Source organism: Temnothorax nylanderi, unplaced genomic scaffold, assembly GCF_030848795.1.
Source record: "Temnothorax nylanderi isolate EJ_2023f unplaced genomic scaffold, tnyl_v1.0 TNYL_tig0112_pilon, whole genome shotgun sequence".
Taxonomy (NCBI): domain Eukaryota; kingdom Metazoa; phylum Arthropoda; class Insecta; order Hymenoptera; family Formicidae; genus Temnothorax; species Temnothorax nylanderi.
In genome coordinates, this window is record NW_027249174.1 from 7,793 (window position 1) to 232,085 (window position 224,293).

General features: G+C 38.0%; 17 protein-coding genes and 2 long non-coding RNA genes across 55 annotated transcripts; 9 read left to right on the plus strand and 10 right to left on the minus strand.

Moving 5' to 3' along the window:
- Positions 1-9,806: 9,806 nt before the first annotated feature.
- LOC139776136 (lipase 3-like) lies at positions 9,807-16,676 on the plus strand. Of its 4 annotated transcripts, none has more exons than XM_071712627.1 (10): positions 9,807-9,921; positions 11,026-11,165; positions 11,353-11,661; positions 11,911-12,109; positions 13,634-13,748; positions 14,194-14,437; positions 14,576-14,734; positions 14,939-15,023; positions 15,247-15,389; positions 15,660-16,676. In XM_071712627.1, the coding sequence occupies exons 3-10, from the start codon at positions 11,452-11,454 to the stop codon at positions 15,834-15,836; spliced, it is 1,332 nt and encodes a 443-aa protein (XP_071568728.1). In that variant the 5' UTR covers positions 9,807-9,921; positions 11,026-11,165; positions 11,353-11,451; the 3' UTR covers positions 15,837-16,676. The 4 variants fall into 4 exon arrangements, with proteins under 4 accessions (XP_071568728.1, XP_071568730.1, XP_071568729.1 ...); XM_071712628.1 differs by lacking the exon at positions 9,807-9,921 and adding an exon at positions 10,493-10,511; XM_071712630.1 differs by lacking the exon at positions 9,807-9,921 and having other exon boundaries at positions 10,936-11,165; positions 11,353-11,453; positions 11,539-11,661.
- Positions 14,671-22,100, minus strand: LOC139776138 (deubiquitinase DESI2). Of its 10 annotated transcripts, none has more exons than XM_071712639.1 (7): positions 21,957-22,100; positions 21,476-21,729; positions 19,291-19,469; positions 19,018-19,090; positions 18,854-18,947; positions 18,618-18,759; positions 14,671-18,538 (listed from the first exon to the last, which is right to left on the minus strand). In XM_071712639.1, exons 3-7 carry the CDS (start codon positions 19,411-19,413, stop codon positions 18,362-18,364), a joined length of 609 nt encoding a protein of 202 aa, XP_071568740.1. In that variant the 5' UTR covers positions 19,414-19,469; positions 21,476-21,729; positions 21,957-22,100; the 3' UTR covers positions 14,671-18,361. The 10 variants fall into 10 exon arrangements, with proteins under 10 accessions (XP_071568740.1, XP_071568735.1, XP_071568739.1 ...); XM_071712634.1 differs by adding an exon at positions 20,954-21,062 and having other exon boundaries at positions 21,476-22,087; XM_071712638.1 differs by having other exon boundaries at positions 21,889-22,086.
- An 11,384-nt stretch (positions 22,101-33,484) lies between these two features.
- Positions 33,485-35,209, plus strand: Nd-23 (NADH dehydrogenase (ubiquinone) 23 kDa subunit). The gene is made up of 4 exons (XM_071712626.1): positions 33,485-33,705; positions 34,085-34,343; positions 34,649-34,841; positions 34,939-35,209. Exons 1-4 carry the CDS (start codon positions 33,663-33,665, stop codon positions 35,068-35,070), a joined length of 627 nt encoding a protein of 208 aa, XP_071568727.1. The 5' UTR covers positions 33,485-33,662; the 3' UTR covers positions 35,071-35,209.
- LOC139776135 (uncharacterized) lies at positions 35,205-36,959 on the minus strand. Its single transcript, XR_011719015.1, has 2 exons — positions 35,749-36,959; positions 35,205-35,639 (listed from the first exon to the last, which is right to left on the minus strand). It is a non-coding gene; the product is annotated as an uncharacterized lncRNA (long non-coding RNA).
- A 161-nt stretch (positions 36,960-37,120) lies between these two features.
- Hob (bridge-like lipid transfer protein family member hobbit) lies at positions 37,121-51,079 on the plus strand. Of its 5 annotated transcripts, XM_071712620.1 has the most exons (16): positions 42,392-42,407; positions 42,608-42,889; positions 42,961-43,087; positions 43,156-43,347; positions 43,456-43,707; positions 43,905-44,069; positions 44,156-44,368; positions 44,446-44,713; positions 44,786-45,008; positions 45,097-45,215; positions 45,280-45,600; positions 45,707-48,253; positions 48,384-48,628; positions 48,704-49,760; positions 49,847-50,064; positions 50,160-51,079. In XM_071712620.1, the coding sequence occupies exons 2-16, from the start codon at positions 42,831-42,833 to the stop codon at positions 50,442-50,444; spliced, it is 6,291 nt and encodes a 2,096-aa protein (XP_071568721.1). In that variant the 5' UTR covers positions 42,392-42,407; positions 42,608-42,830; the 3' UTR covers positions 50,445-51,079. The 5 variants fall into 5 exon arrangements, with proteins under 5 accessions (XP_071568724.1, XP_071568723.1, XP_071568721.1 ...); XM_071712623.1 differs by lacking the exons at positions 42,392-42,407; positions 42,608-42,889 and adding an exon at positions 37,121-37,139 and having other exon boundaries at positions 43,156-43,270; XM_071712622.1 differs by lacking the exons at positions 42,392-42,407; positions 42,608-42,889 and adding an exon at positions 37,122-37,139.
- Positions 50,909-52,633, minus strand: LOC139776133 (sesquipedalian-1). 2 transcript variants are annotated; one of them, XM_071712625.1, is made up of 3 exons: positions 52,380-52,633; positions 51,822-52,285; positions 50,909-51,650 (listed from the first exon to the last, which is right to left on the minus strand). In XM_071712625.1, the coding sequence occupies exons 2-3, from the start codon at positions 52,113-52,115 to the stop codon at positions 51,297-51,299; spliced, it is 648 nt and encodes a 215-aa protein (XP_071568726.1). In that variant the 5' UTR covers positions 52,116-52,285; positions 52,380-52,633; the 3' UTR covers positions 50,909-51,296. The 2 variants fall into 2 exon arrangements, with proteins under 2 accessions (XP_071568726.1, XP_071568725.1); XM_071712624.1 differs by having other exon boundaries at positions 51,822-52,633.
- A 2,346-nt stretch (positions 52,634-54,979) lies between these two features.
- LOC139776121 (corepressor interacting with RBPJ 1) lies at positions 54,980-57,821 on the plus strand. Of its 2 annotated transcripts, none has more exons than XM_071712609.1 (6): positions 54,980-55,193; positions 55,307-55,401; positions 55,464-55,714; positions 55,796-55,925; positions 57,091-57,222; positions 57,337-57,821. In XM_071712609.1, the coding sequence occupies exons 1-6, from the start codon at positions 55,122-55,124 to the stop codon at positions 57,737-57,739; spliced, it is 1,083 nt and encodes a 360-aa protein (XP_071568710.1). In that variant the 5' UTR covers positions 54,980-55,121; the 3' UTR covers positions 57,740-57,821. The 2 variants fall into 2 exon arrangements, with proteins under 2 accessions (XP_071568710.1, XP_071568711.1); XM_071712610.1 differs by having other exon boundaries at positions 54,991-55,189.
- A 114-nt stretch (positions 57,822-57,935) lies between these two features.
- Positions 57,936-63,997, minus strand: LOC139776118 (ribosomal protein S6 kinase beta-1). The gene is made up of 4 exons (XM_071712603.1): positions 62,750-63,997; positions 62,478-62,649; positions 62,358-62,398; positions 57,936-62,267 (listed from the first exon to the last, which is right to left on the minus strand). The coding sequence occupies exons 2-4, from the start codon at positions 62,562-62,564 to the stop codon at positions 60,962-60,964; spliced, it is 1,434 nt and encodes a 477-aa protein (XP_071568704.1). The 5' UTR covers positions 62,565-62,649; positions 62,750-63,997; the 3' UTR covers positions 57,936-60,961.
- A 287-nt stretch (positions 63,998-64,284) lies between these two features.
- Positions 64,285-70,487, plus strand: Dus1 (Dihydrouridine synthase 1). The gene is made up of 10 exons (XM_071712589.1): positions 64,285-67,310; positions 67,354-67,379; positions 68,042-68,346; positions 68,683-68,842; positions 68,923-69,118; positions 69,253-69,501; positions 69,592-69,737; positions 69,813-69,892; positions 69,987-70,145; positions 70,279-70,487. The coding sequence occupies exons 1-10, from the start codon at positions 65,383-65,385 to the stop codon at positions 70,435-70,437; spliced, it is 3,408 nt and encodes a 1,135-aa protein (XP_071568690.1). The 5' UTR covers positions 64,285-65,382; the 3' UTR covers positions 70,438-70,487.
- Positions 70,488-70,527: 40 nt separating this feature from the next.
- Positions 70,528-73,378, minus strand: Cox10 (Cytochrome c oxidase assembly factor 10). 5 transcript variants are annotated; one of them, XM_071712606.1, is made up of 8 exons: positions 73,233-73,378; positions 72,977-73,101; positions 72,664-72,904; positions 72,284-72,479; positions 72,019-72,194; positions 71,332-71,649; positions 70,723-70,957; positions 70,528-70,659 (listed from the first exon to the last, which is right to left on the minus strand). In XM_071712606.1, exons 2-7 carry the CDS (start codon positions 73,052-73,054, stop codon positions 70,725-70,727), a joined length of 1,242 nt encoding a protein of 413 aa, XP_071568707.1. In that variant the 5' UTR covers positions 73,055-73,101; positions 73,233-73,378; the 3' UTR covers positions 70,528-70,659; positions 70,723-70,724. The 5 variants fall into 5 exon arrangements, with proteins under 5 accessions (XP_071568707.1, XP_071568705.1, XP_071568708.1 ...); XM_071712604.1 differs by having other exon boundaries at positions 70,528-70,957; XM_071712607.1 differs by having other exon boundaries at positions 70,528-70,957; positions 72,977-73,089; positions 73,233-73,362.
- A 2,188-nt stretch (positions 73,379-75,566) lies between these two features.
- LOC139776091 (probable ATP-dependent RNA helicase DHX37) lies at positions 75,567-77,377 on the plus strand. Of its 3 annotated transcripts, none has more exons than XM_071712566.1 (5): positions 75,567-75,849; positions 75,926-76,127; positions 76,191-76,402; positions 76,482-76,579; positions 77,225-77,377. In XM_071712566.1, exons 3-5 carry the CDS (start codon positions 76,200-76,202, stop codon positions 77,302-77,304), a joined length of 381 nt encoding a protein of 126 aa, XP_071568667.1. In that variant the 5' UTR covers positions 75,567-75,849; positions 75,926-76,127; positions 76,191-76,199; the 3' UTR covers positions 77,305-77,377. The 3 variants fall into 3 exon arrangements, 2 of the variants coding, with proteins under 2 accessions (XP_071568667.1, XP_071568668.1); XM_071712567.1 differs by lacking the exon at positions 77,225-77,377 and adding an exon at positions 76,641-76,962 and having other exon boundaries at positions 75,570-75,849; XR_011719009.1 differs by lacking the exon at positions 76,482-76,579 and having other exon boundaries at positions 75,592-75,849.
- LOC139776092 (uncharacterized) lies at positions 76,586-77,359 on the minus strand. The gene is made up of 2 exons (XR_011719010.1): positions 77,245-77,359; positions 76,586-77,078 (listed from the first exon to the last, which is right to left on the minus strand). It is a non-coding gene; the product is annotated as an uncharacterized lncRNA (long non-coding RNA).
- A 2,143-nt stretch (positions 77,378-79,520) lies between the features above and the next one.
- Positions 79,521-91,366, minus strand: LOC139776089 (G-protein coupled receptor Mth2-like). 8 transcript variants are annotated; one of them, XM_071712559.1, is made up of 7 exons: positions 89,811-91,365; positions 89,656-89,708; positions 88,380-89,567; positions 87,617-87,695; positions 86,544-86,725; positions 86,225-86,390; positions 79,521-81,591 (listed from the first exon to the last, which is right to left on the minus strand). In XM_071712559.1, exons 3-7 carry the CDS (start codon positions 89,449-89,451, stop codon positions 81,273-81,275), a joined length of 1,818 nt encoding a protein of 605 aa, XP_071568660.1. In that variant the 5' UTR covers positions 89,452-89,567; positions 89,656-89,708; positions 89,811-91,365; the 3' UTR covers positions 79,521-81,272. The 8 variants fall into 8 exon arrangements, with proteins under 8 accessions (XP_071568660.1, XP_071568661.1, XP_071568664.1 ...); XM_071712560.1 differs by having other exon boundaries at positions 91,272-91,339; XM_071712563.1 differs by lacking the exon at positions 89,656-89,708 and having other exon boundaries at positions 88,380-89,492; positions 91,272-91,366.
- A 3,584-nt stretch (positions 91,367-94,950) lies between these two features.
- Positions 94,951-97,780, plus strand: LOC139776145 (pyrimidodiazepine synthase). Of its 2 annotated transcripts, none has more exons than XM_071712653.1 (6): positions 94,951-95,126; positions 95,305-95,462; positions 95,763-95,927; positions 96,001-96,133; positions 96,247-96,362; positions 96,822-97,780. In XM_071712653.1, exons 1-6 carry the CDS (start codon positions 95,102-95,104, stop codon positions 96,942-96,944), a joined length of 720 nt encoding a protein of 239 aa, XP_071568754.1. In that variant the 5' UTR covers positions 94,951-95,101; the 3' UTR covers positions 96,945-97,780. The 2 variants fall into 2 exon arrangements, with proteins under 2 accessions (XP_071568754.1, XP_071568755.1); XM_071712654.1 differs by lacking the exon at positions 94,951-95,126 and adding an exon at positions 95,144-95,228.
- A 4,408-nt stretch (positions 97,781-102,188) lies between these two features.
- LOC139776144 (neprilysin-1) lies at positions 102,189-115,060 on the minus strand. The gene is made up of 15 exons (XM_071712652.1): positions 114,707-115,060; positions 112,266-112,485; positions 108,571-108,678; positions 107,881-108,095; positions 107,577-107,708; positions 107,405-107,503; positions 106,829-107,025; positions 105,904-106,090; positions 105,223-105,399; positions 104,916-105,019; positions 104,306-104,361; positions 103,940-104,226; positions 103,679-103,837; positions 102,673-102,749; positions 102,189-102,572 (listed from the first exon to the last, which is right to left on the minus strand). Exons 1-15 carry the CDS (start codon positions 114,908-114,910, stop codon positions 102,473-102,475), a joined length of 2,322 nt encoding a protein of 773 aa, XP_071568753.1. The 5' UTR covers positions 114,911-115,060; the 3' UTR covers positions 102,189-102,472.
- Positions 115,061-116,931: 1,871 nt separating this feature from the next.
- Positions 116,932-136,731, minus strand: Amon (prohormone processing protease amontillado). 2 transcript variants are annotated; one of them, XM_071712594.1, is made up of 13 exons: positions 136,135-136,731; positions 135,905-135,952; positions 129,854-129,958; positions 127,859-128,126; positions 127,302-127,339; positions 124,660-124,736; positions 124,097-124,361; positions 122,744-122,956; positions 122,398-122,498; positions 121,860-122,093; positions 121,086-121,250; positions 120,169-120,286; positions 116,932-119,397 (listed from the first exon to the last, which is right to left on the minus strand). In XM_071712594.1, exons 1-13 carry the CDS (start codon positions 136,288-136,290, stop codon positions 119,233-119,235), a joined length of 1,953 nt encoding a protein of 650 aa, XP_071568695.1. In that variant the 5' UTR covers positions 136,291-136,731; the 3' UTR covers positions 116,932-119,232. The 2 variants fall into 2 exon arrangements, with proteins under 2 accessions (XP_071568695.1, XP_071568696.1); XM_071712595.1 differs by lacking the exon at positions 135,905-135,952 and having other exon boundaries at positions 136,135-136,730.
- Positions 136,732-140,229: 3,498 nt separating this feature from the next.
- LOC139776115 (uncharacterized) lies at positions 140,230-142,681 on the minus strand. The gene is made up of 2 exons (XM_071712596.1): positions 142,242-142,681; positions 140,230-142,159 (listed from the first exon to the last, which is right to left on the minus strand). Exons 1-2 carry the CDS (start codon positions 142,297-142,299, stop codon positions 140,412-140,414), a joined length of 1,806 nt encoding a protein of 601 aa, XP_071568697.1. The 5' UTR covers positions 142,300-142,681; the 3' UTR covers positions 140,230-140,411.
- A 278-nt stretch (positions 142,682-142,959) lies between these two features.
- On the plus strand, positions 142,960-150,351 carry LOC139776116 (poly(A)-specific ribonuclease PARN). 2 transcript variants are annotated; one of them, XM_071712597.1, is made up of 12 exons: positions 142,960-143,259; positions 143,493-143,706; positions 143,798-144,076; positions 144,210-144,492; positions 144,723-144,844; positions 145,831-146,057; positions 146,317-146,386; positions 146,517-146,572; positions 146,803-146,889; positions 147,027-147,219; positions 149,883-149,968; positions 150,037-150,351. In XM_071712597.1, exons 1-12 carry the CDS (start codon positions 143,241-143,243, stop codon positions 150,120-150,122), a joined length of 1,722 nt encoding a protein of 573 aa, XP_071568698.1. In that variant the 5' UTR covers positions 142,960-143,240; the 3' UTR covers positions 150,123-150,351. The 2 variants fall into 2 exon arrangements, with proteins under 2 accessions (XP_071568698.1, XP_071568699.1); XM_071712598.1 differs by having other exon boundaries at positions 143,501-143,706.
- Positions 150,352-150,438: 87 nt separating this feature from the next.
- On the plus strand, positions 150,439-202,081 carry LOC139776117 (protein cortex). Of its 3 annotated transcripts, none has more exons than XM_071712602.1 (11): positions 150,439-150,847; positions 151,395-151,533; positions 188,801-189,064; positions 189,139-189,211; positions 189,719-189,889; positions 189,968-190,132; positions 190,879-191,062; positions 192,074-192,281; positions 192,940-193,255; positions 195,570-197,704; positions 198,108-202,081. In XM_071712602.1, exons 2-10 carry the CDS (start codon positions 151,402-151,404, stop codon positions 195,689-195,691), a joined length of 1,635 nt encoding a protein of 544 aa, XP_071568703.1. In that variant the 5' UTR covers positions 150,439-150,847; positions 151,395-151,401; the 3' UTR covers positions 195,692-197,704; positions 198,108-202,081. The 3 variants fall into 3 exon arrangements, with proteins under 3 accessions (XP_071568703.1, XP_071568702.1, XP_071568701.1); XM_071712601.1 differs by lacking the exon at positions 150,439-150,847 and having other exon boundaries at positions 150,879-151,533; positions 198,108-200,891; positions 200,982-202,081; XM_071712600.1 differs by lacking the exon at positions 150,439-150,847 and having other exon boundaries at positions 150,879-151,533.
- Positions 202,082-224,293: the final 22,212 nt, after the last annotated feature.

Sequence of the window (224,293 nt, forward strand, 5' to 3'; positions counted from 1 at the left end):
AAAGGATCTTTCTGCCTTAATTATTTCTTTACTTTATATTGATTCACAGCTCGTATTAATGTTCAACATTCGTTAAATAACAGACTATTTGAAATTGTAAGATTACTATATGTGGTGAACTTAGATCGAATACACAATCTCACCTACAGTCCATTAATTTAGTTTGTTTAAAAGCTTCCTCATCAAATCAAAAGACCTGGCTTCTGCGCGAGCTAGTGCACTTTAAACACACACGCACACGCATACGCAATCGCACATACATACGCATACGCACATACATATATTATTTTTATTATTGTTTCTGTGGGCCCCAGGCCCCGTCCACGATGACGATATCACGGACATGGGACGTCTCCAGGATCATGCTCCGATTACTTTGTACTAACAATAAGAATAATTCTGCATAAATTTTTCTTTTGTGCCTTTATATCATATGTATTTTTCAAGCAAAGTGCATTTGCAGAATTTATCCGATGGAAGATGTATACACACACACACACACACACACACACACACACACACACACACACACACACACACACACACACATGTGTTTATATATGTATACATATATCTTCCATCGCGTAAATTCTGCAAATGAACTTTGCTTGAAAAATACATATGATATAAAGGCACAAAAGAAATTTATGCAGAATTATTCTTAGTACAAAGTAATCGGAGCACGATTCTGGAGACGTCCCGTGTCCGCGATATTGTCATCGTGGACGAGGCTCCGGGCCCAGAGAAAAAATAATCGTACTAACGATAGACCCCCGATATTGTCGTACAAAATGTATATATGTCTACCTATCCCACTATCCCTAGCTTCTTCTCCTCTGTATATTATAATGAAAAAAACGTATCCAACTGAAAAAGGCCCGTTTAGCGAGATAGGAAGCCGATGCCAGTCTCACGCGAAAAGCGAACGTCGAATTTATAACATAATGGCTGCGTTCGGGAAGTGCGCTATTAGCGCTATTGCATCATTCTATCTTTATCGTTCATCAGGTGTAAAACAAGGATAAAATAAGCAAATAGCACTAATAGTGTCTTCCCGAACGCACCCAATAAATTAGTATTTAGCATCTCGAATTTCTATCAAGAAACGAGACAGGTCATTTTTTTGTTTTCTAACCGAATTTCACTAATATCTAAACGTCAGAAACGCACGTGGTCCGAGTTAGCACAGTCCGACAGATTTCTTCCTATAGACGGCATAGTTGCCAAAATATATTTCATGCGTGAAAAGAAAATTAATCTGCAAAAATCAAATAATATTATAAGCGCGAAAAAATATACACGAAGAATTTATTTTGAGAGTCAGAAAGATTAAAAAAACGCGACAAAGTTTTTTCCCTCCAGATAAAATTCCAACGTGCGCTTCTAAGGTCAACGCGCATCCTTTGCTAAACGAATGAATTCATACACATTTTGCTGCCAGATTTTTATTGATGTGATGCAGACGGGTGTACAGACGGCGTCATTAATGCCTTCCACCTGAAGGCATAGTACATGTAACGTGCACTATAGAAATCCTCAGAACACAGCTAGGAAGGCATTAATGACGCCGTCTGTACATCTGAGCCTCAATAAAACACGAGTAATCGTAAATCAATTATGCGAAAGATATTAGATCTTATATTCGTCAATAAAGTTATAAAATCCGCAAACAATGCGAAAATTTGCGCATAGTCCCTCGTGATCAAATATAAATGCATCGCGTCGCTTCGCTAATGATCGGATAAACACTTTCTCGAAAACGCAACAAAATATTTGCTCCACGAAATAAGCTCGCACAAATCGCATCTGACAAAACTGAAATTTAACAATCTATATATATAAAGGAAGATGTCCTGACTGACTCACTGACTCATTAACGCCCAGCCTAAACCCCTGAACCGAATTTTTACCAAAATTATATGAAATAGGGGTAGAATTTTCCGGGGAGTGCCACTATGTGTATAGTTTTTTGTTACCGATTTCCTGGAAACCGGTTTTTTTAATTTTCCTAATTTTTCGAGAAATAATTGGCCGAATCTCAAACCCCTTTACCGAATTTTTACCAAAAGTATATGAAATAGGGGTAGAATTTTCCGGGAAGTGCCACTATGTGTATAGTTTTTTGTTACCGATTTTCTGGAAACCGGTTTTTCTAATTTTTCGGGAAATAATTGACCGAATCTCAAAGAATTATAGATCAAACAGGGGTAGAATTTTCCGGGGAGTGCTATAAAGTGTATAATTTTTCGTTACCGATCTTTTTGGAAGTCGGTACCGAAATTTTTTCAATTTTTCGGGAATTAATTGACCGAATCTTAAAAAATTGTATATGAAGTAGGGATAGAATTTTACGGGGAGGGAGAGAGGGAGAGAGGGAGGGAGGGAGAGAGAGAGACAGAGAGAGGGAAAGGGAGAGAGGGGGGGAGAGAGAGAGAGAGAGAGAGAGAGAGAGAGAGGGAGAGAGAGAGATTATTTGTGTGTCTTATTACATATGTCCTCCGGGGCGAAGCCCTTATTACATATGTTCTCCGGGGCACAGCCCGGGTAACCAGCTAGTTATATATAAAATCAAAAGCTATAAATTAGTTTTTTTTTTAACAAGAGAAGTTGAGACACGTAGCGATAAAATTAAATGAATTCTCAACACGATAAAAATAAGTTTAATAATTTTCTTCTACGGTTTTCGTTTCCTTTTTAAGAAATAAAGATGTTAAAAAAAATCAATATAAAGTAATATGTTACAAAAGTTTCTCTTGTAAAAATAACAAAAGTTTCGCTCGACAAGCAATAGCTAAATAATATCAAACGGCCAATTTCGAGCTAATACCAGATGTTAGAAAAAAATATTTAATACATTCAATAATCGTATACAGACTTGTTTACGTTTCGTGCCTTACTTGGCCTTCTTCAGAACAATAAAAAAATATTTTTAAAAACGCATTACAATATATCGCATTATTCTACGAACAAAACGAATCAATTCGATCCAACGCCACAATTCACATTAATCCGGTCTCACCCAAGTAATTGGACAATTAGTCATATTGAAGTCAGAAGTATGTTGTCAATTAATCGTCAATCTACACACGCAGAATCGGTCGTTTCCTTCGCTGCATGACACCTATGCATCCATGAATTCTCTTGTAAATTTTCAAAAGGAGGAAAGCAAATTTGAAAGAATAATATGATAAATCAACATTCTCTGAATACATATTAGAAACCATTTTTTTATATACAATTTCTTTTATATTATCTGGTACATCTTTTTTTCTAATTAGACTGATTGCTAATATATCTTTTAATATGCATAAAAATATATATTTAAATTCTTAGTGCTTCTGCATGATACCCATAGAGCACAAAATGTTTTTAAAATATTTTTTAAATATTTTTTAGGAAGATTAAAATAATTCACAAAAATATTTTTTGAATGTTTCTATGTCCGCCAGATCATGTCAGAAAAATATTTTCAAAAATATTTTTATAAGATTGCAAATAAATATATTTAATAATATTTGTAAAATTTTTTAGAAATATTACTTCAAAAAATAAAATATGTTTAACCCAATAAGTAATAATTGTGTTTCATGTTTGAAAGATTTTTTTAATATCTGTAAAGTATAGGTACATCTTTTTTTTTTATATATTTGAAAAATATACATATCTATCTTGTGAATGTCATGATTTTGCTTCGCCAGAGACCTGCTTATATTAGCCCTTAACTGAAATTTACTTACGAGTTAGTCTTACCATTATGCGCCGCCTAGCAGCGTCGTTCCAAACTAGCATGGAAAGATGCGCTATCATGCATCTTTTAATTAAGAATATTTCATAATATTTCAAAAATATTTGAAAAAAGATTTTAGAACCAATAATAGATTTAAAATATTTTTAAATATTTTGGAACAAGATTATAAAACAATAAATATGTTGATTTAAATTAATATTTCAAAAATATATTTCAAATATTTAAGAAAATATTTCCTGGGTGATAAAGAAGAACATTTTTATAAATATTTTTAAAAGATTCTCAAAATATTCTTAAAAATGTTATCACAAAAGGTTTTTTAACTTTTTTAAAATATTTCTAAAACCATTTTAAAATATTTCTTGCAATATTTTTATAGAAATATTCAAAAATATTTTTTGAAAACATTTTGTGCTGTATGGGTAGTGCAATAATTTCAGATTTTTTGCCATCACCTATTACTTCAGACTATCAATCTTACTGAAAAGGAAGCTGCGTAGATTTAAACAAATAATGGAGAATTATGAATAATATGAGGTTTCCAACGCTGAGCTTTTTATGTAAACTCTTTTAAAGGATCTATCCATTCTTGATGGGGTAAAATAATAACTTCTATAACAAATGCAATAAATATTAAATTTATAGTATTGATTTATATAATTAATTTTATTCTGTCTTTATATAGAAAAATATACACTCATTCTTAGCATCAGAGTAGAGGGTAACGCAGCTGACGAACAGTATAGATAATAACAAACTGAATAAAAATCTTAATTATTAATATCATTATGTTATAATAATTAAGATTTTTATTCAGTTTGTTATCTATACTGTTCATCAGCTGCGTTACCCTCTACTCTGATGCTAAGACTGAGTGTATATTTTTCTATATAAAGATAGAATAAAATTAGTTATATAAATCAATACTATAAATTTAATATTTATTGCATTTGTTATAGAAGTTATTATTCTACCCCATCAAGAATGGATAGATCCTTCGAAAGAGTTTTACATCATTCATTTACATTACAAGAAAAAAATTATTAGAGGTGCAAGAGATGCAGTAAATTGCCAAGTCTAATAAGTACCCGCGTCAATACATACTATGTATACTAATTCACATTCTCAATTATGCTACTGTTATTATTTGTCATCAGACAATTATAAACATACACATAATAATTAGATACATATTATATATATATATATATATATATATATATATATATATATATATACGCACATGTGTGCATAAGAATATATGTAATTTATAAAAAGCGGGTGCTTACCCACACAGCACAGGTAGATCCTGAGAATGTTCTCAGTATATCACAAACGTAGATTGTGTATATCCTGTTGATATTCGAAATACGTCTATGATATTTTGAAAACGTACTGAGGATGTTCTAATGTCTGCCCTAAAAGCTTACTCAGTATATACTGAGAATATTTCTTGGTATATTGTGAGTTTATTAAAAAAATATTTTGATCACATTACCAGTATCTACTAGAAAATATTTTTCTTGTTAACAAACCAAACAAATAATTTTGTTGCGTTAATCCAAACAAATTTTTGAATTTTGCTCTCTGTCGACTCTTACCGAAGAAAGTTTAATGCCCTGCAAAGCAGGTATAGGCGAGCGGTTTACCCCCGAAAAGTCGCTTAGAACTCGAAGTAACCGACTAAACGCAGTACTAGTGGCTGAAAATGGTTGCATTCGATTTGTAATATTATTCTGAGTAAAAACATATATGTACACTTTTTTGTTTTGAGTGGGCCGTCAATTGTTATAAACATTTTTTTAAATAAAAAATTGAATTTCGCACCGAAAAATCGGAAAAAATTCTACAAGCTTAATTGAATAAAAACAAACATTTTTTGTTCTATAAACTTTTTTTGTAAAATCAATAGTTTACGAGATAAATGACGATAAAAGTTGAAAAATGCCTATATTCGTGAATTTTTTTCTCAGAAACTATTCATCGGAATCGGGTAAATCAAAAACGAAAATTTTCATACAACCTTCATCTGCAATGAGCTATTTTTTAAATTTGGGTGAGTATTGTAAAAGTCAGTGAAATCGCCATTTTATCGGCGCCCTCCCGACCCGTACGTGGCGCGCTCCCGTACATGGCGCGCAGTACGGCATCGCGGAGAATTCGGAGACAGTGAACGGCATTTTCAGCCCTAGAAAAGTTGCAGGACGAAGAACTTGACAAAGTTGCTAATTTCAATCATTTATCTATTGAAGAATCTATTTGTGTTGCTAGTACCTTATTTGCTGCAATGTATGACCCAAAAAATAAAACAGCAGCTGTACGTAATTGTATAAATTCGTTAAGATTTCATTTATCCGTGAAAAAAAATTATTCAGTTGATAAATTACCGCCATCGAAATCGGCTTTCTTGCAACATATCCTTAGAGCCAAATGGCAAATTAATGAATGGACACAAGCGTCTGTTGCACAAATCAAGTCTTTCAAACCTACTGAATACGGATGGTTAGAAGAAAATGATATTTTATATCCAAATTATTTTGATGGCGACTCAGCGATGGAACTGTTACAGAAATATATTTGTTCTTGTGGTGGAAAATCTCCTTGTACAGGTTCCACGTGTTCATGTTTAATGTTAAATTTAAGATGTTGTTTCCTTTGCAAGTGTTGCAATGAATGTGTAAATAAAGATGAAAAAGGATGTATCGAAGAAGATGAATAAAAATGAATATTTGTCTTTAAAAAAATAATAATATTAATAATTTCATAATACGTAGTATATACATATATTATATGTATTAACCTCTCTATTATATGTTTTTCTTACAATAATATGACATTAGGTATGATTAATTCTAATCACTAAATAGTAAAATGTTCAAACGTTTATTGCAGTTTCTAATTAAAAGATCGGGCGAATACCGTTCAGTATCCCCAATGCAATACTATGCGCCATGTATGGCAGCCCCCAAGCACGGGAACGCGCTACGTACGGGAGCGCGCCGGCAAAACGGCGATTTCACTGATTTGTACAATACTCACCCAAATTTAAAAAATAACTCATTGCAGATAAAGGTTGTATGAAAATTTTCGTTTTTGATTTACCCGATTCCGATGAATAGTTTCTGAGAAAAAAATTCACGAATATAGGCATTTTTCAACTTTTATCGTCATTTATCTCGTAAACTATTGATTTTACAAAAAAAGTTTATAGAACAAAAAATGTTTGTTTTTATTCAATTAAGCTTGTAGAATTTTTTCAGATTTTTTGGTGCGAATTTCAATTTTTTATTTAAAAAAATGTTTATAACAATTGACGGCCCACTCAAAACAAAAAAGTGTACATATATGTTTTTACTCAGAATAATATTACAAATCGAATGCAACCATTTCCAGCCACTAGTACTGCGTTTAGTCGGTTAGTGACACAATTTCGGGGGTAAACCGCTCGCCTAGTATAAACGAAGGCCCCGGATGAGGAGCACACTTCGTAAACAAAAAGGGTTATGTCAGAGGCCCTGCTGGTGAGCACGTCCTGACTGGCGAACTTGAGAACGCTGGAGAAACCCTGCCGAGCTGCCCTAGATATAGGAGTCGATGTTGAATCTTAATTACGCGAAAGAATACTGGCGATGCGCCGCGTAGCGGGCGCGAGCCGAACTCTCCTGCCGCGCGAGCTCGCGCTGCCGCCCGCGTGATAAATTTCGAATATTGTTAAAATATTAGTAAAATAATATACTATTCTGATAAATTTAGCATATCCTAAAAATATTCGATAAATAGACCGAATATTACTGATAAATTTCGAATATTCTTAAAATATCAGTAAAATAATATACTGCAAAATAAATTATAGAGATATTATCAGTATATCTTGTACATCTATAGTATATTGAGTATTAATTCAGTATATACGAATGATATCATGTGCTGTGTGGGTATTAGCCTTGATACGTTACTGCCTTCTGCTACGGACGGCCAGAAAGCATTTTCAGGTTCAGGCCGTATTGCTAAAGAATCCATAGACGCGGCAACGCCGCGCGGCGTTGCCGCGTCTATAGCATATGCCTCTCTACCACCGTGCGTCCGTGTGAGCAATTCAGTGGTGTGTGTACGTGTACGGAGTTTCGCGTTGTCACCACCAGTGGCACCACCTTACGTGGTGGCGTTTGCTTTAGTCTACATTACCGACGTCGAGGAAGTTCGGCCGTCGCTATAGGATCCCCTTAAGGGGATCCTGCAGTGACAGGCGAACTTCCTCGATGTCGATAATGTCAACCTTTCTAATTTTGTTTTCCCTATATTTGTCTTTGTCTAACGAAATGACATCTGTCCTTGTTTGATTGCTCGCCATCTCTCGCAAGATTCGGCAACTACTGTTGCTGCTCTTCTTGTCATTCTGAATCCGTATTTGCATTACTAAAATAATTTTTCGATGGATCTTTTTTTGTACGCATTGAATCTTACTTCTACTTGCACGATATTATTCCTACATGTTTTCCCAAGGGCAGATGATAAACATTATGTATGTATAAACTGCAGAATTTTTGTTTTAAGCAAATATTGTCGTCAGGTGACAGCTGTATGTGCCCAAATAAGTAATATTTTTAATTTTTTGGTGTTTTTGATATAAAATCGCGTTTGTTACCCTAGATTTTTGTGCAGACTTTAATTCTGTAAAAGATTTTTGCAATTCTATAAAGCCAATTAAAAGATCCATCGAAAAACGATAATGTCGGTAAATCATACGGCTGCAGGATCCCCTTAAGGGGATCCTAAAGCCGTCTGTAATACCGACAATCGTACTTTTCGCTTAATTTTTTATTGGCTTTATGGATTTGAAAAAATCTTGCACAGAATTAAAGTATGTGCTCTACTCTGTGGACGACCACCGATTTTGTAACAAAATAAGTAAATAAAATAATAAAAAAAAATCCACTTTAACAATCCGTACGTACGGTTATTACGGATTCGTAATAACAAGATTTTAGCCAAAATATCGAATGAATCTTATTCAATTTAGGATATTCTTAATCAGTACCCATACAGCACAAAATGTTTTCAAAAAATATTTTTGAATATTTCTATAAAAATATTGCAAGAAATATTTTAAAATGGTTTTAGGAATATTTTAAAAAGGTTAAAAAACCTTTTGTGATAACATTTTTAAGAATATTTTGAGAATCTTTTAAAAATATTTATAAAAATGTTCTTCTTTATCACCCAGGAAATATTTTCTTAAATATTTGAAATATATTTTTAAAATATTAATTTAAATCAACATATTTATTGTTTTATAATCTTGTTCCAAAATATTTAAAAATATTTTAAATCTATTATTGGTTCTAAAATCTTTTTTCAAATATTTTTGAAATATTATGAAATATTCTTAATTAAAAGATGCATGATAGCACATCTTTCCGTGCTAGTTTGGAACGACGCTGCTAGGCAGCGCATAATGGTAAGACTAACTCGTAAGTAAATTTCAGTTAAGGGCTAATATAAGCAGGTCTCTGGCGAAGCAAAATCATGACATTCACAAGATAGATATGTATATTTTTCAAATATATAAAAAAAAAGATGTACCTATACTTTACAGATATTAAAAAAATCTTTCAAACATGAAACACAATTATTACTTATTGGGTTAAACATATTTTATTTTTTGAAGTAATATTTCTAAAAGATTTTACAAATATTATTAAATATATTTATTTGCAATCTTATAAAAATATTTTTGAAAATATTTTTCTGACATGATCTGGCGGACATAGAAACATTCAAAAAATATTTTTGTGAATTATTTTAATCTTCCTAAAAAATATTTAAAAAATATTTTAAAAACATTTTGTGCTCTATGGGTAAGCTCATCTGTAGTACGCTAAAGAGCCCGATTTTGCATTTTTGCTCTTAAAAATTTATAATAAATAAAATACGGAGTTAAAGTGCAGTTTAACGTGCACTTAGTGCATAAAGTGCACCTGAGTGCACCTGAGTTTGCCTGGGTCTCCTGCGGACCCTTAAATACGAATGAGCGACACGCCAACCATGGTGGACAACGTACGAAAGTTTTATACTTGGAATATTGTGACAACATCGGTAGAGAGTAGAGGGAACTACAATTTGATCTCGAGGAAGAGGCGCTTCATACAATTATGATAGAACTTCACTTACAGGTAAGTTCGTTTAATCATTCAATTATTTCTTATATTCGTCATGAAACAATGAATATGAAATTAAATACGAAAAATAAAATTTGTGAAATTTTCAAAAAATTTGATTTCTTTAATGGAATGTAACACAAAATCTACTATAAACTATTTTAAGACTAACTTATTAATTAGTTTTAAATTTTGTATTTCTTTGGATGCTCACGCATATACCATTTCAAACATATCGGTCAGTTCATTCTGTACACATATAGTCTATCATAACAAAATAATTAATTATTCTCAGTCAAACAATAATGAGTTCAAGTTCTACAATTGTTATATAAGCTTAGTTGCGTCGCTATTATTATTCTAGATGTTGATTATTCTACCGCGGAAGTATATCCTCTTCAGAGGACAAAAGTCAATGATCACATTATAGAACTTATTGACAACTGCAAGGTCATTATATGGTTTCATAATTGTTAACCGGTTCACTGGTAACGCGAAATCAACGTTTTGTGCCAAAACTGGTAAGACCTGTTTTCAGCGACCCAAAAAGCATGGGTGTACCAAGTTATATTCAAATCCGTTAAACATTGGAAGAAATATTCATGGTGAGCATATATGCGTCTAGCGTCATTACCAGTAGTGGCACTTTTTTTTCCGCGCATATATGCGTCATTACCAGTGAACCGGTTAATTAATACAGTAACGGAGCTAGAAATTACAGTACTTAATATATTCAAAGAATATAAACTTGTGAGCAGAACAAGAAATTTGTATACAAATTTTTTATTTAAAAAAAATCTAATTTTGCAACACGTAATATTTTTTTTATTGTCTTTATTATTTTATTAAAAAGTTTTGGCAACCTTAAATGTTTGTTCAATTCTATTAAGAAAATAAGGAATAGAGAAGGGCTTTTAAAAAGTTTTCAAAATTTACGTGAATGCATGTATGTATGACTTAATTTTACTATTTGAAATAGTGGAAAGACTAAAAGAAATTTATATGGAAGGGTAAAAATCTCAAGTTTCGTCACTGAACACGTTACTGATGAGTATATATATTTCAAGGAACGCATTGCAACTAGTGATTCTTAGTTTTATATTATCTCGTATACTATAGGCATATACTAGCAGTGCATCTTCGTGGAATATATCGTGGGCTGCAATAAGCATGTACATCGCTGTTGTAATATTTAAGGATTTTTTGCCATACACGCGACTAAAGATATTTCCTTCAATCTTCTTCAATTTACTTAACAAGTATGTGATGTATATTTTGATAAGAGTATTACACATAGAAAGAATATTTTGATATTAACTTTAAATTTGTAAACAGCGAATATATAGACCTTTATCATTTCTACGATAAAAAATGGAAACCTGAGAAAATATAACGTCTTTAAATTATTGTCGACTCAGCACTCATGGTGTTTGCTTCTCATTGCAGACCGCATTGCAGGGAACAAGTTGCCTCACGAAAGTATTTTCACGAAAAGTATTTTAAGTGACATTGTGCCGACAGTTAAGAGTTTTTCTACAATTTACTATGCAAGTTGATATGACTGCATCAGATATGAAATCCATGTTGCTTGCATTTTTAATTATTATGACGTTCTCAAAAGGACAATTGCAGGGCATATCGTCCTTTCTTCAAGACGAATTCCTAAATTTTCTCTTCCCTAAGGACCCTGGTTTAGAGAGAGTAAGAAGAATGGATCGAGCCGAAGAAATAAACAGTGGAAAAATATTGGACTTCGTGAGTAAAAATTGTTTTCAATTTAAGTCCTGAATTTACATGTATTTTGTAATAAATTCAATTTATCTTTGTAGCTCTATGATAAATATAATAGATTAAATTATACAATTTTATCGTCTTAAATTGTTAAGCCAAAAGTCTCTGAATATTGTATAAATATTTTTTTAGATTTAGAGCAAATTGAAATCGAAATAGAGATGAAACGATAATATTCGATGTTTATACATATTATGCTATTCTTTTACATAGATTGGCCTGATAGAACGATATAATTATCCCGCTGAGGAGCATAACGTGACAACGGAGGATGGTTACAATTTGAAAGTACACAGGATACCTGGAAGTCCATTGTTGGATGGCAAGAAAAAAAAGGAAATTGTATTCATGCAACACGCTCTTTTGGCTTCATCTGATAGCTGGGTATTGCGCGGTCCTGGTAAAGACCTTGGTACGTATTTGCTGATAACATGTGGTTGTTAATGTAACGTACGAATTAATTTAAAGCATCGTGTAAAATTTCACCATATAGCGTTTTTGTGGAAAAAATTTTACCTTCAAATCTTATAACTTGAGAATTACTAATGCTTTGACGTTTTTGTAAATATGTCCTTTTTTAAATAATTTATTCGAATATTTTTTTATATAAGAAAATGTCGAGACAGTAATATTTAATATTATTTTAACCCTGTAACGCCTGCATTTTGATTTCGTTGTCATAAAATTCTGAAACTCATATATTTGGCTTATTTTATTATTTGAAGGTTAAAAAACTGGCAGAAAAAGAGCCCAAAGGGTGAAAATTATGGTATGTTACAGGCTACGGTCAACGTGACGCTACAAATGCTTTGGAGCGTTCTTCTTCTCCTTCTTTCTTCATTGAAAGAAAAGAGAAGAGGAATGCTTCGAAGCATTTGTAGCGTCACGTTGACCGTAGCCACAGTAGTGCAACATTGACCCTGCCATTCTACAGCCAAAGGTGAAAATAACTCCCGCAATTTTTCATATTCATTTACTCTCTATCTAAAGGGATCAACACGTATTTACGAAAAAAAATAATTCTAATTTTGTTTTTCGAGCACGTTCTTCGGACGATTTTCGGCCTCGTGGTCATAGATCCTAAGTCGGAGACGCAATATTGTTTTCGGAAGAAAAACGCTTCGTTATAATACTTGGCCTAGAACGGTGGGATCTACTTTACTACGAGAGTAGTAAAAGTATAGAACTAACGATCCTTACCAGTAAAAGATCCTCAGTTGTCGACAGAACAATTTGGTGCGCCCATAAAGTAATGTTGCACTAGTGCAACTATGGGCGCTAGAGGGTTAATATAAACTTTCAAGTTACTGAAAATAAAGAGATTTTTTTCATGAGTTAAGATGCCTTTTCACGTTGACGCTCGATCGGCTCGACGTTCATTTTTAGTGAGCAAAAATCTTCAGAAATAATTTGTTTTATTTATATACATATATATTCGTAAAATATTACTACTTGAAGGTATTACTTGAAAATAATTAATATTTTACGTATTTCGAAGTCTATTTTTGATTGTACTGGGACAATCAACGACGATTCAGCGTCAACGCTGGATGTTGAATAAATTCAGCTTTATTTCTTAGCGTCAAGCGAAACCACACGTGACCCTAGAAATAATATTTTTTATTTATTTATATTATATAAATAAATTTATATAGGTACCTATATACAAATAAAATACATTTTTTTAAAGATTTTTGCTTGCTGAAAATGAGCGTCGAGCGTCGACGTGAAATGGCACCTTTAGATTTCAAAGAAGATTACAAAGAAATAATAAAACATTAATCAAATATTAAAGTTTTAAAAGTTGAAATATAATAATGTTTTTGAAAAAATAATTTTAAATTTTAGAAAAAAATAACGATATACATTTCTTTGAATCTGGTATATACATCCTACATATAGTGCACTAGCACTAATATTATCTTTTATATCGCAGCATTTTTACTGGCAGATCAAGGATATGATGTATGGATTGGAAATGTGAGAGGAAATAGTTACTGCAGATCACATGTGAATATGACGATAAACGATCCCAAATTCTGGCAGCATAGGTAAAACATTAGCGTTAAAAATTATTTTAAGGAAACATCAGATCACAAGTTTATAAATCGATTTTAAACCGAAAGTATAATATGTTCTGCCTAAAAACGAGATATTTTTGAAGCAAAATGATAATAAATGTAATCAAATCGTTACTTGTACTGAATAGAGTATACTTACCAAGTGATATGAATATAAAGTTAAACATTTCTAAAAGATTATGCAATGAAGACATATATATGAATAAAGCATATATATGAAAATGAGGAAAGAAGGATATATACTTATAACACGTTTTGTAAACATTAAAATTTGCATCGTATTCTCTTCATTAGCCAGATTGTAAGTCTTTCATTTTTTAAATCTTTTTCTCACTGTAAATTGATTGCGTGCATTTGTCAAACAGAGGGGAGAGCGAGAAAATATATGGTTTGTATCATAATTCTTATTTTTCAGCTTTCACGAGATTGGAATAAAAGATTTGCCGGCCATGTTCGATTACATTCTCAATTACACAAAGCGAAAAGATTTATATTATATCGGTCATTCAATGGGAGGTACTACGCTACTCACTCTTCTGTCATCAAAACCAGAGTACAATACGAAAATAAAAATGGCTATTGGTCTGGCTCCAGCTTCTTTTTGGATAAAAGTAACACCTATAACTAACGAAATTGTTAACACTTTTCCAACATTGAAGGTAACTGCCAAAATCTGTGACTTCTTATTGCAAGCAATAGTGTTTAAAATACAAGAATCATAATTTTTATTATTTAATGTGCTAAAAATATTAGCTATTATGAGGTAATACTTGAATTGTTTGTTTTACACGTTCCAGGAAGTTCTACGAAAGCGTGGAATATATGATTTTCTTCCACAATCTTTAGCGACTGTTACGGTAGGAAAAATATTATGTAAAGAAAATACGATGACTCAAATTATTTGCGTCACTATATTATTCTTAGTCGCCGGTCCTGATCCAGCACAACTTAACACTGTGAGTTTTAACATACATAACATACAAAACACAAACGTAATACAATGTTTATAATGTGCGTAAATATTTTTTATTATATTATATGATTTTTCTAATTTTTTATAATTATATAAATTTTCTGTGACAGCTCTAACCACTGCCTACCCTCCTCTACTAATTAGTCGCTTTATATAACGTCATCTATATAAATTATTTCTGTTATAGACAACCCTGCCAGATATATTCTCCTATCTTCCAGCCGGTACTTCTGTACAAACATTAGAGCATTTTTACCAAAATATACGTATGAGTGAGTATTCTCCTTTTATAAAACAATATTCCGGTTGATGTAATGTTACAATAAAACATTTTCTTGTCGTTTAAGATAAGATATAATTGAAAGATCTAAATTAATTTATAATATTCTACAGATTAATTTATAACTGTATACACATGTAATTATTTTTTTCCAAATATACTTTTAAGTTTTGGACACGTATTTATAGATATACGATTAATATCGATTGTTGCAGAGGACTTTCGAAACTATGATTATGGAATAGCTGAAAACTATAAGCGATACAAACAAAAAACAGCCCCAAGTTATGATCTGAAAAAGATTACTGCTCCAATAATTTTATTTTACTCAGCAAATGATATGATTGTTACAAAAGAGGTAACAGTTCTCCGTTAAGTTTTTCACTGTCTAACTTTTATTCACTTTTATATCACAAATAAAAACAAAAGAAATATATACACAAACATAATGAAATGGTGATTATGTAATATGTTAACAATATGAAAGAATCTGTTTGAATGTAATGCAAAGTGTAATGCAAAAGGAAAAACAGTTGATTTATATCAATCGGATCTATTTTCTACTCTTTATACATTTAAATCATCTCGTTATTAATGACGTTCTTTTTATTATGTTTTTGATTTTCAGAATGTGTTGGAACTTGGCAAACGCTTACCAAATGTTCTTTTAACTGAGGAAGTCCCATACAAACTTTTCAATCACTTAGATTTCACGTGGGCAATCAACGCGAAAACTCTTTTATACGATCGTGTGTTAGAACTAATACAAAAGTTTGATGCTGACCAAAATAAGCCTATAAAATAAATTTAATCGATGAATGTAAATTAAATGGAGAGAAACCCTAATCTCTCTATATAACTTGAAATGTTAGTAAAAGTAGAATTGCTAAACAATCAGCAATTAAATTATATGCATGCGTGCGTGTGTGTGTATTTCTTTAAATTCACATAAAATTTGTCAATATAAAATTATCAATTATTATATGTTAGGCTATGTTGTGATAAGATTAAAATGGAAACACTATGAGACATACTCAATATTGAGTTACTATTAATCGTAAATGATTAAACGATATATAGATTGTACATATTAAAGGTGTATACCTTGCGTACCCCATTTTTTAATCAGAATATATCTAACCTAATCTTGTATGAAATCACAAATCAGTGCTACTTTTGACATTATTAAATTCGACTTCAATAATAATGTAAAATGGAAGATCTCAAACGTTTTGAGATTATTCAAAGCAGTAAAGAAAACATTCATGCAAATAATGGATCGGTGTAGTTCCGATTTGATTCCGACAGCTTTATATATATTAAATGCATTATTACAAATACTTATTTTTACTTAGTTGTTACAAATATACGTTTACATTAGACAATGGATACTATAAACCGCAAGAAAAAAAAAAGAAAAGTTCTTCTTTTTTACTGTAGCAATCATAATTAATCTTGTGAATGTGTGCGTGTGTGTCGTGTGTGTCTGCGCGCGCATGTGTGATTAAATTACAAACGAAATATAGAAGTAGGTACTTTTGTAAAGAGAAGGTATATTTTTATTACACAAGACAAGATATCTGAAAGGTTACTCGTATCAGCATTGCAAAATTGTTTATTTCAATAAATGCAAAATATTATTGAAGCTTCTTCATCCCTTGTAATCACTGCTGTAAGGACTAAATTGAATTATAAACGGAGGTTTAATTGTAATTAAACGTGTAATGCAAGAAAAAAGTTTACACAATTTCTCACTCTAAATGCCAGAATGTTTAACAGAATTATACCAGAAATCTTAAACTTATCAAAATTATACGTCAGATCATTGATACTTAGGTGACCCATGTAGATGCCTTGTCTTTTAGAAAATTTAGAATGAGTCAAATTTTTGTGACATCTAGATCAAATTTTGTTGAAAAAAATTCGAATAGCCATTTTTTAAATATATACGGAGGGTACATATACAATCCATCATACTTTTACAATCAATATATATGTCTGTTAATTGAACCTCAAATTAAAAACCTTTTAAAACAGAATCAACTTGTAATTAAATGAAAAGAGTACAGTTTTATTATCTATTTGATCCTTCGAAACTTAAGTTTAATAATTCAAAAACTATCAGTATTTTAAAGTCAATCACAAATTGATCGAAGAAATCTTTCCTTTTTTTCTCATTACGTTGTCATTATTTAACTCGTTTATTTCAACATACTTTGTATAAATTAGGAATTTCGCTTATTTGGCAAAAAATATACATTCATTGCTTTAAGTTTCATTAACCCTTTAGGGGCCTGTGTACATAATTATGTACATTTAAAAAAAACTAAAAAAACTAAAAAACTTTTATCAGGGACGTCTTTTAAGACTATCTTATAAATTATAACATTTTACTCCAACGGGATCGATGTGTGGCCCCTAAAGGGTTAAAGATATTTGTTCATAAGTTAACTATATTTAAGCTTCTATATTCTTAACCTATCAAAAAAGAGCAGTACCTCGATTTTTAACTTACTCCCCTCAATCTTTACTCGTATTTTAATGGTTTGATTTATATATGTAGAATAGAAATATCACGCGTGTATAATCGATCTAGAGTAATGAACCAAGTGATAATAAGACGGCGTAAGAGCTCAAATTTGTACGGAGTTTCAGCTATTAAAAATAACATATAGTATTAAGAATACGGAAGCTTGTTTTACCTTTTTATCTGTGTAAGTACGGGTGTGTGCGTGTATGTGTTTGTCATATTAATTACGGAAAGCAATTAGATCATTAAATGTTTAAACCATTTTGCATTCAATATGCCTTACATACAACATATATTTATTTCTTTGATGTGCATGCATTAACTTTAAAACATATTGCTTTATAGTTTTACAAGCATAAGAAATAAGAATCTTTACGAACAATTTAAGAATTTTAATGTACGTCTTTCTAATGTAACAAGTTTCTTTCTTTTTTCTTGGCAAATGAGTTTTCTGCTCGTTACGGTTTAAATTTATACGTAATTATCTATTCATTATGTAACTATCATATCTCGACTGTATTATTCAACAAAGAACACATGCGATCTTGTGGATCGCCGTCTTAGGAAACAACGTGTTGCAGCAAAGGCAATTTCTTTTCGGTACTAATTGTCAGCAGTCGCATTCAAGTGTACAATATCAAATTTGTACCTTGTCTTGACGGTTTAGTTTCTCAGGTTGTTTCAAATCTTGGCAATATAGTCAGTCCTAATTAACATTTCTTCTCACAATGTTTAATTATCTAAAATGTATAACTTCTACGGTATTTTAGACCGTGCATTTCAACAGTGTTAGCCAAATGTTACAACGAAGTGTCCGATGGTGGTGTACTTTCGTGATGACTAATTTGACTTAGAGAGTGTTGTAAAGCGTCAGGCGTTAGCCATTCCTTTGGCAAGCAACGTTGGAGAAACGGTACGCACGAACTGAAATACGCCAGACGATTTACCCAACCAGGTATTTCCTGTCCACATAGAATCTGAAATACATTGTATCATGATTCTCATTATATCTTTCATGTAATTTGCTTATCGATATCGTTGCAGAAAGCAACGCACCAACGTGAACTGACTGCTGAAGTGATTGCAATTTTTATTCATCAAATGATAACGATCTCCTCTAAAATCTTTGCCTAATTCCGCAATAATTCTTGAAACATCTTCTTCCGTGAAATCTGTATATCCAATATGAACGGATTGTCTGTAAAACAAGAGGATCGGTGTGATTTTTATGGTCTTCGAGAAAATGTACGTTTTACATTTACAAAAAAAAAAAACAAATAGTTAAATTTTACCTATATCTAAACTGCTCGCCTAATTCTTCAGCCACTCTCGGGGTGATTTCAAAAATGCCGCTTTTTGGTTGAGCATGACCACCGTACGCATATTCTATAGCAGAAATGTATTTCTGTTAAATTCTTGTTTCTTCGTACTTTTATTTTTTTTATATAATACCTACCTGTCCCATATATTTCCACTCCAGAATGAAATACTCCGAGACCAATAGGCGTGGTATATTCATTTATCCAATACTACAACATAACATTTGACATAAATTACATCAACTAGAAGATGGTCATCTTACAATTGTCTATTTTCTATGAATAATGTTTGACTTTTGATGAAAGACTAGTTAATTGCAACTGAATTTATAAAAGTTATTGATCGACAGTGATAAGCGATTCATAATAACGCACATTTTATTTGTGATACATTGGAAATAGCGACTTACCATATCATAAACATTAAGAATTATTGGTTCACGCGCCATTTTTGGGATTAATTCCTCGCTATCTTGCGGATAACCCAAACAGCTGGGGAAAGAGAGATTGCAGTTAAGGCCTGACGAAAACATTATTGGAAACTTTGTAATCCGCAGAGCTAAAGTTGGCTATTTATGTCCTAATGCACCTAATAAACAAATATGATCTTATTACTATACAATCTCCTTATATAATGAAGAATCATAAACTTAATTACAACTAAATTACAGCAAAAAACTATACTAATTTTATTTTTTATATATTGATTGGTTTAAGGATTGAGATAAATAAATATTAATTGGAAGTTGTGGAAAAAAATTGATTTTAGGCTCTCTAGTTGTGTCTTGAAAATAATGTAGGTATACACATAATATTTTCATAAGTATTAAAAATGTATATAAAGATAATACATGCGCACATACATATATACACATGCATACATAGACTACGTTTACACAGCAGCTTATAATAGAGTTCTATAACTACTGTATATTATCTATTCAAAATTTTTCTTCTTTTTATCAATGATCACCTAAATATGAACCTAAATATAAATGTTATACTTTAAACATTTGAATCAAACTCTTTTAATATTATATCTGTACCTTAGAAGTAAAGAATCGTATGTCCATTTTTTAACATTTTGAGAAAATAAGGTTTAAAGTTTTAAATAAGAAAATAATATAATATATATATTTTTTTAGATATAAAATAAAAGTAGCAACTTGATTTATTAAGTTTTTAATAAAGTAATTTAACTGACATGTTTAATAGTGCAACTCCCAATAACACGCTGTACTTGGTTTAAAAATTAGGCACTATAAACATTTTTAATACGACTTTTTCTAAACATTGTATCTCAGGAACTAGTAATAATAGACATAAGACACTTTACTATTATATAATTTAACTCCTGTTATATTGAAAACTGTATTAACTCCATTTTGCCAAAAACTGGAGATATGATCCTTTATCTGTAAAGTACAGATAATACAGGGTGATTCAAAAGGTTACTACCAGACTTAAGGAGCTTATAGAGGGGTCAAAATAGAACAACTTTTAATCACGAATCCATGTTCTTCGAAGTAACCCTGAGTCAGTACAGGCCTTTGAATATTTAAAACTAGGACAATATACCAATGAAATAATCGTAATTTACTACTTTTCTGCTAGCTTTATTTTGTTTCTATTAAGGTTTTGTTAAAGATTACGTGATATACCTGGGATATTTGAGAGTGCGCCAGAGTTCTGTTCGACGATGCAATGCATGCATTGAATGTGGAGATCGCAAATTCAAACACTTTTTGTGAATTCAGTTTGCGCTAGTGTAATCCTTAACAAAACCTTAATAAAAACAAAATAAAGCTAGTGGAAGAGTACCAAATTACGATTATTTCATACGGTATATTATCCGAGTTTCATACATTCAAAAGCCTGTATTGACTCAGGATTACTTCAGAGAACATATGTTCCTGATCAAAAGTTGTGAATTAATATTTTGACCCTTCCGTATGCTCCTTAAGTTTGGCAGTTTTTGAATCACCCTGTATATACAAGATGTCCCATTTTAATCTTTCCATGCAATTATCTCCCAAATTATTTGTTTGAAAAAATATTTCAAATAGAACTTACTCTGTTTCGAGGGAAACATCTTATTATGGACATAAGCCTTGGTCTCTAAGTGGAGATAGATCCAAGATTTCAAGGTAACTTTTGTTTTTTTAAATTGGACCCCCCAAGGCTAGAAATTGTAGTTTAAGTATCAAAAGCTCCTATTTAAGTTGCTTTGATCAAAAGAAGAAAAATTATAGATCGGATAACATACAATTTAACTCTAGCTCGCCACACTCCGGTCCAGTAAATCACCAAACGTTTTCCGGTTTTCACATTTCCTTATAATAAGTTCAGTTTAAACTTAAATTATTTTCTTGATATTATCATAAACATCTTATTCAGATTCTGCATTTCCAATTCCTATATTAAAAGCTTAAAAATATTAATTAGAATAAAAATGACAATGCAACAAAGTCAAGCAATCTCACGGACCGGAGTGTGGCAAATTAAGGACTCGAAAATAAGTGTGGCTAGTTAAGGTTAATATTTCATTAACAATGATAAGCACATACAGATAAATATTAAGCGAAAGAACAATACCTTTGTGGCGATATAATACAGGTTTGACACAAGCATATGTAATGCTTTGCATTTAGTTGCTGGATACGTACACCTCTTAAGATTACGTTTACTCGTGCGTTTTGATGTTCTTCTCCTATCTTGATTTCTTAATGTCGAACCAATTGGTTTTACGTTGACTGATTAAATATCGCACCATGCAGCATGACATTCCCATACAATTGTCTGTAATAACTGGAAGGGTTGGTTCATCTTACGTTTACGGAAATCCCTCTCTGAATTACAAAGAACCACCTTTTAAAAATTATTAGATATCAAGCGTTTGTAGCAACCGTCTCTACTTTAACGTGTTTTTTAATACAAATCGCACATAAATAAGAAATACAATGTTATTCGCGAAGTGACATCCCGTTAAATTCCTCAAAGTAACGCACAGCACTTCTCAGGTTTGGGAGGCTTGCTACACAAGTAAATAATTTGTCTCTTGGTATGGGATTAATACCAGGCAGAGGCTGCTGGTTAAAAATTTGGCAAACTGTTCTCCAGCGATTATTCCCCTCCGAAATAGATAAGTGTCACTTCTCATTTGTAGTGCTTGTGGTCTTTCTCATTTGAGATACGATGAGAATGTGTTCATCAATGCGCGCCATCTATCGACGCGCTTATAAAGGCCTAGTTTATACCACAGAGCCAATTTCACCAACCATGAACCACGGTTAGATTAAAGCCTTGTGTACACGATACTAGAAATTGGTCCGAGTTTCGGTTTAAGCCAATGAAACTGTTGCTTTTCTATAAGGCTGGGGTCTCATGGAGCGGATTACGCGGAAGCGGAACGAGCGTATCACCAATCACGGCATCATTCTGATAGAACCCTTTCAAAGATTCCGTCGAAACGGTCCCGTGATTGGTGATACGCTCGTTCCGCTTCCGCGTAATCCGCTCCATGGGACCCCAGCCTAAGAGCTGCAAGTTGATTGGCTTAAACCGAAACTCGGACCGATTTCTAGTATCGTGTACACAAGGCTTAAGGCCGGTATTCATAATCAGATCTTATTTCAAGACCGTCTTAAGTAATATCTTAAGATGCTAATACGGCTCTGTGATTGGTTAATGACATCTTAAGATTGTACTTAAGATGGTCTTAAATATAAGAACCGACTATTGGCGTTTTCGATTGGCTCGGGTTAGCTCATGGACATAGAACACATATACATATTATGTATGTATTCTATGGCCGGTATTCATAGTCGGTTCTTATTTTAAGATTGTCTTAAGTAATGTCTTAAGATGCTAATACGGCTCTGTGATTGGTTAATGACATCTTAAGATTGTACTTAAGACGGTCTTAAATATAAGAACCGACTATAAATACCGGCCTATGTCTATGAACTAACCCGAGCCAGGTTCGTCACAAATCGAAAACGCCATATGAATACCAGCCTAAAGGTGCGATTTCACGATGACGCTCGACGCTGAATTCGAGCGTCAAAAAGCTAAACTGTGTTTAGCTTTGACACTCGACGCTCATTTCAGCCAATCCAGTGGTTAGGTTATATTTTGCGTCCCTCTGAATCTATCACGTGACCAGATTTGACGCTCGAATCCAGCGTCGAGCGTCATCGTGAAATCACACCTTAAGGCTGAGTTTCCACTAAGGCTGAGTTTCCACTGAGCGCGTCACGCGTCGCGTCATTCGTCGCAACCAATCAATACATCTTATTTTATTACATTATTTGTGACGGGATGTTTAGATTGGTTAACGACAGACGACGCCGCGTCATGAGTTATCCAATCGAAACGTTTCATTTTATGACGTCATTTCCGACGCGAAATCTTGCCATAAAATGAAACGTTTTGATTGGACAACTCATGACGCGGCGTCGTGACGCGACGCGCGACGCGTATAGGCTGCGTTTCTGTATTCACTGTAAGGGTGAAATCACACGATACGGGAATCAGCATGCAGGACAGAGGATGCGTATTCGAACAGCCAATCAGCGCTCTTCCGCATTTTCTATAGAGCGCTGATTGGCTGTTCGAATCACGCATCCTCTGTCCCGCATGCTGATTCCCGTATCGTGTGATTTCACCCTAAGGCTGAAATCCCATGGTGCGGAATGGAAGTGCGGAATAGAGAATGCGTCATAGACTCCGTTTACACGGCACCGTTAATCGGGTTTTATAACATCGGTAGTTGTCAGGAAGACCAATCGTAATCATTCTTCAGAAGAATGGAATAGCTGTGATTGACCGGCCTAAGAACTACCGATGTTATAAAACCCGATTAACGGTGCCGTGTAAACGGAGTCATAGACACAGCCAATCAGAACTATGCCGCAGTGTTTACGATTTTTCCTGCATGCGTTCGTGGCGCAGTTGCGTTAAAGATTTGCGTCATAGAGCCATAACCTTATACCTTCCATGTATACTCTCATTAAAACTTTAATAGACTCTTCAACCATCATTATTTTGGTTTCCATATTCACACAAAACAGTTTTAGCAAAAAACGTCAACAATACTGTATGGCGTGTATGATCGAGACCAACAGTACTGTGCCGAGGCTGCATCACGCATTCCGCATTCCGCAAGTCTTTGATCGGGCTGTTCACATGGTGCAGAAAAATGACCAAAAATGCGTCAAAGCAGTTCAAAAATTTAAAAATATTATTTTCAACTTTTTCATATTCAATATAAACTTTTATTTAATGTTATATTAATAATTATTATTGCTATTACAAAGATTATTTTTTATAAAAACGTTTGAATTATTTTAATAAAATTCTTATTATATCAATTATTTTCATTCCGGATGCGTCATTGCTCGTCTATGACGCACCATGTGCACAGCGTGGGAGACATTTGCAGAATGCGTTGATGCGGCATAGCTCTGATTGGCTGTGTCTATGACGCATTCTCTATTCCGCACTTCCATTCCGCACCATGGGATTTCAGCCTAAGTACTGACGATGTGACGTCATTGAGCACAGCTGCAAGATCGTTCCGTAATTACTTCTGTTGCTTTTACCGCATATAACGCTGCAATAACGGAACGATATCCGCAGTACTGCGACTGTTGTTATGTATAAGAAAGAAATATAACCTATCTTAGACACGATGTAACACGACGATGGGAGCATCTATTCTAAATATACAAAAAAGAATCAGTTTTCAGATTTATGAAAATATCGAAATTATTTATTATTATATTAATTATATTAATTTAGTAACCTTTTCGGGCTTTTTCCGCATCTTCGTGACCAGTGATCGGCAAAAAAAAATTTTTATTATTTATTTTTTAAATGTCAAAGCAATCATTAATAAGCCAAAATACAATATATTAAGTGCCAAAAAAATAAAAATTTTTTTAACTTATTTTTATTTACCTAACAATTTGTAAATAATTTCAAAAAAAGATTATTTCTACAAAAATTATTAATGTTTAACATTATTTTTTAATTCTTAGAAAATTTAATAATAAATCGAGAATTATAACTAATTTTTCAAAAATAAATAATTGAATAAAAATAATTTCTAATTTTCTAAAAAATAATAATAAAAAACAAATATTTTTTAATTTTCCAAAAAATTAGTAATTAAAAAAAAATATTTTTTAATTTTTCAGAAAATTAACAATTAAATAAAAATAATTTTTTATCCTTGACTCTGAAACAAGTTGTCTTGGCAAAAACAAGTATGAACATGAGGTAACTGACAATATTACAATCAGAGATACTGGGCAAGACGAAGGGGACGGATATACGCGATTGGTCAAAACCTGTTAACGTGTTAACGTTTTATGAAAAGTGTGTGTGGCTAGTATTAGAGCCATTGCACACGAAATGCATAGCTTAGCATAAGCGTATTACTAGCGCTACTTGTACTTCCCAGTCATCTCGGTGGATTCAATTTTTTTTTTTTAAATCCAATTAATGTGATCCCCCGATTCAAAAGTACTTTATTATCAATATTTTTTTAGACCTTTTTGTATATATGTGGTATTGTTGGTGTAGATTTTGCATATTGTAACAAATTTTAAAAATTCCAAAAAATAAATCCAATATGGCGGACTCAAATATTTGCGAATTTTTAAAACTTTATATTTTAACCTTTTTTGTACATATAAGGTTTTTAAAAGAAGCAATAAAAAACAGAAAAAACATTCAAAGAAAGTCGATAATAAACAATTAAACTTTATTTATATTAAAAAATATAATTTTGTGAAAAAAACAATAATTCTCAAACTTAAATGTTTGATAAAGTTGGTGTGATTGAAGAAAAGATGTGTTTAATCAACGAAAATTATATATGTTGCTTTATCTAGAGTGAGATCATTTGATTCAGTTATTAAGTTTTTCTAGGTAACCAACGTCAAGTTAGAAACGTTAAAAATTATTTATATCAAGAAATATCTGAATAAATAAGAAAAATACGTATATGAACACATAAAATTAACAATTATTTGTTTATAATTATTATTATAATTAAATTATAATTGTTATATTGGGGGGAAGGGGTTGAGGGGGGGGGGAGCGTGCAAAGCACATTTATAGTTTATCTAGCAATTGCAAATTTTCCCAAAAAACACGAATTTTCAGTATGAAAAAATTATTTAGTATAGTTAACGTCATCGTTTCTTTTCGACTGCAACTAATATACTCCTAAAAACTTGCAGCTCTTACAGAAAAGCAGCAGTTTCATTGGCTTAAACCGAAACTCGGACCGATTTCTAGTATCGTGTACACAAGGCTTAATGAAAGTAGGAAATGACGACAAAATCTATGACGTCACATGAACACGAAAACGCTTTGACAGCTTACTGCCGCGTATATTGGAACGGATTTACAGTGCTGCCAGTACTGCGAGTGAATAGCGAAACGCAGCCATAGTGGGAACGCAGCATAAGCGCGTCACGCGTCGCGTCATCCATCGCAACCAATCAAAACATCTTATTTTATTACATTATTTGTGGAATGTTTAGATTGGTTAACAACAGACAACGCGACGCGTGACGCGCTCAGTGGAAACTCATGCTGCGTTCCCACTATACGCGTCGTGCGTCGCGTCGTCTGTCGTTAACCAATCAAAACATCTTATTTTATTACATTATTTGTGACGGAATGTTTAGATTGGTTAACGACAGACGACGCGACGCGCGACGCGTATAGTGGGAACGCAGCCTTAAGGTGCGATTTCACGATGACGCTCGACGCTGGATTCGAGCGTCAAAAAGCTAAACTGTGTTTAGCTTTGACACTCGACGCTCATTTCAGCCCAAGGTCGGTAAATGGCGCGCGCTACATAAGGTCTTCCGCTGCACTTCGAGCTATTTGGATCCAAAATGGCGACCATAACGCTCAGCGTACACCATCAGCGCGAATGGCGAACTACGCACACAGTAACAACTATTGTACGACGTGCACTAATACACAGTCACTGGATCCAAAATGGCGGCCGTCGGAAGACCTTATGTAGCGTCGCTACCGACGCGCCATTTACCGACCTTGATTTCAGCCAATCCAGTGGTTAGGTTATATTTTGCGTCTCTCTGAATCTATCACGTGACCAAATTTGACGCTCGAATCCAGCGTCGAGCGTCATCGTGAAATCGCACCTTTATGGCTTCTGCCCACAGGACGCGGAAAATTCGTATGTATTTGACCGGAAATGAATGTCCGGTAAAAGAATCTACATATGAAATCGTTTGTATTTCGTATGAAGACTTTTGAAGTGCAATTGAAAAGGTTTGTAAGTCATTCAGTTAATTGTAATTAATTAATCATTTTTTCACCATGCACTTAGCCGGAATAGATAAATTAAACAAAGTTTTTATATCGAATCGTTTGTATTTCGTATGAAGAGTTATGAAGTGTGATTAAAAAGGTTTGTGAGTCATCCAGATAATTGTAATTAATTATTTATAAACCATGTACGGTACATGGTTTATTACAATTATCTGGATTAGCTGGCCTTAGGACAGAAGCCATAAGGCTGAGTTTCCACTGAGCGCGTCACGCGTCGCGTCGTCTGTCGTTAACCAATCTAAACATCCCGTCACAAGTAATGTAATAAAATGGGATGTTTTGATTGGTTAACTTGTGATAACGCGACGCAGGACGCGCTCAGTGGAAACTCAGCCTAACCGACGGTTAAAGTTAGCCAGGTGGATTCATTTCTATTGGTCAATTCTGCTAACTTTAACCGTCGGTTAAGCTAACCGTGGTTGGTAAAATTGTTAAAGGCATGTCCACGATGCTAGAACTTGGTCCAAGTTCTCGGACCCAAGGTCGGCAAATGGCGCGTCGCTACCGACGCGCCATTTACCGACCTTGAGTAAAATAAGGGCCTGAGCAGAATAGCTGACTTATAATTTTAAGACAGTGTTTTATGCTTTAAATCTTTGTTTTTAGCAACGCACAATACTGTCTTGTTACTACGTTTACGCGAGCGTTACTTCTGTAGTAACTTACGATAATGCTGGGTCTACAATGCGAGTCGCAAAGTCGTGAGTCGCAAGAATTGAAAAATTACAGTCGATTATTTGCCTCAAATTCGACTGTGATTGGTCAATTCTTGCGACTCACGACTTTGCGACTCGCATTGTAGACCCAGCATAAATCACTCGTTTACGCGAAGTAAATTATCGTAAGTTACTACAAAATCCCGTTTACGCGAAGAAAAATCCTGTTTACGCGAAGAAATTATCGTAAGTTACTACAGAAGTAAAGCTCGCGTAAACGTAGTATGTGTCTCAAGTCTTATGCTGGGTCTACAATGCGAGTCGCAAAGTCGTGAGTCGCAAGAATTGACCAATTACAGTCGAATTTGAAGAGAATAATCGACTGTGATTGGTCAATTCTTGCGACTCACGACTTTGCGACTCGCATTGTAGACCCAGCATTACAATGTTGACACTTTGTACACTCGTTTAAGACTTGAGACACAAGACAGTATTGTGCGTTGCTAAAAACAAAGATTTAAAGCATAAAACACTGTCTTGAAATTATAAGTCAGCTACTCTGCTCAGACACTAAGGCCGGTATTCATAATCAGATCTTATTTCAAGACCGTCTTAACTAATATCTTAAGATGCTAATACGGCTCTGTGATTGGTTAATGACATCTTAAGATTGTACTTATGCTGGTTCTACAATGGGAGTCGCAAAGTCGTGAGTCGCAAGAATTGACCAATCACAGTCGATTATTCTCCTCAAATTCGATTGTAATTGGTCAATTCTTGTGACTCACGACTTTGCGACTCGCATTGTAGACCTAGCATTAGGATGGTCTTAAATATAAAGCCTTGTGTACACGATACTAGAAATCGGTCCGAGTTTCGGTTTAAGCCAATGAAACTGCTGCTTTTTTGTAAGAGCTGCAAGTTGATTGGCTTAAACCGAAACTCGGACCGATTTCTAGTATCGTGTACACAAGGCTTAAGAACCGACTATGAATACCGGCCTAGGGCCAATTTCACCAACCACGATTAGCTTAACCGACGGTTAAAGTTAGCAGGATTGACCAATAGAAAACAGGGTGGATTCATTTCTATTGGTCAATCCTGCTAACTTTAACCGTCGGTTAAGCTAAGGGCCTAAGCAGAATGGCTGTCTTATAACCTTAAGGCAGTGTTTTATGCCTTAAGGGGATCCTAAAGCCGTCTGTAATACCTACACTCGTACTTTAACAATATTTGCTTCGTATAAAAATTCTACAACTTGATGTTACAAAATGAGGGTGCAGGTCCATTCAGTAGACATCAAAGAATATCATACCGTTTGTAGAATTAGGCTGAGACTCCAAACAAAAAAGTTAAACGAAAAGTACGATTACATGAACGTAAAGGTCTTTCTAAATCGTACTTTTCATTTAACTTTTTTGTTTGGAGTCTCAGCCTAATTCTACAAACGGTATGATATTCCTTGATGTCTACTGAATGGACCTGCACCCTCATTTTGTAACATCAAGTTGTAGAATTTTTATACGAAGCAAATATTGTTAAAGTACGAGTGTGGGTATTACAGACGGCTTTAGGATCCCCTTAAGTCTTTGTCTTATGTAACGCACAATACTGTGTTAAGGCATAAAACACTGCCTTAAGGTTATAAGACAGCCATTCTGCTTAGGCCCTAACCGTGGTTGGTGAAATTGCCCCTAAGCTTCTAGACCGGAAATTAGTTGGCGCTGTAAGTTCATATTTTTTAATAAACTATAGCTCAAATGATTGCTCCCTAATTGCTCCCTCAGAATCAACAATTGCTCCCCTTTTAAAATTATTATTTTTTAAGATATTTGAAAAAAACATAAAATTTATAATTTTTACTCAAAAACATATTTCTAATAACCCTATGCAACTGAATCCGGCATAGAACGATTGCTCCTTAATTGCTCCTTATTGCTCCATCATAATTTTAATGATTTATTGCATTTTTATTGAAAAATTAACAAATTAATCATTTCACTAGTGACGCCGCCGCCACGTATCGGCCGCCTATTGTAACTATGGCTCGGCAGCCATATTGGCGGAAATATTCAAACGTAATATAATAGCTCTATTGTTCATAACTATATCTGAAAGAGTTTAGTCAACATTTCCTATTGATTTTCGGTAGAATAACTATTTCTCGCTTTGCTCTATTGGGATTTTCAATCGCTCCATTCGTATAATTAATTTTATATGACATTTTAGCAAAGAACTGTTCATTTTCTTGGAAAAATACATTTCTCACAGTCTTCTGCAAGTATATCTAACATAAAACGATTGCTCCTTAATTGCTACGCGTTGCTCCATCATTACCTTAATGATTTATTGCATTTTTATTAAAAAATTAACAAATTGATCATTTCACAAGTGACGACGCCGCTACCTGTCAGCATTGTGCATGAGCCCTTATTGACGTTAGGCTGAGTTTCCACTGTGCGCGTCACGCGTCGCGTCATCTGTCGTTAACCAATCTAAACATCCCATCTCAAATAATGTAATAAAATACGATGCTTTGATTGGTCGCGGCGGATAACGCGATGCGTGACGCGCTCAGTGGAAACTCAGCCTAAAGCCTTGTGTACACGATATTAAAAATCGGTCCGAGTTTCGGTTTAAGCCAATAAAACTGCTGCTTTTCTGTAAGAGCTGCAAGTTGATTGGCTTAAACTGAAACTCGAACCGATTTCTAGTATCGTGTACACAAGGCTTTAGTGCCCATCTACAATATGTGTTTTAAGCCCTAAAGGTCGGTTTTCATGGGCAGTGTATTGCTGCAGCAGCGAGCAGCAGTTTAGTAATTTCTTAGAAAATTCCTAGGAAATTACTAAACTTTCTTAGAAATTATTAAACTTTTTTTAGAAATTACTTAGTAATTTCTAAGAAATTACTAAACTGCTGCTCGCTGCTGCAGCATTTCACTGCCCATGAAAACCCACCTTAAGCCTTAAGAATTTGTTTAATCACAATTGAATTTGAGGAGAATGAATTGACTGTGATTGGTCAATTTCTTAGGGCTTAGGGATTAAAACACTTATTGTAGATGGGCACTTAAGAACGTTGCGGACGTTAAGTGAAACGCATTCATAAAAAATTTTGATTGGTTGATACCGTTTAGGGATTGGGCGTAAACATAATACAAAACACAAGGCAATAAATTTTCAACCTCGGAAGCCGTGTATCAATGCATTCTGTTTCTATTCCCTATTTCTATTGCCTGTACCTTTGTATTATGTTGCGCCCCTAACAGTTCAATATTATTAATATATAAAATTTATTAACATATGTAATTTATTAACACAGAATAGACGAACAGAAGAATAGCGCTAAGGAACAGTGATGAAATTTCATTTCATATTCTGTACATATGTTAATATTAAATTGTTCCCTGTCCCCTATTTTTTTCATTGTGCGCAGCCCTTTTTACGCGTTGTTGTTCGTTGCCGTCCTTGAACAGGACCAGACATGTTTCAACACGTTACGCGCGTGTCCTTTGTCCGGATCATATTTTGGAGTTTCTATTTTTCCTTAGAGAGACTGCTGCACACACTAACAATCTCATTCTCTAAACAAAAAAGAAAATCTAGCAGGATGGACTAAAATTAAGGCTTTCACACATAAAATTCCTTAAGGACGTAAAGCATACACTTAAGATAATTCATTAAAATCAATCGAGTTTGTAATCTACGGATGACACACAATACTCGATTGGAATTAGGCTGGGTCTACAATGGGTGCGTTCCACTTATCGCTCGCAACGCTCGTGGAATCATTTCATCCTTGTTGTTTGTTAAATGTTAAACAAGGACGAAATGATGATCGCGCGTTGTGAGCGATAAGTGGAACGCAGCCAATGGGAATCGCAAAGTCGTGAGTCGCAAGAATTGACCAATCACAGTCGATTATTCTCCTCAAATTCTATTGTGATTGGTCAATTCTTGCGACTCACGACTTTGCGACTCGCATTGTAGATCCAGCATTAGGGGATACGCAACACAATACAAAGGTATAGGCAATAGAAATAGGGAATAGAAACAGAATGCATTGATACACAGCTTCCGAGGTTGAAAATTTATTGCCTTGTGTTTTGTATTATGTTTACGCCCAATCCCTGAACGGTATCAACCAATCAAAATTTTTTATGAATGCGTTTCACTTAACGTCCGCAACGTTCTTAAGTGCCCATCTACAATAAGTGTTTTAACCCCTAAGCCCTAAGAAATTGACCAATCACAGTCAATTCATTCTCCTCAAATTCAATTGTAATTAAACAAATTCTTAAGGTTTAAGGTGGGTTTTCATGGGCAATAAAATGCTGCAGCAGCGAGCAGCAGTTTAGTAATTTCTAAAAAAAGTTTAATAATTTCTAAGAAAGTTTAGTAATTTCCTAGGAATTTTCTAAGAAATTACTAAACTGCTGCTCGCTGCTGCAGCATTACACTGCCCATGAAAACCGACCTTTAGGGCTTAAAACACATATTGTAGATGGGCACTAAAGCCTTGTGTACACGATACTAGAAATCGGTTCGAGTTTCAGTTTAAGCCAATCAACTTGCAGCTCTTACAGAAAAGCAGCAGTTTCATTGGTTTAAACCAAAACTCGGACCGATTTTTAATATCGTGTACACAAGGCTTTAGGCTGAGTTTCCACTGAGCGCGTCACGCATCGCGTTATCCGCCGCGACCAATCAAAGCATCGTATTTTATTACATTATTTGAGATGGGATGTTTAGATTGGTTAACGACAAATGACGCGACGCGTGACGCGCACAGTGGAAACTCAGCCTAACGTCAATAAGGGCTCATGCACAATGCTGACAGGTAGCGGCGTCGTCACTTGTGAAATGATCAATTTGTTAATTTTTTAATAAAAATGCAATAAATCATTAAGGTAATGATGGAGCAACGCGTAGCAATTAAGGAGCAATCGTTTTATGTTAGATATACTTGCAGAAGACTGTGAGAAATGTATTTTTCCAAGAAAATAAACAGTTTTTTGCTAAAATGTCATATAAAATTAATTATACGAATGGAGCGATTGAAAATCCCAATAGAGCAAAGCGAGAAATAGTTATTCTACCGAAAATCAATAGGAAATGTTGACTAAACTCTTTCAGATATAGTTATGAACAATAGAGCTATTATATTACGTTTGAATATTTCCGCCAATATGGCTGCCGAGCCATAGTTACAATAGGCGGCCGATACGTGGCGGCGGCGTCACTAGTGAAATGATTAATTTGTTAATTTTTCAATAAAAATGCAATAAATCATTAAAATTATGATGGAGCAATAAGGAGCAATTAAGGAGCAATCGTTCTATGCCGGATTCAGTTGCATAGGGTTATTAGAAATATGTTTTTGAATAAAAATTATAAATTTTACGTTTTTTTCAAATATCTTAAAAAATAATAATTTTAAAAGGGGAGCAATTGTTGATTCTGAGGGAGCAATCATTTGAGCTATAGTTTATTAAAAAATATGAACTTACAGCGCCAACTATTTTCCGGTAGCTTCTAGCCGTGCATCGTGAACAAACACGCGACATCTGGCGACATCTGTAGCGTTACATCATGGGCATGCGATGGTATGGTTCCGCGCTAGCGTGCGCAGTTTATTAGTTGATTTTGTTAATATTCGCTAACAGGTATCCTCAAAGAGAACATATTGACGAGCTAGTGTGAATGGTCAAGCTTGTCGACTTTTAAAAAAATTGGAGGGTGATAATGATGGGCCCCTTACAGATATTTGTGCGAACCGGGAAATTCGGTAAGATATCCATATGATTTCTGTAACAAAACCTGATCTTGATGGTTCTTCTCCTTCCGTTCCCTCTTTTTTTCCTCTTGTCTGTATTAGGATGCAGTGCTACACTTTTATTTTAACTGTTGTATTAGCTGATTTTCGTACACAAAGGACATTCTTTGATATTATTTATTAAATTTAAAGATTGCTTGTTATGCACCAATATATGATTAAAATTTACGTACAACTCTTCCTTACCTACTATTTTTATTACCTTATTTTTTCCTTTAACATATATAATTATACTACTGATTCATAAAATTGCTCGATTAGTAACAAAAAGAACTTCCTTGATGTCCTCTAGTGAATTGTAATAATAATTTTGATATTATAAATGTTTCAGCTCCAAGATTTCTTAAGGTTGTTCCAAAGGGAGTAAGCACATACTTAAGTCGAAGCAAATATTACTATGTAAATGAGGAAAAAGATGAAAACTGGACAAATATTATGGACGCTGCAAGTACGCATATGTTTTTCCTTGAAATTTTTCGAGGCTTTGGAGTTATTTTGTCTCAGGTGTTTAGAGAGCCAGCGACGATAAATTATCCTTTTGAAAAGGGGCCTCTGAGTCCAAGGTTTAGGGGAGAGCATGCACTAAGAAGGTATGTGTGTGTGTATATATATGTAAGCCAAAACTGTAAGTAATTTTGTATATGATATTTTATATATCATTATTTTATATATATTATATTATATATGATACATATATTTTGATATTAATTTGATAAATTGATATTTTAATATTAATATCTTAATATATATTTTTTCATAATAATTAATAAGATGTTATATAATTTATTATAGCTTATATTTCAAAATTTTTAAGACATTTTGATACAAGCGTTAACGTTACAACATGAAGAAAAGAAAGAAATATAATAAATTATATTTTTGGGGGATCTTTCAGGTATCCTTCTGGAGAAGAGAGATGTATCGCTTGTAAATTATGTGAGGCGATATGTCCTGCGCAAGCTATTACAATCGAGGCGGAGGAAAGGGCAGATGGATCTCGACGGACTACAAGATATGACATTGATATGTCTAAATGTATTTATTGCGGTTTTTGCCAAGAGGCTTGTCCGGTAGATGCTATTGTTGAGGTATTATCCTATTGTTAGCAAAGAGTTAAAATGATAGAAGAGTGATACAAGAAGGGAATTTTATAAAATTAATAAATGAATTGTTTTACACGCGCAGGGTCCCAACTTTGAATTTTCAACTGAAACTCACGAGGAGATGCTGTACAACAAGGAAAAGCTTTTAAATAATGGAGATAAATGGGAATCTGAAATTGCTAGTAATATCCATGCTGATCATTTGTATCGTTAAGCATTGTGTGTGTAATGTAGTCGCAATTAATGATCAAGTAAAAAGGTATGAGGAATTGAATATTAAAGAAGATTCCTACCGCTACATATGTAATATATGAAATATTTAAATAGATTAAATAAAAGGATGTATAGTTAAATGTGGATACTTTTTTAATATTATATAATTATTTTTAACATTAATAGTAATATTTATTTTATAATAAAGTACTTAATTAAGATAATAGAGTATTCAAAGGATGAATGAAACTGAACCTCCCTAACGTCAATCTAGATCTGGAAGATTTATTATGAGTCTCTCCACTGGTTTTGGAAGTTAAAATCCTGTGTATATATATATATATAACAGAGCACATATTAGGAATAAGATTAAATATTAGAATATATAAATATAGGAATATTCCTGTTATATAAATATTGACTCTATACACAGTCTTATTTTATCTACGTATTATACACTGTGCGGTCTCGGAGACCCCATCCACATTTGTTATCGTAACTTCAGTAAAAATGGATATATTTTAGTTTATTTTTTTTTTCAATCGATCGAGAATTGATCAAGGAACAGGCCTATAATGTAAGATAAAAAGATAAATACGTTTATTGACTTCCCTCAGGGTTGCAAGGCGTTTTGTAGGGACGTTCCCAACCCTTTCTTCAATTCTCATCCAATACTAACCTTTTCCTCTCACTTAACCCTCACTTAACCTTTGGACCAACGGGTTAACGTCTCTTTCCGAAAGACGGAGCCCAGTTTGCTCCGCACAAGAGCCTATCTTGCACGGAGGGCGCAGCTTTCGGAAAAAACATTCCATGTTTACATGGCTCTAGTGGACTCGAGAACCTGTTTCTTCAGATTACGAGTCTGGCGCTCTACCACTAGACCACACTGCCGCCTGCCTATAATGTATAAAAGTCGATAGAATTAAAGAGCTCCGAGATATACGGGTAAAAAGTGCGGTCTACAAACAGAAACGCGGAAAAAGAAAATTGGTCTGGGGTCTCGGAGACCCCACTGTGTATACCTAGGGTTAAATATTAGAATATGTAAATATAGGATTATTCCTATATTTATATCTTATATTTTATTCGTTTCCATTGTGTGTTACGTTTAATTATTATTTCTAATTTTGATTTGTAATTAATATTTATTTAATATTTATTCTTATTCCTATGTAATATGCTCTATGGGGACGGCGCGTGCCACTCTTAGCCGCTAGGGGCGCTAGCAAAATTGAAGACACACCGAACTGTCACCGAGTACCGAGCATATCGTTAACGAGAAAATCTGTGTACATAAACGTGAATATTTCGGAATTTTTTAACATGCCGGGAATGTGTGTGGCATATGGATGTAAAAATAAGGGAGGGCATCGGTTCCCGAGGGACAAGAATGACAAGATGATGAAAAATAAACGGTGGACGTCAGTGGATCATCACTGCTATAAAACGCGAGGATTTATGTCCGAATACAAATTTGCGACTAAACATATGTTTCATTATATGTCTATTAATTTTATTGTAAACTCACTACTTTCAAAGCCGGTGGTAATATAATCCTCAGGTCTAAGTGGTTTGTGCACAGCGAATTTGTATTCGGACATAAATCGCGTTTTATAGCAGTGATCCACCGTTTTTTCATCATCTTGTCCCTCGGGAACCGATGCCCTCCCTTATTTTTACATCCATATGGGCCGATATCACAGTCTCCGATTAACGTGATTCTCTGATTAAACTCACTCTCCATCTCTTTCTAACTGTCCCCCTAGAAAGAGACGAAAAGACAGTTAGAAAGAGATGCAGAGTGAGTTTAATCGGAGGATCACGTTAATCGGAGACTGTGATATCGGCCCTATGCCACACACATTTCCCCGGCATGTTAAAAAATTCTCCAAACCTCTCTACTCATTAAACGTAAACATTATGACAAGTCTCCATTTTTGGTGCTGCCCTCTGCGCTGAGCTTGTCATGTCGCCGTCCCCATTGTGCGCAGGACCTAAAACAGGACCAAGAGTTACCGACATCACAATATATGACGTTGACAGAAGACAGAATTTAAAGTTGCTATAGTATGTATGTATGTACAGTGAGGAGCATAAATGAGTTCCGTTACCCGGTGAGCTACGGTGCAGAGCGGTGCAGATGAGCGCGCTACCTCTAGGTCGGTTACCGTCCTACTTACAGCCACGGTCGATAAAAGGTTCAAATACAGAACCGCGAACGCGTAAAAATAGTCAGTCACGCTGTATTGCACGCGCGTGCATTTGATTAAAAAAACATGTTTAATACAATTTGATACACACAATTAATATTTATTACATACAGTATAACAATCATAGGTGATTATGTAGGTAATTATAATTGTATTATGCATCTGCAACTATTATTCCACCGACTAAGTATGTGTTTACTGGAATAATATAATTACAGATAATATGATAATTATAATTACAACATAATTACTTATAATTATTCTATTGTATATGAAAAATTGTTTCGCGATATTTTATAATTTTTACGATGTCGTATTATTTTCAGTAGGGGAGACCGGGGCTAAGCCGACAACGGGGCAAACTTGACACTAGGCTTTTTGCCAATTTAAATCTATCGTAGAAACTTGCCTTTCCTACTGTAAATGCGTCTTTATGTGCCAGTATTATCAACGGAATTTGGTAACATTCTGAGTTATAGTGTAATTTTTAACGCGACATAAGCGTTTTTGATAGTGAAAAGTAATTTTTCTGATCTCTCGAAAATGTCTACTCTTTCATCGAACTTTACTCTTGCGAATCTACCGGTAAGTGATTTTGATGGGAAATTTGATGCTCTATATGAATCCGATAATCGTTTTTGCATATTTTCAAAATTTTCATGTTTTTGAAGTGACAAAAGTGAAAAACGACGTCCGGGGCAAAGTCAACACCACGCCGTTTCGTCGGCTCCCAGTAACAAACGATGCTTGTCATGCAGCCGTATGGCTCATGACAAATGTATGCGCACGTCCGATCGCGAGTTTACCTGCATTAATTGTTTTTCAGACATGAGTTTAGATGAAGATAATTGAAAATTCAACAATTTTTGTTCTCATTATTTTAAATGATTGTTCTAGCTACTTTATTCCGAATTTTTGTACTTTTTAAATACACAATAAACAATGTATTTTCATTTTCAGACAGTAAAAAATAAGTTCCAGATCAAATTGTGTCGATCAGACAAAGTGTTGAGTTTGCCCCGGCGGGGTGTCGAGTTTGCCCCGGCATTTTTTAATTCGAAAATTTGTCTTCGCGTCACTTTTCCTTTTCTGGCGGCAAAACAAAGCGACGTACAGCAAAATTTCCTGAATCAATTTTGTACCTGAAGAAACACTCTTTAAATATGTACCATTGAATTTGCCTAAAAATTTTAATTAAATATTAAAAATTGCCTTTGAAAAAATAGTGTCGGCTTAGCCCCGGTCTCCCCTATCTTATTTATAAGTAAATAAAATATTAAAATTAAAAGCTAAGTAATGTTACGGCCGATATTCCGAGCAATATTAGGGTATTAATAAAAAGCTATATATACATGTTGAATTATAATTATCGAGTCAACGTTTCGACCTACTTGGTCTTTCTCAGGGCATTACATTCAAACTTACAAGTAATATAAATAAAAATAATTATAACTGTTAGAGTTCACATTATCAACACTGAAAATTATAGTCATCGCCGATGGAACGATTACGACACGCAAAAGAAATAAAGTCAAAGCCAACTTCGAATTAAACGCCGTCACAGGCCACATAATTACAATAATTGTTACCGATTACAATAAGTAATGCAGTCCTCTGTATGATCCTGGTATCAGCCATGCTCAACGTCGGAAATTGCCATGTCCAATATTAAATGAATTAAAGTAGAGATCGGTTTTGCGTCAAGAACCTTTTAAAATATACAGAAAATGCACGAAATTAGCATCTCCGTCAACTGCAACTCAGATCAGGATTTATTGCAATAGGTAACAATTATTGTAATTATGTGGCCTGTGACGGCGTTTAATTCGAAGTTGGCTTTGACCTTATTTCTTTTGCGTGTCGTAATCGTTCATCGGCGATGACTATAATTTTCAGTGTTGATAATGTGAACTCTAACAGTTATTATTATTTTTATTTATATTACTTGTAAGTTTGAGTGTAATGCCCTGAGGAAGACCAAGTAGGTCGAAACGTTGGCTCGATAATTACAATTCAAAATGTATATATAGCTTTTTATTAATACCCTAATTAATTAATATTGCTCGGAATATCGGCCGTAACATTACTTAGCTTTTGCTTTCGACGAGCGATAACACGTCCTATTTTTTTATATTAAAATTAAAGTAGGTAAATTAAGGATTAATCGGATACGAAATCTATTTTGTAATATTTTATGAATTCCTAGATTCTTCTAATTTGAACATTAAGTTTATAATGCGATTTTTATCCATTTTTGCTTTTTACAAAATGTCTTTCCTAACATTGAAATATCTTCTTATATAAGAAGAAAATATTTTTATATGTAAGTGATGGTATCTCGTGTTTATGGTAATTGGAATTATTTTCTGCGAAAGAGAAGCCATTTTTTATGTGCTATAAATTGTGAAGAAGTATATAAAGTCTGCGATATTATCACGTAGCTGTTAACCATTATTTTCACAAATATTATATTATTTTTATTATCTTTTTTATACAAATAATTAAGGATTAAACGGATAGAAAGATATTCGTAACATGATATATGTTGTCGAGATGTTTCGAGTTTCGAGATGTTCCTTGTCTTAATATTTGGTGGTTCTGAAAAGAACCGATTGTTTTGATTGGCCCTGGAGCGAATTTTAATAATCCGTCTTCATTATCATTTCTCCGATCTTTTAATCTGACCCGAGTCGGGTCGAGTCAACAAATCGAAAATCGAAAACGCTATATGTTAGTGCACGATATATCATATTATCGAAAGAAATGATTACTGGACGGATTATTAAAATTCGCTCCAGGGCCAAGCAAAACAATCGGTTCTTTTCAAAACCACCAAATATTAAGACAAGGAACATCTCGAAACTCGAAACATCTCGACAACATATATCATGTTACGAATATCTTTCTATCCGTTTAATCCTTAATTATTTGTATAAAAAAGATAATAAAAATAATATAATATTTGTGAAAATAATGGTTAACAGCTACGTGATAATATCGCAGACTTTATATACTTCTTCACAATTTATAGCACATAAAAAATGGCTTCTCTTTCGCAGAAAATAATTCCAATTACCATAAACACGAGATACCATCACTTACATATAAAAATATTTTCTTCTTATATAAGAAGATATTTCAATGTTAGGAAAGACATTTTGTAAAAAGCAAAAATGGATAAAAATCGCATTATAAACTTAATGTTCAAATTAGAAGAATCTAGGAATTCATAAAATATTACAAAATAGATTTCGTATCCGATTAATCCTTAATTTACCTACTTTAATTTTAATATAAAAAAATAGGACGTGTTATCGCTCGTCGAAAGCAAAAGCTAAGTAATGTTACGGCCGATATTCCGAGCAATATTAATTAATTAGGGTATTAATAAAAAGCTATATATACATTTTGAATTGTAATTATCGAGCCAACGTTTCGACCTACTTGGTCTTCCTCAGGGCATTACACTCAAACTTACAAGTAATATAAATAAAAATAATAATAACTGTTAGAGTTCACATTATCAACACTGAAAATTATAGTCATCGCCGATGAACGATTACGACACGCAAAAGAAATAAGGTCAAAGCCAACTTCGAATTAAACGCCGTCACAGGCCACATAATTACAATAATTGTTACCTATTGCAATAAATCCTGATCTGAGTTGCAGTTGACGGAGATGCTAATTTCGTGCATTTTCTGTATATTTTAAAAGGTTCTTGACGCAAAACCGATCTCTACTTTAATTCATTTAATATTGGACATGGCAATTTCAGACGTTGAGCATGGCTGATACCAGGATCATACAGAGGACTGCATTACTTATTGTAATCGGTAACAATTATTGTAATTATGTGGCCTGTGACGGCGTTTAATTCGAAGTTGGCTTTGACTTTATTTCTTTTGCGTGTCGTAATCGTTCCATCGGCGATGACTATAATTTTCAGTGTTGATAATGTGAACTCTAACAGTTATAATTATTTTTATTTATATTACTTGTAAGTTTGAATGTAATGCCCTGAGAAAGACCAAGTAGGTCGAAACGTTGACTCGATAATTATAATTCAACATGTATATATAGCTTTTTATTAATACCCTAATATTGCTCGGAATATCGGCCGTAACATTACTTAGCTTTTAATTTTAATATTTTATTTACTTATAAATAAGATACTGAAAATAATACGACATCGTAAAAATTATAAAATATCGCGAAACAATTTTTCATATACAATAGAATAATTATAAGTAATTATGTTGTAATTATAATTATCATATTATCTGTAATTATATTATTCCAGTAAACACATACTTAGTCGGTGGAATAATAGTTGCAGATGCATAATACAATTATAATTACCTACATAATCACCTATGATTGTTATACTGTATGTAATAAATATTAATTGTGTGTATCAAATTGTATTAAACATGTTTTTTTAATCAAATGCACGCGCGTGCAATACAGCGTGACTGACTATTTTTACGCGTTCGCGGTTCTGTATTTGAACCTTTTATCGACCGTGGCTGTAAGTAGGACGGTAACCGACCTAGAGGTAGCGCGCTCATCTGCACCGCTCTGCACCGTAGCTCACCGGGTAACGGAACTCATTTATGCTCCTCACTGTACATACCTACTACCGATAGAGTTCATTACATATACTACGTTTACGCGAGCGTTACTTCTGTAGTAATTTATGATAATTCACCCGTTTACGCGGAGTAAATTATCGTAAGTTACTACAAAATCCCGTTTACGCGCAGGAAAATCCCGTTTACGCGAAGGAATTATCGTAAGTTACTACAGAAGTAACGCTCGCGTAATGCCCGTATCACACTAGCGATTGGCGATTGTGTTTACGTTTGCGTCTACGTCTTTTAACCAATCAGAACGGAAATTGCGAATCGCAATCTCCAGCAGCTACTTTCTGATTGGTCAAGAGACGTAAACGCAAACGTAGACGCAATCGCCAATCGCTAGTGTGATACGGGCATAAACGTAGTAATAGTTTGTAAAGTGCGCCACCAAACGCTGTGGTGCGCAAATGCTTGTCACTCAAAAAGGGTCTGTTTTTTTTTAGTTGCACTGGCTGAACTGGGCTGAACTGGTGCAATAAGTTAGAGTGAGACAAGTATATTATGGCTGCGGTCCACTTGACGCTACAAATGCTTCGAAGCATTCCTTTTCTCCTTTCTTACAATGAAGAAAGAAGGAGAAGAAGAACGCTTTCGAAGCATTTGTAGCGTCAAATGGACCGCAGCCTATCAGCCAGTTCAGCTGTAGAGAACAGACCATATGTCTCACTCTAACTTATTGCACCAGTTCAGCACAGTTCAGCCGGTGCAGCTAAAAGAAACAGACCCTTTGAAAACTGTTGAAAGCTCTCTTGTCTGATGCTTTTTAGTTATAAACAGTTATAAATACTGTGAAAATATATAGTGTGCAAGCGCGAAATATCGACTACACCTGCAGTAATATTACTTAGGAAGTTGAATATATTTTTAGTTAGGAAACAATTTGTTTTTAATTATATATATCAATAAGCATGACTGGGTTACTTGCATTCTGCATAGTCTTTTTAATCCTTTACTGCTTCTTTACTCGGTAAGCGTTGAAATTTAAATGAAAATAATATTATCTTAGAATAAAATACGTCACAATCGTCTATTCAACAGAGTGGTACCGAGGCTGTTAGCATGGATAGTGAAACGTCGTTATAAAATTCACTTGAGAGTGGGCCATATATCTGTACCTTATTTTATCTTCCGTGATGTCAATGTAACTAAAAATGGCTTTACATTGGTGAGTTTTTCAAGACAGTGTACAATTATATGTAATGCGATACAATAAAAAGGGATATCTAATTTCAGCAAATCGAAGAGATAAGCATACGTAGCAGTTTACTTAGTAGCGATGTAGCAAAACTGTTAGCTGTTGTTATGAGGGACGTCAGAATAAATAAGGATGTCCCAGTCGGTCCGACGTGTAAGCTAAAGCAATCCAATGAACTATTAGATTTTAGAAACAAGAAAATACCACCAATTATCATAAAATGTGTCCAGGTACATGCACAGAGCTAAGGTTTCAAGTTGTCACATTTTTCTATGTGTTATAAAACTTGTTAGACAGACTATATGTTTATTGATGACTCTATTAATGATTTATTTCAGTTTACGGCTGTACATGTAGAGAACATAAGTGTACTGGCTCTTGGCAATGGCTGGTTGGCGAATGGGAATGCAGAAAGCCTAAGCTTGGACGGCAGTATTGTACATGGTGCACGCACACTGTTAGCATCGGCCTCTATTGTCGGCGGAACTATGAAATTACTACGACACGCTTCCGACGCGTGTCTCTCTCAAGTAACATTCGCTGGAACAGTAGAAGCTACGTTTAAAGCTCAGGGAGAACTTTCAGTCGAGGTACAACATCGAAAGTTTCTCGCGTTGATACTTAAAAATCGATGAAGGAAAATTATATAATGTGTTTTGACAATTGATACCTAAAATTATAAATAAACTCTGCGTTATGGTAGCCTTATGGTAATAAATAGATTTTTAATAAGTAAATCTGATTATCGACCGTTTTCAAAAGGAATCAAGTGGGATCTGATTTATAGACATTATGTATTGGAGTGACGCAAACTGAAGGTTCTGGTGGTGCAGGTCTCATTCAGTTCCTGAGAGATAGAAGTTCACTAAGTACTACAGCTTGTACATGCAGCAATGTACATAGTAATTCCTCTAATAACTTAATGGCTAGAATAGCTCCTATTTTGCCAAAAGTAAGTCTCCTGATTGTAGATAAACAATAATAACAGGTATTGCTGTAATTACTTGTACTACTTTCGTTATTCTGTTACACTTATAGGATTTTACATTGAAAGTCGGTAATTCGTTGATAATAGCTGGTAGAGAGGATAGTAGTATGATGGGTTTGGAGGGCACCTTAAAAAGTCTTCAGGTTCATGCAAAGTTTGAAGCTAATAGGACTCGATTGAATTTTACTGTAGGTCTAGACAGTCTGTGCGTCCGTGGAAAGCTTCCTATTTTAACTCTACACTCGTTGTCGATCGATACAAAGGTAAGAGTTAAGAATACATTAGCGAATTTAAACGATAAGAATGGATAATTTTTTATGACTTGCTTTATTTTGTACAGATAGAGGAGAATGTTTTGTGCGTTGACGTACAACTGAATAATCTTTTGATGATGTATGATCACAAGGACTGGGAATTGTTGCTATATAATAATGAAAATGACATTTCAAAACCTGTTAGCAGCATATCGTTGAAAGATAGATTACCAAACTTTGAGTTAACATTAAATGCCGAGCTGTATGATTCTTCGTTGAATATAAAATTACCAGATGTACAGGAGGCGTCTTGTGGTGTCGCACATATGAAATTCGCCTTGAATTCGTTTACAGGTGGGCTATACTTTTTTTTTCTTTTGCCTCAATTATGAATCGTTAATTTCTATGATACGTTTTCTGTGATAGACAAAGCCAAAAATCTAAATACAGAATTGGTCATCGAATCGTTATATTGTGCATTAAATGGCGCCAATAGCAACCTCTCCGAAACTTCTCATCAATGGGGCAGCCCACTTTCCATTGGAGTATTGTTAGCAACAACTCGTAGCAACGCCATAGGAGTCGCAGTCGATGCTCTCGTAACGGAATGGAGTTTAGAGCTCGCGAAATTTCTCGAGCAAGCTTATAAGTAATAATAAAATCATTTATGCGATATATTAATACTATAGAACGGAAAATGTAACGTAAATGAGATAATCGCAAAAAAATTATTGTAGGTGCTACAAAAAGTGTCGGCAACCAATGGTGAAAAAGAAGGATACGAAATTACGTAATTCTATTCAATTGAATCTTAAAGTGACAAACTGTAATCTATTCTTTATCGCGGAAAATGAGCGTAAGTATCTAATATCGTCACGCTACCGAAAAAATTTTTTTCACATTACGCGCATCTGTTTTAGTGTCTATAATGATGCGTTTGGACATAGCGACTGTGGAACAAAACGCAAAGCGATTCGTAGGCGTAGCGGAAGGTATGAGCGCGATAACTCTCAACAAGAACGAGCCGATTATGTGTCAACACGCGCAAGCCTTGACGCATCCGTTTTTGGCAATACGAAAGTGCAAAGCTGCGATTAGTTCTGACGCCGTGAACATTAGTCTCGACGGTACTAATCTAGCATGGAGTCCTAATTTACATCTTCGCCTATTGCAATTTTGGGTGGAGTCTGAAGACTTTAGATCTATTGTCAAAAAAGAAATGAGCGCGACTCGTATCGAAGGTAATAAAGCCATATCGTTGAATTAGCTAATTATGAATTAATTTGCGGTCAATATTTTAATATAATGACTCTTAACGTGGAATAATCACATTTGTTCTATTTCCAGAAGTGCAAAAAAAGAAACGCGTTTTGGACTTGCTAGCCACAGGTGGAATCACCGTCTCTATAGATATTTCTACTAAACATTTCCTGATACTGACGTCCGATCAGCTGCGTTGGTCGCAGGGCGAATGGAGACTCACCTATGTTCGAGTTACTCTAGATATGGCTGATGTAATTATGATTGAGGGTTTCGAATTGATTAGAATAGCCGATAACGCGGAAGTGCGGGCGGAGAGGCAAAGCAACGAGGGTTTCGTATTGGATTGGAACGAGTGTTGGTCGCTGAACATCGATTCCATCAAAATTTGTTTTCCATATGAGCATCAATTTACAAATGCGATACAAAATGAATTGCTTAGCATCAGAAAGTGGTTGAAGGAGATCCATTTCTCAAGCATATCTAAACGAGAGTCCCTGCCCTGCGATTTGATCATCAAGATTAAGGAGTGGACGTTCGAACTGAGCGATGATCCGTTCGAGGTACGTTTGCGGGACAATTACGAACTGCTCGAGGACGAATATAAGGAGAGCTTAAAACGACAGGCGATGTTGGATGCTAAAGTACAGGAGCTTTGCCGTGCGCACTTACTGCTACCGCAAGGAAAGGTCGAGGAATTATATGCCAGCTTAAATAAGAAAAACGCGGAGATCTATGTGCAGAGATGGAAGCAGATGCAACGGGCGGGCCCTGCGAGGACTCGTTTGTTCGCGTGGACCATGTTGGACCTGGAGATATTAGCCCTGGCCGATCCGTCCATAAATGGTACGGATAAAGCGGTGAGAGCACTTCGAGAGATGGACTCGGAAACACCGTGGCCCGAGGACGGTCTGGAATTCAACACCGTGTGGGTCCGCGGGGTCAGTCTGAAATGCGCCGAGTGGAAGCTCCAACTTCGCGATTTCCCACAGCCGCTGCTCCTGGTGGAGAATCTGAACGTATGGGGCAGATTAGCTGGAGCGGAAGCTCTGGCACCACCGAGAGCGAAGAGGACCGTAAGAATTGAAATCGGCGCCCCATGGGACGATATAGTGGTTGAAAGAGGAATGACATCTCTCAAGTATTATCACGATCTCAATTGGGATATCGACAAATTCAGATACGCGTTCGGTCCATGCTGGGAACCGGTGATAGCGCAATGTAATCTCAGTTTCGAGAAGATCCTCCATCCATCGAGGGATCCAAGCCCGCCGTTGCCGTTTTGGGACAAGATGCGACTGGCTCTTCACGGCAGACTGACGCTCTGCGTAAAACAGCTGACGGTACTGTTGCACGGCTCTCTGGATCCGTATAACACCACGGAAGAGATGGAACTCACGTGGACCGGACTGGAGCTCGACTGGACGCAAGGAAAGATCATTATTAAGGGCGATCTCGACGTATACGTACGTACAGCTAGTAAATACGACGATTGCCGGTTACTACATTTGCCCAACGTCAGATTGAGCGTTAAACTAGCGTGGGTATGCCTGGGCGATCCGCGTGATCATCATGCCGCTATACCCTGCGCCCCGGACCGGTTGCCCGAGTATTCTAGCAATCAGGAGCACGACTCGTTCAGGGCGTTTCGCTCTCAGAACCTGAACGTTAGCCTGTCGTTGGAGACCAAACCGACTGGCTCGCCTACATTGACCAGTGCGCCAACGGCGCTGCTCTATGGCAGCACATTGAGATGGTTCGAGAATCTTAAATTAATTTTGTCAGGCGCGACGAGACCCACGAGGAAAGGCCCATTGTTTAAAAACATTCGGCCTAGGAAGAAACAGCTCAGCAGACACTACAGGAAAGTCCGGCTGACCCTGGCCTTCCATCGCTTCCACGTTAACTACTGGATGTCGTTCGCCATGCAGCGAGGCTTCGAGGTGACTGGCGGCCGAGTCGCCTGCAGCTCGGAGCACAATCTCGCGTTACATCCGATTGACGACGGGCTGATTCATCGACCGCGGGCAGAATGGTCCATCGTGTATATGAACTGCGAGCTAAGCGATGCCGAAATTTGGTTGAAGAGCGCTCTGCAGGAAGACGAAATGGAGAGCGCGTCGCTACGTCAGCCAGTCGAGAAGTGTTACTGCTTGAGCGTGGCGCGTGTCAGCTACGGCAGGGAGGCGATGGTCGCCGGGGTGAGCGGAGACACGCCAATTCATCGATTGGTCGTGCACGATCTGCGCGGCGCCTGGACGAAGACCAATCGTGACGTTGCTTTCGCTCTCTTTGACTCCTTCATCAAGACTCAGCAACTGAAAAAGAATCTGTCGACCGCGGCGCTCAAGGGTTTCCACAGGGACAACAGCTCGACGCTCAATCCGCACAAGAACCGTGCTACCAGACCGACCGTAGTCGATCAACAAGGCACCTCCACGCAGGTCGTAACGGCGTCGTCCTCCGTGAAGCCGCAACAAGGCGAGGCGGCGGAGATGTTGCAGCAACTGATAGCAGAGGCCGCGAACAAACCTGTGGCCTTCAGCGACGATCTGTCGGTGCAGACTAGAGGACAACAACTGCGCGGGCTAGCGGCATGTCACCAGGACGACGTCTTGCATAAGAACTGGTTAAGTACGTAACGTTTTTCATAAAAATTCTCTTCGTAGACATCAGTAAATGATAATTTGCGCGAAGCGAAGAATCATATACTTCGCGTTTGACAAGAACGAGCAAAAGTTTAATAAATTTATATTTTTTTCAGTTGCTTTGGTAAACAGCCAAGTGCTGTTGAAGGGCATCGAAACCCGCGGCTATGTGATTCTCTCGGCGGCTAAAGCGGAAATACTACAGAGAGTCCATCATCCGGTTTGGAAGGAGCGATCTCTCGTTTCGAAAACGACTTGGGTCGGCTCATTAGAATGCATGCAGTACTACGCTACTGTAAGCGCAAACATCGACGACAATATCGATGACAATATCATGTGGCTGACGTTGGATAACATACAAGTACGTTTGTCAGAATGTGAATGTGGTATGTAAATTTGCGAAGCAAGCTGTATGTTACGGTGTGTTACATTTTAGGAGAAAGATTCTACCATCATAGCCGGTCTGCCGGACGTCCCGGCTCTGGTGGGATCTGGTCAGAGCGTCGGCGGTGTGGTCAGTCAGACGGTGGGAGGCGGCGGCGGCTCTCAGCATCAATTGCAACGTATAGTGTCTCGTTGTAAGTGCGAATTCTTCTACGTCGGTTACGGTCAGACCTTGGATGTGGGCTCTGTGGATCAAGTGCCGACTCCGCCCGGAGAAGAGGTCAGCCCATGGGAGAGGAAGGATCTAACCGCGGCCGACGCGTTTACCTTGATGCATCATGATCTGGATGTCTGCACCAATTCATTGCAATACGCGATGATCTTGGACATAGTTAATAATTTGCTGCTATATGTGGAACCGAGACGGAAGGAGGCTTCAGAGAGATTGCAAAGGATGAGATTCCAATTGCAGCTGCATTCTGTTGAGGATCAAAAGAGACCGATACAGCAATTACAAAATACGGTGCGCGGCTTGGTGGCGAAATTGAGACGGTTGGAACGCGAGACGTACTTGGTACAGAAAGCGCTGGCCGACGAGTCTAGTCCGGAATTACTGACTGAGATGGAACGTTTGGAAACGAGCGTATTCGAGTGCAAGGAACAACTTAGCGACAAGGCGGAAGAATTGGACGTTATGTTGAGTTGTTACAAGGAAACCACCGCTCCAGCGGCCGCGTCGACTACGCTCAAGGACAAGCCGGCCGCAGTGGCCAGGGTAGCTGAGATTTGCTTTAAACACGCACAGTGGAGACTGACGGATGCGGACGGTCAGTTGGGTATCGCCGATCTTATTCTAACTAATTTTCTTTATACGAAAACTAGCAAGACCGATGACTCGGTGGAGCATCTGCTAGAGCTGGGATATGTGCGGATGACGAATTTATTGCCGAATCAGATTTACACGGAGGTGCTTGTACCCACAGAGTTACAGAGCAACATGCCTGTAGACCGGCAAAGAGCTCTTCGGGTCTTCTGCAGGGAAAAGGCGCCGGTAGCAGGGATTTCCGTGAAGGAACACTTTGAGATCAATGTAGTACCTCTTACGATAGGTGAGTAAATATATAACTTGTGTTGAATATACTGTGGAGCCTTGCTATGTGTCACATTGTACATGGATCGTTTCACTTTTCTTCAGGTTTGACGAAGAAGTTTTTCAATACTATGCTTAAGTTTTGTTTTCCTGAGAGGGATCCGGAAGGCATAGAGGAAGCACCGGCGCCACAACGTGAATCGTCCTTTTACGTACCCATCGAGAGAAGAGACGACGTGGAGAAAATGAAGGAAAGAGCGGACAAAAACAAATTGTTCATATACATTAAGATACCGGAAGTACCTGTTCGCGTATCGTACAAGGTAATACTTTACGAATCGAAAAAATAAAAATTAAATATCCTATCCGTTACTTTTATTCGCGAGTTATTCTTTAAGATTTAACACTATTTTTACAGGGAAACAAGGAAAAAAACCTTGAAGATGTACGTGATTTTGCACTGGTCATACCAACTTTGGAATACCATAACGTGACATGGACGTGGCTCGATCTGCTTCTAGCCATGAAGAGCGATTCTAGGCGTGTAATATTGAGTCAAGCGATTAAACAAAAATTGCAAATAAAACCGAGGGGGCCACCCGAAGAATCTGCGCCGCAGGAAGAAGACAAGGCTCGCCTTTTGTTAGGTACCAGACATCTTCCTGGGGACGCGAGAAAAAAGAGCGTATTTAAATTTAAATAATTTGTACATCTGATGACTTATGTAATCATAGTAATTTATTTATTGTGGTGTTGATAAACGTTACGCGCGTTGTAAATTCATGTTTTTGTCGTCTAAATTAAATTGTACAAATAACTTATGATGTAAAATTTGTAACATATATATATATATATATATATTTGTAAATATGTATAGATATATATATATATATATGTATATATATGTATATATATATATAAATATTGAAACATCTGCATTTTCATCTTTTCCGTACAGCGTTTATGATGGCAAAAAGATGTAATATCGCGATAATTTCTAAAGCCTTGTGTACACGATACTAGAAATCGGTCCAAGTTTTGGTTTAAGCCAATCAACTTGCAGCTCTTACAGAAAAGCAGCAGTTTCATTGGCTTAAACCGAAACTCGGACCGATTTCTAGTATCGTGTACACAAGGCTTAAAAAAAATGTACAAGAAATCTGCAAATAATCTTTTTATCACTTTATTTGTGGCTATTTTTTCTATTATCTCGCAAATATCTCATATCTATCATAATAATCTCAGCGTAGATATTACCAAGAATTAAAAATTGTTCGGGAAAATTGTCTACAAAATATTACAAGCGAAGAGAGAATTACATTTTACGAAAAAAATCTATTTTTATCTAAATAAATTAATTTTACATTTGTACACGACCGACATACATACATGCATACACACACACACACACACACACACTCAATATAACATAAATTACTTCCTATCGATTCTGTCTGTTAACATATAGCTGACTCCTTGAGCCAGTAATTCTCATGGATTGTATACAATGTTCAAGCGTACTTTGTTCAATGTTATTTACACAAAATATGTGCAGTTATAGAGTTATTAAAGGTGCTTCTGCACTTTTCCTTGCGTGTCTCCACGCATTTAGATCCGCCAAGATTCGCCTACCATATGCTGTATGGAGCTCACGAAATGTTATTCTAGTCCGAGGTACGTTTTCCGTCCTACCAGGCGCCGACCTGACGCTCTGAGAACGATGATGGGAGTCTGGCTTATTGAAGGGATTATGCCGCTGTCTCGGCGGAGCCTTAGGAGATTGTTGAATTGGCGTGGATGCTGTTTCCTCTTCCACAGCATCCAATTGACGTTGCAGTTCTGTTACCATAAGTTTCATATAATCGTAACTGGCACACGCCAATGCCTTCATCCATTGTTCCATAGATTCCTAGATACCATTGTTCTTCGTTAACCGTGTTTACTAAGGCTGCGTTTTGATATTCACTTTCAGTACTGAAAATCTATAGTATATGTGACCTATAAATTTACTGGTAGTGAATATCGAAACGCAGCCTAAACACAAGAGCAAGTACAGTAGGCATTATAAACGTCTATTTACCTGAGACTCTGCCGCTAAAACATAACTTCTGTTGTTCGGCCCATGAAAAACTATCTTGAAGCCAAACTGCTCCTCATCCTCCGCCAGTTCGATCGTACAGCCCTCAAGCACGATCATGCCCACCGGCTCTTTATCACCGCGACGATCGAAATAGAATAATATATTTCCTTTGAGTACGAACCATCGCCTCTGATATCCGCGATTGATCTCTCCGCGTTTATTCAACCAACCTTCACGGTCTACCGGCGTCGCGGAGGTCGCGAACGCAACCATATTTTTCTCATTGATTTTCATGGTTTTTAGCAACGTATTCTTGTACTCCCGATCTACGATTTTCTCGTAACTGGCGATGAAGTCTGTCAAATTGCGTTGTAGAACCTACTGTGGCACGAGAGGTTATGTGGGTTCACGTAGGCGCACCACGTCTTCTGCTTCTCCTTTATTAAAAGAATCTAATATCGCAGCTATGTAAGATGCATAGAAAATGTCGGGTATAAGTTTTGACATATCATTGATAAGGATAAACATTGTATCAGGTTATCAGGTTATATTACGTACTATCATTTCTTCATTTCGAGAAGAAATTCGACAAGGATATTACGAGATACCTCACCATCGTAGGTGCACGTATGTATGTACATACATACGTATTACGCGTTTATACATCGCGCAAATACCGCGTCACGAAAATTATTTTAGAAAAGAATCACAATCCTGTAGTACACTCAAGAATAGCCTGTTTATATTCTTCTTCTTTTTCAAAATTTGACACTCAAGCTTGTTTACGCTTCTTCTTCTTAAGCCCGGTGTCCACGATGCTAGAACTGTGTCCGAGTTTCGGTTTAACCCAATGAAACTGCTACTTTTCTATAAGAGCTGCATGTTGATTGGCTTAAACCAAAACTCGGACGCAGTTCTAGCATCGTGGACACAAGGCTTAACCCAATCAACTTGCAGCTCTTACAGAAAAGCAGCAGTTTCATTGGCTTGTGTACACGATACTAGAAATCGGTCCGAGTTTCGGTTTAAACCAATGAAACTGCTGCTTTTCTGTAAGAGCTGCAAGTTGATTGGCTTAAACCGAAACTCGGACCGTTTTCTAGTATCGTGTACACAAGGCTTTAAGGGGATTCTATAGCGGCAGTGCACGTAATTAAATTACGAATTATAAGTATTTAGCCAAAATATCGAATGAATCTTATTCCATTTAGGATATTTTTAATCAGTAAGCTCATATGTAGTTCCCGAAACAGCCCGATTTTGCATTTTTGCTCTTAAACATTTATAATAAATAAAATACGAGTTAAAGTGTGCACTTAGTGCATAAAGTGCACTGCCGCTATAGGATCCCCTTAAAGCCTTGTGTACATGATACTAGAAATCGGTCCGAGTTTCGGTTTAAAGCCTTGTGTACACGATACTAGAAATCGGTCCGAGTTTTGGTTTAAGCCAATGAAACTGCTACTTTTCTGTAAGAGCTGCAAGTTGATTGGCTTAAACCGAAACTTGGACACAGTTCTTGCATCGTGGACACCGGGCTTAAGGTAGTCGACTCGCTACGTGCTAGTCATGTGACTGTTTGTAGGTTTTCACGTTCAGAAATATATTTCAGGCAATTTTTGCTAAGGGAAAAATAATTTTATGAATTATGGTGTAAAATTTCATACATGACAAAGTATGTTACTTTTTCCAAATTCTGTGATTTTTCTCATTTGACTCCGTTTTGATCAGCTGATCATGCGAGTCGTCGAGAAAGGTTACAAGTGAGAAAAATACTTGGCAACGTCGCATTTTACGTCAATTACTGAGAAAGGGTTTCAAAACGTATGACAGGGGTGTCAATCACTATCCAATTCGGCTAAAGCCCGGTGTCCACGATGCAAGAACTGTGTCCAAGTTTCGATTTAAGCCAATCAACTTGCAGCTCTTACAGAAAAGTAGCAGTTTCATTGGCTTAAACCGAAACTTGGACACAGTTCTTGCATCGTGGACACCGGGCTTAAGAAAGACGAGCCCCATAACCTGCAACTACAGTGATTAGCCAGCGGCGTTGCCAAGTCTTCCCAACCTAACCTCGACCAAAAAATGTCTGCTCGATTACCGCATTTTCACTAAAATAAACTAAAAAATTAGCAGCGAAATCTCCGGTAAACTATATATTTTATGGTTGCATCGGATTCTTCGAAATCTAATGTACAAAAAGCAATGTTTTTTCTCACTTCATCTAATCGAAAAATGCGAAAATATGTGATTGAAACCGTGATAGAGCCTTCTTTTTCTGGCCGTCTGGTATGAAGTAATGCAAAATTTGTGATTTTCGAGATCGATTTTCTAGAGTAAATAGTCGGTAAGGAGCCACAGAAAAAATCGACTGCAAAGCTGATCATATAATTTGATATAAAATCCAAAATCGAAAACTTTATCTAATACATGCCCTGACGAGGCGACTACCTTAAAGCCTTGTGTACACGATACTAGAAATCGGTTCGAGTTTCGGTTTAAGCCAATGAAACTGCTGCTTTTCTGTAAGAGCTGCAAGTTGATTGGCTTAAACCGAAACTCGGACCGATTTCTAGTATCGTGTACACAAGGCTTAAGCCAATCAACTTGCAGCTCTTACAGAAAAGCAGCAGTTTCATTGGCTTAAACCGAAACTTGGACCGATTTCTAGTATCGTGTACACAAGGCTTTAAGGTGCCATTTCACGTTGACGCTCGACGCTCATTTTCAGCGAGCAAAAATCTTCAAATATAATATATTTTATTTATATATATATATAAATTTACTTATATAATATAAATAAGTAAAAAATATTATTTCTAGGGTCACGTGGTTTCGCTTTGACGCTAGCGTCAAGAAATAAAGCTGAATTTATTCAACATCCAGCGTTGACGCTGAATCGTCGTTGATCGTCTCAGTACAATCAAAAATAGGCTTCGAAATACGTAAAATATTAATTATTTTCAAGTAATATCTTCAAGTAATAATATTTTACGAATATATATATAAATAAAAAATATTATTTCTGAAGATTTTTGCTCACTGAAGATGAGCGTCGAGCCGATCGAGCGTCAACGTGAAAAGGCACCTTTAGAGTTACCCAAGTTGAATTTCTGAACGCAGCGTAGAGTTACCCAGGTTGAATTTCTGAACGCAGCCCTACGCTCGCGAGAAAAAAATCCGTATTATCCGTAATAGCCGATAATTACTGACCAACGTACATACATACAATCCTATATCTCGTACTGTGATTATTTTTGTAAAATTGCTGTTTGAAATTGCAAGGACGAATTTGTTGAGATGGGAAAGGGATTTAACAATTACATGTGCAAAAAGTTCTTCCATCCGGCGTCGCGAGACAATTTGAAGCGAGTACGAATGTGTGGCCTAACCTCTCTTTACGATAACAGAATAATTTTATATTCTCTTGTCGTAATTTTAAAGAAAAGTCATATTTTTACGTTAAATGCATGTTACTGTATCAGGTATGGATGGCGGAACAGCAAGCAGAGGCTTACAAGAAAAAGCAAGAGGAGTTGCGAGTACAATACGAGAAGGAACAAGATCTTCATAATAATAAGTAGGTAACTTTAAAATGTCGTGTAACGAGCACTTTCGTTCCTAATGTAATGTTTCTTTCAGGGCGCTGCTCAGCAAAGAGAGTAAGGATAAACTTAGTGTCAATTTTATGTATGAGCCACCTCCCGGAGCAAAGAAAGAACGGGAGAAGGAAGACAATGAGCCTGAATACAAGTTTGAGTGGCAGCGGAAGTACAATGCTCCAAGAGAAAGCTACTGCAAGGGAGATAGCGAAATTCGAGATCAACCCTTTGGTATACAAGTAAGGAATGTACGATGTATCAAATGCCATAAATGGGGACACATAAATACAGGTATCCTAAAGATTTATCTAGTGTGTGTGATGGTATCAAATGCATAGTGAAAAACAAATGTTGATAATCGAATATTTTTAGATAAGGAATGCCCCTTGTACAGTCAAGCGATGAGCGTTGTAATGGCAAATAATAATTCGCAAACACCATCTGCCCCAGATACTATGACGCTCGTGCAACAGATGCGAGAAGATGGTCTAGCTCTGAAAAAGTAAGTTTTAAAAATCTTGTTTTTTCATATGTATGTATATGTGTGTTACATGTATACATACGTTTTATACAGATAAGTTTAAGTAGGTTTTGTTAAATAAATAATATAAACTAAAAAATAAATTAATCCATATATGTAAAGGAAGATGTCCTGACTGACTCACTGACTCACTCACTCACTCATCAACGCCCAGCCCAAACCCCTGAATCGAATTTTCACCAAAAGTATATGAAATAGGAGTAGAATTTTCCGGGGAGTGCCACTATGTGTATAGTTTTTTGTTACCGATTTTCTGGAAACCGGTTTTTTTAATTTCTCTAATTTTTCGAGAAATAATTGACCGAATCTCAAACCCCTAAACCGAATTTTTACCAAAAGTATATGAAATAGGGGTAGAATTTTCCGGGGAGTGCCACTATGTGTATAGTTTTTTGTTATCGATTTTCTGGAAACCGGTTTTTCTAATTCTTCGGGAAATAATTGACCGAATCTCAAAGAATTATAGATTAAACAGGGGTAGAATTTTCCGGGGAGTGCTATAAAGTGTATAATTTTTCGTTACCGATCTTTTTGGAAGCCGGTACCGAAATTTTTTCAATTTTTCGGGAATTAATTGACCGAATCTTAAAGAATTGTATATGAAGTAGGGGTAGAATTTTCCGGGGAGCGCCATGATGTGTATAGTTTTTGTTACTGATCTTTTTGGAAACCGGTTTTTATAATTTTTCCAATTTTTTGGGAAATAATTGATTGAATTTCAAAGAATTATACATGAAGTAGGGGTAGAGGGAGAGAGAGAGAGAGAGGGAGAGAGAGAGAGGGAGATAGAGAGAGGGAGAGAGAGAGAGAGGGGGGAGGGAGGGAGGGAGGGAGGGAGGGAGGGGGGGAGGGAGGGAGGGAGGGAGGGAGGGAGGGAGGGAGGGAGGGAGAGAGAGAGAGAGAGAGAGAGAGAGAGAGAGAGAGAGAGAGAGAGAGAGAGAGAGAGAGAGAGAGAGAGAGAGAGAGAGAGAGAGAGAGAGAGAGAGAGAGAGAGAGAGAGAGAGAGAGAGAGAGAGAGAGAGACTATTTGCGTGTCTTATTACATTTGTCCTCCGGGGCGAAGCCCGGGTAACCAGCTAGTATTAGTATAAATAAACTTTAGCCTATTGTCTTTTTTATATTATAGATCTGCATTAGATGCGCAACAACATTTACGAGTTCCAGACCATGAACATCTTATTGTCTCGGAAGACGAGGAGCAGTCTGAACTGTCATTTCTAAAATCTTTGTCAAAGAAGGAAAAGAAGAGATTATTATTGTAAGTTAATTTAACTATATAATATTGTGATGTAATCTCTTACTATTGATGAAGGATATTTGAGAATTGAGAATTAATTGTAAGTAAGAAAATTGTTTACTCCTATAATTACAGGAAATTAAAGCTGCTAGAGAGGAAAAATCGTAAAAAAGAAAAAAGAAAAGTGAAAAAGAAGAGCAGTAATAAAAAATCTAGCGATACCAGCAGTAATACTAGTAGCAGTAGTAGTAGTGATAGTGATAGTAGCAGCAGCAGCAGCAGCAGCATTGACTCGGAAGATTTCCATTCCAAGAAGAACAGGAAGAAAAGGAAAAAAGCTGATTCTAAAGAGAAACATATTTACAAGGCTTACAAACATAAAAGAAAACAGAATTATGACAAACACACTTATAAGGAGGTGAACTGCGATGCTAAATATGGTAAAGATAAGGATCGTTATAATAGAAAAAGAAAAGTTAAAGACGAAGATAAGGATAGAAACAATTCAAGACACAGTAAAATACAGAAACACTATTAATAATCACTTTAACAATACCTGTAAAATATGGATGTATCACTTATAAAATTAATAATAATAAAAAGAAACGCTTATTGCTTAAGACTGCATTTTGCAATCTTATTTTGTACCTTCTCATGACGCAAAGTTGTCACGGATAAATATGCACATAGGTCAATAATTTGTATCAACAATATGTGCGTACTAATAGAATAACTAGAGTCAATTACAGTAATTTATTCAATGACGATGACATTTCTAATAACAATTTAAGGAGGGTGGTTAGTAAAATCAATTTGATAAGAATTAGTTCAAATTTACGGAGAATATTCGTCTATGGGAATCTGTCGTCCATGCCAAAGTTGAAGACAATCATCTGCATGGTTGTCGAGTAATTAATTATTGAAGTTATACTCTTGTCTCTCTCTTATACACGGGCGACACAGCAGAAATGTTACGTAACCTGTAATGTAACTCTCGAAAGCATATTAAAAATGATAAGAATTTAGTGAAAATAGGTACAAATAACTCTTTACATATTTAGGAAGAACTTTCTCGAAGACTGAAATGATTCGTCTTTATAGTTATCAAGAAATTGTAAAAATAAAACAGGACCTCATTTATTATTTCCACATTTCAATGTGGATAATAACGTATTTGGGTTTCAATTGTACAAACAACTCTTTTTAAACCTTAAGAAACAGCAATTAAATGCATTCCACATATTTATTTGCTAAAATTCGTTTATTTCACGCGACGAAAATCTAACCTATATGCTTTTCCCCTGCCGCGCGCCCCTTCCCCGCACAGAGAACGAACCAACCTCCTTAATACAAACATTAATTTGCCGTATATAAGTTTTATTATAATAGCATGCACTTTATTACAAATCAATGAAGTGCGTTAATATTATTGGTATTCTTATAGTCGTGTATGTGTGTGTGTGTGTGTGCGTGTGTATGTGCGTGCGCGCGCTCGCACATGTGTACTTATGTACATACATACACACGACTATACATATATATAATGCAATGTATGTATCTTTCGCAAAGATGATACATGGGATCATTGGCAATGTACGTGTATATATGTATATTACAAATATTAGCAATTTTTTCTTATTTTTTTTGTACGGCACGCATTATTTAAATAAGTCACAATTAGGATAAGTTCTCTCACTCTATTTCATTTCTAACACGGCTAGTAACAATCCGTTCTTGCATATACATTTTTTATATATAATGTACGAATGTATATTGTATACGTAATATTAACCACGTTAGATGGCTTTGAACACTTGGGCACTTTGAAATCTGCGTGATTATTCCTCTTGCAAATAAATTACACTTTCAATGTGATATAACACTATAATTTTGGGAAGTAATCGGATTGGCAGCTATATGTACAATTATTTGATTATATTTAGCAACAAGACTCGAGTCTTATACAGGGTGTTTTTTAAATTGAGACACCTAAATATTTCGAAAACACATTAAAAAAAAAATTGTAATTAAAAGTTATTTGAATTTGGGGGGAAACATAACAGCATTATTTCTTATTTGGTGGACGTTTTCAGAATTATTTCAAGGTCAACTTAATTTTTTTTAAATAGAAACCTATATATTTTTTAACGGCATCTGATTTTATGCAACAAACAAAGAAACAAACAATTTTTGTTTGAAACATTTTTTTATCCAGCCTCTACTTTCTACGATATTTAATAACATTATTATCAAGACAATATTTTGTTAAATATCAAAAAATTGAAGCCGGATAAAAAAATGTTTTAGATAGAAGTTAGTCTTGAGGAGGGAATAATTTGATGTTTTTCAAAAATGCGTTGATTTCGAGATATTTAAGTGTCTCAATTTAAAAAACTCATCTGTATATATACGTTATGTATGTACTACATGTACATGTGTACATAAATATACACATACATACATACATATACTGTATAGTTAAAAAGAAAATACATTTATCATACGATTGAAATATTTCACTTTTTTTTATACTAAATAGCAATCGTAATTAATTCTATCAGAGAAATGCCATTCCTTAAAATGGCAACGTACTGTTGCGCTAAATAGAATCGTTAGGACTAACTTTATTCTTATGTATATGGTATAATGGAGAATTTTCGTTTTCCTTTCCGATTCTATCGGGACAGACTTTTTTTACATATAAATATAGTTAATAAACTATATATTTAATAGAATCAATTACGTTTAATACTAATGACAGAACGTGGACCGTGGACAGACGATCGTGGACCTACTCGGTACTCATTTTTACTTGCATTTAATTTCTGATGTTCCATCTCATACAATATTGCGAATCCAAAATACCGGAATGTAGAATTGTTTTTATGAGAATCGAGAATTAGAGATAGAGCGCGTTTCTTACGTACGTATGTACTTCGATATCTATTTCATGAAAAACGAAAAAAAAGAAATCTCCCTTTCCTCAAGAGTTTAACAAATTATTCTAATCCGTACGTATTCACCCGAAATGATGTGTGTATATATATATATATATATATTCACAGTGTTTTACTTGAAATAAACCAGTCGCAATCTTCAAAGCACTAGAAACGAAAAACTATTACAGTAAAGTATTTTCTGATCATTGCTATGATCTAAAAACCTTCGTACGATTCTGAAACGAGAAAAAAGAAAAAAAAATTTTTTGTAGCATTCTCTCTCGACTCTAATGTCTCCCTAAAGCATTCATCACTTTGTATGAATCAATGTGTACTGTTAGAAACAATCTAATGCTCGTCAACTACGTTACAATCAGCGATATGATTGTGATATCTGTATTATTATTGCGATATAATCTTTAGATTTGAACTGCATTCTGCTCGTAAATGTTTTGTTAAGAATGTACTTGCTTTCAATTATCCGCACGTATTTACACTATGCGAAAAGACATATATTATTCGCTCCCTCGCATTGCAAACGAACGCTTGGCCGTCTTGAGATCGCTAGTTCTAAAAAAAAAAAAAAAAATGCGTACAGGTGCAGGTAATACCGCGATGTCAAAGAGGCTGACCAAACTCACTGTGCTTACTTTTTGCATAATATTATACATAATATTAAATTTGCTAAATATATCTGTTCATCATCGCACACGAATGTAAAGAAACGATTCGGCGAACAAACAGATTTATTGGGCTATGTTCCTTTCGTTCCCTAGTTTGCATAAAAAAAGCTAGTAGTTTGCGCGCAATAGGTCGCAGCACTATAAACGGTTTGGTAGCTGGTCAAGATCGACCATTTCGGTGTCCTCTATGCTGTTGGGTCCCATCATATGTTGCCTGTGCTGTTGTTGTTGGAGGTCTAATGATGGGCGCAAATGAACATCCATTGTTCTGGGCGAAGAGAAGCCATGTAGACTTGCCGCTGCGCCAAAACCCGTGTTGCTCAACAATCCCCTACGTGGACTTCTAGCGTTCACGACTCTTGGCTGTGCGTACATCTCCTCCAGAACGCTCGGCGCCACATACGTGAAACCCTGAAATATCATGTTCGCAGATTCACTGAGAGTACTCTCAACCGGTGAATCAACCGGCACGGTTGCCGTGAATTGTTCGTCGAATTGTGATGTATCGTCGGCGCTCTTCAGAGATGGCTTAAACGGCGGATCCAACTTCCGGGCAATTACGTCCTGCCAATTAATGTGTTTGAAGAAATTGTGATTCTTAATTTGCTCGGCGTCCTCCGGACCGGAGCCCAATCTCTGAACGACATGCCTCTTCAAGAGTTTTCGAATGAGATCCCGGGCGTCCGGCGTCAGATATTGTGGAAGACTCAGCTTTCCCCGCAAGATCTTTTCGATAGTTTTCCTTCTGTCGTCACCGGTAAATGGCGGCATCCCTGTAAGCATATCAAACATCAAAGCGCCTAAACTCCACCAATCCACAGCTTTACCGTGTCCGCTCCTAGTTAGAATCTCTGGAGCCATGTATTCTATCGTTCCACAGAACGTATGCGTCACTGTGCCCTCTTGTATATGTTCTTTGCAAAGACCGAAATCCGTTAACTTGACGTGACCCTCAGCATCCAACAAGATATTCTCTGGCTTCAAGTCTCTATATATAATTCCTTGATTGTGAAGATGTTGCAGCGCCAGTATAATTTCTGATAGATAAAAGCAAGCAGTGTCCTCTAGGAAGATACCTTCTCGATCGAGGTATGTGAAAAGCTCTCCACCGCACAGATACTCCAAGATCAGATACAATTTGCCACCAGTTTGGAACGCATACATGAGGTTTACGATAAATGGATGTTTTACAGCCTCCAGGATATTCCTCTCTGCCTTGGTATGAGCGGTATCTTTTTGATTTCGTATAATGGACGCTTTGCGCAGTACTTTCATAGCAAAGATGCTGCCTTTATCCTTCCCTGTGACCTTTCTGACTTGGAAGACCTTTCCATAACCACCCTCTCCTAAAATCTTGCACAACTCGAAGTCTTGTGGACCAGCCTTCTCTTGACCCGGATTCACATTTTGCTCGGACAACTGAACCCTCTCCAAGTTCTCCGATCTAAAAAGTAATCCGATATTTCTATTCTTTAACAATTGACGAGCAAAATGGGGGAATTATTCTGAAATCAAGGGCAACCAAAATGCTTACTCTAGTATAGCGCTTACAGTTGCGGCATGATTATATTCCTCCTAAGAACGAATACGAGATTTAGTTAAAATCTTGCTGTTACAAGTGTAACTCACATCACATTAGGCGAATACACTCTACCTCTCTGTTCTCGATCACGTCGTCGTCTGACTCGTCCTGATTCGCGGCATCTCCGTCATGCAGTTCAATGTCGAATACCCCAGCCATTCTAGGTAGATCAAATTCACATCGGATGCCTCTAAGCGAGTTAAGGACGTTAAATCTGTCGAGGTGCCTCAATCCGTGGGCGAAGCTGTACGAGAATTCAAATGACATAAGCTCCGTGGAGTCCGTGGGCACGCAGAGCAGACGTGCGCCGAGAATCGCGAGGCGCGTGTTTCGAGAGGACTTACCTCGCACCTGGAGATATGTCGTACGATAATTCCCTCGTGTTTGCTTAACTTTTTTTTTTTTTTTTTTTTACAAAACGCGCAAAGCAGTTAAAGGCTCGCCGCCAGATTTTACCACGAGTCTACATATGTAATCGCAAATACACGCACGAACCACGGAGTGAATGGAGTGATTCGTGTACGAGGTTGATATCTCATTCTCGAGTCCGGCTCGAGGATTCGAGGCGTTCGAGGCCATGATTCGAGGGACGTCCCACGACGTCCCATGTTCGCGAGATTTGGCTCGCGCTCGCAACGATGCGATTCCCTAACCTAAAGTCACTAGATTAATAAAGGACTAGAGGGAGAGACTGGATAGGGAGCTTAGGGCTAGAGGAATAAGAGAAGAAATAGATGTGACAAGAAAACTTAGAAGAAAAGAATGGATAACTATTAGAAGCATATACAACTTTATTAAAAGAATAGGAAGAATAATCTAAGGGACAAGAGATATAAATACTCAGGACAAGTACCGATGTGCTATATAACTCCAGGGAGGAGCTGAAGGCACCTATTATCCCTCATCCGAGGGGAACCTCCAGAAAAAAAAAAAAAAAAAAAAAGTTTAATAAAGGGAGCTTTCCAGCAAGCGACACAAGTCGACACAAATGTTATTCTATCTTTTTTGGCAACTGTTGTGCTTGCTTTCCGTTCCGCTTTTTTCTCTACGTGGGACTGCACCCTGAAACAGAAGGTTTGTTCGCGTCGCATGCCCCACCATGCTCCTAATCACTCCAACGCACTCCAAAAACTCATCTGCTCCAATCGCCACCTTTCTATCCGTGATCCAAGTGCTCTTGGTGTTTATTGGAGTATGCGACGCGAACAATCCTAGAAAGGCTGTGTTCGGATTCCCCACCCGTGTGCTAAAAATCCTATAGCATATGTTACGTGTACTATAGATTTTCAGCATTTGGGTGAGGAATCTGAACTCTGAACGTACCCCCAGATCGGAGCAATGACTATTTTCAGATGTCTGTCTGTCTCTACTTTCGTTGACGTTTAGTATTTTTATGATAAATCAAATGCATGATCGAAATATAGGAAAAAAATTACGAATGACGTGTAATACAATGTCAACTTGAAAGCGATCGATTTCAAGTTCGAGAGATGGTGGTGGATCCACGTGGGTGCGTTCTATCGGCCGCTTGAAAACATCGAATTACACAAAGTGAGGTTAGTATTTCGTTTCTATTCGCATGTGCGCGCGTTACATTTGGTTTACGTTTAATCGCGTAGCCAAGATTACAAGCGTTTTACTATAATTTCGCGTAAAACAGTTGCGGCCGTTTCTGACAATTGTATTTGACGCAGTAATCACGGCAATCTCCATGACAATCCCCCATGACCGTAGCTCCGTCAATCGACTTATCGTTCGAAGAATCGCGTCTAAATCAGTCTAAATGAGCGCGGCATAAGGTCCCGTGTCGTACTAAAAAATAATGCTCCAAAATTGGCGAATGTGTCGCATTCGGCGAACAAATCGCCGATTTTCGCTCCTTATCTCTCGCGCGATCGCGATTCGCGATGAGGTTATGCGCGTGCCCGTGTGTCGTTTCGTCGCATGCGTGCGCGAGTCCTCCCTCGCGAAGAGCAAGTCCGCGAGGCCTGGACCGGTCTCCGCGGCAACCGCGAATTATCGATTTGCCTAGGCGTCGCCGGCTGGCCAGTTTGCACCTTGCGGCCGCCAGTTACGGCCAGTTACGGCAGTTGTACCGAGTCGTGGGGGTTGGACAGCGGGAGATCCCTCGGTTCGCGAGGAGCGATCCGTTCGAGATCGTTCCCGCGAGCGGGTTGCGTGATGGAACGCGAGAAGAGGAAAGACCTCGATGGGATCGCGCCGTTAATCCAAAGGAGAACGTTTTGTTGCGCGGTAGTCTAATGGCAACCATTCGCGGTGATTTCCTGAAGCGGAAAGGACTTGGAAACTTTACACGGTCATCTATATGCGAGTTAGAGACGCTTGAGGATTATTGACGTTTGTCGAGGAGCGAACGTGGGTGTGAAAGAATAAACTGGAAATTTGTACGAGATAAGGGAGAGGGGAAGGCTGAATTGAAATGCCTTTTCAGAAAGAATCCGGCAATGATAAGAGGCCCATCATGTTTTTAAGATGATCGCGAAGTAAAAAAAAATGAAACAACAAAGGGGAAAAAAGGAAAAAAACTGAACTCAATTTGAAGTCATGTTCAAGTTTACCGTTAATAACGAAGGAACGCAAAAGTGGGTAGAATTTTTGAAGAACATGATTATCTTTTTATACTATAATACATAAAGAATTTTGGCATATTAATCTCTATCTTAAATATAGCATAAGCGAGTTTTGATTGAAACCGCAAACCTTCTTCAATTATATTCGCCGTTAATTAAATAATATTTAATAGGAAAAATTATACGTTGAGTAATGGATATTGAAGAAACATAACACAGCGATAACAAGATATGGGAAAAAGAGAACACACATCGTGAAGAGACATAGAATAAAAACGAGGGCGAGAGGACGATAGCTATGTGACGTTAAACGATCGATCGATATCAAGAGCGCGCTAGAAACATGTATCCGAAATAAAAACCGCTAAGGAAGAGCGAGACCGGGAATGCTAAACGAGAGCTGTGCGAAGCGTGCGATTGTCCGGTGTTGTTCCTCGCGGGACGCGCAGCACGTGCCACCGGAGCACCGAAGATTTCGACGCGTTCACGGCCTGCAGCTGCCGCTGCATCCGCAGCAGATCGTCGGCTGGGCGCTGCTGATCGTCGTCTTCGTCGGCACGTTCACCGTGCTGCTGACGACGCCGCCGCTACTGCCCGATCTGCGCTTCGTCCTCTCCCTGCTGTTCGCCACGTTGTTCCTGCTGCACGTGCTGACCCACTTGACGGTGCTGCTGCTGGACCCAGCTGATCCGGAGGTACGCGCCCGGCCGGCACGCGCGGTCGTGCCGGAGTTCGACCGAGCGAAGCATCGGCACGTCATCGAGAACGGCCGATGCCATCTCTGCAACATAACGACGCGTGGTCGGCGCACCAAGCACTGCTCCATCTGCAACAAGTGCGTGCCGCGCTTCGACCACCACTGCAAGTGGCTGAACAATTGCATCGGCGGCCGTAACTATCCGGCATTCCTGGTGTGCCTGGTGTCGACGCTCGTCGTCGCGCTCGCGGTCACCGCGCTCGCCCTGGGCGAGCTGGTGCTCGTTAACGCACACCTGCTCGTCTACGACGGACCGTGGGACAGCAGCGGTGACAACGGCAACGAGACGAGTATGAACAACGCTACAGCGACGCCGCCGTTGTTGCCGGTACCCGGCACCAGCTCGCTCGTCCTCGTCACCGTCATTGGCGTTCTCTCGGCGATCGCAGCGGTCCTGCTCATTCACCTCTGCTTCTTTCACGGCTACATCGCCTGCCTCGGCCTCACCACGTACGAGTACGTGCGCGGTAAGCGGGAGCGAGGCGTCGCCGGCGCCGCTGCCAACTCTAGAGCTACGTCCACCGCTGGTCTATGTGGCATGCCTTATTGCACCGATGGAGAGGATGTCAACCGGATGGCACCTGGCGCGCGAGGCCTCTATTCGCGCTTCTGCGAGAACAAGGGTCCTCTGCTCAAAAGTGGTACGAGCACGAGAATGACGATGGCGACGACGGACGTGTACGTTTGCTCGACGCACAGCGGTGATGCAACGGCGAACGGCAAAGATGCCGCCTCGAAGACGTTACCCTCGATGAAAGGTAGCCGGAATTTTCGTCTTTGTTTCTCGTACGATTCGCGCACCACCGAGACCTCCATCGAGGTCTCCTCCTCGCAGACGACGGACGCGGTGGAGTTGAGAAACCACGGAGAATCGCCGGATGCAAAGTCGTCCTCCACGCCCTCGCCGGTATCTTGTTGCTTCTCTATCATGAACCATCCCGATGGCAGCAGGCGCGACGGAAGCGGGCGAAAGCGTCGCACCGGTGAACATCGTGCTGAGCCCACGAAACGCTCCTGCGGAACGATGAGGAGGATACAGACTTTTCTGCAGGCTCGCCTGAGGAAAGGTTCGAGACAGCGGTTAACGACCTCGTCGTCGACGATCGCTCGTCATTGCGGCAACAAGATAATTCCGCAGACGGGCAGCCCTCCGGACGTCGTACCTGCCTTGGCCGAGGATCAGAATCGGGCTATCGAGGCGATGGCGGCGGAACTGACAACGCCACCGAATTACCCGCGTCCACCGTCGAGGCTACCCGCTCTAGATCTCTCGCGCACCGCTCGCAAAATTAGAAAAGTATCCTCGAGTACCGCTGACATTTCCGTCCTAGGACAGATGCCGTCCCCCACGATACCTAAACGAAACCAAGTCCACCTCCGCACGCGACGAAGCGCGGCGAGCTTCTCGAAGAAGAGACCGCGCTTCAAGGTCGGCTCGCATGTCGTCACGCAAACCGCTCAACTGTCTCCCATACCGGAGTCGGAGTTTTCGAAACCGGCTACGCCGAGATCGCCGTCGCGATCGGGCTCTATCTTCTCCTTCCCACCATTACACGAGTAACGTTATCAGCACCGCATGAGATGCTGTTTTTTTTTTTAGGAATATAAAGCCCAAAATCGAATTGGGTAGAATTCTCTCATGTCGGATGCACTCGATATATGAGTCTGCTTAAAAAAAAAAATTAATTTTACTGATAAAACTTGTAATAAATATGTAAAAGTAAATGTTTTTAATTTGAATGCAACACAATGTGCTTGAAATAAAAGATTTCTTCTTGTGGACTGACTCATATATACGATGTCATCACTTAAAAATTTAAATAAAGCTTTTTTAAATAGAGCAAATGATTAAATTTTCGTTGAATATCGTTGAACATCGATCCAAAATTTGTCTAAAATTTTTATAATTTTACATAATGAAAACATCTCAGAACGTCCTATAATTGGCAATATGTATCAATTATAAATGCTTTATCTAGCGAACGAGAAAGAAACGGATTATTTGTAAAAAATGTCAACTACGTTTAACGTAAAGACAAAAGTTCGGCTTTATGAAAATTGGTCACTTTAACGATCGGCCAATCCTGGTACCGAGTTGCGCGTGCGACGCCAGTTTATCGATATGGCGCAATTGGTGTCACTTTACTGGATTCGTAATGTTTACTGAAGTGACATTATTGCATCGTGGCATGCGAAAAGTTTCCTCGCAGATTTCTTTACACACTCTGGGAAAAGAGCTAAATGAATAACTTAGCTTGCGAGCGCATAAGACCTTGCATAATCGCAAGTGAATAGCATCACACTCATGCGACCTTCATGCGCACAGATAATGTCCGAGACTACGGAGTCACCTGACAAGGAGGATGCTGCATCGAAGAGGAGGACTAACGTTTGGGAAGATCTGGGTTCACCGCGCTACATAGTCGCGCCGATGGTGGACGCGAGCGAATTGGCATGGAGACTGCTCAGCAGGCGACATGGCGCACAGCTCTGTTACACGCCCATGCTGCACTCCTCCGTGTTCTGTCGGGATCCCAAGTACAGGCGAGAGGCTCTCGCTAGTACCAGCGAGGATCGTCCACTGATTGTACAGGTCTGCTTGCTACAATCATCGGACTGTAATTTTGTAGACTGTTAGATTAGTTCTCAACTAGGCATATATGGAGTTTCCCGGGACTACAAAGGAAACATTTAACAAAAGAACAAAATTTAAAAGTGTAAAGGACGTACTTAGAGTTCCTCAAAACTTCAAGTATACGACCGAGCAACCGTGTGATTGAAATAACGTGCTCAATTGAAGATTTAATAGATATTTTAAATAATCTTTCACGAACTGTTTCTTACAAGTAAATATTTTAAATGTGGAACAGAACAAAGAGAAGAACGTTTAACATGTTTAACTTTTGTGCAATAGTAATTCGTTTTCCAGTTTTGTGGCAATGATCCGGATATATTATTAGAAGCTGCACGCTTGGCTGAACCGTACTGCGATGCAATCGACATCAATATCGGTTGTCCTCAGGCAATTGCAAAGCGCGGACATTACGGAGCTTTCTTGCAGGATGACTGGAATTTGTTAAAGAAAATCGGTACGCATGCATTTTACTTATACGTCAAAAGCTTTAGACTGTGATAACAATATGCTGTAATAAATCTCGTATATGTGCAGTGTCGACTTTAAAGAATGGATTACACATACCTGTCACTTGTAAACTACGGGTGTTCCCAGAAATCAGTCGTACTGTAGAATATGCTTGTATGCTAGAGAACGCAGGTGCTAACTTACTCACTGTCCATGGACGTACGAGAGAGCAAAAAGGTCCATTGACTGGATTAGCGTCTTGGAAGCACATTAAAGCCGTAAGGTGACTATTCGTACCTATTTTTCATTTTACTCGAAACGTTCATTGTATAATCATGAGAGGAGATTACAGATTAAATCTTTATATTTTGTACCTCTTATTCTTAGTAATTGATACATTATTTTATGTTTAATCAGGGATGCCGTGAAAATTCCTGTGATCGCCAATGGCAACATACAATGTATGCAAGACTTACAGCGGTGCATTGAGGAGATCCAAGTGCAAGGTGTGATGTCGGCGGAAGGGAATCTTTACAATCCATACATATTCGAGTCTCGTTATCCCGCCTGTTGGGAGCCTGCTCTGGAATACCTGGAACTTGTAGAGCAATATCCAGTACCAGCTTCGTACATCCGCGGTCACTTGTTTAAACTCTTTCATCACGTGTATGTATTGATCTTTTGATCATATCGAGTTACAAATAGCAAAGCGTAATTCCCAAATGTGCATACAGCATGCTTTTAACTAGAGAGTAGACTTTGTTTAGCAGAAAATCAAGAAGAAAGGGAAAGTCTGGCCACCAACTCCACTATGGAAGCCTTTAAAGGTGTCACGTATGCTTTGAAGGATCGTTATCTACCGTATCATGAAGGACATTTAATATGGCAAACGGGGAGAACAGGTAATAATTTGATGAGAATACAGAATATTATTCACATTTGTTACGCCCACATTAAATATCTTTTGATATTTTTAGATTATAATTTGGAGTTACCACCGTGGTTGTGTCAACCTTACGTACGAGAGCCACCACAAGAATATACACAAAAATTACAGGTAAACGAGTCAAACATGATTAATTACGTATACTGTTTTCTTTCTGTTACATTATGACTGAGGAAATTTCTCTGAAAATAATGATAATTTTCAGGAAGGTGCACCTCAGAAACGTGAATACAGAGATGAGGAAGGAAACGAAATATCGCGAAAACGTTCGAAAAAGCTTAAGCGGATAGCGCGTAGACCGAATAGAGCAACTTCGATTCCTAAAAGAAGTTCAGATCGATGTCATGCCTGTCCGAATCCTCTGGTTAGTTGAAATACTTCCGAAATATAAATTTTTCTTATTGTCTTGCTCTTTAAAAAATATTTCCAAAAATGACCAGTTTAAGATAACGAAACACTTGAAAGAGAAGGTTCTAATGCGTTATTTTAAATTGTAGGGTTTTAAATGTGAATATAAATTATGTCGACAATGCTGTAGGAACAAGTGTTATATAGAAAATTTAGACTGTGCTGGTCACAGAAATCTAACCAAAACTAGAAGACTGATGGCGAAAGAATTCGAGGCAAAGCGTAAGGAAGTTAAAAATATGACATGACGCTATGTATTAAAATATTTTAAATAAAACTAGATGTATATAAATATGTATATTTTACTTTTTGTTTCTGGTTTGAATTTTTCTTGAGAGTCCTGATGTCACTTTCGTTTATTGATTAAATTAATACCAGACAACAAGTCCAGTATTGATTATATCTACAGTCTATTTTACAATATCGTATTTTGAAAAGCTAATGAGGTAATGTAAAAATCTCACTAAGACCTGAAATTTACAACGATATTGAATTTGTACTATCACTGACATGCTCAACGGAATAAAAACTACCTCTACACAGAGGAAGCTGCTGTAGCGATAGGTGTTGCAGTGAAAATGGTCAGTAAATCATTCTTCTTTGCTGATTCGCTGTGAGGAGATTCGATTTTATCTCCTTGTTTTTCCGTGCTGGCCCAGTACTTTTTACTTGAGAATATCAGCATCATCAACAGAGGTAGATGAAGTAACGAAAATCGAAATAATCTCCTAGAATTAGCACTATCCGAGTGCTTACTAAATTTCCAAGCTAAAATTGGAAATGTATATTTAATACAGAAAAAAATCTCGAGCGTAAACATATATGCGAGATATTCAAATAGATTCAGGTCAAATTTATACAGCATGTTAAATTGTGTAACCAAGTCGTGTTTCAAGCAGTAATTCATCCAAGGAGTTATAAAAGCAATAATGATGGTTTTGATTAATCGTTAATTTCTTTTACGACTTTAAAAAAACATTTCTGAACACAATTAACTAGATAAATTATCTTTAACTTTTAGATGGTAGATAAATTATCTTTAACGCACTGTAAAAATTTGGTTCTAACTTTTAAATATACTATGTACGTAAAATACACAGAAATTTTATATAATTTTTTCAATATATGCATGCATATTTTACCTAGATACAGGAAAGACGCATTGATTGGCGTCGAAGCCAGTGCAAACCACCAATGGGTTACATCCAATACAGGAGCTAAGTAACACAGAGTCATTAGAACCGCTGTGTATCTCATAGTCGTTCTACGACATAAATCTGGATTTGTAACAGCCATCATTCGATAGCCGGCACGTGAATAATCCGGTCTTAGGTTCCACGAAAGAGCATTAAAGTGTGGAAATTGCCATGCATATAAAATACCAGGCAAGATCCAAGCACCTAGTGTCAATATGCTACCTGTGCAACCTGCCCAACCCATTAGGGGGGGGATAGCTCCTACTGTAAAGGAAATAACAGGTTATAATCACAGGTTATCATGATACACATGAAAATAGTTGCTTTCCATTTACACTCAAGTGATCTGAGTCACTCAGTTATGTGAGTATTTTATACTCAGGTAAGATATATCATTTTGTATTTACCTGCTTATTTTGGTGACAAAGCTATCGCATAATAATACAGATTCATAGCCTCACTTTTAATGTGAGTCTATTAGATTCATTAAAGCACATGGTCTCGATTGTGGATAAAAACTCAGTTGAATCTCACTTGCCAGCATGCAAAAAGTGCATTCAACTGAGTTATGACGTCACAAGTGAGAATTATCTGAGTTTTGATGTAAATGGAAAGCAACTAATATATACTTACCAACAGAGCCAATCCATGTGTTGACAATACTGATGCGTTTCATGGGAGTATATATGAGCGTATATAAAACAAGATTGGTAGCACCTAGCGCTGCCGTGATACCATTTACTTCATGATAGAGTATGGATAATCCAATAATGCCAGTTACTGCCGCAAAAGTTACTGCATGAATAGGCCTGATAATACATATGTATATTCAATTGTTATTAATATTAAGTTACATAAATCTGATTATATCGAAATAAAGAGATTTAAAAGAACTCACGTCAAATGACCACGTACCAATACCCGATTTTTTGTCCGCGACATTTGCGCATCAAAAGGGACTTCAAAAAATTGATTAATTGTATTTGCAGTGGCAGAAACTAAGCCTGTGCCTAAGGAACACATTACAAATGTGTGAAAGTCAAACGGTGCGGGAGCTAATGCATATCCAGCCATAGTTGTTACTACAACTAGAGCTGCAATAAGAAAATAATTACAATCTGGTTAATAAATTAAATATTCAAGTATTTATGGATCAGTTTGTAAAGTATCAAATATTCTGATCAAGCATTTTAATTAAGAAATCTATTTTTTAAAATTATAATCAACTATATTTTAAATTGATGCAAATCCAACTTATACAATTGATATAATACATACATGTCAATTTAATCTTTGACAATTTGAGATAGTGCTTGTGAAGCTTGGAATAATCAACTATTATAGGTGCCCATTCTGACTTTTCTATTTTATGTGGATCTTTCTCAATTTTACATGCAACATTTTTCTTGGCAAAAGGAACTGTTGTTGCCCCAACTTGGTTATGACCGTCTTTGAAGGTTTGTGTCGGTTTTTCTATGCACCCAGTCTTTGTTGACTTTTGCCTTGAGAAGCCAGAACACTGGAATTACAGTTTTTTTTTCCTTAGGAAATTACAGAATAATAATTAGCAAATTTTCTGGATGCTACGAACCATGAGGACAGAAAATTTCGGCACAAAACTGCATGACATATGCCGACAGCTTCTTAATGGATGAATAATAAATAACATGATTAAGTTTAATCTTAATATTTACTTCCATCGACCTAAAAATCGACCTAAATATAAAATAAAGTATATATATATATGCGGAAAATATCCTAACCTAGTCATGACTAGTTATAACCTACAAATGAGCTAGAAAACATCATCTTCCCACATTTTCAGCTAACAGCAATTTTATACTTACATTTTCATGCATCAACATGATTCCTATTATTAGTACATGTTTGTCATTACGTAATTGCAATGATAATCGAGAGTATTTAAAATTACTAAAAAAATACTCAGTGCATTTAGTATTACCATAGATATAGGAAATATCATGATATAAACACAGTACATCTCTGTCGGCACCTTTGATCTGGTTTCCGATGTTCCGCCATGTTTTTGGTGGACCATCGACGTATCAACGGTTAAAGGGCCCCGGGTTGTATACCTACAAGTAACATTTTGTATAACATTTTTTCTGTAAAACAATATTTTGAAAGTGCTCATTGAAAATCGCTAGAAATATTAACTGTCATTCTATTGAGAGTTGTTCTACTTGGCAAATGAAATATCGATGACAAAGACCTGTACGCTCTTGGCCTTTTAAAATACAAATTTATGCACAATCGTTTAAATTGTAGGGAATACCTCCGACCTCGGGCTTGTTTCTTGTCAGATAATACTTGTTAAATTAGCTCTTACGAACATTGCTATTTGCGGTGGCAGAAATTTTTCACAGTCCTCCAAAAATTGATCTTTAGTTACATATGTGCCATTTTTTTATTATTTCATGCAAAGCGGCATTCTCTTTTGTTATTATTCTAATTTCTTTTTTTAGCATTCTAATTTCTGCTTGTGCCTTTAATTTTCTCGGAGTATGAGCAGACAAATCGTTCGTGGTTTGAGTAACTTTATGAATACTTTGATTCAATAGCGGTTGAACTCCTTTGTGGTTTCTAACACCACTGGGCCCTGCGGTGACTGCAATGTTAGGATCTGCCATACTGCTGTTTGCTGAAAGAACGATGATATAAGGCTGAAGAGAATTGGCGGTGATGTTAATTGGTTTCAAGTCGACATTGTATTCCGCTTAATATTGTACATCATGCTCTCCAGAAAGAAGAGAATTGGCAGTGATGTTAACTGGTTCCAAGTCGACATTGTATTCCGCTTGTACATCATCATGCTCTGCAGAAAGCTGCAACCTTTCTTCCTCTTCCACCGAATGAGTGGTTTGTCGAATGCCAGATAAAGTGTTACTTTTTACATTTGCACAATTCTGAAATCAGATTTCATAAAGATCACGACTATCAGGATCAAACCGCTGTTTACATGCAGAATTGTTACAAAGACAATGGCAGTGACAGCCTTCAAACTAAAAATAAATGATAAATTTAATTCATTTTTCTTTCCATTATCTGACAAACACCATTCATGGTCAACTCCAGAGCGGAAGAAAAATGAATTAACTTCATCAGCTGCAGCATATATTATTAACTCGATTTTTTTTTACTTATTCTTTAATTGACTATTTCTTTACTTACCACATTATTCCGATCATTTTCTAAGTTTTCACCCAAATTGAAAGTTGGTTTAGCCGAAGGAAGTAAACGGTTTTTCAAATCATTTGAATACATTCGGTTCTCGAAGTGATCGTTGCAAACTCTATAGGTGGAATATAGGGGAGATCGGGGCTAAACCGTCTGTTTTTTTTCGGTGCCGATTTTTAACAACAAAATAAATAATTGTAGTTAAATGTGGTATACCACTGTAAAGAGTGAACCTTCCCTGCTAAAAATGACCGATTGAATCCGATTAAAAATTTTGAATCCGCATGAATCTGGATTCTTCATCCGGAAATCACGGATTTATAACGATTACACCGACTGAAAACGATTGAAACGGATTGGTATTCAACGATGTAATTTCAATCGGTTCCTATCGGTTTGAATCGTTATGATTTCGTAACGATTACACCGATCGAAACCGATTGAAACGGATTCGTAGTCAATTAACGATGTAATTTTAATCGGTTCCTATCGGTTTGAATCGTTATGATTTCATAACGATTATACCGATTGGAAACGATTGAAACGGATTCGTACTCAAAAATGTAATTTCACTCGTTTTCTATCGGTTTGAATCGGTCTTTAGTCAATCGTTTAAATCGTTATGATTTCGTGAACCCCAAAATCACGAAATTATAATGATTTAAACGGATTAACTGACCGATTCAAACTGATAAAATCCGTGAATTCCGGATATATAAACAGGATTATTTACTACTTTATTTTATAACTCCATTCTTTGTACTACAAATTTATTACAATGTGCAGTATTTATTTAAATAAAATCATTTTACAGTTTTGCAAATATAGAACTCATGACTTTACCAAAAGGAAATCCTGTAGTAAGAACTCTACCCTAAGAGCACAGTTGACGGAAAGTCGACGGCAAGTCGACTTTTATAAGTCGACTTCTAGTCGACTTCTAAAAATGGCGGAAAGTCGACTTCTAAAAATGGCGGAAAGTCGACTAAAAGTCGACTTCTAAATAGTCGACTTATAAAAAGACGGAAAACAGTCAAGCGGCGCGTCATGCATCATCAATATGGCGGCGAATCTCGAGGAGGCTGGAGGACCAGATGAGTGGACCAGAGTTTACGCGAGTGCGAGAAATACGTGCCGCGAGACAGGACACGATAAGACGCCAGATAGTTCTTGCAGGTATGGCGGATCAAGTCGCGAGAAAGGTTTTGCCCGACGAGGTAAAAGAGGATCAGGATAAGGCCAAGTGGAAACATGCTTACAGGTTAGGTATGGTGTGTTATTAATTATCATCGATAATTAAGACCTATTGAATGCGACCTCTCCATTCTGTATCATCTTTCAGAACACCAGAAATGAAGGAACCTGTGTTCATGCATTCTTCGTGCGTTCTACGGAAAATCAGTCCGGAATAGGTGGTTTATAAAGAGGTGTACGAAACGAATAAGATGTACATGCGAGGTGTCACGGTGATAGAACCCGAATGATTGCCGAAATTCGCCCATGCTATGCCATCTTAGTGAACCATTGGTTGATCCACCGCCAAGGTATTTTTATCACAATTGTTGCTTTATAATGTTTTTCCTACTTATTTATAAAGATATTTATAGATATAATCAATGAACCGGGAAGATAATTTGCCGCGTGTCTGGTACATTCGGAAAGGCCGAATGGGCACTACCATCGATGGATATAGAGCATCCGTGGACGGTGTCAAGTGGTTAGCGTATTTCTTCTTGGAGGGTCAAGTGTGCCCTAAGCTGAAACGATTTGTCCCGTCGCTGCTGACGACACCTGGGAGCATCACCAAGTCATGGGCCAGGTAAATCGTTATTCTATCTCCTTTCGATTTCACGTTGATTCATCGAATAGATTACATCAATTCAATACGATTTTTTCAGGTTGATACCACGCACTCAAGCAATAGTACAAACGCTGCAGTCGCAGGGAGTCGTGTCCAAACACAAACTGCTAGAAATCTGGGGTTCGGATAAAAAATGTGAGATTTTAATTTATAAAATAATATTTAGATATTATCATAGACTTCTATACAATACTAGACCGCTGACAGACATCTCGGCCGTGATGCTTGCCGCCATGTTGATTTTAGTCAAGATATGCTATACTACTATTCTATACAAGTGGTTTTATACAAGATTTCTATACAATAGTCTGGCATATACAGAATGTCCAAAAGAAAGGGTTTAATACTACAGGAGTAGTGGTTCGATTTCGGCATCCAAGTACGCTACACGTCGAAGGCATGACTTACAAACTTATTGATAACATGTACCAATATTTAACACAAAAACATTCGCCTGCTTCGTTATGTACTGTAATAACGAATGCAGATAAACGCACATCATGAGCAACTGAACACCCGATAGTGACTTATTGTTAATTCAATATGGCCGCACCCTTCACTAACACTTGCACCTTGCACTCGCATCAGCTTTTCGGCAGTGCGTCCATAGATGTTAGTGGTCTAGTATAAAAGTCTGTGGATATTATATATTTATAATAATATATATATATATATAATATTATTATATATTTACAACATTATGATAATAATATGATATATATTTATATAGCTAATTTTGCATATTGTTTCGCGATTAACGCTGGAATGTTTTAATTTTAGTTCTGTTATTGTCAGCTTACCAGAAGTGGCTGCCGGAATCCGCGCACGCAGAAGTGGCACAGATATGGCCGCCTTTGTAATTAAGAATAAAACATTAGGATTGTAATTATACAGTTTTTTAGATAATTAAATTATTTTATATATGAAAAAAAATCGAAATGCATCAGTTTTAGCCCTCCAGCAAGGGGTCGATTGTGTATCTTGAAATAATGAGGTAAAAATTACAAAAGTGAGAAAATTCATTAGCGTATCTACGATTTTATTTATCAAAATCTAATAAAATCTGTTAACTTTTGTTATTTTTACCTCGTTTCAAGATACACAATCGATCTCCAGACGTACGCGGCGGTTTATTTTATCGACTTTAAAAGTTGGCGGGAAGTCGACTTTTCGTCATGACGGGAAGTCGACTTTTCATCATGACGGGAAGTCGACTTTAAGTCGGTGGTTTTTGCGACATTCGCCGACTTCAAGTCGACTTCAAGTCGACTTTCGTCCTTAAAAATGTCGACTTCTCTGCCAAGTCAGTTTCGGTAGAAGTCGACTTCAAGTCGACTTAAAGTCGACTTTTTGCTCTTAGGGTATTACGTAAAAATTATGTGATACAATTTTAATGATTAAAGCGGATTTAATCCGATTCACATAGCTACTTTAATTACCCGATTTAAATGGATTAAGCGCAGATACGATTGAAACCGATTCAGTCGGATTCAGATGAATCCGGAAATATCGCATTAAATCCGATTCCGGTGTTGTATTAAAATTTTACGATTGATGCGGATTCAATACGATTCATGTGGTCACTTTATTCACCCGATTAAAATGGATTGGCATTAATACGATTGAAACCGATAACGGCGGATTCAGATCAATCCGGAAATGCCGAATTAAAAACGATTTCGATTGATTTGTTATTAGAACCGATTCACTTCCAATCGGGCATCCGATTAACCGGATTGAAAACGCATTCATTCCGATTCAATTTCACCAAATTTAATACGAAACCAATCGGATTTAATCGGTCATTTTCAGCAGGGTAGTGGAGTGCAGAAGACCCGAGTACCTGGAAAGAAAAGGAAAAGAAAAATCTATGACAAGGATAGCCAGATTTAGATTGGGTAGCGAGATGCGAAACGGGAGATACTGGGAGCCGGAGGAAAAAAGAAGATGCAGAGCATGGTGTTAGAAGACAGGTGTAACATTGCGCATAATGGCGGCCGGAGAATACGACAGCCAATCAAATGTTTATCCAAAATGTGGCGCCACATTTAAATGCAGCATTAGTCACAGTTTGTGACAAAAATGCAAACAAAAATAAAAAATTTGTAAATATAATACGAAACCTCACAAATTAATTAAAAAAATATAATACATAATATACTAATAATAAAAAAACAATTTCTACATTAATAAGTAAATAAAGAATAAATATTGCAAATAAGGAATTAGAAAACGTTATTAATAAGGAAGTATACAGAAATGATTACTCGTATTGCAAACTGTAAGAACAATATTCCTGACACAATGTTATATTTAAAATCGTCTTAAGTTTATTATAAAATGCTATAATAAAATAGCCTTTGCAGCATCTTAAGATAAGCTTTTCTGTAATCTGAAATCTAAGATTAAACTATGAGCACCGTTCTAAGTTGTAGAGACATGTAATTGATTGTAATATAAAAGAAAGTGTAGGAGTGATATTATATTAAAACAATTATAAATAAAGGAATGCAATTTTTCCAGAACATGTTTTTATTTTACATTTTGTACATTTTAGGTAAAATAAACCGCCGCGTACGTCTGGAGGTCGGTTATGTATCGAAACGAAGTGAAAATTACAAAAGTCAACGGGAAGACAATGATGACGAGGACTGTGAATGACGACGACAGCACGTTGGCATAGCTTCTCCGCAAAAATAGAATATCTAATATCTAAACACAATATATATATAACCTTTAATTATAATATACTTTACAATAATATTGAAGGAGCCATATTGCTTTTGGCATCTTGGATAAAGTTCTGATTGGTCAAAGAAAATGACGACTGCGCATCCTCGAAATTGTTACACCTGTCTTCTAACACCATGATGCAGAGTGTGTAAGGCGGAGGAAGAAACCTGGGAGAGCACGTGATAGAAAGGTGTGCAAGGGGGGATGGAAATAACGTAGCCGAGGGGATCGGAGAAAAGGTGAAGAGAATACTGAATGGCAGAGGGGAAGGAGAGAAGTGGATGATAGAATTAGTGGGAAGAAGAGTAAAAGAAGCCGCGTAATGACAGAGAATAATTAGAAGTAAAGGCGAATTTATATGTATTATGTACGAATGTAACTCTTTTTAAGCTGAAGGACAATAACATAAAGTATCTATCTAATTATTTCAAACAAAGAAACTATCGCCCGATAAAAGTCAAATTATGAAAAACAAAAGAAAGATAAAACTGTTCGAAAATAACAAATTTATAAATACTAGCACCACAGACGCGCGCTTCGCGCGCGCTATTTAGCTTTAACATTATGCTATTACTATTACACTATTAATTTCTTGATACACACAACTGTCAAAATATACGATGACAGCTGCAAATGAAGTAAGCGCAGCGAGAAAACCAATCAGCATCGCGGAAAAGCGGCAACAATAAATTCGACTATCGACTTAACATGCCTTTTTTTATATAGGAAATATGAATATTTCGTTTTTTTTATAAGAAGATATGCACTTCTTTTACTACCTAATTTACCAGATAATTTTTACAAAGTGAATTTGTAAGTATAAAAATATAAAAACGTAAAAAGTAAACATAAGTAAAAAGTAAATTGAGGTATCCTAAAATAGTAAACAAAAACAATTCAAATTATCAGTGTTTGTCGTATGTATAGACGGACACATGCGGATATTTTTCCTTCCATTGATTAACCAATTGATCGCTTATATTACAAAATATGAGATAAAAGTTTTGCAGTTTAGGATATTGTTCGAAAATAACGGAATATTTATCAGGTAAATCAAGTTTCACTTCATCAAGATATAACGTTTCCAAGTTTTTGCACTGCGCTAGTAATTCCAACCGCGGTGATCAGTGAGGACAGTATATAGGACAAATAAATTTCTTGCAAGTTTTGATAAGAAGAAAGTAATCTAAATAAGCTATTATCAGTAACTGAATATTTGAATCTGTAACAAAAATCATATAATTAGTACAGTACTTTAATTGCAAAGAGAAAATTCATGTAATTTTATCAAGATGCTCGCAAGAGAAGCAAACAAATTTCAATAATATGTATTTAAAAATAAATGTAGCATACATACTTACAGAAAAGTAAGGTCCACTTTTTGTAAATTCTTACAGTTAGTGAGGACACTAATAACCTGAAATGTAAGTTCATGTGCGTGCAGTGAATTTATTACTTCCAAAAGTCACGACACAAATTGCCCAAAAGACACCTTGCGAAATTTCGAAACCTCATCGTTAAAACTATGAACTGCCATATGCTACTTTTTTATATCACAGTTCTGACTGAAATAAAACAAATGATCGTCCAAAGCAGCGTTGTTCAACAACTTCCACTGCTCACTGACAGATGCAACATGTATAACAGTCTCGATCAATATCTCGATCAATAGGGTGCGGAATTAGGAACAAAGGCGATATTAGGCACAGTTCCCCTATTATGCAAATTTGATAATTCTAGCTAGTATAAAAGACGTCTAAGACTTTTTTATATTATCACTATATGTACAATCAATAGCGATTTATATGTATATTTATCTATAATATAATATAACAATTCATAATAATTTATACGTATAAATTTCATACTTTAAAAAATGTTTTATTAAAATATATCATCATTGTTTTCAGAGAAAGCAATATAATATATATAATATAAGAATTACAATATAATATAAGAACAATCTTCGATTGGAGAATTAAATTATGGCGCTGAGATTAACTATACTAATTAACTCATCCGTAATATTATAAAATTTTTCCTTTATATCGCAGCGTTATGAATAGAATTAATTGGAAATGATTTATAATAGCTACTAATTAGAGGAACTGATCTCTCGCATGGGATGCGTTCCTGATCCCGATGTGGAAACGGTATTCATCGTACTATCGCTGCTCATTGGAATCTTACAAAACGGGCCGCAATTCCGTCCACCGAATCGTTTCAGTAGCAGCTGCTTGACTTTCTTTCTAAACACGAATATGATGAAAATAATGACACCTTGCAAGCCATTTATTATGCTGATAGGGAACCAGACGATCGCAGGCACAAAATCGACATTGATCGACCACCCTATTAACTCCATAACCCAGGTTATTCCCATCACTATAAATAGTTTCAGATACATATTAAACCTGTGAACAAAACATATTTTTATATTAGCTGTAATTACGATAGTTACTATAGTTACGATAGTTATTATATATGTATAGATAGGATATATATGCATGTATAGGATGTCTTCTAACAATAAAAATATTAAAAGACACATGAAAACAGATATTTTTGAGATTGTCGATTTTTACATAATCTTAAGGGGTAACACCACTCTAGAATTTTGAAAAAATCGATTTTTTTTTTCTTAAACAACACTTTAGGGTCATAAAAACAATATGTAGTTGGCCAAATGTATGGTGCAGGCATCGCAGATTAGAGGTAAACAAAAAATTCAAGGATTTAAAAGCTCGTAAAACTTTAAACGCGTTTTTCTCGAAACCACTTTTTTCAAACTGGGCGGACACATTATTTGAACACCACTGCATGGATCAACTTAAAATTTATACAGTAGCTTCACAACTACATTCTCTATGGCACTACGTAGCCGTTTTTTGATTGAATAAAAACTTTTTTTTTTATAAACAATTTACTGCTTATTTTTTTGCTAGAAAATCGATGTTTTTCTTCAAAAGTGTGCCATTTCTACAAAATTTGATTTTAAAAAAATCCCCTACGTGGTGCCAAAGCCAATAGGATATAGATTATAAATTTTGTTTGTTTTTTGTTTCAGGTCTTATAGTTTTCGATAAATCTTTCCGCCCGTTTAGGCGTTTAAAAAAAAAACGATTTTGAAGATGGGCTCTGTCGCCGCCATTTTGAATGAAAATGATAATAAAAAAATGTTTTTTCGTACTTCAATATGTGTTAAATAAACCCTCTGAAAAGAAATCATATCCCTTTTTTCATACTCCTTAAATAAATTGTCAAAGTTAGGCCTTTTTTTCTGCTTCTAGAGTGGTGTTACCCCTTAATAATGTCGCGTACAGATAAAATTTAAGTTTAAACTCTATAATTATAAAGTTTTTCAAATAATAAGTTTAATTAAAAGAATGCAGTTATCAATAGAACTGTATCGATTAATTATTTATCCGATTTCTGTTGGTACCAGACGATTATTGTTGCCAAGGCGCGAGTCGGACGAGCTTATTTATATATGTAGGATATGGTGGGGCAGGTTGAGACATCTATCGATATCTCGAAAAGGGTGATCGCCAGCGGATCGACACCAGCACCGATAGACAAGGTCGGTAAATGGCGCGTCGGTAGCGTCGCTACCGACGCGCCATTTACCGACCTTGCCGATAGATAGGGGCTATTGTCCGCAAAATTTTTCATACCCACACTGACTTTTGTGGCCGGGTATGGCGACGCGAAAAATCTTTCAATTTTGAGAACCATCAAAAGATAAGTAAAATTCATGTTTTACATGTCACGCCTTCTTTAATATTGGTACTAATTCTTATCATTTCGGTGAAAACTTAAATTTTATTCGAAAGGCAGGACATTTCTGCAAATTTTAGGCCTTGGAGATCCGCACTTAAGGTGGTTCTTGCATTTAGGTCAAATGTAGATAGCCCGGAAAATATGATATTAAATGAAAGGTTAACGTTCCTAGAGTGTGTCTGAAAAATTTTGAATTTTTTTACCGCTTGGTTCCGGAGATATATGTCCGTAAACTTTGCCAATTTTACATGGTGATAATAGGGAAAGGAGGGTCAGATCGCACATTTATGGAATACGTTCATACTTCTCGAGTAGATGAACGAATAAAAAACTGTTTAATCGATGCAATAAACATTTCTAAAGATACTGACGCGACACCAAACTGATTGACCGTACCGTATATAAATAAAGCGGAACTTTCGACAAACTTTCGGCAACTTTCGACGTTTCGACACGACACGAGAGTCATGGCGGCCGTCTTGAGTGGCTGCTTGGCAACGTCGCACGCGTCAGCTGACGCCACAAGACGCGTGTCCTACCATTCTCCCACCGTTGAATGGAGGTTATAAGGATAACATATCTTTTTCGGCAGTTGTATGAATATATTCACTATCGCGGAATTGTAGAAATTGTGACGTATATTTTTTCTATTTTAGTATATTTTATTCTTTACCGGCGTGATCATATTTATGGTTATATCACCAACTCTAGTCAAATTTGTGACTTTGCTCTGATATTTTCAGTTTATAGCAACGGTTAAATGAGAAAAAACCTTAAGGAATAATTAATTTTAATGTATGCTGATTTTTACATACTAAATCATTCATATTTGTCACTAGTAACAATAGTTGTTTTTGTAACTTCAAATTACTGCAAGAACCACCTTAAGTGACAGGTTACAGCGGTATTGAATAATTTTATAAATCTTTGTATAGTGGGGTCGGTTAAGACGAATTTTCGTGGGGCAGGTTGAGACACCGTAATTTTTTTCCTGTCATATATTAAGTAATTTAACACTGTTTTTTAATAGAAATTTAAGGTTATTAATGTAATTGTTACATCCTTTTACAGGATGTAAAATTGTCATGCCATCAGCCTTACTGTTTGCTAGTCAGTGTCAAAAAAAGTCAAGGAAACATAACTTAACAAGAAAACCCACGGAAGTGTCCCCCTCCGATTTTGATGAGCTTTTAATATGTTGTTCTCTAGATGAAAATAAGGAACACGTATTCTTTTATACGTGCCTATACGCGTGTTTAGGGGGTGAAACACCCCTTTGAAAAAATCGGCTTTTCTCTTTCAGGCCGAATATTTCCGAAATTATAAAAGATGGAAAAAAATTTTTAAACAAAAGTTGAATGATTTAAAGAGTACTTTAAAACAATGACTTTAAAAATTTTTTTTAATGTAGGAGATTTAGGGCCGTAGGGCCGGTATTGATGGGAGATCGGAGACATTAACGTAGTAGTGGAGCAGTCGTGGAGTAGCAGCCTAAGTGCTAGGCGTGTGAACGAAGGATCCCGAGTTTGAGTCCCGGTCGGCTCCGTTAATTTTTCCCGTCGCTTATAGTTCAGAAGTGGGATTGTGCTCGCGTTACCTCGTTAGAGAGGGACTTGCCCGATACACCGGATACCTGTGGGTGGTGTGATTGGGAAGTTGTGGAGTATAGCTCCAGGTTATTCTTGCAGGCTTCAGCAGTCGGAGGGCATGGCACATTCGGGGCTAATGTGATGTCAGGGCTGGCCGAGCTGTAGGAGATTTAGGGCCGTAGGGTCGGTATTGATGGGAGATCGGAGAAATTAGCGTAGTAGTGAAGCAGTCGTGGGGTAGCAGCCTAAGTACTAGGCGTGTGAACGAAGGATCCCGAGTTCGAGTCCCGGTCGGGTCCGTTAATTTTTCCCGTCGCTTACATTAATTTTTATTTTTTAATAAAAATAAAAGAAATTAAAAATAAAAAAATTTATTTTGTCATTATTTTAAAGTGTTCTTTAAACCATTTAATTTTTGTTTAAAAAATTTTTTTCTATCTTTTATAGTTTCGGAGGTATTCGGCCCGAAAGAGAAAAACCGATTTTCTTCAAAGGAATGTTTCATCCCCTAAACACGCATATGAGCACGTATAAAAAAATACGTGTCTCTTATTTTCATCTAGAGAATAACATACTAGAAACTTATCAAAATCAGGAGGGACACTTCCGTGAGTTTCCTTGTTAGCACATTATAAGTAAGTCATTGTCTCGTAAACGTGTCAAATAACTATTACATCACTACCTAGTTTAGGTACATATTAATAGTTTAGGTACATATTAATGCATAAAGTTATGGCTGTGCTATAAAATAACAGAAGTAAAAAAATATTTTTTTTATAATACTTTATTTAATTTTTTTATGAATATTTATGTTGGCTCCTTTGTGTAAATTTTTTTTGTTCTGAATAAAGACAGTTATATGTTAAAAAAATGGTGTTTGAATCATTATTATAGGTTGTCTCAATGTGCCCCACCCCCTGTCTCAATGTGCCTCATGAGTGGGGCACATTGAGACAAAGGCAGGAGTTTGGAAGATATAATTAATCACACTCGAATGGTTTAACATATTAAAAATTAAAAATTACTTTCATGCACACAAAGGGTCCCTCTATCTATAGATACCCCGATCTTTAATTTACCTCTTTTAGTTCAGGAAATATGAGCCCAAACAAAAAATTCGTCTCAACCTGCCCCACCATACCCTATATAAAAACAAATGTCCTGACTGACTGACTGACTGACTTATCAACGACATCAACGCCCAACCCAAACCCCTAAACCTAATAGAAATATAAAATTCAGGGAGTATATTCCTTCCATGATATATAACACCTACTAAAAAGATTTTTACAAATTCGACTTCTAAGGAGGTGAAAAGGGGTAAAATCTGTGTTACCGTAGCGAAGCACGGGTCTTCATCAAGCTAGTCTTCTATAAGAATACATACGAAGTGGTGAGAAGCTTGAGCGAGGGGGGGCGACTATTGGTACAAATTAGCGTAAAGAAAACCGTAGAATCTTCAATATCAATATCATGTGCCTAATAGCACATGATATTATTATAATGATACTGCAAGAATGTCATGTATGATGCTTACACACGATCTTGATAATAATATGTATGAAATAATAACTTTATCTTTTGCTTAAGGATGGGAAGTATCAGTGAATTGCGTATTGTGCTGTTTTTTTTTTGTAAATGCGAATGCATTTGACTGACATTAATTCTATCAACGAACCTTTGCTTATTTTCGTTGTGACGTCTGCTTTCCGAGTCTCTCAGTTGATGGGCTGTACGTATATTCTGGTACAGAATCGTTATCGTTGTTGCAATAAAGAAACAAATGTTACTGATGATAGTAGCACCCATGGGTATGTAAAAATATAACGTTTTTGCATCTTTATCTGAAACGAATTCTTTACATTACACGCTAGTATGTACATGTAGACATATGTTCTATTATTTTCATTGAAAGTTGTTAAATTCAAAGCTTCAGTTAAATGTTCCACTAGCATTAATAAGGATGCCACTTATATTGGATTGCTGATGTCACTTACCACCGAACCAAAAATTTATCTTGCACATTTCCGGTCGGATATAGCTTTTTGGTATTCCGGGAGCATAATCCATGATGGCACATATAACGTTGAGGATAAAGGTGATTCCCCACGCGTAGAGCGAATACATCACGAACCTCTTTTTGTCTTGCTTCATGTTAGTTTGATGCGAACGGAGTCCTCTGTGAAATGCGATTTATATTTAGCCAATAACAAATTATTTTCCAACATATGTGTTTGAAAACACACAAAAATACCTTATTATATAACCGTAAATAACCATATAATAATCGTAAAAATATAAATGTATATGAGATATGTATCAATGATTGTATATGAGATATATTAATATTTATAATATGGATATTTATAATGGTTGGCTGGTTTGTACATAAGTGATCAAATTATCCTATTTTAAAACGGAGAATGTGTTTCTTTTCACAAAGTTTTCGATTTGACCAATTTAATTATTTGAATATTTTTTGTTTCAAGTCATTTAAGAAATCCGGAAGTCATTAAAATCATCTTTTGCTCTTCAGTAAAACTGAATATTGTGATATACTTGCATACTAATATAATTGCATACTAAATTGAATAAAATATTAGTATAAAATTGATAAGAATAATTTGAGAAAAAAACAAAAATCTTAATGATTGTAATTAAACTTCTCCAACACGTCACATATCGTGGTTGTAAAATATACCAAAATACAGTAAAATAGCCCATTTCTGCAATTTTAACTGTAAATTTCTCAAAATTGTGACGTGCTCGCTAGCAATTTAGCAAACGGGATCTGTTCAAAAAACTACCGGATGCCACAAGTTTCGTTCTTGTGCTTTTTTTTGTTAAACGGTATAATTATATATATTTAACATCAATTAAATCATTAAGATCTTTGTTTTTCTTCAAAGTATTCTTATAAAATAACGGTACTAAAATAAAATTTTATAACATTTATGTATGGTTTCTTCATTAAAATATAACGACTTCCCTTTCCATAATAGCCATGCAATATTTTTTACCGGTGTACTTGCACACTATATAGTATAATAAAACTCGAATTATTCTTTACCTGAATGTCCACCAAATATCGAAGCACGTTACGTTTAACCAAAAGAAGGTCGACAAAAACGAGAAATTGAAAATATAGGCTGGAATAATTAAGTAGATAATGTGTTAATCGTCAAGCACGTATATATTAGAATGTCGATCAGGTTTATATAAAAATATGATGTCTGTCTGTGAGATTTTCTTAATCTTCCTGCATTGCAAATTTGAAAAAAAAAATAAATAAATCTAAAACAAATGGCGTGCCGAATTAAATGCTTTATCGTATAATTTCCGTTTAGAAAGACCAGAAAATGATTTACAGGAAGGTCAGATATATGTATTTGTGTATGTACAAAAACTCCGTCTGTATACGTTTTTTTTTTGCACCCTCGGAGTGTCTATCACGTTTGACGCTATTTTTCCTTACCTTAAAGTATTTTAGAAAATCTGAAAAAATTCACAAAACATCTGCCTACATTGTAGTTAACGATTTTATAGTTATTTTGATAAACATTGTTTATTCAATATTTTCTGGCAGGCTTGCAAGTTTTACAGTTATGAGCAGATATCATTTTGGCTCGGACACCGCGGTAGACTCACGTATACAGACGGAGGGTTAACATTATCTATTATTTGCTTTTAAAAATTTAAAAATTTTTATTTTATTAAGTTATTAGAAAGAAACAAATGTGCGCGGATACATCTAATAGTTTAATTATTAGTTATATGTATATATAAAAGCATTGCTGTATTATTATATATGTAGAATTTATATGCATCTGTACCCAGTGGAACGCAATATCTCCATTCAGCTAGTTCAAAAGTTTGTTGGCCAAAATACATAATCGCGTACGTAACGAACAATGAGGCAACATGTGCGCGCAATGTGTAACCATGCATATTCTGAAGCTCTGGCAATATGGAATATACGATGAATGTCAGCAGTAGAAACGGCAAAGATATTAGAAGGCACGCAGATATATATATCGGAACTGTAATCTGTTTAGTGCATACGATCGTGTCGTAAATGTTCCGCTGCAAGATGGCAAGACAATAGGATGTCGGTAAAATGAGTGGAGTGTCAGGGCCTAGGTACAAAGAGCCATCGTTGAGGAACAGATATCCATGATAATTAAGCTGAAGGCGTTGAAATCCTTGTGGAACGCACGGATCGTGGACAGTCAGTCGAAATAGTTCGTTCAGCCTTTTACCCTTGAAATCGTATGCAATAAATACCCTTGGAAAGGAATAATTACCCGGCCCGTCAGCGACGCATTTCCCCCGCTCCGTTAGGTTATCACCCAAAGGACAACAGAGCTGAATGCAAGTAACGTTGTCACACGCTTCGTATGGAACAATGACGGCCGTAGTATTATCATAGTCGTCTGTAGTAGAATTTCCATAGAGTTCGTTCGGCGTGGAATCGCTCTCGCTTTCAACCTTCGTGAGATTTTCTTCTTTTTGTAACGTGGAGTCTGTAACGTTGATCTCTGTAGAATTCGCGTAGGACTCCATAGACATCTGATTACTCTGTTCGCGATTTTTTATGATATGTTCTCGAGACTCGTACCACATCGAATCATCATTCTTACGATCCGTGTTCTTTGTAGAATTAACACGGGACTCATATTGCATCTCGTCGCCATTCTTGATAGAATTTTCACATGAATTGCACTGTGTTGACGCCATCTCGTCATTTCGGTATTTGAAGTATTTCACAGAACTTATGAGAGGATGATATCGCACCATCGAGTTATCGCTCCGCTCATCGCCATTCGTAGAATTTTTCTGAGACTTCGAGAACGAAGCGACAAGTAGAAGTACGAAACACCAAAGTACAATATTTGGTGGACACATCGTTTAACTATTGATCCAGTTTAGCTTCCTCTTTGTACCTCCTAAATATCTAACGCGATATAACAGCCAATTGAAACAGAAACGAGAGTAATAATTGTATTCTGCAACGGTTTTGTCTGAGGAGCAAAGAATGAACCTGATTTTTGAATGGGCATGAACGTGTGTTGGGAAAACCGATGACGTCGACTGAAAAAGATAAAGTACCTCGACCAGATAAGTTCGACAAAAAGAGATTTTGGCTTCTTTGAAAGCAACATCTTTATATAGCGTATATGTAAAATACAAGATAATTCTTTAAAAAAGCAAGAAACCATGATGACTGATTAATTACAAACGAAGGACGAAAGTTTCACACGTACAGATATTAATTCCAAAACTTCGTCTCAGAATAATGCGCAGTCCTATTCGCTTATAATATAGTGACGGATATTAAGAACCAATCATGTCATTCTAATTCTACATATGTACCGTTACGATGCATAGGAAGTCAGAAATCCGTTCTCATGACATCGGATGCGTTACCATGCAATACACGTCAGACATATAACATAATACGGCATTAATTGTAAGTCGTGCAGATTCATTAGATTGAAAATGACAGCCTTTGTAGACGATATGCGTAGCGACCATCAGGAACGATGTGGGCGCAAACAAGTATAAAACTTGTTCAATGTTGGTTTTCTCTCCGCTTACAATTAGCAGAGTAACATTGTGTATTCGTAGCTCCTCATTTCCGTCGAATGATATTCCGTCGAGGATAATTCAATCAGATATAAGGTAATCTTTCATCTTCTCAGCTATGAACCATATGATGTTCTTAACATCATTATCCTTATGTAATGCCGTTGCACCTGAATTATGATCGTCGCAATTAATGTGTAATCTGGCATGCTTAAGTTCCGGGATGTAAGTTTTTTCAAAAGTCCTTGGCTAATCGTTCTGATGTCATTTTTATATTTACGATTACTACTCGAGAATTTCATTATTATGTAGTCATTAATAAGAATTGTACGGTATTATAGTTACTTGATTATCCGGTTTTTATTTCAACCGGTTTGTATTGGATAAGCAAACTTATAAAAAATACATTCTCTTATTTCGTTTTGCTCATTTATACATATACTCGTATATATGGTGTTTCTTAAATTACATAACACTAATTACATAACGCTATTCCTTATCAAAAATTGAGTCGAAAAGTCCTGAACCATTTTTTTCTGTCATGCTTAATAAAGCAGTAATTATTGAGTAAAGTCAATCCACTCATTGTCAGTGCCGTTTTTTAGCCGCGCGGGCGTACGTCAGTGAGTCGCGTGACTGGTAATGCGCGATGAGCGCAAAAAAATCTTTATATTGCATGCAGATAAAGATTTTCAGCACTGGTAGTGAATTTTGGATTACAGCCAGTTTTGCTTATTTACACAAAGTCATAGTTACGTTGTAACTAAAAAAAGACACGATTGGTCTAATTGTAAGAGATAAAGGGAAAGTAATTAAACAATGTGACACAAGTGATGAGTGCTGTTTGATGAGAAAAACAATTACCTGCAGTGATAATGATATAGAAATGAATCGAACGGAACTCGTGAATAATCTTATTTAATAAAACTTTAGAGTAAGAAAGATCAGAGTAACAGCGAGTTATTAACACAATGTAATTACACATTTATCAAGGGTGTAAGCGAGAGAAAAGATTTATTTGTCGCACACTTTTTTTCAACACATTGTTAAAATCTGAATCAAATATGACACTGTTATTTAACAATTATGATTGATTTTGAGCTGAAAAATATGATGACGGTTTGGATGATAAAGCTAACACAAGCTGAACACAGTGTTCATAGTTTCGCGATTCACTTCTCGACAAAGCGGATAGCACACGAATGTTCTTAGGCAAACAACAAGACGGAACTACTAGACGATGAGCCGTTGATGGCGTTAAGAAAAAGTTTATCGTACTGCCTACCGGCAATTAACGCATATACACAGTGACTCGAAATAAGAAACTTCGGCAAGCCTTTAAAGATGATAGTTTGATCAGTTCAGATGATATATACATCATTCTTTTATTTTCTACCGTCAATTTTTTTAACGGAAATATATGATTTTTTTACATAATTGGATTTTCTTAATTATTTTGCGTATAAAAATATCAAAGTAAAATTATCGAACGATTAAATGCAGTTTAATAAGGCTCGTATTTATGCTCATTATTCAAATCTTATCTTAAGAATGTATCGGGTGAGATATTCAGACTGGAGATGTATTGTACACACGGGGGACACAAATCCACAAATGCCTTCTCATACCCAGGTAGCACATACACGTTTCAGAAATGTTTTATAAGCGTTTTTCCGAAACGTTTTATAACCGATTTCTAGAAACGTTTCTCATGAGTAAAAATGTCCATTCGAAAAACGTTCGATGGAACGTTTCTTTTCCGATAAAATAACGTTTAAAAAACTATTATAGAAACGTTTTGTTTTAATGATAAAGACATTTTAGATAAAGACATTTAAAATTCCTACTTTGTACGTCTTTTGAACGTGTTTATGACGTCTTTGAGACATGATGCGTGAGAATGTTCTAGAAGCTTTATACATATACCACCTATGACGTCTATTCTTTTTCGAAGAAATTCCTGAACTGGTGCACATTCGTGCAATAAGTTAAAGTGAAACAAAATATATTTGTCTCACTTTAACTTAATTGCATTACTGATGTGCACCAGTTCAGGAAGTTCTTCAAAACGGAACACACGTATAAATGTTCTTTCAATGGCCACGTTCAGCAGAACGTTTATTTTGCAACTGTCGGAAGTTTTCTAAGCTCAGATTTGTCCAATGACAAATAGATTAAGACCGGTAGGACAAAATTAATTTAAGTAAATAAGTGGATATATGTGCATGGATAAAATGATTTATTTTGTGCAATAATTAATTAGTGCAATATAAATTTAAATGTTTCAAAAAAGGCTATTAAAGCTATTATATATATAGATAAAGCAAATTATAATTTTGTAAGGAAAAATTTAACAAATATTAGGTATTTTTGTTAACTGTAGAAATTTAAAAAATACGTTTCTTAAATCATGGTTTCAAAAACATTTTTATTCAAACGTTTCATAACGGTTCTTTACGGTTATGAAACTATGTATACGTGTTCAAAAAACGTATATGAAACTAATATGTGCTATCTGATGGGTATAATCTCAGAACGCAGTTAATTTTAGATGAGAAGGTATTAATGACCGCGATCTCTTATAGAAAGGAGAGGTTTATTCCAAATTGAGGTTTTGGGAATAACTGAGGGAAATAAATAAATCCTACGTATTGTTACGTATTTTGAGTCGTAGAATCCGAAAATGGCCATAAAAATTATGCCTGTAGCGGGGAAAAATAAAATATATTCCAAAATATATTAAATAAATATAAAATATAAAAAATATATAATAAAAAAAAAAGAAAAAGATAAAATATATTCTATGGTTTTATTTACTTATTTTATACGATGAAAAGGTAAATTGATTTCAGACAAGTCGAGATAATTCCCTTTCTTAAATGCGTTTCATTTTATGAGTAAACTAGCTGATTACCCGGGCTTCGCCCCGGAGAACATATGTAATAAGACACACAAATAGTCTCTCTCTCTCTCTCTCTCTCTCTCTCTCTCTCTCTCTCTCTCTCTCTCTCTCTCTCTCTCTCTCTCTCTCTCTCTCTCTCTCTCTCTCTCTCTCTCTCTCTCCTCTCTCTCTCTCTCTCTCTCTCTCTCCTCTCTCTCTCTCTCTCCCTCCCTTCCTCTCTCCTCCCTCTCTCCTCTTCTCTCCTCTCTCTCTCTCTCCTCTCTCTCTCTCTCCCTCTCTCTCTCTCCCTCTCTCTCTCCCTCCCTCTCTCCTCTCCCCTCTCTCTCTCCCTCTCTCTCTCTCCCTCTCTCTCTTTCCCTCTCTCTCCCTTTCCCTCTCTCTCCTCTCTCTCTCTCCCTCTCTCCCTCTCCCTCTCTCTCTTCCTCTCTCTCTCTCCCTCTCTCTCTTCCCTCTCTCTCTCTCCCTCTCTCTCCTCCTCTCTCTCTCTCCCTCTCTCCTCTCTCCCTCTCTCTCTCCCTCTCTTTCTCTCCCTCTCTCTCTCTCCCTCTCTCTCTCTCCCTCTCTCTCTCCCTCTACCCCTACTTCATGTATAATTCTTTGAAATTCAATCAATTATTTCCCAAAAAATTGGAAAAATTATAAAAACCGGTTTCCAAAAAGATCAATAACAAAAATAGTACACTTTATAGCACTTCCCGGGAAATTCTACTCCTACTTCATATACAATTCTTTAAGATTCGGTCAATTAATTCCCGAAAAATTGAAAAAATTTTGGTACCGGCTTCCAAAAAGATCGGTAACGAAAAATTATACACTTTATAGCACTCCCCGGAAAATTCTACCCCTGTTTAATCTATAATTCTTTGAGATTCGGTCAATTATTTCCCGAAAAATTAGAAGAATTGGAAAAAACCGGTTTCCAGAAAATCGGTAACAAAAAACTATACACATAGTGGCACTCCCCGGAAAATTCTACCCCTATTTCATATACTTTTGGTAGAAATTTGATCTATAATTCTTTGACATTCGGTCAATTATTTCTCAAAAAATTAGAAAAATTAAAAAAACCGGTTTCCAGGAAATCGGTAACGAAAAACTATACACTCTATAACACTCCCCGGGAAATTCTACCCCTATTTCATATACTTTTGGTAAAAATTCGGTCGAATAGTTCAAGAGTGTATAAAGGACATACATACATACATACATACATACATACATACATACATTCATTTTTATATATATAGATTAAGTTTATGAGTAAAAAGTTTATATTATTATGAGTATTTATATTATTACATTAATACAAAAGTTTTAAAGCTGTTTCATACATTTTTATATGACAATATTATAAAAAACAAACCTCATCTAATGGCTCAGAATTAAGATTACTTACAATTAAAAAATCAATATCAAAATTATTCGTTCTCGAGAGTCGCTCTGTTAAATAATTTGATGATTTTGCAAAGAATCCGTTTGGCACTAGAACCAATTTGATAATCGGTCCAGTATAACAAATTATACTATCTCGTGCAACTATATAATTTGAGGCACCTTATTATTGGTTTTTATTTTTAATAAATAATCTATTTCTCTTTTCCCATCTTCTCATATACATTTATTTATGTCATGCTATGTTTATACTTATTTGTATAAATATATAATTGTATATGCAATAAAAAAATACGTATTACAATTCAACACATAGGTTTTATGTTTAAAATTGAAAATAAAATAACTAAACACCTCTTTATTGTTTCTTAATATCTTTATTTTTATTTAATAGTTGATAATCTTAAAGAAAATAATTTATTATTTAAGTATATTATAAATACATTTATCAATAATAATTCAAGTTTCCCTCGTAGTTAGTCTAAAACATATATGGCGGATCAAAGCACCAATCAAAAGTCGTCCAGATGATGTCGACATTCTTATATGAGAAACGAGGAACTCCTGTAATAAGAGCTGTCAACACTTGTCATTGCTTGTCATGAGGATTAGCGTCTACGCCACATCTTAACGATCCCGCATACAAGACTGTTTGTTCACAGAAGGATTGTCCAGATGAGTTCCCCGCATTTGGCAGATGGTAAGTAATGCGACAGCCGAGTCTGTGCCGAGAGGAGGTTGCTTTAGAAAGGATGTACAAAGATATACGCTTACGAGAAGCCGGTATAAATGTCTGTCATATGTATGTCGCACAGTGTCACCGGTGAAGACTCCACGTCACGTCGAGTCTTTTGTGAGAGAACTGACTTCTGTTTCAGGCTCCGAAAAGCCAGCAGAAGTGGAGGGTCAGGGACGTCTGTACAGCATGGCATATTGCCCTTTCGCTCATCGAATACGCCTCGTGCTCAGTCTGAAGCAGGTCCCGCACGATATCGTTAATATCAACTTGCAGAACAAGCCACAGTGGTTTCTTCAAGTATGCAGCAGTCTAATATATTCTGAATTGAAAGAGCCCACCTAGGTAGCAGAGTGAGGTCAAAAATGACTTATTAATTCCGTCTTAATGTTTCTAACATCATTAAGACGTGTTTAAACGTCATCTTGCTACCTGGGCAGTGAACATAATGTCTAAAATTGGGACATAAAACGTCTTAAAGACGTTATTAAGACGTTATATGTCCCGATTTGAGATATGCGTGTTGTCTGGGAGTTTTTGACTGTTTTCAGATGTGCAGATCTTGTTACCAGTGTTATGTGTAATGGAAATATTTTTTAGATTCACCCGGATGGCAAGGTACCGGCTTATATAGATTCGGACGGTACACTAGTAACGGACTCTATTGCATTGGCGAACTACCTGGAGGAGAAATACCCCGAGCCTCCTTTGTACAACGATGAGACAAAAAGCCGTGATTTAGAGTTGTTAAATCACTTCTCTAAGGTGCTTGTAACCTCGTCGAAATCTAATCTTTTTTCCAGTGGTTGCTTAATAATTGCGTTCGTTTTCTTTATAGATTATGGACACTTTTGCGAATTGTATATTTGGCAAGGACAAGAGACAGTTTGAAGAGATTCTCACTGAGGTAACGAACGACCTACAAGAATTTGAAGACGAGCTTAATATACGCAAGACAACCTTTTTCGGAGGTTTGTACAAATCCACCCTATTTCCCGTTTCTCTCTTTATGTATTCTTCCTTCTAATATTATTAATAAATCATATTTTTATCATAAGAATTGTTTTCTTGTCTTTTGTTTTAGGGAGTAATCCAGGTATGCTAGACATTCTAATATGGCCTTGGTTTGAGCGTGCAAAGGCTCTGACTCTACTTTACAAGCAACGTGCAAGTCTTGATAAGGAGAGGTTTCCCCGTATTGTAAGCAAAATAATAAAGTGTGTCCAGTAACATCAAACTTTTTTCAAACTTGCTAACTCTTTAAGTTCTGAAATTTTTGAAAACTTGTTCATATAGACACATTTTCTAAAAACTTATTTTAACCCATTGACATTGTGTGTGTATATATATATATATATATATATATATATATATTTATAATGAAATATTGAATATTATTATTTTATTCATATTAAATTAAATTGTTAATGTATTTATGCGTGTTATTAATTCGTTTTCATAAGTTGTAATAATCTTAAAACTCGGTAATTATCTGGATAACGTCGATAAACCTTAACAAGAGATCTTACATTTCTCTAATGCTATTTGAATTGTAATTTAACTATGTGGCGCAAAGTTGCACTTGGATTTGTAATAGATTTCTTACATTCACATTCAAGAAAAATAATTATTTATTGATCATCGTTCACTCTGTTTCAGATGGAATGGGTAGATGGTATGAAGGACCAGCCGTTTGTTCTAAAACACAGATGCCCGTATGAAAAGTTCGCAAAATTCATAGAAGCTGTAAGAACGGGAAACGTTGATTATGACAATCTTTAAACATATTTATAGTAGTATAGCAAAATGCTACAAAGATAAATAACACAACATGGCTTGACGTAAATTAATGTATTAACACGATATTATTAATGTCGATGTTATTAACATCAATAGTTTGTGATCTCATTTGACTCACGTGTGTTAATTTTGCTGTTATAAAGTGTGATAAACTTTTTGTGCAATTTTTTTATATGTGTTAAATATTTTTATGTGTTAAAAGGACCCCGCATATTTTTAATGAAAAATAGCTTTCGATTAATTTTGCTGAAATTGAAATATGTTACTGTCTTTATCTTTCTAATAAAAAGTGTCAATGGATACAACTTCTTAAAATTAATAATTTAGTCGCCACAGAGTTTCAAAACCCTTAAAATATTAAGAATTATTGATTTTAAGAGGTTGTGTCTATTTATACTTTTTATCAGAAAGATAAGAATATATTTCAATTTTAAAATTAACCGAAAGCCATTTTTTATTTAAAATATACGGTATCCCTTTTAGATGTTTTTATATGTTAATTTTAACACGTATTATTTATTTTTATATTGACATATTATGCTGCGCCATACAATTGCACATATACTGCAACATTCCAATCCTTTATTTATTTATAGCTATTTTAATACAAAATAGGTCTATGTAACAAATGACTTGTACTTTGACATCAAATGTAAGCACTCTAATATAAGTGTAATGAAACGTGCAATGCTCTGCATAATATTAAGTATAATTATTCTGCATTTTAGCAAGGCACTAACTGGACTGTAACTGCAGTATTGTATTATAATTGTTGCAATTGCTGTTACTATAAAGTGCAAATCGGCATTTATAACGTATTAATCCTTTGTTGATCCTTATTAATTAATTCTTTGATAAAGAAACAAAATACAAGCGTTCTTATATAAATTTTTGATTTTCGTGATAGGGGAGACCGGGGCGAAGTCGTCACTATTTTTTCGGTGCCGATTTTTAACAACAAAACAAATAATTTTTTAGTAAAAAGTGGTATACCGTTGTAAAGAGTGAACCCTTGGCTACAAAATTTATAAGGGCATTTTTGGTCTATGTCGCTTTGTTCAACCGGTATAGAGTAAAAACGACAAAGGTGCAAAAATTGAAATGTCAAAAATTCATAATTCCGATCATGAAAAATGATAGGATACATTTTATTAATTATTTTTTAATAGAAAAATGGAGACATTAAATAAAAACACGATGGCGGAAAATAATTACAAGAAAAGCGCACGCACTTATGTACCCTACGCTCGCACGAAACGCACTGTTTCTCGTCAGCTCTGTTCTCTGTCATCTCTGAGCACACGCAGCACATATTATCCAAGTCCTCGTTGGAATCCGACTATTGCTGCTTCCTTCGATTTTCGCCCGAAGCCTCCATGATATCGTACGGCCACGTCATCCAAGTGTGCTATTTCATCATTATTCTTCTTCATCCAGTCGTTCAACGTAATTCTCGGGACTCCAAATTGTTTTGCGGCTACTTTTTGTCTTAATTTTATCTTTTGTCTTACTTTGTCTTATTTTTATTTTTTTTCACCGCAAGAACTGCCTTCCTGCTTGTCGACAGGAGTCGTTTTGTGATGGTACGTGAGTACCATTTTCTTGCAATTGAGAAATACAATGACGCATTTGCAACGAAAAATAGAGTGAAACCACCGGGATAAAGTCGTCACAGTGACGAGTCCGCCCCGGTGGCTTGGTGACGACTTCGCCCCGGACACAGATTTTAAGTTTGATCGCTCATAAAATATTAGAAATCAACGAAAATAAAAAAACTTCACTGGATTCGTGTTCAGCATGCATTATTCTTATCACTTATCTCGAGATTCGGAGAGAAAATAATATTTAAAATATTAAAAATTTTCGACGCGCAAGAAATTTCACTTTTGACCTCCGAAAACACGTTTGCCTTAAAAGAAGATCACAACATGGCGTATAATCTCACTAAACTCCGTTGGTCACATGGGCACCATAAGTAGCGTTTACAATATTAATAGCGAGTTTACACAACATATAGATTTCGAGATAATTGTAGTGACGACTCCGCCCCGGTAACGATTTCGCCCCGGTCTCCAATATTTTTCGTTTTTATATTGTGTTTCTACGCTACGATATTGTCTCAAAATTCCAAACGATTAAAATATGTTTGTTGAATCTATAGAATTAACAAATAAGAGTCAAATTTTATCTCTTGATCAAATAATATATTATTTGCTTTACTCGCTTCTTTCATATTTATTTTCGAAGGCTTTTACTGTTTAATATGAAAAACTTGAAAGATTACGGAAGGAATAACGTTTCGCCAAGTTTTTGCGGTTAAAAGACATTGTGTTTGATACTTCTGTACAAACTGCTTTATAATTTACGAACAATTCAAGAGCGAGCAATTGGCATACATGGCTTTTACTCTCCTCTCTGCAATTTTATTTAATTAGAGCAGAGCGCCTAAAGATATTCTCAGTATACAATTAACTTATTTTTTATATCGATGATGTCTGGCATTACCAACAAAAAATGGATTTTCCAGGAATTCAAGAAAATATTTGATGTACATATCACAGATTTTATTCCTATCATACATGCGTTACTTCTATATATTATACTTTCCAGCACCATAACAGCAATATGTAGTATTTTGTTAATATTTTTTCAACAGCATCGAATACGTATTATCGTCAATAACTTATTGCGTTATGTATTGGGTGTACAACTTAGTTCGGTCCGTTTTCAAAAGATGACTCTAGGTGCTATAAATGGTTGACGGCGACAGCTGATTTTTGCTGTATCGTGAAGTGTCAACATCTGTCAACCAAATATTGTTTACAAGCCTTTGAGTTTTGCACAACAAGTTTAATTTTTACTGCGTTGAAAATGTCGAGTTTCGTTCCAAATAAGCACCATTTGCGGGAAGTTTTGATTTTCTGTTTCAATTGGAAGAAAAGTGCAGCTGAAGCGCATCGAATGCTTGTGGAAGTGTATGGTGAATCTGCACCATCGGATAAATCTTGCAGAGAATGGTTTCGACGATTTAAAAGTGGTGATTTTAGTGTTGAAGACAAAGAGCGTTCGGGTCAACCGAAAAAGTTTGAAGATGAAGAATTAAAAACATTACTCTATCAAGATTCGTGTCAAACGCAAGAAGAGCTCGCAAAAACATTGGAAGTTACTCAACAAGCTATTTCGAAACGACTCAAAGCCGCGGGATACATCCAAAAGCAAGGAAATTGGGTCCCATATGAATTGAAACCGAGAGATATCGAACGACGATTTTGCATGTCCGAAATGTTGTTTGAACGGTACGAAAAGAAGTCTTTTCTGCATCGAATCATTACCGGGGACAAAAAATGGATTCACTACGACAACCCGAAACGCAAAAAATCGTATGTAAAGCCCGGCCAACCGGGAACATCAACGCCGAAGCCGAATATCCATGGTGCCAAGGTAATGCTCTGTATTTGGTGGGATCAGAAGGGTGTGATCCACTATGAGCTGCTAAAACCTGGTCAAACCATCACGGGAGACTTCTACAGGCAACAATTGATCCGTTTAAAGCGAGCTATAAAACGTCCAGCCGAAAAACGTACAGAATATGTGACCAGACACGAATCCATAATCTTTCACCATGACAACGCTCGGCCTCATGTTGCTGTTCCGGTTAAAAACTATTTGGAAAATATCGGATGGGAAGTTCTGGCTCACCCGCCTTATAGCCCAGACCTTGCCCCTTCCGACTACCATTTGTTTCGATCGATGCAGAACGCTTTGACTGGAATACGCTTCACTTCAGAACAGGGTATCAAAAATTGGCTCGATTCATTCGTGGCTTCAAAAGATGAACGCTTCTTCCGCGACGGAATCCATAAATTGCCAGAAAGATGGGAAAAAGTAGTGGCTAGCGATGGACAGTACTTTGAATAAGGTATTAATTCATTTTATCGTTCAAATAAATGCGTTTTTCAAGCAAAAAAACGGACCGAATTAAGTTGTACACCCAAATTGCATGCTTATCATATGTAAACCCAATTTTTGTTGCCAACGTCATTACCGGAGATCACCGATTTGTTTGTCTATGCGCTCCTTATCTCACTTATTATTATAATTCGTTATAATTTATTACAAATATAAATTGGTGTGGATCTTTACAATAGGTAAAGGTGATTTGCTTCGAAGTTTTCGATATACACCTTAAACTTCGAACCTTCGAAGTTTAAGGTGTCTTCGAAGCTTCGAAATTTCGAAAAATGTTATTTTAGTTATTTGTGTGAATGGCGAATTCATTTAGAGAACGCTAAAAATATTATAAACAGAAAAAATTAGTTAATATATATGTTCGAAAAATGAATTAAATTCACACAAATATATTTTTCGAAACTTCGAAGATACCTACTTAAACTTTGAACCTTCGAAGTTAACTTCGAAGCTTTGAAGTTTTGAAAAATATATTTGTGTGAATGGCGAATTTATTTAGAGGACGGTAAAAATATTGTAAATAAAAAGAATTAATTAATATATATGATAAAAAAAAATGAATTAAATTAACACAAATATATTTTTCGAAACTTCGAAGCTTCGAAGTTGTTAAAGGTATAAACAGTCCTACTTTACAATTCGTTGTAATCGATCGCGATGCCTTGCAAGCTATCGCTAGTCACTTCAAATCGACATAGTTGACTACAATTTAATCTAATCAACAAGTCTTCTTCACAGCATCACGGGCGGATAATGATTCTTTGGAATATAAATCTAATAATTCTTTCGTGAATTCTAGAGAAACTACAATAAATAAAGAAATATACTATATCATCATGTGTTTCTTCTCATTCTACATAACAACCTTTAAAAAGCGATAGTTATATCGAACAGCCTTATTGTATGAAGCTCTTTAGCAATTGAAAGAGTTATCCAAAAGAGTTAACCCATTAATGGTTAACATTTCACTTTTGAGACTAAATTTAAGTTTACTAAATAATGTAAGTAAATTTTTTACAATTACTTTTGATTTTTACATTCTCAAAAATAAATATTATTAATATTGTGATGAATTAAATTAATAACGATATTTTTAATTTTTGTTAGTATTTGCTTGATTTGTACTTATATTTTTATGTTCGTCATAGATTTGAAAAATAAATGAACGCCAGAACACTTTTGATTTCTTTTATCTTAAATCTAATTTGTAAGGCAAGCTTTCAAGAAGAAAATGCGATTTTTCAAGCGTAAGATTAATAAGAATTATCTGTTTAATGATTCTAGTACTAAAGCTTTTTTAAAGAGAAAAAAAATTGTGATTAAATTCTTTGTAATTATGGTCCTTAATGGATTAAGTATTACTTTAGTTTTCGCGTAAAGTGGTAAATACCCATTCCTGTAGCATTAATTCCCATTGCGAATTACGATCTTAAAATAATATATTTACAATCGTATTGTAACTGCGAAATAAAATTAAGCGAGGTATAGACGGCCTGCTACACGCACGATTTATATATTCGTATATCGATGAATGCGTACGATCACCAGACAGTGCATTTATTCGGGGGGTTCATTTTTGTTCCGAGTGGACAGCGAAACGCCTCTACGAACGCTTGAGAATTCATCATTACACTGTTGATTCTGGAAACGTAATTGATCGTTATCCCTTAAGTTTCCTCTTACGAGAAGATTTCAAATTGCATAAATAGAGAAGAGAGAAATAAGAGAAAATATCGAATACCTTTCAGGGTGAGGAGAATGATAGTCGGACTCGACCGAGAAAACGTAGGCCTCGATAGTCGTATTAACACAGTGTACCTAAAAGCATAACGGTGTCGATGCATTAAGAAATATTTGTGCTCGTATTTAATTAAATCGTATATAAATCTGATATTATGTAAAAGATCAAAATGAATATATAATATATAAAAATATAAATATAGAAATTATTATATATACACACACATATATATATATATATATATATATATATATATATATATATACATAACATAATAATTTTTTAATTTATATTATACTTATCTTGATTTTTTACATGACGACAAAAAATTTATTTGCAACGTATACATTTATATAATATACTTATATATAATGTATCGGTGATAAAAGATATTCTTTGTTACTGTCAATAAATATCTGAAGCGGTCGTATATATAATTTTATATCATATATCATATATCATATTTCATATATCATATAAAATAAAAATATAATATAAATATCATAATAAAAAGTTATAATATAATTTCTTTTACCATATTATTTTATTATTTGCGTAGAATAGATCTGTACCTTACAGGTAAAGAATCGTATATCCAGTTTTTGTCAAAATAAAGTTAATACATTTTTTCAATATACTAGGAATTTAAATTGTATAATGATAAAGCGTCTTATGTCTATTATTACTAGTTCTTAAGATAGAATGTTTACAAAAAGTCGTATTGAAAATTTTTATAGTGCCTAATTTTTAAACCAGGTACAGCATGTTATTGACAGTTGTACTACTACTAAACATGTCAGTTAAATTACTTTATTAAAAACTTAATAAATCAAGGCGCTATTTTTATTTTATATCTAAAAAAATATATCACTTTCCTATTTAAAACTTTAAACCTTGTTTTCTCTAAATTCATAATAACGGGAATACGATTATTTACTTCTAAGGTACAGAGATATAAAAAGAAAGAGAAAATTGCAATGAATATTTGAGGAAGGGAACGGGTTACCTGTGCGGCACTTATGAAGAAGAGCTGACCTGGACGGAGTCCTTCTAATCCGGGGAGGCTCCGGTCCTTCCCGTTCGTCAAGGTGTGCCAGGTCTTGTGAGCAATTTGCAGAGCACCGATATCCGCGACGTTCTCATTTTTCGTCATGTTCCAATCAAACTGTGCGACAAAATTAAGAGAAAATAAGAACGGTTACGCTTGATCTTAATGAAGAAGTTGCGAACATCGTCTTCTTTCGCTTTGGAGACACGTAAAGCTTACTTGCACGGCAACGTCGTTCCCGTAAGACTGGACCTTCCGCCAGAAACTCCTGGCGTAAAGTCGTGCGACGCATTCTATCCTGGTTTCCAATCGCTTCCAGGAGTTCGGCGTGACGCGAAGCAACTCGTCGACATCTCGGTCCGGCTCCATGGGCAGTCTACGACGGTGAAAATCAAAGGCATGGAGAATCTCGTGCGCAATGACCGATCCTAGCGTAGCGTGCACCGCAAAAGCCGGTCCGCCGTCCCACGACCATGCCCAGGATGTCATCATTGCCAATGGAATTCCTTTCATTTTTAACAAGGGCAACTTCAGTTAAATTGCCCGATACCGATTTTGCGTACGACGTATAATAACAGTACTTACCGATGGTGTTTGTGGAGGATTCGTAATAGGCGTGTACGGAGTAAGGGTAATGACATCTAAAAGCATAAATCTACAATTTAGACAGAAAAATCTTGAAGAAAACGAAGCTAGAAAATAGCTCTCTCTCTTTCTCCTTCTCCTCTATACAATATTAATATAGAACACACAGGATTTCCCAGACCTGGACAAAATTTCACTTGTTCGGAATTTTCTATTTTCGATATTTAATTTTTCTAATTTCGATATTTAACTTTATAATTTGATAAAATAAAACTTTTCAGTATTAATATCTATTCAGGTAATACATATTCCTAAATCTTAGAGCTTCAAAATAAAAAAAAAAGCAAGTCCAAAAATATTAATCTGAACCAGAATCACAGCCTATATCAAAGTTACATGTGTCTCCCAGACCCATGGTGTGTATGCTCTGAAAGCTTGTGTGTTTTAGGGATTAATAATCTAGATATTTTGACAATTTAAATAAAATGTAAAACTTATAAAAAACGGAGCAGAAGAAACGATGAGAGAACTATTTGATACAGTTAGAAGTTTTTTTTCTATTCGTGGACCTCTATTAAAAATAAAAGGCTTAAATGGAAGTTTTTCTCACCTAATTATTGCGTTTCTTCGTAACGGACTTGGGTCTTGTAAGCTTCGCATCTGACGGAACCTTCTCAGGACAGTGGCGATAAAGTCGTCTGAGTCAATTACGACCTACGAGACAACACTATTTAAGAATATTGATAGAAAAGACAATAGAGACGAATTTTAAAGTTTACGTCATCTTATCGTTATTACGAATTAGATCCACATTTCTGCTCTTCTGTACGAAAGGGGAAAACCTATCTCTTCCGTTTTAATCGTGTCTCAATAAGTTCAATATGTATTTGTGTGTAAAAGAAGATAATCGCTTTCACCTCGGCCATCTCATGTGCTAGCAAGGTGTCATTGTAGAAATCAGGCGACACGTGAAATCGACCTCGTAAGGAATTTAGTTTCTGCAACGCTTGCGTCCTGGTCTCGTCGTCCAGCCACGACTTCACTAATATACGCTCGGCTATCGTCTCCTTCACGCGTTCGAACAACGCAGTCACCTACGGGACAATAGCGATTATTATTAAATCAAAACAAGGATTTACACGACAAAGATTAATCCTTAACCGTTTCAACGCTTCGAGAAATGTGAGGTACATATGCAAGACTGTAACGTCGCTCGAGCGGCAGATAAGCAGCGTTCGTTCGCGTTTCAAATTCGTATTAAACTTGTAATTAACCAGGGAATGGGCTCCTGATTTTTTTGTTTGCATAAATGGTCACCTGGGGTAATTTTTACACCCCACTTAAAAGTCATTGTTATTAATTACATATTGCATATTTTTAATTGTCTATAATTTATTACTATTTGAGGACGATAGATATACTCAACATTTTCTAAAAAACGTAAAAAATATATATATATTTAAAAAACGAAAGAAGCACACATTAAAATTATTGTGACATGAGCTTTATTTTTTCGATACTGTGTAAAAATCATCTCAAGCGCACCGTTCATCCCGGATTAAAGAGTAATTAAAAAATCGACGGAAGAGAAGTATTACCCTGTCGACCAGAATTTCTAAGTACTTTGGAGTGTACTGCCGCACGTAGAGCGCACTGACCGCCTCGCCGAATACGCTTCTGGTCAGTTGGTAGCAGGGGGCTTCCCAATCCTTGACGGCGGTGACGTTTGCAATGTCGTGCCACGTGTCCATCGCGTAGAGCAACAGCAATCCGTTATGAATAATCCTTCGTGATTTATCATAATTACGATTAGGTATTAATCGATACGAGGTACAGTACGTTATAGTTGTGACTGGCTAATCAATACGAGATATATACGAGATCTCGAGCAAGCTATATAATTATTATTTATCATTAATATAGATAAGATATTAATATAAATTGATAAATTGATGAATGTTAGTATTATATTAAATATTAATTAGTATACGTATTATGTATAACGTATGTATTATTCACAATATCATATAGTCTATTGCATTGTTGAATATCGATTCTCTCGGTTTCCCAACTAGCCTATCGTGGAATCAATCCCTCCCGGATTTATTATGTTCCATTATCGACATTCAACCCCTGGGTTTTCCAGAAAGAGAGAGAGAGAGAGAGAGAGAGAGATAGAGAGAGAGAGAGAGAGAGAGAGAGAGAGAGAGAGAGAGAGAGAGAGAGAGAGAGAGAGAGAGAGAGAGAGAGAGAGAGAGAGAGAGAGAGAGAGAGAGAGAGAGAGAGAGAGAGAGAGAGAGAGAGAGAGAGAGAGAGAGAGAGAGAGAGAGAGAGAGAGAGAGAGAGAGAGAGAGAGAGAGAGAGAGAGAGAGAGAGAGAGAGAGAGAGAGAGAGAGAGAGAGAGAGAGAGAGAGAGAGAGCTCAGGTTCGGCAAAGGACTCGGCTTCGTATCACGAAGGTATAATATACATGCACGAATTGTTATTACGCGTGCGAAATTACAACGATATGGAAAATCCGTACCGTTTGGAGGAGCGATTCAATAGCTTGCCAAGGCTGCGAAAGTAACGTGGAGCCGTAATGTAGACGTAAATCTGCTGGTCCTCGGATGCGACGTACGTCGGCGGTCGTACGCGATTCGTGTCGTTATTATCGCCGTGCAGATCGGCGCCGTTCTCACGGTAGCGTAACGTAGTATTCAGCAGCGATCTCCATTTTATCTGTCCCAGGATCGTCAGATCAAACAATCCTCTTTTATTTTTTGAGAGAAGGAAGATCGATCGAGAGATCAATCAAAAAAAAGAGAGGGGGGCTGATCGATGATTAAAACACCGGAAAAAGATATAAGAGCACCCTCGATCTACTGCGAGCCGAAGGGTAAAGGTATCCAAATCCAACTACAAGTCAAACGAGCCAATACATCTTATTGCTAGTTATAGATTTAAACTACGAGTTTAATCTGATCACCGTTTACAATCGGCTTCTATATAGTTATCGTTTACGATGAGAATTGTTCTCATATATCTTCTTTGCTAACGATCGAACGTAGCGGAATTTCGTGTGGCTAAAGAGCCCGTGATATATCAAGCTGGTACTTACGTAACCAAAGCTTTCTTGGAGATAAGTAACGTTGTAAGCGACGTATACCCTCTGTTCAACGTCCACCCAATTGTACAAGTCTTTGTGCTTCGGATAAATCTAAAGATAACAGGATACGCGCGCTTTATTCGCTATTTAATTCATGTAAAACGGTGGCGATAGAGTCTCTCACCTTCTCGAGCGATAAGCAAAACTGCAAAAGTAGATCCGTTTCCGACGATTGTTCCTTAGGATCCATATTTTTTGGCAAGAACCCTCGGACGATCTCTCGAATTTTACGCGATCTTTGTACGTCTCTGTTTTTCTGGAAAAACATACCGCGGCGTATTTACGTGAAATACAGGCAGGATATTATATTTTTTAAAAAGAAGCGTCCTAAAAGCGCCGAAGAATTTAGAGATGTATATAAGCTTGTCGTTCTTTTTCTTTTTATTACCGTGCAAAATTTCGAGCCAGGATCGTCGAATGGTCCTTACCTGGTCCTCTGCGAGAAACTCATAATTCTGGTGCTTGGCAGGAAAATCAAGATATACGGATGATTTTGTGCGATCGTAAAGATCTACGTCGACGTATAAGTCGAAGAGGGGCGCGCCGTTTACTTTCAGCAATGCGGAGATTAGAGAGGTGATGTCGGTCGATTCCGCGCTTTTCGGCAAAAGATAACCACCAAGTTCGTTCAATAGTTCGTAAACTGAAAGAGGGAACACATTAACACTGCCTTATCGTCGTACGGGGCGTACTTTGTGTATATATAATAATATCAATAGGGGACGCATATTTGGCGTAATTAAAAAGATTTTATTTGATTTATTAAAATTAAAATAATTAAACGATTATCGAGAAATTTAATAGATCTGCCCTTATCCGATTTTTATTGATGGTCTAGCAAATATTATTAATAAAAGAATCTACGAGCTAATGACTGATTATTTGCATAAAATTATATTTCACTCGATTAATTGAATTTTATTCGATTGATCGAAACTCTGCGAATGATAGAATAACAATTGTTAAGAGATTGTTCAGGTCTGTTTGCTTGTCGGATATCCGACTTTCATTGATGTCTAGCAAATGTTAATTAATACGATGTTTTTAATAATAAAAGATAACTACGATATCAGTTAACTGTTTGTGAGCCGAAGTATCATGAGTAACTTTTTTTTTACCGGGTGTAAAATTTACGGGTTTCTTCTTAAAGTCTCGACAAGTATCGTAAAACTGCCCAAGCTTCTCGAAGGCAGCGACCATTTGCTCCGTCTCGTTTGTCAGCGTTTCTAAAACGATAATACTCGCGATTAAGATGATTTCCTAGAAGGAAACGTCGTTACTGTTCGCGAAGAAAGCTGAACTAAGGGGCAAGGCACACTACTGGCTAAAGATCTCTCTCAGATGATCTGATTAGACAAGTCGGGGGTAATTCGTCGACCTTGAATCACGCGAATAAGCGTTTCGAAGGTTGCGTAAAAGTGAGAGAGGGTTTTAGAGAGGCGTCCCGCCGTTCCCGCGGTAAGCAAACCGGCGTAACACACGTATGTACGTGTAACACGTACGTGTATCGATTAATGTGCATTATTTATAGTAACGGCAAGTCGGCCGTTCGATTTCACCTCGCATCAGAGTCCGATAACTTTTCATCGAACGGCACAATCCTTTCCGCTCGTTTCTTCCGTTTTTTTCCGGAGGATACGAGCGTGCGAAGGTGTGGAGGAGACTTCCGGGGGAGACAGCTGGTCGGACCTCGTTCCGTGCGTCACGAGCTCGTCGTCCCTCGCGCGGTTCATCCCTTAACGAGACAGCGCCCGAGCTTTCGATCCCGTCAATCCAATATCGTTTCTTCGTATCGTAGGCGATGTATGCTTATCCATCTCCCCTTTAAGTTTCGATCCCCGAACCGAGTTATATTATCCTGACGACGGGGCGATCCATACGCGAGCGTATTTGGTGCCAGTCGCTCGGCGCCAGTCGCGCCGGCGACACCACTACCACTACCACTACTACTATTATCGTGTCCACGATAGATTCTTACACGAAATTGAGGTCGTGTTCTCTGTCCAGACTCTCCCGTTTGAATCTCTGCCATTGGAGATTAATATGTCGCCAATTACACCCGTCTCCCTCACCCCGTAAATCCGCTTTCTTTCCTTTTTTTCCTTTTCCTCATCGGCACGAGGATCGCGCAATAGTTGCGACGAAAAGAGGACAAAGAAAATCGATAGAATTGCCGAGATATCGTCGTTATCGTCACACAATGCTTCGATATTCAATACGCTCTTTAGGATCGTCGAACGTAATGTAATAAAGAAGAATTGTAAAGGAATTTCGACAAAACTGTGTAAAAAAAGTCTACAAAGTGCGGAGACGTTTAATCGTCTCATATAGACTACTCCAATTTAATCGCATTATATGTAATAAAATCACTGATCTATTTTAGCCCAATTTTTCCTTGATGAAAAGTTAACTCTTCTAATATTATTTCTGCAAAACAGATATTTTTGCAAAAAAAATATAAGGATATACTTTTGAATGACCCCTGCTCCCGATCGACCTAAAGTTTTACACATAAGTTGTTTTCGATGTGAGGAATAAAGTACGCGTGGTCCCAACTTTGGGAAATTAAAAAAAATTTGTATGACAGCACTTATCCTAACTCAATTGTTGTATGGATGAAAAAGTGTATGCATATGGATGCAGTGGGTTCCGCCCCCCTGTGGGAGGCTACATCTCCAAAAAAACTAACCTAACCCAACCCAATTGTTGTGTGGGTGGGAAAGCTATGCGTGAATACAGTGGATTTACACTTTCCCACCGACAACAAAATTATAATGAAAGATTTATTACTTATATCAAAAAGTTAGTTACAGTTACCGGTAAAATTGATAAATATGCTATAATTTATCGTACATTTACCATCGTATATTGAAAATTATGCACAATAACTGATAATTATACATACATATATAATTACCGATTTTGTCACTTTTATGGTAACATATATATCACATAGAATCGACTTTAGTGCTATCATAAAAAAAAAATTTTATTGATTTCCCGAAGTTGGGACCACGCGCACTTTATTCCTCACATCTAAAACAATTACTTAAGTATGTGTAAAACTTTAGATCGATCGGGAGCAGGGGTCATTCGGAAGTACACCCAAAAATAGTTTTAATTACAATTAGGTCAAACGAGTATTTATTTTTTCTCGAAAAAAAGGCTGTGTTTTGTACATCACGTACCTAACTCTCTTTTTACACGATAGATACGTTCCGCGTAAGAAGAAATCGCGTTATTTGGAAGAAAGCATATTATTTCGAAAAACCGCGTAAAAAAATGTGGCTATTTAGAAAAGTTTTCTTTTTACATGATTTTTTTCACTCGGTATGCATACTACCATCTGAAAAGTGCTTGTATTTAGGCCAACTATATGTGATAAAAAAAACTTTGTAACATGTATTGAGAGGGAAAATATGCGCATGCTGTTTTATATTAAGAACTATTTACATGACTGAGTTTGAAAAGAATAAGGGCGAACGAACAACGTATGAATGATAATCGAATCATGATTGGCAATGACAACCGAACTGCTGAAATATGATTGAAAAATATAGTCTGTCTAGGGTATCACTCTCGCTTTTTTAACATAATACAATATATGAAGGGACATGTGTCCAATTAAAAATTTTCATTAATTTATTATTAGTAGAAATTTAAATTAAGGTCTGCACATATACACGAGCAAGATTAAAATAATTTTTTAAAGAACAGCTTTATTTAGAAAAATCATGTAAAAAGACGAGTTGGATTGCAATTATTTAAAGGGCTCCTACCTACTCGCCGCTTCTATCCTTATTTGATGGCGTCAGAAGCGAGAATACACATGCCAAAAATTCTTGCGATTACGTTGAAATAAAAAGATATATCCATAAAACGCAATTGTAATTGATTCAGCACATTTGTAAAATATACCGAACAGTTTCCTTTGGCTTTTAATCAATATATAAATAGATTTAAAATAAAAAATGAAAGAAGATCGAGGGTCGGTACAAAAGTAATGCTTCTTTTTTTTCTTTCGAATCTTTCGGGTCGGGCCATAGAAAATTTTGCGTTTTATTCTGATTTCTGAGATGTTACTTGAAGTTTCTATAGAGACTTCAAGTAACATTAACTCAGTAAAACGCAAAATTTTCTCTAGAGACTTCAAGTAACAACTCACAGTGAAACGCAACATTTTCTATGGCATCAGATTCGAAAGAAAAAAATTGGGAGGCATTACTTTCGTACCGACCTTCGTATTATAAATTAAAAAGGTAGATTGCATGCCACGTTAATTTTATGGTTATTTAGTGATTATTAAAGCCAAAGGAAAGTGTTCGGTATATCTTACAAATGTGCTGAATCAATTACAATTGTGCGTTTTACGGACATATCTTTTTATTTCAACGTAAAACCGCAAGAATTTTTGGCACGCGATTTCTCGCTTCTGACGTCATCAAACAAGGATAGAAGCGGCGAGTAAACAAGAGCCTTAATTGCAAGACATTACGCGATTACGACATTGTGAATCCATTAAAAAGTTGAGTGAACAAATAGTATATATTTTTTTAATTTTTATTACTTTAATTTAATAAAAGAATAAATTTAATAAGACTATACATAATTTACTGAGAAGATAATGCGAGAAAAAGAATGGAACACTTTTACCTCACGGAACGCGATCTTCGCTTCTGCTTCGGCGAAGCGATTGGAGTTTTTGAAATTAACGATTAAGACTTGCGAAATTGTTGCGTTTGAAATTTTCGAAATTAGAAAGAGAGGTGGAAATCCGCAAGGAAGTAAGTCGAGAACTGTGCGAAACGCTCACTGTGTATACGCTCGTCGATTTGCGCCTGGAGTATATTGAAGCTCGCGCTCGGCTGATAGGGCTGCTGATCGCGGAAGCCACCGCAAGCGAACTTGTAAAAGTCCTTGCAAGGATCGACGCCACGTTTCATAGATGTTAGGATTCTCTTCGAGGCTTCCACGCAAACGTCCGTGTCGCAAACACCCTCGGGCCCATCTCGCTCTCTGACGCAAGCTTCATCCTGAAATCGCAGTCGTTAGCTTTGCTTTAACGGATTCAGTCTTCCCCCGAGAAAAGATGCCTATTTCTCGCTCCTAAAAATATCCAGATTTCAATTTATCGTACGAGTGCCTGAGAAAGAGCAAATATCTTTTGTCGTCTTGTTACCTCCTGTATTTTTCAAACGGTTAATTCTTTGAGCCTTTTTATGACAGATATAGATACAATGTAATAAATAATAATAAATTAATAATAGATAATTAGTTATTATACGTCGAAAATAAATTTGATTCTGTCAAATTATGACTTCTCTCGATATCTTCTCTTGGACAGTTTTCGTGCCTCGTTAGACAAAGATAATACTTTAGATGTTTATTACTATAATATCTTTGACTCTAACAAAAAGTTTGCAATCAAATGATCGCGTTCAAACGTGATTTAGAAAAATGTACAAGTATAAATGTCAAGATAAGAGGTAAAACCCTGACCTCAGCCGAGGATGAGCCTTCTATTTCGCCTCGAAACCTTACCTACCGATACGGCTTCACTTTCTGCTGGCGTGTATTGGCATACATGTATCACCTCGAGTAATCGTCGAGTTATCGTAAGCGCGATTTCCGTTTTGTTGTTTGATTTCGTGATTTTACACGCGCAAAGAAAATGACGAATTTGCGACTTAAGAGGGTATTCAAAAGTCGTAAAAAAGGTATTTTTTAGGAATTTTTTGTCGAGAAACACGAAAAAGATAAATAACGTTAAACTCTGCATGTTCTTTCAGCCTTATTTTATGAATATATTTTTATTTGCTAATAAGTAACAAAAACACTCTTCTTTTTTATGTTATATATCTTGGTCACTAGGAGCTCGTAAAATAAAAAATGCATATAAACGTAAAATGACATAAATGATTCTAGCTGTTCTGGATATCTGAAACGCAAAAACCCAAAATTTTCTTATTCAGAAAAAGCTGCCGTCTGAACTAGAATAAACATTATATGTTTATTAGTGTTTCCTTTTTTTAAATACTAATAAAATTTTGAGGAAAAACTATAATATTTTTAATTAAAAAACCGCCATTTTGTCCAGAATGGAAATATTGATTCAGTTGTAGTTCTGACGATAGCCGTACTTCTCCTGAAATAAGAAAATTTTGGTTTTTGCGTTTCAGATACCTAGAACAACTAGAATCATTTACACTGTCTATGTGCGTTTTTTCTTGTTGAGGATATAACAAAAAAGAAGAGCGTTTTTACTTAGAAAATAAAAATATATTCTTAAAATAAGGCTAAAAAAACATGTAAAGTTTCACGTTATTCGCTTTTTTGTTTCCCTACAAGAAATACCTTCTATGTACGAACTTTCAAATCAAAATACCCCCTTAAGCGATTCTCCCCTTCTCTCTTTTCAATTCGAGACAATTCCCTCGTTACTCGATCGTTAGAGATCAGGGCGAATTTGCGACGCAAGGGCAAGTCACTGATTACGGGAATCCGGCGCGTTTGTTGCTAAACGTCATGTTTTCTCACGTCAACTTTTACCTCGAAGTTAAACGCTACGATCGATGAAAATTACTTCAAGCAACTACTAATCTTCCTGGCTGCATAAGTAAAATTATTTATTCGCGTCACTTTGCACGCTCTTCGCACATTTGCAAGTATACCTCGTGCGTTATAGCTCGCGGGGCACGTCTCCTTGTAATCTCAGTGGCGATTTATGTTTTTAATTTCTCAACAGGCTCTTGTATGATTCGCATTCGCCTTCTATTTTTACGCGTCATGATGTCACGTATGCAAATAAGTACGGGAGGATGGATAGTAGCTTCGCGCGTAAGTTCTGTACGAAGAAGTGCTATGTTTCTCGAAAAGCTTTGAATGAAGAATATACTATAGATATTCTGCGAACAGCACAACTTCTATCGAATAGCAGAAATTTATTTAAAAACGAAATAGAGTTAGGAAATAAAAGTCGATATAATATCGTTCAACGCGCAAATCTCTGGATGCTACGGAAGCCCGATAATGACGTTGTATTTATTCATATATGCGTCAACGAAACGCGACGAGTCACGGCATAGAATCCTTTTTTTCATACGTCTTCAGCATCGGAAGATGAATTCCAGACTTAATCCCCGAAACTGCCTCGCATTCGCGAAAGCACTTTTTTCTTTTTCCTTTTTTCGCCCCGTTTTATGCATTGCGGATACGGAAGAAGAGACGATCGTTAAAGACGGAGAGGGCACCCACCAATGGCGCACATTTGCGCGGCTGCTCCCCTTCCGGCAAGGTCGTGATAAGGAAGAGCACCGGGCTGGTGACCAGCAGGCTGGTGACCAGCATCATAGCGAAGGTGAGCAGCGCCTTGTGCACGGCCTTGCTCCTCCGTAGCCAGTAACAAGGCACGCAACATATCCATGTGCCCTGGTGCGCCGAACGCTCCACGTGCACCATCGGCTCGTCCGGTAGCCCGGAACCGGCGGCCTCCTCCGTGCCCCCGATACCGCTGGTAGCCACGGTCGCGCCGTGCGCCCCCCCGCGCGCGCCCGCCCCGCTGGCGCATAAATTGCGGGGGCTCAAGGGCAACCGCGCGCTCGCGTCGCCGCGTAATCTACCACCCCCACCCCCACCCCCACCGCCACCACCCCCACCCCCACTCCCACCACCACCGCCGCCACCAGCACCAGCACCACCACCAGCACGGGCCCCGCGGACCGCACGGCCCCCGTAACCCTGGCTCACCGTGCACAGAGCCACATTTGCCGGGTTCCGCCGTACGTCCTGTCCCTAAATCCCGAGCCCGCGTCGAGGCCGACCGTCGTTCCGCGGCCCCCGGGCGGCCTGCCGACCCCCGCCGGCACGAGGATGATGTCGATTGAGCGATGAGAATGCACGGCACCAGCTCTCACCGAGTGAGCGTCGACTCCTCGAGCGGCTCGTCGCGGGGCTGAAATTGCACGGGAAAATTTCCATCAGATTTGAAATCGCGCCCTCGTCTCGCCTCGCTTCGGCGCGCTTTCAAAGACCGCGAATTATCGCCTGAAGATCATCGTTACGTCTTTCTTTTCCTAAACTTCATATATTGCGGAGTCAAGAAGAAAAAAAGTTTATATATATTTTACACGGAACTTATACAGAATATCCCGAAAGCGCATCCCAGACAGCACCGTGTGCAAAATCGGGACATAAGACGTCTTAAAGATGTTTTAAAGATGGGATCTTGATCTTGCAACTTTGTATATCCGCAAAACTTCTATACGAAGATATATTAAAATAAAACATTTCCGTAATTTCAACTCAATCAAAAAATCTGGAGTAAAATAAACTTTTCTGTTATATCATTGCAAAAGATTTTCGTTAAATTCTATTTGAAGTTATTATTTATTGATTTCAGATCAGATTTTTAAAAAGAAGAAATTAAAAATCTTTGAGATAGGAAAAGAGTAGCACTTGATGGACTGTAGTAAGTAAAAAATGGTTTCCGTAACTGTGTTCAGTTTTGTTTGTCAAATTTGAAAACTGTCTTTTGCTGAAATCAACCTAGGAGTCCAAGACCGAATACCTTTTACGTAAGTCACATTTTACTTACGTGAATTTTCAGGGACGACAGGACGCGACGATCGAAATTCGCAATTTCGCACAAACTCGCCGCGTTTCTTCGAACTTCACTTCCGATCGAGCGGTTAGACTCGAAAGAGCGGGATGTGCACATGGCGTGCTCGACGCGCCGTGCAAAATTTAATCGACGACGTTTCGACGACGTGGATCGACGTTTAAGCGACGTTATCACGATCTCAAGGGTACGGCCTGTGACGGGTTACGAACGCGATATACTGCGATATCCGTTCTCCGAGTTCACAGTGACACGCGGACGGTCGGACTGAACTCGGACGGAGCGGGCACCCGCGCTCCCACTAACTACCCTATTCCCACCCCTTCCTTTCCAACTCCGCAATTTCCACACTGTTTTTTCTTCTTCTACGTGCATCTCTTTCCGTCTCTGAACTCTTTCGCGTGCTTAAATTTTTAAGGCAAACACAACGCATAAAATACTGCAGCGCGAATTGCGTCTTTTCTTTCACTACGCAAAATTTAATTATCAAAACTTAATTATAAAAATTTAATTAATAGGTAAATATATCGCACTTTACCTCGTATACGTCGTATGATGACCTTCGAGCAAGCTCCAATTAACTTAATCGATTAATTTATCAATATTATTTTACGTTATGTAACATAAATAGAATCTTTTTATTAATTTTTTGTTGTTTGATATTTGTAAAGCAAGATTGGAGATCAGGGACAATGAATGGTTTGAAATTTTTCCATAAATAACTATACCGGTTGAATTAATTGTCGATTAATTTGATCGAAATTATCCTTGTGAATTTCACGTCATAGCGTCACACCGAAAACAGACAAACAATAGAAGGAGGGAGGTAGTATTAAATTGATAGCATTGAAGGTACACTAGATAAAAACGATGCCAGCCAAAAAATACAGCTTTTATTCGTCCACCTATAACGCATACACAATAAAGTTGATTAAATCCATTTCAACTGCAAGATATATGTAATGAGATGTACATATATAAAATATACAGGGCGGGGCAACTCTCGACTTCGTAACTCAATTTATCTCTGCGGTTATCGAAAAGTGCCTTGAACAGCAGAGATCGTCTAAGTCGCGAAATTAGACGTCTCACTCTGTATATAAGATATATATAAGATATATGTATACGTTTATATAGGGTGTCCCGGGCCGTTATCACGTCGCTTCTTGACGGACTTTTTGGAATGATTCGACGACGAGAATCTCAATACGCGAAGCTACTTAAACGGGAAGCGACGAGAGTTTAACTCGAACTTTATATAGCGTTCGGCCAATTTTATAATCGCACTTCCCTATTAAAAAAAAAATATGGCAGCCCCGGTATTTCCGTGTTGAGATACCCATCACGAAATTATCTGGTGGAAGCCGCCCTAGACAACACGCATGTCCCAAATCGAGACATATGACGTCTTAAAGACATTATTAGGATGTCTTCAAGACGTCTTATGTCCCGATTTGAGGCATTATGTTCACTGGGGCCCTTCGATGGCTAACGTGGCAGCGACGGAATGTCCTACACGTACATATACATATATAATATACACATACCTTATTTATATATGCATTTATATTCATATAATTTAATGTAATGCTCAAACTCTCTGTGCGCTACGATTCTAAGGTGTACATCATCTACACATGCGGATTTTGTAGCATCCGTATTTCGCGTTCTCGTGTCCCTCACGGACGTCCTCGCGTGTCCCCCTGTCGTTCCCGTTAAACTGTACAAATGAAAATATATAGACTCTTAATCACTCTGGCACGTTGTGCACGCTGCTCCAGAACGTCATCAAATAAATAAAACTCCGTGACATGTATTAATTATGTATAAACGGGCGAAGAGAAGGATATATCAGACCCCTATTCTACACATTCTAAACATTTATCAAAATTGAGTAATAATTCTACAAAAGGAAGAAAAAGAAGCGGATGTTGACTCATGTATAGTTTGCGGCATCGTTAAAAAATAATTTCGCAAATAGTCGCTCCTACTGATTAACTCGACCCGCCTGCGTCGTCGAATTTTCTATTAAAAATAGAAAAAAAAGAATTAAAATTTTATCGCTATACAAGGTGGACCCGAATTATCGGGCTGCGAGGACGACGATGATTGCACGAATATTACTTGTTCCCGGGATACTCTTTCGCTGCAGACGCTATCGATTCGATAACGTTCATTAAAACGCTAAATGCTTCGAGTTCACCGCTCCGTCAGAAGAGTAATTTTTATTCCGCTATTTGAGTAATACATAGTAAATTTCCTTTCTCGTCACCTTGTTCCCCTAATCGTCAAGTTTCGATCGTCGACTTGAAAACTTTTCGGAAAGCTGTCAACGCGCGGACACAATTTTAGCAAAATAATACTCCTCGGTAATTGCGTCGCTCGGAAGCTTAGCGCTAATAACAATAATAATAATAAATACTAATTAAAAATAACAGGTCATAAATATCGGATAGATTTTTAGTAGAGATTATAATATTCTGGACCATATTTTTTAATCCATGACTGTCCGGACACAATAAATTAAAATTTTTTATCAATTCTTTCTGCTGGGTGCTTTTAGCACCTGTCTACATTAAAACGAAGAACTTCAAAGATCGTAAAAGACGTGTAAAAATATGATACAATATAAGTAATAAACATATAATTTTATGAGAAATCTATTTCTCTTATCAGAATTTCTCAGAGATGCAAACAAACTGTCCTCTAATAAAGTTTGTTGGTTTAACTTTTCTTTTTCGATAATAGGGCATTTAGAAAACAAGTTAAAGTGCTGAAAATTGTATAAAAGATACAAATTCCTAACGATACAAGCTTTGTTATAAACGGCATGATATGTGATTATAGGTGATACTATTAATAGAGATACGGCAAACGCACGGCTATAATGAAAAGTACCGGGATTGACTTTTCTGCGATGATTCGAATGCGAATGTAAACCAACACGCGGGAATAACAAATGGCGATAGATTATTGGCACGGGCGATGCGATCGGCACGCAAAACCAAAATCTGAAAAAAATCGAGGTACATTACTCCAGTCGCGCGGCGCGAAATCAGGAAAGCAGAGAGGGAGCGCTCGCGTAAACATCTTCCGATCGGATTATTCCTATTTTCTTCGCTGAAATCGGCGATAATCGCGTGGACCGTGGTCATCGATATCGTTAGATCGCGCTGAATCGCTCCTCGTGGGCCTTCTTGACAATCGCTAGTTTGGAGTGAGGATCCGCCGTCGATAGTCCCGTGTATGGTGGTTCTCTGGTACCGTGAAGCATCAGCGTCCATTCTTTCAACCATCCGTGTTGAGGCGTCTGAGTGTTGAAGCTTACCTAAAAGAGCCCGATGTTCAGATCGAGTTATACTCCCGCGAGTGTGCCAGGCGAGAGGAGAAGAACACGTAATGAAATTCAAGTAAGGAACACGGGCAAACGAAAGAAAGATGTTAAAAAAGTGTCGATTTTGGCCACCAAATGTAAAGTGAATGGACCTTGAAAAATCATTGTTTGGGTCCTCAAATGACAGGAAATAATAATTATTTGTCCGAGAAGTGGTGACTTCATCTGGGCGGGCAGTGCGTGGTCTAGTGGCAAGGTGTCAGACTCGTAACCGCGAAGACTCGAGTTCAAGTCCTCCTGACTACAATTGAAATTCCAATACTTCGTCTTTCAAAAGACGTTAACTTCTTGGTTTTCTCCCACACGTAGCAACTAGGCACTTCTATGTGTGACATAGGAGAAGTGCATGTGTACATCACATTCCTTTCAAAATAATTGTACGAAATCTACATAAAATGTATAGTGGTATAGTCGTAAAATACGACTTAAATATAGTTAAAAAAACCAGATGGATGAAGTTTGGAACTTTCTTGGAGCGATTTTTTAAAAATGCCTTGGCCTATTTCTCCTTTGGCTGGATAAAGTTCCAAACTTTATCCAGCTTATTTTTTTATTATATTAAGTCATTCTAGCAATGTTCCCACTACTTCTCGGACAAATGATTATTATTTCCTGTCATTTGAGGACTCAAACAATGATTTTTCAAGGTTTATTCACTTTACACTTGGAGGCCAAAATCGACACTTTTTTAATATTCTCTTTTACCTCCAGCAACCAAGTTCCCTGAGGATACTCTCCCCATGTGTGCGTCGTCATGAATGGCCACTTCGTGAATCCATCTCTGTGATCGTCATCGTTTACTCTGCGGCTTAAGATCATAGATCTGAAAATTATGGAAATTTATTTATATCGGACTCATGAGATAAAAAATTAACCCATTTCTGGCCACTACCCAAAATTGATAGAATTATTCGATGCCTTTTGTTGTGGGCTTGCTATTGGAATTTCCAAAAATGTTTTTGTGCAAAGAGAAAATTTTCCGATTTTCCAGTTCTCTGGAAAATGCTGGTGAAAAAATGCACCATTGGCAAGATTTCTTGCAGGTAAGTCTACTTGACCGCTCAATTTAGTATGATTTGTGTTAGTTTGGTCGTCTGACAATATCATATGATTTTTTAAATTATTTCAAACATTTGTAATACCTGTTATTAAAAAGGTCCATTTTTAACCTTTTTTCATCTGGCCACCATTGCACGCACAGATGCGAAATCAAATTTGCTACTTTGACTACATAAATATATTATCGAGAGTTCAAACTTTATTTTCAGGTCATATAAGACCGACATTCTCATCTCAACTAAAACAATTTTCAAAGTTGTTGGTGTAACAGTGGCTAGAAATGAGTTAAGAAGGGAGATAAACTTATTAAGAGGAAAAAAATTATGGTGCTTGGTTATTGCGAATTGATCGAAGGACGAAGCGCGTGTGGAAGGTTGAACCGCACATGAGAGTGAGAGAGAAAGAAGAAAACTTTGAAGCTATCATATATATGTGTACATAGTACGTCTTAGGCTCGTATATCAGGTATATTAAATTTATAGTTTGTAACAAACGAGCTAAGTCAATTTTATCCATTTTATCCTGATGAAAAATTCAGATCAGGAATGTGACGTTTGTCGTACCTGGTACCCATCGGGGACGTGAGGAACAGCTCGAGATCGCCGCGCCGAGTTGCATTTACGGAAATGACGGCTTGCACGTGCTCTAAATAATTGACGGCGTACTCCGTGCCAGCGCACGCGTCGGTTTTAATCTTCACGAGAATAGATCGATCGCTCGTGACTTTCCTGGAAGATAAAACGGGTTGAGGAAACGGATTGACAACACGAGTCGAGTGTCGAGGAAGAAGTCGGAATAAATTGCTTAGAGAATCCGTCGTTTACGTCGAAACGTAAACGACGGATTAATCTTCATCAGAATATGTTTGGTTTCAAACCGATAAAATTACATTACAAATAATACAAAAAAATTAAGCAGTAATATAAAATTAATCTCATAAATTCGTTTGACCAAACATGTTTTGCGGAAGACTATAATAAGTAAGCTAGTCAAAACGTAAATGATTAACATCGCAATAACATTCGGTTCATCACCTTCAGGCACCGTTAGCTATAAATTTTTGAAGGGACTTTGAAAACTAAAAAATATATATATATACATATATATATATAATAAAAGTACAGTTTAAAGTTTAACTTGTTAGGGTTTTCAGATTACACATGTAAACATTACTTTAATTTATCGGAAATTATCATAGATTTGCGAAAAAATGGGGGGAACAAGTCTTCCTCGCCTTTTTCGCCCTCGCTATAACGGCGCCTGTATCACTCTAATCACTTGATCATTTCATTCAGATTGCTCCTGATCGTCAATCTTTGCAAAAAACGGTTACTTACTGCGTTTCGAATGTGGAACCAGCTTCGCAGTGATATCTCGGCGGTACCGTCTTCCACTTTTTAGCTAGGGCTACCATAGCGCCCGCATCCAAGACGCCGTATCCGAAAAGATGATTGAACTCGAGCCCAACGCCGTTCATGGTCCAATGAAATCTGTCCTTCGCGTCGAACAGAGAATTTCTTTTCGAAGTTAGGACGGTCAAGTGCTGAATGTCTCTCCAGGTCAGTTGCGGGCTAAAAACGAAAGCTCTTACAACTTGCAGCGCGAAATTATCGGTGTCAGAAGAAAATTTTTGTTAGTCTGTATCACGTAATAGATTGACGGCATCCGCATACAATTTTTCTCAGATTTACGCAGTGAATTTGCGAAAATGGTTGTCGAATGTAAATAATATTAATGTAAGAGAACGTGAAAATAAGTGGAATGTCTTTACGCACATACGGTCTTTCATATTCAATAGAATAATTGAATATTAAATTAGATACTATGCCGGCGTTAATAAAAATACGCTGAGAAAAATAGAATAGGTACACTCACTTGGCTTCAAGAGCAAGCGCGAACACTCCCGCGGCTTCCGGTGCCGCGGCGGACGTCCCGCTGTGAGTTGTCGTGCATTTTCCATACAGATCTGTGGTAGCCTGTAAAAGAAAACATAACAACGAAATAAAAAGAAAGATATTCTCATCTTTTTAAAAATAATTCAACATAAAAGAAGAGATGTCGCTGCGAAGTTCCTGCCCCATATAATACATTTTCTTCAACGGTAAATAAAACATTTATGACATAACAACATTCCTCTCTTGAAATAAAGTCGCCTCCCCAAAGGGACAAGAAAATTCTTCTGTGGGTAATCCTCTTCTCGATCCCTACAGCATCTACTTACCACCCCCGTGTTAGGGTCCTTGGCACCGTTGCTAAATGTGGAAGCCAGGGTGCTGGAGCAGCTCTCGTCGTAATGGGCGTTTTGGCCGTCGTTGATGGCACTGTTGATACTGATGGTCCACATACTCGCGGCGTATCCGTCACAGTTACAGTCGTCCTCCTCTCCGCCGTCCCCGGACGCCCAGACGTAGATATTGCCCAATCCGTTTCTGCCCTGAAGGGAATACGCGAGCAAACGAGCGATATGAATGGGCGGAAACAACGCGATCTTTTATTTTCTAAATACACAAGTCATATACGGCCAATCTTCGAGCAAACAATAAAATAATGTTGGTTTAATGTAAATAATAATAATTTATTAAATAGTAGAAATAACAATCGTTTATGTTTTGCCTTACTTATTATAGTCTTTATCAAAACATATTTGATCAAACCAATTTATGAGATTAATTTTATATTACTGCTTAATTTTTTTATATTACTTGTAATGCAATTTTATCGGTTTGACCAAACATGCTCTCTGATGAAGATTAAGAAAGTCGAAACGTAAACGACTGTTATTCCCACTATCTAATAAATTATTATTAACAATAAGAAACTTATTTTTCGCTCGTTTGAAGCAAAGGCTATAATGAGGAGTAAGACCAATATACGAGCATTAATAGATGTTACGGCAAATTCATATTATATATAATTTTATCAAAAGAACCTCCGAGAAGCGGAAGACCGCCATTGTTGGAAGACGGTGGTTCGCCACTGTACATGACCATAATGTCACGACTCTTCAGACATGAAGATACGACGAGAAAGAAGAATAATTTTATATGTATTATTGTAACACATATATATTCCAAATTATTATTATTTACATTAAACCAACATCTTTTTATTGTTATAATAAAGGAATATTTTTAGTCTTTAATCACTGGCGGAAGTTATATTTTTTCTGATCTTTTTATTGTTTGCTCGGAGATTGGCCTGTATATTTAGCTTTGCTGTTATCAAGCGTAGGCGTTTGTGTTTTTTTTTTCAGTGCATTCAAAAGAAACTGAAAATTAAACTTCACTATTTTCACATTTCTCCGTGAATAATATCGGACCGTCAAATTATTAAGCTCGTGTCATTAAATTTAAAATTGAAAAAAAATTGGAATAAATGGAAGAGTAATCTTCATTATTCGCGACAATCGCTATTAGCGCCGGTACATTTTTTCAACAAGTTTTTCTGACTTTATTTGACACAAGAATTGATAACAAAAAGCTTCACTATCGATTTTACTGTTAAAAGTGTCAGTGATTCTATCAATTTCGCTTATTAATGGTCTCTAGCGTAGGAGTAATTACGCAGGCCGTACCTCATTAACGCCACGAACGATGGCCCTCATGGTCGCGTTACGCGGCCCATCCACCGTCTTCCCGTCGTCCGTGGGTCCCCAGGAGGCGCTATAGATGTCTATGAGATCGGGCTCGTGGCCCATACTGTTCGCCTCGATCAGATCGGTCATGTACGGCTGGTCCAGCATCCGTATCCCGGCGATCTTCGAATCGTACGCCACCCCGACGCCGCACACCCCGTTGTCGCGCGCGGCCGCGACCTCCCCGGCGCACCTCGTGCCGTGGCTGCCCGTGAACAAAAGACCGCAAAGCTTTAGGCTCTCTCTCGTTCTGGTTATTACGGCGCGGAAGTTCACCGAGCGATTCACGGCGCGCGGATGTAGGACGCGCCTTTGTTTTACTTTCAAACACAAGTGCCTTTGTCTCCCACGCCCTCGGTTAAGAGCCGCGCTCGCTCCACCCTCACCCGCGCGACTCCGTTTATCTACTTCTTTGACTCCAGCTTGATTAACTTTCCCTCGTTTTATTCTCCCTCGAGAGTACGTAATGCCTTCTTTAAATATAAAGATACCTATACCCTTACCTGTTAAACCAGTCGTCGGTGTACCTCGGGTAAGGATAAGGGTCGTTACTGCTGAAGTCGTAAGAAGCTTTGGCATTCTGAAAGGAGACGTCGATTTTAGTCCGGACCTACGATTATTAATTCATCGGTGTAGTGGCATATTTACAGTGTGCATATTACCGTGTGCATATTACCGCTTAGGGCTTAGGACAATCGAAATCGATACCACGAACTATCGAATCACGCGTGACGCGCTGATTTTAATTACGAAAACAGCGATAAAAGGATAGCTTAACAATAACGCTTTGTATTAACCGTTGACTTTTGTATCGAGAAATAATTTCAGATTTTGTGGTTTCTCTATATACCAATGTTCCTATAGAATTATAGCTATTAATAGCATCGAAAAAAGATGGGACTGTATTTGTGAAGGAACCCACATACCGAAAGATGAATTTCTATTAGGCGTCCGTTTAGTGTTAAACTCTACTTTTTTTGTTTTTAACAACCGTATATACAAACAGATTTTTGGCTCTCCTATGGGTTCTCCTCTCTCACCAATTATTGCTGACGTTACACTGCAGGACATAGAGGAAAAGGCGATTAATTTGTTACCTTTTTACGTTAGGCTTTTCCGCAGATACGTGGACGACGATATTATTATAGCAGCTCCATCTGAATTCTTTGAACGTATTTAAAAAATTTTTAATTCACTGCATAAGAGATTATAGTTTACAATGAAAATTAGTGAAAACAATAGACTTGATTTTCTCGATGTCACGGTGATGGTGAGAGATGGAAAATTCATTTTTGATTGGTACCATAAGCCCACCTTCTCGGGGAGATACCTAAACTACCACTCACACCATCCAATCTCCCATAAACGGGGCGTTATTTTTGGACTAGTTGACAAGATTTTGTCGATTTCACATCCACAATATCACATAAAGAACTTTAATTTAATTATTCAGATGCTCTTAGAAAATGGTTATCCTTTACCGTTCATTTTCTCTACTATAAAAAATAGACTAACACAATTCTTTCTGAAAAGGAGAAAGGTTGATTTTTCATTTGAATCAAGCAACATAAAATACTTCACCGTTCCCTACGTCAAATTCACGTCAGAGAAATTCTAAAGGTTTGTCAAAGATGCAGAGATTGCCTTTTCTGTTGCACATCCTCTAAAAAGATTTATTAAAACGGGCAAGGACAATCTCGACAAGCTAGCCCACAGTAACATTGTATATAAAATTCCCTGCAGAGATTGTGAGGTAACTTATGTGGGCCAAAGTAAAAGGCAATTGAAAACCAGAGTCAAAGAACATAGATTGGACATAAATAAAAATTCTGGTTCCCCTTCTGTTATCTCGTGCCATCGGTTGCAGACTGACCATGAGTTTGATTGGGACAACCAACGTGGAGATTTTGGACATTGAGCCATCACTCCGTAAGAGATTAATTTCTGAGATGATACACATATCAAACGACAGTCATCCCCGTTAAACAAACAAAACGACACGGAATCTCTTTCGGAGGGATATCTCTCAGTCCTGAATTTGTTCCCACCCTAGCTTCTCTCTTCCACTATCTTCCCTCTTTTTCCCCTTCCTTTCCTTTCCTTTTGTCTATATATACGGTTTCGTTCTCTCGCCGCCGAGTATTTTGTCATATCATTGTAATAGAACACATCATCGATAATGCCGACCCTACAAATTATCTCACGACAGAACGAAACGAACTTCGATGTACGTATTAATTTTTAATTATTGTCTTTTAACACACCGAATTGACTTAATTACATTAAATCACAATTTTACAGCATGGTGTACTCCGAATTCAACGAACTTTTGCGCTAATCTTAGTTTTTAATAATTTTTAACGTATTTTAATGTTATTGAAATCCGAATTTAAAAAACTGCGTTAATTGACTTAATTGTACGACACTGAGGATGGGCCTATATTGGTCCGAAACGTCTGTAATTTTTAATTAATATAGAATACATGAACATTAACACCTTGTTACGGCTCGATGCTCCTTGTCTGTAATTGATTTTTAATCTCATGAGCCTTTATTTTTATATTTCAGATTTTTTTCTATCGCACGAATACTGTAAGAGATTAAGTAGTCTTCTTTTGTCTCCGCTTTACCCGCATTCAAAAGCTTGTGCTCGGGGATTTGGAATTCCTGACATACTACCATAGGAGATACGCCAAGAATGCAGGCATCCATGCGAAAGTAATGACGACAATATTCGCGTAATCCTATTTGTTAACATATTTAACGTACTGCATTATTAATTATATTAAATTATTTTCGCAGATTTATCGTGACAGAAATATTATGCATTAGCTTTGTCTTCATTACGCGTTGCAGCTTTCACGAAATTTTCATCGTCATCGTTTTAAAATGATTAATTATCGAATTGATGCAATTAATTTCCGTTAAATTGGCGCAAGAAGAGTTCGTCGTGTTCGTGAAATAAAACTGAAAATAAAATAGCATGCAGTTGCAAAGAAGGCTTTTATTAAAACACTATTGGCTTCAATGCAATTGTTCTCTTTGAATAAAGTGTTGAACTTCAGACTTGATTTAAAATGAATTCTTGGTAGAAAACGAGAAACCCTTCGCACTGAAATATTAATGCCATAAAGAATATACTTACGTAATTATATTTAAGATCCGGATGCATGTAGTCGACACCTGTAATAGAACAATAGAATTATTAATACATATGGATTTTGTGTCGGCGTTACGGCGTGACGCGTGATGTTATGCGCCGTGCCACGTGCGACGTGTAACGTAAATAAGTTCCAAGCTCCGCGAAAAAGAAAGCAATAAGGCCGTAGGAGGACAATGGCAAAGTGGCAATTTCGCTTTCTTCGTTAATGAAAAGCGGTCGGCATTAAAAGGACTCGGTTGGACAATCTTATTATACCGTTCGTCGAATACAGTTACGACGGAGACGCTCGGAAAATACGTCTCTCCGGATCTCTCCGGTGAAACGGGAGAGCGAGAGTTGCGTAACTCTCGCGCTACCCTCTCGGCGCAATATCGATTCAAAGCTTCCTCGCCAGTTTCCTGCACTCGAGGGCGCGTGTAATTTAACGCCGTTTTGACTTTGAAATAGTCCCCCAGCTCGCTGATTTCGATTCGTCCGAGAAAGGAAAGGAAAAAAAAAGAAGAAGAAGGAACGAAACAAGACGTTTCCTCGTCACGTACCGTCGTCCATTATAGCTGTCGTCACGTTCTTCCCCGTTACGCCCTGAGCCCAGGCAGCCTCGACATTCAGATCTAGCTTCGGTTTACCGCCGTTCTGCCCGACGTTCTTCAGATACCACTGATACTTGAAGAAGGGATCCGTCGGATCCTTGCTCGCCGGATTTGCGGGATTCTTAATTTCATATAACGGCACGAGGTTGTCCACGCTTAGGGGCTTGTAGCCCCTTTTCACTCTCTTGAAACCAGCCTGCTGTATCGCCGTGGCCACCTAAATTTTTATTGCACTTTAAATCCCTTTACATTGCCCTTTTTAAGTACAAGAGGGAGAGGCACCGATGCCAATGTCTCTCATTTAAAGACACCTATTTCTTCGCAGTTTTTCTATGTTTTTCTATGTATTTTATAATTGATTTGTGTAACTTATTTGGTATCGTTATGTTCCTAAGTCTTGTAATAAACAACATAAATATGTATAAATTATTTTTCTATTTTTTATCGGCTCTCCGACTGATAAAATTTCTAAATTTATCTATCACTTTTAAAATAAAATTTTAATACAAGCAAAATTTGACACTTTGCAAGATCCTCTTGTAAGAATTTTAAAAAATTATTTATATTTAATTTATATTTGCGTATATTTATATAATATATATATCTTTTTTATTTGTATTAGGCTTTTTCGTTAAAAAGTAGCAAAAATTTCTTTGATATTGGATCCGCCAGTTTGTATTTTCAAATTAATTTTGTACGTAAATAAGTCTTACAAGGGAACCTCGCGAAGTGGAAAATTCTGATTTTAATGAAACTTTCCACACATGTAGGGGGAGTAAAAAGATGAATTTAGATATTTTTTGTAGCGGCCCAAAAACGGTTTTAAGGGGTGAAACCACTGCTCATATGTAGAGCGGTTTTTTGCTTTTCTCGATATATCTCGAAAAATATTTGAGATATCAAAAAATGTTTCAAATAAAAGTTTTATAGTAAAATCTCCTCTATTCAACAACATTAATATAATATTTTTTAAAAATAATTTTTTAAACAAAACTTTTTTTTTCAAAATTTTGTTAATGTTGTTGAATAGAGGAGATTTTACTATAAAACTTTTATTTGAAACATTTTTTGATATCTCGAATATTTTTCGAAATATATCGAGAAAAGCAAAAAACCGCTCTACATATGAGCAGTGGTTTCACCCCTTAAAACCGTTTTTGGGCCGCTACAAAAAATATCTAAATTCATCTTTTTACTCCTCCTACATGTGTGGAAAGTTTCATTAAAATCAGAATTTTCCACTTCGCGAGGTTCCCTTGTTAGTTAATTTTTTCAATTTGAAAACTGTTATATCGGATCATATTGATTTATTAAATTTTGATTTCAGATTTGCAATTATAATAGCAACCTCAAAAACTTCTATATGCTAAAATTCATTAAATTATATATGTTCAACAGAAAACTATGTGCAACGAAAGGTTAACCTTTTGCCATCCTATATCGAGATATGGATTCGACCCAATCGCTTCGCAGCAATCCCCCGCATTGTTTTCCAAACATTCGAAACGGTATTTGATTACGACCAACATGATATATTTTTTAAATCTCGATGAATTTTTCCAATTTTGCTTATTTTTTTCTTTATGGTAATAATTGTCGCGTAGATGCAATCTAACACAAATCGATCATTGCACGTTAAATTCAATTAGATTAAATTAAGAATGAAATATTTAATCACTGCTGTTTGTGATAAATAATTTGGAGCGCAAAGGGTTAATGACTTTATAGTTTAAATATTATTGAAAGAATTTCTAGATGCATTCTCGTGTCCTGACAAGCGTATAAAACTCATCCAATCTTACTCTTCAGAGTAAAAAAAAAATGAAGTCATAAAAATCTGATTCTTGATCAGCTATATTAGCATTTTGATAACTTTCGTTTTTTTTTCTTTATAATGATAATTGTTGCGTAGGTGTCGCAGTCTGTCGCAAGATATCAACTTACCAGAGGGTCAACCTTTAATTTTCGCGTGTGCGGCACAGACCGTTTGCTTCGTACATGCGGTAAAGCTCTATGTACGAAATGATACTCCGTCCGGCTGTCCAATACCTTCAAAAGATTTTTATTTTTACTCCTTATATCCCAACAAAGGATACAGGGTAACTCCGGTATTTACGCCGTCAGAAAAAATAGAAGGAATGAAGGAATTTGCTCGCAATTATTCTGTTATGTGCCTTTATGCCACATTACACTGAGAAAAAAAGCTGTTGCTTTAATTAAAGTGCTATCACGGGGTGCCAAAAACATAAGTAGTTTATCCAATTGTATTATTATTAGACTCAATATCTGGATTATTAAACGAATAATTAAATTACTGGTAATCCAGATATTAGTTAAGTTTATATATAAATCATTTGCCTTAAACATATTAAATAGTACTCAATAAATTAAGTTTTCCTTAGGTGCGGCGTATATACCGGAATTACCCTATACGCGAAACTTCAAAGTTCAATTCTTTTCGGAATAAAAAAAAATTGGAATAAGTTGATTCTTAAAACCAGTCAAATCAATGTTTTCATTAGAACGGAATATTTCGCGCGCTTTATCGAAGATGGGAGAAATCTATCTTTCTCTTTACGCTTTATATATGCTTCTTCGATATGAAATTTTTATAAGTTATAGGAAGGAAAAAATATTTTATTCGGACTTGTACAGGATGGCGCACATAAAATCGATCCCAAACGCAAAATACAGTTGCAAAATACAATTACAAAAAACTATTTGAAGCCGGTTTTATGTGTGCCATTCTGTATATAAAGTATAAATATGCTAATTCAATTCTGTTCATTCATTTCACGATTATTATGTAGCTTATGGTTGCAAATATCTTTTATATAAAGGAACGTAACAGTTTAACATAATGTATATATTCTGTATAATTCTATTTATATATCATGTAATTCTCTCTTTACAATATAGTCCCCTCTTTCTTTCTCTTTCTTCTCTTGACGAGAATATTATGAATTCCGTTCACCGGCGGATTGAAAATCGAATGTACGCGAATGACGACATGATACTACGCGCAGAGACGAGAATGAGGAAATTTTATGTCTGGAAGAAAAGAGAGAAAAAGCAAACGAGATCTCTCGCAGCGGAAATTCGAGAGCAATACGTAGATTAAAACTGGTCGCTTTTTCTCTAAATATCTTTAATCCGATTTCCCGATACGCCTACATTGCTAAATAAAGAGAGTGTGCGATTGAGATAAAATAATTAGTTTTCTTATTAGGCCGTTGTAAATAGCGAGGATTGTCTCGGCGCGTAAATTGTTTACGTAATAAATAAATCCTCGTTGCAGCAGCTTACCATCAATAATATTGCATCAGCGGAAAAAAAAGCCGAGAACGAAAGTTAGAATTGTTTTCCTTCACTCTAAAATAGAAAGCCGTTCTCGGTTCTCGTACCGTTTCTTTTTCCTTTTCATGAATATTCAAAATGTTGCGTGTGTTCGTCGCTATGCTCTTGCGACTATCGGCACGCGAAATTAATGCCGCGATACAATTCGATGAACGACAATGATAGCTGTTCGACAACTTGTTAAACTTGAGGGAAGATCCTCTTAATCGATTGTATCAATCGCTGCCTAAGCTTGTGCAACACAAAATCAGTCACTGCCAAACATAGTAGAATTAATCGCAACGCGATGGAAACGATCGATCCGAACGATAATTTAGCCTCCATGTCCCACGGCGGTTAATCATACGAGACAGCCAGGAAACAGTTTTAATCGGAAGAAACTACGTCACTACGCCGGTAAATAGAGCTTACAGGATATCAATTTCCTCCTACATTGGTAAAGTTGCATCAGAAACATTTATCTAATATCGCGTGGCCGATTATCGGTGATACCACCGCAAACCGAGTGATTTACATTTAAAAAAAAAGAAACAGGTTGGAAGTAAAATCCGCTTACGCGAGAGAAAATTGCGCCAACAAATCGAGAAAGCAATCTTGTTTTTTTTTTTGTTCTCTACGCTTGTAACAATAAAGAATCATTTCATCTCAACTCATTTTAACAACGAGAATAAGAAAATGTAAGTAAAAATACAATGTTCCGTTAAAAGGAATAGAGATAAATTTTTATTTTATTATTTTACATATATTTATTCAGCGATTTTATTTATTTTCTGTTATTCTTTTAAACGGAACACATTTCATACTTTTTAATTGTGAAAATCGTTGTTAGGACAGCAATTTATATCGTAAGATAATAAAATTTTATTCAAATCTAAGAGCAACATACGAATTTATATATATATATATATATATATATATATATATATATATATAATTTGTCAACATTGATCTAAAAAGGAAAATAGAATCTTGTACGTTATAAAATTTTATTCTGTATTTTTATATTTGCGTACTATTTCTTTACGTAAAAGTCGTAAAACCATCATCTTCTCGCTCATATCGTTAATAATTATACTTCGTGTACGTGCGTCGAGAATCACGTGTTGTGATTTTTTAAACCAGTCCCATTTTCTCGGGTATTGATCTCGTAGTAACTTTATACCTCGTTTCGATGCAGACTAGGCTACCGTAGTTCAATTAAACTTCGCCAATGGATGCTTGCGTTAACTAGGTTTGATTTATGCAAGCTATTATATTAGCGTGATCCAAAAACTGCGTTTATTATTAATCCCTTAACGCAATCGATATTGCAAAGGAAATTATAACTAAACCACAATTATCTTTACCCTTTTTATTTACGTATTGCTGTAGAATTTTTGTGCAATATGTGCAGTATAAGAAACTTTTCTCAGATTAAAAAGAAAAATTCTAGCCGTGGGAAAACACGACGGCAGTCTTCATTTAAAAAACTTCCACTCGATAAGTTATAAAGGCAGCTCTTATAAAAAGACGAAGAACTCTCTATAAATAATATAAGATTAAATAAATGTCTCGACTATAACGCTTGCACTCCTCTCTCTTACCGATTATTCACGAACTCACCCGCGCAACTTGGATCTTCTTCTCTTTGCCGCTCATAAACGTAAACTATATCGATAGCCGAAGAAAACGTGAGGATGGTTTTGTTCGTGTCGAACCGCGGTTTACCTTTCCCATTGCGGAAACAAAATGTTTGAAGAAAAATGTTTGAGCACCTCGTTTTCACCTATCTGCCCATCGCAATATCTTTTTTATAGGCAAACTCGAGTGTCTGCGCTACCCCGCGCTGGGATATGCTCCGAAGACTGCTATATACGAAGATATCTAATTGCAGAACCGTGATATAAGCGCGTTTCGACCGTGCGATAAAATATTCGATATATATTCCACTATAAAAAAATGTAATAATATTAAGTTGAACATTTTATCGATCAAGACGTATATTTGTTTTAAGATGTAAAGCTACCAAAATGTAAATTATATAAAGTATATAAAGTATATGGAGTACACGAAGTATATCAAGTATATTAAGTATAGTATTTAATTACAAAAATATAATATTATGTTTTTAAGGTAAATATGCATAAAAGGTCAGACCTCATTTTATCGCTACCTAAATATGTTATAGGGGAGATCTTTCTGAGTAATTTTACGCAAGAAAATAGTGGGGGACGACATTGATTTAGAAGATCTAGCAAGTCTCATAATTTTAATGCTAAAGAAAGTAATTTGCTGATATATGTGTATATAGAGAGTATACATATGTAGACGGGGGTGGGTGGCGGTGGATCTCGGTTCGCGTGGAAAGTTGCAAACTCATGTGGAACCGTACAATACTGAAAAACAACAATTTATGCTTTTGCCATTGTTAAAGCCGAGAATACTTTGTATTTATACTTCTTAAAATATAAAATTGTATATCTATTTTTCAATATACTAACTCTTCTCTGTTTTAACAAATTATTTCTGTTACAGATATTAAGCATTTCTATACGAAGCGATGAAAGAAGAAAAAACGGGTTTTTAACTTTCCACGCAAACCCAAGTCCACCCCTACTCACCCCTACTTGCAGAGGAGGGGCTACCGTCTCTCCCCTGCCTACACGTGTGCTGTCTATCATATCAGCAAATTACTTCTCTTAGAACTAATGTTACTTTATAATACCTAAAAAAAAGTATTAAAATTGTGAAACTTCAATTTGCTGTATCTTCTAAACCAATGCCGTCCCCCACTTTTTTCTTGCGTAGAATTACTCAGAAAGACCTCCCCTACATATTTAAGTAGCGATAAAATCGGTGAGATCTGACCTTTTATACATATTTATCGTTTTTAATATTACATTATCATACTGTGATGTTGCTATAATATCATATTATTATATTTATATTATATTATCATACTATAATGTTTCTATAATATTATATTATTATATTATGATATTTCTATAATTATTAATGTTTTTGATATTATATGTTTTTGTAATTAAACAACCTTGTGTAGCTTTTGCGCACCAACGCGGGGGTAGGGCGACCGAGGCGAGGGTGCGAACGACCGAGCTTACTAGTGGTTCACAATGCGGCACAGTGGTCCGGCAATCAGTAGAGTACATCAAACTGCGGGCGGACGTACGTGTCGCTGAATCTGACGCGTAGCGTGGCGTCACGGTGCAGCGCGACAAGAGCAGAGTCGACATACGAAATATTTAATTCCTCGCGAGCGACAAGGCGCGACAAGATTTGTTCTCCTTTTTTTTTTAAATTAAACAAGCAAACTATTCAGGAATGCAGCGCACCGCGGCATGCACCATCCAGGTCTCCATATTTGGACGGAGGCTAACGATGCCGTGAATGCGAAACGTCTCGATCGATTACCCTACTTAAAAATTTACCTGCTCCTGCTGCAAATATCCGCGACTTTCGCGCATATGTGTCACTCGCAGTTAAAGAATTAACGACTGGAAAATCTGAGAGAGAGACACATTCGCTAACGCGCATGTTATTTTAGCTTTTTATTTATATATTAAAAGAGAGAGAGAGAGAGAGAGAGAGAGAGAGAGAGAGAGAGAGAGAGAGAGAGAGAGAGAGAGAGAGAGAGAGAGAGATATTATGTTGCTCATTTGTATAATAATTGATGTTACAGCGAGAATCAAATTCATAATCAAAATTGTCTGTTTAATGTCTGTTTCCGGTATTAAACCGAGGTATTTGGAGAATACAAAAAGATGAGGGAGGAGTGGCGGGGAGCTACCTTGATGATATCAATTGGCACGAGATGCCAATGAACGTTCTATCGGGCGGCATGCTGGAAAATACGACCATTAATATAATGCAATCTGCGGAGTAATTGAACGTGCTGCAATGGAATCAGCGGTTTCAGCGCTCGCGGTAGCACGAGGATATAAAAGGAATATTTATTCTGCCCTAACCCTTGTTCCCCCCTCCCTATATCGTTTCCCTTATTACTAATTAATCGAGTATTAAACAAGTTGGGAAACACGTGAAACAGTTTATTGTTCTCGGAATTCGCAATATCCGCCGATATTCATATCGGATGCAAATAATTGCGAAGCATGTATTGGGCGCGTATCGCTATCCACGGACATCTCGTTTTCGTGACATTTATTGGCGAACCCAGTAGTTCAACCGTACATAATGGACGCCCGTTTTAACAACGACGGACGGCGAAGTTTACGTCGGACGTGGCACACGAGCTGGAACGAGGGGCATTATTATTTTTTTTTCTTTTTAAAGGGTGAATATTTGTTATTCGACGATTATCCTCGAGAAACGAAACAAATTCGCACTTGAATCGAAAACGCTCGCGTACCATTTCTCGCGAGTCGAACGCGACGCGAGTAGACGCCATACGCGAGAAAGTGAGGGGCGACTTCGAAGAGACGTCCGCGGTCGCCCGCGCGATCCGATCGTTACGTCAACCGCGTCAACGAGAGATCCGCGTTCGCCGCGTGATTTGCCCGATTCGCCGTTCACCTGGATCGTTTCGTTCGTGCGCGGTTTGAAGAAACATGGATCAAAGCGAGGAGAGCGTGAAGTCCGTTTCCTCAATATTTGCCTGATCTACCGCGTTACAGTTCTTACGTTCGGAACGAGTTGGGTAACCAGCTGCGATGAAGAAAGGACGGAAACCTGGAAGGAAGAGAGAAGGGAAGAGGAAAAATGTGAAGTATATATATAGAGTAGCTGAGGAAATTGTGTGTTCTCGAAAAATGATATTCCAGGTAACGTTCTTTCGTTACCTGGAGTATTCTCCCGAGATTTATATTTAAAAAATCGGCGTGCCTGGAGCGCGCCGATCCCGTCGGACTTACCGGTCCGAGATTGATGAAGCCGTTCCTCAGCGCCACGCGATCGGCTATGTGCCGCTCCGCTGGCTGCCGCATCCTCACCAGGAACGTGTTGGTAAAGACCTCGGCGGTGGTCGTGCCGGCGAGGACGAGGAGCCCGATCACCGCGAGTAGTAGCATCGTGACGATAGGCGGCCGGCGAGGTACGTCCAGGTATTCGTACTCCGCATTCGCGGGTTCGGGGATACTGGACGCTCGACTGTACTCGGCTACTCGAGGTACGCGACGCTACTACGATCTTCGTGGCGGTGGTGGTGGCGACGGTGGTGGCGGCGGTGGTGACGGTGGCGGCGGCGGTGACGACAGCGGAGGCGAGGCGGCAGAAGAGGAGGCGATGGCGGTCAGTTCACAGACACACGGCGCGGACGATGAGGAAATCGACGTGGGGAAAAAAGAGAGGGGAAAAGATGAAGAGAAGAACGAAAGGAGGCTCCTTCCTCACCTCCCCGGTGACGGTAGCAACCGCGGGGGTTGAACACGCCGTTACACGGCGCTACAACGCCGCGGCGGATCCGTCCGACAGGAAGTGGAGGAGCTCGTAACGTGGATGTGCGACCACTGAATCCATTCGAGTGGCGAGTATCGTGCCTGGCTACAGGCGCGCGAGTATCGCGCGAAAGATAGGAAGAAAAAAAGTAGAAAGAGAGAAAGAGAGAGAGAGAGAGAGAGAGAGAGAGAGGGGGGGGGAGGGAGAGGGGGAGAGAGACGACGCGTTTAACGCGCAAACGCCGCGAATTTCTCCGCGAGAAAGAATACGCGAGCGAGAGGAAGCTCACGTCCGATGGGAGATCTTGCAGCGTTTTTCCGGCTCGCGCGACGTTCGGTTAATGGAGCGAGGAACCGAGAGAAAGAATTAAAACGCAACCCCGCCGCGGAAAGGAGGTATAGAAAAGGGGAATCTCGATTGCGTGGCCGTACCACGTAGAACAACGAAGCGGGCAGGTGATAAACCTCTTGCGTGACGTCACTCGATATATTGATTAAAGCAGCGTCTCGACGTCGACGGCGACGTCGACGTCGACCAACATGGGAAATTTGGCAGTCGCGCGTGCGCGAATTTGTTTCGTTTCTCGAGGGTAATCGTCAGATAACGAATATTCACTCTCAAAAAGAAGAAAAATAATGGCCCGTAGTAAAAGTCGGAAGAACTTGAAAGCAAGACAAATATGGCGATAATATCTCGTTGTATTACGAAAATACATATAGTTTTTTTTAATATTTCGCATTATTTAAAAAAAAAGATGTCTAATCGTTACGAAAATTTAAATGCCAAAGAATTTTTCAAGTTTTCCTAAAAACTATGAGCGCACGGAGAAAAATAATTCTGCTGTTGCGGCAAAATCGCGGAAAGCGCGGTTTATGAATATTGCGACACTGAATTAAGAATTTAAAGAGAATAATTGCATATGTGAAGGATGGAGCTACTTTGACTTCTTATAAGGGTCATGGCACACAAAAAAATTTAAGGTATAACGTAAGCGGTAGCAAATCTAAACTGTTGATTCTCTTACTGCTAACGTTTTACTGCTTAAGTTTTTTTGTATGCCATGGCCCTAAGTCTTTGAGAAACGTTTGAGAAGAGCAACTAAAAAACAGTTATCTTATTATTTTTCTGCAGGGAGGCACATTTGGTTGAAAATATGTAGGAAAAAGTCCGTGTAATGGTAAACGAAAATTAAAATGTAACGTTGTTTAGAACGAGCTGAACAAGTGTTTCAAAGAAAATTGGAAGCGATCGAATTCCACGGCTATTTGTTCGACGAAAATTTTGAAATATTAAGACAAACATTTACAACTAAAAAAAAAGAGGGAATTCATGCTTGCTCTAAGCAAAATGAAACTTTTGACAGGGGCTCCGGTTTGACAGTAAGCAACACTTCCAATTTGATCGAGCAACGCATATTCATACTCTCTAGTAGCACAACTTTATTGCAGCAATATTGGCTAACAACATATATCCAATTTTTACGTTGAGTATAGACTAATTTCTCATATTGACCCAATATTGTAAAGTAGACGCTCTTTTGAGCTAATATTGGCATTATACTTGCATTTTACAATATTAATGACCAATATTAGCTTTGCATTGGGAAATATTGACCAAGACATTCCCAATACAATCAATATTCAGTCAACATGTTACTAATGTTTCGTGTTACCAGGGCCGCTGCTTATATTTACCGTTTCATATTTTCTTTCCTCAACTTCCGGTTTCTTTAATCCTTCGTCGAAGAAAGTATATAATTCAATCACTTTATCATTCTGCCGTAGGCTCAGGGTAGGGGAGCATACACGCAATTAAGTACGTTTGAAAAATATAATTTCTTGTATTACAACATATCTTACATCCTTATAGATATATCAAAGGTGTATATAGAGATCGGGGAGGATTATATTACAAAAAACTCTTCCATGAATTTTTAAAATATAAATTGGAAGTCCTCTCTCTCATATGTAAAACACGTTGCACATATTATATATTTTAAAATCTGTTATCTGACAGGTCCACTTTAAATTTTAATAAAAACGACAAGTCTACAGAAAACCGTAACGCCGCATATAAATGTCTGGATCTATGTGAATTATTAAAATTAAAAGCATGACAAGACAAACGGTACACATAATAGGAACCCTATATATCTCTCGCGAGAGTAACGGGAAGAGAGAAAAAAGTATACAAGTATAAAAGAAAAATTTAATACGCACAGGATCCTCATAAAATGTTGAATGCAGTAATTGCGAGTCTCGTAATATAAAAGAATGTTTGAGCTGAGTGCTTCATATTGCCGACAAAATGGCACGTGTATCTAATAATGGTTTTCTCGTATATGGTATTATATACTTACTTCTATAATACACAATCCCGTTTGATCTTATATCTATTGTATATAACGCGATAAAAAATTATAATTAATTTCGTAAAAAATTCTAAAGTTAAATTGATCTATATCGCAATTTCAAGATATCTCAAATTATAAATATAGAAAAATATAATTCGTTACTACGTGTAACATTATGCAAGCTGAAGAGGAAAGTTTAAATAAGAAAAATTTACAATTTATCAGAGAAAGTGCCATTTGCGGTCCGGACTGGATTTCCTAATAAAGAAAAATTTAATATTTTATTCTAAAAAAAATTACAGAAAATAAATGAAAGCTTAAAACAATTAAATGTTTTATCTATTTTTGTTTCGATAGAATATTTCGCAGTGTTCGAATCGCAAAATAAATTTTTAGATCTAACTAATAAGTTATAATTACAAACTCTTTGCTGCAATTTGGCAATGTTAGACCGAAGTGTAATTACTGCGTGTCGCGAAATTATTTCTTAAAAAACAAAAAACGTCTTCAGGAATGTGTGCAGTTAGTTTTTGAAAGAACCTTGCCCATAATGAGCCATTGACGCACAACATTGAATCATATGCCATTTTATAAGTAGGTATTGTTGTGTATACATACATCATTAGAAAAATATAAGTTTAGGTTCTGGGGGTGAGGCGAAAGAAGTCATGACGATTTAATTATCTTAATACCTATTTATTATTACCTTCACCGTCAGAACTGTCAGAAAATGATATTAAAATATCTTCAATATCTTCAATATGCTCTGATGGCAGCTTGATTCTTGCGTTCGAATTTTTTTCCTTTTGGCCGAAAAGTGCAAACCGGCCGCAAGCCTGACTCAAGTCGAATAAACCAATAAGTTTATTCGTTACCGCCGTCATCACGGCCCTGGCACAAGAAAGTCTGAACGATATTATAAAATATTTTATTTTATATTTAGTGATATTATAATATTTAAATTAAATAGTGTAAAGTTTTTAGTTAATATGGTAATATGCGAAATTCACACCCCCCAGAAAGTCTTTTCCCACGTTTTTAAGACTTGGAACTATGGTATTATTATTTCTAACATATACCTCCTCTACAAATGCATATAGAAGTCAAGTGTTCATGGCTCAAAACCCTTTAATAAAATGGGCAAGGTTCTTTTTACGTATACAAGTCTGTATACATATATAATTTAAATGTCGGATTATAAAGTCAGATTATACTTACGTATTTATAATTATAAATATATTTGCAAATTGATAAAACGTTCTACAATATAACAATGATTACAATGAAGACAATGATAACGGTGATCACAGAGAGTTTTGTCGATATAACGATACAACATTATAATCAAGAAAGTCATCACTTTCTCGTAATAAGTATAACACGTATAAGGCATCTGTGATTTCACCTATTGATGTTATTTTTAATCTTCGTGAAGTACAATTTTCTTTTCGCCTCGAGTTTCGCTACGGCCTGCAATCTCTTTCTTTCGATTTCCTCCGCGGTACACCGTGCCGGCTGCGAACCAGTTTTCGTCATTTCCGGCGTATCGTTTTTCATATTACCGGTGGAATGATGCTTAACGAAGCGATCACCATCGCTTTTTACCGCGTACCTGTTAACATCGGACCCACGCGTTTGACCCGTATCATGCATTAATGAAAAAGCATTATTCTCGATCTTACGAACATTTGTAACAATCGGTTTTGTACTTACGAGGGTACGCGCGATACCCGTATGCGGTATTGGGCCTCTAGACGAGTGCTTTAACGTAGGTCTCGTCGCGTAACACGAAGCGCCTGTACCTTTAGCATTCGTATTCGCGTCCCGACTAACGTACTGATCGGATAAACTCTTAGTTTTAAAGAACTTTCTATTCTCTAATAAGCTAACGTTAGATGTTTCAGGCTTCGCCATAGGATTAAGCGAATCAGCAGATTTCGTTTCCGACTTTAACGGCGCGTTAGTCAAACGTTTATAATTGGCCTGCAATTTCGTGCTGTCGTCTTTACGAGTTAAGGATCCATCGGATTTCGGTAGTAATTTTTCATCCTCAACGCAGGTCGCTAACCAATCGTCAAAAGAATCATCCTCCAAATCGAACAAGTCTGCGGTGTTACTTTTTGTCAGTTTCTTATTGTCGCACGGCTTCTGGACACGGGATATCGTATTATTGTTATTTGGGCACGGTTTGTATGGATCTTTACTTTTCTGCACTGTGGCACACGTACTAGAGCTCATATCTCGTCTTAATGACAATTTCGAGTATGTCTTTAATGTATTACTATCGCTTGCGCCTAAAACACTCCTGACCAATGGCTTCGTACAATTCTCACTGGAACCAGACTGTACAGATGTTTCACTGGGTACGTCATTCGTATGTAATTCTTCCTTTTTGACCTGCGTCACCTGCGAGTACACGGAACTTCCTTTGTCCATCAAATTGAATTTCTCCTCTATCTCCTGAGTGCACCTGATTATATCGTCGTCTACGGAGTCATCAAATAAATCGTCGTAACTTCCGTTCACTTGTTTTTTGCTGGCTTCGTTACGATCATGCGTCTCTCCAACGCTATTATGCCCGTTATTGTTGCCGCTTTCTCCGATGCTATTCTGTTTATCTTTAATTTCTGACGTGTTTTCCTCGTTACTTACATTCGTTAACGTCGGTGCTTCTTTCTCTTTGATACAATCGCTCTTGTCATTCTGCTTTATAACTCTCATCTTCTCGTTCAAAGCTTGCAGCTCAGCTGCAAATTGTCCAATGTTCTCCATGTTTTCCATCTTGATGGTCTTTCTCTTGAGCGGCTTGTACAGCAGAGGCGAGTTCGAATTTCTCTTCCTTTGCAGCAGCTTGGTTCCTTTAGGCGTTTCGCACTGAACGTTCTGTCGCTTGTTTCTGTTCTCCGGAGTCCTGCTCAGAGAACTTTGCCAATCCCACGCAACCTCGTTACCGCCTTCCTGCGTGCACAGAGGCAAGATCGGGCTCGGAGAGTAATCGAGATCCGGCGAGTTTTCGGCATCCGCGTTCGTGCTTGAGTTCTTTGCAATCGGCGTGCTGTGGCTGGAGCCTGACTGTTCGTGGCCTCGGGGAGAGCTGTCATTCTTCCTATTTGTCTTGCCATTTGTCGTCATTGTCACGGTTTCCACACCTACGCGGAATCACACATGCTCTTATTAATAACAAAAAAAAGCAGATAATTTACGTGATTAAACAAGATTAGCTGTAATTACCTTTTTTCTCGCTCAAATGTGATCTCTTGCCATTTTTATATTTTATACATCTCATCATCGGTTTTTCTGGCTCGTTTATAATTTTTTTAAATTCTTTACTCCAATATAGAGCTTCCAATATCGGACGGTTCTTCTCAATTCTCTATTCCAGTAGAGCTTCCAATATCGGTCGATCCTAACCTATACTGCGTACCGGCAAGACAGACCGCTGAATCTCTTTAAACGAGCTTCTTCTTTGAATCTTAATGAACGTCAGTTTGACAATACTCGAATCTACTCGAGCAAGCATCCAATTAGAATCGTCGCACTTTCCAAGGCAGAAATAAACATATACTGTTACGTAAACAATCACAAACGTCAAGCTTTGCTTCAGGCACAACGCGCCTCATCGTGTCGATTGTGTAGAATCAGTCGAATGGTGTCGAATCTCGAATCGCCATTCGCCATTTCCCAAAGTTCCCGGCATTCCCGGCAATCCCGGTTAGTAAATTACCAGGAGCGCCCCATACAAAATGCGGCAAAGCGGGGTGAGTGACCAATCACCGCTTATCTATTACTTCCGGAAAAGCAAGACGGTGATTGGTCACCGCATTGCCGCGTGCCGCGTCCTGTGTGCAGAGAAACCAGGGTATATATAAGAGAACTATATACCCTGAGAAAAACCATTACTGACCATTACTTCTAGGGACTCTAGCTCGATCCGAAATGACCCGAAATGATCCGAAATCACTGATTTAGGCCGGTATTCATAATCAGATCTTATTTCAAGACCGTCTTAAGTAATATCTTAAGATGCTAATACGGCTCTGTGATTGGTTAATGACATCTTAAGATTGTACTTAAGATGGTCTTAAATATAAGAACTGACTGTGAATACCGGCCTTAAAACGCGGGCACATCTGTTATCTGCTAGGCAGCTAGGCTTCCTTTCTCGATCCCACGATTCCCACGTCATTAGATCCGTTCGCGTTGGTCCGCGTGTACGGCGCGAGGAAAACAATGGAGGTGACGAGCTCGAGTGAGTACGGCTGATTAATTGGTTTATCGATAAATCGTCGACCAAAGTTAACCTCACCGATGAGAACATCGCGATGTTACTCAGGACAAGTACCGATGTGCTATATAACTCCAGGGAGGAGCTGAAGGCACCTATTATCTCTCACCCGAGGGAAACTCACAAAAAAAAAAAAAAAAAAAACATCGCGATGTTTCCTCATCGCTTTTTTTCGTAATTTAACGTGATCTCGGTAGATTTTCAGGACGTGCTGTGCGAGTTGGAGAACGTCTTAAAGGACGCTACTTTTCTCAGTATTGACGGCGAGTTTACCGGCCTTAATTCGGGTCCGGATGCAGGCCCCTTCGACACACCGGCTCAGTATTATGGCAAGCTACGAGCGGGATCGATGGACTTTCTGCTCGTACAGTTTGGTCTGTCCGTCTTCACGTACAACTCGCAAACGAACAAGTGAGATATTCGTTAATTCGTGAATCAACACTTTCGAAAATAGCGATGAGAATTTGCAGAAATGGGAGAAATAACGGCTTGTCCGTTCCAGATATTCTCAGCGCTCTTATAACTTCTACGTGTTTCCCAAACCGCTGAATCGCCAGGTACCGGACAGCAGGTTCATGTGCCAGGCGTCGTCTATAGCGTTCCTAGCAAATCAAGACTTCGACTTCAACAAGCTGTTCAAGCAAGGCATACCGTATCTCGGTGCCAACGAAGAGGAAAAGCTTGTCAAACGCCTGGAGGAAAAACAGAAACTCAAAGAGGAAAATAATCAAGATATAATTCCAATACCAGATAACGACAAGCCTCAAATAGAAGAGATATGGTAATCCTATGTTTTTGCTCACTTTTTTTTAACCTAATGAAATAAAGTTAAAAGAAAAATGTGATTTGTGAGGAAGATTATAAAAATTACTAATTGTATATTAGAGAGAAAATACATGGTGCATGAATTTCAGTTCTAGAATAGAGAATTTTCTTGCCTCAGATGCAAAAGAGTTGACGATAGACAGATGTAATGGTTTTATGAGGAGACTGGTATATCAAGAGGCGCGAGTCAGGTGGCCTAATAAAGTGAAAGTTGAAAGTAAAATAGAGAATACCTGGAACTGTCTTTTGGTCCAGAGAGTAGGTACCAAGGAGGAAGAGGAAGAAAGGGAAAATGAGAAACGTGAAAAGGAAAAATTGGAGATTAAACAGGCTGTAGGACTCAGCAACCTGCTGAAAAAGATTGTAGAGTCTGTAAGTACACAGATTGATTCTTAATTATATATAAAAACTTCGATGAGTGGATATAATGAATTAATGATGTAAATATCACCTTTTTAATAGTCTTGAAACTTTCTCTATAAGCAATATTTTTTCATATTTTTTTAAATAAGAAAAAGATGAGATATTGTTTTGCTTTGTATGTAACCCTTTTTGTTTACCCTTATTAATTGTTTAAATATATTTTAATCTTCTTATTTCAGGAAAAGATAATAGTAGGACATAATATGCTGTTAGATCTGTGTCATATTATACATCAATTTTTTACACCTTTGCCAAGTAACTATTCGGATTTCAAGACTTTGATTCATGGTTTGTTCCCTAGGTAAGGCGCAAACATTTATGTATGTATTAGTTTATTGTCTCGGAAACGGTTACAATCACTTCAAACTCTTACTCAAAACTCTTTAACTCTGTAATCAACCTCTTTAAATACAGAGAGGTTCTTGTGACAAGATACTCTCGATGGGTTGCCATCAACATCTGAGAGGTGGCGATTGTGGCGGTCAAACTGACGAATTTTTTATCGGAGTTGAACCCGGATCTTCGGCTCACTAAAGCAGTGAAGATTACTCTCCGCCACGATTGCTACACATATATGTATATGTATTTGCGTATATGTACAGAGTGGTTCTACACTCAGTGCCAAAACTGGCACAGCGACTTTAGTACATGAAAACAAGTCGAAAATATCTAATAAACATATGTCCGAATTTGAATGGAGTTATAGGGTATTGAAGTTACTTTCATAAAAAAACATTTGAAGTAAATGTTGTTTAATGTTCTTTATTCTGTTTAAAACTTTACAAAAGATGCTTAAAAAATTCCTCCGTCGACTTCAACACACTTTTTAGCACGAATTAATAAATTGTTTCAAACTTTTTGAAAACTATACGTTTGGAGTTTCGCGGATAACATCGGCAGTATTAAAGTGTCAGTTACCATAATTGTTCTGAATTGTGGAGGAATTTAAAGCTTTAAACAGAATAAAGAACATTGTAATAATGTTTACTTTAATTTATGTTTTCTTACGAAAGCAACTTCAGTACCTACTGTATAACTCCGAAACCGTTCGGATTCGGACATACATATTTTTATTAGACATTTTCGACTTATTTTTATATGCTAAAGTCGCTGTGCCAGTTTTGGCACTAACAATGAGTGCAGGGACACCCTGTATATATTAAATTAAGAATTTTAATTTTGAATATTACACACTTGCTACTTGCTATAGTATAATATAGTCTCTATATATAATATCTAGAAGTAAGAACTGTTGCAAAAATTTATCGTTTTTTTTTTTTATTTAAGTTTATTGGATACAAAAGTCATCTGTCAATCGCAGCAATTTAAAGAGCTTGTGTCGTCGTCGAATTTGAACTTATTATTAGACATTGTGAGCAAGCCTCCTTTTTCCATTCCCGATATCGAGCCTGTGGAGGGACGCAGTTATTCGATATCAACAGAAAAATCACACGAGGCAGGATATGACGCGTACATCACTGGATTATGCTTTATCGCATTGTCCAATTATCTTGGTTAGTAATAATATATCGGGTATAAATATCACAATGCCGGATAATACCTTTGTCAATGTTGTTATTCACTTTTGTAAGTAATTGATTATTTTAAATATGAGAAATACATTTTATAGATTAGGTGGTTTATGTTTCTCATTTATATTTATTTATATTTCATATATTAATCAATTACATACATCGATGGATAAACTGAATTAGTTCAATAATTAATTTTGTTTTATAACATTCGTCAATAAATACATGTTGTTTATTTCAGGCACATTGCAAAACTCCGAAAATGCTACGGTGTTACCGAATTCACCGTTGCTTAATTCTTTTCTCAACAAGTGAGTATGTTTTTGTCAGTAGTATCAAGTAATATCTTACATTTTTACCTATATAAAGCTTATAATTACTCTTATTTATTTAATTATATTTATTTTTCTCTTTATTTATAATTCTTTTTTCTTCATACAGACTTCCTATAGCAAGACTGAAAGATTTTCCATACGTAAACTTGGTAGGAAAAGATCGTAAGTATATTTATATAGTGTCACTAAAGAGTGGTATCGCAATATCACTGTATTAGTGTTATTTTAAAATTTTATTATTTTATTATATAATATTAATAAAATTATTTTATAAATGAAAGATAGAAAGAATTAGAGATACATCAACATCACCTTCGTTTAATATGTCTTTTTCTTTTCATATGTTTTTTTTTAGCAATGTAATATATCTTTCTTTTCATATATTTTTTTAGCAAATCCTAGCAGAGAGCACGTATTTCACATAACATTCCCCAAAGAATGGAAACACGCGGATATAAGTCAACTTTTTAGCCCATTTGGTGAGTATTAAATTATATATAGAGTAGTACAAAATGAATGATAACGTTCTTTTTTATTATATAAATGATACTAGAATTGACACAAAAGATATATGTGAAGAGATATAATAAATCCCTCTATCTCTTTTCGTTTACAGGAGGTGGATATGTTTCATGGTTATCTGATACATCCGCGTATATAGGCTTATATCGTCGCGATCAGGCTGGCGCTGTGATGGCGAACTTGTCCAAGGGAACTGTTTGCAAAATACAAAAATATGCCCAGCATCAAGCCACCTTGCAGGCCGATGTCTCTTCTGAGGACCGCAAACGAAAGTTGTCATCATCCGAGTAAGTTATATCATGCATGGATTCTGTTGTAACATTTTGCACAATCAATTCAACTTACAGGTCACTTCCGCAAATATTATAGCGAATTCAATTGGATGCACTCAGTGCGCACTGGTGCATATTAAAGCCGTTATATACAAATCAACGTAAAGTGCATGTTTAATATAAACAAGTTAAATCACGAAATCCTCAGTATTCTTTATTGTGCTATTTGGTAAAATATGTATTGGGCATTTGATCAGTCGAGATATTTGCATTTTACTTTAAAGATTAGAAGTTAAATCAGTGTTAAACAGCTTTAATATGCACCAGTGCGCACTGAGTGCATCCAATCGAATTCGCTATTTTAATTCAAATTAACTCTCGGATTCTTTTACTATAAATTAAAAAAAAAAACCTTTTCTAAACGTTTTCCTATGTTGTGTTCAGAGAATTTTACTGTGAATTTTAGATCCAAAATTGATGTTAAATGATTTTCTGTTTCTAAATTAACACTATTAACATTATTAACTACCAGAGATTAATCTATATTTATTTCTATCGAAGAAATCTTAGAAAAGAAGACAGAAAAAGAGAAAATAAATTATTAAAATTAATCATCTATTTTTAATAAAAGTCAGAGAAAATTTCAGAAATTAAGATGTTTTAAAAATGAGTAATAAATTATTAAAAAATTTCAAACGGATCATTTTGACCCCCTTGGTAATTCTAATGTTAACACAGCTAACTTTTCTTAGTGTTTAGAGAAAAGCAAGGTTTTATAAGAATCTTGTATAAATCTTTTACAGGGTAGGGATATATATATAGGTTTACATCACGTCGCAATCTTGGAAATCGTACGCGTTCGTGTTCCAAAAATGAATGGTCTCTATCGCAATTTATTTTCCGCCGCGAGCTATCACGTTCGTGCGAGATGTATTAAACGCAAGGATGAATAACGCGTTATAAGTCCGGTATGATTTCCAAGACGATAGAAAGACAGAGAGAGGGATAAGACCCTAGGCGGCCTCCTAGGATTTCCTGTACACGAGAGATTTGCATAGGGCTGTAGACCTTGTTCTGAATTAATGCACGCGACGCTTACTCTCCTCTACTAGGCCTATTTAGTCTTCTTGCTCTTCTTCTCCCTTTCCCCTTCTGCTTCCTCTCATCCTGCCTGCGCCTCCTTCTCTTCCTACCTCTTCCTTCTCTTCCTCTTGCCCCCCTGGTCCGGTTTGCAAAATATCATCGGCGTGTGAGTGACTGGTATCTATGGGAATTACATAGAATAACGTGTAGAAGCGTGAAATCATGTAAATCGTTTAATATTTTTGCTTCTTTTAATTTTTTGCTTTATTAAAAGCCACGATTACGTTATACTAATAATGTAAAGGATTCCAGTTAAATCCGCGCACATTTTTATTTTCTTAATATATCTCGGATTACTAAAATAACATCTAACGCGCGTTCGGTAATCGGATGACGGAAAGCAAAGAAATTATCAACTGCTAAAAATATGTCGTCCGTAATATTTTACGAGAAGAGGACTGAAGATTTTTCCTCTTTTTTTGCAAAAAAAAAACCGTGTTTCCTCGAATGGCAGCAAGTAGTCAATCGTGTGTTTAAAGCGGCGCGTCTATGAGAAAGTCTTTAACGAGGTACTGCCGGCCGCGGTAATCAATACACCGGGCACATGTTCCAGTCAACTGTCGTTAGCCGCGGTCTTCGTCCGCCGAGCACAGCCCATATATATGTATATATATATATATATATATATATCTCCTTTTCTCGTTTAACCGCTCTGCAGTCTCTCCACCGCATTGTAGTCACAACATTGCTCAGTCTCGCGGGCGACACGATATTAATGAATCGCCCACGTGCTCGCAATCACCGTGCTCGTAACTCTCCCCCGCTGCGCTGCGCCGCGCCGCGCGTGCACGCGTTTCCGTGCCGCGGAACGACTTGAACGTCGAATGACAAGAAACGTCGCGGTCACAACCGCGGGGGACAGACGGATGGTGTTTCTAGGAAGCGTAGAATGGTCATTGAGAGGACATGGAATTTACAATCGGTCGATTTAAACTCTAAGAGAAGCTGTTGGTCTGCCTAGGGATGATCGTTTCCGGATTCGGCTCGATGGTTGAAAAAGAACCCCTTTTGGGCACTATTATTCGGCACCAGTTGAGAGATAAGATACGCTTTTAAATCCACGATCGAGGGAAATTGCGACTGAACGGACGAGGAGCCGACGTTTTTAACGTCGACGTCGAGAGGCAGGCACCTCGGGCGCGCGAGCGCGGTGGATGCAATCGCGAAAGAGAGAGGGATCGACCGACCGGCCGGCCGCGACCGATCGCTCGCCCGCTCGCGGTTGTGCATTATTGGCATTATCATACATTACGCCCGAGGAATTTACTCGACGCGCGTGTCGGGGCCGCTCGCGGAACTGCGTTGCTGCGAGGCTCGCGACTTATGAATATGCAGCATCACGCGTGCACGTGCGTTGCGTTCTCGTTAAATAGAGCCGATATCGCGGGATATAAGGAAGCGGGAATGTAAATCGGTAGAATCTGCGTGAATGAGTTCCTCTTTACGCGCGACTTTCGGCGGAGAGATTACATTTGCCACGCTGACGGAAACTCTTTCTTATATACGCGTTACATGACGAGAATTGTTGTCCGCAGGAACGTGGACACGAAGGATGACGAGAAGTCGACGGCCAACGGCGTGAAGGCACCGGAGAACGACGACGAGTGGCAAGTTGCCACGGGTAAGTATTACACGCTCTTTTTTATTCCTGCCCTTTGCATTAACGGGCCCGATTTGTCTCGTATGCAGGTAAAAGGCGCAAGAAACGCAAGGAGCAAGCGGCAGCCGTCGTGGCCGACAAGAAGGCTTTCGAGGAAAACGACGCCTGGAATTAACCGCGGTGTGTTCCGGGGGAACATCACGTTGAGTAGCGAAGTGATATGCAGCGAATGCATATATGCACAAATACGTAACAGCGCCGAAACGCGTGCTGAATCAAAAATAAAAAAGAAAAAAAATACTTTGATTTCACTGACCTCCACTTCTAACCATTAGACGAATGTCAATGTCGAGATATTTATAAATATTTTTAAATCCTTAATAAATTCTTTATTTCTGATAACATCTAAGCGTACCTTTATCTATATTAATATAACGTCATAGCATGTCCCTAGATTCCGTATTACCGTTTGAAAATCCACTTGCTTTACATAATATGCTCAAGTTCGGCATTTCTCGGATTTCGATATTAAACTACGGTGTCCCTTCCGTCACGTTTCATTTATTTTATTCCATTATCACGATTCATAATTTATGCGAAACTCTATTTAAAAATTGCTTTTGACAAATATACTTAAGAAATATACGTGCATTAGTATTTTCTTTATTCGAGCATAACGCGTCACGGTTTTCTCGAGTATACAATCACAATTCCGACGATTGACCTTGATGTGAATCCCTCATACTTGGTAACTGTTAACCGCGACGACTGTAATCGACATGTTGATAGTTTTTCAATTAGCGATCCGTTTGGACTAGTCGGCATTTAACAATAGTTTCGGCTGGTAGGTATCAGTGGAAGGACGGTGTGGTGCGTATCATTTGGACAAATCTTGCAAAGGTACGTAATATTCTATTAAAAAAAACCTTGCAAAAGTAGAGTATTATATTAAAAAAACGAGTCGTTTTTTAATACGTAGAACTTTATTTCCGTGCAATTTTAAATCTGATTATATTTTATGTCTAAAACAATTGCTTCTTAATAACTAAATTTTTTTGTAAATAATAATAATCCAAAATGGAATTTTAGTGACATTACAATCTTGTAAATTAAATTAATAATTCTCTGTAAATTATTAATTTGCAAAATTGTTGAGCGCATCTAGTAGATAACTTAAAAAAAATGTTATTGTCGTTATAAGTTCTTAAAAGAACTTTTATGTTATTGGCGATTTCAGTTGACATCTCGAGCAGTATTCGACTTGAGTACGAGTTGTATTTACATCGTATATTGTATTATATAGTATATAAAATATAATTTGCACTTGAATATTTTGATCCGATACTTTTTCTACTTTTACTTAAATTTTAGCTGCGCTCGAGTTAAATTAAACAACGCTAGTATGAAATTATTAGCCGCATAAACTCAAGAATGTATTGCGTTACAGGAATCACATGAAAAAAATGAATAGGTTCCTGCTGGATTTGCAGAATCTTGATTGGCAGATTCAGGACAATGAAACCCCGTTGCGCGGTGATTATCCGAGATTCCGCAGAACCGAGCTGCTGACCGACGGCGCAAAATCGGTGAGTCCAATAGATCGTCCTCGTAAATCCATCCTCCGATTGTCGTTGCGATGCGTTGGACTCCTTTGGGATTTCCAAGGGCATTGCGTTCATTCCGTGTCGAGGCACATGCCGCATAGAAACCCCAAAGCTGCCTCAACAAACTCCGTCTCGAAAACTTCTGCCTTCATTAATAATTTAATTTTTTAATCGGGACATTCACAATCATCAGACATACCTAATCGGCAGCAAGTATCTTTTATACCATATCGAAATTACAAATATTGCTGTATAATTAATAATAAATAAATAAAGATATTACTATATAATTAATAATAAAATCTGAAAAGAAGAGACACTTAAAAAGTCAATGTATAATTAATTAGCCGAGTTTTCGACTGGTACAATGATGAATAATAATTAAATTTAACCCGATTAATCGTTGTAAAATAAATGGCTAAAACCATATTCGCTCAATCACGATTTACACTTTTAATATTGTTTTAATTTTAATAGTTTTTTCTTTAACAAATCTGCGGCAAGTTTCTCTGAAAAATCTCGGAGAAGGTTTAGTTTTTGCAAAAGGGGTGATACTTAGATTCGAAAAGGACAGTTAGGAAACGCAGGGATTGACGGATAATAATAGCTGCGTAAATTATTAATTACGATTAGATTTATTGCATAGGTCAATATATATTTTATCTGACTTTCCCGTGATCGCTGCAGGTGATCGACTACGTACGACACACACACATGCACATTTAAACGTATACAGGTGACAATTGAATTCAAAGTAATTCCTCAAAATAATGGGAACACTTAAGAATTGTAATTCTTAAGTGTTTCCCGATTCAAGCACATATCTCTTATATTCTATACTATATTCACACATCGTCAAACTTTATTTCATAGTTTCATATTATATGACCGGTATTCATAGTCAGATCCTATATTTAAGACCGTCAAGTCTGGTCAAAGGCAGTCTTAAGACTCCATCCGGCCAATAAAATGACTGTGTTAGCATCTTAAGACATTACTTAAGACGGTCTTGAAATAAGAATGGACTATGAATACCGGCCATGTGAGTTCCTGAACTTAAGAACTTTTATAAGTACTTAAGTTTCCTTTAAGAGATTTTGGAACTCTTAACGCTTAAATAACGATATTTTTAAAATTATCTTTTATTTTGAATAACAAATAAGTTTGAAATGAAATGACAGCTATTATTTTCTCTTACATTTCATTGTTCGAGCGTTGTGAAAAATACATTAAAAAGTGAGAAATTATTATTGTAAACGCCAATTGTTGCGTTTTCTTTAAAACGTAGAACAAAAAGGAGAAACGTAATTGGAAATATCGAAATAGGAAATGAATTTTCCTTCTTACACTTCTCATGCTCTAATTATTATTACCAATCAACTGTCTACAGACATAAACATAGGTATATTCGTTACATAATTAAAGGCTTTACCGTTGTGTCTCAGAGACGGGCGCGTTGCTTTAAGACTTAGGGAAATATTCGCTGGACAGTTTCTTTCAGTCGGCGAGAGGCACCATCGCGCTTATGCCGGAGATAACTTGGGACTTAGCAGGCCAGTAGGATTCAAACGCAGCCACCACAAGACCACTAAGGCCCAAATCATCCCCAACATTTTCCGTCCTTACCGTCCGCTGCGCGAGCGTTCTGGTATCTGAAAAAGATATCCCAAAAGCAATTATTTACTCGTAAAACTTCTTCGAAGTTCGCGTTCTATACGCTATTTTAGTTTTTAATCAAATAAAGAAAGAAGTGCTTAAGTGACATTAAGCCCACTAGCTACAATTCGTGTCAGAGTTCAAGATCCTGTTATATTACAATTTTGCAAAATATACGCATAGACAAAATGTATATCAAGATACATTAGTGGTCGGTTCTTAGACCGGTATTCATAGTCAAGGTCTTATGTATAAGATCGTCTTAAGTTTATCTTTACATGCTGCAAAATGCGAAAATTTTTTGGAAAATTAAAATATACGCATAGATAAAATGTATATCAAGATACATTAGTACGGTTCTTAGACCGGTATTCATAGTCAAGAAGTCAAGGTCTTATATATAAGCTCGTCTTAAGTTTACTTTTACATACTCCGTAGCCAATGAAATGAGTTATACATCATCTAAAAATAAACTTGAGACGATCTTAAATATAAGATTTGACTATGAATATATACCACCCACAGAGCCATATTAGCATCTTAAGATATTACTAAGACGGTCTTGAAATAAGAACGGACTATATGAATACCGGCAATTATCATCAATCAGCCGATCTTGTTCATTGCTGGACATAGGCCTCTTTTAAACCTTTCGACTTTTGCAGAAAGTTCTTATTAGTATTTATATTTGTGCAGCTCTCGCAGATCGTTTAACACATAAGCGCTAAATACAAATTATATAATTTTTTTAGGCGGTTGTAATTTACGGTACGCGATAAATTACGCGAGAGGGTTACGGGAGGAAGGTTGGGCGTCTCTTCCTCAGAGCGCGATATCCGTCCACCTCTTTTTCTTTCTCAGTTTCTGCGAGGCCAAACGTTTTCTGAAACGTTGCCGCATTCAAATACGTCGGAAGCGTTTAATGACCGCTCGTCGGCCGAGACTGTTCGTCTTATTCATTACGCTAAGTACTCAGAAGTGCACCTAGTCATCCGCGGCGATTTTATGCACGCCACGAAGTAACGGGTGTGCCGGAAGCGTTATCGGGAGGACGAGATAAAAGGTGGTTGTGAAGATGCACGCGAGAACTCGCGATCCTTTCGGGTCGCGTATACTTAGATACGGGGACGAAGCGTCCAGTTCTGGTTTCTGATGTCATTACCCCTCATGGATGAACGATAAATAAATAATAGGTGTAAAAAAAGAAGGTTTGAGAGAATGGAGAGTTTTAAACGACGCGATATGACGTGTAGCCGACGCAGTTGATTTAATTGGTTTGCGAAATGGCTTTCATACAATGACGAGAGAAAGTTTATATTCTTCTACAAATATTTAACTCTAAGTTTTTTAATACGTTTTAATTTTGCAATATCTGACAAAATAAGGAGACACACCCTAGAGTCATTTTAAAGTTTATTAATAGCTTATTAATAATTTATTAATTATAGCTTGAACCTACTCTAAAAAAAGGGAGCAGTTACAAAAGACCTAGGTCGAGGTAACTAGGGGCTTTAGACTTAGCCTTATACTTCCCTCTTGGAAATAATAAATACGTCTCACGCTTTTCTTTGTGCAAAACGATAGAAAAGCATTCTTCCGAATGACTTCTTGGCTATTTTGCGCTGAAGAAAAAGGTTTCTAATTCATCTAATACACAGAAAAAAAAGAAGTAGGGGTAAACAGTAGGTTGTTGCAGGCCACTCTACAGTGATTGGCTACATCTTAAAAAATTAAAGATTATAAAGAAATACTATTAAAATGTTTTTAATTATAAATACAAAAATATTATAATCATTATTTTTTTTATAATTAAAAAACATTTTAATAGTATTTCTTTATAATCTTTAATTTTTTAGAGTGGCCAACAACTGTGTACTGTTTACCCCTATCAAATCAAAACTTATATACTCGTATATACGCAACAATCTATAATCTTGAAATGAAATATATATTGTTAAACGAAGAAAACTTACTTGAATGAAGTCATTTATATAGTTCAACCAAGAAAAAAAGTTGAAATAAAAAGTTGAAATTTTTATAAGATTATCCGTTGTTGCGTATATAGGTTGAGTATATATAAATTTTGATTTAACATTTCTTTTTTTCTGTACCTAAGGTATTGTAATAAAACATAAAATGGCCGATGGTTAAAAGTAGGCTTAACATTTTCCGCCATTTCATATCTCCCTCTTGCGTCGCGTAAGCTCATTTATCTCTGAGAAAATCTGTATAGCTGAAAGAAAGTATTTAAGACATCATCGCTTCAGTTAAACAAAACCTGGCGACAGTCAATGTTGAATCACTCTAACGTCGCGACGTTTCAATAATTAAAATTATAGCGGACTTAATGTTTTCCGCCATTTTGTGGCTTGTAAGCTAGTACATATATAATTCAATTTGAAGTCCAGTTTTCTGGAAAACGTTCAGATATGTCCCACGGCTGCAGGTGGAAGAATCACTTATGCGGCCGACTTTCAAAATCGTCCGTGTTGCATAAAATTCTAAAATTGATAAGCAAATGGGATAGGAGGAGGGAGGGGGATGAGAGCGAATCGATGTGGAGGACGCCGTGTACGATATGGAGCAGCGTGTCGGTCCGACGAACAATGTCGGCGCGATGATTCACGTGGACCGTGTCCAGGCTCTCGCGGAAGGGTTGCGTTTAAGGGTTGAATCTACAGTATCTGATTTTTGTCGACGACGCCGGACTGCATCTCCGGAATCGGAATTAATTCATCCGGAGTAATCGTTATCGGGTGGAAGAGGGACAGAGAGGAAAAATTGACTATTAGAGATGAAGAGCAATCGTCGGTTGCACCCTAATTGGTTTTTTTATTCAGGCGCAAGCTGCACCATTCCTCGATCCGCGATATCTCGGCGACGCGGAGTGTCGCCGCGTCGCGCTGATCCGAATTGGCACTTGAAAGAGAAAAAAAAAAGAAGAAAAGCGAGAGCGCATCGTCCGCGTCAAGTGTTTCGACCTCCGACCCGCGTTTTCGATGTCGCGTCTACTCACTCGCTCTCCTCTCCTCACCTCACCTCCTGATGGCGGCGCCGGCGGTAGCGGCGGCACGTCCACGGTCCACGTGCGATGCATCGACGTGCTGCGGTATCTTGTACGCAGGTGCGAAGCGCGCATCGCCGGGCCCTCATTTCGTCGCGCTCGACGCCCGACGACGCTCAACGTCGTGCACAGGCGTCGCCGGCGCGGGAAGGCGCGAGGTAAGGAGGTAAGGAGGAAAAATCCCACCGGCGACGGAGGAACGGACGACGGTTAACGACGAGGGCGGTTTCCTTCGCATACACCAGAGAGACGCACACACCACTGACGCCAGGGCCGACACTTTTTCGCACACCACCACCCGCCACCGCCGCCACCGCCGCCATCGCCGCCATCGCCGCCGCCGCCGCCGTCGCCACGCACGGCAACATTTTTGCGCCACACGCACCGCGTGCGTGCGTGCGTACTGTTCGTCTCTTTTTTCGACCTCTCGCCCGATGATGGAGGGAGAGAGCGGAAAATCGATCGAGCTGACGACCGACCCTTCTTCTTTTACGAGCCTCGATAGCGCAGAAAAGCGGCCGGACCACACCCTACGACCTATCGTGACGCTTTTGCCGATCGACCGACCAGTCAGCTTCGTCTTCCGGGACCTAAGGGTGGACCCTTCACCCTTTGTATATCCACGCTGCCACGCGGCTCGGGGGGGAGACAGGGGTTGAGAACCGGAGGAGGCATGGTTACCGCGCGCGTAAAGGGAAGAAAGGCGCGGACGAGCGAGGCGGATAAAACCTTCCCTTTTCCCCGCGTAATCTTCCTTCCTATAATCGAAAGTACCGTGTGTTTGCCGAAGGAGGGATCTCGAATTTTATTTCGCGGGATGCAGCCAAACGGAAGGGCATTAGCTCGGTAAAGGTTGCGCGAGGATACGCTTAATAACGCGATATTTGCTCTCATTATCGTTATCGCTTTTTGAACACGAAATCTTTTATATATGTATAACTTCTGTTGTCAGCCGATAAGTTTAAACCTAAATTTATGCGGGAAATAGAGCAACGTTGAAAAAGTACAGCATTATTATAAATTAGCGTGTTTTCTAGAATTCTTCTTGCTAAAAATATCGAGTTCTCTATGTCTCTAGTGAACACGCTGATACGTTAATTGATAAAGTTTGTCAGTTTATTAAAACTGACAAGTTGATAATATTTTAAAAAACTTTGTTGAGATTTTTTTTTTTCAAAAATTAAAGTTGGCTATGTTGGTTTATTTCATTAATTTTTAACTCTTATCGCCCGCTGTTTATTGAATTTTTTGCGAATTTTGTTACATCAATCACATAAGAGTTTATAAATTTTGTTTTTCACATTGTGAGATATTTTGAGAATCTTATTTTACACAATTTTTCGCCTCCTATTCTGCACAATTATATAATCACATGTATTCCCAGGAACAGAAGCGAACATTAACCCTTTGTGGCACAAAATTTTCTGCTGAATAATCGTAGTTTGCTGAATTTTTGTATATGGGGGTTTTGAGAGATAATTGCAAATTTGAAATCAAAATTTAGAAATCAAGATGGATTCAATATGGCAGCCAAATTGAAAAAAATTAACTATGGCTTATTTACGTATAAAATGTGCGTAGAGTTTTTTTTAGGCTTCTGATTTTAAATCTGTACATGGAAAGAACGGTTTTGCTGAAGTATTTAAAAATTTAGCTAGATACAGATCTGAAAATAATTTTGTTGGACCATCAAAATAATTATGTAGAACACTCAAACTGAAAACTTTGCTAAAACATCAAAATTGTTTACAGCATTATCATCATACTTCTCACCGACCTACTATAATTATTTTGATAGTGCAACAAAATTATTTTCAGATCTGTATCTAGCTAAATTTTTAGATACTTCAGCAAAACCGTTCTTTCCGTGTATAGTCAAAATTTGAAGAAAATGGCGGATCCAATATCGAAGAAATTTTTGCTACTTTTTAATGAAAAAGGTCTAATATAAATAAAAAGTATATATTATAAATATACGGCAAATGTAAGTTTTTCAAAATTCTTACAAGAGAATCTTGCAAAGTGTAAAATTCTGATTGTAATAAAATTTTATTTTAAAAGTGATAGATGAATTTAGAAATGGTCAGTGGAGGGCTAAAAAAGGGAAAAACTATTACATATTTATGTTATTCATAATAAGTTCATATACACGTACAAGTCTTAGAAACAACAATACCAAATATGTTACACAAACCAATTATGAAGTACGTAAAAACATAGAAAAACTGCGAAGAAATAGTTCCCATATAGAAACACTATGCAACAAAGGATCAATTTCTGTTGCCAGCCGATAAGTTTAAACTTTTTATGTGGGAAATAGAGCAACATAAAAAAACAGCATTAATTGTTATAAATGAGCTCTTGAGCATACATTTTCTTTGAATTTTTACTAAAAATTGAGTTCTCTGTGTCTAGTAATACACGTTGATACGTTAATTGATAAAGTTTGTCAGTTTACTAAAACTTACAAGTTGATAATATTTTAAGAAACTTTGTTGAGATTTATTTTTTTCAAAAATTGAAGTTAGCTATGTTAGTTCATTTTTTTTAACTTTTTACTTTTATCTCCCGTTGTTTATTGAATTTTTGCGAACTTTATTACATCAATCACATGACAAAAGTTTGTGATTGTATACAAATTTTGTTTTCCACATCATGAGATATGGGTATAAACATAGTACAGTTGTTGGCCACTTTAGAATGATTGGCCACAACCTAAAAAATTAAAGATTATAAAAAGAAATACTATTAAAATGTTTAAAAGTGTTTCTTTTAAAAGTGTATTAAATATTTTTGTATTTATAATTCAAAACATTTTAATAGCATTTCTTTATAATCCTTAATTTTTTAAGATGTGGCCAATCATTGTACAGTGGCCAACAACTGTACCTCTATCTTGAGAATCTTATTCTGTGCTATTCTACACAATATTATACAAGCACACATTCCCAGGAACAGAAGTGCGAACATTAATGAGCTCGCGCTGATGACGGAACTACGCGATCTGACCGATTTAGGTAGCACGGCCATCGACGAGATTAGCGATTTGCAGATCCGCGTTCCGGAACTGGTTCATCGAACCGGCGTATTCTAGATGGCTGACCAGGTCAGAGAGGGGCGGGAGATATGTAAACGTTAAACGTTAAACGTTAAACTGTTCCGTCGGGATTGCGCGAACGATTTGGACGGTTTTCCATCGTCCCACTCGCCCCATCCGCACCGGTGCCGGCCATGCAGCTTCGGCCTGGTTTTTTCCACCCATTCGCGCGGATTGCTCGACGAGCGATTTGTTTCACGATGCCTCGGCTATTCGGCCGAAGTTAGAGACAATGGCCGTTTAAAGCGCACGCCGCGCAACTGCGATCGTTAAGCGTCAGGCTGCACGGTGTATCGCATATTATCTGCGGCGTGCCATAGGGCAGAGCGCGAGTGGTATGGGCGAGTCGACGAATTATCATGGTAATCACAGAACAGTAGCCGGCTGGCTGTACCGAGAGGTCAGAACGATGCCACGAGATTGCGGCGCAAGGAAAGGTACCACGGCGGTGGACACTGTCCGTGACGTCCAGTGGTATTCTCGCCTCGGGATCCGCTTCTGCCGAGCTAGAATTCAGCCTCGCCTCGCTCCAGCTCCGCGGCAAATAAACGCACCAATGAGGATCGATTCGGACGACGAAGAATTTCGCGTAGGTACGAGCAAACGTGGGCGACGAACGGGGCCATTCGGGTTCTCCTGAACATCAGTCAATTAAAATTCGTTATTTTTTTTACTCGCTGGATCAACCATGTTTAAAGACGCGGCGCGGCGTTTCAATTTCCAATTCTTCATCTGAAGAATTTCCTCGTTAAATTATATGAAATTTGAGCTATTTGAGATATTTGAAGATATAATTTATCTTATCATATTTATTGAATATGATGTATATTATCATTATCACTCAAAATATATTATTTTACGATTTATTCATGTTTTTATTGAAAAAAGTCGAATATCTTTTTAATTCACTTTTTCAATTTCACGTTGTTACTGCACTCGACTTCCTTGTCAATTGTCGCTTAATGCCTTCGTCGTACAGGATCCAGCGAGTCGAGAGCCACTGTACTGCCTCTATGAGATAAGAGAGTCGTGATCCCGAATGGTGCGGTGCAGAGAGAGAGATACGCATCTAGTATGCCCTGAATTAATAAATAATAATGCAATATTGCCGCACACGCGCTCGGACAGGTTCGACCTACCGGTCAACTGCTTACGGGATCGGTCACGCTTAGACGATGCCTCTGACATGTTAGATCGTATCGGCTAAACTGTACATTAAAACACCCGAATAATTACGTCAGTCCTTTTGTAAAATATAAAACGTAATTCCCTTGAATGAAAATATCGTAGTTTCTGTCATAATGTCAACGCATCTTCAAGGATAACGAAACTTTATTGCGGTTTCAATCTGAAAAAGATGGGTATACGGATATACTCTTATCCCGTAGCTGAAGAAATGTTTTCGGAAATTAATTTCCCCTCTTTCGAAAAATTATTAGCGATTTAATCGTGATAAACTTCTCATACGCCTCTTTATGTCGACGAATATATTTCACATCTTGTACAAGGTATTTCGGCACAAGAAAGAAAAGCTCTCGCTATGTCTGTTCATATTCGTTCGGAAGTATTCATTTGTGATCGTTTGTGACGATATGAGATTTTACACTGTTAAATATTAAAGGATGAAATTTAAATCAATACCTTGAGTTAAATAACATTGTTATTTTTAACTACTATATGTGTGTTGAAATTTATTATTTATTTTAACACAAAACAGTATTATTTTAACTTCATTGGTTTAGTTAAATTAACGATATATAGAATAAGAGCAGTTACGACTTATAGAAATGGTTAAAAATGAGTCAAATTGAGTATAATTTGACACTATAAATTTAACAGTGTGTGTTCTGGATATCGTAGCTGTTTCGATCATTCCTCTTCGAGGATTCCGTCGAAGATTCTGCTGAGAACAGAACTTTCACACCTCCTATCCGCAACCCTCGGCTGTCACATTTCCAGGACTCGCCGTTTATTTCGCGGCCACCTCGAAGATCGTGACAACATTGACTATTGTCTACAGCTGCGCGAATTGTCAAACGGTAGCGGGATATTCCGTCGTGGAGAAACAACAGGTCCATTTTCGTTCTACGATCGCTTCCTAGCTTTTGCCATTATCCTTTCACAAATTCCGTATCGACATACGTCGGACCCGGTGCCATGCCGGTCGGAGACCCGAGCGATCGGGGAGACCGGTCGGTCGGCCGCGCTCCGATAGCGCTCGCATGCAATAAACATCGGAGCTCTCTAATGGATCCTAAGCTCAACAATGGCGAGACACGCAGCTTCCATGGACGCGCTAGGAGCGCGGGGGAGAGCGCGCACGTACAAGACGCGGCTACCTGCCGGGGAGGGCGAGGAAAAACGCGCCTCCCCTTCATCTCTCCCGAGACGAATCGCGGGGACTATATCGCGTTCATTATCTTATAGCTACTATCTCTTATCGTCCTATCTTAACTACCGCCAGAAGTATATCCTCTTACACGCTACGTTTCCAGGGATGACGCTTAAATATTTAATGGCCGGCGCGAGAATGCGCGTTTGTTGCGCGCGAGTAAAACGCGTCCGCAGGAGGCTCGATCGGGAGACGTATCTCCGTCCGATCCGGGCGAATCTTGGTCTCGCTCCTGAAATATTCGTGTTTTCGTATATCCGGCCAGGGTGTCATCTCGAACGAGACGAGAGGCGAAGCGTAAAGCCTCTCATCGGAGAATTCGTCCGGTGGTGCGTCACGGGCGCGCATCGGGGGCAATAAATAGGGAAGAGTGCTCCGCCCATGCTCGACTGTCTACCGTGGAAGCCGTGTCGTGAGTTATGACTGTTCCAGGTGAATTATAACACGTATAGCGCATACCAGAATCCGCACACGTGTGTATCGCTGCGCGCGGACCATTAAGGCGCGCTCGCGGCTCTCCTCCTCGACGAGCGACAGCGCGCGATTCCCTCTTCGCCTTCTTCTTGCTTCGGGACGTTTCCTCCAGTCCTTTTCAATTTGATATCACAACCGAGGAGAGTTCGCTGTCGCGACCATCTCCCAGCTCGCGGGCGTGCTGCTCGGGCTGAACGCCGCGCCGCGTCGGAAAATCGATGCCTCTCGACGATAGTTTGGATCATCACCCCCGTACCTCTTCGTCGCGGTAGAGGAAGTCACCGTCCTCGACTTTCGATCCCTCGGGGAAGAAAATGTCTGGAGCATCGCGAGAGCCGAGTTTATCGACTTTCCCAGACTGTCTTTTCCTGACGGTCTCGGAAGCTTTTCGTGGGAAGCGTTAACTTGAAGAGGCTGCGGGGGTGCGGACGAAAAGGAAGCGTGCGCACGACAGTCATATTTCAGTCATATTTCAGAATTAGCGACGCGACGCGATGCAGCAATGATACGTAGCAACGCTCGTTGCAGCGCGACGCGGCGCGACACAACGCGACGAAAGGTCACGGTCGGAGCCTGGAAGGCCAGGCTGGCCAAGTGCGCCTTGGCGTAGTCTAATCCGGTTAACCGTGGAGGAACTACGGTGGTCTCATGACAGACAAGCGGGACGGAGTTTGTCATAATTATTGACCGCGGTCTCAGCGAGCGGCGCATTAGCCGCGGATCAACGCTAATAAATTGCAGCGAACGCTCTGAGCGGAAGGTAAAGGCAGGCGAGAGAGGACATTCTAACGTAGCTTTTAATTTAAAAAAGATACGAATATGTACTTTTTATTTTGTACTATACAGGGTGTGAAGCTAAAGATGTTACTGACTATTATTTCTAAAACTAAGCGAAAGATGAAATTTTTATTTCCTATCAACCGTTCGATGTCGAAAGTCGAAACATTATCCACCTAGAAAGAAAAATAACTTCTTTATACGATGTTACTTTCGACACCAAACGATTGACAGGAAACAAACATTTCGTATTTTGCTTATAGGTTTACAAATAATAGTCTGTGACACCTTTACTTTTATCTTGTACATTTATATACAATATATTAATTTTTTTATAATCATAATTATTATATATTATTTTTATTTTATATATACACATAAAACAATAAGAACTCATCCGGTCCTCTTTTTGCTAACAAAATATTAATGTTCCGCAATATGTTTGCGTATCTATCGAAGATCGCGACTCATCGAGAAGACGGGGTTTCAGCAGCCGTGAAACGCTCGTTGCCCTACGACACTCGAATGACGATGCTATCACGTAACCAGGGAGAGAGAATAGTTACAGGATCGGAGGATGATCGAAGGGCACAGCCGTAGGGTGCTTTCGCGTAGGCACGCCTGACAAGATGGCGTCCGCCGTTCAACAACTCCCCCCTCGAGGGGGAGACGCGAGGCGTATAATCTGGTGAAACAACGTTAGATTGATTCCTGACATTGGCCGTTCATAACTTCAACCTTGTTTTCGTTGAATCGCTCGCCTAATGGAATGAGTTCGCAAAAAGATCGCAGTTATTGAACCGTATTGTTCCTATTAATAACGATACATAATTTATTTAAAAAGTTTCGGATTAATTAAGTAAAAAGCACAAGTGGTGTATTTTTTAAATTTCATCTAAGCTTCAATGTGATCTTCTTCGCGTTCTCGAGAAATATATTTTCTCAAACTTGCAAGAAATTATTTAAATCTGTGTAATAAAATTAAAAGTTCTTTCGTATTTAATATAACCCTTTAAAAACTTTGTAATATACAATTTATAATTTATAATTTATAATTTATAATTTATAATTTATAAAAATATAGTATACAATTTACTCTCTAGAGTGGTTTTGCTACTAATATATTAGAGTAATTACGATAATCACTCCAAAAGAGAGAAAGTTGTTGCTTCAATTTGAGTAAATGCGGACACTTATAAGGTAGAAATAAATTTTTCACTGAAATTTTTAGAGAGGCTACTCTACCGGAGTGATACTCTAAAGCATAGTGAATCACGATTCACTAAAGATCGACTGATTTTTCCACTCAAAATTGTAGTGATATAATTCACTCTTATGGACACTAATCTACTGCAAAAAGAGTGCCTTTTCACTCAAATGGAGTGCAATTTTATCCCAACTTATAGAGCGCAATTTTATTCTTTCTTACAATTAGAGTGGCGAATCACTGGAAGTGCACAGGCTCAATTTTCAGTTTTCGTTACACTTGTATTTCACTCGTTTTGAGTGATATTTCACTCTTCGACTTTTAAAGAGTATATTTCATAAGAATTTGAAAATATTGCATGTCTGCTATATAGTATATCTAGAGTTTTTATGTTTTGATCCCATTTTTTGTTCAATGATAAGAAATTTTTAAAGACAATTAAATTAGACATGTTCCTCTTCTTCTCGTTAAAAAATCAGGAACACGAAAGGGCTGGACCGTTCGTGTCTTTTATTAGTCCAGAAAGCTTATGGACATATCGTATGTACGTTTTATGCGCCGGCTGACTGCCGTAACGGGAGAATGTTCGTAATAATTATCGCAAGATACTGGAATGCGACGCGGTACTCCATTAAAGGGGTAAACACGCCGCGTAGCGTCTAGGCCTCTAGGCCCCCTCCACGTTCGCGTACATTCACGGCTCGGAAATCGAAACTCGAAACTCGACGCGACACCCGATATCTACCGGGGAACGAGCATCGCGGCCGAGTGCGCGCGCGAAACGCATCGTCGTTAATTATGCAATTAATTACCACCTAATTATCAGCGTCTTCGCTCTGTAGCCCGCCCCGTGTCTGCCGCGGCTCTCGGTTACGCCATTACACGAGCAGCGAACTTTCTCCGGCGAACGAAATAAACGGCGGAGCAATAAACCGTTTTGCAGGGTTCTGCAAAACGAAGAAACGCTATCTGAAACTACCTTTGGGATAGTCTTCCCTTTCTAGAGAGACACCTATTCTCTCTACTTTCGACACGACCAATTTAATCGAGCTAGACACGTTCTAGACTAGAAACGTTCAGTTTCAAAACCGACACGTGGAGATTCTCTACCTGAATTGGTAAACTCGTTGCGATCCCGATCTTCGTTGCGCACGAAGCGATTACATCCCCGCGACAAATGGCGGCGATCTTTCGGTTCGTAGGTAATGTTAGCGCGCGACCGCCGCGCCGCGCGCTGCTCGGAAACTTATCTGGCTATCGCCCGATATAAAGTGCCGCGTTGGCGCGAGTAATGCGAACCTATTTACTCGTCATGCAGATGACCAGTAGCCAGCTCCAGCCTTCTTTTTCCTTCAGGCCGAGTTTCATTACGGCGATAAATTACGGGACGGCGAGGTGGTGGCTTTCGAATGGCCGAAGCCAGGTCCTTTTATGTTGTACACGTAAATGTTCGCTGTGTGTGTGTGTGCGTGTGTGTGTGTGTGTGTGTGTGTGTGCGCGTGCGCGCGCGCGCGCGTGTTGGTATACAAGCGTATTAAAATCGCGGTTGTCCCATGCCGGCTTTCTCTTGTTAATACAGTTTGCGGAAAAGCGGGAAAAAGTTATCTTACAAAGATACAAGGATATGTTCAGGTCATAAAGAAACTGTGATAAATAGCAGTTAGCAGTACATACATAACAGTCACAGGAGACATCAAGTTGCCTCGGATGGGACAATCCGAGGGCAAATCTAGAATTGTTTCAAATATAATTCGAACCAAATGATTTTGGAGAACCTCTAGGAATAGTCTTGACTATTTCGAATGTTTTGAACGCACAAATCTTGAGATTCTTGACCGTTTTAAAAATATATTTTTTTCTGTTTACTTCTCATTTATTATTTCAAACCATCCTTTATTTCACAATATTACATTTTATTTTACAATATTACTTTTAAAAATCTTAAATTTTCAAATTTTTGAGATTTAAAAAGTTTTAGATATATAAAAACTTCGAGCAAAAAATTTTTCAAACATCTAAGACTTAAAAAGTTTCAAAGCTTTCGGGACTGTCTAAGAATTGCCGATTTCAATATTCAAAGTAATTTAAATTTTTATATAATTAAAAGCATCCGACAGAAGAATTCGAATATTTATCATTAAACATTAGTAACGTTTTTAAAAAAAGGCAGACAAAATAAACTCTTGAAAACATACTTATTAAGAAATACGTTTGAAAATATGTAATAAATAATTTTCGGAAATTTATGTAGAATTAAATAATAGACAATTCATTAATATTTCTTTATGCAATACTAAATCTTGTGAAACATTTCATCGTACGATTATGTGGTTACGTAAAGTGAAGTTTATTGTTATAATAAAATAATCATATTTATCGCTAAAGCAAAACTTTCTTAATGCGTAATATTTTTAAGAAAACCATAAAACTGAGTCAGCTAGTTCCATATATGTAATAACTAATAACATATATTTTATGTATTTGGTATCGAGGGACACTATCGCGTTTCTCTTGTCATTCGAGCGGAACGAAACTGTGTGTATTCGGGTTCAATTAGCAATTAAGAACTAAGTTGACACGATCGTTACTCTATTTGTTACAGCAAACGCCTAATGATCGCAACACCAGTCGTTATCGCGATCGATTAACTGTACATTTAATGAACTCAAAACTTCTTGTAATATATTAATAAGTTATTTCCAATTCTTTTATTAAACTCTTCAATAAAAGTTTACGTAATTATTCCAAGATTTCATATCTGTAATATATAAGCCATTTGCTCACAGGATAAAAATCTGTACTCAACGACATGCAGAAATGATTATAATCTAAAACTATTTTAACATATCTATATGTAATCAGAAGAAAAACAAACAAGTTATAATATAAAATGGATCAAATTAAAGCTCCCAAATATGATTATTAATTAATAAATTGATAATCTAAATAAATTGACTATTATCTCATTTTTTTCAGTAATATGTTTTGCTGTGTTGGATTATTATCCAATTGGATAGGAATCCAACACAGCAAAACGTATTACTGAAAAAAAAGAGATAATAGTGAGAAAAATGTAAGTTTTTTCACTATTATCTCAGCTTTGATTGATTTAATTCTTCCCTTTGTTTTCGCGATTTTGAATCGAGGAGTCTTCCCTTCGATCGAGAGTTAAATCGGAGCAGCTCGAAGAAAAGTTACCGGGCCGACGTGTTTACACAGTCGTAGGATCGCGAGCGTGGTGTCACATCGTGCTGAAAAAAATAGTTGGCCGTCGCGGTTGTCTTGTCGCGCGCGAGACGCAGAGGTCGTGAAACAGACGGCCGCGGGCCGGTGCGGGGGGGGGGTTGGATTTATGGACCGCGCCGCGCGCTTTGCCGGGGAGTTCCTTCGATTAACCCCGGCCACTGCTTAACCGGCCGGGTCCCGGCTACGCCTAGCAACTCTGTATTGTGCATCGCAGAAGTCTGAACCCTGATACGGCACGACAGATAATTTATTAGCCGTCGACGATATTAACTCGGATCAAATTATACTCCGAGTGCCGAGATCCGCGCAACGCGGACGCGAGATGTGTGTGAAACGCTCTCGAGCGTATAAATTTCGACGTCCCCGCGAGTGCGTCTCTCGCATTTTTTGGCCGTTAAGGCCTCCGCTCATCCCGGAGGAGGGTCGGAAAAGAACGGGCGAAGTCCATTTATCGCGTAAAATGGCGTTTACGTGCGCTTTAATCAATTTTCTTGATTACCTTTCAACCGCTCTGCGCTCTCGCGCGCGGTTTAAAACACATGGATTTGACAATCGAGCGAAACAATATCGTTGCCTCGTCGAAACGAAGACTCGGTATAAAACCCATGATGACATCTTTCGGCTCAGTGGTTTTTGCCCGAGCATTACGGTCATTAATCGAGGCAATTAGTAACACCGCTGCAGCGCGCTGGTTAAATGTCAAAACGTCGCGTCGGTGCCCTGCCCGCCGTGATATCGCGGAATGCAACTCGCATTAGCCTCACCGACGTCATTCTGATTTTTCAGAGCGTCATTACTCGCCGTATGACGTTATTCACATTCTTCGATTTTTCACGCACGTTCCTTTTTACCTTGGAGCTAAAAAAACTCAAAAATTTCAAGAAAAAAAAGAAACTATTACGCCTGCTCTTGGGTGATACAAATTATCGTCTACGAATAAATTATCCGCACATACTCTATAAATCTCATAGAGTGGTTTTGCCACTAATATATTAGAGTAATTGCGATAATCACTCCAAAAAAGAGATCGAGTTGCCGCTTCAATTTGAGTAAATGCAGGCATCCATAAGGCAGGAGTGATTTTTTCATTCAAATTTTTAGTGCAGCTACTCTACCAGAATGATACGATCTCACTATGAAGCTGTGAATCACGATTCACTGAAGATCGACTGATAAATGATTCTAATCGAGTGAAATTTTCCACTCAAAATTGTAGAGCAACATAATGCACCCCTACGGATCTACACGAGATCTACTGCACCTGAAAAAGTGCCGTTTTATTCAAATGGAGTGCGATTTCACTCCAACTTTATGCGCAATTAAACTTTTTCTTAGAATCACTCGAAGTGCACAGGCTCAATTTTCACTTTTCGTTTTACTCGTTTTGTGAGTGATATTTTACTCTCCGACTTTTAGAGAGTATTTATTGGCCACAGGGAGTTACCTGCCTTTCCCTCATTTTTTCCGATTATACTCGGAAGTTATGGTTGCGATTTTGTGACGTCTCATGTATTATTATTGCGTTCTCCTCGCGCTTGTTTGGGATACGCTCGCATGAAAGAAGGAGCCGTATGTGTTTTACGCGCCATACGACGCACGGGACGCCTCACGAGGCCTCTTATAAAGCCGTAACGCATAAAACAAGAGGCCGTTTCTGACTTTTACGAGTGGCTCGTTGTTTCGCCGAGAAATTATCAGGCAAATACCATGCGCCTCTGATCGCTCATCGCTCATCGCATGAGCGTTTCGATAATTCAATTATAACCCGCTCATCGAGAAGAGACCTGTTGAGTATCAGCTAGATTACTACGAAAAGCCAAGAGAATCGTAGAATTGTTGATCTAGCTCGAAAATTGTGGAAAGGATATGTTATTATGCCGAGGTGTTGATTCGTTCGTTTGATACCAAGTGGTACGAATAAATCTTTCATCACCCACGATTCGGAATTTATCCAACTTTCCAGGAAAAACAATGGGTTTTTCATGCCATAGGGTCTTCAAAAATTAATCGCTGTTCCCTCTTCGAATTTTCTATCCGTTTTAATGCCTATAGAGGCTACCGTGATTACGGAAATTCAATTAGTCTAACGCGTAACATGACTGCGGCCGGCATTACGATTACGAAGCCCGTTTACCGAAGTTGTTCCTCAAGTTCCTCGAGATATTACAAATTATTCGGCCCCGAAAGGGCAGAAAAGTCAGATTTGTTCGTTTGCACGTTCGCGATATATCGTTATTAATATAATGGCGGTCGGAGGAGCGGAATACTATCGCGTGACTACCAGAGGAGTCAGTTGCATCGGCCGGATTTTTATTAGTTGCGCCGCTACAACTTTGTGAGCAAGTAACTTGTACCGGCCGTAATTCTGCGTGTGTTGGGCCTCGCGTTATTAGCGTCCATCGACTGGTTCTTCGTGGCCGACGCGGCGGACCGGTTCGCTATTTAAAAAAGCGGATAACTCGTTATCAGTCGAGTTTCGTGATCGGAGTGCGACTTTTTCAAACGCGGCCCCTCCGACAGCTCCTCTCGCGATATCGGACGGAAGGTCGGGCAGAAACATCTGCGATGCTGTAAGCTTTAAGCTGTACCTATAATGTGTAATTACGTGTAATTTCAGCATAAAGATGTTAAAGGGAATTGATTACATCTCCCTCCTATCTATTTTTCTATTTTTAACGTGTGTGTGTTTTTTTTAGTATGAGTACGCTTTATGCTGACTTCGTTAATAGCAAACACAAGTTGCTATATATTTATAACGTAAAATTTTTTTCTAATATTAGCTCCGGGAATATTAACTTTAGGGGCTCCTCGAACATCTCCCCCATCACTACATTGATCGTTGATGGAATTTTTCTAGAGGGCGAAGGAAAAGCGTGTCGATCTCCCAGATCGATCTCACGCGTCGGACGTTAAAAGCGGAATCGCAGAAGCGTAAACTCGCGATAACAGGCTGTCAAGTCGGCCTAGATAATCCTGATTTCCCACGTCAGCGTCGCGGGCCCATTTTTATAACGGATTCGATGGGCCAGTCAGTACTCGGCCAAGGCTGGTCCGATCCTGGCGCTCAGCTGTTCGTTGCGCCTGTAGGGCAGTACGAAACCGGCGGACGCGGGAGAGAGAGAAAGAAAAAAAAGAAGACGCAGGAAGAAGAGAAAAAGGTCGGCGGAGCTTGCACCTGCCGTGACGCGGTCGTACAAGGCCGATTCGGTCTCGAAGAAACTCGAGGCAGAGAGAAGGCGATAAACAGGATTCGAGTCTCGCCTTAAGCGTCTCCCCGTCGAAATTGTGATCCATGGATCCCCTTGTTTTCGGGCCGACCCTCATTGTCGAGTCGATAACGCGATGATCGCGTCGATCGTGTGGAAAGATCTTCCCCTCCGTTTTTTCGTTCGACGATCTTCAGATCGGTAACGCCGATCGTATTGAATTATCCGCCGCTATGATACACCGAATGTTGATTCTTCTGATCAATTTTTAAGAATAATCGGTTCGCCGTAGTTTTGGGAAATGTAGTAATAACGAGCATTTACCTGAACACCGAATGATCTCATTAGAGCATGTTGTTTACTCTAAAACTCGCTTTAGATGATCTATAATTCGCGTCGAATTTCAGGACAGAATTCTTATAATATACTCTGTAAAAGTCAAAGAGTAAGATATCACTCAAAACGAGTGAAATGTAAGTGTAACAAAAAGTGAAAATTGACACTTCGAGTGATTCGTCACTTCAAGAAAGAGTAAAATTGCGCTGTATAGGTTGGAGTCAAATCACACTCCATTTTGAGTGAAAGGGCTTTTTTCGAGTGTAGTAGATCTCAGTGTCCGTAGGAGTGAATTATGTCACTCTATAATTTTGAGTGGAAAATTTCACTTTGTTAGAATTATTCATCAGTCGATCTTCAGTAAATCGTGATTCACTATAGCTTTAGAGTGAGATTATATCACTCCGGTGGAGTAGCTGCTCTAAAATTTTGAGTGAAAAATTTACTCCTATCTTATCAGTGCCCGCAATTACTCAAATTGAAGTTATAACTCTCTCTTTTGGAGTGGTTATCGCTAATATTAGTGATAAAACCACTCTATGAGATTTAGAGAGTATACTTATCATCTCACATGCGTATATTTTGATTCTTAAAATTCTTTCTGTATTACGCGACATATAAACATGGACACATACACATTTCTTTCTCCGATCCCGATCTCTTTCCATAAATAGTTTACGCGACACATAGTATTCGTGTGCATTCGGGTTACGCGAAAACAAATAATGCACAACACACGTCGAGTGTTGCCCCGCAGCTTATTAGCGACCGGTCGCGATAAACGTGTAATCGCGATAATTTATTTCAGCAGAAGAAAAACGAACCACGCGAAGTGAAAATTAAAATATCGCGGCGTTTTTCGTCGATCGGCCGGTTTCTGCTAATTTATTGGACTTCTTGCGACGCGTGGACCGGCACGGGGACCGGTCCAATAACAATATTAACCGTCGCGCGTCGGCTCGGCCGGCGAGCGATCTCACGGAGCACCACTTATGGAACAACACTAGTCCCCGCACTCGCGGAGTGTAAGTTAACCGTGTAATGTCAACGCCCACCGAGCGAGCCTGACCGATCCTGGAATGCGTAATACCGCGTAACGCGCCGCGTCCACGGATGCACTCCGCCGTATATCCGCCGCGCGCCGCCGCCGCGCGGAATGCCGTCGCGGAAAAACTTCCCAGGCCGATAATTAACACATCGCGCCGTAAGGTAGAAAACGATTTGTACGCACCAATGGTGACAGCGTACCGTTAGCGCATTAGATCTGTCCGCTCGATCGTCTGTGACGATCGATCGTAACCAAATCGGAAGCGAGTCGTCAGCGACGGCTGACCATCTGGCCGGCGACGAGGCACCGCGCCAACAAGGATCAACAGGGTTGATCCTCGAAAGATCACTCTGTATCACGATGTGTCAACGGTATTTACGGTTGTGTTCTGCGCGAGCGGTCGCGGTGCCCGCGCTTCTTGGGTGGCTCCTCGACTCCCCAGGGGGTGCCTCTCCCTCTCTTTCTCCCTCTGCCTTCCTTCTTCGAGAAAACGCCGCGACATGACGTATCCTAATGGTATCACCGCGCCCGGAGTTCGCGTCCCTCCTTCTTCGTCCGAGTCTTCGCGCGATCTCTCGATCGGGGTGAAATTATTTTTAGATTCGCGCCGCGACGATCCGCCGGCGATCTCGCCCGACTTAAGAGACGCAATTAACTTCCCTCCTCGCTTACGTCGATTATATATAGGGACCGTTTTATTTCCACGATCCTATACCGTCATAGTCCGGCTGTCCGTCGACGGAAGGCATCCAGATTTAATCTATCGACGCGGGAGAAGGGAAAAAAGGCCCTCTGATAAATCCAATCAGATCGGTTGTTGACGTGCACGGGGGCTTTTTTCCCATCTTCCAGTTCCAGTCTCGGTGTAAACTAGTTTTGTGAGATGGGCAAAGAGGGAGGAGTGTGCATCCTCCAGTGATCACATAATCGTACGTTCACCTCCCGGGGGCTTTCCACCTTCTCTTTCCCTTCTCCTCCCGCTTCTTCTCTCGTTTCTTCGTCTTCTTCTTCTTCTTCTTCTTCTTCTTCTTCTTCTTCTCGGTCTTCTTCTTCGTCTTCTTCTTCTTCTTCTACTTCACTTTGGTTGTCTTCGTCTTCTTCCTCCTTTTCCTCCTTCTCTCCCTTTTCGTCGACCTTCGTCGAGTTTGTATCTCGCCATGCCAATCTACTATCGAGCATTCTTCTAAGGTCGATCGAATCCCTCCCGCTCCGATGCGGCTACCTTACGCGAGTGCTACTTCGTTCAAAGCGACTCGCGTTTGCACGATGTTGTGGTCGTCGGATTATCTATATACGTAGCCATCTCTTTTTCCATCTGCTTATTTGTCCTCGTATAAAGAAGCAACGTAGCGTCCGAGATCCCGAGTTCTTCCGAGGCAATCTTCCTTCGGGCCATTCAGGTGACTCGAGTTCATAAAAAGTCATAGAATCCGATCGCATGTGTAAAATATAATAGAATTTCGTTGATCCTAACGGGCGTGGGCGTGCCGTTCGTCCCTCCCCGTTTCCACTCTTTTTTTCCAAATGCGTATAACGGATCATAACTGCAACTGCTGCACGTGCCACGCGGGTATACGGGCGCGTTATCGATGGAATTTCGTGGGACGGTCCCGCGATTCCTCCGTTCGGAGGAATGAGCGTGTAGTAACGCGGCCGCTTAATGAACGACGTCGACACGTTCGAATTGGCAATGGATACAGGCTAGGCGTAATCGACGTATCGCGATGGGACGCGATGCACTCAGGGAATGCGGTCGGTACCGCGACCGCCGTCTTATCCGGAATACAGATTTCGTGCGACGGTATCGGCAAGAGATCTGTTTTTAACAGATTAGTATTACATTAATTAACATTTAATTGGTACGTTTCAGATGCGCGTGCATGGCCATCCAAATATGGCGCGTCCTATATTTAAAAAAATGCTTTTGAAAAACGCAATCGGCGAATATCGCGGCTCCTTTCCTCGCTATAACTGTATCGAAGCTGTAGATCGCTATAAAGGAGAAATCGTATGCGAATTTATTTCTTGCTTTTATCTGTATGTTGAGATAAATCAGTTTTTTTTCGTACGCCATCATTCGCATTCAATATAGCATGGTCACATGGTCTAGCAAATACACATGTATGTGGAGAATTCTCCCTTTTTTTATTACTATATCTTGTATTAATAAATGCTCGAGTAATTCAATCTGCGTCTGTTCAACATTTCCAGCGATTGAAATTTATATTGTCGAGCCGCGAATCTCGAAAAGAATATATTACCAATTTATTCTATCAAATATGCATCGTGGTATAATGCGAAGAAACAAATTTATCCCGATGTGTGGTACGAGAAGGAAAAATTCGTATTCAATTTCTCGTTTCTGACGTAATTCTATATGCATGTTGAGGAAATGGGAGCCTTGAGGCAGTTACGACGCCCAGCTGCCGATTTCTAAGCTTTCCGAATCGGGTCTGAGGTGTCAAACAAAATGTTCTCTCTTCGCGGCGGATCGCGCGGGGCGAACGAATGCTCGGCTATTTCGTTCGTGATTCCGTGAATGAAGGCGAAACACGCGCGGGCGTTCACGTGGGGCCAACGTGGCTCCGTTGACGGGCCCCGACAGGTGCTTATTGATGGAGATAAGGCCCCTGGTTACCGCCGTTGCTTCATCGCGCCACGCCGCGCCACGCCATGCGATGGATCATTACGGCAATCTCCGTGATTAAGCAACAGTAATTATCGATGGTTGTCGCTTAAAACACGATTAATCGAATTGATTTGGGGGAGCGATCGTGACGGCGCGGTGGCGGTATTCCGCCAATCTCTGCTCCGCCTTGAATTCTTTCCAGCTTCGCTCGCCGGTTTTCGCGCGATAATCTCGCTTTCGACAATAATTATCGTTGCCGAGCCACTGGCCGGTGAATTGCCACACTCCTTTAACTCTCGGAATCTGTGCGCGGGAGGAGGATACGGGGTGAGATCGCGCTAACGATATATCCCGAGAGAGAAAGAAAGAAGAAAAAGGGAGAGAGAGAAGGGCGGATATCGCCAGTTCTGTTTCTACGATAGCGGGACTAGTGGCGAAAGAGCTCGCCAGTTCGCCACTTGAACGAGCGAAACCGTAAGGTTCACTCGATCGCGAAACTATCGCGTGAGTTGTGCATACCGAGTCGGTGGAATGCCACGGCGCGGGTAACCCGCGCGTTACCCCGGCGTCTTAATGCGCGGTTTCACGCGTAATGGCGCAATGAACTTGTATCAATCCGCACACGCGAGCTTTGCGCGCGAGCTTCGTCGTTGTCTCGGGTCAGCGCGCAGGAGCGACACGCGACAGAGTAATTAATATCCCTTTGATATTGTAAAGCTTTAATCCTAGCACGCATATGCACCATGTGCATTAAAAATATCCATCTCCCTTTCAGTAAAGGATGATACTTGAATGTTACACGAGAAAACCGTGTAACTCTCTAAATATCGTAGATTGGTTTTGCCACTAATATATTAGTGTGATTGCGAGAGTCTACATCACTCCAGAAGAGAAGATTGTCACTCTAATTTGAATAAATGCGGGTACTCATAAGATAGGAGTGAATTTTTCACTCAAATTTTTAGAGCGGCTACTCTACCGGAGTAATACGATCTCACTCCAAAGTTATAGTGAATTATGATTCACTGAAGATCGACTGATAAATGACTTTAACGAATGGAATGAAATTTTCCACTAAAAATTGTAGAGTGACATATAATTCACTCCTACGGATACTGAGATCTACTGTACTCGAAAAGAGTGTCCTTTCACTCAAATGGAGTGCGATTTCACTCCAACTTATAGAACGCAATTTAACTTTTTTCTAGAATGGTTCATTCGAAGTGCCCATGCAGGTTCAATTTTCACTTTTCGTTACATTTGCATTTCACTCGTTTTGAGTGATATTTCACTCTTCGACTTTTAGAGAGTAAATTGTATGTATATAAAAAAATTGTAAATTTTTGTAACTTATGTTCTGTAAGAGATAAAACTGTATCTGAGCCGACCGATAATTCATGGCCGCGTGTCACGCGGGCGCATACATCCGTTAATTAATTTACGAACGCATGAGGAATTACATAAGCCGTGAGGTTGCGCTGCAGATCGGGAGGGTTACGACGAAAGAGATATATAACCGTTTGACAAAGACAAGACAGGAACGCTATCGCCGCATGCGCGCAGCGAGCATAACCGCGCGCTTGCTACAGCAGATCGATCATCGTGACATACCGTCGGGGCCAGGGCATGGCATCGCTCGCGTTCGTAGGTCTTCGAGGGTTTTTCGGGGGGAAGGGGGACCTCCTACGACGAAACACATCCCACGACATTCATCTCGCGGCGCAGGGTGTAAAATTTAATAAGAATTTATCTTTAAGAAGAAAGAGAGAGAGAGAGAGAGAGAGAGAGAGAGAGAGAGAGAGAGAGAGAGAGAGAGAGGACAAAAATGTATTCTACTTGATTACGTGATGTAGACGTAAAATGTTTAATCCTAATGTGTTAATTTCACGATTGTTATTTACCTCGAAAGTGTTTCTTAAAATCAAAATTTCATGTATTTTAATATAAAAAACGTATTATATTATACACATATACATATGAAATTATTAAATAATAATGTGTATAATATACATATATAAAATTATTCGCGTATGCACATTTTTAGATATATAAAGGCTTTCTTTAATCCGCCCGACCTGTTATCGAGGCACCACCGGGGACGGGTTACTCTCGAATAGCGACGAGGAAGCGGGATAACACGACGAGGGGGATACGTTATCAGCGCCTAGAAAGTGCGCAAAGTTATTGCGCAGTTAAGTGGTTAAGCTATGCTCTAAATCGTGGTATTTGAGACCGGTGGGCCCATCGAAGCGGCTCGGCTCCTGGCACGGCTCTCGCGTGGTCTCTCTCGGGCACTCTCGTCGTGGTAACCCCCTCGCCGGGGGCACGCGGGGAGGCGGGGGGAGGGGGGGCCACGCTGTGCCTCACGAGCCAGCTACTCCAATCGAGACGCGCCACTTACAATCGCGGGAGGAGGAGCGCAAGTAGGTGGAGAAAGAGTTGTGAAACCGAGGCGCAGACCTCTACGCTACGCTCGCGTAGGTTGTTGCCGTGACGACTCGTTAGATCGGCGGAGAAGCGACGAAGTCGCCACGAAAGTTATTGCTGCCGTTAACTCCATAAGCAAGCGAGTTCGGCGCGAGTTGCGCCGCGTTGCATGCCAATGTTACCACGATAACGAGCTCGCGTGGCGTAAAATTCCTTTCGCGGGTTCTCTCCCGATCAAACCGTTCGAAATGAAATAATCCGATGGACGAAGAAGACGTGCGGAATGTTTCCGTACGAGTAAACAGTATATATTTTGATACCCTCTTGGATCGCTCGACTTATATACCATTATAATTTTATTGACGCGATTCCTCTTACGTTATCTTACACCGACAACTACGCTGATGTCGTGATCCAAACGAGCGTCAGACATTCACCGAGTGACAGTCAAACATTTAAGGGTTTCAACTTCCGAAAGCATATGCAATAAGGACGTATCGTGTTTTCATGAGTTAAGAAGAAGGAGAAAGAGAAAGAAAGAGAGAGAGAGAGAGAGAGAGAGAGAGAGAGAGAGAGAGAGAGTGAGAGAGAGAGAGATAGATAGATAGATAGATAGATTTATTATGCCCAAGCAAGGCTAAAGGGCAAAAAAGTAATATAGCAGTTACAATAATATGGTAATTACATCATATAGCAGTTGTAACAATATAGCAGTTACAAGATGTTACAGACAGAAGTCGATGTGAGTTTGATAGAAGTACAGTACTGTAATTACAAGGCATAATACAAAGATACACATGATGTAAGCAAGAGCGAAATATTAAAGACAAAAGTTGATGTGAGTTTGATAGAAATACAGTACTGTAATTACAAAGCATGAGCATGCTCTCTCTCATAAGGCGAGCAACCAATGATCCAGCATACAAACAATTGATAGGACGTTGAGTAACAAAATATGACGCAACAAAATATGACCAATTTCAATAATATATACACTGTAAAATTAAGAACTAACGCAACTTAATAAAGTATAATGAAAATAGAATATGATAAGAAGCAAGTAATACTAAGCAAACTAAACAGTGCATATAAAACTAAGAACTGGAGCGCGTCGCAATCTTCAAACTATAAAAACAAAAAAACAAAAAAAGCACTAGAAGCCCTAAACCAAAAACTAATGTTATCCAATTCCACGCGCAAGCAAGTCGATATGTCCACAAGGAAAATTAGCGTTATTGAGCAATACGGATAAGAAAATTTAGATGTTGCATTATGCCGAACGATAGACAAGCTTAGCGAGATCAGCTTCTGAGTCAATGCAGATAATGGGCTGTCCGTCAGAAGACCTTACGCATATATGGCCATTTTTAACCCAAACAAACTTATAGGCGTTCTCCCTGGCAATACGCTTAACTCGCTGTAGCAAGTCATACGTGCACTTAGGGAGCAGTACATTCACGTATACATATCGATCGGTACCAGTATCACATATATCACGCTGTTTGAGAGCACCCTTTTCGCGCTTTTTCGAAATTATTGCGTCACACACAGTACCAGAAGCAAGAGTGACAATAATCGAACTCGACGCTGCAGTGACCTTGGAACTGCCCTGAGTAGCAGATGATACTCTGTTGACCATTCTCACGCCAAGAACGTGACTAGCCAAGTGAGGTACATTTAATGCCGCGAGCACATTTTCCGAGAGTTTCGCAGGAGTAATGGATGTCGTCGATGGCAAGCCAGATACAATAAGTTCATTACACAAGTGAGCGTCGTGAGCTGGCCGAGCAGACTTCAGTTCACGGATTTCACGAACAAGATTAGCATTGTCTAGTTCTAATTGCGCGATACGCTGACTATTTTCAGCTACAGTATCAGTAAGACGATTTAGGTGACTAAGTTTGTCACTGATTTCTTTGTTAGTGCGTTGCTGACTGTCAATAAACACAGACAGCTTCGAATCAGACTTTTCCATGAAAGCAGTCAGCTTCGCGTCCGACTTTTCGCGAGAGAGAGAGAGAGAGAGAGAGAGAGAGAGAGAGAGAGAGAGAGAGAGAGAGAGAGAGAGAGAGAGAGAGAGAGAGAGAGAGAGAGAGAGAGAGAGAGAGAGAGAGAGAGAGAGAGAGAGAGAGAGAGAGAGAGAGAGAGAGAGAGAGAGAGAGAGAGAGAGAAACGAAACCCGAGATCTCCGGCAACAAAGTCGTATTACGAAGTTATCGCCGCAGTTAACTCGATAACCGGCCAACTCACGATCGTTGTACCTCGACAGGATTAAGAGCGCGTGAGGTCGCGATCGCCGAGAGGTCTGTATTCTAGAAGGGGTTCGAAGTTTATCGTTGTCTTCGTAATGACTGCACTTGCGCGTTTCATAGACTCGCAACACGTGGCGGAAGTGTCTGAAAATCAAGTCTCGCGCTCGAAACCAGTTTCAGCGAAGAAAGAATCCTAAGCTCATCGTAGACTTTGAAGATGACAGGTAGCTGCCTCGTGTGTCATCTTTCCGACCTTCATATCTTCACGTTCGCTCTTGTATCTCTTTATCTTCTTTTTTTTTACATCTTTAACCTGATACTTCCGTATCGCGGGTCAAACCGTTGAAAACGTATCTCTGCTCCGTCCCTCACAATTTTTATCCTCATAGATAACAACATAATATGACGAAAAAAAAAGATGTTGGTATATCTCCGCTGTAGTTTAGACTGTTTAGAGGCCAATAACGCATATAAGGCAATGATAATTAAACGAGTTTTTGCCAGGAGATAATAACACAAAATCATGCTGACGATATCAAGCCGCCGCGGCTGATTGAGAACGATAGCTCGGGAAAGAGACCTGCTTTTCCGTTAATACATATCCCGTAAAACAATGGCACGGCTGTGTTTCTTGCTATCTGGGAATTATCTCGGAGGAAAAAAAATACAGCGGGATGGGCAATCGCCGGGAGGCGCAGACGTTACTTTGCGAGAGGGTGTCACGGGAATGGAAAAATAAACGTATAACGCCACGATCGATCCGTGGATTAAAGCGTCCGAAAAGTATTTGATTAAAAAGGTTTTAGTATTCAGGCGTCTCCCCGCTTTAATATCTACCATGTTTTATACTTAGATTGAAAAAAGTCGAATTTCTCGTAGTTCAAGATTCAGTTGCGGGAGGGGGGGCGGGGGAGAACTCGGTGCAGCTTGCAATGCATTGACTTACCAGCGATGTTCCTGTGCACGCGTCGAAGTCTCCAGAGACGTTTCCTCCTCAGCGAAGGTGGCGCGAGGTCTGTTCGCGTTCGCGTGTGCCTCAGCTTCTCCAGACGTTGTGCTTTATTCCTTCACGTGTCACTCGTGCGTTGAGCCTTCTGCAGCTTACAGCATCTCGCGTATCTATCTGCCGCTTGCAGTCTCGGTATAAACTGCCCACTCCTTTAACTCCCTTTAACATCGGCGTTGAACTTATAATTGCCATCTAGTCTCCTGTCGAGAAGGAAGCCTTCTGTTTGGCCGCGCATAAAGGATACTTTTGATTTTTCGCAGCTTACAACACGATCTTGTACTCATCTGTTTTATGTTTATCGAGCATACGAGGTATTATAGTTGCAAGGCGGCCTATCTCTCACGTTCTAAATTTGCAGGAAGTTGATAAATCTTTCCTTTTTTTATCGGTCACTCTTTCTCTTTCTTTCTCCACGTAGCAAAAAAAGTCTTGTCTTGAAAACACACAGAGTATAGAGGCGCGACGTTTCGTTATAGCGCGAGCGGCGTGAAGTCACTCGTCGAAGATCTCGCATTCGCCTGGCGGAAGCGATGGGATCAGAGAGATTCGTGCGATCGTCTCCATAAATAAAGTATCATTCCAAACGTGGCGCGCGTGTTACTTGTTTACTCTCGACGCGGTTTCCGAGATATCCACGGCGAGCGACCGGGGAAAACATTAAAACGCCTAACTGTATTTCCCCGCGGAGAATTCGAAAAATCATCGCACCGAGATCATTGATCCTTGATCCTTGTAACGACGCGAGGCCTCCGGGATCCTCGTTTGCCGGAATGATTTTTTGCCTTTCCGCTCGATCGATCCCGACCAGCGCGGCGCGGCGCGGCTCAGCTCGACGCGGCCGCGCGGTGATCACAGCCGACTCCCACTTCCTCGATCACTCCGTCGAGTAACCCCGCGGCGTAATCCAACTCGGCACGCACATCGGAATCCAAACGCACTATGTAAGAACGCGATCATATCGGCGACGATCGGCGGCGGTATACGCTCGCGATTCCACCGGAAATCTTCCGCGATAATCCACCGATGTTCGATGAATTTTATCGCGTGACCCATTCGCGGCAAAACTCGTCTGCGACGAACCACGCCTCGTGGCATAGGCGCCGAGGCCAGCCAAGATGAACTGATGTGAGCTGAGACGTATTTTTCATACGGAACGATTGCGATCACAAATTCCTACCAGGGACTCTTGTTCAACGTCAAGAGCGTCAGTTTTTCAGTAACATTGACCAATACTGTCCAGTCATGATAACACATCCGTGGTTTTCTTTCTTTTTTTTTTCTTTAAAGATCCGTCTATTTTGCACACTGACAGTTCAGAAGTTAAACCGTTCTCCTCACACAAGACGACAAAATATTATAACGTATCTCTTTCGCAACGTACGATGATGAGTTACGGGAAGCACAGACTCTCGAACGAACTCCGAGGGAAACGATTGAAACTTCGATATAACTTTGTAATCTTCTTCCATCGTCTTGGAGAGGGGAAAGGGGTTCTTTCATCGTGGTCCTTTACCTATCGAATTGTCTTCAATGTCGATAATTTGATTAAGGTTGTGATACGGAGGTAATCTACAGTAAATTCAATTAAACAGTAAAATTGCACTGTCAATCGACACTTCTCGGCGAAATATCCGTATGTACGTCTATGTTTCGCTATCAATATCTCGATACTCCGTTTCTAATTTGGCGCAGATCGCAGGACATCGGTTAATTGTCCGCAACCAACTGATTGATCATTGATCGGGGCCCACAGGGCGGGAAGCGAGGCTCAAGGTAGAGAGTGGCAAGAATTGAGTGGCGTGAAATAGCGATCTTCGAGTCGTTATCGATCCCGCTGTTTCAAGATTAAAAAGAGGGAGAAAACTCATCTCAGATTTTCCACCGCCTTCCTTGCGATCCCACTACGTGACAGCTCGAATATCCTGGATTATTCTCGGTGATCTTCGAGAGTTGATCTCGATTATTCGTTCGGCCGACTCGGCAAAACGAGACAGCGGCGATCGACCGGATGTCGATTCGAAGTCTGCGCGAGCGCGAATCATTACCCTTTTCTTGTCTCCATCCCACCTCCCCTCCCTTTTCCCCCCAAAAAATGAAAAATTGGCAGAATCGCGACGAGTCCTGCCCTAGGATAACTTGACACTCCTGCTCGTCCAAGCATCAGCGAGCGACTGAGGGCTGCAGACAGCGGACCCAGAAACGGGGCCCGCCACGCCACGGCCCCGGCTCCGGCTCACGAGCCCCCCTCGCCGTGTCTCTCAGGACCAGTTCGGTCGCTTCGCCGCTGCGAAGGAAGGATGCTGTGCACCGGAGGACTCCCCACCCGCGGAGAATCTACGTCCTACGTCCTACGTCGTGCATTCCGCGTCCTGCGCCCCGTCTCGAAGCCCGGGAGAGGGCCGTGTCCCCCCACTTGATCTCGGCGCACGCATTTCGCGCCCTTGATCAAGACGCACGGGAAAATCGCTCTCGTGTCTTCCGGCGCGCGACGCGTACCGCGAGATTTTGTCAGCCTATAGAGGAATAATAGCATTCTATTATTGATTGCGTATAAGAATATCTTGTATTAAAATTATTATCTTGTATATAGAAAGTTTATTTTAAAACTATTTTGTTTGAAGAAATTAGTTGGAAATTCAAGCGTGAAGAATTTTAAAATGTATTCACAGAAGAAAATCTTGAGAAAAAAAGAAAAATGTCAGTTGGCGCCCAAAAAATGTTTTACTAATTTTAAGAGATAATGGAATTTTATTGAAATTAATTTACGTTTAACATTTACAAACCAACTAGGATAAGGAGGGGTTATTTGAGTCAGTTAAAGAAAAAATTGGATAACAAATTTTTAAGACAGAGAGGAACTTTTCAATTTTCAGGGTAGGGAGAGGTTTTTTCACTCATATGACTTATTGTCTTAAAAATTTTTTATCTATTTTTTCCGTTAACTAAAATAGTCTCTCCTTATCCTATTTTTAACTAATCAATATCTCGAATTAGAAATTAAATTAGAATTAATTTACCTTTATTCTAAACTCTCCTGTATGCGATAATATTTTGACAATATATATTAATACTTACTCATACCAAATATTTTTTATTTTAATATTTATTTTTTTTAAAATAAATATTTACACAAATTATATCAAAGTCAACAATATGTATTAAATTGACATGTTATATAATTAAATAAGTAACAAATCTTAAAAAATCTTTGATACATAATTCATATATTTCCTTTATATGTATTTAATCAAACTATATTATTAAAAATAAGTAAAATAGTTAACGTATACAGATGTAGCGATTTTTTACTCAATTTTCTATTATATTTTTTTTTCAATTTGAAGTGGATTTTTTGTTAGCAATTTTATTACAGGTAGGATTACGAAAATAACTTCTTCCTTGCCTCTAATTGATAAATTGTACTTGATGTACTTTAATTAATTTATATTACGTCTTAATGCATGTAATCGCTTCGGTAATGTATTCGCTCCATTAATGTATTCAGTTGAATCAATGGCGAGGTTAATTAATTAATTAGTCGTTCCACGGACGGAACAAGCTCGTAAACAAGGAAAACCAATAAACAGGCGTAATAATTCGTTTATAGTGACGCTATGGATTCGCTAACTCGTTTTGTCCCCCCTTCCTCCGCGGCTGTTTGTGCTGCCAATCGCGTCATGTGCCCCCTGATGGCCCACCTGGCCCAACCTCTTCGCATCCGGCGGGAGCCAATCGCGTGTCTAACGTACGATCTAATGCTACTCTCGTAACGGGTGTCGAAAGTGGAGGGAGATCGTCGTGCTTACGAGTCGCTTAGCTCCGAGCGATTTTAGATCGTCGCGTTGCGTCGGGCGATCGTACCTAGCCGGCCGGCGCGGCGCGGCGCGGCGCGCGGCGGCGGTGTTATCGTATAAGTACATATCGCCGCGAACTGGAATCTCGTTTTGAAATTGGAATTCATTTTTGAACGCTCGAGATATTTAAGAGAAACAAGATCTCGATTTTCCACATTTAAATGTTTCGCGCGAGCGAAAATAAAATCGATACGAGATAAACAAATAAGTCTCTCAGAGCAGGAAATGCCTGAGCCTGTTATTTTAATTTAATGAGATGTATGTAGAATGTATGTATTTTAGATTCTTATATCCTTTTTTAAGATTCTCGGAATCGCGCCATGTAATATAATCACGAAGTTATATAGGTATATAACTATAGAATAAATATTACGCTTTTGTATGCAGGCAGATAAATCTTATATCTTTGCAACGCAAACGTGCGTGAAATTATTTCTCCCGAGAGTTTGTTTGATATCTTGCAAATTAAGGTTTTATAAGACGCGACGTGCGCGAGCGCACGGGAGCATTCTCCCTTTTTTTCTTTTCTTTTTCAAACGTGTGTATATGTGAGATTGGGTCCAGCTACGGGAATCAGGTTCGGTAACTTGTCCCATCCATCACTAACCCGGACAGCCAGATGTTCGCAGGGGGTACAATGGTCGGTATAAGGTATTACCCCTTCGTGCATAATGCCGCCAGCAGAAATTATCCAGCGGCACCCTCCGCACTCGGCCGCTCTCTTGGACGTAGAAAATTTTGGATTTTACGTCTGGTAGAATCTTTTCTCCTTCTGCGCGGCGCACTGATGCAGCCTGCTGTCTGTTGCAGAAGTGCGTAAACCGCTTCCCCTGGGAGGTCCCGGTTTGCTACGCGAACGCGAGTTAAGGCGTAAAATGGAAAATCCCGTCGAATTCCCGACGTGAATGACAAGAAGAATCAATTTTTTTGTTCCCTTCAAAATCTCGCTTGATTTTCGTAGATCGCTCGCGGCAAGTCGGCGACGCGACTCGCTTCGTAGCGTAGCATTTTATGCACGAATGCCATTTTATGGCGTTTCGTGAATGTTACGAAATTAAATGTCATGGAAATTGAATGTAACATATCGGAATTAAATGTAACGCGTTGGACTCGATTGAGCGCTTGCTTGAACGCTCGCGACGAAGAAAACGCTGTTTAGATCAGGGTGTCGTATAGCGTACCGCCGTCTCTTTCTCTACTTCTCTCTCTCTTATTCTTTAAATTTATTGTCTCTCATTTCGAGGAGCATCTCCTGCAAGAGACAGAGTTTACCGCAGGTGATACGGCCCACGAACTGCGCGGCGCGTATACGTAGCGTTTTCGCATCGCATATAACGTCGTCGCTGACCGGTTCGCGCCCCACCGTGCTCTCCACCGATTCACCGTGGGAATGAAGCTTTCAATTAGCCGCGCGACGGTCGCGGGCTGACGATTGAGTGCTGATCAATCGATCACACTGATGTACTGGAGGATTAGTCTTCGTCAGAGATAAATCCGAGAAATACATGCTGAAATGATCCCGGGCGTACAAACTTTCGTCTCTGCAAACTCTTTCGTGAAATGTGCGATCCCAGTCCGCAGTCCAATTTGTGAAGTCATAATGCTTCATTGTTCGATGAAAAATTTTTGTTAGAACTAGAAATGTGCGAATCAAGGATTTTTGATGTCGAATCGAATCGACAAAATTTTATTCGACTCGAAGCGAATCAAATACTTTCGAATCGAATTGAATTAAAATATAATTTTCAATTAACAATATAATTATTATTAGATTGAATTTTTACACGTAGATAATAAGAGAATATTTTAATGTGGAAAAAATAATATTAGTTATATAATATAAATTCTTTTTAAAGCTAAAAACATATTTAAATATTTAATATAAAACTAATAAAATATGGTTTATTTAATTTCGCAGTAAGTGAAACAATTAGGCAAAAAAATCAAATACTCTAATGTAATATCTAATAACATTATCCAATTACATACATAAAAATTAAAATAAAATAATATACAATAGTTTATTTTTTTATTATCAATACTCATATCTTACTATTTTTTTACGCATATTCAAACCTTTACTTACAATTTGATAGGATCACAGAGCATGTCAAAAATTAGAAATAAACTTTTTGACTGCTGCTTAGCCGCTCAGTGAGCGGTTATAATACTGAATGCCACTCACTGATTGCATCTATTAACATGATCGTACAGGAAATATAACTTTATAACTAAATGTTATACTGCTTTTGCTTATCTACGTCTCTTATACTCTGGGAAAAATTTTTACCGGTTTACCCACAGTTATGCACTTTAACATTTTGGTTAGCGCCCCTTAAGTGAACATTATCTTTGCGTAACTGAATATCTGAATAACTGAATATCGTAAAAATCTTTGAAATAGATAGAATAGCTAATTATGATTTTTAGTTACGCGGTGTTATTTTTAGTCCAAATACGTAAAATTAGGGTTACGATATCCAAATAATTTGATTACTAATCATGGGCCCCAAAGTTGCGTAACCGCGTTTTTTTTTTTTCCCAGAATATCCTTTTTATCACATTTTAGATATGATTCTTACAACCTCTCAAAAACTCAACGTCTATCAGTCTCTATAATCATCTCTTTTTTTTATCATGCCGACACTTATATGTTCCAGCACTTAGCCAACAACTACTAAACCGTATTCAACTGCATATTCAAAATTCGTTGCCTCCGTTTTTTTTTACTGTATTCGTAAATATGACCACATATCTCCTTTATATCTAAACTCCGGATGGCTTAAAATACTTCCACGATTTGTCCTACACCTATGCTGTCTTGTTTTCTCTCTTCTCCACACCAATACTCCTCCTTACCTTTGCCGCTTCCTTCACTACAATTTCGAGTTCCATTCCCCTAATACCCCTGACACTAGATCTCCCAGCTAGATCTCCTATTCTTTCCTTTGCATCGCACTACTAAATTTCGTGCTTCTTTCTCCTATATTGCAGTTAAATACTATCAACCAACTGCCTTCTTCCACAAAATCCTTCTCCTCACTATCTTCTTTTCGCACGGTAGCTGCTCAAGCCATATCGTTACTGGCCTTCTCGTCAAACTCGCCCACCTAATCTCGCCACTTGAATATTACTACGCCTGTTCTGCGAGTGTGCGTGCGTGCGTGTGTGCTTCTGTGTGTGCGTGTGAGTACGTGTGAGTGTTGTGTGCATGAGTGTGCGATCGTGTGCTTTTGCATCGTATATGTTCCAATGTTTTAAGGGGATGCTGGAGCTGCAGGCGAACTCGATCAGCGTCGATAAAGAAGTGCTCACCGACTATATCTGTCCTTGTATAGACAAGGATATAGACAAGGATAGCACCTAACCTTGCATCTTCCACTGGTCTAAGTAATATCTTTTTTTTTAGGCTTCAAATCTTACTTCTAATTGCACGACGAGGAATAATAATTCCTGACAGTTTTTTGTAGAGGGCTGCATCACTATTTTCTATAGAAAAACTGCAGAATTTTTGTATAAAGCAAATATTGTCGTCAGGTGAAGACAATATTTATAAAAATAAATTTTTTTTTTAGTTTATCAGAAAAAATTATGTACAGCCCTCTACATTTTTGTGCGTACTTTAATCGTGTAAAAGGATTTTCCATTCTGTTCAGCCAATTCAAAGATATTGCTTAGACCGATTATGCCTTGTCGCTGTCACTCCAGGATCCCCTTAAGGCCGTCACACACAAAATGCATAACGTCGCATAAGCATAGCATAAGACCGCTGGACCAATGAGCATCTTACGTAAATTAATATGGCGACATTATGCTGGATGCTCATTGGTCCAGCGGTCTTGTGCTATGCTTATGCTACGCTATGCATTTTGTGTATTATAGCCTTTAGTGTTCTTAATGTCATTCATACTGTAATTTCTTGTACGTTAACAGGTAGGTTTCATAGCAACATATGTTACCTCACCTTTTGCATCGCAAAATTTTATTATTAATAATTAATAAATTGTATTATTATTATTATTTATTATTATTATTATTATAAAATTGACAATGTATATGAATCGTATTCGATCCATATAAATTGGAAATTTTCGAATAGTTCGGATTCAAATCGTAAAAATTCGAATTCGAATCTCACCCGATTTGATTCGACTCGTATTCAGTTTGCACATCTCTATATTCCGTCCAACGATAGACAACATAAATAATGATAGAGCACAGTATATATAGGGTACAGTAATAGTGTTGGACAATATCTATTAAAAATAAAAATAATCTAACGCGCACACCTTGTTGCGGCTCTGTGCCCTATCGTTATTTATGTTTGATCAACCATGATCTCTCGTTGGACGGAGTATAGTTAGAATATCTCTGTTCTCGATCGAGAATTTACTAACACTGTTCCACTTTCATCTCAGAGATTTAAGGAAGAAATCTACGCTCGAAATTTTCCACACTATGACAAATAGCTGTGTATATGTATATGTATATTCCCATATATATATATTAATTTAATTTTTATTATATATATAGATTTTTTATAAGATATATATAAGATTTTTACGTCTTATCAAGGTTATTCCACGGAAATGGCTTCTGTCGTCTACCCCGCACGAAGCTATCAGCGAGGGTCCCGAGCAATGTAACGCGCAGAAATTTCAGTATCCGAACTGCATAAAAATCAAAGCGTGTCCGTTGATATCGAAACAGATCTATTCGGGAGATAGATTCTTACCGTGCCGACGCGGTTACAGTTTCGAGATGGCTCATTATCTATTAAAAAAGGACGACACGACAGATGAGGAGGAGGATACACATGTAATAGACGTTTGTGAACAGGTATGAATATGCGAAACATTATCAAGATCTCAATTGCGTAATCACATTTTGATTTTCTTAAAAAAAAAAAATAGGTCGATTCGCTGGATGTTACATACCGACGTAAAGCTTTGCGTGCTATAATGATGGAGCGAGCTATAATGCCAGGTAATGTCTGATTGCAATGAAATTGATGCATGCACATCCAATTGGTATAATTGTGCTAATTAATATAAAAATATGCCCGTGTAAATAATTCTTCAATTTATTATTTTTTATTTTCTAAATAAAAAAATTCTAAAGGCTATACTTCAAGCGAATTTTATAATTTGCGTTAGATTTCAGGATAGAATTTTATTTACAATTTTATATGCCGTGTATTTTGAAATTTTGATACACACGTATGAATATTTGAATATTTGATATATCATATATATATATATATATATATATATTCTAAGTTTTCAAATGTTTCTCACGTTATACAGCGCATAAAATTATAAATAGAATTCCATTCTGAATTCTATTTAGTGCGGGAAAAATAGAATTTTGAATTCTACTAGCGCAAATTATAAATTGAAGTTAACTATACAAACAATAGTCATATCGTTGCGTTTAGGATTTTTCCATCTTTCCAGCGTACGATGAATTACAGTGGAATATGCTTCTTGGCAGAATTAAATCAAGACAAGATTTTACGCTTTAGCGGCTCGATAGTGCGGCCTCGGGACCCGCCGCGTCCGGAATACGAGACGAAGGGAAGCTGGAAGTGCGCGCCGCGCAAGTGGACCCTGATAGGAAGCGCGGAAAAGATGTTGTCCATGCCCGATCAATTCCCTTTGCGTAGTACGTATCGCAATCGATTCAAAGTACTCAGGTTTATCTTTTAAATTCCCGTCTCTCAAACGACTTTTGGTGTTGAAGGTGATAATATCAGGGTGGTCGACTGGAGCTGCAACGACATGTTCGCCGTGACTGATTGCAATCATCTAAATATATTTGATAAAAACGGCGAAAAGTTGTCATCGTACAAAACCAACTTGTATTCCAACTTCAATAAAATCATCAACGTTAAATGGAGCAGCGACGGTGAGTCAGCATCGAGCGCGATATACGAAGCTAATGTATCGCGCGAACAGCAATTATACCTTGAATAATGTGACACCCGGCAGGTCTAGGCGATATGACTACAATGCTTTTTTATAAGTATACTCTCCAAATCTCGTAGAGTTGTCTCGCCACTAATATATTAGAGTGATTGCGGTAGACACTCCAAAAGAGAGAGTTGTCACTCTAATTTGAGTAAATGCGGGTGCTTATAAGGTAGGAGTGAATTTTTCACTCAAATTTTTAGAGCGGCTACTCTACCGGAGTGATACGATCTTACTCTAAAGCTATGGATAAATGACTAACCGAGTGAAATTTTCCACTCAAAATTATAGAGTAACATAATTCGCTCTTATGGACACTGATCTGCTGCACTCGAAAAAAGCCCTTTCACTCAAATGAAATGCGATTTCACTCCAACTTATAAAGCACAATTTTACTCTTTCTTAGAGTGGCGAATCACTCGAAGTGCGCAGGCTCAATTTTCACTTTTCGTTACATTTGCATTACACTCGGTTTGAGTAACATTTCACTCTTCGACTTTTAGAGAGTATATATATTTTTTTATGTTACTTTTTAACGCTGACAAAAGTTCAGCAGGTGTAAGAATGATGTTTTTTTGTTGCGCCTGCTGAAATTGAAATTCTATTGAAAGATAAGTGGAAAATAATTGTACAACGTGTCCCACTTTAATTTAGAGAGTAACACGAGTTACCATTATGTTTTAGGCAATAAATTGATAATGGCCGTCTCCACTCCTGTTGGAAACGTCTCGATGCTCATGCTGTATGATTTGAAGAAAAAGAAGATCTTGTGGAGCGTCGATTGCAGTTGTAAATTGGATTTGACCCGTAAAGAAGGCTGCGTTATACGTTGCATCTGCTGGTCAGCTCACGATCGTCAGATTGTCACGTGAATATCAACTCTATAATTAATCTCTTGGATATTTAAGAATTCTTTGAGGTCGTGGGGTGTCGATATGCATGGGTATTTTAATTACTTTCCCCTGGAAGCAAACCGGCAAGGCGCCTTAGCCAATTAGAATTAACAATTAACGCTACAAAATAAAATTCTATTATTTTCTAGTATTATATCGCAACTCATTATACGCCGACATTTAAAACAAATACACTTTTTGTATCTTAACAACTTAAACCCGTTTTACACAAACTATAATTTGCGTCAGGATTCAGGACTGAATTCTATCTATGACTTTATATGCCGAGTGTTCTTTCATGTGTTTGGCATGTATTTGATACGCGTATTTTGATTCTTTGATGGCACATAAAATTATAAATAGAATTATATCCTGAATTTTGACGCACAGACCGTTTAAATAGGTTTATTTAGCACGTTACAGTCTGCAAACCTGATAACCGGTAATATAGACAAACGAATTAACGAAAAGTGTTCACACCCTATATTTCGGAAACGGCTCGAAAAAATTATGAAAGATCGCGAAATACGTGATCGATCATTTCGAGGGGGTAACTCATTTAAGGGGGTTGGGGGAGTTGTTGTGCCCCAAGGCGACCCCAACTTAAAAATTTCAACTAGAACCTTTTATATTGTAGTATATTATTTGAAAGGGCATAAAATAAGAAAAATTTTGGCGTAAACCAGAGGTCGATACCTTTTCGAGAATAAAAAAATGAGTTTTTTCGAACTTTGACCCTAAATAAATCCCGAACGGATCAACGTATGGACCTCTGGTTTGCGCCAAAATTTTTCTTATTTTATGCCTTTTCAAACGATCTACTACAATATGGAGAGTTCCGTTTGAAAATTTTCAGTTGGAAGCTCGAAATGGGAAGTGGACACACTTTTCGTTAGCTGACCCTGTATAATGTATATATATACATACATATATATATATAAAACCAATAAAAAATTAATAAATAAAAAATTATATTATATTTGCAGCGGATGTGCCGGCAAAATATCGATATACGAGCCCAACACGGGCAAGTTGCTGCACTCCACTTACGAGCATACGTCTGACATCCTAACTCTGAGTTTCTCGCCGAATTTCAAACACCTCATTTCGACCGGGCAGGACAAAATCGCTCGAGTGTTCACCTGGCCGGAATTGACTCCTTGTTTCGATATTAAATTCTTTAAACCCGTAAAGGTACGTCAGCGAAACGTTATTCGACCATAATCCTTAACGAGGTAGAGAGATTTACATCGCACGAGTTAATCGTTAATGCCCTTATTCGTGACGCTGTCAATGTACAATATTACGAAAAGTATTATTCAGATTTGCGGTCGAAGCAAATCTGAATGCAGCTTCGGCAATTTTGTTTCACAAACCTACGATTCAATACAAGCAATAAAGGTCGAATAATCACGAATACCAAGCAGCAAAGGTGATTCTTCAAGTAACTATTTGTGTATAGACAAATTCGAGAAGCTCGACACGAGAATTTGTCTATTTCGAATATCACTCGCAATTAAAAATTAATATTAATCTACTTATAATCTAATCGTTAGAAGGCTCAAATGAATTAAAAATCAATAAATAAATTGAAAAGGGCACAGAACAAGATGTTAGTGTCGTAATCTTTAATTAGTCAAAAATTGATAACTTGACAAACGTTTCGGCCTGATATTAGGCCATCCTCAGTAAAGAATTAAGCTATTATAATTTTTTTCCCTTTGTCCTTTTTACTTTATTCAATCTATTTATCTCTAATTGCTGACCAATACTATTCTACGTGAATCACATTTTTCCAATGACAAGAGCGGTAAAGATGACAAAAGTGACAAAAATGTTTCGTACTTGACAGGCGATCGCCTGGCATCCGAAAGTGCCCGGCTTGCTTTGCATAGGTGGAAATAGGAGCGGATCGTTGTCATTATGGAACGTCAACAAGTGCGCGATGACAGCTTATGTGCGTACCAAGTTCAACGGTCGCGTGGAAAATCTCGTTTGGAATAAGTTAAGCGGCGAGTTGGTCGTACATTGGACTTACATGGAGGGAGACAACCGATACGCCATCGTCGCGGTGCTCGCCAGTTTGAATCGGATCGTCGACGTGCTGCCACTGGATAAAGAAACGCAGCTCTCCTTCTTGAAGTTCAACGCCGCGCACGAACAGCTGAGTATGTAAATCCTATATTTCCTTTCTTTTTCTCTCGGAGTAATTTAATTCAAAGAAGTCCGTGAGGTGATCGTAGTATACACTTTGATTCTTTCGACGAAGAAAGAGGAAGCATATGTATTTTATTGTTAAAAAATAAAAAATATCTTTTATTTAAAAATTACAATCGATAAAAATCTTTTGTGTCGGGCTTTGAGAGATGTGTAATTATAATAACAAAATAACCAAGGCAGGAAGATATGCAGACGTTATTGCGCAAATTATAAAATACTGATATACAGGAAATAATTAATTCATAACGATCAGTTAAACATTTCAATTTAGATTGAAATCTCTTTTAATAGTAGATAATCAATGAAATTAAAGCCTTGAGGGTCGTTATTATATGACGTCAAACAAGATAACAAATCTTGAATTCATAATAATTTACTTACTTGGGAACGGTTCTCTTTTAAATGTTAGATTTAATGTTTCAAAAGATTTTGAACTTCTAATCTCCTTGGATGTACTTGGTCAACTTTCAAAGGTTTAAATTTACCCGCAATTTTGCCCCCTTGAGTCACGCAGTGATCAATCTGTTTTTGCTTATATCACTAGTGTTCTTCGGAGATCAGTGCTATTTGGTATCTTGTCACCGCACGGCTCGCACGTTTATTTTTGTGCCCTTGAGTTTGCTTTCTCTTCCCGTTTCTTCTGGTCCATACCCGGAGTGTCGCGATTTGCGACATAATTTTCAACGAATTATCCTATTGTTGCTGACGCATTCTGTCTTATTATAAATTTTCCTTATTCTTCGAGTGATACGTTTCCGTTAAGGCGGATGGCCCAATAGTAAGTGCAATTTCCTTATAATTTCTCTGAATTTTATATTTCTTATCGCCTACTTGCGTGTCCTTTCGAAACACGTTACTCCTTGACCGCATATTACAGATGGACACGTTCGTTTTTTGGCTTATGAGCCAGGTTTGTTACCCAGATTACATTTGTGCGTGTTGGCTTGGATTTTTTTTAACCAAATTACTTCTGATTGGTGAGTAATGTTGCTGGTTTTTAAACAGATTTTTTACGCCTATCTTTCTGCCTTGTAATCAAGGAGACACAAAACCAACGTTAAAACTGCTCGCGCTGGCTTGACAACATTTTAAACTATCATTTGTACATTGAAAGGAAAGAATTAAAAAAATTTTTTTACCTTGCTTTACCCGCTGCTTGTATAGCAGCGATTTGAACTTTGGATTTATTGTTATTATTCGTTTTATTGCTAAAGAGAGCTCCAATATCAATTAAAACGCTTAATAAATTGATATAAATTAATTAAGTATTTCGCGTATGTTGTTACATACTTTGCGCATTGACTTTTATATCGTCCTTGTTAATATTAATTTTAATATTGACTGTTGTTAAATTCACTGGTTATTAAAAATATGATCTTTGATTATTTCCGTCTATGTCACATTGATGAGAATTTATTAATATTTCGTCCGCAAACAACTTTCCAACGGAAGCCAAAATTCCTCTTTGTACTTTATATCTCTCGCGTGAGACCGTCGACTTTTCCGTGTTCGATCAACTCCACGAATTTCTCGTAAATAAACATTTCTTTTAAGCAAGGAGAGAAGAACACAAAGTGAACATTTATTTACGTAAAGAGTTTGTTGCGCCAAAAGAATATATTTATTGTTAGCTACAAATGATGACAAACTTCTGCGCAAAAATGATAACAATCCAATACGACGAATTCGTGCTGCTCAAGAGATATCATGTACCTGTGATATTTTTGAGAAATTTTGATTTTTAACTTGAAAACGAAAGAAATTATTTACCTTGAAATACTATTCGTTTTCTTTAACCTAGTTTCTTATTCGTAATATAAAAAAGAATTATGTAGTTTTAAAAATAAAGATATTCTCTCTGATACACTGATATTAATTAACTGATATTAATTAACTGATATTAATTAACTGATATTAATTAATCAAAACTTTGCTGATACCATTCAATTACTGTGCAACCATTCTCTCCCCCAAAAACACATTGGTAATTTTGCAAAAATCGGCCAATTATATCCAGCACAATTAAAAATGCAAATTCGCACTTTGTATAACATTAAGAAGAGCGAAGAAAGATGTGTGACATAGACGAGTCAAAAAACAAGAAAATGTATAGTGTTTATTTTCGATACTTGTTTCAATGTTGTTTTTAATTAAAAGTAAGATGTTATTTAATGTCATCTGAAATATATATGTATATATATATATACTACCCTTTTGGACAACAATACACTTCCCTTCAACTGTATTGAATATCTGTTACAGTAACGTTTTGCAGCAGTAACGTCTGCTCGATATGGAATTTTTTTGGCAACGACAAATCATTCAAAGGACATAGGTTTACACGGCGGAAGCAAGGAGTCATGATCCACAATCCGATTCGATAATTATTTTATTTATAATTTATTCTAAACACTTTACGATAAATAATCTGTAATCATGACTTTAACAAACGCATTTAATTCTTACTCACAAAGAGATAATACGATTATGAATCAGAAAAAACGTTATAAATTTTACGACGTATTGGTGTTACACAGGCGAAATGCACAGGCATATTAAAATGTACCTATATCAGTGAAAATTTATATAATGTAGTGAGATCAAATATGCCAGGCGTAAAATTACAAACAAGTATCGTAGGTCGTAAAAGAGCTTGTTCTGAAGTGACCATCGCTGCCGCAATTAACACGACGCGCAGCGCAGATAATTGCAGTTCGGTAAATCTAATGGCGCTAAGAAGCCATTCGGAAGCGTTAATTTAGCGACGATCGTAAAACGTAATTTCGCACCGCGCCGTGAACAGTCGACTTATCTTGCAATAGATCGGCAACAGCTCGCTGTGCAAGGAAGGTCCCACGTTGACACGCGATATGTCGCTCGGAGGAGGACTGCGCTTAGATACAACCCAGTCTCAGTCAGCTTTTCGGATTCCATCGAGTCATTATGCTTGATAAAACGTACAACGCGATTTAGCGCGTAATTAAGTAAAGAGCGGAAGAAAGGAACGTGTATTTATAAGCGAAAGAAATCGCGGATGCTGGTCATTCGTTAATGGGTTTATTTTTATTTTTGTATGCAAACTTACATGAATATTTTATCGTTTATAGCATCGTATATGCAATGTTTTATCGTATTGTGTAATGTTTTATTGTTCATTTTTCTATCTTATTTTATGCGAATATCAGATTTTTTTATTTATTAGGTGATACTTATAATAAGATTTGTTTGAAAATTCTTCCACATTTGGATTTATGTTTCTCTTCTTGACATACAGTCTAGCTGAGAAAATTCGTTTATATTCGTCTTCTTCATCATTTTCTTCTCTAAAATCTAGTTTTTCTCCAATAATAATATTTGCAGTAAATTTAGACAATTTTAACAATTTTAGAAATATAGGTATTTTTATTGTCTTTATATCTCATCGAAGGCGATAGCGCATTATTGAAATTTATTAGAGTTAAATTTGCGTCGCGAATAATTAACTCGCTTTGTAAAAATTTTCCGGTTTTCGTATTCAGAATTTCGGATACCATTGGATCGATCCAACGATCGATCGCATAATTAAGCTTCGAGCATCATCTTGCATTTTGTGATATTACTAACACTTCAATTATTATAAAAACAGTTTTTGTGTGTGTGAATATGAAACTTTTTATATATAAATGATACTATAAGCAGAATAAAACACCGAAAAATAATCTCATACATCATATATATCTATATCTTATTATTAATATAATAATAAGTAATATAATATATATTACTATTGTATAAATATATTATTATTATTATTAGCTTTTAAATTATAAGCCATAAAAGAGAAATTTCTCGCTAATTAATTTTCTCAGAGCTAAATAATAAGATTATATTCCTCAGCTACTTAATGTCAACTGGAAAGGGAATATATTTTAATAGAAATTTGATTTAAAATTTATATAATACTGTCAAACATAGCAAGTTATTATACTTTTTTAATAGCAAAATTAACTATAAGTTTGAGGTGGTCAAAGAATATGTCATTAAAAAGATATTCGGATTCTTAATATTGTCACTTCATTCTGTTTATGATATTACACAATTAATATATAAAAGAGCTTCATATTTTTATTTTACCTTATTATTTTCGCACTATTTATACCGTATAAAATTTGTATATCTGTATTATTGTTGTAAACTGTATTTTACTAATTGTGTTATTATAATAATAAATTGAACTAAAGCATGAATGTTAGCTAGCGTCAAGGAGAGATAATTGTAATTTTCTCAGTTTTAATTAAAAATCATAAATTAACTTTCTCGCGCCTTTAATTCTTTTACTGTATTTGCGCTTCATAATTATAGAGAGAGACCTGCTCTGAAGGGACATCCTCCCTTGCAAGCAACGCACGCGAGGAAAGGTAACATGAAAAAATTACAAAATTACAAAATTACAAAAACAAAAGTAGCTGTTTACTTCGAGACGGTCAATTCCCGGTCTTACGACGACCAAAGATTTTTTTTTCTTCAGTTCAGCGAGTACTCCGAGCGCTCGTGAGTCTTTTTTAATAGAGTCCCTCTAATAAGAGTCGCGACACGGAGCTGCAACTTTTGATTGGTTTGCATTTTCGGCAAAAGCACGAGAAACAGAAAGAGAAAGAGATATAAGAGAGAAAGAGAAAGCAATATGAATGTATATCGCTTGTATATCGCTTTCTCTTTCTCTCTTATTTTGCCGAAACTCAAGATGTCGCGACTCTTATTAGAGGGACTCTATTTTTAAATATCCTTCCCTGACACCCCCTTTCTCCCTGCGTTTCTTAGGGCACGTACACGTGGACGCGCGGGCGCATCAATGACTGTGAGCGCGCTGACTATCGACGATGTTGCACGTTGCACGTCCCAGCTCGTCCAGCCACCCACACGCGAACACCCGCTGACACAACGCAGTAGGATGGTCGAGGAGAAGGATGGGGGAGGGGAAGGAGAGAGGAGTACATGCGAAGGAACACGCGAGCACGCGACACGCCACGGAGAACACGCGCAATTTCGCAACGCGCGAAGAATGCCGCGAGTGCAGCTGCGGGTCGTTCGCTCGCTCGCTCGCCCGCTCGCTCCTCGACATCCGGATTCCAACGTGAGGAAACCCCGAGCGAATCGGATAGAAGCCGCCAAGCCAGGGAGATCGGATCGGAGCCTGCGAGGAGCGGCGCGGTCTTCCGAATTCGTCCGCGCGCTCGCTTACGGGGAGAGAAAGAAAGAAAGAGAGAAAGAGAGAAAGAAAGAAAGAAAGAAAGAGAAAGGGAGGGAGAGCCCGAGGGGAAGCCGGAATTCGGTAGTAACGGTATATGGGAAGCGTGGCGTAGGCGGACGTCCTTGATTCTGACGATAGCGATCGAGACTCCCTCAGATCCTCAGCCCCCTCGTCATCGCGCCGTCCCTCCCTCCTCCCCCTCCCCCGGGTACCCCTCTTCTCCGTCTGATTGGACCGCGACGGAACTAGATTGCAGGACCGGTCGAGCAGTCACGTGTCGATGACTTTAGCAGGAATCGATGACCGAGGGGGAAATCGTACCCTCCTCTTGATTGGACCGGAACAAAAAATCTCGAAACTCGCGTGCCTCGTGTTTTATATATAAATATAATAAAAAATAATATATATAATAATATAGGGGAGACTGGGGCAAACTTGACACTAGACTTTTTGCCAATTTAAATCTGTCGTAGAAACTTGCCTTTCCTACTGTAAATGCGTCTTTATGTGTCAGTATTATCAACGGAATTTGGTGAAATTCTGAGTTATGATGTAATTTTTAGCGCGATTTAAGCGTTTTCGATAGTGAAAAGTAATTTTTCTGATCTCTCGAAAATTTCTACTCTTTCATCGAGCTTTACTCTTGCGAATCTACCGGTAAGTGATTTTGATGGGAAATTCGATGCTTTATACGAATCCGATAATAGTTTTTGCATATTTTCAAAATTTTTATATTTTTGGGGTAACAAAAGTGAAAAACGACGTTCGGGGCAAAGTCGACACCACGCTTTATCGATCGGCTCCCAATAACAAACAATGCTTGTCGTGCAGCTATATGGCCCATGACAAATGTGTGCGCACGTCTAATCGCGAATTTACTTGCATAAATTGTTTTTCAGACATGAGTTTAGATGAAAATAATTGAATGTTCAACAATTTTTGTTCTCATTATTTCCAATAATTGTTTTACTTAAATCCGAATTTTTGTACTTTCTAAATACACGATAAACAATATATGTTTAGTTTCAGACAATAAAAAATAAGTTCCAGATCAAATTGTGTCGATCAGATGAAGTGTCGAGTTTGCCCCGGCATTTTTCAATTTGAAAATTTGTCTTCGCGTCACTTTTCCTTTCCTGGGGGCAAAACTAAGCGACGTACAGTAAAATTTCCTTAAGCAATTTTGTACCTGAAGGAACACTCTTTAAATGTGTATCATTTGCTTGAAAATTTTAATTAATTGTTGAAAATTGCCTTTGAAAAAATCGTGTCGAGTTAGCCCCGGTCTCCCCTATATATATATATATATATACGTATAAATATATATTTCTCTCTTGTACATACGCGGATATTTTGATTCTCTAAATCTCAAAATCTCATAGAGTGGTTTTGCTACTAATATATTAGAGTGATTGCAATACTTAGGCCGGTATTCATAGTCGGATCTTATTTCAAGACCGTCTTAAGTAATGTCTTAAGACGCTAATACGGCTCTGTGATTGGCTTATGACATCTTAAGGTAGTACTTAAGATGGTCTTAAATATAAGAATCGACTGTGAATACCGGCCTTAGTCACTCCAAAAGAGAAGGTTGTCACTCTAATTTAAGTAAATGCGGGCATTCATAAGGTAGGAGTGAATTTTTCACTCAAATTTTTAGAGTGACTACTTTACCGGAGTGATTCAATCTCACTCTAAAGCTATACCCTAACAACAAATATATATTCTGAAAATGTTCGAAGATGCATGAAGATGTTGAGGATATCATAAGTATAAGATATTATAAAGCTGTCTCAGTATATTAAGTACATCCTTGGTGTATTCTATAGATATACAGGATATTAATGCTGTTAGGGCAGTGAATTTTTCACTCAAATTTTTAGAGCGGCTACTCTACCGGAGTGATACGATCTCACTCCAAAGTTATAGTGAATTATGATTCACTAAAGATCGACTGATAAGTGACTCTAAAAGAGTGAAATTTTCCACTGAAAATTGTAAAGTAAAACAATTTACTCCTATGGATACTGATCTACTGCACTCAAAAAGAGTGCCCTTTCACTCAAATGGAACGCGATTTTATTCCAACTTAGCGCAATTTTACTCTTTCTTAGAGTGGAAAATCACTCGAAGTGCACAGGTTCAATTTCCACTTTTCGTTACACTTGCATTTCACTCGTTTTGAATGATATTTCACTTTGACTCTTCGACTTTTAGATATATCCCAGGTAGCACATATTAGTTTCATATACGTTTTTTGAACGTATACATAGTTTCATAACCGTAAAGAACCATTAAGAAACGTTTGAACAAAAATGTTTTTGAAACCATGATTTAAGAAACGTATTTTTTACGTTTCTACAGTTAACAAAAATACCTATTTGTTAAATTTTTCCTTTCAAAATTATAATTTGCTTTATCTATATATATAATAGCTTTAATAGCCTTTTTTGAAACATTTAAATTTATATTGCACTAATTATTGCACAAAATAAATCATTTTATCCATGCACATATATCCACTTATTTACTTTAATTAATTTTGTCCTACCGGTCTTAATCTATTTGTCATCGGACAAATCTGAGCTTAGAAAACTTCCAACAGTTGCAAAATAAACGTTCTGCTGAACGTGGCCATTGAAAGAACATTTATACTTGTGTTCCGTTTTGAAGAACTTCCTGAACTGATGCACATCAGTAATGCAATTAAGTTAGAGTAAGACAAGTATATTTTGTTTCACTTTAACTTATTGTACGAATGTGCACCAGTTCAGGAATTTCTTCGAAAAAGAATAGACGTCATAGATGGTATATGCATAAAGCTTGTAGAACATTCTCACGCATGTCTCAAAGACGTCATAAACACGTTCAAAAGACGTGAAAAGTAGGAATTTTAAATGTCTTTATCATTAAAACAAAACGTTTCTATAATAGTTTTTTAAACGTTATTTTATCGGAAAAGAAACGTTCCATCGAACGTTTTTCGAATGGACATTTTTACTCATGAGAAACGTTTCTAGAAATCAATTATAAAACGTTTCGGAAAAACACTTATAAAACATTTCTGAAACGTATATGGGCTACCTGGGATCTTTTACCTCAATGAGTATTATACCTATATACGGCGCGTAAAATCACCAGGGTTGGAAAATAACGCGTTATTCGTAACGCCGTTACCTTTACAGTTACACTTTTTTGGTAACAGACTGATAACGGCGTTACTTTTTTCTTTTTTTAACTGTAACGGTAACGGATTTTTTAACAGTTACTTTTATCGTTACTTTTTATATTTTTAATCTATTTATGACATAATTTCGTATATTCAATAATTTAGTCTTTGACCGATATTCATAGTCCGTTGTTATATTTAAGATTGTCTTAAGAATAGTTTTAAGATATCATAAGCCAATTAATCACAGAGCCGTATTAGTATAAGAACAAATTTTATGAATACTGGTTTTGATGCCGCTACGCTTTTTCGTGTTAGAATTTTTAAACATAAAATTAAGTATAAATAAAATTAAGTACAAAAAAAGTTTAAAAATATTTGACTGTAATTATAAATTTAATAAAAACTAAAAATGTTTATTTGTATTTTGAGTAGGGTTGTGTGGGGTGATGTGCAACATGGGGTGATGTGCAACATGGGGTGATGTGCAACGTTTCCGATTCCTGGTCTGCATGTCGACATTTGACAGAACCGCATACTGCCATGTGTTTGTGTCGACAGTACCTTGTTTTAGATAAATAACTCGCGAGATAGCACGCACCCTGGTTTGCTGTACGAAAAGCGAGTTAAATTTCTCGAGCTGAAAGTTTTTTTTGCTTTTCACATTCATAGTGATTTCGTGAATTGGTTTTAGTCATCTTATAGGTAAATATTTTTATATTGTTAGTTTTTCAAGTGCTTTTGATAATCCAAAACGATTTTGTGATTTCCTTACATTGTGTTGGTGTCACGCCAGTCCGCGAAAAATAGCGTGTTTGGGGTGATGTGCAACACTATCATTTGAAATGTGTCGACATGGAAGGTCGCAACTATTTTACTTGTGACAACTGCGATTCAGATGATGAAAAATAATGTTTTTTGCGTTTTTCCTTTCATTATATTAATTTTTAAGCGATAAATAAATAAGAAATCAAATAAAATGATTTTGTGAAATTTCCATTTGTCAGAGGTCGATTACAACACAGTGAAATTTTTTGTTCACCAGATTTCGATTAATTTGTATTTAAGAAGCCCAAATTTAACATTTAAGTCGATTGATGTCGATATTCATGCATTTTTTACCTTAATTTTACCTGTGTTGCACATCACCCCAAGAAAATTTGAAAATGCTAAAACAGACGTTTTTGAAAACTCGAAAAATTTTTAGGAAAAATTTAAAATTTTGAAAATCTAATTACGCAGAATTTTAGTATTTTCCTTCCTCTACATCATACAGCCATGATATATTCAAGAATTTGATTTTTGGATATGTTTTCCGAGCAACGAAAAAAAGTGTTGCACATCACCCCACACAACCCTACCTATTATAGAGCTTTTCTTTTAAATTTTTTGTAGTCTTATACGATTTAAAATATAAAATTTTCTTGCTTTTATTAATATTTTAACAAAAAATATTTTAAAAATAAATTTTTTAGTCTGTGATCTCGTTTTAACATTAAAAAAAGTAACGGAAAAAACAACGAATCGTTACTTTTTACTCCCGACTGCTGCCAACCGAAGGTTGTTAAGTAACGGTAACGGTAACGAGTTACTTATTGAGAACCAGTAACTGAACGGTAACTATAGTTACTTTTTTGACTCGGTAACGAGTAACGGTAACTAGTTACTTTTAAAAAGTAACTTCCCTGAAAATCACAGATGAATTTCTATTTCGAATTTCGTCGTTGAGTGCGGCTTGTCGAAAAAAAGGGCCCGAAATAGAGCGGCAGCTCCCGGAAAGAGAGAGAGAGAGAGAGAGAGAGAGAGAGAGAGAGAGAGAGAGAGAGAGAGAGAGAGAGAGAGAGAGAGAGAGAGAGAGAGAGAGAGAGAGAGAGAGAGAGAGAGAGAGAGAGAGAGAGAGAGAGAGAGAGAGAGAGAGAGAGAGAGAGAGAGAGAGAGAGAGAGAGAGAGAGAGAGAGAGAGGATTTTGCCGCCGCGCCGTGTGCGGATCGCGATAAGAGCCGCGAATAATTCATATCATTAATAATCTTACTGACAAACCGGCGCTACCATTTAAATGATTCCAGCCGGATGCAACATCGATCAACCGTGCATTGCGAAAGACTGACAAATTATTGTCCAATGTAATGTATCGCTTTTACATCTATCGCTTATTATAACGTATCGTTTGCGTTTGAGCAAACCGTCGTGCTTTTGATTGAATCATTCAAGAGAAATAAACGCGTTTACATGGTATCGTATGCAAAAATGCGCAGTAGTTTTTTCCTATCGAACTTCCGATTAGTTTACACGCGCTAAATATACGAATAAATAAATTTTCAATTCAGAGCCGCCAAAAATATACTCTCTAAATCTCATAGAGTGATTTCGCCACTATATTAGAGTGATTGCGATTGTCACTCGAAAAAAGAGGGATTTTTACTTTAATTTGAGTAAATGCGAACACTCATAAGGAGTGAATTTTTCATTCAAATTTTTAGAGCGGCTGCTCTATCGTGGAGTGATACGATCTCACTCTAAAGCTATATAGTGAATCACGATTCACTAAAGACATGAAAATGACTCTAACAGAGTAAAATTTAATTTTTCACTCAAAATTGTAGAGTGACATAATTCACTCCTATGGATACTGATCTACTGCGCACTCAAAAAGAGTGCCTTTTCACTCAAATGGAGCGCGATTTTACTCCAACTTACAGTGCAACTTTACTCTTTCTAGAGTGGCAAATCACTCGAAGTGCACAGGCTCAATTTTCACTTTTCGTTACACTTATACATTTCAATCGTTTTGAGTAATATATTTCACTCTTCGACTTTTGGAGAATATATGTTTCACGTGCAGATCCGACGGAATATACGATGCCGGTACTTTTAGAAAGAATTGGAAGGCATGCAGTAGCTACGTAATGAAATCGTAAAATTAATACGCGGAATTAAACGTTACGCCTATAATTATATACGGATTGAGTACCCTCTCGTCCTCCTAGATACCGGGCAAATTTCACACCGCGGAGGATGCCAGCGGCCTTCGTATACCCTCGTTCGTGCGAGAGAGTGTACGGATCGTGTCGCGATACCGTGAATTTACGACGGTCACCGAGCGAATCCATTTGTTTCATCTGCATCTGCTTAGCACGCTAATGCCGCTTTCCTCGTATTCCTCGTCTCGCGTCGCCGGATCCCTTCTTTTTCTACTCGGAAACAGGGAAGGGCCTGGCTCCTTCGACGTTACGTTTGTTGAAACGTAAACGAACCCATCCACCGATAAGCGGAAGCCGGCCGCGATGCTGTATCGGGCGGAAACGCGAGAGAGAGACAGAGACAGAGATACGTTACGAGAGGGATTTTACACTCGCAAATGTATAAATAAAAGTTATTGCCCTCGCAGCCGCGAATCGACCTTTTATTGAAATACAAAAATATCCCCTCACGTGGGAAAGAGTAGGAAACGTAGAAAGTATCGCTTGGTCTCTTGCGAAAGTGACTTTCAATTCGTTTCGTTCGCTCAACCTTTGCAGAACTTTTTGGAGAAAGGGGTACGGGCGACGCGCGGTCAGAATGAAATCTAACGCAGCGAGATTGGACGCTAACGGCGGACACGGTAAGATACTTTTCAGCTCCCGTCTATATCGATGTTCGTTAGAACGTAGCTACGTTCCTCGAAGGACTTTCGTCTAGCCGTCTGCAATTAAAGGAATGCCCGTCCGCCTCCGGGTAACGATTATTCATAAAGAAATATCTTTGCACTATTTTGCATTCTATATCGTACTGATCGTTATACTGTTGCTTTCTAATGTCTATTACCGAACCAAGCAAAGTTTCCGAGCAGAATAAAATTTTTCATTTTATATTTATATACATAAGGTCGGTTTTCCAATAGTAGTTTAAATTGAAGTTTAGCTAAACGTAGTTTAGCTAAACGTTCCTCGATTCTTAAACCTAGTTTTATGTAGTTTATATTTGTTTTTTAATTACATGTCGAGGAGAGTTTAGTTGAACCTCAGTTAAGCTTAAGTTGCCAATAAAAGTTCATAACGTAATATTAATAATATAACATTTGTAATATAAACCATTATGAAAAATATTTAATAAGGGAGATGTGTGTAAAACGGCCTCCCCCTAGTTTTTACCGAATACACAGTGCTGTCATTGGGAGCGCTATAATAACTAAAATGGCAAAATTGGCAAAATGTTGTAAAGGCTGTTAGTGCATTGTAGCGTAAATGACGTCTTCTGTGAGGGCATAATAAGTGATTTCCTATTCTTGTATGTTTTAATCTAAGGTGAGTCCAAGTTTTATTTGGTGTTTTTCTGTTTTTCTTTTTCCCATGCAATGTTCCTAGCCGTTTACACATTTTTTAATACCTCTAGTAAGCCTGAAAGCCGAAACATTTCAGAAATGTTTGACTTAAGTTCATTCAAGATTTTGTTTACACTTTGTTTACGCGGTTGCACTTTTGGGTAAAATGGCTCACTTGTAGGTAAGACAGCCAGGGTCGTTTTACACCAATGCACGATATCTCATAAAGTACTCTTTCATTTTATTTGTAATTTCAAGTTTAACAAATGGGGAAAAATTAGAGGAAATCGTCGAGGAATGACTGGAAGGAAGAAAATATGGAAAAGCTGGAAATGGTGCCATGAGGACTAACTGATGTGCCAATACTGAGACAGGAAAATTTATTTGTAATTCATGTATTTAAATTGACTATTTGCTTATTGACTATAAGCCTAAATTAATTTTAAAGTAAGCTTACTTTTTTGCAGTTTTACATACCACAAGGGTAAAAAAATGGCATTGTGACCGTTTTACCCTTCGAGTGTGGGTAGAACGACCAAAATGTATAACTAATATAATTTTTCGTCTGTTACTGACTTTGAAACTTTAAGGCCTGCTTATATTGAATTCTTTCAATTAACACTAATGTTACTGAACACTCCTGATGATATTTTGTATCCGAATATGGTTTCCTTTGGATCAATTTATTGCTCAATAAGGGGGCCGTTTTATTCACCTCTGCCCTACTTTTACAAAGATACCTATATATGTAGAATAGCAGAGAGATTTTAAATACGAGAATACTATAAACTGCTACAATGACGTGGGTTTGCGGGTTCCTGAAACAAACTCTAAACGATTATCTTCCACACGGTTTAACTAATCTTTAACTTTGAACTACGTTTTACACTAATCCATCCATTGAAAAACAGTCAGATGTGCCTGAACACAGTTTAAACATTAATCTAAGTTTAAACTACTATTGAAAAATCGGCCCTTATGTCCATTTCTATCAATGCAGATTAACTTTAATCTCTGTTTAACTTACTTCTTATCCCTTTCTAATTCTTAGAACTAGAAAAAGGTAAAAGTAAGTCTGAGATTAAAGTTAACCTACAGTGAAAAGAAATATTTGATTATAAAATTTATTTCGTACGAAAAGGCCGTTGTACTCTATTATACATGGATATGCAAATATTAAAATATACCCGAGTATCTAATTAATATTAAATACTACGCGCGATCCAATGACTTTTCAGGTATCGATCATAGAACCCCAGCTTTGCCGACCGCCTCGGAGTCAAGTAATTCGTCATCCTGGATCTCGAGCGCGAGTGAGCGCTCTGTCTTTACATTCTGTAACATCGATCGAGTCTGTTGCCACGATATCGCATCACAGCAATGCCTCCCGGTTGACGTTCCATTCGAGAGAGAACGTTGGAAGGCCGACGACGACGACGACGACGATGGGGAATTTCCGATCTGTCGAATAAAATAAAGCGGCTATCGCCAAAAAAAGAAAAAGAAACTCGTTGAAGTTATCCAAATCGCTTTATTATCGCAAATGCATCGCTCCTTTCTTTCTTTTGATTTTTTAAGATTGCTTTCAAAGCGTGGGCGACGTCAAATCCGAAAGATCCGCGGATTGACGGGCGATGTTTCGGCAAAAAAGCGCGTCGCGCCGTCGTCCAGTCGATTTTACAGATGTAATTTATAAAGAAACATTTTATAAAGGAAACTTGTGAAAGGTGCACGAGGGCGTGGTCGGCCATTCACGGTTGACCACTGGCCCAGTGGGTCCAGTTTACGGTCGAGCGATTGCGACATCGCCGTATCGACAACGCCGGCCGACTGGTTCGACCACTGGCGATTATTCGATATCCGCCAACCTCGTTCTCGTAATTTTCTGACTTTGTGCAACTCGCCCCGTAAATGTCTCCTCCAGCTCCCTCCAGCTCCCTCTGTCCTTCCAGCTGAAAAATCGCACCTGAATAAAACGTCTTTGCGTCTTATCTCTCGCGGATCGAGAGATTCGGAAAAAGATCGCACGGACAACGCGATCGACAGTTTTGACCCGGACAAGATTATTATTCTTATCGCTCTTGACGTATCTTCTTGTATCATTTCATTTTTGCGCGAATCATATTTTTCATAAAAACCGTTTGATAGAGCAAGCGGAGCATAGAAATCTGTGGCGGAGAGAGTGTCGCGGCACAAAGCAGCGTGAAACGACAAATTAAGTACAACGATATTGTTTATCTATAATATTTATCTTGAAAACAAGATTTATCTTGCGAGTCATATCCATGCTTCTTGAACTCTGCAGACTTTTGAGGAAAAAAAGAATTTCTTTTTTCGGACGTACGTCCTTCTGCTTCTCAGGCGGAGGATTGTTGCACCGCTAATACGAATGCTGTTTACGCCGTGAAGCGCCCCAGCGTATCGTGCCAGATATTTGTATCGCTTATTTGTAAGTCGATTTCAGATTGTGCAAAATTAGAATCTGGAGTCGCAGATGTCATCGAACGCTACCGATACGATCCGTTTCGTAACCGATTGATTTCGACGACTCAACCGAACTCAACGGATTTCATCGGACAATTTATTAGCCGCGCGTTATTAACGATCCGCGTGTTTCAGCTCTACGAATCGTGATAAGAAAGAAAAAAATCTTGTAAGAGGAAAAAACAGCTTTCAAGGATCGCGTGGAGAAGATGATTTCTACGATCGATTAAAGCGAACGCATCGTAAAACGGACGCGCGCATTCCTTCGTATCCCAAATTTACGTTGTCGCGCCACCGTCATCGTCGTCATCCTCGCCGCATCGTCGATTTGCATGTCCCATCGGGGCGACACCGCGCGCGAGTGACGGGTAGAGCGGGAGAGTAAAATCTCGATTCGTCGCCGTATCCGCAGAAGACGCGAGGCTAATCCGATTAGACCGCGTGCGCGCTACCCCGCATATGCTTAATGTCGATCGGCATCAATGACGCATTCCCGGCTTGAATGCCAGACAAATGTCAGTTGCCGCGCTTGTTTCGGAGCAAAAAAAACGTAAAAGAAGGCTACACAGCGGGGATAAAGCGAGATAACTATATATAATTCGCATTCACAGATTCCGGGCACGCGCGCCCGTGCGTGCGTGCGCGCGTACATGCATACGCGCGCAACGATATATATCTAGCGATCGATCGGAGCATCGACCGTCTCGAGTGCTCTAGTCTCTAGAGCTCGATAGAGACACACGCGGCTTTTCGCCGCGAATTATTTTAGCCAGCTTTATCGAGGCGAATAAATGTCGAAATACTCGTCCACTTCTTAGAACAGTATATCCCGGCTTGGATTCTGCGAGGTGTAGTCGACATCAGAATGTCCGAGACACTTTTTTTTTTTTTAAGGAAATGAGGAATCAGGGAGAACTTTTGAAAACTTACTTTACAAGATGTCTGACGATATCAGCGAATAGTTCTTTTAACATTGATTTTATGCGGATGGTTTTTTTAACGTGATTTCGTTACTAATTATGTTTGATTTATACGTCGTGAAACGCGCGAAGATTACTTACACCGATGACCGACGTGTCACCAATCTCACTTCCCGAACGGACATAGGTCATTCGTCACTTTGTTTGACTGAATGCGACGCGCTACCGCCGGCGCGCCGTCGCGAGGCGAGCTATCTCCTCGCGCGGCTAACAACTCGCAGGTATTCCCGGAAACATGCAAATATCATCGTTCCGAATACAGGACGGTTGCGTAAGTACGCGATAGCGGCTAATAATCACGCGAGCCACTGTGAAACGCCGCGGCTCCAAGTTATTTCACGCTCGACGAATCGCACGCTTTATTATGACGAAAAATACCTTTGCGCTTTGCGACTTTTCAATCGACCGCGGGGGTCCGTGGTATAGGTATCTGCACAGGCTCCCTAAATGCCACAATAATCTCGCGTTCTATTTTATTATCTAATCCGAGCCCTTCACCCTGAAACCAATAACCACCTGCGATATGTTGAGAAAAAAGATTTTTGCAGTGATTTGATTTTAAAATTCAGTGTAAGGTAAACGTTTCGATAGCCATGTAATGATTTTGCTTAATTTTTATAAGTACGGTTTTTAATAATCTAATTAAGTGACCAATTGAAAGGCGAAATATGAAAGCCTGTTATTGGTGCAAAAGACATGAAAAATGTTTAAATTATTTTAATAATGATAAAAATTTTTAAACATACATGAACCAATATCCGCCGGACACTTATCCGGATATAATTATTCTACATCTTTTTCAACACTTGAATAATATGTTTATAAAATAAAAACACGAAATAAAATAAAAATCGTCTTAACAAGCTAAACGAATTTTCTTAAATAAATTTTAAGAACACTGTCAAAATATGTCCTTCGCCTAATTGTGTGACTTTACATTTTTTACTTCAATTTTTATAATATTTAAAATATCTTACTATATATAAATATCCTTAAATATTTAAAGATTTCGATAAAATTTTGATATTATTAAATAAAAAAACCATTTGAGATTAATAACGAAAAATTTTCATGTAAATGTCCAGCTATAGGGACATGTCCGACAATTGGCGGGTACCTTTACCTTTAAGTCATTTTAAAGTTCAGTGTAACACATTGATGTTTATTTCTACCAATGTAGATTAACTTTAATCTCGGTTTAACTTACTTTTTATCCTCTTCTAGTTTTAAAAATTAGAAAAAGATAAAAGTAAGTTAAAAAATCGAGAACAAAGTTAATCTGCATTGGTAGAAATGGACATGAGAAGATTATTAACGTTTGTGGAACATATTTTGCGCGAATCTATCATATTTTGATTATGAAAAATATATTCGCAAACAAATCAGCCCTTTGTTCCGATCTCGAAGGAAAACTTTTTATCTTATCTTAATTCCTATCACCTTTCGAAACTGATCCTTGACCGATATATACATATATTTGGGACTTTTAAATAAAGCCGCATAAAAGTTTCCACGGCTGTTTTACGGCCGTGATACGAAAATGTCACCATATTTGACCGTTTTATGGTTTCTCTTTGATTGCGACGGACTTATACGAGGAATCGGCCCGATGCGTGTCCCTCGCATAATCAGAGAAACTGGTTGTTTCTCTGATGTTACGAGTGAAACGCACGTAAGCGGGGGTCTATTGAAATTCGGCTCGCCTCGCGAAATGCACGCGAAAAAGAAAGGATAGAGGTGTCGATGCCAGAGATCCGATTGCTCGCCGTCATTTTAGCGCGTGTCCCATGGCGGTGGCGACGCGATAAATATTCAACTCCGCAAACGGAGCTGCGGAACAGGTATTCAATAACAGATATAACGGCGTTCTAACGCTGATGCAAGGTAGTGAACGCGAGGGCGTGTTTCACGCGGACGCAAATTTTCGTCCGGCAAACTGTGGAAGCTGTATATAGAAGGCGGTGGCGTTAAAACGATATATAATTCAGACCGAAGAAATACATGCGCGTATATCCCCCTTATCAGTGCGGCAATATCGGAGCCACTTTCACCGTATTGAATAATATTGTGCTCGTTGCGTGCGTTTATTTAATTATGCCGCGAAACCCCCTCATTTCATCTCGGTGCATGGGCACCAAACGCAACAGCGATAACGAGCACGCGCGTGTATCAATGTATATAAAGCTCGACTTTACAAACGACTAATCAGCGAGCGCGGCGGCAATTGAGTAAACGCTCCGGCATAATCCGTTTCTCTCTACTTACTTGGCCATTATCGAAAAAAATAATCGAGCGTCCGGTAGCGAAAAACAGAGCGATTGTGGCCACGTCGAAGACGGTGCAGTGCCGGGGAATTAATTCCCTGCTTAAACACGACTCGCTGCCGCTTCAATTTAACGGGCGCTAACGAACATCTAGCATATGTAAAGATAACGACTGTCGCGAATAATTTATGATTCACACAGGAACAACAGGTATAATGCGCTTGCCAGTTGTATTATTTATCCTTATAATAGACGCGAAAAAAGGACGCGTCGCTTATTAGCGACGCGAAGGTATTAATCTTCACACTTTTTTTTTGCTCTCGCGAATTATTCCAATAACAAATTCTCCGACAGAGGCCTGGACGTTGTTTTTGGCTGAATTTGCCTGAATGACTCCGAATAAAATAGGATTCCGTCATCTCGAGATAAAAAAAATTTGCTCAATCCTCGATCGCAACGGAATGAAAATGCCTCTCTTGCGATTCGCGGGGTGAACGTAAAACGTATTACGAGAACAATTTATGCGGGCGCTCGAGAGAAGCAGAAGGAGGAGGAGGAGGAGGAGGAGAAAAGTATCTCCTGTAGGTATATGTAGAGCCACAGATACGGGCCAATTATTTTTTGGAACGCACATGACGCCCGTATAGGTATGCGCCGATCGAGAGCGAGGTCGAGATAAGCTCGGCGTGTAAGTACAACGAGAGAAAATAAAAAGCCCTGCTGCACAGAGCGCTTTTTCACGTTATTAACGGCGATCGGTCCTCTCTCTCTCTCTCTCTCTCTCTCTCTCTCTCTCTCTCTCTCTCTCTCTCTCTCTCTCTCTCTCTCTCTCTCTCTCTCTCTCTCTCTCTCTCTCTCTCTCTCTCTCCTCTCTCTCTCTCTCTCTCTCTCTCTCTCTCTCTCTCTCTCTCTCTCCTCTCTCTCTCTCTCTCTCTCTCTCTCTCTCTCTCTCTCTCTCTCTCTCTCTCTCTCTCTCTCTCTCTCTCTCTCTCCTCTCTCTCTCTCTCTCTCTCCTCTCTCTCTCTCTCTCTCTCTGTCTCTCTCTCTCTCTCTCTCTGTCTCTCTCTCTCTCTCTCTCTCTCTCTCTCTCTCTCTCTCTGTCTCTCTCTCTCTCTCTCTCTCTCTCTTTCCGGGAGCTGCCGCTCTATTTCGGGCCCTTTTTTTTCGACAAGCCGCACTCAACGACGAAATTCGAAATAGAAATTCATCTGTGATTTTCAGGGAAGTTACTTTTTAAAAGTAACTAGTTACCGTTACTCGTTACCGAGTCAAAAAAGTAACTATAGTTACCGTTCAGTTACTGGTTCTCAATAAGTAACTCGTTACCGTTACCGTTACTTAACAACCTTCGGTTGGCAGCAGTCGGGAGTAAAAAGTAACGATTCGTTGTTTTTTCCGTTACTTTTTTTAATGTTAAAACGAGATCACAGACTAAAAAATTTATTTTTAAAATATTTTTTGTTAAAATATTAATAAAAGCAAGAAAATTTTATATTTTAAATCGTATAAGACTACAAAAAATTTAAAAGAAAAGCTCTATAATAGGTAGGGTTGTGTGGGGTGATGTGCAACACTTTTTTTCGTTGCTCGGAAAACATATCCAAAAATCAAATTCTTGAATATATCATGGCTGTATGATGTAGAGGAAGGAAAATACTAAAATTCTGCGTAATCTCTCTCTCTCTCTCTCTCTCTCTCTCTCTCTCTCTCTCTCTCTCTCTCGGAATATTTACACACTAATCGATCATCCGCCACGTCCTCGGTGCGACAATTGCGAACGAAAAGAGGTGACCGGGCGCGTGCGATTATGTATTATGTTTATCAAGGTAAGAGGAGAAAGGGAGAAATAAGAGAAAAAGAAGAGATAAAATGTGAGGAGAAAAAAATATTCACAATCGTTTTCGGCCGATTACTCCGATCGAGAGCTCCGACGATTGTGTCTGTGGGCTTTATCTTATCGCCAAAATTAAAAATATACATACGGCGGCCCTGGTCGCGTATTGATTTTATATCGGTGCGAATATAACGATCGGTTGGTCGATCACGCGTAATGTGAGTTTGCGAGCGTTTTCTTAGGAATAGATATAGACGAGCGTTAGATAGTAGACGCGCGTCGAAAGCGCAAGTTACGCGAGAGCTTTGCGGGTAACTTTAGATAGAGGCCGGTCGCGCCTTTCGAGCGCGACACGCTCGAGGAAAGATCGCGCTTAATCGAGTGCGCGGTATCGAGTGAAACGCGCAGAACGCGAGACAATAGTCTAAATCGGCTTTGGTCTAAAGGCTTGGACACGCGGGGATTATGGAATATCGAGTTGCAAACGGGCCGACCGAGTGTCCGCGATTCACGCGCACGCAATATAGATACACAATAGACGCAACATCGTCCCCGCCTGGGGGCTAAGAATAACCGTAATTATCGCGCGATATTAATCTTCGCACGCGAGCCGGCGAAGCTGCTGACTCCGCTCCGCGAGATTATTGCAAATTCGCGCTCACGCACATTTGTGGTGCCTCTCTGCAAAACGAGCCCATCTTTATCAGTGCATACGCGCAGATTACCTCTGACCCCGATTGCCTATCATTCACCTTCGCGCTGCACAAAGATAGTCGATCTCCTCGAAAAACAAATCGGTCACTCGAGACAGAGTATACGAAAGAATATTTTGTTTCAGAAAATTTTTGGAAATTGCTAAATACCTCACCTTCTCGTCGAAAACAAGTATTATTATTGCATTATGAGCAGTGTTTGCCGGTATCTAGATAAAATTATCTAGATGATTATCCAGATAAAAAATGGAATTATCTTTATCTTATCTAGATGAAAAAAATACAAAGTATCATCTTCATTCATCTTCAACTTAGATGAAAAATCATGTCAGCTTGTCTAAAAATTGTTTAAGATAGTAGGATTTCATTCTTTCTGCTATCTTTTTACCGCCGCAACGTTTAAATTAAATTGAATTCCAGAACGTTATATATATGTATATAAAGTTATGTAAAGACATATTTTTCAAAGAGAGAGAAGTAGATTATTCATACTACAAGAATGTCATTACACTCGAAAGTAGATCAACTTAGTAGTAGTGAGAGAAAGTTTTCTTCCTCAATATTGAAAAAAATAGAAATAATAATAAGCAAACAATTATTTGTGGTAACATCGAAGTACTTTTGTATTTGGAATCTAAATCGAAGAAACTCCAATCTCTTGAATTTTTCAATATTATAAATTTAAAAATGATTTTCTTAAATATAATACATCCCTTACCATTGTCGGTGCCAGTAGAGTGCCTTTTTAGTTTAGCACAGCAAACAAGTGTACCCCGTCGAAACTTCTTATCAAACAAAACATTTAAAAAACTTTTATTTTTGAGAAATAAAAACTTAAAATAAAATTGTGAGTATCACGGAGAGAATTTTTTATTATATATTTTATCCTTAAATTCACTACAAACTTGGGACAACTTGGCAACCAAGGAATTTTTAAAATATACAAAAGACATTTTACAAACAACGTGATAAAAATTACCAAGCAAATTGGTAAATTTTGAAAAATTATTGAAATTTCCTAGATATATTTTAGTAAAATTAATCAAACATATTTTATATTTTAATTTAATAGATATTAATATTTTTTATTATGGTAGATATTAAGAATAGCTCGCATAAAATTCTTGGTGGTACATGTTGTCCCACAATTACCATAATTTCAGGGTAAATTTTAAAAGAAAATTCTCTCCGTGTACCTATACTGTTTTAATATTCCTTTTATAATTTGTGTAATTCTTTCTATAAATTTTTATGAAAAGTTTCACAAAATTATTTAAAAAATTATCTAAATAAACCGCGATAATCATCTTGACTTTTATCTAGATTAATTAAAAACAAAATCACCTTCATCTCATTTAACAAGAAAATCCATGGAAGTATCCCTCTCCGATTTTGATGAGCTTGTTTTTTAGATAAAAATAAGGGACATGTATTTATTTATGTGCTCACGTATGTTTAGGGGGTAAAACACCCCTTAAAAAAATTCGGTTTTCCTTTTTCGGATCGAATATCTCCGAAACCATAAAAAATAGCAAAATTTTCCAAAATGAAAATTAAATGATTTGAAAAGTAGACTTCAAAACAATAAAAAAAATTTTGTAAAATTTTTGTAAATTTTTTATCATTAAATAAAAAGTTATTTCCTTACAAATTCAACCATATATGATAAAGTTATGTTTCAAGAAACCTTTTTCGAGAATTAATTACAAAACGCTCTGTATACACTATACACGCATCCGCACATGTCTATTAAACTGACACAGTCACTTTAGCACAATCGAATAAAACATACATAGAAATTTAGCACCTTTTTGTTGCTAATTTGCTGCTCTATTCCAGATTTTGTTGCTGCAGTCATTTCGAAAAGCAATGGCTATAGCCATGCTAGCTTAAGTTTAAGTTAGCACAGCTACATAAAAAAATAAGATTTAAGAAACAATGACATATTTATTTAGTGCTATTTTGTTGCTAATTTGTTGCCCTATTTTCCAAATTTGTTGTACAATCCTTACCATGAGAAAACTATCCCTAATTAATCCGACCTAGCACAATACCTTAAAAATTCCAGCTTGAAGATATCTCGATGAATTATATCATTTTGATTTTGTCGCTTTACACATTTTTATCGACCTTGATGTTGTTATTCCATCGCTATTATCAGAAAACTACCCCTAGTTATTTCTATCTAACACAACACTTTAAGAGTTTAAAATTCCAGTTTCAAGAAATATCTTGGCGGATTATTTTAGATTGATTTTATTGCTCTAGTTTCGGAGATATTCGACCCGAAAGAGGAAAACCGACTTTTTTTAAAGGGGTGTTTCATCCCCTAAACATATGCGTATGGGCACGTATAAAAAAATACGTGTCCCTTATTTTTATCTAGAAAGCAACGTATTAAAACGTGGATCTCCTTGTAAGACAAATTTACGGATTTTCATCTTATCTTCATCTCAAATTATTTTGAAATTATCTACGGCAAATACTGATTATGAGCATTCTTAAACAACATTTATTGTTAAATATTTATTGTTTAGAAAAGATTCTTATTTCATCTTCAAAAGATGTAATATTTTGTCAAGATAGATAATGACTATTAAAAAGAAATGTTTTGGAAATAAAAAGTTTACTGAATTCTCCTCTAGAGATTTGCTTGACAATGAGAGAGAAAGTCTTTCAATGTAGATTGATAAGGAGATACAATGCGCCCTTTTTACAACATCGCCGTTTTAATTACGAATAACGAATGTTTCTTGGCGAGTGCATTTTTTTCGCGGCGTGCCGCGAGCGAACCGAAGCGAGTCGGGCCGAGCGAGCCGAGCGGAGTCGAGAGTTTCTAACGAGTTTCACCGATCGGCGCGAGAAAGATTTATATCTCGAAGTATCGGGAGGCATTATGACGCGAGCGTTTAGACGAGACGATGATAAAAACTTGGGCGCGATCGATGGTCCGATCGTGCGTTTCGCGACTAGTTTCGAATGAACTTATCAAGATTCGCTCGAGCGAGACCAGCGCGGAATCGTCGATCATTATCCGCTCGCCCGTAATCGCCGATCAAGAGGTTAATGGGACGGGATTTAGCAACTTTGGCGAAGGAGCCAGTTTCGAGAGCCTAGCCGGCCGGGCTCTCAGTCCCGCCGCACCGCTTCGATTTCGCTTTTCTTAGATATAATAATTAAAGCGCCCGCGTCGCGCGGAACCGTCCGCGTCGTCTTTGCCCGCCTCTCGCATTTGCACGCCACGCGGCGCGGGAGCCTCGTTTGCGTGTATTCATAATTAATCGAAGCGTTTCACCGTTGATAAATGAATTTGTTGATGCAGCAGCGACGTTTACGCGCACCTGCGCGGCCGCGGGCGCAGAGAGTGCCAGCGCAACAACAACGGGGCCCCGCATTAAGACATCCGTTATATCTCCCATATACATACATCGCTTCCGCACGCAGCCGGTCCGCGCCCAAATATTTGTACGCGTCTCTTCTCCTCGCGCGTCTCTCGCGAGGAGAGGAGAACCGCGAAAGGTGGCGATTCGACGCTGCGGTGCACGTGTGTAAATACGTTCAGATGCGCGGGTGTGTGTTAACAAGTGTGTTGTAATCGGCAAGGTCGTCGGGAAATGCTGACGTTGACGTCGACACCGACGTCGCTTTTCAACGACGCCGTTGACGACGGACGACGGCTGAAGAGAAAGAAAGAGAAAGAGAGAGAGAGAGAGAAGGGGGAGAAGAGAGGGAGGGGGAGAGAGGGAGAGAAAGGAAAAGAAGGCGCGCGCCGTCCAGGGGAGGCCAATCAGCGCGTGTAACGTGTATTGTTTCGTTATGTTTTAATGTTACCGCTCTCCACGCCGCTATCGCACTCGCGCGAATGGCCGCGATGTCTCGCGACGAGCCGGCGCGGCGAGAGCTCTGAAGCGGTTGATCCCACTTACGCAATTTTCACTCATATAGCACGCGATATCCGTCCGATGGATTCCGGCTTGGATCTTTACGATCCCAATCTTACGATCGGCGCCAAATGTCCCGATGGATATTTATAGGGCGGTTGAAACGTCGCGTCGAGCGGCGTTTACGAAAGACACGTTATACGTTCTCGAACAGGAAACGCTATGAGAGAAATTCGACGCTGCAGCGTATTCATTTTCGGGAAAAAAGAATGTTACATTTTTGTTGTTGGAATTTAAATTTTAAAACAAACAATTTTGATCTCACGAGAACTTACTCTGGCTGTAATTTGAATAAATCTTGTAAGAAAGAAATCTTATTCCTCTTACATTCGTATAAGACGATATAAAGGAAATAATTCTGATAAAATTCTCGATATTTCCCAATAAAATATCGAACATCGCCTCTCTCAAAAATCACGCAAATTAAACGTGAAGAATTTTTATTTATACCCGCGCGCGATGCGTGTCTCCGATGCCTTAATTCCCGCTATTACTTCAGCAATTATTTGTCACCACCGGACAAAGTATCGCCCGCGATAATATGTCATAAATATGTCTACGTGCCGCCGTTAAGCGATATTGCCAGTGCGCGACGTAGGAGTTACTTTCCCTCGCTTTCGTCGATTTCATAACGCTGCGCGGAACCGCTGACCGTCTTTATTTAATCGCACGCCGCGTACGATCGGCCGCTATTATCGCGTTGAATAATTGGCGGTGCAAAGTGCACGCGCGGGACAAAGGCGGAGAAAGAGAGAAAAGAAAAGAAAGAGAGAGAAAAAGAGAGAAGCGGCGAGACGACGGTGGGCGTCCGACCGCGCGCGCGCGCGCGCGCGCGTTTGCCGTTTTCGTCGTTCGCATTCCGGACCATCCATCGTACGATCGTAGTCGCGCGGATTCGTTCGCGACGCGACGCGGCGAGAAGAGAAGGTCGAACATCCGACTGGGCTAACTGTAAAATGGCGGTTCCGCTACTCCGGCACGCAAAAAGACACCGTCCCGGTGTCTCGGCAGGCCTCAACACCAAGGTGATCGCACGGCCTTGTGTCACGTGTGCGTCCATTAGTGTCGCCGTTTATGTAGGGTACGTAGGGTATATACGTACGCGGGAGAGTATCGGTATACGCGAGCACGCGCGGCCCGCCGCGCGTCTACCGTCGCGCGTCCGCGTCCGCGTCCGCGTCGCGTCGCGCTCGCGCTCGCGGGACGATCGGGTACCTCCTCACGTGCGGCATTCCTCTCATTCCGCCTCCCTTATCCCTCGCGCCTTGCGATCCTCCGAACTCCCGGGAGAGCCGTTTTAGAAAGGATCGCGCGCGCGCGTTCAAAGGTTTTCGCTCGCGCGTGCCTCGAGGCGGCCACGGGGTGTCCGAGAATGTCAGAGAAGCTGATACGTACGTTTCTCCTCGCAAAGTTTAAAATTTCCCTTCTACTCCTCACTTTTATTAAGAAAGCGGAGTAATAATTTCCTCGAGATACAAGCCGTTGAACTGATTGTGGGCCAGGCCCCGAATTCCCAGACGCGCGTTTCGGAGAACGACGGACGGAAACCATGCGCGCGCGATCGCGGCGAAGCGAGACACCCGTTAGACCCCGCGTTCTTACGCGAGGCCTAGTTTTAGCCTCCCACCCACGACAGCCACCGACGAGAGCAGATTCCAGAAGAGAACACGTACACCGTGGCCGACTCTATCATATCCTAGCACTATCGCTACGATCGCTCGGCGCTGTGTACAGCGCAAAATATTTGTCCAATTAGGGCAAAGGAGAAAGACAAAACTGCTTTATCTAATTGTACGTGCGAAAACGTGTAACGAATTAATTTTTTTTTATACCGTATAAATTAATTAATTTTACTACCACTACCGTTGTTGCGCACAGCTTCGGGCTTTTACGAGGGAAGGCAACAATTTAAAACACTGCTGCATATGCATATCCGATAATGTATTATATATGCATATATATATGTGTACAGCGAAATCCATTACATTTGTACCCGTTAGTAACAGTAAAACGGTAAAAACCGTTATTCACTCTTACTTGCGATCATTGGTACTATCCGATCATACGTCCACCGTCCGTTGCTTTCGTAACGCGAAGAATGTACGGGGTGGCCGGGGACGCCCGGCGCGACCGATTTCCCGATCCTCGCTCACCGAAATTCAATAACGGCGAGGCCGTTCTCAAATCGACCTGGATCGGATCGAGTATCCTGAGCCCCTGGAGCTCGGGATGTGTCTTAATGCCGCGCGAGAAAGGCACGGAGAAAGTGCACCTACTGCGCTCGATCGCTCCGCGATTTAGAAATCGTGCGAGAGCGGACTTGGAGCGATTTCAACGTCGCGCGGATCGCGCGCGTTATGGCGTGCGATCGCTAAACGAGATGGAAAGAAAGAACGAAAAAAATTGAGGAAAGAGGGATCGGGCGAAGGAACGAGCGGAAGTGATATCTCGTTCGTTTCGACTCGGCTGTATACGGGGAGATGCCCAAGCGTGCCGAAGGACGTCGCGCGCGCATCCGTCTTTTGGATGGGAAAAATCATTTGCGATGGATATCTCGCCGGGCTTACAGTTACGCGGCGCAGATATTACGAACGTAACGGGTTTCGACAATTCATTGAACCCTATTTCGACCAAAAAATTACGTTGATGAAGTTTCGTCCTTTTAAATTTAAATAGTTGCACAAATAAGAGATTTAATGATAAATTCACAGGCTTAGACACAAAATAAAGTATAAAATAAAATAAGAGAAGAAAAATTGCTTAATGTTGCAAATTAGTGAATTTGCAATAAAAAATTATTTTGATTCAAAAAATATTCATTCCTTATTTACGAAATATAATACACATATTTATTTAGAATTATAGATATTTTTATTTAAATAAAATGAATATATTTATTTGAATAAAAAAAATTTTTTTAAGTGAATGTATAATATTTACTTTGTTAAAAAATTTTTTTTCTTTTATATAGAAAAATGCACTGTAATTGTATTTCGTTTTGGAACACTTGTCGAAAGGTAATCTCCGAGTGCGTTATCTCCGTTGTAGGAGTCGTTCGCTTTCTTATCTTTGGAACGATAAAATTTTTATAGGAATATTTTTTTCTACGTTTACAGCAATGTCATGTGTGAATAGCGTAAAAAATGCGATTTGCCCCACGGTCGACAGATAGGATTCGCGCAATGTAACTTTTCATCGCACGATTTATCGTGAATCCGGTTCACTGGTTAAAATTTGCTGCGCTACATTAAAAAAATTTTTTAAACAAAAGATGAGATTTTTTATTCTTCTCTGTTTTTAATCTTCTTTCTTATTCTTCTAAATTGAGGCGAATCTTGCAACGCGCGCGCAGTATTGCAATAAAGAGAAACGAAAAATGAACGCTCACGCACGTATGTATACACGCGTACAATCGTGCACACGGCATGGCACGGGGAGAGACGGAAAGTCGCTAGCCATTTCTTCACTATTAATTATATTCCCCGCCAAGGCAAAGTCTTTTTACGGCGCTACATTCCAGACAGCCGCAAGCGTTGCACTTTTCCTGCGTCTCGATGTCGCTTTTACAAAACTGAACGAAATAAAACCGACTCGCCGAGCGATTATAAAAAAAAGAGGAAATAATGCGGAAGAATTTCGCGTTATTGTCGTTGCGATCAGCAACAATTAACGCGACAGGGAAATTTATTCTGTAAGATGTTTTCGATTATTGCTCTTTTATTTCGACGAACAGTACCTACGATATTTCATATTGAAAACTGAAATAGTAGTTTTATCAAAATGTATTGAGATATTTTTTTTCTTTTGCCAAAGTTCTAAGATTGAATTTATTAATTGTACTTTCAATAAAATACCGTGAGGATCCGCGAAATCGTTTGTGAACTTTCCGGACGATTTTTCTGAATCGGAGCGAGAAAAATTGGCATCGCGGCGGCAAACGCGTGCGCGTGTGCACACCGGCACCGTTCTCCGTTCGCTCGCCTTTACATCCGCGTTTGCGTGACCTTTCGCGTGAGCGTGCGAGCCGGGGAAAAATTCCTGCGGACCGGAATATGTAAGTAGTCCAATTAACTCGCAGCGGGCTGGATTTCTCCGGGCAGCGGGGCAGACAGGGACCGCGAGCATACGTCAAAGTAACACGGGCAATTTCGTTGATAACCAAGTACTCGCTGTCATGTTAACGCGCCATAATTGTTCGTGATCCGCGTAGAAGCGGAATAAGGAATAGAGCCGGGCGTGGGGGAGGGATATTGACCATTTACCGATTTTTCGCTCAAGCGCTACTTGGAAAGCCTCCCCTTGCCGCGTTCGTGGGTGATTTTAACGCGCGTTCACATCGCCCGTCCGATCGTCGCCGCGAGATCGAGACGAATCGAACGGAACGAATTCAGCCGCACTGCGCCTATCGTTCTTCGGGTTCGTCGTTCGTCTTTCAACGACATTCCCGCGCCAGAATCCGGGTGAAAGGAGCATTTTCATACTGACGCGCCGCGCAACACGTTGAAAATCCCCGCCGCGCCGCCGCCGCCGCGGCCGGCGCGATGCCGATTATTCTCACGAACGATCGGTAAAGTCCCCAGACACCCGGAGTGCTTCAAAGTCGACGACGACCGATTTTTTACGCTGATCATCACCGTAGATTGACTGGAAGATTGGAATAAATTAGTTAAGAGAATTAACATGGACTCTTTCTTTTTCCCACGTCGCGTCGGGGCAATTAAAGTAGCCCGCGTTAAAGGACCCACACGTAATCCGCTCGCTCGCTTGCGCGGATATACAAGATAAAATTTATTAAATGAAAGGAGAACCTGCAATTTCCTTCCTTTCTTTTCCCCTCGTTTACCTCCCGCCGCAGACTTCGACCTGGATCGTTTGAGAGAAATTGTGCCCACGGCGAGGGCGGATTCCCGTCCCGACTTAATGGGACTTTTATTTTTTGCTTTTTCGACCCGTCGCGTCGCACGTCGCTGATCGATCGGGCGATAATTTAAGGCGGCATACCGAGCGTCCGTGACAAGCATACGCGACGTATTGATCCGGAGACAAGTTGCTCTTTTTAATTTTAAAGCAGCGGTAACGAATGCCGCTGCTTTATTGTCTTCTTTAATTCACGAACACGCGCGTTTATTGAATTGTGAAATATCGTCGAGTTATGTAGTAATCCTTAGGAAAAAACGTGATTTTTTTGATCACCTGAGATAACATTGATTTGATGGACTGTCGTTCTTTTTTTCAATTATATTGCACGGAGTAATTAGAAAAAATTATCTAAAACTTTGATTTTAATCCTAAAACTTTTTTATGTGAATACGGATAAAAAAGCGATTGATTATTTTGATAAGAAAATTATTTAGTAAATCTGATTTAAGAAACCTGAAGGACGTATATTTTTAGACATTACTCGGTTAATGGTGCCATAAATATTAATAATTAAGACAGTATTATGCCTTGGGAAATAATTAATGAAACCGATCGTTTCGAAATGGAAAGTCTCGATAGTTCCTTAAGAATTTTATCGTGGATGAGACGTATACACAATGCGTGCGAAGTGTAAAGTGTAACGAAGAAACGCTGAAACCGGTTTTTCACGACCGGGATCAAGTCAAATAAGATCGAACACAATCTTTCTCTGTCCTTTTAAGGATTCTTCAATTACTAAGGAGACATCGATCATGAAATATTGTCAATATGACTGACGATATAAACGTTCTTGTTAAGAGATTACGATTTCAGAGACTATAGCTTTTTCATATAAATGCATGTATCAAGAAAGAAAAAGAGCTATCGTCATTATAATCAGGATATTGTCAGTATTTGACGTCAGTGTTTGACAATATCCTGGTTATAATGATATTCTTCACTGTCAAAATGTAAATCACGAGTATTCTTTTTATAGTTGCGTGTTCCGAGACACACAAGGTGAAGGGAAGGAAGTTATAAAGATCGAAAAAGATTGTGTTGTTGCATTGTCTATTTACGTCAGATGAAATATGTGTGCAGTTTTGGAAAACAAACACGCACACGTACACACAACATTAGTTAAAGAATAAATGTCTTAGAATGTAATGTGA

Bases quoted from the DNA above. Each gene is read 5' to 3' on its own strand.
- LOC139776089 (XM_071712563.1), bottom strand. From the start codon at position 89,451: ATGTGTCCACCAAATATTGTACTTTGGTGTTTCGTACTTCTACTTGTC. The intron at 87,696-88,379 runs GTACAGATGCAT...TAATTATTCCAG, and splicing joins GAGATATTGCGTTCCACTGG to CCTATATTTTCAATTTCTCG. The intron at 81,592-86,224 runs GTTCGTTGATAG...TTTTGTTCACAG, and splicing joins CACAACGAAAATAAGCAAAG to GTTTAATATGTATCTGAAAC.
- LOC139776121 (XM_071712609.1), top strand. From the start codon at position 55,122: ATGGGAAAGGGATTTAACAATTACATGTGCAAAAAGTTCTTCCATCCG. The intron at 55,402-55,463 runs GTAGGTAACTTT...TGTTTCTTTCAG, and splicing joins CAAGATCTTCATAATAATAA to GGCGCTGCTCAGCAAAGAGA. The intron at 57,223-57,336 runs GTAAGTTAATTT...CTATAATTACAG, and splicing joins GAAAAGAAGAGATTATTATT to GAAATTAAAGCTGCTAGAGA.
- LOC139776091 (XM_071712566.1), top strand. From the start codon at position 76,200: ATGAACCGGGAAGATAATTTGCCGCGTGTCTGGTACATTCGGAAAGGC. The intron at 76,403-76,481 runs GTAAATCGTTAT...CGATTTTTTCAG, and splicing joins ATCACCAAGTCATGGGCCAG to GTTGATACCACGCACTCAAG. The intron at 76,580-77,224 runs GTGAGATTTTAA...TTTTAATTTTAG, and splicing joins CTGGGGTTCGGATAAAAAAT to TTCTGTTATTGTCAGCTTAC.
- LOC139776145 (XM_071712653.1), top strand. From the start codon at position 95,102: ATGAGTTCCCCGCATTTGGCAGATG. The intron at 95,127-95,304 runs GTAAGTAATGCG...CTTCTGTTTCAG, and splicing joins TTCCCCGCATTTGGCAGATG to GCTCCGAAAAGCCAGCAGAA. The intron at 96,134-96,246 runs GTTTGTACAAAT...CTTTTGTTTTAG, and splicing joins CAAGACAACCTTTTTCGGAG to GGAGTAATCCAGGTATGCTA.
- LOC139776118 (XM_071712603.1), bottom strand. From the start codon at position 62,564: ATGGCTGGGGTATTCGACATTGAACTGCATGACGGAGATGCCGCGAAT. The intron at 62,399-62,477 runs GTAGAGTGTATT...ATTCGTTCTTAG, and splicing joins ACGTGATCGAGAACAGAGAG to GAGGAATATAATCATGCCGC. The intron at 62,268-62,357 runs GTAAGCATTTTG...ATTACTTTTTAG, and splicing joins ACTGTAAGCGCTATACTAGA to ATCGGAGAACTTGGAGAGGG.
- LOC139776115 (XM_071712596.1), bottom strand. From the start codon at position 142,299: ATGATGAGATGTATAAAATATAAAAATGGCAAGAGATCACATTTGAGC. The intron at 142,160-142,241 runs GTAATTACAGCT...GATTCCGCGTAG, and splicing joins ACATTTGAGCGAGAAAAAAG to GTGTGGAAACCGTGACAATG.
- LOC139776138 (XM_071712639.1), bottom strand. From the start codon at position 19,413: ATGTTTTCGTCAGGCCTTAACTGCAATCTCTCTTTCCCCAGCTGTTTG. The intron at 19,091-19,290 runs GTAAGTCGCTAT...GTTATGTTGTAG, and splicing joins TTCTTAATGTTTATGATATG to TATTGGATAAATGAATATAC. The intron at 18,539-18,617 runs GTGCGTTGCTTT...AATGTATTTCAG, and splicing joins TCAGCAGTCAGTTCACGTTG to ATTCTATGTGGACAGGAAAT.
- LOC139776117 (XM_071712602.1), top strand. From the start codon at position 151,402: ATGAAAAAAATGAATAGGTTCCTGCTGGATTTGCAGAATCTTGATTGG. The intron at 192,282-192,939 runs GTACGTCAGCGA...CGTACTTGACAG, and splicing joins AATTCTTTAAACCCGTAAAG to GCGATCGCCTGGCATCCGAA. The intron at 193,256-195,569 runs GTATGTAAATCC...TATCTGTTACAG, and splicing joins CGCCGCGCACGAACAGCTGA to TAACGTTTTGCAGCAGTAAC.
- LOC139776136 (XM_071712627.1), top strand. From the start codon at position 11,452: ATGCAAGTTGATATGACTGCATCAGATATGAAATCCATGTTGCTTGCA. The intron at 15,024-15,246 runs GTGAGTATTCTC...CGATTGTTGCAG, and splicing joins TTACCAAAATATACGTATGA to AGGACTTTCGAAACTATGAT. The intron at 15,390-15,659 runs GTAACAGTTCTC...TTTGATTTTCAG, and splicing joins ATATGATTGTTACAAAAGAG to AATGTGTTGGAACTTGGCAA.
- LOC139776144 (XM_071712652.1), bottom strand. From the start codon at position 114,910: ATGGTGCACGTGGAGCGTTCGGCGCACCAGGGCACATGGATATGTTGC. The intron at 106,091-106,828 runs GTACGGATTTTC...TAAATCACGAAG, and splicing joins TTGAATCGCTCCTCCAAACG to GATTATTCATAACGGATTGC. The intron at 103,838-103,939 runs GTAAGCTTTACG...TTTGTCGCACAG, and splicing joins GGAACGACGTTGCCGTGCAA to TTTGATTGGAACATGACGAA.
- Dus1 (XM_071712589.1), top strand. From the start codon at position 65,383: ATGCTAAACGAGAGCTGTGCGAAGCGTGCGATTGTCCGGTGTTGTTCC. The intron at 68,347-68,682 runs GTCTGCTTGCTA...TTCGTTTTCCAG, and splicing joins ATCGTCCACTGATTGTACAG to TTTTGTGGCAATGATCCGGA. The intron at 69,738-69,812 runs GTAATAATTTGA...TGATATTTTTAG, and splicing joins ATGGCAAACGGGGAGAACAG to ATTATAATTTGGAGTTACCA.
- LOC139776116 (XM_071712597.1), top strand. The intron at 146,890-147,026 runs GTGAGTATTAAA...TTTCGTTTACAG, and splicing joins TCAACTTTTTAGCCCATTTG to GAGGTGGATATGTTTCATGG. The intron at 149,969-150,036 runs GTAAGTATTACA...TCTCGTATGCAG, and splicing joins CGAGTGGCAAGTTGCCACGG to GTAAAAGGCGCAAGAAACGC.
- Hob (XM_071712620.1), top strand. From the start codon at position 42,831: ATGACTGGGTTACTTGCATTCTGCATAGTCTTTTTAATCCTTTACTGC. The intron at 42,890-42,960 runs GTAAGCGTTGAA...TCTATTCAACAG, and splicing joins CTTTACTGCTTCTTTACTCG to AGTGGTACCGAGGCTGTTAG. The intron at 43,348-43,455 runs GTACATGCACAG...GATTTATTTCAG, and splicing joins TTATCATAAAATGTGTCCAG to TTTACGGCTGTACATGTAGA.
- Nd-23 (XM_071712626.1), top strand. From the start codon at position 33,663: ATGATGGGCCCCTTACAGATATTTGTGCGAACCGGGAAATTCG. The intron at 33,706-34,084 runs GTAAGATATCCA...TAAATGTTTCAG, and splicing joins TGTGCGAACCGGGAAATTCG to CTCCAAGATTTCTTAAGGTT. The intron at 34,344-34,648 runs GTATGTGTGTGT...GGGATCTTTCAG, and splicing joins GGAGAGCATGCACTAAGAAG to GTATCCTTCTGGAGAAGAGA.
- LOC139776133 (XM_071712625.1), bottom strand. From the start codon at position 52,115: ATGAAAATCAATGAGAAAAATATGGTTGCGTTCGCGACCTCCGCGACG. The intron at 51,651-51,821 runs GTAAATAGACGT...AATGGTATCTAG, and splicing joins TTTTAGCGGCAGAGTCTCAG to GAATCTATGGAACAATGGAT.
- Amon (XM_071712594.1), bottom strand. From the start codon at position 136,290: ATGCTACTACTCGCGGTGATCGGGCTCCTCGTCCTCGCCGGCACGACC. The intron at 135,953-136,134 runs GTAAGTCCGACG...TCTTCCTTCCAG, and splicing joins GCTTCATCAATCTCGGACCG to GTTTCCGTCCTTTCTTCATC. The intron at 122,957-124,096 runs GTACGGCCTGCG...TATTCCCTTCAG, and splicing joins TCGTTCGTGGCGTTAATGAG to GGCAGAAACGGATTGGGCAA.
- Cox10 (XM_071712606.1), bottom strand. From the start codon at position 73,054: ATGTTATTTATTATTCATCCATTAAGAAGCTGTCGGCATATGTCATGC. The intron at 72,905-72,976 runs GTTCGTAGCATC...CTGTAATTCCAG, and splicing joins CGAAATTTTCTGTCCTCATG to TGTTCTGGCTTCTCAAGGCA. The intron at 71,650-72,018 runs GTAAGTATATAT...TTTCCTTTACAG, and splicing joins CACATGGATTGGCTCTGTTG to TAGGAGCTATCCCCCCCCTA.